The sequence below is a fragment of the Epinephelus fuscoguttatus genome, linkage group LG17 (genome assembly GCF_011397635.1).
Source record: "Epinephelus fuscoguttatus linkage group LG17, E.fuscoguttatus.final_Chr_v1".
NCBI lineage: Eukaryota > Metazoa > Chordata > Actinopteri > Perciformes > Serranidae > Epinephelus > Epinephelus fuscoguttatus.
The window spans coordinates 41,181,589-41,455,549 of NC_064768.1; the positions used below are offsets into that span (position 1 = coordinate 41,181,589).

Genomic DNA, 273,961 nt, shown 5'->3' on the forward strand with positions numbered 1-273,961 from the left:
CACATTCACAAATGTAAATTTACAAACAAAATATATATATTTTATATATTATTATTATTATTATTATATAACCTATTATATATTTTATATAAAAATATATATTTTTTGTATTTATGTATTTATTTTGTTTATGTGAACGATTTCTTCCTCACAAAACAAAAACAGCTGTCAAAACGATATAGTGAAACCTCTGTAGCATCCGCTTTATTTTAATTTATCTTACATTTGTTTTACTTTCATTGTCTCAGTGCTCCGTGTGTGTGTGTGTGTGTGTGTGTTCGGACATGTGTCAAAATAAAATTCATTAATTAAAAATAAAGTTTTGATAAATGTCACTTTTGCAAGTTCATTTTAAACTAATCGAAATGTTGGATGTGCTAATTATTTACACTTATTTTCAAACTCCAATTTAAATATTTTTTTCATCTTTGCACCCCCTGTGTGCACTTTTACTATTTTTGAATTAATTATTTTTGAATTAATTTGACCTTTTATATCTTTTCTCTCTTTACTCTTTTATTGTAAATCTGTATCCTTTAGTGTCTTCTACATTTTATTGCTCTGTAAAACACTTTGAATCTGCTGCTGTTTGAGATGCGCTTAACTAATAAAGCTGCTTTGTCTCAGTGTCTGATTATTAATGTAGAAAAGCAAAGTAATCAATAAGTTATTATCGATATTATTAGTGTTAGCAGCAGCAGCCTGTCAGCGGTTTATAAAGTGTCAGAATCCGTCCTGTGCTGAGCTGGGCTGTAGTTTATTTTAATTTATTCATCAGACTCTCCAATAAACTGAGTTTCTGTTTCCCATGACACACCTCCTGCAAATGACGGAGTGTGTGTGTGTGTGTGTGTGTGTGTGTGTGTGTGTGTGTGTGTGTGTCGCAGGCTCTCCTCCTTTAAGAAGGACTCTCGGTCAGAGGATAAGTCGAGGCAGCAGAAGGTGTGGCGGCAGCAGAGTCCTGAGGAGGAGGAGGAGGAGGCCCCACGGAGCCACTCGTGTCGCGGGTGGAAACTTTGCTCAGCTTCTCCTGATGTCAGTCCTCATCTGACACCGTGTGTGTGTGTCTGTGTGTGTGTGTGTGTGTGTGTGTGTGTGTGTGGGAGCTCAGAGGTGAGAGTCGGTGCGGCTGGAGGAGCCCTGAACAAGTCTGGAGACAGGAGGAGGAGCAGGTTGGATTTCCCCGTCTTTGTGAACCTGAACTCGGCGCTGCAGGATCCGGAACCCTCAGATCCCTCAGATCCCTCAGGGACCCTCAGATCCCTCAGGGCCCTCAGGTGATGTTTGTGTCGCTGGAGAGATCTGCAGGAACCCACCGAGCTGTCACGGAGAGAGTTTGAACCCTGCAGCAGCGACAGGTAACTGAGACACGCTGCTGTTTCCACAGAGCTGAGCTGAGGTCCGTCACAGCTGCTGTGTGTGTGTGCATTTAAACTGTCATCACACATTATGACACGGATCAGGATCAGGATCAGGACCAGGATCAGGACCAGGACCAGGACCACTTCCTCATTTGATAACTTTGGCTCTGAGCTCCAGGGATGAACAGCTTCTGCTCTCATGTTCAGTCTAGAGTTTGTACGGAGGCTCAGTGCAGCCAAGATAAATTTAAATCACAATACTGAGTTTAAGTCAAAATCATTAGAAACTGAGTTCAAGTGTTTGAATACACAGAGAACATGTGAAGCAGATACTGTCACAATATTTTCAATTAATTATTTTTTTTAATATTTCATTTACGTTAATTTACGTTTCTGTAAATCTGAAACTGAAGATTTGTTGCGTTTATTTCAGTCCTGTCCTCATGTGGCAACTTTTGGACGATTATCAAAAGACGGCTGCATCAAGTTTGAATTTTAATGTTACCCATGTGCCTTCAAACAGTCACGCTCTGTGGATTAAGAAATGATCGTCGCAGCATTTTAAACACTGTGATATTATTAGGAAGAAGATTCAAAGCGATCGGGAAAGTGGAGCGATTTCCTTCTTCAAACGTTTCTTTATTTCAGGAGGTGTTTTTGCTCCGAGGCAGGAAAAACTGAGCGACTATGAAAAAAGCTGGATGAGATTAAGGCCACGTTTAGAAGGATGATTATGACATCATTCATTTGTTGTTTTCAGTTGTTTGTTTTGTTGTTGATTAGTTTGTTTTTAGCCCCTTTTCCACCGCAGGAACTTTTCTCATTTACCCGGGATTTTGAAAAACTTCCACGCGTTTCCACCGAAATTACCCGAGTAAAAAAACTTTCCCTCAGCCCCAAATTTACCCTGGAAACAGTACCTAGTAGGGGGGTGGGACTTTTCAGATTACCTGGAGGGGCGGGGCTGTGTGCTGAAGAACACTGATTGGTGGAGCACACACTTGCAGCATTCTGCTGCACTTCCTGGTACGAGCAGCCGCTGCAAACTTTATTTCATTTCTACAAGTTTCACTTTGTTTGTGTTTTGATTAAAGATGGGTGCTGAATTAGCCCCGCAGCTACATTATCACAGACCGTAGTATTGATCAGCACTAACGATATCGGTTCTTCTGTGCTGAACTCCTCCACATACACAAACACACACATCCACACACACACCGACACGACATGGTAACTGGTGAACAGCTGAGCGGCCGCGATGGAAACGAAGTGAAGATAACTCGTAAATGACTGGAGTTGACGGCAGCTACGCTCGTTACTGTGAGTGACATTAACCCTTAGAGAGTAAGAAGCCAATACTTTATCAATACATGTGTTCAGCTGCATGAACATGTAAACATGTAGACAGTGATATTCAATAGGCTCCGCCCACAGTCTCTCATCCATCGTCACTAACGTTATGTCTGACACAAGGACAACATGTTAGTTCAGCTGATGGTGAATTGTTCCTCATGAGCTCCGCGGACAGCTGTCTGTTTGGAGACTGACGTAGTTTGACACTTATCTTAAATTTAATTTTAAAGAAACAGCCCCAACTCTGTACACCAGCACGTAATACAGGACACTCACCGAATCATCTATGTCATCACGCTAATTTGAATAAATGTTCAGGAACTTTGAGGTGTGGTGGAAACACAAACCACACAGATTACCAAGAATTCTTTTAGCCAGGCGAATAAATTCCTGGTAATAAAAGTTCCTGGAAATGTTGGCGGAAAAGGGGCGAATGTTTCTTTTCCTTCATTTGACTACCACACAGCAGGTCTGTGTCAGTGATGATGTGTTGAAGTGTCGTCGTGTCATTTGTGTTTATTTTGTGTAAATTAATTTTAAAAGAAATGCCAATGACATATGGAGCCGCACCGCCATCTCTCTCCCTCTGAGGCTCAAGAGAGAAAAATAAAAGAAAGCAAAAACCAAAAAACACAGAAAAAGGAAACAGATGGTGACGTCACATTTCAAACAGCAAGTCATACAGTCTGTCCAGACTCTGTGGTGACAGCCAGGTTAAAGCTTTTAAGTCACAACAAAATTACAAGTTTACAAATTTGAATTTCTTAGTGAAATATCTTAAATACCACATTAACCCTTTCCCCGCCAGACTAAATATTATTTTAAGTTTCCAGCCACCGCCAGCATTTCTGATCCAATTCACTCATATTTCCAGACCCACAGAATAATTTGTTCTGTGAATATGTGAACAGTGAATACATCAAACTAAAGGAGACACCTTCTGTTTTTTATTCCGTTTCTTTTTTAATCAACATTTGAATTTTGCATTTTCATAAAAAAGAAAACAAAAAATTTTTGTTTGGCAAATTAATGTTGTCAAATTTTTGACATAGCGATAAATTCATTACTCAGATACATGTTTACAAAGCAGACAGACGTTTGCTGCTTGTCTTTTTATTCATTTAACTCTTGTGTGTAAATGAAGAGTTTACAAGGTGTTGGTTCCTCATGACCTGTCGGTCAGTGAGCAGAGACACTTTTGCATTTGTTGCGTTTCCCAGCCCTCGTGCTCTGCTGTATTTACCAGGCTGTGCTTCGCTGCAGCCCTGATCTCCTCTTCATCCTCTCGCCTTCTCTCTGGTCTTTGTCTTTTTCAGGTTTTCACAGCACTTCCTTTTCCAACCCTACTTCATCACTCAGACCGCTACCATGCGCAGATTCAGCTCTGAGGGATCCCTCCTGGATCTCGACTTCCTCCCATGGAAAAGGGTGGCACTGAACAGCCCACATTATGGGAGGAGCCAGGACCCCGGCACCTACACACCTCACTTGATGGACGATGAGCTGGGCGAGCGCTCACCCGTCCTGACTCCCACCATCCTGGAGCCGGGAGCCAGTCCCGGCCAGGCGGGGAAGAAGGAGCTGACCAAGGAGCAGAGCATCAGCGTGGAGAACCTGAGCGAGCTGCAGAAACAGGACAAGAACTACCTGGGAGTGTGTGTGATCAACGAAGGCTGCAGGGCCTACAGTGACAGCCAGCTGGCCCCGGGCCCCCAGGGCAGCACGGAGAGCATGGAGAGAGACGATCTGCCCTCCCCGTCTACTCCCTCCTCCTCCAACCCTTTCTCCTCCAAGTACCAGCACAGACACCACCACCATAGAGCCAAACTGTCCGCCGCTAAACTGCACCTCAAGAGTCTCTTTGGACAGGTGGGTCAGGTCAGTCTCAGTCTGCACTGTAGAGCAGCGTCCTGGCAGGTTCTGAAAAAGACATATTTATTACTCTGTGTTTATTTTTTTGACATTTTCTCAACAATTTTTGGAAATTTTATGAGTATGTTTTTCAGACATTTATTCAATTTTTTTAAGACATTTTATTTGTTTTTTTGTTCAGGTATATTGTAATTGCCCCTGTTATGAAATACTGACTAATCAAATGAACCAGTTAAGCTTCGGTAAACAGTTGAAGTTTAGCATTTTAACATATTAACATAATTAAACATAATGTGCTTCGAGCACTTCGCTGAGATCACACAGCTACTGAGCTCCACGTCAGTGACTCCATCTGCTGATGACGACCACGTGAAAAGGTTGAAATCTTTGCAGAAAGTCATTAAACGTACCGTGTGCTCAGATTGTTGAGAGAGTTAAGTAGAGTCGGAAAATAAGAATTAAAAATGATCGTGACTCTGCGCACAAGATGACAAACACACTGTCGCTTAGTTTACAGACTTGTTTCTATGTGTCAGTATTTTACACTAAAAGCTGCTTGATGGTTTCTCAGATCTCCAGTGAACTTTGTGGTTTCTCTTTCAGAGTCCTCATTCCTCGCACTCCAACCTGGCCAACACAGAGCACAAAGAGAGGTGAGAGTCCTGTTTGTTTCAGGTGCTAAATGTTTCTGATTGACAGACAGATATTATCTCAGGTAAAATAAGACAGCAGCAGGGTGCCGAGCTGTTTGACCTCCAGGTGTTACTCAGATAAGGAGTTTGACGCCTGCTGGTTCACCTATCAACAAGCCAGACACTGAGGCGTGGTAGCTGAGGAAAGAGATTGATTGGCTACGATCTGGTACCTGAGCCAAAGATTCTCGAGGCAGTGCTGAGAACCAGTCGGACATTAAACAACTTCCCCACAATATCTGAATTTTGGAAGCTGGAAAGGATGAAACGCCCTCATAAAAAGATCTACCCCCGTCTGATCCATGAGCTCTGCATTGAACGAGTCTAGATGAGTCAGACGATGGTGGTTATCCCTGGCAGTAATTTGGGCAGTAATTCTAGTGTTCTCTTATAAGATTGTTGTGGAGCCACATAGCGTCCTGATGACATGTGATGATAGCCATGTCTTCTGGCACAAACTCCTGTGGCTCACGTCTGCTGTCTCTCTCTGTCCTGTTGTGCTCCTGGTCCACAGTGTCACAGAGAGGAGGTCTCGCCTGCTCTTCATGCGTCAGTGGAGTCAGGTGGGCCACGGTAAGAGGAGCAGGATCAGTCGGGAGGAGCTGGAGAACTGGGCCAAGTCCCTGAACGCTCTGCTGGACAGCCAAAGTAAGTCTGCTGCTTCGCTGTGGGGTTGGAGGTTGATTTAGCCAAAAGAACACATTAATGGCTCATGAAGGCATTAGTTTGAGGAAGTAAGGGAATTTCCTTTTTTATGTGCAAGTTGATTAATGTGATTATTTTCCATTTAAATCACTGAACAAACCAGATCAATGGGCGGCAGTACAGACGTCTGGAACCAAGCTAATTGTGATGTAGATAACGTTTGAGGCTGCTGTCACACCTGCTCTGTTTGGTTCAGTTCAGTCAAACTCAGGTGTGTTTGCCCCCTCAGTGCGGTTCATTTGTGCAGGTGTGAACACAGCAAAACAACTGGACTGAGACCTTCTTGAAGAGGTGGTCTCAGTCCGGTTCCAAAGGAACTCTGGTGCGGTTGGTTTGTGGTGAGAAGGTGTTCCGACCTGGATGTGAAGCAACTGCAGTCACATGACACATTGTTTGGGTTAAACATGAGCATGTTACAGTCCTGGAGGATTATTAATGTGCACCTCCTCCTGTACTGCCTTAATATGCACATTCAGCACATCCAATGCATCAAAACATTGTTCTGACGCATGCATTTGATCTGGTCCTCTTGTAAATGCTGCCGTGAGAACACCAACCAACTCTAGGCAATTACACAACTTTGGAACAACATGAGTCCCTGATTCAGACCAGAGGAGACAGCAGTCCTGTCAGAAGTGTGTCTGAGGTTGGCTGATCCGTCCAAAGGAAGGAGTCTCAAATTAACATTAAATTGCTTTGGACTGAGTGGTATCTAACGGCGAGGACTGCAGATTGCAACCAGCTGAAACTTCTCGCCTTTAGGATTCCTTCAGTGTTTGTCATTCAGGAGGTTTTCACCGGGAGCCAAACTATCCACAGAGGTCTCTTCCTCCAAAACAAACGCTCATCGGACTGTTTGTCCGTTTTATCTGTTTCAGTTACCTTTTAAGAAGCAAACAAAGAACATAAGCCAGAACAGAAATCTTGTTTGTCCTCGCTGTCACAGACGTAAAGGTACCAATGTGCCAATAAAACAGGAGAAGAAGAAGAAGACCCGCAGCTCATGTAAACACTCCAGACTTTAAAACATACACAGGCTTTATGGGTGTTTTATGAGGTTGACATGTATTCAACATGCTTACATACATAAGGCCTGAGGGCTGATACATGTAGCTTCAGCTGATGTTAGCTGATAGCTCGTCTGCACGTTTCATGGCGGCTCTGACCTGAACTCTACACCCTGACATTTCACTGACTGACCACTTCTGCCTTGGAGAAATGTTTGTGCAACCAAAAGTCAAATCTGTCTCAAGTTCCCCTGCGTCGGTCTGAACTCACATGTTGCCGCAGTGATGTTGACATCCGAGCTGACGTCACTGGTTACTGTGTGCCGTGCAGTAAAACCAAGAGAGCAGCACTTCCCCTGACCCCACCGCTGCGTCTATGAATAGCACAGAGAGTTAACACTGCCACAAGATGCTCATAAATCACTGCCCCAGCAGCACGTCGCACCAGCCTGACATTAACTAGGGTTAAAGTTGCAGCACTGCAGGTTAGGACACGTCTGCACAGGTGGATTCCTTAATCACTTCTTTGCTTCCTGGTAGTAATGTTTTTGTTGGTGTGTTCCAGTAACCTCCATGATGACACCCACATCAGTCACCCTCGTCAGCCAAACCTGGACAGGCTCTGATCAACCCTCTGATAACACACAGCACTACAGAATGTTTCCATAACTGATAATCATGTGCCCGTTCACTACAAGTGATGCTCCTAAATTTATCACCTGTCAAGTCATTAATGTGCTTTTTATAACCACCAGACAGCCTCTGCTTTCTGTTTATTTCTTTTCTTATGAACTTTGTTTGACATTAGTGTTAAAGCACTTGTGAATGACAGTGTGATGTAGTTAAAGTCAGGGGGAGAGTAGAGATACGGACACAAATATAGTCCAGATTCAGTGGGTTATTATTCAGGGACAGCTGGAAAGGTCATTCTCTTCACACAGGCGAAGAATGGCCCCCACGTCTTTTTCAGTTTCCCCGGAGAGCCTCTCGGTGTATGCCGGATTTCTCAGGCTGTAAATCACTGAGAGTCTCTTTTATCCGCAAAGTGTGGGAGCGCTGTGGTGGTGATTTTGAGATTTCCATGTCACTAGTGTTCGACGTTAGGTCAGGGCGATATAACGGCTATGTACGATATATAGATACATCTTCAAGCAAGATATAAATTTAGACACTGTTTATATAGATACAGTGTGTGTCTGTGGGCTTTGATTTCGTAGAAAATACCGACATATATATCGTGTATCACCAGTCAGTCTGTAAATACAGAGATATGAATTTTTGTCCATGTCGCCCAGCCCTATTAGACGTCTAACCAGTAATGTTACGAAAGCTACAAGATCTGCTCCGAGCTTAAGCAAAGGCAACTGAGAGATGCTGAACAGGGCTGTAACGGCATTCAGCTCAAACAATGTCCCACTTACCTCTGATGAAACGTTAAAAACACAGTCCAGTAGTTATGCAGCGATATGACCAAAACATATGTGCATGTGTTGCAGGTGTGTGATGACATTTTTCACTAGAGGGGTTAATATTTTCATACATTTGAAATGAAATGAAATTTGAAAGTTTATTAATTTACATTGAGTCACCTCATGTCATGTCAGATGAGGTATGTGTTAGACCACAGGTTGGACCACATGTTAGACCACAGGTTGGACCACGTGTTAGACCACAGGTTGGAGCATGTGTTAGACCACAGGTTGGACCACATGTTAGACCACAGGTTGGACCACATGTTAGACCACAGGTTGGACCACATGTTAGACCACAGGTTGGAGCACATGTTAGACCACAGGTTGGACCACATGTTAGACCACAGGTTGGACCACGTGTTAGACCACAGGTTGGACCACGTGTTAGACCTAAACTTAAGTCAGGCTGTCTCTGCTTCTGCTGCTTTGATTTTGATCATTATTTGTTTTATCAGTCTCGTGTAAATTCCCCAGCTGTCAGAAAGTTCTCTGTAAAGTCATCTGTCACATTCGTCCTCGCCTTGTAATGTAGCTAAAAGTACAGAAGAATCTGACGTCACCACAGTAACACAGTAACAGAACTCCAACTCCATCACTGACGTCCAGATAAACAAGTAGACGGACGTCCAAAGAGCCGACGTGTGTCACAGACTAAGTGCTCAGTGAAATGGAAACAGCTTCTCTAACCAGAGGCACATAAAACCTTTTACAGTGATCCTCAGTCCTGACTGGAGGCCTGAACGCAGAGACAGAACAGAGGAGCCATTAACAGATCCAGCAACTAATGCTGCAACGCGAGCCGGCGCCCATTAAGTGACTTAATGTGTTGCTGGAAATGTTTCGTCTCTTCAGACCATCAGCTGTGATTTACTACGAGCTAAAACCCAGTCCACAGCGATGCATCTAATTACAGAGGAAGGAGGAGTAGGAATTTATTACCTCACATTCTTTGGAAGTATGAATCCAGTCTGAATGAGTCTTTGGGCTGCGATCAAAGTCTTCAAGTCTCTACAGGATGATTCTCAGACTGTGGAGAAATGAATGTAAGCAAACAGGTCATTTGAGGTGAAGCCTACCTGCTGACACAAAGTGTTGTTTTAGTCATGATATCTTAGAAAGGAACATAAATCTGGGTTAATGTGACATACAGATCCTCAGTGCTGCTGTTATTTATCGTTATCGTGCAGTTAAAGGTGAGCGGCTGATGTAGTAGTTTTAAAATGGTGTTTGAACTGCGCCTGGCTCGACAGGCTGCTGCGCGCTGTAGCTCCACACTCACTCAGTGTGTTCACGTTAAAGAAAATAGATTTATTGTGTCAGTCTGACTAAAACTGGACTTTTAAAATCCATGTAAACATGTTAGTCCGACTGAACTCATAGTAAACTGAACTTCACAAAGTCACATAATGTGATTAGTGACGCTGTAAATAAATTTAACTGACTTTACTTCTTCCTAACTCGAGACATGCTGACGCACGTGTGCTGTATGTAACACACTGACTATGAAGAAGTACCTTATATAACTCCACTTCAAAACATCCAAACTGTCCTGTAACCTTCCTGACATGCAGACGTCCTCTCACGACCCAACAGTCCGATCATTTAGACATGATCTCATTTAACGTGTAGGAGCTACTTAATGCTCGAATATGTTTTGTGCACTCGGTGCTGTGACTGTATTTCACTCGCAGCTCGTCTGAGGCCAGACTGCAGCTCTCTGTGTGACTCGGCCTCCTTATCAGTGCCATGCTAATTCACCGTCCTGTGCGGCTGACGTGTGAGCTGTGGCATGTTGTAGGTGTGGTGTCGGTGGTTTGAAGCCGTCACTGTACAAAGTACTCTGTCATGGTTGAAACGGCGCACTGAAAACAAGCCGTTGATCAAAGCAGGAAGTCAGCTGGAGCAGAGACGAAGGGCGTGTGCAGAGACTTGACAATGAACCTGGAAACACTTGTGGTTTGTGATGTACATATAAGGCCTGAGGGATGTTGTGTCAGTGTGTGGGTGTCCTCTTGACATGTGCGTAATGTGACGCTGCACTGTGAGGTAAGCCCCACTTATCTTCTCCCTCCTCCTCCTCCTCCTCCTCCTCCTCCTCCTTCCAGCTGGTGTCTCAGTGTTTGGAGCATTCCTGCGCTCAGAGTTCAGCGAGGAGAATCTGCAGTTCTATCTGGCCTGTGAACAGTACAAACAGTCGTCCAACAACTTCAGCCTGCACCGGAGGGCCAAGGACATCAGCGCCACCTACATCCAGCCCGGCGCCCCCCGCGAGGTACACGCCCGCTTTGATATTCAGTATAGTGACATGCACCAACTTCTCCTCATGAAACAGGAAGTGTAACTCAGGTCCTGTCACACGTCTCTACCTCTCTTTCTTCCTTGTGTTTGCTGTATGACTCTGAGTGTGTGTCTCCCTCTGAACAATGTGCTCTGTGTGTTTTGGGTGCTCCTTGTGTTTTCAGAAGCTTGTGTGGGCGGTTCATGACGTCACAGCGTTGAGTCAACAGCTGCATTCATGAAGAGCTGTTTTTTTTGTTCCACAAATAGAAAGAGTTTAACCAGAATAAATAATCTCTGATGTGAACGCCTCACTTATAATATTTGTACAAATACACTGTAAACCTTAATTCACTCACTCAACTTCAAGTTTTGAGTCCACTGACACAAAATAAACGTGTCACATGACCCGTCTGACAGAATCAACAGCAAAAACAGTGACGTTAAACTGGCGTGAATTCCTTCATCATATGAGCATAAAAACACTGAGTTCACCTTTTATTAAACTATAAAGTTCTGTCGCAGCGAGCTTTGGTCAAAGATACTGGATTACTACAAGATGGCCCACCTACAATATCCTCCCATTGTATGACATGGTATACATTTCCAGTCTCCTAAGTAGGCGTTGTCCCCCGTAGCCCAATCAAAGACGAGTATCCCCAACCTCGCTTCTGTCAACATGTGTGTACCCTTACTGGCCGTAGGCTAAATAAATAAACTGTCTGTCAAAAAAATATTTTTTCCAGTGGATGTCTTAGTTACAACATGATTGAGCTAACTGGAGTAGTTTCATGTCGTATCCGACAGCCGGAGGCTTTTAACAGATGACGTCCTGATGTTAGCTTAGCTGCTGCTGTTAGCTGTCCCTGTCAGCTGCAGCCACTGATGCTTTCTAGACATCGTGATTTCCCAAAACTGAATAAATACCACACATAGCAACACAAAACTGCTTTGCTAGCTCAATCATGTTGTAACTAAGATATCCGCTGGAAAAGATATTTTTTAAATCCAGTATCTTTGGTGAAACTGCACTGATTTCAGCACCAGAGAGGAGATATCTGTTGCCAGATCTTGCGAGAGTGTGTTGTTGAGACAGAGACAGGTCTTGAACAAAGTAAATTTTCTCCTGATTTGTCCGTCTGAAATTTGCCATTTTGGTGTCGGGATGTTCTGAAGATATGTGGCTTGTGATAAATGGGTCCAATATCTGCTTCCGTGACTATGAGGCGAAAGAATCGGCCATAATCTGTAATCACGTTCATTTCTCCCACTGAAGTCAGTGGACTCAGGACCTGCTGTTCGTCTCCTAAAGGGGCGTGGTGGTCGCGAACCCCACGTGACACTGATACAGGAAACTGACTCGCAGTGGACCGTCTTGGTTTGGTTTCAAGAGATGAACTCTGAACCAGGAAGTGATCTTTGTTTCACTTCAGCACAACTTTACGTCCGACACTGGGTTCGTCCCGAAACCTGATCTCCTTTCTATGTTTCCTTCAGCTGCGTCTCTTCCACGCGTCTTAGCTCCGCCCTCGTTCGACATGGAGAAGAGATGAGAGGAGAGGAAAAAGGAAATCCTTCAGAGGAATGAGACGTCTTTGTCTCTGAAGTGTCACGTTTTTGTTCTCGCATGTAGTTCTGCGTTCCCTCGAATTCAATGTGGCGTCCCCTCGCTGTGTAATTTTCTTCATATTATGTTCTAAATTTCGTTTTGTGTTCCCTGGTGTCAAGTTTTGTTTCCTCAAATTCAATTTTGCGTTCCCTCACACTGTGTTTAGCGTCGACTTTAATTCAGTTGCATTACCTCGCATTGTATTTTGCATCCCTCACCCTGTGTTGTGTCCCTTGCATGAAGCTTTTCACTCCCTCATGTTAAGTTTTGTGTTACATCACATTAAGGTTTGCGTGGGAGCAGTCAGAGTGTGTGACAGACAGGTCAGAGCCGACAGTTCAGCACACACTAACTTCCTGTCTCGTCCTGTTGAAGGTGAACCTGGACAGTAAGACCAGAGACCTGACCATCCAGCTGCTGCAGGCTCCGTCTCGCACCTCGCTGTCTCACGCACAGAAGCGTATCTACTCTCTGCTGGACACAGACTGTTATCCTCGCTTCCTGCAGTCCGACATCTACCTCTCCTTACTCCGAGAGGCCGACTAGGAGCCGCCCTGTTGACGACACACCTGGACTCAGGAGGAGGAACAGCGGCTCAGTGGTTTCCAGAGCTTCCTAAACATTAACGACAATAAACATGTCGCCAGAAGACAGAGTGTAGAGATGAAACTAGGAGCAGAAGCTGACGCCTGTTGGACACTGTAGAACATAATTTAATATATGTTCTCCTCAAGAGATGTTAATTTTAATATTTCATGTTTCTGTTTCCCCTGCTGACAGTCTCTAAGCTAAGCTAAGCTAAGCTAACCACGTCCTGACACCTGCTCCTTCACTGAACACACACATATTCGATTGATATGATCCTTTCATCAAAAAAAAGAAATTCCTGTAAAGTTAAACTGTTCTTTACTTGGCTTCTCGTTGGCTCTGAGAATGTGGAAAATCAGACGAGGCAGTTTTGTGTCCCTTCCTGCACATGACCCGTGCAACTCTGCAGCGCTGGTTATAATGAGTAAACATCCTCCCTGCGAGCGGCGAGCATCCCCACGGTCCAGTGAACCTGTGTGAGTTTCCTCTGCTGACAGAAAGGGAAAAACAAGTTCAGCAAGAATGAGCTCTGTGCTGCTAAAGGTCAAAGTACGACGTGACGTACTTTTATAGTAAAGGTGGGAAACCTGAGCGAATGGACTCGGCAGGTGAAACGACTACGTGGCAACAGGAAGTTGGGATCAGTCATCGTCTAAACACACAAAGACAAACTGTGTATGACACAATGGCCTCAGAAACACTCCGTAATCTAAGTAGGTTGTTTGCAATGAGAATGTTGAGCAGCGTTTCCTGGACTGTTGAGTCTGAGAGGATGAGACACCTTCATCATGAGGAAGACCATTGTTAAAGAAACGGAGATGTGATTGAGAGTTTGGAAGAGAAAGAAATAAAATCCTGATTTTGTATCTGTGTGTGCGTGTGTGTGTTGCTGAGATACTGAGTGACACAGGGTCAGAGCAAACATTAATGCACGCTGCAGTCTGTGGTTGGTTCAAGACTTTAAAGGGATAGTTTGCATTTTTTGCAGTGGGACTGAATGAGATAACTCACCTACAGTCAGTGCGTTACTCACAGGTGATGGCGGTCGACACGCTCTCTGTTTGGAGAAGCAGACAGGACGACGGCCACAGAGGCTCAGCAGTACTTTGCTTCAGAGGTGTCAAACTCACATTAGTTCAGGGGCCACATTCAGTCCAGTTTGATCTCAGATGGTCCGGCCCAATAAAACCACCTCACAGTAACCTGTAAGAACCATCAGCTCCAATGTTTCCATTTTTTTTGGTCCATTCTGTTCATCCAGGGCGTAAAATTAACTTCTTACCTCATCTGCCATTGGCTAGTGACCTCCAAAAATTTACCGGCCAAACATATTTTTCACCAGCCAAATAAAAAAATCGTGCCTTGTTTGACTAAAAATAATTACCTTACCTTCCAACTTCAGGAAAATCCAACCCTGTCCTCTGGGTGTCTTTGGCGTGCTTGCGGCAGAGGGTGCAGCTCATCTTGTTGGTGTGCAGGTCGTAGGTCAGCCATGACCGCGGCTGGCCAGCCTCGTCTAGTTTCCATTTTTCAATAAAATGCCGTGCGACATTTGTACTCCGTTTAACTGTTTAACTGTTCTTCTTGTCCAACATGTTCATCTTTGTGTTTCCTCTTCTGGTGGTGGCTTCACGGCAGAAATGTGTCAGAAGTTACCATAGAATGCCCAGGGTTCCAGTAGCTGACGTCATGTGTTCCCGGCACACACACAGTAAGACGCGAGGGTCAAAATAGTCTGACACAGCTGGCAAAAATGGTCGAAGCTAATAAAAAACCCACATGTAATTCAAAATTTTCCATCGGCCAGTGGTGGGTGTGTGTGTTTTTGTTTTACACGCCAAACTCATTTTTTACCCGCCATTGGCGCTTGGCGGGTGTTAATTTTACGCCCTTTCACAAAACAGATGAACAGTCTGAGACGTCTCAAGAAAAATAAGATCACTTTCAACAAGGTCTCAGTTTTTCCACGTTCAGTCAGTGGACGTCTCTCTGTCATGACTCTGTCATTTATCCAAACATCTCCTGATCCAGATTCTTTTGATCTGAAGCGGCTGGTTGACGATATTTAGCAGAATGTTAAATATCCAGACACCTCTTAGTTTGGTCATCTAGTCGGCCGGATTGGACCTTTAGGTGGACCAGTTCTGGCCCACGGGCCGTGTGTTTGAGTCCTGCCCGGGGTCAGCGACCCAACATATAACCTACAAAAAGGTGTGACAGGTAAAGAATATTCATTTATTCACTCATTTTGTGTAACTGCTCCCGTTTGGGGTCCCGGGGGTTGAACCCTCTCCCAGCTGACATTGGGTGAGAGGCGGGTTCACCCTGACCACTGTGCTGCCTAGGTTAAAATATGTATGTGTGTGTGTGTGTGTATATCCATGGGTAAAAAGGACTTTTATTGACTGGTGATGTGAACAGGTCAGTTCTGGTGCTGAGCTTTACAGGTATAGGTGGGTGTAGGTTTTCAGAGCTGGACTGGTGCAGGACTCTGCCCGATATTCAGAATATTTTCACAGCTTTACCTCAGACAGCCCTTACCTTTGGCACTACATTTTCTAAACCATACCTGACATACCGTCCCTCTGGTAGGAGGCCCCGGGGCAGACCCAGAACACACTGGAGGGACTATATATCTCGTCTGGTCTGGGAACACCTCGGGGTCCTCCAGGAGGAGGGAAAGGGACGTCTGGGGTGCTTTGCTCAGCCTGCTGCCCCTGCGACCCGCCCCAGATGAAAATGGATGGTTTCTGTCATTTAAGGCAGTTTTTTTTTTTTTTTAATCACACTGCTGTTTGTTGAAGTCTTTGTTTGGTTTTAATCAGTTATTTAACACTATAAACCCAACTCATCCTCACTGTGACCTCGTCACATGTCCACGTTTGGTCATGGACTTTCCACGTCCACATATGGCGTCCAAGGTACCCTGGGTGTGTTGGTTGTTGACGTTCTGGGACGCCGTGTCAACTTCAGCCTGTTACATGCATTGTCTGTTTTCAAAATACACTTCTGTTTTCACAGGAAATGTACAGTTTGCATAGTTAGTGTAATTTTACCTGATGGTTGGTGCAGCAGAGCTCTTCAGAGTGTGTCTCCTGCTTATCTGGTGATGGTTTTAAATAAACTTTGTCCTAAGAGAAATGTTCATGAGCACGCACCATCTTTGAAATCTGTAGAAAAGTTTTAGTCAGCTTGCTCAACAGCACTTCAGTGCATGAAATATATTTTTGTTCTCAGCTGCTGCCGAACACATAAACATACATATCCTGTTACATGCTGTTCCTTTGCATCTGTTCACTGAACGTCTTCTTTTGTTCTGGGCAAGGAGCAGCAAACAGCTGATCAGACGGCACAGTGATGAGGTGTCTTTGTTCAGTGACATCTGAGGTGAGAGCAGCGAGATGCCGCCGCCGGCTGATCAGCAGCTGGATCTCTGCCAGAGGAGGAGCGGCGTTTGGATCAGAGAGCTGACTGAATACACACAGAGGAGTTTACTGAAGTCGTTGTCAGGAGCCGTCAGCTGCTGCTGTGGTTTAACACTGACACAGATGTTCCCTGAAACATCTCCGTGTGCTCTAACAGGCAGAGGAACTGGAGCCAAATGTTCTGCTGCCTTGTTTGTTAATGTTGTTTTCAGTGTGAGGATGGTTTCACTGACGTGATCCTCTCGTCTCTCTGTGAAAACCTCCACAACGTTCTGATTTCAAGGACACATGGGGACCTGCAGGATCAAAACATGCTCACGTCTGCTGTGAAAGGTAACGCGTCTCTTCTCTCTGTGGTCTGCACTCAGCTGTGAGCCGACCGGTCATCACATTGTGTATCTCCAGTAACTGTGCTGTAACCCAGCGCTCCATCAGCTGGTGACTCCATCTCAGTCAGGTCCTGTGAGGTGAACTGAGCCTCCATCCTTTGTATCATCCTGTGTGTTTGCATTAGTGTTGTTGATCATCGGATATCGGCTTCTGTATTGATTTTTACTACATTACCAATCCCTTTACTGCCACACTGTACAGCAGTGGGTCCCATCTGGTGGAAAAACAAAGTTCAGTGGATTTCTGGCACAAGCTTTTATTTTGAAGTGCTGTTTCCTGCTGCTGAGTGAGAGACTAACAGAGACAGCAAACTGGTTTGACAGTATGACGCTGAGTATATTAAACTGTGGACCTTAAACTAATGACTGAGGACAAATCTGGAGCCTGTGGTCGGACCAGGTGGGAACCACTGCTCTACAGTCTGCCAGAAAAAGATTTAGCATGTCCCAGTGCTCCAAGAAGGGTGTCTGGGCTCAGCCTTAGAGATAGGGGGAGGAGTCAGACATCTGGAGGGAGCTCGGAGTAGAGCCGCTGCTCCTTCATGTTGAGGTGGTTCAACATCTGATCAGGATCCTCCTGGTCCAGCTGGTAGGAGGCCCCGGGGCAGACCCAGAACACACTGGAGGGATTATAGATCTCATCTGGTCTGGGAACACCTCGGGGTCCTCCAGGAGGAGCTGGGAGGTGTTGCTGAGGAGAGGGACGTCTGGGTGCTTCGCTCAGCCTGCTGCACCCGAGACCTGACCCCGGATAAGCAGATGAAAATGAATGTATGAGAACACCAGGATGTTCTTCTACATCAGGTCTGGTTTTGCAGTGTGTAAGTCAGCGTGCTTTTCTGTCTGTTCTGACCCAGTTTTCTGCACAGCGGACGATACGTCACATCGACTGAGCTGCAAACAGACGACAGAAGCTGCAATGACGGACGACAGCACATCCAAGTAACTGAAGACCAGTGGAAGAGTAATAACAGGAACATTAACTGTTTAAGTGAACAAAACAATCATAAATATTACAAAAGGACAGATTTATAAAAGTGACAATGACAGAGAAGTGAAGATGTTTCACATGCTCGGCTCTACGATCTGTGCAGTTATAACTTTAAAGTTCAACGACCCACATCACAAAGTAAGAGCAGCAGAGCTCTGAGGGCCGACCTCCGTCTCTGGAGAACTCAGTAAGTGGCGTTTGTTTATCTCCAAGCAGGAGGGTCAAAGTTCAGGGTGTGATGTCATGAGACAGCAGTGTGTCCTGACTGTGTGCAGACTGCATGAAACAGTTCGTATGTTTTAAGAGCAGCTGCTAAAGTCAAAAGACAAAGTGTGTGATTCAGATTCACAGTGCGAGCTGATACTGCGACAACAAAACTGCGTTAAGATCTCAGACTGCTCCGCTCTGCAGACTCTGACTCAGCTCGAGGAAATGACTCCAGAAGGACTGTGGGTAGAATACACAGATGTTGACATTTGATAAGCAGCAGTTCTTCGTGCTCGTTAAAGGGCCAGTCCGCCCAGCGCACGAGGAAAAGACACGGACCTGTGGGAGAAACTCAGACCTCCACCCTGACACACAGGAAGTGACTGGAAGTAATTAACAGCTTTTATTGGCACTACTGATTTTGGGAGTAAAGTAGAAAGCAGCTTCATGACTGTGTGTCGATAAAATCATGTGGAAAACACGTCACAAACAGCACGTCAGTGAAACATGTCTGTATTTGGCCTCTGGCACCAGTTTGGTCGACTCGTTCAGATGATGTCATCGACAGTTAAAGGCAGAATAAGCAGGATGTGTCAGCTGCAGTTTGTAAACACAACATTTAGATTTGGCCCCTCCTCCTCATGCGTATGATCTGGCGCCTGGTCGCCACGTCTTTGTTTGCCTTTAAAGTCAGTAGCGACGTGATAACAACAGTAATGTTATAACATGTTTGGTTTCGGAGTAACTGTGATTTTATAACTGTGACACGTTGCTGCTCAGCACTGGTCGTAGTGATGACTGGGAGGGATTGTTTTTGAGTCTATACATCATTTGTAGGAAAATCCTGCTAATCCTGCCTCCACATGACTCATCCTGGACCAGCTCACATCACAGCAGCCCTTTAAAGCAGAGACTGGGAGTGTCTTTTTCCAGAACACAGTTTGGACCCTGAAGTGAAGTCTGAAAGTTCAGAAAGCTTCAGCAGATATTTGTGTCCTGAAACAGACAGAATTCTTTCTCTGTAGCAGCGTATGTAGTGTATAAACTTAGTGTCTAATAAGGTCCCGGTCAGCATCACCACGGCCGGGTGCTCCTGTGTTCCTGCTTGTGCTTCACCCACTGGGCGGTGTAACAGTTCTCTCCCACAGTCCACGACCAGCCTCCTCTGCTTCTGTCGTTCTGCTTCTCCAACACCTGTCTGTGGTCGGCCGACACGTCTCGTGCTGGACGCTGTGGACTGTCCAACGCTCTGACCTCGTCTACAGCACCACAGGCTTCAGCGTCTGACTCCAGCTGTGTCTCTCTGCTGCCTAAGGAGCTCTGGCTGTGGATGCTGGTCTTCTTAGATGCAAATAGAGGTGGAAGTGAGAGCGGCTGTGACCTGGTGAAGGGACACGACAGGACGGGTCAGCGGAGGGAAGAGTGAGCATGAAGGCAGAGGGAAAACATGTTGGATAAAAACTAACGTAATGAAATGACAGTGTAATAATCTGTGTGCAGACGTGTGCGACTGAAACACTGCAGAAGCAACTCAACAGCCAACAACTCCTCGTACTGAAACACAGCTCGCCTTAAGGACTGAAATATAGGAATCATTTCTATCAGTTGTTTCTGATCTGCTAAGGTTTGATTAAGGCAACTAAAACTGTTGGTTTAAGTCCGGCTGAATCACATTCAGTGAGCCACTTTATATAACTCATTTATTAAGGCTTAAAGTTACGCATAATTAAGGGCGGGGCCACTTTGAGTGACAGCTGGTTGCTGTCAGGAAACGTAACCACAGCATAACACCAGATTCACAGAGTATAGGTGGAGCTATTAGAGTGTTTTTAGTTCATGAAAATTAACTGGTACATTTTGGCTTCCAAAACACTCTTGGTTGCACTGACAGACCCTCTGAGGGGTCACATGATCATCTTCTTCCTGTAAGTACATTTTGTTTTGATGGTTTTCAGCCTGTTTTCACCAGCGAAAATTAACTTTCTTCCCAATTAATTTACAGACTCTAAATGAACAAATGCTAACCAAGCTAGCAGCTAGCGTCAGTGTTAGCCCCGCCCTCACGTCTCCACATGGTCACTTCTGGCTCCAAGAATCCAAGATGGCGACGGCCAAACTGCCAAACTAGATGTTCCAGAATGGAGTCCACAAATGGTAACACTTCACTTGTAGGTATCTACATAAGAGTGACATGACACTATCATGTACATGTCATAAAGGTTTATGGCTGCTGTCATTAAGTGTCATTTGGTTTGTGTAATGACAAGTTGACATTGTTTGGGTTGTCTTGATTAGAACAACTTGATGGTTAATGTCAACTTGTCATTACACAAACCAAATGACACTTAATGACAGCAGCCATAAACCTTTATGACATGTACATCAGTCTTTATGACAAGTGTTCATGTCAGTGTCACGTCACCCTTATGTAGATACCTTCAAGTAAAGTGTTACCCCACAAACTAATGAGTGACGTCATGGTAGCTAGGTCCATTTTTTTTTACGTAGCGTCATAATACTACTTCCTGGCTTAATTTTTTGTGGTAGCTTGTCCTAAAAACAGAAGTCATGGACATAAGGGAAAGCGCACAGCTGATTCAGAAACGATCATACTCTACAACCAACATTAGCCCCTTTTCCACCGCAGGAACTTTTATCAATTACCCAGGATTTTGAAAAACCTCGGTCCGTTTCCACCGAAATTACCTGAGTTAAAAACTTTCCCTGAAAAAAGTACCTCGTAGGGGGGTGGGACCCTACAATACCAGAGTGACGACACTTCCATTGACTCCTGTGGCATGCTGAAGTTAAGCCTCACGCGCCCTCTAGTGGTGCATGCGGGCATTACCTTTCCGACCAGAAAACCCATTCACTTACAGTATGTCTGACGCACACTTGCTTTAAGTTCATGAAAACAGATTTGTTTTTACTTTTAGGTGTCTTGGTCATATTAAGTCATGCTTATAATTTGTTTATTTCAAAATGTAGAGCGTAACGTTATGGAAGACAACTGTTGCAGATGCTCCTACTATGGTAGATTATGCTTTTAGGTTTGCTTGACTTTGGAAACGCACAAGAATTCCTGGTCGGCAGCAAAGCGGCAATACTGAAGTTCAGTCAGTTCTTGGTCGGATATGCAACATGATCAAAGACCGTAGTACTGATCAGCGCTAACGGTATCGGTTCTTTTGTGCCGGGGCTGAACTACTCCACGTACACACACACACACACACACACGCCTATACGAGTAACCAGTGAACAGCTGAGCGGCCACGGTGGAACCAAAGTGAAGATAACTCGAAAATTGACTGGGCAGCTGCGCTCGTTACTGTAAGTGACATTAACCCTTAGTGAGTAAGAAGCCAATACTTTATCAATACATGTGTTCAGCAGCATGAACATGTAAACATGTAGACAGCGATATTCAATATGCAATATTCAGTATCTTCAAGAACTTTGAGGTGCGGTGGAAACACAAACCACACAGATTACCAGGAATTCTTTTACCCAGGTAAATAAATTCCTGGTAATAAAAGTTCCTGGAAATGTTGGTGGAAAAGGGGCGAATGACCCACAAACACTTCTGTGTGTGTGTTAGGGTTGGCTCTACAGTTACACTCTCAGACACCTTCACACTCCCTCATGTGTTTGAGCCGCAGGCGTCTGCACAGAGTCACTAAACCACCTCGTTCTCCTCTCTCATGCTTGTTAACCTCCCTGACAGTGAACAGTGCCGTGTCAGTGTCCAGTGCCGTCGTGTAAATACCTGCTTTGTGGTGTGTGAATACTGGCCAACCTGTGTGTGTCTGTGTGTCCCAGTGCGCATGACTGGTCTTCCACTGGTCTCAGACCTGAGGACGCACAAGGTACTAACACATGAGGACGGGCAGAGCTCCCTGGATGTGCTGCACAAACTAAATGTTTCCACTGGTTAGCAGGACGTCACATGTGATCAGGACAGCTCCTTAAACAGACACTTCAGCCTGACATCAGTGTGTCCTGTAATTTACACTTATGAAGCAAGAAACCTGAAACCACAGCTTAATGACTGAGTCGACACTTAAACATCACCCCTGTTTTCTGTGATGAAAACACTGCACAGTGCTGAGGACACACTTTGTTGTCGAACATATTTAATCTTTAATATTTTGTGATGCCACAAAAATACTGTGGCAACATTTCTCTAACTCAACACCCACACACTTATATTTTCAGAGCATTCATTAAAATGCCTGACAGGAAGTGGACCAGCTGTTACAGAGAACAGGAGTGTGACGTGAGTCGTAGGGAGCAAAGCAAAGCATTGTGGGACTTAAGGACACGAAGCTACAGTAGAGACTGAGTGCTATTAGATGACACGGCTGAATTTATGTCTGATCTGACTTGAGAACACGGTGAAATGTTGAACGTTTATCATCACAAACTGCTCTCTAACTGTGCGTTCACACCAAAAGCTGCCAGAGCTGCAAAGGCGTCAAGTCTAATTCATTTTCAATGGATAGTGGCGACCAGAGGCGCTTTGAGCTGCAAAAGTGATGAGCGGCGGCGTTCGGCAAACTGAGCTGCAAATGAAAATTAAAGACTGGTTAACTTTATGCAAATTAGCTATGACGCGTTTGAGCTGCAAATGACCAGCAACCTATTGAAAAGTAGATGTTCATTGCTTGTGTTGAACCCAGAGAACATCCTCGGAAACTTTGAGTTCCTACCACACATTTGTTCCTACTTCAAAACAAGCAGCAAGCTGTCAAACTGATATGTTCAGCCTGAAGTAGCGCTGGAGCGTCTCCCCATCCAGCCGCAGCTCCCGCACCAGCTCATGATATTCCCCGTGCCGTTCACGGCCCCGGAGGATATCGTGAACCCAGACCTGACAGGAGCTACATCCACGCAGGTACCACACAGCAGCACAAATTACAAGAGTGTCTTCTTCCATGTTGAATCGATACACACGTGTGGACAAGCACACGTACTTACACAATTTCTTTGTGTTCTGGAAAGCTTGTTATCAGCGGGAATGCAATTCATTTGCTCTCCTTACCGCCAGTTTAACTAATCGCACTGTAGGCACTTGAATCCAAACCACTGACAGTGTTTCCCCTGGGTTCACAGCTTTGGGGGGAATAACAAATATAAAACTTTTGCTCATATTCAGTTCAGGTTCAGCCCACTTGACATGCTGCTGTGTTGTGCTACGACCTATTCAAGTACTGGAATTTGTTATTTACGTGACAACGCCTGAACGCATCACAGGCTGTGTGTGTTTCATGTTTAATGTCAGACCTGTTTAGACTTTTATTCTGTTTTCATTGTCCAAACGTGAAAGTTTCTGTTCTCAGGCAAATGCACAAAGTCACATTTCTGTGCTCCAGCCAGTAACCTGCTTTGGCTCCTTTAAACTGAGAAGTATAATTGAACATTCAGAATTTGACGCCATGAGCGACTTGAGCTGCTTTCGCTGCCACAGATATTTTACCAGCGGTGCTGCTGGAGCGAATTCAGCTATTTTGCAGCTCTGGCAGCTTTTGGTGTGAACATACAGGAAACAATGACACAAACCCGAACTGTGAATCTGCAAACTGGAGCTGAACGTTTCTGGGAATGACCATTACCAGTTACTGTTGGCGGTCATTTCCAGGAGCCTGGCCGGCTTTTGGACCTACTCCACAGAAGGTCAATCTCTGACGCAGCTCAACGTGGTACGGCACGTCTTAACTGATAATGGAAACACAAATTGGCGCTGTACAGCTTGACTCAATACGGCCAAGAGTTCCAGAAGAAAAGGCCCACAGTGTGTACGTGTGCTACTGTGGTCATTTAATTCATCTCACAGACTGATGCAGCGCAGCACTAACGAACTAATAGCTTAATGAACAGACAGATGAAACAGAGGAGCAGCTCTGTGTCTCTCTGAGTGTTGATGAAGAAACTTTATCTAACGCAACTTGACCCTGTGTCGATATAAACAGTGTTATCTAATTTATATCTTGCTTGACACTAGGGCTGCAACTATCGATTATTTTCACTGTCACCTAATCTGTTGATTATTTTTTCGATGAGTAAACTAATCATTTTATTGAACAATGTGTTAAAATGTTGAAAAATGTCGGTCTGTCTCTCCCAAACCCCAAAATGACGTCATCTAATGTCTTGTTTTGTGCTCACGCCGAAAGATGTTAGTTCACCGTCATGGGAGAGTGTGTAAAGCTGCTGATATTTGAACATAAGAAGCTGCAATAAGAGTATTTTGGGCACTTTTATATGAAAAATGGCTCAAACCGATTAGTCGATTACTAAAATAGTCATCGATTATTTTAGTAGTCGATTAGTCATCGATTAGTCGACTAGTCGTTGCAGCCCTACTTGACAATATATCAAAATATCGTACAGTCATTACATCACCCAGCTCTACTGTGACTGATCGATTCTTGATTGTGTCCCTGTTAAGAAGCGTGTCCTTAAGTATGGATACCCAGAATGCACCATGACGTCACTGCCTATTTTCCACAGACGACCTCTCATCATTATTTGAGTGACGACACCTGATGAGGATCACCAGATGCAGCTGAAAGCTCCGACAAACCCTCTAAGTGGCCCTTGAGTCATGATGATTTTGGCATCTGAATACATCCCAGCAGGAAATAATTATGACACAGTTATTACACAACATAAAGTCTTATTAAGAAACCAAGGATTCCTGCACACTGTTAAACATCTGCACGCACTTTATCATGAATATTTTGGTCCTCAGACATTCATCAGTGCATCCTAAAAATACTGGGAGTGTCTGAAGAGGATCTGAGGACACAAACCTTGTTAACAAAGTGTGTACAGAGTCTTTATATCTAAATCTATATCTATCAAAACCAGAAAAAATTACAATAAATCTGTGACTGGTTTTAATCTTTATTTTGATGACGTCTTAGCCTTCGGGCCTTCTTGGGCTCGTTGATCTTGAGGCTGAAACATCATCCAAACAAAAATAAACCCATTTGCATTGTGACCATGTAACATTAAAACATGTTTCACACAGTCATCCCTCCCAGTGTGACCTGTGTGGACAGAATAACCTCCATGTGTTTAACTGCCATAAACATCGTCACCAAAGCTCACCTGGCAGCGGTCGGTCCAGCAGTCCAGCAGCTCTGCCGTCCATGTGCCGACTGTACATGCTGCATCTGGCAACTAGACCCTGCTGGCTGCCAGAGAAATGGGAACAGCCAGCAGGGAGGATGAGGAGGAAACCCAAACACACAGAGCAGGGTAAAAAAGGAGAAAGGAGATGGAGGGACAGGACAGGAGGAAAAAAAGAGGGGACAAAAGAAAATAAATCAATAATGACAATAACAAAACAAAACCATAACTGAGGGTAAACATGAACATATGGTGTCAATAAAACCAAACTCAGAATAAAAGCCACAGGATGGAGATGACTGATGGGAAACAGAAGGTGCAGCTTTATCTCACATCAACCACTTTGTCTGCTTCATAATTCATGTGTGACAAAATAAATCTCTCGTTCTCTCAGGGTTTTGTGGCAGGTACTTTAATGGGTTCTACAAAAAGGCAGGCAGATAAGACAGAGCCGTCATGTTCCCTCTGCTGGGTCAATAAGAGTTGTGTTTTAAAAAGGCCTAAAGGAGCAGACTCCTCCTCCACCGCTGCGTCTACATGTGCACCAGTGTCCTCGCCGTTATCAGCTGGGTTTAATGTATCTCAACAACGTTACAGAACATCACATGATGATCACATGATGATCTGAAACATGGTTTAAACGCCATGTCCCCTGGATACTGGTGCACATGTAGACGCACTCCACGTCACAGAAACAGACTATCTATGAAGCTAAGACACCACAGCCAATCCTCTGAGGGGAGAGGCCACAGTGCCAGACAGAGGCGGTCAATGGAGGCCCAGATGAGATCTATTAAGGGAACTGTTGAAGCACCAGCAGACAATGATGACAGTGAAAAGAGGAGACGGAGTTCATCAAATGGGGCGGAATGGGAGAACAAAAAAATGAAGAGGAAGAGAGAGAGAGAGAGAGAGAGAGAGAGAGAGAGAGAGAGAGAGGTTGTGTTTAGAGAGCTGCGTCTTTGTGCCGGACACAATAACTGACTAATGAGAGGAATGTAGCGTCTGTCTGCCAAACTGAGCCACACTGAAGGCCTCGGCGCTCTCTGCTGTGTCACTGCAACAACTCATTTACTGCTGCTGTTAAAAATACTACATTCAGGAACTGAGGCTGCTCTCAGCCCTAGAGTGGTCTCCTCTGGTCTGAATCAGGGACTCATGTTGTTCCAAAGTTGTATAATTGCCTAGAGTTGGTTGGTGTTCTCACGGCAGCATTTACAAGAGGACCAGATCAAATGCCTTGTGTGAGAAAGCTGCTCTTGATTGGTCAGAATTTCCATGTGGGAAAAATCCAGGAAGTAAAGCAAACGTTGAAGAAGAGTACACTTGCAAGATAAATGTGACACTTTCTAATGTCACAATGGAGGGACAACTACGCAGGTTGATTTTAGCGCTGCTCATCGTGGACTATATTGCTGTCATTGTTCATTTTAGTCAAAGCATACAGTTTGAAAACGAGGCAAACGCGGCTCCAACTAGAAAACAATGTTTTGATGCATTGGATGCTGCTTGTGATGTCACAGAGTATAAAGTCTGGAGCTGCTCTACAGACAATGAACGCTGACAGATGTTCTAGACGCCACTGAGAGCAGCCAGGAGAACGTTCTGAGTATTTTCTGTTTCACACCCGAGAACGCTACAGTAAAATAAAGATCATTTGGTCAGACGAAATCAGACTCCCATCCATCGTCTGTGGAGCAGCTCCAGACTTTATACCTGATGACATCACAAGTTTGAGACTAAAGGCTAAAACACACCTGCGCCGCACGTTGCCGCACTTCACATCCTAACAACAGCTCCTGTAGCAGCTCGACTCCTCTCCTCACCACTCATGTGTGAAGAGAACTCTGTAGCTGTTGCTGTGTCTCATGTGTGATGAAGAACAGATGAGGAGAGACTCGTTGTCGAGGTCGAGAAACATCCCAAGGTAAACGACCCACAGTCCCGTCGTTATAAAGACAACGGCTAAAAAGATGCTTCCTGGTGAGTCACAGCTCTGGAGATCGGCTCTTCAGGTGAGAAGTCAACTTTAATTAGTGATGTGAAGCTAACGCAGAGGTGGAGGAGGTTCAGATCTTTCAGTGACAGCAGTGATAACTTTGTGTGGTCGTGTGTTAACGAGCTGCAGTGTGACACATCCAGTGTGTGCTTGCAGTGGCACCTGACACACATCATATGACGCACCACAGCGGAGTCGGTGTGTTTTCAGCTTTGTCTGGTTTCTGACTTTGAGAGAGAGATTTGTTGAAATTCAAGGCCATGAAATAAACATACTGGAATTTTAAAATGTGGGTGGTGTTCCCCTTTAAATCTTCCCCTGACAAACACGCCCATATTACAGTTTAAAAAACTAATACTGAAACTAACAAAAGCTGAAAATCTACACACAAAACTAAACTAACTAAATATAAAACAAACCAGCAAACAAACCTATAATAGCTCTGTGAAGGACTACAGCTGTGATTACAGAGCACTGTGTGTGAACAGAGTGACAGGTTGAAGCTGAACCTGTGACGCTGGAATCCAGAGAATAAGCAGGAGTTGTAATGATGTCGTTAGGTGACAGTGAGGACGATGCAGACACAAATTACACTGGTGTCAGGTCACAGATGTTACACCAGGGTGGAAGTGTTGTCACAGTTAGTCAAGGCAGAATCAGCAACAGCTGTGACGACACACCTGTCTGCAACAACAGTGTTCCTGCCCACAGGGCAGACATCTCTGTTTCTGAGCCAACACACTGCACAGATCACATTTCTTCTTGACTGACAGACAGATCGGAGCACTATGTGTCAAACATATATTCCCATACTGCAGGTAAATGACAGGTTTATATATCTGTATATATATCTTTATTATGTGTAGATGTGGCGAGGAGGACTGGAGGTGCTCGTGGTGTCCTACCTGGTGCGTCTTGCCCTGCAGCGCTCGATGTGAGGGGACTGTGGACTCTGGTCCCTGCTGGCCCCGAGGGCAGAGGCCTGGGCGGCTCGTGGGGGCGCTCTGCTGGGGGAGGATCCCACGCTGAGGGAGTGGGAGTACTGGGAGGATACCGACCGCTGGGGGGAGTGAGGAGGAGCAAAGGGCCAGGGACGAGCCCGCTGCTCCTGACGCACCACTGGACAGGAGAAGAATTCTGCTTAGTGTTTTTATATATTTGGAAAGAAAGTTGTAAATGTTACTGTTTGACCCTCGTTATGACCCAAGACTCAGTTTCAGTCAAGTCGAATCATCTTAAATCTTAAAAACCAGTAAATGCTCGACTCATTTTTAATTTAGTTTGAACAGTTAAGAGTTTGAGTTTGTGAGACGAGAATGTTAGTGTAATAAAAATGTAATGTTTCCATTTATATCTAAGAGTTTTATTTGCATGTACAGCACTGTTTGTAAGTTCTACGAATGACGAGCGAGTAATTTGTGCGTAACCCATGTAATTTGAAAGGCTGCGATCATGTGACCACAGCACTGATGGGAGTAAAGAATAAAGCAGGAAGCAGCAAACTCAGTTCCCCAGGTGACAGGTGTTAGTAACTTGGAGTCATTTTAAGGTACGCTGTTACCCAGTTTCTCTTCCTACACCAACCACAGTAACCTTAATAGCCTGAACATAACCCCCCAGAACTTAAAGGGATAGTGCAGCCAAAAATGAAAATTCAGCCATTATCTACTCCACTATCTACCCCGACATCAAAAGTTGTTTGGAAAAACGTCACAGAGCACAGAGAGGCAGTCAGAGCTACAGGCTACAATGAGGCTAAAAACAGAGTTCAAATGAGGTTTTTCCAAACGACTTTTGATGCCGGGGCTTCAGGACACTTGGATCACTACGGACGAGCAGTATGGAGATATTTTGTGGTTTCAGCTAATTCATAGGATATCATATGAGCTGTTGTATGAGGATACATCAGAGTCCTGCAGCGGGGTAACAGGTCAGTTCTGGTGCTGAGCTTTATGGGTATGAGTATGTGTGGGTTTCAAAAATGGACCCGTGCAGGACTCTGAGTCAGAGTCTTATAAATCCATCTATCACTTCCACCTAACTATGATTCATCCTGAACAGACATGCCTGATAAAGTGTTTACATCATACTGCAGTCAGACAGTCTGTGTGTGTGTGTGTGTGTGTGTGTGTGTGTGTGTGTGTGTGTGTAAACATGAAATGACAGTTTACCTTCTCTCTCCATTAAAGAATAGGGTTTGATCTCTCCGTCGGGCTTTTTGAGGGGAACCTTTCTCAGCTGGGCCGCTGTGGAGGAGAACACAGTCAAAGCTGGGCCAAAACAAGACCATGATGGGATCAAACCCCCCCCAGCACACTGTCCTCACAAGCTCCAGTTTAACAAGGTTTCCTGTCAGTCCTATAAAGTTATCTAACAGTGGAGGTTGGAGTTCTGTTTGTGAAGCTCAGAGGGATCCGCCCAACAACACAGCTGACCATTGGTCCTGAGATCTTCAACAACACAGAAGATTCGTCCCAAAACTTGAAACAGAGACTCAGCGTCATCATGACAGACGACCCTGGACGATATCTCCCAAAGACTGGACTAACTGCAGTGTTTTATTCAGCCAGTCAGTCCTGTTCAGTGAGCAGTTAAAGAGCCAATCAAACTCTTGATTTAACATAAATGATCAGAATATTTCTTCAGTAACCAGGTCATGATTGAGGTCGCTGTTGAGCTTTCAAATGTATGTTTTCATGCTTTGAGCACAAAAGGCTGTAAAATGACAATCATTTTTGCTTTTATAACATATGTGTATACATATATGAACCCAGGAACATGTTTCACTTTATCCAGAAAGAATTTGTGATGAGTGACAGAAGCTTGTGGAACAGCTGAGGTGTCGTCAGCTCTCTTCACTAGCTGTTACTTCTTTATCAAAATATGCTAAAACACTACAGCAGACACCTTTCTGTACCGTCTGTCATATTTCCTGCTTCAGACAGCAGCTTATATTCTCAAACTATATCACTGTGGGTGAGTCTGGTGTCCCTGCAGGGCAGCTGCTGCACCACTGGTCTTGTTCTGTCGGCTACAAGCTGCAGACAAACCTCTCCGTACTTTATGCTGACACAACGACACCTCCTCCTGTTGTGTGCCATAAAACATACAAGCTGCTCCAGAGGCTTCCTACCTCCTTAACAACGGTCTTATAGTCTACAGTGATAACTTAGTGTGGTTTAATGAAGGCAGTGTCACACAAAGCACAGCTGACTGGCTTTAATAAACTGACAGACATTTAGAGACAGTTTCTACCTGGTGTTAACTCGTCCTGGTGATCTGACCGCAGGCTGACAGCGCCACATACTGGTGTAAAGGACCGCCAAGACACATCACTCACACCATCTGCTACTTCCTGGTCTGGGAAGCATTTGAGCGTAAAGATGAATACGTCCCTGACAAGGCTGACGTCATTAATGCAGGACGAGGTGGTTGTTTCGCTGACGGTGTGTTTGCGCTCTATATGTCGCCCATCTTACGATGAGTTGGATGAATTGTTGCATGACTGACCTTTGCTTTGCCGTCTGGACGGAGACTACTAAAATATCGATTTATTGATACGTATTAATTCTGACTATTCAAATCGGTTTAAATTTGCATCTTCCGCACTGAACATAAGCAGGTACCAGCTGCTTTTCATCGCTCTCATCGTTGAAGGTACTGTGCTGTTCTCTGCTGCTAACCAAGAAAAGTAAAGTGACCGTTTGTGCTTTAACAAACATTTTAAATAGTCTGAACTCAATGTTGATTTCTCACAGTGGTGTCAAATATTGATATTCTTTAAGGTATTGTACAGAAGTTGGAAATTCGTCTGACACCGGCACACTGTGAGGACGGAAACAGAGGGCTCGGCGGGGACGGAGCACCTGCTGCAGCAAGCCAACACGCCGTCTGTGGTCATTTTGACTTCACTACAAGCTGCTACGTGCTTTAAAACCAGCCGCCGGCCATTTGACCAGCTGAGTGTCAGGTGACACCATCAGACCGGCCAGTTCACACCGCTGACACTTTCCTCTGTGACGTTCTAAAACTCTTTCGTCTCGTCACAAATCTTTGGTCTGAGCAGGGCTTCAGTCACAGGTGTGAACGGCGCTGCGTCTCCTCTGTCCACTTGTGTTCAGATCACAGACACACGTTAACACCAGGCGTAAACTGACTCTTGGAGACATCGGGGGGGTCAGGACACAGGCAGGTGTTCTCCTGTCAGTCAGGTGGTCTGTGGGGGTTTGAGGTGGTCTACAGGTTGTGGCTCTCTGGGTTCAATATATGACATGATAAGTGATCTACGACATATATTGTACCTGTGCAGGTAGATAGATACAAGTGATGGGAGAGAAGAACTGAAACTGGCTGAGAAATGATGAGGAGGAAAAATGAGAGCACGAGCATCATACATGAAACATGAGCCTAATTATGGGACAGAGGGAGGAGGACAAGATGCTGGGGACAAATGAGAAAAGAAAAGAGAGTCCTTACAAAAAGCCGAACATCCCCTGATCCGTCAGAGGAGAGGAGGGCGAGCCTGGGAGAGTTTGGTGAAACAAAAGATTTTGGAACTGGAATAAAAGCAGATCAGCAGCACTCCTGGGTCGAATGCCCTTATTTCAGATTTACAGGCTCTAACGAGGAGGATCTTTAATTCTACACAGACGTGTGCAACAGAAAAAGATGAATCTGTTGGGATGCCAAAACTGAGAATTCACTGTAAAGCTGCAGCATGCAAAATAATTAGGTAACTGAACTTTATAAGATGTATTCACTAATGAACGTGGTCGTTGTGACATTGTGCAGCTTTTAGGGCCCGTTTAGGGCTGAGATAAAAACCAAGCTGTGAAGGTTTCATGTCTGAAGCCTCCCACGTGCCCACACAGCAGCGCTCACATTACCACAGAGCAGAACAACAATTACACAACGTGTTTCACAACGACAACAACCAAAGCAACAAGTGGTGAAATGGTTACCTGATCTGTTGAGGAAGAAGCCCTCAAACACCACAAAGTTATTGACCTGCACAGAAAGAAAGACGAGGTCATTAAAACTGTCAGTAACATGTCAGCACACACACGCACACAGTGTTACACCATCAGGTGTGTCTGTCTGTATCTCCGTGTGCTCGGTGTGTGTCTGTGGTGAATTAGGATGTAAGTGTATGTTAGACTGAGCTAGTTAACTGGGCGTGGCCGTGAGCTTCCTGTGGCTATCAACATGATCAAGGCAAACATCCCTTAAACAGGAAAGACACTGGCCCCTCTCAGACAGGACTCTGGGGACGAGCCAATCATAATGTGAAGCATCATCGTTAAGGACGAGATCACAGATGTTCAGTCTCGTCCTTTGGGAACAACCAAAAATAATCTGAGGTCAAAGGTCAGCTGCAGCTTCTGGGTCTCTCATCTGCATCTCACAGCGTTCACTCACAACAGAGATCACTAAAGCTCCGTGACGCTTTTATTTTCTCCAAGTGAGGATTAGATTATATCCAGTTCATATAATCAGCTCCAAATTAATATAAGTCGTCACTAAAAGTGTCTGTCATCAAAGAGAGACCATAGAAACTAATGGAATGGTCAAAGTTGTAATATTGAAATCTGTCCAAAAAATGTTGATAAAATATCCCCAAAAATATGATTAAAATGTTCAAAAATGGTGTTAAAATGTGCAAAAAAAAAGTTTGCTCAATGTCCAAAAAATATGATTAAAATGTGGAGAAAAAATGTTAATAAAATGTCTGATAAATATAAATAAAATGTCTAAAAAATTATTAGTAAAATGCCCAAAAACAGTTAGTAAAATGTCAAAAAAAGAAAACGTAAAATAGTAATAAAAAATTGATAAAATATCCCAAAAAATATGATTAAAAGGTTGGCAAAAAACATTAATAAAATGTCTGATAAATATAAATAAAATGTCCCAAAAAATGTTGATAAAATGTGCAAAAAAAAAAAGGTTCTTCAATGTCCAAAAAATATGATTAAAATATTGAGAAAAAAAGTTGATGAAATGTCTGATAAATATAAATAAAATGTCCAAATTATTTTTTAATAAAACATAAAAAGAAATGTTGATTAAAATATCCCCAAAAATATGATTAAAATGTTCAAAAATGGTGTTAAAATGTGCAAAAAAAAAGTTTGCTCAATGTCCAAAAAATATGATTAAAATGTCGAGGAAAAAATGTTAATAAAATGTCTGATAAATATAAATAAAATGTCTAAAAAATTATTAGTAAAATGCCCCAAAACAGTTGGTAAAATGTAAAAAAAAAAGAAAACGTAAAATAGTAATAAAAAAATTGATAAAATATCCCAAAAAATATGATTAAAAGGTTGGCAAAAAACGTTTGAAAAATACTAATAAAATTTCTGAAAACTGTCGATAAAATGTCAAAAAAAAAAAAATTAAATAAAATGTCAATAAAAATGTTGATAAAATATCCCAGAATATCCACAACTTTTCACAGTGGAAAGAGAAAAATGTGGCTAACTAAACTGAACCGTACTGTTCGGTGGAAACAGGGCTTCACAGACAGACAAAGTTTGCAGAGCACCTTGAGGCTCCCTAGAGGAGGATCCCTTTTTATTTAAATGACCCCACGACACTTTCAACACCACCACAAAACACAAAACCTGCATTGCTAACATCTCTGCTGGCACATGGCGCTGCCTGGTACATTTTTTGGCACAGTATTGTCACTGAGCTTTGATGGAGAGGAATGTGCATCAGGTCAGACACGTGTTTGTTGTAGAGCACAAGACACTGACAAAACAGGGCCCCTCACAGTGTCGTCCCTCAACACAACCAGTGGTTAAAATGTCAAACTACAGCTGTTTCTACAGAGTCCATCAACTCTGAATCTCGTCCTCAGCATAGCTTAAAATAATAAGGTCACATTTTCTGAAGTCAGGCGAGCGTATGAACACGGACATGGGTTGTGCTCGCTGTTATAACTCCTCCTGTTCATAGTGGCTGTTAGAGATCCATTTCTAACACCCATTAAATGGAAATGTCTGGTGACGATTTAAAATCCTCAGTCTGTGCAGGAATATGACGCAAAGTTTATCTGAAGCTGAGATGAAGGCTCACTACATCTAAAGTCCCGTCTGTGCTCTACCTCAGTGTGTCCGTACTGAGCTGCAGGGGAGTGACAGTAACTTGTAACTTTGGAAAATATTTATATAGTTCGTCATCTGTGGAGGAATGACGACAGTGAGCTCATATCAGCACCCACTATAAACACTGCTGTGTCTGATGTTAAGACACACACACACACACACACACACACACACACACACACACACACACAGTAAAGCACACACTGTACCTGAGGAACACTCGGTGTCAGGCAGTAATGCTTCGCCAGGAAGGACAGGAATTTGGGCGAGGGCCTGTCGTACGCCATCTGAACCGGCTCCAGATTCTTGTGCTACGGAGGAGAAAGAGAAAACATGAGGTGATAAAAACACACATAGTGATGAACTGTGATCATCGTCTGCTCTACAGCTGGCAGATTACTGCCTTCCTTTTCTCTCTGTTTAAGTGCGAGAAGTTTTTCGGGCGTCCAGTGTCTGACAGTGTTGGTCAGAGTCCTGCAGCAGGTTGGGTACCTGACAGGTAACCTGCAAAAAGCTGTGGCTATAAAAAATATATATATATGTATAAATGTATAAATTCACAGGTATAAATGAACTACACACAGGTGGGCAGAACAAAAATATATTTTATATTTTTCACATATATTCTCCTCCGCTGGATTTTGAACTCAAGAACGGAGAACCAGCTTCATGTGAGGGACAGGAGCCTGTGAGGGTTAATCAGCTGTGACTTAGACACAACGACAGGTGACAGGTCGGTTCTGGTGCTGAGTTTTACAGGTATAGGTGGGTGCAGGGTCTCAAATATGGACCCGTTCAAGACTCTGAGCTCAGTGTATGTACACAATTTACAAACTCTAGCAAACTGATATTTGTGTTGGCATCTTAAATCCAGAGTTGGTGAGGTAATAACTGACAGAGAGCAGAATGTTTCACCTGCAGCATGAAGTCAAACAGCTCCAGCCCGTAGCCGTGTCGCTGCAGGTTCTCTGCTATGTAGAAATCCAGGACACACAGTGGCTCAGCCTCTATGTGCACACCCTGCTGGTCCTGAGGAGGAAACACAACCTGATCCAGCTGATAACATCACTTGACACACACACTCAGGCAGCTCTGTGGGCTGGGAGGTCACAGATGAGGAGAATTGAATAAATCAGGAGACTCACGAGCAGAAATAACTTCTTGTATCCGACCTTGAGAAACCCCACGATCACACCGCGTCCTCTGAATAACTTTTCCATCACAGAGCTGAGCTGCTGGCGTTAAACACAGTGTGTCGTATGTCTCAGCACCACAGCACATCAGTACATGCACTGTGGCCACACTGTGACCACACTGTGGCCACACTGTGGCTCAGAGCTGAACACGTCCAGCTGATGAATAGCAGCTCAGTCAGTCCAGAGACAGTGAACGTGTGTGTGTGTCTGATGAGTGAAAGCTGACGTACCCGTTGCTCTCTCCGTCCTTCAGCAGGTAGAGCTGGTGCTTCTGGGACTGCAGCTTGGACGCACTGGTTATAGACGCTGTGAGCTGCTGAGCCTGAGGACAGAAACATGGAACTGTTCAACATGTAGAAACACTAGTTTCACAGAGCGACTGAGTGTCTCTGGATTTATTAAACGCTAGTGCTGATATGACATTTGACTTTTGGTACCAGAACAATACTGTTAGGACAGCATGGCAACATCTTTGTGTGGCAGTATCGTATCATCACAGTGCCAGGTATTGATCTTTTTATTATATAAATGATTAATATTACAAATACAAATTAAACTCTAGGTCGCCTACTTTGAAATATGATCAGTTACTTTTTCAGTCTACGTACATGTTGCTGCAAAAAAATGTGAGATGAACAGACAGACATCTCGTTACTTATGCTAATACTAAGTTAGCGATTAGCTAGTACAATGTTAAAAGAGAGCAGGTGAAGGTTAGAGTAACGATGATGGGACAGGTCACATCTCATTGCTTTTAAAAAGAATCAGAATTGTGAACTATAAACTATATTTGGTCTCATATCTATTCACTACAGAGCAGCACGCTTCAGATAATCATTGTGTGGTGGGCGTGGTCTGTAGGGGCGTGTCGTGTATGTTACAAACACAATGCAGGGTTTAGGGGTTAGTTTTTTTCTGGTGGTGCACAAGTGGAAGTGACACTTCACTGTGGGTGGTAACATGTTACTGAAAGGGATAGTGCACCCAAAAATGTAAATGCAGCCATTATCTACTCACCCATATGCCGAGGGAGGCTCAGGTGAAGTTTTAGAGTCCTCACATCACTTGCAGAGATCCAAGGGGAGAGGAGGTAGCAACACAACTCCACCTAATGGAGGCTGACGGCGCCCCAGATTCAAACGTCCAAAAACACATCACTGAAACCACAAAATATCTCCATACTGCTCGTCCGTAGTGATCCAAGTGTCCTGAAGCCCCGACATAAAAAGTTGTTTGGAAAAACCTCATTTGAACTCTGTTTTTAGCCTCATTGTAGCCTGTAGCTCTGACTGCCTCTCTGGGCACCTAGGTGGAGTTGTGTTGCTACCTCCTCTCCCCTTGGATCTCTGCAAGTGATGTGAGGACTCTAAAACTTCACCTGAGCCTCCCTCGGCATATGGGTGAGTAGATAATGGCTGAATTTACATGTTGGCTGCACTATCCCTTTAAAGCATTATATTACTTCATAACTGCTAAAAGTAATAGATTACTTACCCCCTAACACTACTCTTGTTTTTCCTTTTCCTTGATTTGAAGACGTTCTTTGGGATTTGACTTTTTCTGATATTTGACACTCAATAATTATTCAGTCTATCAAACAGTGTAGAGGTGCACTCAGCCGGGACGCTGTTGGTCGTGGTCACAGGTGCAGGACACACCTACACAGACTCACCTTTGCTGATGCTCTCCCAAGTTCGTCTATAACTGTGGCTACGTGGGCTTGGAGGTCTGGCCTAGAGAGAGGAGCACACAGAGAGGAGCAGGGTTAAAGAAGCAGCGGCTGAACTGACTGACAGCAGGGAGAAGGTCTTCCTCTGGATGCTCCTCCTCTTCCTCACACTGTCCCTACATGCAGCATCACAGCTGGTCCATGGGCATGGATGTGTCAGCCTGTGTCTGTGTGTTCACAGCTGATCACTGACCAGTTTCTGTGCACTCAAGCGGTGGAAGTTAACTTGTGTCCAGCGCCAGTGTGGGTGGAGGACTCAGCATGCAGCAGCCACTCACCACACCATTAACGTCACAGCAGCTGGGTAGTGAAGCACATCTGGCAGAAGTTTCATTAACACAACATTTAGACGAGATTTAACACGTGCTGAAACTAAACTGACAGATTTCTGGCCGGTGTTGTGACATTCTTTGTGTAGAGCAGTGTGCCTGTGTGTGTTGGTGTCCAGGGACAATAACACACAACAAAGACACAAAGAGATTCACATCTTACCTTCCTGCTGATTTACGACCTGCAACGAGGGTATGGTCCAAGATGGAGACCCTCTCGGGGAACAGCTGGTTGATATCAAAGGGGAACTCCATGTTGCCTGTGAGGACAGATTCGCTGCTCGGCTGTAACGATGGTAGCAGGAGGAGGAGACACATCCGCAGGCAGCAGCTCAGGCAGGTGCTAAGCTAACGCTAGCTACCGGGGCTGTTGGTTAGCTCACAATGCTAACTCGTTAGCGCAGTGGTAACGGTTAGCTAGCTGCTAGCAGCCCGGAGACAACAGCATGTCAACAGCAGAGTGACACTAAATGTTTCTGTGTGTGAGCTGCACAAACACGCACCTGCTGCTAGCATGGTCACTGTGAGTCCATTGTGTGTGTGTGAGTCACTCCCTTCTTCTTCTTCTACTGTTGTTTTAATGTTAGCAAACAGCTCCTCGGCGCATTACCGCCACCTACCTGACGCGACATGAACAGTAAGTTGACATGACCCGCCCCCTTCTCCCTCTGATTGGTTAGTACTCAAGGGCTCAGGGTGAGAAGAGATTGTGATTGATTAGTCAGTGTGAGAATAGCCAATCAGAGGCAGAGTAAGGCAGAGTAGGGCGGGTCATCATGTCTCAGTCATCCCAGGGAAAAAACGGAAGAAATTACAGCTTGAATTTTTCTTTTCTTTTCTTTTCTTTTCTTTTCTTTTTCATTTTCATTATTATTTTATTTTATTCTTCATTTTCATTTTCATTTTTATTTTCTTTATTATTTTTATTTTTTTATTTTCTTTTATTTTTCATTTTCCTTTTCATTTAATTTATTTTTTATTTCATTTTATTTTCATTTTTATTTTCATTATTATTTTTATTTTATTTTTTAATTTTCTTTTTTCTTTTTTATTCTATTTTATCTAATTTTATTCTGTTGTCATTTTTATTTTCATTTTCATTTTATTTTATTTTATTTTTGTTTTTACTTTACTTTTATCTTTATTTTTGCTTTTATTTCTATTTTATTTTTTATTTTTAAACTTTGTATTGACTTTTTCAACGCATTGCATTTTAAGGTCAATACATTAAGTTCGTGTATAAAGTGGAAAAACATTGGCAAAAATTATAAATGAAAATACTGTGACAAGTAAGCACAAACTTCAGTAATAAATGTAATCGTACAGACCAGACAAATACAAAATAAAATAAGATAAAATCGAATAGAATAAAAATTTTAAATAAACAAATAAAACAGAGTATGAACACACACAAGGTTTTACCTAACTGGTTATAAAGTTGGAAGATTTGTAGAATTGATAGTTTTTGTTAGTTTTTTATTACATGCTTTTAAGTTTGATAACATTTTGAGACATGTATCTCCATCTGAATTTTTGAAAGCTGGATACGAGGGCAATTTTTACTTACTATCTATCATACATTTTAAAAATATAGATATGAATGTGTGTGTATGTGACCGTGAGAATGATGCGATGAGCGAGTGTGTGTTGGTGCAGGTGTATGCTGCTAAATGGATTGCTCTAACAAAGTTTTGTTGTACAACATACAGTGGCAATAAAGAATCTATCCATCTATCTTTTCTTTAAGTATTTTGTTCTATGAATATAAACATTTAGCCACAACAATGAACAAATTAATAGTGTAGGCCTGTTGCTAATTCTTGGAGAAATTTGGATGTTTGAAGATCATTAACAAACCGAGTTCTTTGAGTGAAATGTTCTTGTCAAAATCATCCGAGTGAAAATCAGTCCAGAAGATAGTCACATGTACACACTGAAAGAATAAGTGCTCTAATGCCTCTATCATGTTGTTACAGCGGGTGCATTTGTCAGTTCTTTACTGGATGATATCTATGTATAATTTTAAAAAGCAACTCTATGATTTTGTTGGGCAGCACAAGAGTGAATACAGTGCTCCATGTCTCACCATCAAGAGTCTGGTCTGTCCATTTATATTCAGCAGGTGGTGCTGCTCTCAATATAAGTGAATATCTAATTAAATCAAAGCATTGTTGAATTTTTAGTCAAAAAATGAGACTCCATCCACAGTGATGTTGTAACTGGCTTTGGTAATATTGTCAAATATATTTGAGCTGCAGTGTGATAAAGATATGAAGCCAGTCGTCTTCTTCTTTGGAGTTTAATCACAGCTTGTGTCCTCAGTGTTGCATCACTGCCATCTCCTGGAGTCACTTCACTCCTACACTTTGCAGCATGTCAGAGTTTCTTCATCAGTCCTGTGCTCCCATGATAGTCAGCGCAGAGTTTGAGGACCCGTCCACTCTCTTGTAGTCCTGATGTCTGCAAGTCCAAAATCAGTGTTGTTTAATCAGTCAGACCAGTCCAGACTATCACAGGACTGACACACAGAGACAGACGACCATTCACAGTCACATTCACACCTACGGACAATTTAGAGTCACCAATTAACCTGCATGTCTTTGGACTGTGGGAGGAAGCTGGAGCACCTGGAGGAAACCCACACTGACACGGGGAGAACATGTCAGAGCACCTGGAGGACACCCACACTGACACAGGGAGAACATGTCAGAGCACCTGGAGGAAACCCACGCTGACACAGGGAGAACATGTCGGAGCACCTGGAGGAAACCCACGCTGACACAGGGAGAACATGTCTGAGCACCTGGAGGAAACCCACGCTGACACAGGGAGAACATGTCGGAGCACCTGGAGGAAACCCACGCTGACACGGGGAGAACATGTCTGAGCACCTGGAGGAAACCCACGCTGACACGGGGAGAACATGTCGGAGCACCTGGAGGAAACCCACGCTGACACGGGGAGAACATGTCAGAGAACCTGGAGGAAACCCACGCTGACACAGGGAGAACATGTCAGAGCACCTGGAGGAAACCCACGCTGACACGGGGAGAACATGTCGGAGCACCTGGAGGAAACCCACGCTGACACAGGGAGAACATGTCGGAGCACCTGGAGGAAACCCACGCTGACACAGGGAGAACATGTCGGAGCACCTGGAGGAAACCCACGCTGACACGGGGAGAACATGTCGGAGCACCTGGAGGAAACCCACGCTGACACAGGGAGAACATGTCAGAGCACCTGGAGGAAACCCACGCTGACACGGGGAGAACATGTCGGAGCACCTGGAGGAAACCCACGCTGACACAGGGAGAACATGTCGGAGCACCTGGAGGAAACCCACCTAACTCCAAATCTTTAATATCCTCTACCCTCTGCAGAGCCAAGCTCGGTTGAGTTCAGGGACCAGAACAAATTTCTTTAATATGAAACTAATATCATGTGTTTATTGTCATAAAGCAGCACGCACCACCACCTGAACATAAACTAAACATTCGGTTCAACATAGTTTTATTACAGAGCTCCTGTTTTGCTTTTTGTTACAGCAAAAAGGTGTTTTTGTTCTGGTCCCTCAGTGGAAGTAAACCACCTCACCGTCCGTCTCATGTGAGCACCATAGAGCTGTTGGCACCCAGTTTCACCACATGGTGGAGCTGTGAGCAAACACATCTGAAGCCTGACGGAGGATTGAACCATTTTTGATGACTGGTTTATTCTTCAGCTGTTTTCTTCAAAATGATAAAACAGTATATCAGAATGTACAAATATGTTCACCAGTAGAGATGTGGCGCTGTCAGCAGTAACTGATGAATAAAAGGCACGAGGGCTCTGTTAGTGGTTCTGTTAGTGAATCAAAATCTACGGCTTTTACAGACACATCTCAACCCTATGAGCACGTATGGGAGGTTTTGGTGCCACATGTTAGACAGCGCTGTCCACCACCGTCACCAAAAACACCAAATCGGAGAATACAGTTTGGAAAGACAACGCTCATCCCTCCAGCAGAGTTCCACACAATCAGAGAATCAATGACAAAGGAGCCTTGAAGTTGCTCCGGAGGCTCAGAGTGGAACAACACTTTACTAACACATCCTTTTTCCATTCCAGTCTCCCATCTGTGGTTTTAATGGTAGAAGATGAAGCACTGGGCGGCTCAGGAGCAGTTACAGTACCGTAACAGGACCTGTGGTCAGAGTCCTGCACTAGTCTTAGTATAAGTATACTTTAACATTAGTGTGCAGGGGATCTTTAAAGGAAACATCTTGCAATAGTAGAGATTTATTCTAAAAAAAAAACTTTTCCTGTAAAATTCAGCTTTTTTTCTTTTTATTTTCTTCCCCTTAAATAACAGCAATCCAAACACTGCATGGTGGGTATTACATTATCTCATTTTAAAGCATGGCGGGAACTTTAGAGCCAAAACTAAAACACACACAGAGATGGAACTTAGTAAATAGAAAGAGCAAGAAAAACACAGCAGTGACAAAACCTGTGAAAAATAATTTGGTGATAATGTTTCTGAGTAGCCTTAATTATTCTAAAAATGATCCGTGACTCATCTTAATAAATATATGTAGTGACAGTGTTATCAGGTTGTAAATGACGGCCTTTAAGCTTCACAAGCAGCATGTGACAGAGTCCTGCACCGGGTCAGGTACCTGGTGATGGTACAGGTAACCCAGCGGGCAGCAGGTGAGAACAAAAATATGTTCTTTATTTTTCAGAATAAAACGCAGTAAAAAGCTGTGCAGTATATGTGTAATATTCAGAGGTGGGTAGTTACTAGTTACATTTACTCAGTTACATTTACTTGAGTAACTTTTTGGATAAATTGTACTTTTCAGAGTAGCTAGTTTTAACGCAAAATACTTTTTACTTTTACTTGAGTTATATTGTTTTAAAGCAACAATACTCTTACTTGAGTACAATATTTGGCTACTCTACCCACCTCTGAGTACATAATTACATATGTGTATATATATATATATATATATATATATATATATGTACAGGATATATAAGAATATATTTGTGTTTCTTGTGCCTTGATTTATGTTATGTTTGCAAAGATTTAATTTATTTTTGTTTTAGTTAAAGGGGTATCGTTTAAAATACATGAATTTGCAGATTATTATTTTTGACTGATTGATTACGTTCATGTTCTTATTTTACAAATAAATCAGACGTTACTCAACAGTTACTCAGTACTTGAGTAGTTTTTTCACCAAATACTCTTTTACTCTTACTCAAGTTATTATTTGGATGACTACTTTTTACTTTTACTTGAGTAATATTGTTCTAAAGTATCAGTACTTTTACTTGAGTACAATATTTGGCTACTCTACACACCTCTGGTAATATTCTAACATCTAAATCTCTATTATCAAGCTGCAGTTGCTTTTATTTTGAAAGTCAGTGGCACCAGTGTAACCTTTGACCCCGTGGTCACATTGGTCACCAACGTGGAGGACTCCAGCCATGAAACTTTGCAGCCCGAGGATGAGGTGGCAGCCTACATGGAGTTGGGATCCTTTGGAGGTTTGATGGTGGTGGAAGGAGCATGCTGCTGAGCTTTACAGGGATGGGTGGGGGCAGGTTTTAAAAAATCAACCTGTACAGGACTCTGACTTTGGGTTCGGTATCTTGTAACCACACACTAGGTGCAAGATACTGAACTTCCGATTCATGGACAACCCATACATTCTCACTCCGACCTCGTCACAGATCTATCTATCTATCTATCTATCTATCTATCTATCTATCTATCTGTAATGAGGAGGTCATGTGACCCAAACAGAGGCAGTGAACCTGATGACCTCGTACTAACGAGGAAATGAAAATACAAAGCGATCTAGAGGGTCAGAAATGATTCCAGTCACATGGGAACCAGCTCTCTCTCAGGCAGCAGAGATAATGTGATGTGAGGATTTTGTGAAAGAGGAAACACCAGAGTTATGCAACAGTGGTTAGATAATGAGGCAACGCAGGATTCCTGCTCAACTTTCTACCTGTCTGGGCAAGGACGGCAAAACTCAGGGTGGGTCATGAGGGAGGGAGGAGGGAGGGGAGGAAAAGAAAGGAGGGAGGGAGGAGGGAGGGGAGGGAAGGAAAGGAGGGATGGAAGAGGTCTGGACTATTGTAGAGGTGGATGAAACCTGGTAGAAAGAAACTCTAAGTGAAACCTGCGGTTTCCTGTCTCCGGTTCTAAAGTATACCGCTGAGCTGTTGCGTAAGCATCAAGTTTGTTCCTGTTGCAAGGCTTGTTGCAACACCAAATCATTTTCCACATCCATAACAGTTTGACCCAAATACATCACGTCACATCTTACACATGTTTGGGACTGACGCTGTTATAACATAAAAATAGATTCTGTATTCATAAAATATTGTGTTTTAATTTGGCCATTTACAAACAGAAAAATTAAAGAACATCTGCAGTTTAGGTGGAAAATCCTCTGAGAGGTGAAGTGTCATGGGGCCCAGGACTGTTCCATTATTAACACTTAAACTAAGATAACGTCCAATAACTCTGCAGCTGCTCCTCTGTGAACATCACTTCATATCTGCACCCGATCAGGGAGTTTCACAGAGAATAATAGAGTTCTTATCAATCACAGTTTGGTTTTTGTGGCCAGACATGAAAGACTAGATATCACCATGCACTCCTTAAAGCTGCAATCAATATTTATTATTGTGACAATGGGTCAGATGACTGAGTGCAATGTGACAGATGATGACAACCTTCCTCCTCTCCACAGGCCTCCATCTGGGATTTTTACCCTCTGTTAGTTTCTGTTTCATAATCTGTTGATTTGAAAAGTCAAAATAATTTAAAGCATGTTCAGTAAACTGTTGCTCTGACCCAAGCTGGTGAGCGTGATGGAGCAACGCAACCACCGAAAGAGGAGTGAATATGAATTGTTTCCTGGTGGGTCAGGAGCCGTCACAGATGTTTTTCTCTTGACTCTTCTTTCTTTTTCTATCAGTTGTCATTTATTTGTCTCGTGGGATTGGACAAGGTACAACTCCAGTGAAATGTGATCCCATCAGCTCCTTAAAGGTGTAAGAAGATGCTCTTATTTTCATCTTCTTACACTCAGTCTGTTTCCAGTCACAGCTAAGTGGAGCTCCGCCTACTGTCCTTGTCCCAGTATACAAGCACGGGAGGGGAATCCATTTATTGAGCCAAGTATGTGCGACTCCTCTACGATAGGTGGAGATATGCCCCCTTTCAGCTTGTTAGTATTGGACCTTTTTCCTGTTGACCTATTACGTCACAGACCAAACAATGGACAAACAAGTTAGCTACGGTTAGCTAGCAGCTAACTGCTACCATGGTGGACAACTTTACAGCTCTGTACATTTGGTCCGTCCAAAAAGTCACGGCTCTGGATGTAGATTTCTCCATGTTGTTACCGGCTTCTTCTTCTCTTACACATTTAATGCTATTGGACTTCCGGGTCAAAGCCCGGGGCGGAAACTGTGGAGCATGCTCAGTCCATTTTTGAAAATCTGCAACCGCCCACACCCGTAAAGCTCAGCACCAGAACCAACCTGTTACCCGTCATTATGCCTAAGTGAAAGCCACACCTGTTGATAAAAGTCCTGTGGCCCGACCAGGGCTGGGAGTTCATTAGCTAACGTTAACTTCTGGAGCTTAGCTTCATTAACTTATCTGTAATGGCAGAGATAACAAAGGTTGGCAAACGTTATGCTGAATGATTCAGTGTAAATACTGTAGCACCAAACTAACGGAGAGACACTCTTGGTAAAGATGGTAAAAAGGCCGTTATCCTTTTCTCATATTCTGAGCCAAAAACCTTAACTTCAGTGGCACTTTAACTTGTTGTCTTTGATGGTGACGGCAACCAGATGCGGTTCACAAGCGTACACTGTGACCTGTAAATTTTGGCTTGTAATTTAAGCTTTTCATCGACCTTCTCAACAATAAAATGATGAATATATCCCTCCAATGCGTAGTTTAGGCCCTTTTGGTTACTTCTCAATGACATCTGATCGTTATGTCTCCAAAAATCATCAATTGCCTCCTGTGAAATGCCGTGTACTGTGACACCTGCCATAGCGCCGGGCACTGAATGTTGATAGTTTGTCCAAGTGAGTGGAGGGGGCGTGGCTTAGCCATAGGTCAGTTGCTCCCGAGGGTTGTGCCATCAGTGTGTGAGTATGGTTAAACTTGCACCTTGTACAGTACGACAGCCTCCACCACCAATGTGTGAATGTGTGTGTGAATGGGTGTGTGAATGTGTGTGTGAATGGGTGAAAGTGACTCTGTAGTGTCAAAGTGCTTTGAGTGGTCGGAAGACTAGAAAGGCGCCATACGAGTGCAGTTCATTTCCCGCTGTGACGGCAGTTGGTGTTTCCTGTTCTGACATGACAGAGTCTGTGTGCACAAAGTCAGGCCTGACAGGAAATGGTTTTTAATTTCTTATGGAAAGAATTATGGCTACAAATCATCGTAAAGGAGCTCAACATAACATGAAATGGGAGACAAATCTCTCTAGTGGAACTATATAGACTTATACTATGCTCTACCTACTGATGTGACCCCACTAACCTTTATACGTCATCTGTTTTATTCACATTGTTCTGTGTAAGTGCATTTGTGAGATTATATCATCTTGTCACGTTGTCATCTGTGCCATGTGTGTTATTATTTGCTTGTAATTAAAAAAGAAAAGAAAAGGTTTCCTCAGTTCGGAGAAGATCTGCTCAGAGCTGTGATCTCACACTTATCTCACTTCTAAGAATTACACTTCAGGCTGTGTGTGAACAGTGAGACACAGTTTTAAACATCTTACTCCCACTTACAGCCAAGTGTGGGAGGAACAGTTCAGAGCAGCTCTAAGTGATCACTTGAATAATCACATGTGTACTCAGAACAGGAATAACCCGTCAGAGATCAGGATTTACCCTCAGTCTGCCCAATTCCTTTAATTTCACTCTGATTTTCTCCAGAAACAAAAAAAAAAATCCCATTTTATTTTGCATCTAACATATTATGCATCTTCGTTTTTTCACTGCACAACATGTGTCAGAGGGTGTCAGTCAGTGAGGAGCATTTTAAGTCATGGGAAATGTGAAAAAACATTTGTGATTTGTGAGTAGATGTGGATGATTTCTTTTTAACGTTTGTCTTTATTTCGAAGGATCCCCATTAGCTGATGCCAACGTCTCCAGCTAATCTTCCCGCCGTGTGTGATCTACATCAGATTAATCACCAAACACGCCGTATACAGAATCACCTCTGTGCTGCTGTTGTCTTCAGATACACATCTTTAGTTATGTCACATTAAACGGTTGTAGGACTTGACTGAAGCATCCATACTGATTACACATTCATTAACATTCTCATTACACCATTAGTCTCATGATCAGGCCGTGAATTAGCCTCGCAGGTCGTCACCAGGGAGCAGGAACAAGTTGTGACCAGCAGCAGACCATCAATCAGCTGCTTCACTAATGATTTATAAAATGAAACTAAACGAGGATTTACTGTTGGATGGATGTACGTAAAGGAGGTGGCTACTTCAGTGAATAGTAACAAATAACGTTGTTTGCATGGCACTTATTTAAACTAGTTTACAACAATAAGATTACAATATTGTTTTTAAAAAAAATGTTAAGAGCTGAGAAAAACAGTGTTCGGAGGTGAAAACAGAACAAAAAGAAATAAAACACAAAAGTTACAAGTCAGCCATTAAACGGGAAACTTTCCTGTAAAAAATAGTTTTAAGCAGTGATTTAAAAACAGGTAGTGTGTTGGCCAGCCTGATCTCCTCAGGCAGAGAGTTTCAGAGCCTCGGGGCGTTCATGGCAAAAGCCTGGTCACCTTTAGTTACCTGCTTTGACCTCGGGGCAAGTAGAGAGGGTCGGCTCAATCTCAGGTCATGACTTGGAGCATCAGCTATATAACTGGAGGCCAAACCATGTTGAGGTTTAAAAGTCACGAAAAGAATCTTAGTGTGCTCTCACACCTGCCCCGTTTGGTTCGGTTCAGTCAAACTCAGGTGAAGCAACTGCAGTCACATGACACATTGTTTGGGTTAAACATGAGCATGTTACAGTCCTGGAGGATTATTAATGTGCACCTCCTCCTGTACTGCCTTAATATGCACATTCAGCACATCCAATGCATCAAAACATTGTTTTCTAGTTGGAGCCGCGTTTGCCTCGTTTTCAAACTGTATGCTTTGACTAAAATGAACAATGACAGCAATATAGTCCACGATGAGCAGCGCTAAAATCAACCTGCGTAGTTGTCCCTCCATTGTGACATTAGAAAGTGTCACATTTATCTTGCAAGTGTACTCTTCTTCAACGTTTGCTTTACTTCCTGGATTTTTCCCACATGGAAATTCTGACCAATCAAGAGCAGCTTTCTCACACAAGGCATTTGATCTGGTCCTCTTGTAAATGCTGCCGTGAGAACACCAACCAACTCTAGGCAATGATACAACTTTGGAACAACATGAGTCCCTGATTCAGACCAGAGGAGACCACTCTAGAGCTGACAGCAGCCTGAAATTCAACATGAATAAGCCTTTCTGGGTCAGGAAAAGACACAGCTGATTAAATGCTAATAGGATTTCTTTGGTGGAAGTCGCAGGATTTAATTAAGTTATTGACATGTGGTTCAAAGTTCAACTGAGAATCAAAAGTGATGCCTGAATGTCTCGCTGAGGATTTTATATTAGTTGCCAGGAGACCAACAGTTGTAATTTGCTGAAAAAATGATGGCATAATAAGTAACAGTCCTTTTTAAAGTGTTCCAGTGAAATGACGATAAAAACGACTGTATTAGTAACCTGACTGTAAAAACTCAAATCAAAGACTGAGTTAAATTCAGATGATAACACATGGTCTCGTCTTCCACTAGTGTTTGCGTCATAATACAGAGTAGAATCGTCTGCGTAGAGGCGGACCACACTGCCTTCACCAGGCTGACTGACAGCAGACATTTACTGCACAAGCTGAAGATATTAACAGTGTTTGTATTTACTGATTAACTGATGTTATACCCCAGGAAACCAATAAGTTACAAATATAACACACACTTTACTAATGCAACAGAAATAGACTGAGAGGGTAAAAAAATACATCATGGTTGCCTCACAGTTTTAGACTTCTGAGGAAAAGCCTAACATGTCACTGTCACAATCACACGTTCAGCCAACTCTACAGGCCGTGATGCTCAAGTGTGAGAATAGCGATACAGCAGCACCGGCCACAGATGCTGTGTTTACACATATGTTTTTTTTCTTGTTTGACGAAATTTACACAGAAATTCGGTGAAGGGATTCTCACTGTTTAGAGGTTAGAAACTGAATCAAACCAAGAAGGGGAGATGTGGGGTTTCCCCCTGCTGCCCTCAAACAACCTCCATTATATCTTTACGGAATCATCAGCCTGAAAGCATCCTCCACATTATCTCTGTCTGATGTGGTTTACTTGTTGTGTAAGTGAAGCTCTGCTCCTTTCCCCTAAAATGGAGTGAAAGCTGAGGGCAGGTAAAGACATCATGCCCACCAGGGATACTCTCTGTATCAGATGTAAATGAGGGGGAATCTGAGGGGGAAAAGCTGAAGGGGAAGCTCGCTAAAAACACGTGTGACCCCACCACCACCCACCACCCACCACCCACTGGCCAACCTCCGGAAAGGGTTAGGTTAATGAAGGAAACTTAACCAACATGTAAAACACACAGTATCACACACACACACACACACACACACAGGAAAATCTAATGCTAAGACAGCTCCAGAGTTTGATTTCGTTCATATGTGACGTTAAAGACGAACTGAAGGAAGGAAACAGGACACCATTCTGATGTCTAACAATGTGTTTGACAATCTTTTGAAATCAATTATCCAACAAACATGACCACCTGATGTAGGCTGTGTGGAGGTGATGCATGAGGCAGGATCGGAAATTCTCTCTTAAGCAGTGTTAATTTTGACAAGAATTTTTTATTTCATTTTAGTCTTAGTCACTCACCAAAGACTGGATTTAGTTAAAGTCACATTTTAGTCTTTTAGTTTTGTCAGGGCTGTTTCAAGACACTCTGGGGGCCCCAGGCCCTTGGAGGCCGCCCCCATCGCGAAGTTTGGTCATCAGAGACTTGTCGCGTACCAAAACTGGGACCCACGGTACGATACCAGTGAAAGTATCACAGTTCTGAGTAGTATCACGATACCACAGCGAAAATGAGGCAGATGTGCCTTTTGTCATTTATAAAAAGATAAATCACTTTTCTATAATACATCAATGATATTTCAATGGAATAAATTACTTATTGACTTATTCATACTTCAAAAACAGCATCAATAAGTGATTAACATAGGGGGGATCAAAATAAAATAAATAAATGAAATAAAAATCAACCAGCCACCCTCCTCCCCTGACAAGTAAAGAACAGTCCCTTCATAAGTAAAGAACAGTCCCTAAAGTGCGGTGAGGTTTGCGGGCCGTTACCTGCCACAAAGAGAGAAATGTGAACGGCTCGTTTCTCCTCTGACACGTCACATACCTGTGTGCCGCCACGACTCGGCTGTTCAGGTACTACTGGGCAGTCATGACACCAAGAAGAGGAAATTACTGGACCTGGAGCCGGGCTTCTCGGTCGCCAGTAAGCCGTTATCTTGCGGTGGTCATAGTGCTCTGCTGCATTCCTCTCTGTGACCCCCGTTCAACCCACAACCGGCAGGATTCGCCTTTCGTTTCTGCTGCTGGTTGAAATCTGTACTCACACAGCGTGCTCCTGAATGATTTCTTTTGCTTGCACAAAACTATTTTTAGTCGCAAATGCGAGTAAAATGCTCACACCGTAGAGCTCTGTGGAAAACAAATCACTGTAGCATATATAAACAAATCTAACCTACAAGTAAAAAGAAATAAATAGTAACTTTCACTGCTTAAAGATACTCAATAGCTCAGCTAATACCTGACATGTCACTGGAGAACAAACCACTGCAGCAGCATATTGAGTGCCAGGTGACCAGTGTGCGCCGTTATTGGACGGCGCATGGACACTCACCCTCTTGTGATTGGACTCTGAACTTATCCCACAGTAGTGGTACGTGAGGTACTGTAGTACTACAGTACTCCAACAATGTTAGCGCGGGTGGCAACCAATCATGCGGGACATGGTCTCAATTTGCGTGACGCATGAAAAGAGACAGAAATGCTGTGCAGTCCCGCACAGTGCGGGACGTCTGGTCACCCTACTTAAAGCGACTCGCAAGCAGCCGCTAGTAGGGGGCCCCATTAGGGGGGATTTCAACATGTTGTCGTTGTTGCAGTGTCTATAGGGGTTCCATCATATTGTCATTGATATGGACCAATGTCAGCCGTCTCTGGGGGCCCCCTTCCAGCTCGGGGCCCTTGGCAATTGTCTAGTTTGCCTGTCCGGGTGCGACGGCCCTGAGTTTTGTTTTGTTTTAGTTAAAATGTAGTCGGAGGAAATCAGTTTTAGTTTTAGTCTCATTTTAGTCTTTTGACATAATTTGACAGTTTTGTTATACTGTAATAGATTTTGCAAAAGGATGTTTGTCATGGTAGTAAAAACTCCATTGTAAGCATACCTTTAATTGTGTGTTTAGTCATTTAAACTAAGAATGTACCATGATTCTCTTGTATAATAAAAATGAATGTCTAAGGCTTGTTAGAAAAAGTGCAATACATAATCATGTCCTACACAGGTTCTTGTTTATTTTCTGTATATTTGTACTTACAACCTGCAAGAATAAAGCTCCAATCCTCTTAAGACATCAGAAGAAGATCTTAACAGCTTAACTGTTATGATCATTTTAATTTACTATTTTCATACAAGGGTTTTTAAATTCGTCGTGTTTTTTCTACTACACTTGAATCCACAAGGCTCTCCATCCTCGTTGGGAACGATACACTCAGTCTTTCGTTCAGCTGGAAGGTAAGTAAGTAAGTAAATTTATTTATACAGCACTTCTCACAGAGAGGACTCACAAAGTGCTTCACAAGATAAAATACAAGAAATACAACAACAGAAACAATGCAAAATACACCAAAACAAATAAAAAGTAAAGTGCAGTGAAATACAGAGATGATACTATGGACAATTAATGGAACACAAGCCTAAACAGATGTGTTTTTAACTGCTTTTTAAAAATGTCCACGGAAGAGGCCACTCTCAGCTCATGAGGTAGTGCATTCCACCATTTCGGTGCAACAGCCTTAAAGGCTCTATCACCTTTCGTCTTTAATCTTGTGTGAGGGACAGTAAGTAGGTGGCCTTCAGCGGACCGCAGTGACCTGACAGGACAGTGAAAGGACACCAGATCTGTCAAGTATGCAGGTGCTTGACCATGGAGGGCTCTGTAAGTGATGGTTAGAATCTTGTGCTGGATCCTGAAATTAACAGGGAGCCAGTGCAGGGATGCCAGGACTGGAGTGATGTGAGTGAACTTATGAGATCTGGACAGAAGCCTGGCGGCAGCGTTCTGGACCAGCTGGAGGCGGTCTAATGAAGTTTTATTGAGACAGGTGAAAAGAGAATTACAGTAATCCAGATATGAGGAAATAAAAGCATGGATGATCATTTCTAGCTCAGAATGAGTTAACATGGATCTGAGTTTGGAAATGTTTTTGAGGTGGAAAAAGCAGGAGCGAGTGACAGTCTTGATGTGGTAATAGAAGTGTGTCCACAAATCTTCTCTTCTTTTTCTTCCCACTTGACAAGTCGCAGGTGAAGATAATCTGCTCATAATTACTTTCGTTAGGCTCAACGCTCTGACCAGGCATTGTTGTTCCCGGCTTCCCGCTGTGGAGCCAAGGCGTCTGTGTGGCAAAACTGGACGTGCACCGCCACCGCGCGGAGGGCGGGGGGAGGTCATCCAATCAGAAAGATAGACTGAGAGTTTGAATTTGCGTTAAGATAATTAATTGGTAAAAAAGGAAAACAATCAAGGCATTAAGGATGGTTGTCATCCAGTCAGCTTTTTCGTCACGTTTTTTCTCGTCAGTTCATAATGAACAGAGATTTCGTTTTAGTTTTTGCAGTCAGTACTTATTAAATTTACGTTCTCGTCACAAATTAATCACGGAATAAAGGGTCGTCAACAAAAAGTTTTCGTTGAAGTTTTAGTTGACAAAATTAACACTGTTCTTAAGCTCTTTTTGACATTTTCCACACAGCTACTGTCACTTTTTGCGCGTACAACCGAGTGCAACACAAATGCCTATGAGGCATCATGTCTAAGTCAAAGCTGCCCCATGATCAAACCCCCCCAGGCTCCAGTCCCTCACATGAAGCTGGTTCTCCGTTCTTGAATTGGACGTCTCTTTGACTGGATGGTGAAAACATTCAATCACTGCCAGGTTAGGAAACATGTTAGCATGCTCCTTCCACCACCATCAAACCTCCAAAGGATCCCAACTCCATGTAGGCTGCCACCTCATCCTCGGGCTGCAAAGTGTCATGGCCGGAGTCCTCCACGTCGGTGACCAATGTGACCACGGGGTCAAAGGTTACACTGGTGTCACTGACTTTCAAAATAAAAGGAGCTGCAGCTTGATAACAGTGATTTAGATGTTGGAATATTACACATATACTGCACAGCTTTTTACTGCGTTTCAGTCTGAAAAATATAGAACAGATTTTAGTTCTCACCTGCTGCCCGCCGGCGTGTGGTGGCGGGTGAAGGTGGAAGAGGGTTGTCTTCTGTTGGGTTGGTCTGGGAAGATTTAGTGGAGATCAGACAGAGGGACACTCATAGTGGGGGTTCAGTCTCAGACTGATTACAGGCCCCCAGACAGCACCTAGAATGAGACGTGGGAGTGGTATGCACCAGAGTGAATAAGACGAGATGAGGGAGGATGAAGGAATGTTGGGAGGTATGAGGAAGGGAGGATTATGGATGAAGGGAAAGGAAAGGGAGAGTGGGTGTAGACATCTGAGCCAAACAGAGCAGGATGGGTTGACCAGGTATAAGAGTAGGCTTGGCAGGTGTGGTTGAGACGTGGCCCTGAACCTAAGTTAACAAATTGACCTCATGCATTTCTTCGCAGGTAAAAACAGTGTGCAGCACTGTGACAGTGCAGCACTGAGCGGAGGAGACAGATTACAGTCCCCAGCTCAGTTGAGTGTGCGGTGGAGCCGGAGACAGCTCTGGTGGCTGCGCTGACGGCAGACAGGTGTTGCTGATCGCAGCAGAGTCTCCTGCGTGTTTCCCGACCACAGGAAGCTGCAGCAGTTAACAACCTGTTTACAGCGAGGCTTCGAGTCCTCTAAATTATTCAAGAGTGGCAGAGCTGCAGTCAGTGTGCACTTCACTCTGTGTGATTTTTTGCTTTAACTGACGGCCAGATTCATGTTTATTTGTCATGTATAAATGTTCACACAGGGCCTGATGTTCTGCAGTCAGTCAGTAGCTGAATGAAGTTATATCACTCTTATCAGTGGATGCATCAGTTTGACTCATTTCCACAGAACAGATGTGGCTGGCCGACATGAGAGAGCACTTAATATGTCGACTGTATCCAGTGTTGTGTTGGTTACACAGTGGAGTGATGTGTACAGTGAAATTCACAGACGATAAGAAGCTTTAATCACAGTGTTGGTCTAGCACTGAGACAGCACTAGTTAAAATTACAAATGACCTTCTGATTGCTTCAGACAAAGGACTCGTCTCTGTACTTGTTTTATTAGATCTTAGTGCAGCGTTTGACACAATTGACCATCAAATTCTACTGCAGAGACTGGATCACTTAATTGGCCTAAAAGGTTCTGCACTGAGCTGGTTTAAATCTTATTTATCTGATCGTTTTCAATTTGTTGACGTTCATAATGAATCATCCTTACGTACTAAAGTTTGTTTTGGAGTTCCGCAAGGTTCTGTGCTCGGACCAATCCTATTTACTCTATATATGCTTCCTTTAGGTAACATCATTAGAAATCACTCTATAAATTTCCATTGTTATGCGGATGATACTCAGTTGTATTTATCGATGAAGCCAGAAGAAACTAATCAATTAACTAAACTCCATAATTGCCTTAAAGACATAAAAACCTGGATGAGCACCAATTTCCTGATGTTAAATTCAGACAAAACTGAAGTTATTGTTCTTGGCCCCAAACAACTCAGAGACTCTTTATCTGATGACATAGTTTCTCTAGATGGCATTGCTCTGGCCCCTGCCACTACCGTAAGAAACCTCGGAGTGATATTTGATCAAGATTTGTCTTTTAATTCTCATTTAAAACAAACCTCACGGACTGCATTTTTTCATCTGCGTAATATTGCGAAAATTAGGCCTATCCTGACCCGAAAAGATGCAGAAAAATTGGTCCACGCTTTTGTTACCTCTAGGCTGGATTATTGTAACTCTCTATTATCAGGTAGCTCTAGTAAGTCCTTAAAAACTCTCCAGCTAATTCAGAATGCAGCAGCACGTGTACTAACAGGAACTAAGAAACGAGATCATATTTCTTCTGTTTTAGCTTCTCTGCACTGGCTCCCTGTAAAATCCAGAATTGAATTTAAAATCCTACTGTTAACTTATAAAGCTCTAAATGGTCAAGCTCCATCATATCTTAGAGAGCTCATAGTGCCATATTATCCCACCAGAACACTGCGCTCTGAGAACGCAGGGTTACTCGTGGTCCCTAAAGTCTCCAAAAGTAGATCAGGAGCCAGAGCCTTCAGCTATCAGGCTCCTCTCCTGTGGAATCATCTTCCTGTTACGGTCCGGGAGGCAGACACCGTCTCCACATTTAAGACTAGACTTAAGACTTTCCTCTTTGATAAAGCTTATAGTTAGGGCTGGCTCAGGCTTGTCCTGTACCAGCCCCTAGTTAGGCTGACTTAGGCCTAGTCTGCCGGAGGACCCCCCTATAATACACCGGGCCCCTTCTCTCCTTCTCTCTCTCTCTCTCTCTCTCTCTCTCTCTCTCTCTCTCTCTCTGTCTCATTGTGTCATATGGATTACTGTTAATTTATTATGCTGATCTGTTCTGTACGACATCTATTGCACGCCTGTCCGTCCTGGAAGAGGGATCCCTCCTCAGTTGCTCTTCCTGAGGTTTCTACCGTTTTTTCCCCGTTAAAGGGTTTTTTGGGGAGTTTTTCCTGATCAGCTGTGAGGGTCATAAGGACAGAGGGATGTCGTATGCTGTAAAGCCCTGTGAGGCAAATTGTGATTTGTGATATTGGGCTTTATAAATAAAATTGAATTGAATTGAATTGAATTGAATTAAAAATGGCACTTAGATAATTTTCCATGTCGTTCAGCGGGGCTGCTTTTCCTTTCAGTCCAAGTCGGGGGCACCACAGAGCTGAGGGGGGGAAGTGGAGACAGAGGACAGTTCAAACAGGAAGAATAAACAGAATGAGTTTTAACTTCTGCTAAATGTCTTACAGAGAAATGTATGGAAATAAACGGAGGGGGAAATTATAACTTTGACCACAAACACTTTGATGCTTCTCTCAAGAGTCACTTGACATCTCATTTAGTGAGAATGACTAAAGGTGGTTTTCCAGTGAGGGTGACTGTAGGAGGAGGACAAGTGTGTCTGACAGCAAGAAAGGAAGGATGAGTTTCTTCACCTTTTCAAATCAGGGCCACAGCCCACCTTCACAAACATCCACTGAGTATCTGCGTCTCACTTTGCATAAGGATTTAAAAAAGAACTGTCAAGAGAAAAAACTCCCTTCATGTACATCACCCTGCTCTTGACAGTTTTTTTTTTCTGTTTCTAAATCTGACACAAGAAGCAAATTCCCTTCATCTAAAAAAAACTTGATTCTCTCCCCGGAGCCGCAGAGGAATACACAGTGGTTTTTGTGCATTAGCCCATCACACAACTTCCTCATTACATGATGGGAGCGTAATATAGACATCCAGTCGATCATCACCCCCTTAAAAATCTGCTGGTAAGAAAAACACAAAGTGGTTGTGCACGATATTACGACTTGATTACCTCAGCAGTAAGGGCTGTCTGGCTCATTTACTCTGACTTATTTCCTCTTAAATCAGCAAATAAAGATGCAGCGTAACGCAGAGAGAGATCCTTAAAAGTATCAACAGCAGGGGTAGTGGCGTGAGAGCTGCGTCCACATACTCAGCGTAAAGTCACACACGTTCTCTGTTGGTGTGGCCAGGGTCGTCCCTCGTCACCGGTCCTGTTTATGATTTTCATGGACAGGATCTCAAGGAGCAGCCGGGGGAGGAAGGGGTCCAGTTTGGGGACCTCAGAGTTGAATCTCTGCTCTTTGCAGATGATGTGGTTCTGTTGGCTTCATCACACCGTGACCTCCAGCATGACCTGGGGGCGGTCGGGATGAGAGTCAGCACCTCCAAATCTGAGGCCATGGTTTTTCCTAGCAAACGGTGGATTGTTCCGTCCAGGTTTGTTGGAGAGTTACTGCCTCAAGAGAAGGAGTTCAAGTATCTCGGGTCTTGTTCCTGAGTGATGGTAGAATGGAGCGCGAGATGGATCATTGGTTTGGTGTGCGGGCACTGCGCCGGACCGTCGTGGTTCAGAGGGAGCTGAACCAGAAGGCAAAGCTTTTAATTTCCCGGCCCATCTCCGTCCCAACCCTCACCTATGGTCATGAGCTCTGGGTAGTGACTGAAAGAATGAGGTCACAGATACAAACGTCTGAAATGAGTTTCCTCTGTAGGGTGTCTGGGCTCAGCCTTAGAGATAGGGGGAGGAGTCAGACATCTGGAGGGAGCTCGGAGTAGAGCCGCTGCTCCTTCATGTTGAGGTGGTTCAACATCTGATCAGGATCCTCCTGGGCGCCTCCTGTTAGAGGTGTTCTGGGCACGTCCCACTGGTAGGAGGCCCCGGGGCAGACCCAGAACACACTGGAGGGATTATAGATCTCATCTGGTCTGGGAACACCTCGGGGTCCTCCAGGAGGAGCTGGAAAGCGCCCAAGGGGCCCAAAGTGTGCCAAGAAAATCTCCCCCACACCATTACACCATTACACCAGCAGCAGCAGCAGCAGCAGCAGCAGCCTGAAGCGCTGATACAAGGCAGGATGGATCCATGCTTCCATCTGAATGTGGTTTTTCCAATCTTCTATTGTCCAGTTTTGGTGAGAAAACCCGTGTGAATTGTAGCCTCAGTTTCCTGTTGTTAGCTGACAGGAGTGGCACCTGGTGTGGTCTTCTGCTGCTGTAGCCCATCTGCTTCAAGGTTGGACAAGGTGTTGTTGCTTCAGAGATGCTCTTCTGCACACCTTGGTTGGAACCAGTGCTTATTTGACTTCCTGTTGCCTTTCTATCATCTTGAACCAGTCTGGCCATTCTCCTCTGACCTCTGGCATCAACAAGGCATTTTGGCTCACTGGATATTTTCTCTTTTTGGGACAGTGTGTGTGAGTATCTTCATTATTTCATCACCACTGTTGTAAACAGTGTAAGTTTTAATCTCCAGATAAAGCGGGTTTAGCTGATATATCTGTGTTGTTTAAATCCTCTGTAATCTTCAAGTTCAGATATATTTCAAACAACACAGGCTCATCTTATCTCATAAACCATCAGTGATCTCATTCAGCACTCCACCTAAAATATATTTAGCTCATGAAAGACGACTCGCCTTCTGTAGACACGAAATGTGGCTGTAAAGAGTTAGTAGTTACTGTAAAGAATGAAAAGTCTGATCCTCCACGATGGAGTCACAAACAACCACAAGGCCTCCTTAATCTGACAGCTGCTGCTGGTTTGTGCAACCTGGAATTTATTGTTGTTACACATGAAAATGAAACAGTAAAATGTGCGTGATTAAATCAGCGCCTGTCCTTCCAAATGATCTGTACCAAGGTTTGGTTTTCAGGTTTGTTGCAGGGGAGGACAAAAACATCAGAGTGGAGTCCTGTGAAATAAAGATGGCGGCGGATGGGCCTGGAGCTAGGGCACGACAATTTGACCTTAAAGGTGATGCAGGTCTGGAATTTCTGCCACGAGATTATCATTTGTTATCTGTATGAAACCAAGAAGAGATACAGACGTGATCGCACATCTTTGAGGATGTATTTACAGAGTGAAGTCAAATCTGTTTTCATTTCATGTGTCTGACAGCAGAGTTCATCTGAAGAAGCTTAAATGTTTATATATTACTTATGTGTAACTCTTACATGACGATGACAGATCAGTGTCTGATATGAGGTGTCATGTTTGCAGGTTTCTGTCATGGCAGCAAACGTAGGAGGATGTTCCTCTTTCCAGGCTGTGGGTCACCAGAGACGAAGACGCAGCGATTTTACACATCCACATGTTTTCAGCCTGCTTTTCTTTTTTGATTCAGTCTTTCCTCGACCTTTCACCTCGTCTCCTGAGCTGAGATCCACGGCAACAAATCCAAGCTGGTTCTGATGTTCACTGATCTGAGTCGATCTCTGACTAGCTCCCCCCCCCCCCCCAAAACACACACTCCCGTCTCTTAATAGACATGATACATCCGCATTCATTCTTACTCACTGTGACTCGCTGCTGATAGTTCTCTGTCATGTTGTCATGGAGACCGCATTAACTTGAATGACTATGCAAATTTTTTTTAGCTCCAGGTATCAGACAGTTTTTTTATTTCACTTCATGTATTTGACTCACGATCGTCTCATCTTCCACTGACTTCAGGGATTCTGCTGTTATTTACTCTGAATCTACAAACAGCCTGTCTGTACTTTCTGTTGTCATGCAACAGATTCTTCTCCAGTTTCAACTCATGTTTAATTTCGACATATATATCACATGATGTCAAACTGCTGAGCTCACTTTGCCACTGTTGTACAAACAGATCTTTTAGCCTCTGTTCAACAGTTTGGTTTTAACCAGCTGATGTTGTGTGAGCCAGAGGTGAGACGAGCCACATCCATCCGGTATCTGTAACCTGCAGGACCCACGGTGACACATATACACCCTTATTGTGCAGGCTGAGCAAATATTTGTATGACTGCGTTTAGTTTCTTTACCCTCTATCAGCTGCCCCCCGCCACCAATATTTCTCTTTTTAACTGCGGTACAGAGTGAAGAGCCTCCTAACTCCCCATAGAGCAGATTGTTGGAGGTCATTTTAACTTTTAATTTGTATTTTAGGAATTTCAGATCTAGTTTTTTCAATACATCTATTCTTTCAACCCCCACACTTCACATGCGTGCAACATAACAGCTTGTCAAAAAGATCAAGTGTGAAATCTGCAGGTATTGGATTTTCTGTTTTTATTTTTTTATTTATTTATTTAACCAGGAAGTCCCACTGAGACTGAAAATCACTTTCACAAGAGAGACCTGGCCGAGGTAGCAGCAGATCAGAACACATTCAAAATGCAACCAATACAACATACAATACAAAAATCCACAATAAAATAACAACTATTCAAACACAACAGCCTCTCAACAAACACATGTCTCTGTCACCATGTTCTTCATGATGCCCTTAAATTCATCAGTGGTTATAAGTGTTTTTGATTTTAGATATTTTCAGAGATTGTTCCATGTCCATGGTGCAGAGTAGGTGATGTTCCCGAGATCTGTTAAAACCCGGGGTTCAAGCCACCTGGAGGAGCGTAGCTGGAAACTACTAGAGCTGACACACAGCAGGGAGCAGAGGTCAGCTGGAAGTTTGACCAATACTGTGTTACTAGTCCATACCCACTGAGTGCACAGCTGCCCACGTACAGTTTCAAATGGTGTGTGTTTGGGATACAGGTCATAGGAAATTACGGATTAAATAGTCAACTGAACCCATTAAGAAGAGCAATGTATTCAGACAGAGTGTTTGTGAATTTGATAGTACGATTGCTTTATTGAAAGTACAGCAGTACCATTGCCAATAGTGGGATAGTTAGTGGGATAAAACTGTACATTAGTAGTTGAGGTAGCACGTTGAAAGGCAGATAGTTAAAGTGTTTATATGTTGTATTGACTTCAAAGTGGGGCGCACTGGTAGTTCACATGGGAAACATCTACCAAGTTTAGTAAAAATCCATATGGCGGTTAGGCCTAGATAAGAAATGAGCTCTCTAGCGCCCCCATTTTGTTTGATGGGCTCAATAATGGAGGGGTCCCCTCAGATTATGTGTGGTCATATGCCTACAAAGTTGCGTGGTGATGGGTGAAACCCTTGAGATGTTCTACACCTTTATGTGATGAGCCACGCCCTCCGCAATATTCATTGCCTTATAGAAGCTCAGTTTTAGGAAGTTTTCCAACTTTTGCCAAGAGGGAACTTTAGATATTGGTCCCTAGATTATGTTCACCCAGTTTCATGCAGATCGCTCAAACTTCCTAGGAAGAGATCCATTTGAAGTGTTTTTCAAAAAATTCAATATGGTGGAAAATCTATATAAGCGGAAGTTATGGGTTCTTGAGGTAAATGTGTTCCTCATGAGGAGAGGCATCTCTGTGCAAAGTTTCATGTCTCTACGACATACGGGGCATGAGATATGCCCATTCAAAGTTTGACATTTCAATGGGTTGCTATAGCGCCCCCCTTTGGCCAATTGATGTAATATTGCTTCATTGGCATCCTCCCATGACCCTCTACCACTGTGCCAAATTTCACATGGATTGACCAAGTCAGTGAGGAGAAAAACATGGAACACACACACACACACACACACACACACACAGAGTTTTCGTCATTATATAGTGAGATAAAATAAAAATATACCAGCGCTGTGAACCAAGGCTACGTGAAACGGAGGCGTTGCATATATATACAATGTCTCACCATAATCAGTCACAGACAGAAAAGTTGCTTCCACAAGTTTTTTCTCAGCACTGAAAGTAAAACAAGATTTATTTCTGAAATAAAAGCCAGTCGTCACTTTAAGCTTCATAACTAGAGCAGCAATATGTAGATTAACTGAAACTTGTCATCGATCCAAGATATACCCAGGTGACTGGCAAACACTTGCTTTAACTGACGGCCAGATTCATGTTTATTTGTCATGCATAAATGTTCACGCAGGGCCTGATGTTCTGCAGTCAGTCAGTAGCTGAATGAAGTTATATCACTCTTATCAGTGGATGCATCAGTTTGACTCATTTCCACAGAACAGATGTGGCTGGCCGACATGAGAGAGCACTTAATATGTCGACTGTATCCAGTGTTGTGTTGGTTACACAGTGGAGTGATGTGTACAGTGAAATTCACAGACGATAAGAAGCTTTAATCACAGTGTTGGTCTAAAAATGGCACTTAGATAATTTTCCATGTCGTTCAGCGGGGCTGCTTTTCCTTTCAGTCCAAGTCGGGGGCACCACAGAGCTGAGGGGGGGAAGTGGAGACAGAGGACAGTTCAAACAGGAAGAATAAACAGAATGAGTTTTAACTTCTGCTAAATGTCTTACAGAGAAATGTATGGAAATAAACGGAGGGGGAAATTATAACTTTGACCACAAACACTTTGATGCTTCTCTCAAGAGTCACTTGACATCTCATTCACCCACTCACTCTTTTTCCTCCCTCCAGCTCCGCACCACTTCAGAGATATCAGATCTCATCCTCTCGTCCAAGCCACCCACCTGTCTGCTGGACCCCCTCCCCACAGTTCTGGCTAAAGCCTGCCTCCCTTCCCTCATCCCTCTCATCTCTGCCATCATCCACTCCTCTCTCTCCACTGAAACTGTTCCTGCATCCTTCAAAACCGCTGCAATGACCCCAATACTGAAAAAACCTGGTGCTGATCCGACGACTTCAATAACTTACATCCTATTTCTAACTTAACCTTCATCTCCAAAATTCTTGAAAAAACAATAGCTACTCAACCCCACTCCCACTTAATCACAACAACCTCTATGAACAGTTCCAGTCTGGTATCTGCCCCCTCTATAGCACAGAAACGGCACTCATAAAAATCACCAACGACCTCCTCATGGCAGCTGATTCTGGACTGCTCACTATTCTCATCCTCCTGAACTGATTGTGCGGCCTTTGACACCATCTGTCACACCACCCTCCTCAATAGATTACCCTCCATCCGTATCACCCACACTCCACTAGACTGGTTTAAATCCTTCCTCTCAGGCCGCACTCAGTTCATGCAGCTAAAATCATTCACATCCTAGCCATATCACTTCAGGTGTGCCCCAGGGCTCCATCCTGGGGCCCCTTCTCTTCATCATTTACCTCCTTCCCTTTGGCAATATCTTCTGCAAATACAATATCAACTTCCACTGTTACGTGGATGACACTCAGCTCAACCCACTTCCAACCTCCCACCCTCCTCCCTCACTGGCTGCTTGGCAGAATTAAAATCCTGATTCTCTTCAAATTTCTTCAAATTTTCAGTGATAAAGCGGAAGTTCTCATCATCGGTACAAAATCAACACTATCCAAAACCAACAGTTTTTCTCTTATTATTGATAACTGCTCTGTTTCTCTCTCCCCACAGGTTAAGAGTCTGGGCATCATCCATGACAGTACCTTATGTTTCCAATCACACATCAGTAACATTACCCAGTCTGCATACTTCCACTTATAACATCAACCGCCTCCTCATATTATGTATTTCTTATGGTTTGTTCTGTATTTTTTTTTTTAAATTTATTTATTGTATGGTGTCCTTGAGTGTTAGAGAGGCACCTTCAAATAAAATTATTTTTATTATTATCAATGACTACAGGTGGTTTTCCAGTGAGGGTGACTTTTATTTCAGAAATAAATCTTGTTTTACTTTCAGTGCTGAGAAAAACTTGTGGAGGCAACTTTTCTGTCTGTGACTGATCATGGTGACATGTTGTACAGCCTTGGTTCAATATACCATGCATCTCTATTGAATTACAAATGCAGTGCATGAGGAGCTTACATATGCAGCTCCTCGACGGCGGTCCTAAATTAACCATTATGATTCATGATGACCCCGAGATATTTAAAGCAGTGAACAATCTCTAAATTTTCTCCATTTCACACAAATGTCAACGTGATGTCAGTTTTGACTTTAGTTTTATCACTCTCTCTTTCTTGCAGAAATCACACACATGATCTTTTGCTTTCTATAAACCTTCTTTAGTTGTAGCCGTAGTGACTGTATCATCTGCATACATCAGCACCATAAGCTGAATATAACTATCTATCTAATGGACTGGTAACCAGTCTGTAGTAGGAAGTCCTCTCGGTCACTGATAAACAGAGTAAACGGCGATGGTGATAGATTTTTACCCTGTTGAAGTCAGATTCAGTACCATTAACAAATAAACATGATTTGATATTTTAGTCAAATATTACATTAATACATATATTTATCCTGAAATCAAGTTTTACCAGATTTCCTTTTGATATTGTGATGTTTCTATTTTCCACAAGGACCCTGAACAATACATGTATTCGTATTGAACCATTTGGTACATGGCCTTTGCTTCGGTACACATTACGATCCGAAAGATATGTTAAACTATCTAATTAGCCTACATTAAAAAAAACATAATGTAAAGCTTAAACAGTGTTTAATATAAATAATTAAAATTGTTTCTCCGATAATTTTACACTGTGAACAACAAATCCTTGTTAAAATCTGAAGCTAGTTGTGATGATGGTGATGGTGACAGAGGCTGCATTGACTTACGTCATGATGCGTTCAAGCTCTATTCAGTAAAAATGAGTACTGGGCAAAAATACATTTTTAGGTTCTCATGACGTGTTCAGGGAATCTTGTACAATGTAGATCCAGAATGTCCCAGAACGTCAACAACCAACACACCCAGGGTACCTTGGACGCCTTATGTGGACGGAAAGTCCATGACCAAACATGGACATGTGACGAGGTCACAGTGAGGATGTGTTGCTATAACTGGGCAAACTCCATCTGCTGATGAAGATAATGTGGTAAGATCAGAAGCTTCAGTACAGCTGCTAAATGGGCCTCAAAGAGATTTTTATACTGGGTGGGTAGACACTGTATTACAAACAGCAGATGTCGGCACTCCTCGAGTTTAAAGAGAAACAAGATGGAGTCTGACATGGAAGCAAAGTAATCTACTGCTGTGGAGAAGTCAGCAGCAAAACATATTTTAGACACCTTTAAAATCAATATCAGTGAACACAGGAGCTGCTGGTGTACAGCTGCCTCCATCAGTTAGTCAGTTTGTGTTATGGTGTCACTTTGGTGTTTTAAAGAGTCAGTCTGGATTCATCAACGTCACACACATACACAAACCAACTAACAGTGGCACTAGGCAGTGGTACACCAGCAGCTCCTGTGCACAGTGAGCCGAATTCATGTTTTTCTCAATGGAGTCTGGTGGTGTTGATGACAGCATGGATGGGGAACTGAAAGTGCTGACGGCTTCCTCGTTGAAACGTGCTGTCTGACAGAGGTGAAGTGGTGAAAACACTCTTGATACAGCGAACACCTTTCAATTTGGGGTTGGACTTTTTTTGGTAACTACATGTGTTGTTGATGACGCTCGCCCACAGCAGTACATTGTGTCGTTTCCACGTCGTCAGACTCCAGCCTGCTTCTCCGAACTGGGGGCGTGCTGACAGAAGTCCACTATATGTAAAAAAAAAAAATCCAAACTATCCCTTTCAGCTGAGAATGTTGTGGTGAGATGGTTTTGTCATACACGCCACCGCCACCACTAATAAGACAAGCGGTTACAGAAAATGGATGAATGAATGTTTTATTGACTTTTTAAAGTCTTGAGCCTACAAAAAAAAATAAAAAATGGACTTCAATTCAACCATTCCTCCCCGACTATAAGGAAACACTGTTATATGTTGACAAACTGAAATCAGAATCTGTGATTCCCAAAGAGAGGAGGGAGCAAAACAACAACAAAAAATCCTTCTTCTTCTTCTTCTTCTTCGAAGGTTAGCAAATCAAAACAATCCAAAAAGGGCCTCCGTATCTCAGGAAAGGTTTGAGAGACCTTTTGAGTCCATATTTAATTTTTCATTACTTTTTATTTTAACTGTAAATTTTGTCCCCGAAGGAAAACTTTGTCTGTTCTATCTAGTTTCCCGTCTGTTCATCTCACTCAATATTTTTTTGCGGCGAAATTTATCTAGTGGACTGAAAAAGAAATTAATTATAAAATTCTTGTAGGCCGAAATGAGTTTCCTCTGTAGGGTGTCTGGGCTCAGCCTTAGAGATAGGGGGAGGTTTCAGACATCTGGAGGGAGCTCGGAGTAGAGCTGCTGCTCCTTCATGTTGAGGTGGTTCAACATCTGATCAGGATCCTCCTGGTCGCCTCCTGTTAGAGGTGTTCTGGGCACGTCCCACTGGTAGGAGGCCCCGGAGCAGATCCAGAACACACTGGAGGGATTATATATCTCATCTGGTCTGGGAACACCTTGGAGGAGGAGCTGGGAAGTGTTGCTGGGGAGAGGGACGTCTGGGGTGCTTTGCTCAGCCTGACCCCTGATGACTGGATGAAAATGGATGGATGGATTCTAGTAGTAGTATTGCCACATAAAAATATCATGATACTCTGCTGTATCAACCCCCACCACCTCCCAACTACATCACTTTTTCTTTCTTTTTCTTTTTTGACATTGTTCTGTATTTCTATTTCGACACATTAATAACCAGCTAAAGCAGAACTACGAGGCTCTGCGTTCCATCTGTCTGTTTTTAAACATAAAGGGAAGTGACACAGTGCGCTGCAGATGTTATCGATGACGCATCAGCTGCAGGTCATTTTAATTCAGGCCGTAGTACATAGTGTAACATCCTCTGCTAACACTGTGACAAGTTTATAGCAACACTGGCAAACACGGCAGATGCTTTGATGAATAAGTGAATGATGTGTCTGCGGCTTGTTACCCCACACTCTAACACAGTTTCCATATGTTTGACCCACATAGAGACGGACATGACACCACAACATACGCAAACACACACCTGACGCGGTCTGACCGGCTGAAATGTGCGTTTATACTGTGAAAAGGTCGTCTGGCTGAGTTTGGTGGTGTTTGTGTAGGGTCTGTGAGTGGTATGTGGCTGCACGGCAGCACGTTTAAGAGCACATGTGTGTATCCTCATCTGTGTGAGAGTATCTGTAGACTTCTGTGTGTGTGTGTGTGTGTGTGTGTGTGTGTGTGTGTGTGTGTGTGTAGTTGTAAAAGGGGTTTCTGCAGGTGTGAATAAGCTAATGGGATAACACAGTCATATAGATGCCCTGGTGGTAGGAGTGTGTGGTGTGTAAGATCCTCCCCTGCCCTGGCTCTCTCTTCCTCATCAAATCTCCACTCACTCACGGTGAGTGACATCACTGGAGTTTCCCCAGAGGTAACTGTTTTTAAACAGAGCCAAACTCAGAGTGTCAGTCACAAAACCAGAGCGACAGTAGAAGAAGAAAGGAAGCTCTCCAGAAAGGCGCCTGAGCTTGACTTGAAGTTGACAGAAGGAACTCATTCGAAACGATGGAAGGTGAATGCAAAGTAATGCTGGATGCTGCTGTCGACGCAGACGCCAGGAAACAAACAACGCCAGTCAGACCCGGCTCGAAGCTAACCACAGCCCTGCTGGTGTTCACACTCTGCCTCGCCTCTGCTGCTGCTGCCGTCCTCGTCTACAACAGGCAAACCAAGGTGGGAATACAAGTCTGAAATTAGTCTCTGAATTACTGACGGGCCGGATGCTTCTCACAGCAAGTGGTCCATCTCACCTGCACCTTTCTTTAATAACACTTGCTCTATCCTTGTCTTCCTGAAACAGGGCCCAGGACAAGATGAAGACAATTTTGGTGAGAACTGTTCCCTTAATTCTCTTAAATAATTCAGTGCCAGCACTTTGAGTTGATAGTGACAGCTGTGTAGCATCTAATAACTGATAGTGAGCTGTCCAGAGAGTTTCCTCTTTTTTAAATCGGTGTTGAGATGCTTCTAAATTGTGATAAGTTGTGGTTTATCTCATTTTATTAACCTCTGTCTTCTCTTCTCTCCAGATCTCCGTCACACCTTGAGACAAATTTCAAATGTCAGAGCGGCCATTCATCTAGAAGGTAAACAAAAAGCAATGATTTCAGTATCAAACAATACCTGTGGCTTTTTTCTGCATATAACAAGGACAATAAAATATTTTGGACTGGCACTCTGTGTAGACTCTAAACTCTTGGTTGTGTCAGTCCAGTTGTTGTGAGACCATGGGTCTTTGAGGCGTTAGGGTTAGAGTTACGGGTACCTGAAAGAAATTCTGGGGGGTTCTCGATCAAGCTCTTTGCCTCCTTCAGGAAGGTCTTGAGGGATTAATCAGCACCTTGAAGAATTCAGATTTTTTTTTTTATTTGAAGAAGTTCAAGGGCTTGTTGGACACTCCAGTGCTTCTTGAGCATGTTCGTTTGGTTCTTGAAGAAATTCTAGGGATTGTTTTCAAGGTTTTAGGTCCTGTTAAAGCAACTCTGGTCCTTTAGATGGGTGCCATGGGTGTAGGCTTTAAAGCAAAATGGGACATGGTTTAATTTCTCTGTGATTAATCAGAAATTACTTGGGATGCATGATAAACATCGTCATCCCCTCGTATTTAGCCAGGAAAGAGCCGTTGAGATAAAATATTCTCTTCCATGGAGTCCTGGAATGAGGCATTATTATATGGACTCCTCTCTGTTCTTGTTGGAAAATGTTTAAACCTTTGCTCTGACAGTCAGTTCTAGTTTCACCCTAACCATCTCTTTATACTCTTCATCAGGAGAATACAACCCTGAGAGGACGACCTCAGTGGAATGGAGGAGTCAGGTGGACCAGTCCCACTCTCAAGGAGGGCTGCGGCTCGAAGACAATGAAATTGTGATTCCTCAACACGGCCTCTACTTCGTCTACAGCCAAGCTTCTTTCCGGGTCAACTGCAGTGACGCTGATGACATCATCTCACAGCCCTTGGTCCACCTGAGCCACACTGTGAAGCGCTGGTCCAAATCATACGGGAACGACGACGGCCAGAAGTCCTACCAGACCATCCTGCACTCCATCCGCACCGTCTGCCAGAAGACAGCTGACAGCAATCCCGACGAGGACGGGCACTGGTTCTCCGCCGTGTACATGGGAGCTGTGTTCAACCTGAGGAAGGGGGACAGACTCAAGACGGAGATGCCAATGAGGATGCTGCAGAGCCTGGAGGACGAGCCGGGGAAGACCTTCTTTGGTGTGTTTGCCTTGTGAGGAGGTGACTGAGGGCGACAGGTGAAGATATGAATGTACACAGCAACTCCGCTGTGAGGCCTACAGCCTGCTGCCTCACCTGATCTCACCTGCGCTGTTGAATGTCTGATGATATACACTGCACTAAACTGTCAATGCAACTGTTACTGTGGACTTTACACCCAAACCTTTAGAAAGTCATTTAAAGTTTGGATGTAAACCCAGATACATCAGGTGCAGCACTGACTAGCAGCGCTCACTGTGATGTAATGACCCACCATAGATATGTCTATGGCTCCATAATGTTATGTACTATGTACTCACCTTAACGTCAGTACCTTTTGTTGTACTGCAGTGCTGAAGCCAGCGCATTTGTATGAATGTGCTGTAGCTGCTGTGTGTTGATTGTGTCACTACAGGCTGACATAGGTGGATTTTAAAAGTTATATTTACTCAACATAACATTATCATATTTATTTTATTTATTTATCTATTTATTTACTTATTTATTTATGTGTGTATTCGTGTGTGTTCATTTACAACAGTATTTGTGTTGGATTTTATGCATAATTTATGAGCTAATTTATTCAAAGGGGTAATCAGTGTGATCTGATGTTTGTCAGTGTAATTATCACTGACATTTGCAAATAATTCCATGGTGCCTGTGGTGCTGTAAAAATGTTTGAATAAAAAATCATTTTGAAGAGAAAAGGATGTCTGTGTTCGTTGTGATGCCACGCCAAGCGAAAAGTTGTGTCTGCAGACGTTTTGAAAGATTCATCTGTGTTAGTTTGCGCTCCAGTATGATAGAAGTGAGGCAGACTGGTGAGCTGAGCTTCAATAGAAACTGAAACTATCTGAATGATTAAATACCACAGTGTGTTGTGAGGTGATTATGATGTGACCACATGATGCAACACACTCATATTCACCAGTCTAACTTGTGACTGTGATGCTGTATATCAGAGGGATGATGAATGACAGCGGTGAACTCTCTGGTAGAAGCTTTGGCTAAAAAAACCTTTAGACTATAACTCTTGACACGCTGACAGAAAGTCATTTAAAGGTTAGATAAAGCTTTAATGGAGACCTGAAAATCTAAATATTGAGTATTATACACTGGGTAAGTTTCTCTTTTGCAGCTGCAGTCAACATTTACAACACATCCCAAAAATGTCCACATTTCACAGCCCATAAAAAAATATCATAAATATCCATTAAACCCTCTGAAACCTCTCCTTTAGCGTTATCCACCTCTCTCTGCTTCTGTCCATCTCAATATGTTCTCATGCTCACATTTTTGCCAACATACGTCTGGTGAAATACACTTCTGCTGAATTCAGCAAATTTATGAATCTTGGCTGACTAAAGCTGCCGTCCACGCAGCGGAGCAGGCTGCAGACCTTATAGTGTCACCTTTAATCTCCACGGAGGGTTCGTGTTTAAAGCCACTGGTGTATGAAGAAATTCAAACTCATCGGGCTTGTTACTCGTGACTCGTTACACCTTTGACAAGTATTGTTTCTTTATATTTCTCCCTGATAGAGCTGTGCGTGTGACGAGGTCGCAGTGAGGATGTGTTGGTAACGGAGGACATTAAACCATATTTGCAAATATACAGTGTTAACAGTCGTAGGACTTCCTCCTTCCTCTATTTGTCCTGTCGTGTAGGGAGGATGATTACACTCAGCAGAAACAGCTGTGTCTCTTTGACCATTTATGGATAAAAGCTTCACTCATAAGCAAAGTTATTCATGATGAGTAAACCAGGAGCGCATGATCTACACTCAAAGAGACTGGTTGCCATCGCACAATAATTGATCACTGACCATAAAGTCAAAAAAACCTACAGAAACCTGAGAACTGTTTCTGTCTTCAGAGCGAGCCAGGGTTTTGATGCAGGCGATGATTCGTTAGACATCTTCATCAGCATAAGACATGAGAGCAGCCTGACTGCGATGTCCGGTCAGGGGCCAACAAAGATTGACTTTCACCCGAGAGCGGCGTTCACTTCCTGTAAGATTCCAAAGCCAAACCTTGTTCTTTTGTCCTAAACTCAACCACATGTGTTTGTTGTTGAAGGAAAATAACGTCCATCCGTGGTGTTGTACCAACGTAGTGCTTTTATTTTGAAAGAGACTGTATGCAGATGTTAAATTTCCTGTGTAAACAGAAGTGTATTTTGAAAACAGACAATGCATGTAACAGGCTGAAGTTGACACGGCGTCCCAGAACGTCAACAACCAACACACCCAGGGTACCTTGGACGTCATATGTGGACGTGGAAAGTCCATGACCAAACGTCAGTGTGTGATGTATCGCTGAGATGTCATGCCCTCAAGACTGAGACAGACAAGGTAATCAGTTCATCTTTAATAGTGGACATTTGTGTCAAATTTAAGCATTCTTGAGACACTGTGTTGACAAGAATGGGACGGACAAATGGACGAAATGACCAACAGACAACCTGAAAACATGATTTTTTTTTTTTTTTTTTTTAATTCTGGTATTTTATTAGTAATTGACCTATGGCTAAGCCCCGCCCTCAAACACGATGAGCCAATCACAGTGCGTATAGCCATCCCCATACACTGGGACATTCTCTGCCTGGACGTCCATTGAAATGCATTACAGAAAGTCAGTTTGTTGGGTTTTATGAGCTTTTTCTGAGATTTGAAGTTTAAAAATGGTCAAACGGTGTGCATGGGGTACATGCAACTCTGACACAAGGTATCCTGAGAGGCTGGGCGACCAGGTGTATTTTTACACTTTAAACCACATCTCAACGAGAAAAGTGTCTCCTTTGGATAAAGTTGTGTGGTAACGTTAGACCACAACATCAACTCAACGTGAATAAGATTAACAATGATGTCTACATCTGTTCTAAGGTAAGTCAACATTGTGTTTGAGGCAACATATTGTCACTTTGCTGGAAAGAAATATAAAGTTATCTTTAACATCTCTAGCTAACGTTAGCTAAAGTTAGCCTAACGTTAGCTCCTAGCTGCGTTGTTCATCATGTCACCTTGTTTGCTGGGAGTTCATTAGCCTATTTTGTTCTAGTTTTGTACTTTGGTGATGGTACATCATTGTTAGCTGTTGTCCAAAGGGCTCTAGTTAAGCTAACGTTAACTTCTGGAGCTTAGCTTCATTAACTTATCTGTAATGGCAGAGATAACAAAGGTTGGCAAACGTTATGCTGAATGATTCAGTGTAAATACTGTAGCACCAAACTAACGGAGAGACACTCTTGGTAAAGATGGTAAAAAGGCCGTTATCCTTTTCTCATATTCTGAGCCAAAAACCTTAACTTCAGTGGCACTTTAACTTGTTGTCTTTGATGGTGACGGCAACCAGATGCGGTTCACAAGCGTACACTGTGACCTGTAAATTTTGGCTTGTAATTTAAGCTTTTCATCGACCTTCTCAACAATAAAATGATGAATATATCCCTCCAATGTGTAGTTTAGGCCCTTTTGGTTACTTCTCAATGACATCTGATCGTTATGTCCCCAAAAATCATCAGTTGCCTCCTGTGAAATGCCGTGTACTGTGACACCTGCCATAGCGCCGGGCACTGAATGTTGATAGTTTGTCCGAGTGAGTGGAGGGGGCGGGGCTTAGCCATAGGTCAGTTGGTTACACGACTTGTTACTGAGGAGAGTTATATGATCATGTCAGCTGCCCATCACTGTTTAAGGCAAAGGTTTTGTGGGCTCTGAGCTTCCTCGTGTCCTGAGGTTGTGTGGTCAAAAACTTTCTTGAACTCAGTGAAAATATCATCATGGTCAGGCGGTGTGGACTTCTTCTCCCACTCAGGGGTGGCTGATTTCTCGCCTTTCATGAGAGCAGGAAAGTAATGTCACCCACACGGGAGAGTCCTCGGGGTGACAGAGGGCCGCACTTTGAATACGAAGGATGACCGATGGATGAAAAGGCAACAGGAACATGATCCCCGGAGGATCCACTCACAACACTTACTCATCACACGTCAGCTTTACCATTACAGTATTAACCAAATCATCTCATCACCAGTGACAGTGGACAATTATAGCTTCGGTGTTGCATAAGACACCATGACTCGGCTCTGCTGCTCTGTGCTCCTCTTCATTTACACTAGTGAGAAAGTTTCCAGTGGAGTAACAGTTCCTCAACAGCTACAGATCGCGGAGGGGAGGAGGGAAACTCCCTGCTAATCTGGTAATCCCCCTGCTTCCTCCTGCCGCTGCTCACAGAGCAGCACCACATGCCGGCCGTGGAAAGTATGTTTCTGACAGAGGGCTTTCAGTTTGTATCTCCAAATCAATTCTTTTGTTTTAACTTTTCAGACATAAATTATTTCTAATCACTTCCTCTTTCCAATGTACTTCATATTTAAAATGTTTATATCAAACACTTTGAAAAGGCACAAAAAGTTTGTTGTTTATCTCCTCTGCCACACCTGTGTGCATTTCTGTGTGAGAGAAGAGGACACTGTGTTAATGTGTGCATAAGGAGAAAATAAATAATAATTAAAATGAAGAACATTAAAACTAAAGATACACAAGTCAAGAGGGAAAGGGTCGACAACAGCAAAACACAATAATGCTCCACATGGATCAGAGGCTGTATTCATACCTGGAATAAAATCAGTAAATCTACTTGAGGCAAACTTTGGTTTAGATATGTTCAGCTCAGACACTTTTATAATACAGAAAAGGAATTTCAGGAGAAGGTAATAATGTGATTAAAGTATAAACTAACCCCGTCCTAAATAGTCTCCACACTGTATAAGAGTTTACAAAACTTTCATGGAAGGAATCATTTGAATGTGAAAAGGGAAGAAGAGCTGAATATTAACCTCTCGGGAAATGAGCGGCATTTTAAGTAGTGTTTTTATAATCAGTCTGATAATCTCCTGCTGCATCTTGTTTCAGCTCAGAGCTTTAACATCCTCTGCAGGCAGCCAGTAAGAATTACAACACCTCTGTAAGACTTCCCTCATCATCTCATTTCCATAAAATCTGGTATAAATATTCATGGTCCCCAGAAAAGTCAGTGCAACCAAAACCTGAGGAAAACCCAGTGTGGCTGAAACTGACTGGTTCTTTCCTTTATTCAAATAAAGACTTTACTCTGATGATGTCACGCCTCGCTGGCTCTGATTTCTCTTCCTCTAGTGTGTTGTTACTGTCATAGTACTGAGGGTCTACATATAGCTCTGTAAGGATGTGCTAAATGCTAACAGCATGCTAGCGTGCTCATAACAGTGGTAATATGCTGATGTTAAAAGACGTTGTGCTGCTGAGGCTGATGGGAATGTTGAGTGAACGGGTAGTAAATGTTGATCTGATGTTGTTGCCTGATGAAAGGTCATCAAGGTTGTTACATCACATGACCTGCAGGTGGCGTTCGTTGCAGCACTACGTCAACCAGGAGAGACTTGTTTTATATAGCAAAAAGAATATTTATTAACACATGCACATAGGAAATGATTAGACTGTGGTGGTCAGAGGTCACTGTGACCACACAAAACATGACTTTTTATATCTGAAAGATCGAAGGTGAAGCAGAAGCATACAAGTCTAGTTTCTACTAAATTGCAAGGTGGCACAACCAAACACTAACAATAGATGCTTATGTAAAATAACTTATCTTAAATATACCATCTAAAATGACATTAACAATAATATGTTAAGATGTGTCAACTAATCAAGTAGACACTGAGATGTTTCACTTTACCTGCTGGTGGCATTAGATGCAAAGCAGTATCACATAAGTCTCTAGCAGCCGTCCTCTCAGGGTGTGTATGTCTGTTTACCTCGTGCAAATCTATCCAGCAGATGCAAAGGTATTTCAGTCTGGACCTACGTGGGGGGTGACCACGTCACACAGAGACGACAGTTTGGGAAAAACAACTAGTTTTATTTTCATTTTTGCATTTCAAATAATCTGATATCAGATATTACAGCATATAGAAATATATTTTAATACTGTACCACATGAAATCCAGCTCGTATATGCAAAGTCAAATGTCATCCTTATTTACATCATCGTTATTTACAGTCAGTGTGCATATTGTCATGTGTATCGACATCACTTACATCTTCACTGCTTTACAGACTCTACAGTTAAAACACATCGTCACAGACACACATACAGAAGATATTTACACATGGTCGCTTTGCAGGAATGTAGCAGGAGTACCGTGCAGTGTTGTCATGGTTTATACACCTGCGCCTCAAGTGCTCACGACAACCCATACTAATGACACAAGCTGTGCTACCACACCGAGAGAACATGAGACTAAAGTGGAAGTCAAGACAAACTCTGTACCTCAGGTAGAGATCAAGCCTTACATTAGTCATGAGGGTTGAAGACAGTGAAAATGTACTTCTGGACCCTCAATAAAAATAAAGAGGCGTCACAAAGAGAGACAGGTTCTGCATTACATGGAAACTGAGCATGAAAATTCATTCTTCACCAAGGAACCTGAAGTTTGGCCAAAATCATACGTCAAGGTCTCCATGAAAACTGAAGCAAACTCCATTTGGATAATAATGACACGGCTGGGCACACACTGTACACACTGCAGTGACTGAGAACTGGTTGAAAATCGGGGCTGTATCCCTTTAACACCAGGGCCACGCTGCCTGCGTGAGCAAGTGTGCATCGAAGAACCTCTTGCTTTTTATTTTTTCACCCAGGGCAACAGGTTAGAACAGCCACAGGGCACATATCAACAGGTACACAATCGCGGCATTGCTGCCACTCATCTACAGATCCAGAGTTTTGCCTATTGTTTTTTTCTGTGACGCGTGCTGTTTGGAGCAAAAACAGACAGTGAAAATGATGTGTTGAGGGCAACACTGACATCACACCAGCAACATTTCACTACAGTATCAATGTCTACATCTGTACATTATCTCACAGATACATATAATTAATTTTAACTACTTCCTGTTTCTGTTTCAAATCTGAAGCCCTTTGGCGTTTCTGTGGACACAACCTCTTCAGCTCCTTTATTGTAAAACACTGATGGCAATTATCAAACGGAGACTCAGTACAGAATGATATAGTTGGCAGGCAGCAGTAACACTGTCTATATAAACACTGTCAGCTAGGTAGCCGTCACGCACAGAAAGAGGTAGGCAGTGTGGCCCGGGCGTAAGATTTAAGTCCTTGTTTCTTCGTTGACACCTGTGGTTATCTTGCTAACAAGAAGTGTGATTCATTACTGTAGCGAACATTTGTTCAGCCAACCTGGTCTCACTCTGAAGTCATCGAAATCTGGCGCTTGGTCACTGACTTCTGATGAAAAAAGCCATAGTTTAACGTTGGTGTGATACACAGCTGGTCGCAGTTATAGTTTTAACGGTGGCGTCAGGGGGGAAATACAATGGGACAAGGATGAAAGTTAAGGCAGCCAAAGTCAGAGTAGGGCAGGCAGGAGGGGTGGTGGATGGGTGCAACAAACACTGACTTCACGTCCCGTAAGATTGTAAAGCCAAACTCTGTTATTTTTCCTAAACCTACCGTTGACACGGCGTCCCAGAACGTCAACAACCAACACACCCAGGGTACCCTGGACGTCATATGTGGACATGGAAAGTCCATGACCAAACGTGGACATGTGATGAGGTCGCAGTGAGCCAAACAAACCCATGTTGTTTTATGAAAGACGTTGTTTTAATAAAGACTTTGGTCACTCGATAAAAGCCACCCCATGTTTCCCGATAGTAACCTAAAGCTGACAGTCCCAAACTAACGTCTTGCTTTTGTTTTAAATGGGAAAGGTTACAATTGGCATTCATTCCCAGGACAGGTGACTCTGCAGTAGTCCATTGCAATGATGCAGGATCACAAAATACTGTCCGTCTCCATCCACGTAGTGTTTGGGAGCACTTCAAAAGTAGGCAGAAACCAAGTTTGACAGAGAGGCTCAATGAGTAACAGACGAAAAGGAACCTTTACTGTTCACTAACCTGTTTTTCAGGGGATATGTGACGCTGACCAATTAGAGAACAGAAAGCATGCTCGTCTGCTGCATGGTAACTACACAATCCGCTGGCTGTGGGAAAGGAGTTTACTGCCTATTTTTAGCATGTTTCAAAAAACTCACATGTAAAGAGGGAATGAGAAACCAAAAGCCCCATGTTGCTATCCCTGTTATTCTCTCGACAGACAAGCACATGTTGCAATTTTGCTTTCAGCATGAAAAACCCTTTCATTGAAACAGTTTCTTCCTGTTTGTCTACAAAATCCCCACAAAAAGCTATATTTGGAAGTGAGACCAAAAAAAGCAGAAGAGTGAACACAATGGGAAGTGAAATGCTGCGGCGGATAATACGGGGGAAATCTGATACCAGTCTGTCAGTTTTATTTTCAAAACCAGAAACTCTGTGTTTGTTTATAGCTGTGGAAGAAATGTGTGAGCTATTGTTGCAAACTGAACTTGAGGCAGTGTGATGGCCTCCGTCATTAACCAAACCTGGGGGAGTTTCATCTGACACTTTTAGCAAGAGAGCAAGTCAGACGAGATAAACAGAAATCAGTGTCATGTGCAGTGTTAGTCCAAACTCTGGTGCTGCTTGTATTTGAATTTCTGTTGGATTTACTGCTTAGTTTTCCTTTTTTTCTAAACATGCTTCTGTCAGGCCAGATGTGATTAACCATCCTGTTCTCATTGTGCAGTCATCAAATACCACAGCTTGGTCACTGATGTCTACGTCAGACACTCAGTGTTCCTACACATTTGGAATTTCAAAATTCCATACTTTTCCATACCCTAATTTCCAGACTTCTCTGCATTTTTGTTTTGTTTTTTTTTTCAGAGAATATGCGACATCTGAGTAAATATATCAGTGTATCATATTTCACATCATATTTAATTATTCTTAATAGGCGACTGTAGCCAAGTACCATAATGGTATGCAAATAAAAACTCAATGTCTGGGCTGAGGCAAAAAGGTTGGGACTCTGGGTGCAAGCGATGCAGTAACGAGACGTCGGTGTTTTTCCTTTCATGTGGCTCTGAATCGTTTCTCCCTCATGTTGGCGATGTCAAACAATTTCACACAAAGCTTGCATCTAACTCTGTGTGTGAATTGGCAATCCTTGGCCAACCAGTATTTATATACAGTATTGTCAAGCCATCCATCCAAAAACTTGCATCTACCCATTGTGAACCACGTGAAACTCGTCTTCTTGTCGAAGGTGCAGTTTTGGAGTGAAACGTGATACCTGGGGGGCTGGAGGAGGGTCACGGGGCAGCGGACTGGACATACCACTTGTCAATCAGGTAAAAGGGGCGGTATGTTTTCTGAGACGTTTGCTCTCACACAAACTGAGCTTGGCCCGGCATAAAACACGATCCGGATTGATTAAATTATTTTTGGAAATACCTAATTTTCTATCTTAGAAAACAGTATTTTAGAACAGTGGTAACAGTCTGGAAACATAAATATTTTTCCATTCTTTATTTTTCATTTCCCATACTTTTTAATACCTGGAAATTGATCAGATTTAGTTCCATACTTTTCCATACTTTCCATACTTGCGTAGGAACCCTGGACACTGTCGAAACACAGGCGTCCTCTTGTGGTGGTATGTTGCGTTGTTGGGCCGTGTCAGTTAATAACGCCACCGCACGGTGTCAGTTTGAAATGTCGCTGGACGACAATGAGGTTCTGGAAGGTCCCTAAAGGGCAGGTGGGAGCGGTGGTGGTTGGGTCCAACAACGCCAGATTTTCACCCAGGAGGCCAGTGTTCGCTCCCTGTATCAATGTACAGCCAAACCATGATGTTTCATTCTAAACCTAACTACAGTCTTCCACAGAAGTTAATTTGAAAAAGTCTGTGCACATCCCACAGGCAGAAACTGTACATTTCCTGTGAAAACAGAAGTGTATTTTGAAAACAGACAATGCATGTAACAGGCTGAAGTTGACACGGTGTCCCAGAACGTCAACAACCAACACACCCAGGGTACCTTGCATCTTGTATGTGGACATGAAAGTCTACTGACCAAGCGGCAACATGTGACGAGGTCACAGTGAGAATGTGTTGGATTAATGCAACACATTCTCACTCCGACCTTGTCACGTATCGGCGTTCGGTCATGGACAGATGCACGGACTGAGTACATCAGTGGCTGGAAAATACATGATCACTGATCATGTCGAAGTCGAAAAACAGAAACCTATGAACTGTTTTTGTCCTTTCACAGTGATCCAGGCTTTTGATGCACATGGTGATTTGTCAAAACTGAGGTCAGACATCTTCATCATCCCGACAGCAGCGCGAGACACAAGAGGAGCCTGACTGCGACATCCAGTCAAGGGCTTTCAAAATAAAATATTCTCGGCAGTCAACTCATCCTCACTGTGACCTCGTCACATGTCCACGTTTGGTCATGGACTTTCCACGTCCACATATGGCGTCCAAGGTACCCTGGGTGTGTTGGTTGTTGACGTTCTGGGACGCCGTGTCAACTTCAGCCTGTTACATGCATTGTCTGTTTTCAAAATACACTTCTGTTTTCACAGGAAATGTACAGTTTGATACAGTCTCTTTCAAAATAAAAGCACTATGTTGGTAGAACAACACAAATTGACTTTTTTTCCGTCAACAACACACACGTGGTTGGGTTTAGGACAAAAGAACAGGGTTTGGCTTTACAATATTATGGAAAGTGTACACTGACCTCCCGAGTGAAAGACGGAGGTTGTTGGTTCAATCCAGCACCCGTCCCACCCGCTCTACTCTGACCTCCTCCGCCTAAACTTTCCGTGTTGTCCAGCATCTTTTCCCCTTGATGCCGCCCACTCAGCTCCACCAGACGTGTCTGTTTTCCTGGCTGTTCTCTTTGTTACAGGATGCGAGTTAAGACAGAGGGTCGTCGTTGACATCATGAACCACACCTGGGCCAGAGTGAGACCAGGTTGATTAAAGACAACACTGATTACTATTTACGCTGATGATACTTGAATCTACATTTTGTTTTCACAGACTGACTGTGGTCTCCTTGAGTCATGTTGTCAGTGTGTTGAACAGATTCAGGACCAGCCGTGACAGAATGATCTCTTGCCAAAAAAAGACAAAACTGAGGTGACTGTTTGGCACCAAAAATAAAAGTCAGAAAGGTTTCGATGGTTCACAAAGTTTTAAAACTGTGGGTTGAGTCAGCGCTGCTTTGTTTGTCAGAAGAAATAAAATAACTGAATCTGAGATGCACCGTGTGCCCTCTGGTCGATCCATATCTGTATAGAAACAGAGAAAATAATTCAAACATACAATTAATTAAACACAAACTGAATATATATATGGTCTTAGTATAAAATTCAGATTCAGCAACTTCAGATTCCACAGCTGCTGCCACAGATATCAGCTCAAACCAGTCTGTACTGCAACGTTTTCTTTGTTCCCTCAGCCAGAAACAAATCTCTCAAACATGCAGCAACATGCATCTAGCTACACTTATCCACGAGACATGAAAATGATTCAGCCCCTGGAGAACAACTTCAAAAAGCTTAAATATTACCAGGAAAATCTCCCTGAATTAGCTTCAGGTTTGACATTTAAGCCTCGTCAGCTGACAGCTGGTCCCTCGTATTTAATTTATCTGTCTCGTCCACAGAAAAACAGACGCAGCTGCAGCCTCACGTTAAACACACGGAGGCGTCTGAGTCGATGCTTTAACCTCATGTTCGGCTCCTGAGCGTGGCAGGCACAACACTCGACACAGTAAATACCTGACAGATGACAGCAGTGTCCTCAGCTTACTTTTCTTTTCAGCCCTGAAACAACAGGACCGGGTTAATCCACAGTGAGGGGTTTAGCATGAACACACAGCACTATGTACAATGACTCAGCAGTCTCTTTGAACAGAGACTAATAACAATGTAAAAACCACCATCAAACATTGAACAAGAGGAGCTAAAGTGACAAAACTTATCATGTTTCGGATACAACCAGTTACTTAGTTACAAAACTGACATCATCATGAAGTCTGTCCTTCTGTCCGGCCTCTTAATACAGTACATAGCACTATCTAAACACATTAGGAGGCAACACTGTAAGGTACAGATATGATAAATGCTCTGTCATGAGCCCCATTGACCGTTAGCTACTGTTGCTCCGTCTGCCAGCCTTTCCATCCCAGCACTGCAGCTTCCACATTTACCATCCAAACAATACGACTTCATTTCACACATCAGTGACCTGAAGCAGTCGTCAGCTGACTCAATTTCAAATAAGACGCATGTTTAATGAAGGCATCATAAATATGCTCTTGAGGGCTACACATATGATGTCAGGCTGTTCTCACAAATCTTTCCTACAAAAAGCGATGCACCTTAGTTCGTACATATCCTATGTGTTTTACGATGGACTTTTCCCTGGAGTTGCCTGTTTGGATCCACATGAACTTTGAGTCATTTTAAGGTACGTCCTCACCATGTTTCTTTTTCTAATCCTAACCACAGTAATTAGGTAGGTAGCTGAATGTTAAGGATGTAACGTCATTCGTGGGGCGCAAATTCCCAGGATATCATACAAACTGTTCGATGAGACTATGATGATGATACCGTGCTAACAGACTGTGGCTAAAGCGTGTTGCGTTCATGCCAAATGCGATGCAAATTTTGGTGTCCTGTTAGTTGTGGGAGTTTGAATGCTAGAATATTTTGTGTTGACTTGCCTCATACGTGCAAATGACTCGTGTCATACGTGTGTAAAATCACTGAGTCAGTGACTGAACTTTGTCTGCTATGTCCTCGGCATCATGCGTCCCCAGAGGATCTCAATGCTGACTGGCCATCACAGAGCAAATTGGTCGCTGACGCTGAGATTTTTTCAACTCTCACAAACAGGCGTATGATGTTAAATTGCGGTACTCGCGTCATTCGCGTTGCGTCCATTGTCCTGCCTAAGTGGGAATTTGCGTCTAATCACGTCTTTACATTGACTTTACACGTAATTGTAACACTCACGTTAAAACTGTGTTGTGTATATGTGTGTGTATTTCAGGCCTGTGTGTGACAACAGGGTGAAAAATTAAATTTCCTCTCAGGGATTAATTAATTATATCGTCTTTTTCTTCAAAATTAGCAGCTGCTAAAAATGAGAGGCTGCTTTTGTCCTCTGAGATCTAGAGGTCAGGTCTTTTTGTTCCAGACATGAACATGTTGACCATGACTGTAAACTGTGCACTGTTACGATGGAAAGGCTGATGACTTAGCAGCTGTAGCCGAGGGGGGGGGGGCAGGGCTCTGCCAACAGTCAATTCTGAGTGCGGTCGTCACTCAAACTTTAGATGGCACATGATAAACTGGCAGATTAGATGATTAACAAGATGCATGTACATCTGTTTCCTCTGAGAGAAAAGAAAAATGACACAACGATCAGCTTGGAAACTGGGAATCCTCCAGCCTCTGCTGATTGGTGGAATGAGTTTGAAGTCAGCCCCTCTGACAGACTTTAGTACTGAACGTCATTACCGTCCTCGCCCCTCCGCCTCCTCACTTGTACAGCAGCTGCAGCCGGCTGGTGTGGCAGTTATTTCGGCTGATCTTGCTGTCTTGCTGCTGGTAGAGGCTGGACGAGTTGCCGAAGGACGTGGGGACGGGGTGGAGGTCGGAGATGGGGGCGGGGTACCCCGGAGGAGGGGCCAGGGACCTGGGGTCGCTCTGGGTAATGGCACGAGACGGGGAGCTGTGGTTCTGATTGGTGACGGTGGACGCTCTCCTCCTCGATCGCAGGGCCTGGCGCTCAGACAGCTGGTTTCTCAGCTCAGACACACGCTCTTCTTTCTGAGGGGACAAACGGTAACAACGACTCAACAATCTTCTCCAGGGACAAATCCTCTAATCCTCTAAGACTGTTTTCATGGTGGGCTTATGTTTTAATTTATCTGGGAGTTGTCTGGAAACACTGGAGAATGGGGATCGGCACATACCGGGCTTGTTTTAGACTGATTCCCCAAACATGGCTCAAAGGGTCAGTTTAAACACATTACTAAAAACACTTGCTCGCATTCATCTGGTGGACTTGGTCCCTGCCAACAGTTTGGCATTTAACCAGGTTTTAAAATATCTGTCAGGGAGATTTCTGCCTCCACACACACGTCTGTTGGCGACCTTGGATGTGACAGTTTGACCAAAGAAGAAGTACCCCGTACAGCCCTACTTCAAAAGATCCAATCTATTACATACTGAAGCGATTTACCTGCTGAATATGAAGGAAAGTAAGAATTATAAAACCCTGTGACAAAGAGAAAAGGCTTGTCTGACCTCCTGGATGATCTTCTGTAGCTCCTTGTTCTCTCGCTCCAGCTGTCTGGACTTCTCCTCGTCGTTGTTGTTGGTGGACGAGCCGGTCTTCATGGTCTCCTGAGCATCTGACTGCCACTCGCCCCGTGTGATCAGACGCCGCATCTGCAAAGCAGATACATCTTGTCATGAAGGATCAGCTGTCACTGAAGGAGTTCACCAGGCCTCCTTTTGGACTGAACATAATTTACGTTGACATATTTTGGCCTGTGACCTGATTATATGTAATTAATATGGTTATTTCTTCCTGGGCCCAGGTGTCTGTTGAGGAATATTCGGGGTCTAGGATTATACGTCCTGATATTAACCATGCTTGTGCCGTCACATTGACCCTTCACTCATTGTTTTAGTCTGATCTTCATGTTCAGGGACGGTGGTACTATTTGTATTTGATTTTGAAATAATCTTTTTATACTATATAATTTTTCAGATTTTCTTATTGTCTAATTGTATATTTAGAGAGCATGAATCTATCTTTAAATGTTGAGCATACTTTGCGACTCTTCGGGTCAACCCAGCCAATGACTAGCTCTACATGTTGAAGTTAAAATTGACTCCACAGATTGTTTTTCATATAATAATGTGGCTCTTTCTGTGCTCATCACACTTTTAGTCGTGGGCAGTAGGGTTGCAACGGTTAGAGATTTTCATGGTACAATAAAACTGAAGGCTTATTGTTGGTTTAAGAAACATTTTATTACTATAATTGCTTGAACTTGAAACCATGTTGTTAATGGACGTTAAAAGTCTCCCCTTTGAAAATAACTAAAATAAAGCTGAGATTCTCCGTCCAGTTGCACTGGCAAATGTATACGGTATGATTACCGTCAACTTTTACATCATAGTACCTTAAAACTGGTATATCGCTGCATCTCCAGTAGAGACTAACTCTCCCAGAGGTGTTGACTCGAGTCACAAGTTTGAAGACTTTAAAGTTGACTCAACAAAATCAGAAAAGACTTGCAACTCGACTTGGACTTTGACACCAATGATTTCTGACCTTACTTGGACTCGAGCCTTTTGACTTGAAAATACTTTGTATTTACTGCTGTACTGCTTCGTGTTTTAAATATGGTCCTCTTTCTGCTGGTAGTGCTTTCATGCTGTGCCCACCCTCTACCTCAAAGATTCATCGGACTCATCAGCCTTTAAGTCTCAAACTCATCAGCCACCACGACCACCAGTGTCTGGACTTCAAGACACCCAAGGAGGATCCTTTGGAGGTTTGATGGTGGTGGAAGGAGCATGCTAACATGTTTCCGAACCTGGAAGTGATTGAATGTTTTCACCATCCAGTCAAAGAGACGTCCACACGTGTTTTTAGCGAGCTTCACCTTCAGCTTTTCCCCCTCAGATACAGGAAATCATTTACATCTGATACAGAGAGTATCCCTGGTGGGCATGATGTCTTTACCTGCCCTCAGCTTTCACTCCATTTTAGGGGAAAGGAGCAGAGCTTCACTCACACAACAAGTAAACTACATCAGACAGAGATAATGTGGAGGATGCTTTCAGGCTGATGATTCCGTGAAGATATAACGGAGGTTGTTTGAGGGCAGCAGGGGGAAAACCCACATCTCCTTCTTGGTTTGATTCAGTTTCTTACCTCCAAACACTGAGAATCCTTTCATCAAAGAATGCTGGTCAAAAAACACCCTTTGTCAGGTTAGTCACATTCCTTCTGTGTAAATCTGAAGCAAGACGAAATTTTTATAACATTCTTAGAATTTCCCCTTAAAGATAAGACCTGGTAAAGATAAAAGTTATTCACAGAGCATCTCAGACCTTAAAAGAGCTCCTACGGTGTAAAACTGTTAGGAGGGGGGAGGAGGACTTTCAAGAGGTTTAAGTGTTTCTGAATCAGAGGAGAAAATGGTGGAAACAAAATGAGGTCAGAGAAATATTCAGTGAGTGAATGAAATGCTACAGTTTAGATTGCGCAGGGAGGATATCTGTGGTCGATGTCATTAGGGATACACACATTTCCCACCTAACGATACAACGCCAGAAATAAAATGATCACAACACTGAGATATTTGGAAAACTAGAAAAATGCAGCAGTGATTGCTTGTGTCTGTCTCAACCTTCCATCAGCAGCAGTCACATAAAAAAATGACAAGAATTTCAGTCACATTCTCTGAACCGCATGCTGTTGGTCGTGGGGGTTCCACAGGGGTCTGTACTCGGCCCACTGCTATTTTCTCTCTACTTGGCACCCTTGGGTCAGATTTTACGTTCATTTGGGATCTTGTCATTGTTGTGCAGATGATTTACAGTTGTTTACGCCTATTATCCTTCAAAATGGGTCAGATTTGACTAAACTTGAGACGTAGCTGCAGTTAGGGGATGGTGATCTAGAAATTTCCTGTTACTTAACTCGGCTAAGACAGAAATGATGATCATCAGTCCTGCTAAACTAAAGCATGTGTATGAGCATTTTACTTTGTCTCTGGATGATGTTGTGATTCACTGCAGTGACAGAGTTAAGATCTTGGTGTGCTTCTTGATCAGTCCCTCTCGTTTGATTTTCATATAAAGGAGGTGACCAGAGTGGCCTTTTTTCACCTAAGTAACATCACTAAGATTCGACCTATCCTTTAATTTAAGGGTGCTGAGATCCTTATTCATGCTTTTGTCACATCACGGCTAGATTATTGTAATGCCCTTCTGTCAGGTTTGACAAACAAGAGTTTTCCAGGTCTTCAGATGTTACAGAACGCAGCAGCTCGTGTTCTATGAGCACATTACTCCACTGGCTTCCGGCAAAGGTTAGAGCAGACTTTAAAGTGCTGTTGCCTGCATATAAAGTTGTGAATGGCATTGCACCACAGTACTTGTCAGACCTGGTTAAAGCATACACGCCTGTGACCTGCACTCCCAGGGAACTCATCTTCAGAGTGTCCCCAAGGTCCGCAGAAAGATGGTTGGCCAGTGTTCTTCTTCATCATCACACCCAGCAGTATGAGGACAGTAGTGTCCACATACTTTTGGCCACATAGTGTACGACCCTGAACTCTCTCCTCTCTGTAAAATCTTTAATAATCACCTGGTCTCTGGAGGAGTAAATTAACACACACACACACACACACACACACACACACACACACCGACCGCCCATGGCGACAGCAGCACAGCTGCCTGGTGAAGACTCGAGCACATACTGATGCTGACACAGCAAGGCAGCGCCAATCTACAGGTCATTATGTGATATATTACACCGGCTCAGATGACTTAGATCCCTGATGAGAGGCAATCCATTATGTCTGACACTTAAACTGCCGCTGTAATCTGCAGGGAGGAGCCGACGAGAGGAGGACGGCGCTCTGCGTTTACCTTAGGGACGAACAGAACCACCAGGGTGATGTAGACGGAGAAGACGATGGCCAAGGAGGCGAAGGCGAAGGAGGCGTCCTGCTGGGAGGACAGGATCATGGTGACTGGAGCTGTTATCATACACAGCACCTGAGGGAGGCAGCGGGAGAGGGAACATTTAGTTTGTTAGTTATTACAGAGGAAGACACTGCGTACCTGTCAGGTCACCAAGGAACAGGAAGTACTGTAGACACCACAGACCAGGACAAGACTTTATTCTTAAGATAAATGATGTTATTGTGAGTGATGAAGATGACGGCCAAACGAAAATAAGACTCAAATTCTAATGAACTATAATTATGCTTTAAAGTCTCTTTGTTGAGTTGTAATTAGAAGTTAAAGCTTTGGACAGAATCCTGTCTGAAAACCAAACACACAAACGACCTCCTCATTCGTATAAAGCTGAATACTGCTGCCCTCTAGTGGTTCATCTGGAATACTGGAATACTTTTATCCACACTGCAAAAGCCGAATATGTTTTCTGACTTTACCGCGGTGTTGCTCCTCCAACCTAACAGCTACCGACAAAAACAGAGAAATGACACGTACATCGATCTGCATTAAAGATGCAGTGTGTCAGATTTAGTGGCAGCTGGTGGTGAGAACTGCAGATGGCAGCCAGTTGAAACTCATTTCATTCATTCATTTTCTGTAACACTTATCCTGTCAGGGGTCACAGGGAGGGTGGCGGGGTTCACCCTGGACAGGTAACCAGACTATCACAGGACTGACACATAGCGACAGACAACCATTCACACTCACATTCAACAACAGCGACAATGCTAACCACTGCACCATCGTGCCGCCCGTCTGCTCCAAGACAAACAGACCAGCTGATTTAAACCTGTAAACACACTGAATAAAGCAGCAAAAATTAGTGTTTTTCTGACACTGCTCATCGTGGAGAAAGCGAAAATGTGAATGTCTCTATCTAGAGTCAGTGTTTGGTTTGTCCATTCTGGGCCACTGTAGGAACATGGCAGTGCAACATGATGATCTCGGTGGATGAACGACTCATTCTGAGGTAACGAAAACACACCAATTCTTATTTTCAGCAGATTACACACTAAAGAAAACAGACTTATTATTATATATCCCATTAATGCCAATATATCCCCCTGAATCCTTCACACTGGAGCTTTAAGAACAGCTTCATAAATGCGGTGTGTGTGTGGTCGACTTGGCCGTGCAGGTTTCACTCCTGTCGTCCTCAGAAAGTTGAATCCAAATCAGAAAGAGACTGAGACTGAACAGAGGTGGCAGGAAGAGACAGAGACAGAGACTGAGCATGAAATCAAATGAAACATAAGCGAGGTGGAGGTGAGGCTGGACATCAATACATACTGATCAACAGTCAGTCACCTCTGTGTGAAAAATCCCATCCACACCGGAGAATGGAAGCAGCAGGCTGAGACCAGCAGCAGCCATGTTTTCTCTGCTGTGTCATTGCACACACACACACACACACACACACACACACACACACACACACACACACACACAGAGCGACGCACAAACACACACGGCGACGCACAAACACACACGGCGACGCACAAACACAGTCCTGTCCTCTGTGCTCACACAACTCGTCTCGTTGATTTCGCCAACCTCACTGGAACAAATAGCATTTCTGAACACCGTTATTCATCTGGAGATGGACTGTTTCTACAGTCTGCAGCCTGTCTGTCTGTGTGTCCACCTGTCTGTCTGTGTGTCCACCTGTCTGTCTGTGTGTCCATCCATCCAGCCAGACTCTAATATCTCAGTAACTACAGCTCTTCTGAAAGTCACAAATGACGTGTTTACTGCTTCTGAACATGGAAAACTCACTGGTGTGATCTGTCTTGATTTCTCTAAAGCCTTTGACATCGTTGATCATTATTAACGTCGTATGACGACGTGGACAGTACCTGACCAGACGTCGATCTGTGACGAGGTCGGAGTGAGAATGTGTTGAACCAAACGACAATATGTGACAGCTCCAGTGTGTGATTTCAGACAGCATGCTGGCATCACGGTCAAAACAGGCATGACAGTGTCGGTCTCTCCTGTGATGTAAAGCATACACGTTATAAACCATAACAGTCATTTAAGGTCCCTGTTATATGGCGGGTATATGGAGGGTAAGGTGCTCCTGAATCGTATGGTTTTCTCATTTTACAGACGTTTACAGCTGCTGTGCCTCTTCTTCTTTGAGTTAGCTGCTAACTGCTATCAGCTGCTTTTTAAATCTCCCGTGGTGGGTTGCGACGTGATATTCCTGCTTTGAACAGGCAGTGTAAAAGATGCTAGTGTCTCTGTTACTCTGGATAATCAAGCAGTTGGGGGTTCAGGAGGTGAACTGGCCCCAGGTACCAGTCCAGTCTCCATGCTTAGTCTGGACGGGGACTTGAGCGGCGACCTTTCGGTTCCAAACTCAGGTCCCTGCGGACTGATCTACTGCCGCCCCGATACTTTCCTGGATCTACTTCCTCCCACAGAATAAGTCCATATGAATCATGGACCACTTCCTGTTCCAGAAGGAGCCGGCAGCCACTTTTGATTTTTGAAACATGTCGACGATCCCAAAAATAGATCCTGGAGTTAACCAACATTTGCAGATCGCAGCACCAGGATCAAACTAATTTGTTTCAGAGAGAGAGTGCGTCTGACAGGCCAGTCGTTTAGGAAGAGCAGACCAAAGCAGGAGGACGAGAGAAAACACAGAGATAAACACTTTCTCTCTCTGAACCAATTTGCATTTCACCCACTCAGTATAGGCTTAAATTGGGTTCAGTGCATAATGGATAATCCTCAGAGATGAATTAAAATACGACAGCGGGAATGAAAATCACAGAATCAGCCGTACTGGAGATGCTTCTGATTAAAAAGCCACTTTGTGTGTGTGTGTGTGTGTGTGTGTGTGTGTGTGTGTGTGTGTGTGCGCATGTGAGACCGGCTGGAAAGAGAATGGCGTTTCAAACCAGCAGCAGACGCCTCACTTGTCTCCTAAATTGTCATGCAGAGCGGAATACTTTGCGATTTGTCGAGTGAAATGTGGTTGCATTGAAAGAACTTCTTGTTCTTGGATACACATTAAAAAAGCTCAACAATCGACTGCTTCATCTGGCGCCGTGACAGAGCGGACAGGCCCGGCCAATTATAGACACACAGAGCGGTGCGTCTTTGAAGAACACTTGAGGGGAGAGTGTCAGATATATTCACACTGAGCAGCTGAAAATCCTTCAGGAACCTGGTCACAGCCAAAGACACAGACTGAACACAAAGGAAAAGAGCTGCTGCACTGACAGTATGATGTGCTGGATACAGTTTATCTCAGATTTATCATCATCATGATAACAGGACATACTTTAATTATTAATCTCTGAGGGGGACATTCAATGTCTTCACCCTGTTGTCACACACACACACACACACACACACACACACACAGAATACACACACATGCACAAATGCCCTGGTCAGGCGCCCTGAGCAGTTGGGGGTTTGGTGCTTTGCTCCAGGGCACCTCAGAAGTGTCCAGGAGGTGAACTGGCACCTCTCCAGTTACCAGTCCACGTTCCATGTGTGGTCCGGACAAGGACTTGAACCGTCAACCCTCCGGTTCCCAACCCAAGCTCCTATGGGCTGAGGTTACCTGATAGTGTTTGCTTTCACCACCAACCCTCAAAGTAAGTACCAAACAATCATAAAAGCCACTGTGGAGTCGCCACCTTGTGGTCAAACATGTCAATGCAGGCTCATTTAGACCTGTTAGTGATGTTAATGGGTGAATTCAGACTTCCTGTCACCTTCATTATGAGGCTCAAATATCTTTCGCAGCTCCAGGCAGATTATTTGAGAGCTTTTTGGCAAAAACAGCTCTTGTGATAGTAAAGGTTGCCGACCCCTGGCCGAGCTGTTCAGTTATTGGTTTGTCATTTTTTATGCTTCTTTTTGGGTAAATAAAAACTCAGGTTTTTTTCAACAACTCCTGCGGCCTTGTTGCCTCAAGGCTTGGACGCTAGCAAGTACTTTTTGGTGAATAAAAAAAAATCTACCAACTTGTAAAACCCCATGTCCACCGAGCAGTTCAGTTCAGTTTGATACGTAGTGTTCCTGTCTCCACAGTGAAAGTTGTGGATGGTCCCAACAGCAGCGTTCCTTAGCGTCCCCATGTTTGGTCCCCCCTCTGTTGGGGTACCTAGCACACAGATCTGGTACTAAAAGGTGGAGCTGTGAACACTGCAGTCTGATTGGTCAGTAGAGGACGCTCACTCTGGTTTTATGTAACCTCTGTTCATACATCAGTAAACTACAACTATAAAATGAAAGAGAAAAAAATAACTTCATTCACTGGGCCGACTGCCGGCAACTTTTAAGGTGGAACGTTAACTTGTAATGTTACTCAATGCATGAGTTGATGACGTGAATCCATCAGCACACCTTAAATTTCACTGTGACAACTTTGACCATCACTTTAGTTTTTATATGACACACACTTTTAGTAATGACTTTAAAAATATAGATTCATTTGGAGCGGATTATGTGAAGGTCATATATTCTAATCCTCACTTCCTGTGGGCTACAGCAACACTAAACCCCTGAGCTTGCCTGAGAAGGACTAAATGCACAAAGCTGCTATTTTAAATATCCCATGGAGAGAGACTCTCACTGCAGCCTGTTCTATTTTGTTGTGAAAATGTGGGCGTGCAGCCTCGTTCTGTGGACGATAAACCAGGTGCAGACTTCCATCTGTGTCACCGCTGATGAGGAAATACAGCGAGTGCTGGACGGAGCAGTGAGTGACAACAACCCCGCCCACATTTAAGAGGACTGTCTGAACACACCGAGGGTCTAGGTACCATGTCTGAAGGCTCACTGCTGGCTCCAAAGGCGCTGGACTGAAAGGGTTTGGTGGAGACGGGCTCATGTGTGTTGTGCCATCATGACAGCAGCATAAATCAGACACACTCAGGAAGAAGCGAGGACGGAGCATTTTGTTTGTGGGGGAGCTTCAACTTCTCTGTACTAATCGCTGTGGGAAATTTGGCTCATTTTGATTTTCACTGTGTTTGAAAGTTTGGTTTTCTCCCTCCGAGCTTCACTTTGACAGCTCACAGACTCACCTGTACCTGACCCAGGGGGAGTCTGGCTGCTCAGATTATCGTTTTGTCTGTTAAATGTTAGAAAAAATATTATAATTCCAGTCACAGTTTCCAACAGCCTGAGGTGGGAAACTCAAATTGTTTTGTCGAACTAATAGTTGAACACATAAAGATATTTAGCATTCTGTGACTGCATTAGAAAAGCAGAAACTTTACCAATAAAAGGCTGGAACAGGGTCGTATTTGGTGCTGGATATTATTTACCTGAAAAGTTACTCAAACAATTAATTATCTGTCATCTGACGTAAATAATCAAATAATCATTGCACTTATATTCACACACAAAAAGAAGCCAGTGCGTGCGTGTGTGTGTGTGTGTGTGTGTGTGTGTGTGTGTGTGTACAGAACAGACTGTGAAACATGTATCTGTGAGGGATTCTGACATGTGACTTTATTCCTGATGATGAGGACACATCACGGCGCTGTCAGTTCAGGTCTCTGTGTTTTCTGGGCACGCTGCAGAGCCTCGTGCACGTGACACTGTCGTCATTTGGTGCACACATTCCCGGGCTGCTGCAGAGCCCACCGGCTGGCTTCGCCCTCATTTAAGCCCCACAAATTGGGCTGGAGGTGAGCCTCGCCACCAAGGACGGCAGAGCTTTCCAGCAGAGCGTGAAACGAAAGAGGAGAGGTCGAAGGAAAAGTAAACTCGCCAGCTGAGCGAGGCTGTGCTGGTGAAGGATTGGAAGTGAAAGACCAAGTCTGCAGACTAACACAGCGCCTGCAGAGCGGCACGCCACTGACAAACACATTAGTCTGGCTGCCAACAGCTTCAGCCACAAACACAAACACTAATCAGCCTCTTCATATGGTGAACATATATATATATGTATACATATAGTATATGTATGTTTATATCTCCAGACAGAGAGGCAAGCTGCCCAGGCTCAGAGCTCAGGAACATTTCCTCTCCAGATTTATTTCTGAGATCATCCCACAGTGGTACATCACTGGAAACACTACACAGACCACTACTACTACTACACAGGTCTAGGTACCATGTCTGAGGGGTTACTGTTGGTTCCAAAGGTACTGGACTGAAAGGGTTTGGTGCAAACAGGGCATTTTATTCCATTTCTGCCAACAGGTTCCCCTAAAGACGACACACTGGACGTTTAAGTCGAAAAGGGTTCAGGAATATGATCAAAATGACTTGTGGGCGCCTCCTCTTAGAGGTTTTCTGGGCATGTCCAGCTGGTAGGTGGCCCGAGGGTGGACCAGAACACGCTGGAAGGAGTATATCTGGCCTGGGAACGGTCCTCCAGGAGGAGCTGGAAATTGTCACTGGGGAGAGGGACATCTGGAATACTTTGTTTAGCCTGCTGCTCCTGTGATCCAGCCCCGGATAAGTGGATGGGAATGGATGTATGGACAGACAGATGGATGGATGGATGTATGGACAGACGGATGGATGGATGGATGGTCCTTTCAGTCACAGGCTTTGGCATACACACACACACAGAACTCAGTGAACTCACAGCGACGTTATAGATGGCCATGCCCACAGCTCGATGGTCATTGATCTTCTCCGTGGAGATGGACTTGGTCTCGTAGGCCAGGAAGATGCCGAGCAGCAGCATTAAACCTTTATAACCATACACCACACCTACAGAGACAGACGAGACGGCAGCTGTTAGGAACGATGGGACCGTCTGTGATGCAGCTCAGTGCACACAGTGCTCACAGAGTTGGTTACGAAGTTTTTAAGAAGCCATATCAGTGACTTAGCATTTTTTCAAATCACACTCTATGTTACACTGATTTTCTGACTTCCAGGGGGACAGTTGTGTCAGGTCTTGAAGTCACCATGACTTGAGACTTGTTTGAGATGTAGCCTATAGGGAATAATTAATCACATCTCATAATCTGGTAATGAACCTGCGTCGCCAGGAGGCTGAACCACTGTGCTATCAGCTATGGAAAGAGAGACAGTTTGATGTGATAGGCTGGACTGCTGACCTTAGAAACAGCAGTCAGTTTAGACGCAGTTTGGGATTCGGTGATATGAGAAGCATGAAGAAGAGCTGCTATATTGTTTTATAGAAACAGGACTGACAGAAATAGTGATGAAGGAGTCAGTTGATATTCTACTGACCCAGCCAGGTGTTCATCTTCTCTGAGCTGCAGTGCTCCAGTAAAGGCTGGATCAAAACATCCAGGTCTCCTTTGGGGGCTTCTGTGGTGAATTTCTGCGGACATACACACAACATGAGGACACAGGTGAAGAACAGCAACACACCACAGCTTCAAGAGTAGAAATCAAAATGTATTTACTTAGGTGAGTCTATTTTTATGGAAACCTGTGACGTCTGATATTAAGATGAAATTATTTTATCAAAGTGAAATTTCAGTTTTCATTGGATGCACATTACTGGATGTTTTGCCGATATGCTGATGACACACCGATGTTATTAGCACGTTGGCCGATTCTGATTCTGTTCATTTTAAAGCTGGTATCGTCCGACAAAGATGACGTGCCGATATTATTGCGCCTCCCTAATTACAATCTAAGAATAAAACATTTTTAAAACCAGTTTTCATTATAATTTACATGCCTCAAAATGCATAACCACCGCCACATGAAAATATATCAAAATATTTCATTAATTAATCAGTTAGTCAGTTGATAGAGCATTAAATTATTTTTCATTTTGTAACTGATTTTGTAATTTATTATGCAAACTATTTACTGGATTCCAGATTCTCAGATTTGGAGATTTCATTTTTATTTTGATGGACTCGATTATTAGTTAAAGCTAAGGTTGTAACGGTACAGCGATTACAAGGTATGCAGTGACAGTAAAATTCACGGTTATCACACCATGTACATTCGCTTATCTATGATACTGTAAAATAAACACAACTGGACGGAGAATCTAAACTTAATTTTAGTTATTTTCAAAACAGGGAAGACTTCTCACACACACTTCCAGTAACAAAACGGTTTCAAGTTTCAGTTATAGTAATAAAGTCTGTTCAACCAAAAATAATCCGTCCAATTTAACTCCTTCAAGGCTCTCTCTGACAGACAACGATATAAATTTTGAAATACCGTGGTGCCTTTTCTGAGACGGTTATCATACTGTGAAAATCTCGTACTGTAGCTCTATAAATAAAAATGAAAGCTTTATTCACAGAATCAACTAAACATTTCCTTTTACTCTTGAGCATAACACTGCCAGTACGAAAATAAAATCTGATTTGACATTGACTTTTCTTTTTCCAACTGACAGAAAATTTACAATCAAATTTGAAACTGAATTTTGTAATTAACTTGAACCATTGAACCATTACGAAACTGAGAGAATTCTGCCATTCAAGAAATGTTCTAGAAAATGTAATTGTTGACGTGGCACATTGTCTCCCAACTTGAAAATGATTATAAAGTCCATTTCTCACTCTTTTCTATCATTATTGCAGTGTCATGTTTAGGGGTACGGTGAAAATTATTTTTACAGTAGGAGCTATTCTTTTCACTTTGACAGTGATTAAAATATGTAAATAACAAACATCATGCACATAAAATAGAACTTGAAACTGCACTCAATAATTACAGATTTTATTTTAATATTCTACTGGCTTTATTTGTTTCTGCCCAGTCAACCTAGTTATGATTATATTGACATAACAAAGTTCCACTTATAAGTGTATTAATTTTAAAATAATTTTTATTTTTTTGAGCCAGTTATAAATACACAGCACTATTGTGGGACTTAAAAAATTAATCACAAAAATAATCAACAAATTAATTGATAGTCAAAATTACAGTCAATGCTTTATTCATAAAAACTATATTATTATTATTAACATTATTATAATTTATTTATAAAAGTATTTTTGTTATACTCTTAAGCATAAGACTGCTGTAATGATAATTAAATCTAGTTTAAAACTGTTTTCTTTTTTTTTCAAATTAAATTTGACAGAATATTTACACTTTAAATTAGTTAAACTGAACCATCAAGTAAATATAAAACTGACATTTAATCTGTGATGCAGAAACTTCATTAGATTTGATTTGTCTTTAAATTTTCACCTGAGACCTGAAAGAATCTGACAGTTTAGAGATTTTAATATGAAATGTGCTAAATTTATGACATCATTCCAACTGAAATGTTGAGGTCACACATTGTTTTCCAGTTTGAAAATAATGACGTCCATTTCTCATTCAGCAGTGTTATGTTTAGGAGCACACTGAAAATCAATTTTCAATTATTATTTATTATTTTTATTGCCATTTATGCAGTAATTCAGAAAATAAAAATTGATTTTGAAATGTTCTGTCACACTCCATGCACACAGAACAGACACTGACATTTTATTTTGATTAAATGATTTTATTTTTATATTGACAGTCACAAGCTTCCATAATTATTTATCTAATTATTTATTTATCTACTTGTTTCATCATTATTATTATTTATTTTATTATTTAGACACACCAAATACTTTACAGTTGCAGATAAAGTTCTGCTCATGAATGAATTAAATTTTTGGAGGAATTTAAAATGTTTTGTCTCTTCTTACAGAGACACTGGGGGATCATACCTCCACTGTGATATGTAGAGGATCCACGATCTGCCAGATCATGAGGGACAGGACGTCGATGCCGAGCAGGACGCCGACGGTGGCGTAGAGTTTCCACGGCTCCAGGTGCTGCGGGGAAACAAAGGGGGAGGGTGATGGTCACTGCGGCAGCATGGCGAGGGATCAGGAGGAGGCACAAATCCTCTCTTTCTGATTTTGTGAGGGAGGGATTTATGAAGCCATAAATAGACCAGCCTAAGCTGGACGAGAAAACAATGATCCATCACTAACTGAAGCCAATTCAATCTGCCCTCAAAGCACCGGGCCGTGACAGGAGGAGAGACAGAGGCACCACACTGATGAGAACACACTGCTTCCTCTCTCAGTCAATAAATAAAGGTGTTCCTTTATGTATTCAGACGACACAGAGATGTGTGGGAACAGGTCCAGCACCATAAAGTGCTTATTGATTCTGCTGCATTATTCCACAAGATGAGAGTTTCTGGTTTTTCAGCTGCGGTGAATATTCTTCACTCTGCAGCTGGTCCTTGTTAGAAAGCAACAGCCAGGGGCCTCGTGGTCGGAGAGCCGTGGAGCCTACTGCTCTGTATGTTCAGGAAATTACTGTCATATTGGACACATGAAGTATTTACATCCAGTGCTAATGTTTGCAGAGATGCAGTTTCTCCTTCATGTGACAGTGAGAACAGGGTAGATCTTGATGATAAAAACTGTGACAAACTCTATGTTTCAGTTTTGTTGATGCAGTTATCTTCAGATGCCTGATGAACAACAGGCTGGTAAACTCCAGTAAATAGTCTGCACCAGGATGTTTGGGTTGGTGTGAGTTGTGAGCTGTAATTCAGCAGTAAATAATCAGCCGTGTGTGTCTGACTGTGGATGGTGGAGCTGCTGAATGGATTTGTGGAGTTTGTTAGTTGCAGCGGTGGCTGTTAGCAGTTAGCAGCTAGCTCTGCTCGCAGCCAGCGGCCGCCGGACTGAAATGACCTTGTGACAGTTTTTCTTTTAGTTGTAGTGACTCCTACATGGAGTTCAAGACACCCAAGGAGGATCCTTTGGAGGTTTGATGGTGGTGGAAGGAGCATGCTAACATGTTTCCTAACTTGGCAGCGATTGAATGTTTTCACCATCCAGTCAAAGAGAGGCTGGGGGGGTTTGATCATGGTGCAGCTTTGACTTAGACATGATGACGGTAACAGGTCGGTTCTGGTGCTGAGCTTTACGGGTATGGGTGTGATTTTAACAGGGGATCTGTGCAGGTCTCTGCTCTGCAGCACAGATACAAACGCTGCCTTTGCCTGAAGGGTTAAAGTGAACTTGACGCAGCCCTGGATAAAATAATCCCGCCTGATAGGCTTCCTCCAACTAAGGACCTTCATAAATATTCAGTGATGGGCTGAATCTCTGTGCTCTCGCCTCACAGCAGGAGCGTCCGCTCTGAGACGTCCTGTCTGACATGTCCTCTTACATACAGGAGACGAGGGGGGGGGGGGACTCGGAGAGGCCTTTTACCACTGGGACCGACTGGAGGAGTTCAGCGGGCAGGCAGCAAGACAAATAGATGCTACACAATGCTCAAGGGCGAGCAGTGGGCCGACTGCAGCAGCAGGGCAGAGAGTAAATGCAAAAAGATAACACATGATTGGGGAATACATCATCTCCAGCGGCGGAGCTCGCCCTTGAAGGGGGTGATGATGAAGTGAAATCTAACCGTGCTCGGCTCAGCAGCGATGCACCCGCTGGACTTAATTGTTCACTGCTGGAACATAAACAGTTTTGAATCTTACCTTCCTCCTGTCCTTCTTCTCATCCTTCTTGGTGAAGACGGTGTGGACCCACCAGATCTTTGTGAACATGCTGCCGTAGGCGAGGCTGAAACCCAGGCCGAGCAGCCACAGGCGGAACTGACGGAGAAGAAAAGAAAAGAAAGGCTTCATAATTAAACTGATTAATATATCAAACAGATTAATCACATCAGCTCCTCAGTCACTCTCCGTCGTTAAGCCTGTTTGAGTTTAATAGCCTCTCAGAAATGACCTTGAAGTGAAAATAACCTTCTCTCCAACTGTCCTCTGTAATAAAGGAGTCACACTGTCTGTCTTTACTGTGGTGGACGAGACTCAGACATCAGACAGAAGAGGAGAGCTCAGAGACTTAAAACTCCAGAACACTGCCAGGCTTTAGCCCAGAGATTTTCTGAGAAGGGATTTGTTTTGATCTCCTCTGGATAGGAACCACACTCTCATGTGTCAGAGGAGCCAACAATCCACACTGATATCATCATCATCATCATCATCATCATTAAAAATAATAATAATTATCTCACTATATAATGATGAAAACTCTGTGTGTGTGTGTGTGTGTGTGTGTGTGTTCCACGTTTTTCTCCTCACTGACTTGGTCAATCCATGTGAAATTTGGCACAGTGGTAGAGGGTCATGGGAGGATGCCAATGAAGCAATATTACATCAATTGGCCAAAGGGGGGCGCTATAGCAACCCATTGAAATGTCAGACTTTGAATGGGCATATCTCATGCCCCATATGTGGTAGAGACATGAAACTTTGCACAGAGATGCCTCTCCTCATGAGGAACACATTTGCCTCAAGAACCCATAACTTCCGCTTATATAGATTTTCCACCATTTTGAATGTTTTGAAAAACACTTCAAATGGGTCTCTTCCTAGGAAGTTTGAGCGATCTGCATGAAACTGGGTGAACATAATCTAGGGACCAATATCTAAAGTTCCCTCTTGGCAAAAGTTGGAAAACTTCCTAAAACTGAGCTTCTATAAGGCAATGAATATTGGGGCGTGGCTCATCACATAAAGGTGTAGAACATCTCAAGGGTTTCACCCATCACCACGCAACTTTGTAGGCATATGACCACACATAATCTGAGGGGACCCCTCCATTATTGAGCCCATCAAACAAAATGGGGGCGCTAGAGAGCTCATTTCTTATCTAGGCCTAACCGCCATATGGATTTTTACTAAACTTGGTAGATATGTAGAACAGGACGCCTCAAGGTGACTGGAGAAATTTAACTCTAATTGGCAACTGGGTGGCGCTATAACAACAGAAAAATGCTTCAAAATGGCTAAAATGCGACCGATCGCTGTGGCTCCCCCTGTGGACCAATGTTGGTGTTGTTTCTAATGTTTGGTATGACTAAGTCATGGTATGGTATGCTGTACATAATCACGGAAACTGTCAGTGTGTCATTCTGTCAGTCAGTCATTCTGTCTGTCCCATGTTTTTCTACTCACTGACGTGGTCAATCTATGTGAAACTGCACATAGGCATTGAGGACTGGCATAGGTAGAAGGTGACACAGCTACCAATGGCTATGGACTAGTGATAATAAATTAATAAAGGGCAGTTTAAGCACTGCTCTTCACATAAAAAGTCATCATAACGTCATAGAGTTGTAAAACCATAAATCATCAACAACATTTTAAAAGAGTTGCAGCAGCGTGAAGCGTAAAAAGAAAGAGTTTCAGATCTGTATGAGGAGAGTCAGAGTGAGTTAAAGTGAACAAACAACCAGGTTTACTTCGATAAAGATGACCTGCTTGGCACCACAGCAGGCCTCTGATTGAGACAGGCCTTTATTTGTTAAAACATGGAGCCACACCAGACTGGTAAAAGGCACTGGGTGTTAAATTGGTGCCAGGCTTTAACTTAAGTTTTACAGTCATTGAGGACGCTCTCGGTCTATACACGCCTGACATATGTGGAGGCACGGGGTTACACATCGTTTAATCATCACATTTAACGTACACTTTATATCATTGACATTTTCAGGACCGCCATCTGCTGTACGTAATACACTGACCTCAGACCCACTTAACAAAATCTGAACTCTCCTACTATGACAGCTTTATTGGTAGGTTAATGAATGTCTTGTAGATGTGGGTGTGGTTTAGGCAGGTGTTAGGAGGCGGGGTCAGCACTTATGTCACACCTGGGGGTTGGTGGCATTGACTCATTAGGTGCTGGGGAGGTTTTTGTGCTGAACAGGAATGCCATGAGGAAGATGATGGAGGCAGAACATTCTGAGGACAAAAACAGACCGAGGAAGCATCTGACACTCCACCATGAGTCATCCATGTTGACAGACCTTCACTCTGAACAACCATGAAGAGGGCGGACTGGGCCGAGGGAGGTGTCCAGTGGAGAGCAAGAGCCTGGTGGAGAGTCAGCCACACACAGATAGGAAGGACCACACTCACCCAGGGAAGTCCAGGTACATGTGCCACGTCTAATGCATCATGTAGCGAGGCACTAAGTTACGAGCTTGTCAGCCTCAGCTGATGCAGCCTGGTTTAGCCCCGCAGCGTAACAATCCCTTTAAGGTTTGTGGTCCCCTCGAATATTAATGTCTATACAATAAACACAAGTAACAAGCCAATAATGAATATCTGAGACTCTGAGCACACTGACGCTCTGCAGAGAATGATTTCAAACCCTCTCATCACACTTGACGTCTCGTAGTTTCACTTACACGAGAAACTTTTTAGCTCTGGTAAAAAAACGAGCTGTGTGGAAACCAGAATCAGCAGGTGTTGTTTGTTGTCGTGGTCACTGGGGGGCGTCCAGCAGGGATCCAGTCTCATCGGCTTTAGAGGAACAGTTTTAGAAAATACACCTATTAGCTTCCTCAGAAGAATCTCTGATCACTCTGGTTCATCTGCTCCAAAATCTGCTCGGACTGGGGCGAAGACTCAGAGGAGGTGGGCCGGCGAGGTAAAGCTGGAGCTGCAGGTCTGCAGACCGCACTGATTACAGAGTCTCTGAGGCTGCAGACACAGACCTGGATGAACTCTGACACTGTGACATCTTGTGCTTCAACTAAAACCTTCTGCACCAACAACAACAATAAATCCTGCTTCACAAAAAAACTCAGTGACCTACAGAGGTGCGGACAGACTGCTGTCCAACCAGGCCAGAGACACGCTGACAGGAGAGATCAGAGGAGCAAACAGGAGCTACGCTGAAAGCTTAAGAACAGGAGTGTGTCAGTGTGGAGGAGCCTGCGGGACACATCACTAATTAAATGAAACGATCCCCTCAGACCCGTCGACTGGCCGACGACCTGAGTGTTTTTCACTGCTGGTTTGATCGGCCCACCTTTACACTCCTCACCTGCTCCGACATCAAACAACCACCTCCTCCTCTCGCTCCTCCCCGCTGACCCCCGGCCTGCTCTCAGTGAGGAGGATGTGTGTCGGCTCTTTCACAGACACATGAGGAAGGCACCAGGCTCAGATGGCGTGTCACCCTCCTGTCTGGAAGTCTGTGCTGATCAGCCAGCCCCTGTCTTCACACAGATCAACAGATCACTGGAGCTGTTTGACGTCCACTCCTGCTTCACCCGTCAGTCCCTCAGAAACCCTCCATCACAGGATTAAAAGACCACAGGCCGATCGCTCTGACGTCTGTGGTCATTAAATCCTTTGAATTAAGTTGGAGACTGGTGTTGGTCCAGCTGAAGGACATCACAGGACCCCTGCGGGGCCCCCTGCAGTTTCTGTACCTTGCAAACAAATCAGTGGATGATGCACCAGAGTCAGGTACCCGATGGTTACCCACAAAAAGCTGTGGAACTGGTAAAAATATGTTCATACACACACATTCACAGGCACAAATGTGATCCATGTGTCAGTGGATCACAAACTTCCTGACAGACAGGAAGCAGCAGGTGAGGCTGGGAGGATCACCTCCACCACAGTCTGCACCAGAACCCCCCGACGGCTGAGTACTCTGCCCACGGCTACTCTCCCTCCACACCACCGTCTGCACCTCCGCAGATCAGACTGATGAACTCCCTCCTCTAGTATCTGGACACCTTTGAGCACAATTTGAAAAACATTTAAATAAAAAAACAACTATCAATAAACATAAAATGACTGATGTGATGATTTGGACAGACGGACAGTATCAACTGTTTACTGTCGGGGATGATAATCCTTGTGTGCAGAGCTGCTTCCAACAGTAAAAGCTCTGCAGTATGTTTGAAATCAAACCACTGTGTTTGGAGCGACTTTCAAAGCGTACCTGGCAGACGACGGGGAACTGCCTCCTGTGGACATGTAGGCCGTCGATGCCCAGAGGGAAGACAGCAGCCAGCGCCATCATGCAGCCCACTGCAGTCATGTTGTTCAGGTAAGGCTGAGAGTTCTGGATGTACCTGGAGCAGAAGCAGAGACGCATTTATGTTTCTGTAAACATGCACGTCGTCATAAACAAATACACAAACAATAGACTCATACCAGAGTGAGAGGAATAATAACAGAGGGAGGATTCAGGATCTATAGATGGTACCAACTGTTCCTGAGTGTAAGCTGCGTCATCATCTTAAACTACAGCTGACATTTTGAGTGCTTTCATTGCTTTAACCAACACTTGGCTGTTTCCAGTGACACAGATCTTATTCTTCAACCGTTCCCAGGCCGAACACTTCAACTATCATTTCAACTCTGTGGACCAGTTTTCCATGGACCCTCAAATCTCCGTCCTCAAACACTCTTTTCCTGAGCCTGCCGAGGCTCCACTGGCACAGCTGGGGTGAAGGTTGACCTCAACTTCTTTTAGGTACTGTTAGTACTCACATACCAACTGACACTGACACTGCACATAACTGAACCACGCCCAGCACTTCCTCTTTAACCAGACATTTCAACTGCTGACATCAACTATGCTTCAAAAACACTTCCAGCAGTCACACATCGACGACTCTTATACAGGGTCCAAAATTAACATCCACCAAATGCCAAATGAGGTAGATTTTCCCTTTGCTGAGTCAATCTCTGAGGGCTCACTGCCACACTGGAGGGTAAATGTTTGTACCAAAATATTCACGTCACAAAACTGTGCTTAGTCTCTGCCATGTTTTGGTATTTTTCAGGGACGCACTCTCCTGCTGTCTACAGAGGTGTTTCCATGCTTGTCAAAATGGTGCCACAAGCTGATCGTCTCCAGCGCCTCTGGTTCAGTTGTACAGAACATCAGCTGATCCACTAAAATATCACTTGCCGCAGGTCCGATCCTCTCCTCTATTAGGCTAATGTCTAGCTGAGGGTAATAAGTTGCCCCATTACATGAAAGTATACAATAATTACACAGAGGCTTTGCAGTCTAAATTTTGGTCCTGAAATAGAGTCACTGACTGAAACCTCACGTGCTTAAACTGTTGAGTCCAGGTCAGACCAAAGATTTGTGATGAGACGAAACAGGTTTAGAACGTTGCAGAGAAAAGTGTCAGCGGTGTGAACTGGCCGGTCTGAGCTCGACTCAAGCCGGCTGATGGTGTCACCATGACCGTGGTCACTTCCTGTCAGCGTTACAGATCAGAAGCACAGAGAGTCGTTGACTAGAGATGATACGCCGTCTCATGGCGGTCACTTCCTGTCAGCGTTACAGATCAGAAGCACAGAGAGTCGTTGACTAGAGATGATACGCCGTCTCACGGCGGTCACTTCCTGTCAACCTTACAGATCAGAAGCACAGAGAGTCGTTGACTAGAGATGATGCGCCGTCTCATGGTGGTCACTTCCTGTCAGCGTTATAGATCAGAAGCACAGAGAGTCGTTGACTAGAGATGATGCGCCGTCTCATGGTGGTCACTTCCTGTCAACGTTATAGATCAGAAGCACAGAGAGTCGTTGACTAGAGATGATACGCCGTCTCACGGCGGTCACTTCCTGTCAATGTTATAGATCAGAAGCACAGAGAGTTGTTGACTAGAGATGATACGCCGTCTCATGGTGGTCACTTCCTGTCAACGTTACAGATCAGAAGCACAGAGAGTCGTTGACTAGAGATGATACGCCGTCTCACGGCGGTCACTTCCTGTCAACGTTACAGATCAGAAGCACAGAGAGTCGTTGACTAGAGATGATACGCCGTCTCACGGCGGTCACTTCCTGTTAACGTTACAGATCAGAAACACAGAGAGTCGTTGACTAGAGATGATACGCCGTCTCATGGTGGTCACTTCCTGTCGGCGTTACAGATCAGAAGCACAGAGAGTCGTTGACTAGAGATGATACGCCGTCTCACGGCGGTCACTTCCTGTCAACGTTACAGATCAGAAACACAGAGAGTCGTTGACTAGAGATGATACGCCGTCTCATGGCGGTCACTTCCTGTCAACGTTACAGATCAGAAACACAGAGAGTCGTTGACTAGAGATGATACGCCGTCTCATGGTGGTCACTTCCTGTCGGCGTTACAGATCAGAAGCACAGAGAGTCGTTGACTAGAGATGATACGCCGTCTCATGGTGGTCACTTCCTGTCAACGTTACAGATCAGAAGCACAGAGAGTCGTTGACTAGAGATGATACGCCGTCTCATGGCGGTCACTTCCTGTCAGCCAGCAGCTTTTTACAACATTGCAGAACGGAGCGTTGACAGTAGTTGTTTGTGTCAACTCGTCTCATCATGGGTCCTTGGTCTGAGCTGGGTTTTACACTTCAGCTGCTTTTACCAGCTACATGTCAACTGACACTTCATTTGATTATATTCTTCAGCTCCTCACTTTCATCTCCACATTTTGGAGGATTTACCTCGTCTTTATATGCAAGAGAAGAAATTTAGACCTCATCAACACACACACACACACACACACACACCAAAATAGAAAAACAAAAAGCTCTGGGTCAGACTGAAAAAACAGATTGCACAGGCGTGCTATGATACACTCACATACGCACACAGACACATACACACACTATCAGACACAGACGGATATTTGTGTCTGTCAAAGGCTCTGTCTCCGAGGGCCGGGGTGCGCACACACACACACACACACACACACACACACACACACACACACACACCAATCTCCTCGCTGTCATCCTCCTGCTGTCACCCAGTCCAGATATTAGCTGTTTGTCAGGAATATAAAGTCTGGATTCAACTGTCTGCTGCCTCACACACGCCGCCCTAACAGTCACTGTCAACAGTCAGACTGAGCTCTGTAAATATTACACAGATTACATCGCCTCAGAAATGCATCATATCAAAGGTGTGCTGTTGTCCCGGCTCAGTGTGGGTCCTAAAGAAAGAAGGTGGGTTACAAAAAGGAAAAACTAAGGCTCACAGACTGAAGCCTCCAGTTTAAACTGGTTTGGCTCTGGACTGCTTCGTGTCTTTTACCTGACTCCACCTGTGTTATGTCCATTTTAACTGTCACGTAAGCAACGAAAAATTAGATTTTTTTTTAAAGATATTACCTACTAATTTGACCAACTTGATTCAATCCTTTGATCATTTTTTTTTTTTTTTTAATTTTTGTTACGTGACACTTTTGTGAATGGTCCCTGTGGTCCCTCTCACACACCAGATATTACCAAATACTGTGTGAGTATTGTGTCCGTCTGTAAATGTCCTGTCATGTCTGAATGAAGCTGAGAGCAGCAGTAACACCTGTCTACACCTGTCTGGGCGTCATTCTAACAAGTAGGTAAAGACAGCGACGCAGAACGATCTATGTCTGAGACGGACTTCAGTCCAGTATTCAAACTTTAAATGGACTTACATGATCTTAAATGATGTCTATGATTGGGGAGCTTTGATTTCCAGCTATAATTCAACATGTGTCCAATGCTGGAAGGTTGAGGTCAAGCAGACGTTGGGTTTTTATGGATAATCAATTCTGAATCTCAACCACATTGCAACATCTATCTAATGTAGCCAATGTTGAGTATTGATACCAGCCCCATTTTCATTTCCAACAAAAATTCAACACCTGTTCAATGCTGGGATTTGACAAAGATCTGATTTTGAATTCCAACCAGAATGTAACATCAACCCAACCTTGAGCTGGGATGTTGAGCCAACGCTGGGTTTTGGCTTGAACCCGGTTTTCATTACCAACAAAAAGTCAACAAATGTCCAGTGTTGGAAGATTGAAGTCAACCCAAGGCTGGGGTCTGACATCAAATTGAGATTAATGGGCCGTCGGTGGCTTAGTGGTAGAGCAGGGGCCCCATGTACAAGGCTGTTGCTGCAGCGGCCCGGGTTTGAATCCAGCCCGTGGCCCTTTGCTGCATGTCACTCCCTCTCTCTCTCCCCCCTTCTCAACATCTGTCCAACATTGGAAGGAAAACGTCAGCCCTAATTTAATAGATATCCCGTTTTGAATTTCAACCACTATGCAACGTCTATCCAATGTTGGAATTGATCGCGCCAACATTGTGTTTTAATGTCAACCTGATTTTCATTTTCTATCAAAACTCAACATGTGTCCAACGCTGGAAGGATGACGTCAGTCCAGCTTTGGGTTATGATGGATATCAGATTCTGAATTTCAGCCACGATGCAACATCTCTCCAATGTTGGAACTTGATGTTGTGTCAACCTTGAGTTTTGATGCCAAGTTGATACTCACTTCCAACCTAAATTCACCATCTGTCAACGCTGGAAGGCTGACATCAACCCAAAGTTTTGTTCTGACGGACATCCAATTTTGAATTCCAGCCACAATGCAACATCTGTCCAACACTGAGTTTGATGTCGAGCCAACGTTGGGTTGGATTTTCATTCCCAACCAAAATTCAACATCTGTCGGACATTGACAGATTGAAGTCAAGCCAACGTTGGGGGTTGACATCAAATTGATATAAATATACAATCAAAATTCAACATCTGTCCAGTGCTGGAGAGATGACATCAACCCAGGGTGTTAACAGATAACCAGTTTGAATTCCAACCAGAATTCAACAACTATTCAACATTGGAATTGATGTCTGTTGAGCCAACCTTGAGTTTTGATGTCAACCTCATTTTCATTTCCTCTCAAAATTCACGACCTGTCCTCTGCTGGAAGTTGATGTTGAGCCAACATTTTGATGCCAAACTGATTTTTATTTACAACCAAAACTGGACATCTGTCCATCATCAGAGTCCAGCGTCTTTCTGACATCACACTGAGGGTTTACCTGACATTGCTGTTGTAGATGTTGAAGGTGAGGCAGACGATCCCCAGCAGGATTCCCAACCCAGCAAAGACGGACACAGACACAAAGATCTTCTGGGACAGGTAGCGAAACTCCTCGATGACCACCGTCTGGTCTGCAGGCGGTCCTGATCCTAGAAAACACAGAGGAGCAGATGAGAAGGATGAAGGGACTCTAAGGAAAAGAGACGAGTGACAGAGGTGAAGAAAAGCGTGTGAATAAGAAGAGCAGAAAAGTGAAATGCATCGCCAGTGTTTGCTCAGACGACTGGTGTAACTACCAGCACAGTGTCCAGCCACGCCTCAGCCTCCCGTGTCCCGTCAAGGTTTGTAGTAAATCACACCCAGTCACTAAGTGTGTGGCGCCACCGCCAAGGTTCATTTAATGTTCAGATCACAGCTGGCACTAACGGGTCGGGCGCACAGCCACAGTTCAGGACTGAGAAAAACACTTTCACTCCTCGGTTCATTTCATTCATTGACCTCCACCTTGCATTATTCATGAGCCATTTCCTGATTTTACAAGAAACATTTGTATAATGAAGTGCAAGGTCTGTTGAACGAGGCGCAGGGCTCGGTGAAATGAGGCTGTACAAACCTGAGAGACGCACGGGCATAGTTATGCGTAATATAAAATCATCAGCTGTGGAATAAATCTATAGATTGTTTCACCTGAAATGAAGACGGCCGGCACAGCTCCCGAAATCAAGGCGGTCATTCAGTTTGTGATAACAGCATCAAATCTGGTCCATATATGGCTTTATATGTGTAGCAGCATTTAGATATCAGGGCTCTGCAGATGACACTCTGATTCTGACTCTAATGACCATGGCGGCAAAATCCAGTACCAAGTCCCAAACCGATTTATGATTTACATTTAAATCATATTATATTTCATTTATGGTCGCTATCCCAAAAATGTAATTGTCACACACACTGTCACCCAGGCTGAGAGAATCTTACGAGACGCAAGCGCCGCTCTCTCAGGTGAAAGTCGGTGTGTCAAGCTCATATGTATTAAGTATGAATCCTGGGTAATAGTCCTCTAACCACGAGCACACATTCTCACACTGGGAAAAGCATAAACGTAACCGGCCAATCAGGACGTGCCTACCTGAATACATGCAGACCTCACATATAGGGAGGTGGATTCCTGTGTCTGACATCCTACACCCTCTTCAGAAAGCGGCACAGGAGCGACAGGGCCCTCAGGTAGAGGACTCAGCCTTTGCTAATAGAACTAGGGTTATATCATAAACTCTGTTCTATCTGACACAGCCCGATGAATGAACATCCTGTCGCAACAAAACATGATCCCGGCCATACTGAACCTAAGCAGCCAAAGGTTAGCACCTGTAGAGAGAATTTATTCAAATATTATTAGCTTAAACTCACTGACATCATAAGTAACTGCATGAAAGGCACTTCTAATGTAAGTGAAGACTGAAGGTTACGATACTGTAACCCTAGTTCTATTAGCACAGGCGGAGTTCCTTGGGTAATGTTCCTACAGTCATTAGCACACATTCTCACACTGAGAATTACACAGATGTAGCCGGCTGCCCACATACATGCAGGCTGTATGTAGTATATAGGTTGTAAAGAAGCCGATCGCTGGCGTCAGACATCCTACACCATATTTAGCAAACAGCGTAGAAGTGACAGGGCCACAGTCCAAGGATAGCAGAGGAATGACCTGCCTATCTCTAACCTGAACTCCAGCCAGTCACACTCCTCGTGCCTAAACTGTACTAATCCAACCAATGAAGGTGATCTTGGGAGAGTACGGCAGGTCATTCCTTCACTATCCTGGGATTTGCAAACAGGGCCCCGAGGTAGAGGGCTAATAGAACTAGGGTTACAATATCGTAACCTTTACACTCTCTCACACAGGCTCCGCCCTCTACTGGACTCTTTGTGTACAGTGGGTGGAGCCTGATGAGCGAATGTCCTGCCATGACACAAAGCTTAGTCACTGTACGTGCACGTAGAAATGTAACGCCTGAGTGGTTTTGCAGAAATATACAACACCAAGGTTTTCTCCTGGCGACTGGGCCGTACAGAGACGGACTACAGGCGAGATCAATGTTGCATCATCACTGACACAGCTCACCCACACAGATCTTTCACTGGTTGCAGGATCAGGTAAACACTGGCGAGAATCAGACTTCACTCTGTCTCTGAGGATTCATGGTTTCATTTACAGTTACACCTTTTGATACTGGACAGTAACCGGATCCACCCAAGACCATCCAATCATTCATCACCATGTGGTAAAGGATACACCGGATACTGTGCGTGTTGCAGTGAGTAAAACATGCCATGTGAGAGTAACCACACACTGGAGGTGTCGGTCAGGACCGACTTCATTTCTAATGAAAAACACAACCTGGTGTGACACTGAGTGTAATAACAACAAGCCGCCCCTCAGCGCTCAGCCATCAATTAATCAATTAGTCTGCGTGTCAGCTTTACAAATACAACCTGCCCAAAGCAATTACAGCACATAACAGGCAGCATATGCAGGAGTAAATTACAGAGTGTAAATGAATGCTGAATATAAACAGAGCAGGGAATCCTACACGGCTGTGATTAAAGGAACCACATCAGGATCAGGATCAGGATCAGGATCAGGATCAGACTGGTGCTGCTGATATCTGACCAGCAGTGTCTGATCACCGGGGCTGGACTGGGACAAAGAGTCGGCCCTGGCATTTTAACCAGTCTGGTCAACCACAGTCAATCACACACACACAGCTCCAGATGTGTCAGTGACCACATGCATTAAGGTAAACAGAACTATGAGATCAAACTCAGACCTGGCAGACGCTCGGTGCACCTGTGCTCCGATCAGGGCCAGAAAACTTCCGCAGTCCCCAGTGTGTCGTTACTCATTCTAAACATCACATTTGCTTTAATTATTTTAAAAGCCGCAGAGAGGGCTATTGATTTACTGATAAACTGAAGAGGCCTGTTTACATCCACAACAAATGAGCCTCTGCACCAACATCAGCTCTGCTGGTCTGAGGAGAACCTGTGGTTTTATAGAGAGCACGAGGCAGCAGACACACTCAAGTCTTTTTACCTGATACTGTAAATAATAATCCTAAACATTAACACACGTTACAGTGACGTTGATCTGACAGACAACGTTTCGGACATAGAGTGATTTCCAAGTATAAAATCAACTTCACAGTTACATTTTTTTTCTCATGTCCTTCCGTCAGTCTGAGCTGTGTAAATGAAAACAATAATAATGAAATAATATTCTCTTTGAGCTACAGAGGAACACGCCGTCACGCTCAGTTCATTCAGTGTTCTGTCGTCTCCTCTGTGCTCGTCTTGTCCGTGTCACTGTCATCGTCATGGAGAAACTCATTTGCTTCTTCGTCCAAATCGAATTTAAAATGTTGATCAAAACAGGAAGTGTCGCAGTCCGAGTCCATCGACATGGCACGGCTCCACGGCTGCACAACCGTAAACTTTTCTGTCTGCGCCGGCATTCTCGTGCAGTTTACAAGCTGCTACATTTCTGTAAATATTTTTCTTGCAGTTTCCAGCAGATCTTCTTCTTCGATTCTTTTTTTACGCGGCAGACTGTTCTATTGACAAGATGTGTCACAGCGCCCCCTGTCTGATAACAGTGAAGACAGGGATCGATGGAAACCAGTGGCGGCTGCTGGTCTTTCAAACAGGGGAAGCTCACTTTAAGTTTACATCATAACATGTGTCATGTTGTAGCGAGGCAGTAACTTATAAAAGGAACATTTAATTGAAGCTGTTTTTCAACCACACTCATGCCGTAGAGCCACAACAACACACACCTCAGAGATTTTCAGATGGGTTTAACAGTGAAAATGAGCTGTATGGCTTAGGGAAATCAGGAACTCTGGACGGCACTCTGTCAGAAGACTCAACTCGCCGATGCCGGTGTGTATTTCCAAAGCGCTGTCAATCACAAAGGGGTTCAGCCTTTTAGACACTTCCTCCAATCATCACGCAGACACTGAGCGTCCTCTCCCGCCTACTGCTCCATCAGGTCCCAGGGAAGCTGAGCCTCCCTGGAAGTGACGATCTTGTCACATTTATCCAATGAGCGTCTCGCTTTGCTGCATGAACAAAACCTGCTCAGCGCTGTCTCATAGGAATGCTTAGAGGCTCCGCGTCCACCGTGCTGACACGAGAGTGTATGACAGGAAACACACAAATCTACACTATAAAAAATAAATGAAGACTTTTAGTCATTCAGTCCTCACTCATTTATGAAGCAACCTCTAAAATAACCTTTTTTTCCAGTGTGGCCGACAGCCTGCTGAAACAGAAAATCTACCCACATTTGGCGCTTGGCGGGTGTTAATTCTGCGACCCTGTGAGCAGCGCTGCAACACCAGCAGGCTGAGGCGCACAGAACACAGTAGTACTGTGAAAACATCCTCTGTGTGGCTCTGGAGACGTTTTCCAAAGTCTGAAAAAATAACCCTGATAATGTTTCAAAGGCTAAATCCTAACAGAAGGTCTGCGTTACAAACTGGGGACGTGGAGTTTAAAGACGTGGGCGTCAAAGACACTAACGACTTCTGCTTTCAATGAATCTCACAAATACTCTGCGGCTCTCTGAAACTACAGCAGGAGCATAATGAGGCTTTGTTTCCATTAAATTTACATTCTATGGGCAGTGCACCGCAGAACATGTGTGAGTGTGTGTGTGTGTGCATGTCAGTGTTGCCTCCTTAGCTGCGCTTTCAGAGCATCTGAAGCTCGAGCAGCGACTGAGCGGCCCGAGGCTATGCGGTGTAAGATCCGTGAGCCTCGGCATGTTTGAATGAGATGTTAATAGCAGCCATGTTGCCATGGAGTCTTAAGGTCAGAATAGTAACAGGAGCTTCTTCTGCCTCACAAATGTGTTGCTATGAAGGCTACCGGTGTGTGTGTGTGTGTGTGTGTGTGTGTGTGTGTGTGTGTGTGTGTGTGTGTGTGTGTGTCTGTGTGTGTGTGTGTGTGTGTGTCACACATCAGAGGCTGATGCAGAGGATTACTTTGAGAACCTCACTTCAGAAGCTCAGTGTCTGTTACTCAGACAGCAGCTATTTTTGATTCATGTCATAATAATAATAAAACACAGTGAAGAAAAAGATCTTTTTTAACATAAGGTGTGATGATGATCTTTTATTATCATCAAGCTGAGCACGTCTGGAGACGCTGACTGTTGTGTAGTATAAATGCCTATATTTGTATTGAGAGTCATGCAGAGTGCACTCAGCTTCCGGCGGTCTTAAACCATCAGTGTTTATATCAAATAACAGAGTTTAACTTGCATTTAATCCACCGCAGGGCTCTGACCTTGGAGACAGGACAACAATAATTAAAGAAATCATTTTGAAATCTGGAGGTTGCTCTTTGACTCGTAAACAGTGACTACAGGTTTGTTAAACTGCAAACTACACACACAGCTGATAACTACTAACTGTAAAAAATAAATGAAGACATGCAACCATAAATGAATGCATTAAATACATTCACTCATTTTCCATAACAGCTTCTCACTGCTGTTGCATACAGGTCAGTTTGATACGTAGTGTTTCTGTTCCCACAGTGAAAGTTGTGGATGGTCCCAACAGAAGCGTTCCTTAGCGTCCCCATGTTTGGTCCCCCCTCTGTTGGGGTACCTAGCACACAGATCTGGTACTAGAAGGTGGAGCTAGAAACCCTGCAGTCTGATTGGTCAGTAGAGGACGCTCACTCTGGTTTTATGTAACCTCTGTTCATACATCAGTAAACTACAACTATAAAATGAAAGAGAAAAAATAACTTCATTCACTGGGCCGACTGCCGGCAACTTTTAAGGTGGAACGTTAACTTGTAATGTTACTCAATGCATGAGTTGATGACGTGAATCCATCAGCACACCTTAAATTTCACTGTGACAACTTTGACCATCACTTTAGTTTTTATATGACACACACTTTTAGTAATGACTTTAAAAATATAGATTCATTTGGAGCGGATTATGTGAAGGTCATATATTCTAATCCTCACTTCCTGTGGGCTACAGCAACACTAAACCCCTGAGCTTGCCTGAGAAGGACTAAATGCACAAAGCTGCTATTTTGAAATATCCCATGGAGAGAGACTCTCACTGCAGCCTGTTGTATTTTGTTGTGAAATGTCGGCGTGCAGCCTCGTTCTGTGGACGATAAACCAGGTGCAGACTTCCATCTGTGTCACCGCTGATGAGGAAATACAGCGAGTGCTGGACGGAGCAGTGAGTGACAACAACCCCGCCCACATTTAAGAGGACTGTCTGAACACACCGAGGGTCTAGGTACCATGTCTGAAGGCTTACTGCTGGTTCCAAAGGTGCTGGACTGAAAGGGTTTGGTGGAGACGGGGCTTCAGTTTCGCAGCACAACACGACGAGATGATCGACATTATTCACTTCACCCACCAGCGGTTAAAATGTTTTGGCTGATCGGTGTAGATTTTTACATGATGATGATTTGCTTCTGCATTTTCCATGAAATGTTTCTCAGCCTGTTTCAGCAGTAGCAGCACTGTGTCAATAAAGCAAAGAGTCTGCAGGAATCATAACTCATAAAGATGATGCACAGTGTATGTGAGAGGGTGTTAGTGTTTGCTGGAGACAGATACAGAGTCTACCTGTGCATGTGTGTGGGTTACAGTGTGTGTGTGTGTGTGTGTGTGTGAGAGTATGTAAGCGAGAGTCCTTTGGGAAAATGTGTTCTCAAGCATTAATACCTCCCCCTGCCCTTGATGGTGGAATCGGGACAGTATGTTACCATGGCGACTGGCCCCATAATGGTTACCAAGGCAATATGAGAGAGGCAGCGATGCAGCAGCGGTTGTCAAGGAGACCGAAAGAATGAGGGAAGAGAGGAGAGGAGATTGTGGACAAACACTGGGAAATAAAAGTGGGAGAGATGAGACGCGTTCGAGACACAGAGAGAGACGAGGAGATAAAGGAGGGATTAAGGGAAGGAGGCAGAGACAAGGTAAGAAGGGAGGAAGAGAACAAACCCAGAGCTGTGGCACGTCAGCACGTAGCAACCACTCGACAACACGTCCTGGCCACCTTGAGGAGGCCTGATTCTGTCATGTCACCGTCCTGCCTATTTTTGGCGCCCATTGCCAGGACGGACGCTGCTGACCGCTCGTACTGGCGGCGAGGAAGGAAGACATCTTGACAAGTGCTTTGGGGTGACTGGCTGTCACACGCATGAAACTGGCTCCTTGTACTGTGTTACTCAGCCTGTCCACTGCCTCAGAGCATCTGCTGACCTCTAAACACAGTCCAGATGGTCTAGACAGTCTCACTGAGGACGGCATGTCCACAGGGTCAAACACCAAAAACACAGGCGGTGGACACTTCCTCCGGCCCTCCCTCGGGTCTTGTCATATCAGAGTAAGAGGCCACTTGGATGACCTTGCTGTCTGTTGGCTTGGTTACAAAAACTAGTTTCTGGCGCACAGCCAGCGATGAATCTGTGCTCCCAGGTTTTCAGTGACAGGAGACGAGCGTGACGTCCAGGGGAAGTTACAGCGTGGCTGCTGTCTTCACAGCTGAGATGTCAACACACACTCGAGGAACAGCAGCTTCATTTTCAGAGGACTGGTGCGGAAATGTCTTGCTGTGAAAACGCAACACCTTTACCTGTCATAAAGGGACAGTCCGCCCCATAATCAAAGATAGACTTGGTGTGAGTGTCGCAGATATCGACCGTAGAGATGTCTCTTCTTCTTGTGATGCTCAAAGCCCCAAAAACACATTTAATAACCTCTAGTGCAGTGTCTCTTTCCAAAAATCATCACTCAAGATAATCCTCAGACCTCTCTGGGAGCAGTTTCATGTATTTTTTCCTACAGAACTACACGTGTCCACTGTATCACCGTGCAGACGACTCATGGCCCAGAGGCTCGTGCTCGTGACAGCGCAGAGATGTAAATATTAAGGGTGTCCACCTGAGCTGTGCTGAGCTGAGCTGGGCTGAGCTGAGCTGTGCTGAGCTGAGCTGTGCTGAGCTGAGCTGTAGCTCGGTCAGTGGTGCAGCAGTAGATGCATGCTTCCTCCTGCATGGAAAACAGAAAGGCTCGGCGGGGACGGACGTACCGTTGTACAATCAGAATCCCAACAACATAGTGCCTGCGGCCAAGATTATCACCAGCACAGAGGCATAATAACTGTGCCTATAAATAACACGAGCAAATAACGGCCTTGTTCTCTCTTCTACCATTTAAGCATTTACACAACATATAAACAGTGTTTGTCGTAAAGGGACAAATGATGCTTCCACCCTCTCTGCCCGCCAGCACTTCACCTTCTTTACTTGTACAACAGTCGCCCCGCCTCCTCCATCTTGAAACAATCGATGTCATTTTGACAGGAAATCCAATCAGCTGTGTCTGAGACGGCACTCGTGACAGTTGAGCAAACAGGGAAACACAATAAACAACTGAAGGTCGAGCTGCATCCGCCGCCCTCCTCCCTGCTGCTGACCACTGCGTCACTCGCTTTTGTTTTCCCCTCTGCCAGACTTTCAAAGCTCTCCACAGTTTTCGGAGCATTAACCAATTTTAGATCTGCATCTCGTCAGTGCTCAAGGAGGCAGAAGTGACACGGACACGCACGGAGCTCCCCTGTGTACTGATTAGGAAAGACAATTTCATTCCTCAAAGTCAAGGTCACGAGGCCCAATCCCATTACGCCGACGCCCAGATTGCTTTCTCCTGTTTTGTTTAGACTGTCAACTAGCATCTTCTATTTATTGCATTGCTGTCGTTGCTTTGAAGTGGTTCTCATGTTTAATTAGTAAATGGAATGAAATTGTCGCTCGGCAGCGCGTCGGCCCATCAGCAGCCCTTATCTGAGGCTCCATCCGCTGCTGAATCACTCTGGTGTCTGGTGAGCTGTGAAGAAGTTAGCAGGAGTGCTGCTAAATAAAACCTGACTGATTGATCGATGAACGTTTGCAGCCAACCTTGTATGCAAAGAGTGGGGGGGAGGGAGGGGAGGGAGGGGAGAGTGCAATAAAGGAGGAAGGAAAGAGGAATTAGATGGAGAGAGGGGAAGGCCGCAGGGTCAGAGAAAACAGGAGATTAGACGGTAGAAGGAGTGCAACAGACAGTGATGAAGAGGAAAATAAAGGAGCAGAGGAAGATGAATGTCTCTCACCGATCCACTTGTCATTCCCATACCAGGACAGATTGCCTTTAGTGCTGTCGTAGTATCCAATCTTCTTATAGCTGCCTCCTGTGTGAGAGACAGAGAGAGGGTCACAGTGAGCTTAACGTCCCTAACTCTAATGAATGTTGCACCAGTTATGGCCGCGTACCAAACCTTAGCACCAGCTGTAGGTGAAGTTTTCATTTGCCAGTTTGAGGCTGTATTTTATTTGCACAGACTTCTTGCACAGCTAAACCTGCGTCCCTGTTGGATCATAAAGCCCACTCAAAACACTGATGATGGCGACAGAACAGCAGCGTCCAGATGTCCTCGCTAAGCGTGCAGCCTCTGTTTACTTTTAACATAAATGTCATTGTTTGACATTTTTTCTTCAGGGAAATCACAACAGCCCGATGCCCTGCGTCCTTGTTCTGCCACTCTGAGACCCAATACACTTTATGAGATATTTCATTAATGAAATACAGGCCGGAGGGAGCCCCGCAAGCCTCCTCTAATAAAATAAAACCACCCATGTGAGAAACTGGCCTGTCATCAGCTGTAGCACATTGCTGTGGTTTGCTGTAATAACACTTTAATATCCAGAGGGAGGCACAGCCCAGGGGCATCGAACCACCAACCACTGGACACCACTCCTAACTGTCAAGTCATCGTTAGGCAGAATTCCTACAGACAATTAAGAGCACTCTACTAAGAAGCCCTTATGCTCTACGGCCAGGGCAGATTTTAAACTTCTGCGTCAAATTGGCGCCGTACCCTACGTCGTAGCCTGACGTGCACGTCCCCAGAAATGTAACTCCACAGTGTCACAGTGACGCAGACCTCCTGTCTGTCTCTGTGAGCTGAAACCATTTCCCTCAGTGGAAACAAAGCTTTGATTTACTTTAATTTCACAGATAAGAAACAATAAATTGTGAAGACAATAAAGCCTCCACTAAAATAGCATTTTAAGTCTTGTGTGTGATTTATCCTGGCTTCATATGAGCAGAGGAAATCTCTGCTAGCTGCTAGGCTAATTTATACAATGTAAAATGCCATAGGCTTGTGCTAATGACGTTAGCATGTTGTATTTGTGGGGAAATGTGTCCAGATAAAGACAAGTGTTTGTCTGTGAATGCTGCGAGTTATAGTGAAGCTGATTTGTGTTTGAAATTGACCTATGGCTAAGCCCCGCCCTCAAACGCGATGAGCCAATCACAGTGTGTATAGCCATTCCCATACACTGGGACATTCTCTGCCTGGACGTCCATTGAAATGCATTACAGAAAGTCAGTTTGTTGGGTTTTATGAGCTTTTTCTGAGATTTGAAGTTTAAAAATGGTCAAACGGTGTGCATGGGGTACATGCAACTCTGACACAAGGTATCCTGAGAGGCTGGGCGACCAGGTGTATTTTTACACTTTAAACCACATCTCAAGCGAGAAAAGTGTCTCCTTTGGATAAAGTTGTGTGGTAACGTTAGACCACAACATCAACTCAACGTGAATAAGATTAACAATGATGTCTACATCTGTTCTAAGGTAAGTCAACATTGTGTTTGAGGCAACATATTGTCACTTTGCTGGAAAGAAATATAAAGTTATCTTTAACATCTCTAGCTAACGTTAGCTAAAGTTAGCCTAACGTTAGCTCCTAGCTGCGTTGTTCATCATGTCACCTTGTTTGCTGGGAGTTCATTAGCCTATTTTGTTCTAGTTTTGTACTTTGGTGATGGTACATCATTGTTAGCTGTTGTCCAAAGGGCTCTAGTTAAGCTAACGTTAACTTCTGGAGCTTAGCTTCATTAACTTATCTGTAATGGCAGAGATAACAAAGGTTGGCAAACGTTATGCTGAATGATTCAGTGTAAATACTGTAGCACCAAACTAACGGAGAGACACTCTTGGTAAAGATGGTAAAAAGGCCGTTATCCTTTTCTCATATTCTGAGCCAAAAACCTTAACTTCAGTGGCACTTTAACTTGTTGTCTTTGATGGTGACGGCAACCAGATGCGGTTCACAAGCGTACACTGTGACCTGTAAATTTTGGCTTGTAATTTAAGCTTTTCATCGACCTTCTCAACAATAAAATGATGAATATATCCCTCCAATGCGTAGTTTAGGCCCTTTTGGTTACTTCTCAATGACATCTGATCGTTATGTCCCCAAAAATCATCAGTTGCCTCCTGTGAAATGCCGTGTACTGTGACACCTGCCATAGCGCCGGGCACTGAATGTTGATAGTTTGTCTGAGTGAGTGGAGGGGGCGTGGCTTAGCCATAGGTCAGTTGTCTCTATGAAGCCATGTTCAATGTGTGTTTAAAGTATGTTTTAAATCAGCTAAACTTTACAGCACTTCACAGAAACCCCACCACCACCTAGTGTTTTGGAGGTGTAACTGCAGAGTGACACAGACACACCACCACACAAATATGAATGCTCACAACGGCGTAGGCCATGTGCATAGCCTTTGCACGTGGCCTATGCCAATACGGCGCAGAACGGCGCACTGCACGAAATGCAGTGCACCAAAATTCGCACATATCCAATGTATTTTGAAAGGCTGCAATCAGATCTCAGATGATCTCAGATCCAAGACTGTCCCTGGAATCATGTGTTTGGATCCATGTGGTAACTTTGAGTCATGTTAAGGTACAACTCACCATGTTTCTTTTCCTAAAACTTACCTCTGTAACTTTATGTTAGTTATGGGGCTATCATGAATCATTTTATTAGAACATGTTGGTAAGTAATTCATCTGAAGACGGTTTGGGTGGATGAGTAAAACAAACTGCTGGTGTGAACACTGAAACCAGAATGTTAATGCAGTTCTATGAATTGTGGACGACAGCCAGTTGCATCGTGGACAGCAGGCGTCAACGGGCTGAAACATGTCTGGTCTATATTCAGGGATAAAGACAGATGGACACAGCGGCAACAATCTGACAGAGCTGTCAGAGACAAACATTAGTGAGTGTTTGCTTCACTCTTTTTAAAGCTCAGACTGATTTAGGAAGAGTTGTCAATATTAAGTCAGTCATTGGCTTTATATTGACTTTGTTGTGGCCATAAAGAGCTCATCATAGAGTTTACAAAAAGATGCATTCTGCTTCATAAATTCAAAGCATGGATACAAAACAAAATTGCTGTAAGATAAATGAAGGTCTTTGAAGCCTGCTTGCCAAATTGGATAAAGATTTGGCTGCCAAAAATGAAATGGGACAGAATTAATGCACATCTCATCTGAGCAGTATCATATTGTGCAGAGTTTGAACCAACAGGGTGCTCAACACTGAGGAGACACTGAGGAGTGGTGGGGTTCCTGTCCCTGCAGCTGAACACAGGTAGCTGGTGACAGCAAAGACGTCTACCTGCGCCCTCCCCATAATAACACAGGAGGCTAGCAGAAAGGTCGACAAATACTCAAGTGCAGGAGAAGTTAGCCATGAAGAGAAATCCATCCAACAGATCAATCTTGTTGAGACTAATGAGAAGAACTTCTTCACAAACACAAGCACTGCTGTGCTCAGGTCTGATAATTACTGCTGGTATCTTCTGCAGGCCAGGTGTGGCTCATTAGCCATCAGAGAGATTAAACCTCCAAAGCTCTAAATAACTGTTATCGTTAGCAGGTGCCCTGCAGAACAGTTACGTTAAATATTTTTGATCTCACCACTGAATCATGTCGCCCCATGTAATGTTCCAGTGCTGCTGATGCTGCAGAGCTCAGAGAAAATTAAAATTCAACTCTGCAGCATTTTGCAGCTTTTAGCCATTTATTTAATTGTTTCTCCAGCCTGAACATGAACCATAATGCTGGGTTAAAACACAAAGCGTGTCTCAGATCACATACTTCACTTAATATTTTGAGTGCACAAGTGCATTCACATTGCACAGTACAGGAAAATGTAGTGTACGACTGGTGCACTTGAGACAGTCCAGAAGTTGAGTGTGGAATGATGGACACTTCTCAATGGTCGCCATCTTTGGGACTTAGCGGAAGCTGCGTCCTAAACTTCACAACTTTTGACATGGCGGCTGGAGACAACAAGAAGCCTGTTAGTTCTACATATTTTTTGCACTAAGTACCAAAACTGCTGTCGACTAGAAGCCATCAGTGAAGTTTGTTGGGTCTGCGATGATGTGGTGCCACAAACAATAATGCAAGTGCCAATATTAGCCTTCTAGCTAACTTGCTGCTAGCTATGGCGGCATATTTGAATCAGCATTGACGTTGTGGGGTAAGTTTGGTTTATGTGTGGGTGGAGATCGTGGTGTTGCACGCACTGCACCGGACCCTCATGGTGAAGAGGGAGCTGAGCCAGAAGGCAAAACTTTCAATTTCCTGGTCCATCTCCGTCCCAACCCTCACCTATGGTCATGAGCTCTGGGTAGTGACTGAAAGAATGAGGTCACAGATACAAGCGTCTGAAATGAGTTTCCTCTGTAGGGTGTCTGGGCTCAGCCTTAGAGATAGGGGGAGGAGTCAGACATCTGGAGGGAGCTCGGAGTAGAGCCGCTGTTCCTTCATGTTGAGGTAGTTCAACATCTGATCAGGATCCTCCTGGTCCAGCTGGTAGGAGGCCCCGGGGCAGACCCAGAAAACACTGGAGGGATTATACATCCCATCTGGTCTGGGAACACCTCGGGGTCCTCCAGGAGGAGCTGGGAAGTGTCACTGCGGAGAGGGACGTCTGGAATACTTTGCTAAGCCTGCTGCCCCTGTGACCCGGTTTCGGAAAAGTGGTTGTGTATGGATGAACTTCTGGAACACTGTTACTTCCTGGACAACATGCGTCGTCTCTCTGGGTGAGCTCAGGTCTCAGTGTAACTGAAAAGTCCAACCTTTAAAGTAAACCAAAACAATGCCACCTCAACACCAACCCTACCACATTACAGTGCCTCAGTTTTCATAACAGGCTGTTCGTATGTGATGTTCCCTGTTTGACCAGACAGTAGTGGTGGACTGGAAGTCTCAAAGCAACAGAGTTCACCCAGTACCAGTCAGTGATGTGTGTTTATATGTTTGTCTTTTATTCGTGTCATCGGCATGTTACCAGCACAAGGTCGTCCACTGTGACAGGGCCAGACTGAGATTATAATTCAGGGCCAGGCTAATGTCCACACTCTCACAACAGATACTGAGAGCGTTTGTAAAAGGCAGTGGAGTGAGGAGAAGGCTGGCACTGTAAATAGCTTTGCTGTATCACACAGTTGTCTAGGGAACAGGATAAGAGTTGTCTTTCTTTGACCTAATTCCTGCTGCCTGTAACAGCCCACACTACAAACACTACGACACAGTAGCTCTGGCTGACCAGTCACAGTTCTTCTGGTGTCCATGCTAGCTCCCAAAATGTCTGTCCAGTACCCACTGGCTCAGGCAGGATCCTCTGTGTAGCTGCACATTCCCCCTGCACACATATACAGTACCTACTGCAGCACATCTACGTCTACTTCCCTGTCCTTTTAAAAGCCTTACAGCTATTTACTGCTACAACTGTAGACCTCCAGACTGCAGCAGAGCCAATTACCGTTTATGTTGAGAAGCCAAGCGGAGCCTTGAATGAGCACTTTATTTCCATGTCTATCTTTCTCCCTCGTTTAGAACTGCCCATGGCCAGCATGCTTCCAATTACCATCAAACAAATTACAGCTCATCACTGACCCTTCCCTTGTGGGATGGCGGAGGCCAGCATTAACAAAGACAATCAGCAAAACAAGCTTAATTTTTAACCGTTCCCGAGAACACAGAGAGCCTCCGATAGTCACAGATCTCAGAGCTGTCAGAGAAACACAAAGCACAGACAGACTGAACAGGAGAACACAGGCTCGGTGATCAAAAGGCAGCCAGCCAACCACAGCCTCACACCACCACCACGGATAAGACACTACCATCGCCATGTGATCACTCCGCCACCTCGATCCCATCACATGAAAAATACACTGATGCAACATGAAAACATGTCGGCCTGCGGGTTCACTTAAAGTAAGACTCTGGCTTTAGATGACTGCAGAGCAACTAAGACACAGTTAGCCTTTGTTTCATGAGATAAACAAGAACTGGAATCACCGCCCTGCGTTTCCACCCGCCAGTAAAGTTTCTCTCTACATCCATGTCTGTGAAAACATTGATGCTTCACAGCCGTTGTCCCCCCGACAGCACAGATGATCTATGCAATCAGCACAGCATCAAGGTGGACACCCAGGGTGGAGTTTGGATATCAAGGTTAAGAGAGGATGATCTCAACATTAACCCGGCTGAAACATGACAGAGGGAGACGTAATCTGAAGGGGAGTGTGGGTGGTGTGTTTATGGGTTTGAGTGCATGTGTTGGAGGTGTCTTCAAGGTAAATCAGGGTGTGACGATTTGCATCACCGTAGTTTAAATGATGGTGAAGCCAAATGTTATTTAATGGTACATTTGTAGAAAAAAACAACTTTCCTGAAGTTTGTTTTTATCAGAGATACATGTGATCTCTCCACCGTGAGTCCCTTTACATAATGTTTCTTTAAACAAAACTGATGCCAGAAAACAGCAATGAGAACACGCTGACTTTATTAAAATGGCAGTTTTATAACTGCTAATTTTCTAAAACTCTCCAAGCTCCATCTTTCTATTAGCCGCTTATCCTCAGAGGGTCACAGAGGGGCTGAAGCCAATACTAAACATTCAAACTCGTCAAGGAAATGAACACTGCTCATAGCAAGAGGGTTCCTGGTTCAAACCCGTCAGCTGGCTGGGGTCCTCCTGTGCAGAGTTTGCATGTTCTCCCCGTGTCAGCGTGGGTTTCCTCCAGGTGCTCTGACATGTTCTCCCCGTGTCAGCGTGGGTTTCCTCCAGGTGCTCCAGCTTCCTCCCACAGTCCAAAGACATGCAGGTTAATTGGTGACTCTAAATTGTCCGTAGGTGTGAATGTGAGTGTGAATGGTTGTCTGTCTCTATGTGTCAGCCCTGTGATAGTCTGGTGACCTGTCCAGGGTGAACCCTGCCTCGGGGGAAGCTCCAGCCCCCTTGTAACCCTAACAGCATCAGCGGTTATGGTTAATGAATGTTTACAGTTTGATTGAAAGAACAAGATCACTGCACACTGTATTACATAAGCTGATTATTAAAATGACTTCCACTTTAAGCAGGGATATGTGTTGTGTCATACCTTGAAGCTGTTCAATAAGAGTCCAGGCCATTCGAGAGCCTTGAGCATCAAATACAACATGACCCTGAAAGAAAGAGGCAGAATTTTAATGTTTTAACGTCCCCCTTCATCCTTCACACACATATCACTCTCCAGCTCTCTCTACCCTCTCTCAGTCTCTGCACTTCTTTCCTCCTCTGGGTTTTGTTCTTACCGAAACTCCTTCAAATGAGCTGGTGTTCAGGGCTCGGTAGATCTCAGCTGTGATGTCTCGGTTGTTGTAGTTGAAATCTTCCAGTCGGTGACCCTTGGCCTTCAGGGGGCCCACGGTCTTGTTGAGGGCCAGGGCTAGAGCCCATACAGCATCGTACGCCAGGGGGGCCTCCTGGAAGCCGCCCGTCTCCTCTGGGTTCTTACCCCCGAGTTTAGACATCAGCTGGGCCAGAAACTCCTGAGAGGTCTGGTGAGGAGAGAACAAGAGGAGAAATAGTGCTTGACTACAGATGGATGATGTTCACGCCGTTAACTCAGAACATCTGGATTAGGTGGTCTGAATGTGTTCACTGCACATCACGACATTTACGTCCAACGAGCAGAAACTGTACACATCCTGTAAAAACACAAGTCTATTTTACAAAGACAGAATGCGTGTAACAATTGAAACTGACATGGCGTCCCAGAACGCCAACAACAGATGCAGGAAGACACCTAGCGTGTCATACGTAGACGTAAAAGTCCACTGACCAAGCAGCGATATTTGGGTTGGGATGAGAACTTGTTGAACACCTTTAGGCACAACACTGATTGCATTAGAGTGAAATTATGGATCAGAAAAAAACCCTTACTGGATTAGGGAAAGACCGTGATTTGGCAACCTGGTCTCACTCCAAAGTCATCGAAAACCGGTAAATAAAAGATCGTGGTTGTGGTTAAAAGAAACCAATGTTGGCTGTTGTTCAGACACAGGAAAAACACAGCGGTCTCCTGTGTCAAAGTTGCTCAGTTTGTTGACCCATCCGTCCACCCCGACCTCCTGCCTACGAACGTCTGTGGCTCTATAATTATGTCAAGGTACCTTTAGCTTTGCTGCTGACAGACAAGAGCCATAATCACACAGGTGCCAGAGGCTGCTGGCAGGTAAACATGGCCAAAACATGTCGGCTCTTTTGTTGATTTAACCACAACAATAAGGGTTTTTTATGTTTCCTTCCTCCTAGATATATCCTCTTGTATCTTTGAAGTGCCTTCTGGTTTATCTTGTTCTTCCTCATTTTCCAAGAGCACCCAACACACTTTGTTGATCTACATTTGATTCTACAGAGCATCCAGTGAGCTCTCTGTCCAGATTTATTTATTTCATTTACCTCACTGATGTGCACTTGTTTCATTTCAGCTCATTTTGAGCGTCGCCACTGAAGAAGCCGGTAACAACATGGAGAAATCTACATCCAGAGCCGTGACTTTTTGGACGGACCAAATGTACAGAGCTGTAAAGTTGTCCACCATGGTAGCAGTTAGCTGCTAGCTAACCGTTTGTCCATTGTTTGGTCTGTGACGTAATAGGTCAACAGGAAAAAGGTCCAATACTAACAAGCTGAAAGGGGGCATATCTCCACCTATCGTAGAGGAGTCGCACATACTTGGCTCAATAAATGGATTCCCCTCCCGTGCTTGTATACTGGGACAAGGACAGTAGGCCAGTTAGATGTCCTCGTCCAGCTGGGACTGTAGCTACACTTCACTGTGTGACGTCTTGGGCTTTCCTTCTTTTATAGTTTCTTAATTATTTACTCGGTAGCATGTATGTTCCCAAGATGGAGGATAAAATGACTGTTACTGTGGTAACACTGCAGAGTTATGAAATTTTGTCTGGTAGTATTACTCACTGTCATGGTGTCAAATCTCTGAGCAGTGCTCTGGTGTCTGATCAAACTTCAGACTGATGAAACCACAGAACGTAGTATACATACAGTAAGGCCTCTGGGATGGCAGTCACATGGTCGGCCCATGTGCCTCAGTCTACTGATTTAATCCATCAGAAACTCTTTTACCTGCTGAAACCGAAGGCATTACATCATCATGTGAATCAGCGCTTCTCAGCTTGTCAGCTCTTCTAACACCTGAGCCTGAAGTGAGGACAATTATCACCTTCGTTTCAGACTGTCTCTTGTGACACAGCCTCTGAAACCCCCCTCTGTTTTAATTATAAAGAGCTTTTATTAGAAAAAACCCCCCATCTGTTGTTTATCATAAAAAATCCTATGGAAACAGGTTTTTACCATTTATATAAAAAACACAGGTGTGACCTTCAGTATGGGCCTCTACTGTTTAATCCTACTGGATTTGAGTCGACGTTAAGCACACAGCTTTTGATATGGAACACCACTGAATTCAAAACCCCACCCAAACAACACACCACCTATCCAGTTACTAGATGTGACCCAGTTGACGGGACAGAGTGCCCTGATTAAACTTTGTTTATACGTGCACAAGACATGTGAGCTGCAACACAGAGGTGTTATGCTCACCACACTGTTCATGGCAATATCCTCCAAAACATCAGGGGGCGACATTTTCTGTGGATAAGCAATAAGGAACACGAGGAAAGGTCCGCACACTGTAACTCCCATAAGTGCAATTTATTGGCACATCCACAAATGACCCTTTGAGCTAAAGCTCTTCTTTGGATTAGTCCAGTCAGGGTGTACACCCTACTTCCTGTGTTGTATTGACATCTTTTATTGGTGAAGCATCTGCCCTAAATATTTTGGATGTTTGCAACAACTATACTTCAGTCAAAGAAAACTTTATTTCCATTTGCAGTATCATCTGCCTTTTCTTGGGCCTACACCAAGCCTAAGGCCAAGAGAGCAAACCTCTCTGCCCTTCCATGCACCTTCATGGAAAGCTTAAGGCAGGGAGAGCAGCTAACTCATCCTCACTGCGACCTCGTCACATGTCCACGCTTGGTCATGGACTTTCCACGTCCACATATGACGTCCAAGGTACCCTGGGTGTGTTGGTTGTTGACGTTCTGGGACGCCGTGTCAACTTCAGCCTGTTACATGCATTGTCTGTTTTCAAAATACACTTCTGTTTTCACAGGAAATGTACAACACCGCAAATTAATGTTTTTTCTTGAACAACAAAAACACGTAGTTGGGTTTTGGAAAAAAGAATAGGGTTTGGCTTTAGAATCTCGTCGCTGTTCGTTGGACCCATCCACCGCCACTCCTGCCCGCCCCACTCTGTCTTTCGCTGTCTTAACTTTAGTCCTTGTCTGCTGCGTTTCCCCCTGACACCGACGGGCGCCGTTAAACTATAATGGCAACCGGCCGGGTATCATTCTGAGGTTAAAGGACGCCTTTCTTCATTGGTATCTGACGCTGCACATCACTGTCCAAGCCCTGGATTTTGATGACTTTGGAGTGAGACCGGGCTCAAGCAGCAGCAAAGACCCCCCGGGAACAGAACAGACACAGCATGAAAAGGAGGAGCTGGGGTGGAGGCGGGTTGCAAAGCAGCTTGCAGAGGAAGCAGCAAAAGTAGGCAGGCCAGAGCAGTTTAAACAGGGCACCCTGAATGAGATTTGACTATTGGTTGCATAGACAGGAATCATGTGATCTATCAGCTGACTCCCTTCCATGAATCAGCTGATCCATCAGTTGATTGGGCTGCTGGAGATCAGCTGATGTAGCTGGAATGTGAGCTGAGCTCACAATCGTGTCCTGACTGAACTGACGCTGTGCTCACTTTCTTTGTGCTGCACTGTGAGGCTCAGTGGAAGATAATAAATGTCCCAGTCACGTTGGATCTGACGGTGACAGGAGCATCTGGAGAGCGTCCAGGACACGCTGCTGTACTACACCTGCTGCGCCCAGCTGTGCAGCCAGCAGCAGCACCAACACACATATAAGACAACATGAGCAGGACGGAGGGGGGGGAGGACTAGTGATGTACCCAGCAGTGAGCCAATGATCATAAAATGTCATTGCCATCATAAAGTTGCCATCAGTGATCAGTCATCTTAGTACATCATCTGTGCCGATAGACGTGCCGATGGACTGAATTGGACCGTGTTGTATCGAAGTGTTTCGGCTCTATTTTGGATAAAATAAAGGACAAAGCAGGAATGATTTAATACCTTTTCACCAGATACAGTATGTCTGTCACCAGATGTGTCACATCACACCGCTCTGATAAAGGGCCATAACTGTGAGGGGACGTGTCTTTAGTCAAGACTGACAGCTCCTACGTGAGAGAGGTAACCTCCACTGGTTACCTGTCATTTATAGAATTGATTTTAAGCTTTTATTACAGATTTTCATGGTCTGCACAGATCTGCAGCTGCTTATATCTCTGATCTGCAGATTCCCCACAAGCCTGAGCGCTGCTTGGAATCATCTGGGCCCGACTGAAATCCTTTTCCCACTGCAGGAACTTCAAACCGTGTAACCTGGGGCTTCCCATAACTTGAACTTGATACGAGGTTCTTCTCTGCCTTCTACTGTATTTTGCAAACTGTGGTTTTGAATATGCAGCATTAAAGAGACCACAGTGAGATCTGTTCTGCTTGGTAGGCAAGTGAAGTAAGTAGCTGCAGAGCAGGAAACAGACCTGTCTTTGCCTACGATCTCGTGAAACAGTCTTGCAGGGGCTCAGGAGACAACGCCCGGTGATGCAGCCTCTTCACTGCGATCAGACATGCCACTGATGCTCGAGGTCTTCCTGAAGGATCCTTTCAGTCCTAAGAAGTGCTCCCCTCTGAAGGCGTTGTCATTCCAGACAGCTTTGCTGCTTGCCTTGACTTTAGCTAAAAGAGTGTGTGATCTAACCGCCCTCTAGGTGCAGCTTGCTGCTTTGTGGTGGCCACAACTGGGCTTCTTTCAGACCAAATCTCTGCTTTGATCCCAAGACCTTAAGGAGTTCAATCAGGTCGAGAGTTATATTGTAAGATAATTTTTGTCATTACAAACTTTGAAGAGTGAAAAATGTGCGGACTGTTAGGACTTTAGGACATTAGAAAAAAATAAAGATGCTTCATGTCGTTAAAAACTGAAGTGGTGTCCAGGTCTGTTTTCTTATTGATTGATTTGTTGAGAATATCTACAGAAGCAAAAATAAAAGAAGACAAAAGTAAATCAACCATTACACTGAGTGCAAGTCGCAGCTGGGGCCGACACAAACCAGTCAGTGGCCCAAAAAGGCACAGAGAACCACTCTGTGGTTTGTCAGTTTGCTCCACTGTGCTGCCATTCGTTGTGTTGTATCTTTATGTCGACCACTGAGACTCTTCCTTGTACACCTGTTATTGCTATCGGCATTTTATGCCTTTGTCAGAGAGCTGATAACAGAGAGACGACAGGAAACGATGAGTCTGGGAAATGTCGGAGCTCAAACATCTGAGTCACAAACAACATCACCTTTTGGTTTTTAACTGCAGACTAAAGCTCTCTCTGAAGTGCCTCCTCGCTACAAGGGAGGTATGCTGGTCACACCATGCTGGTGAGGTGAGCTCAACATGCTGTATCAGTCTGGACTCGGTGCCGTCCCAAACACTTTGAATTAGCGGTAGTACTCACCTTGATAAACTCCTTCAGCCAGTCAGCATAACAAAACACCAGAGAACGTCTTGTTCATCGCAGTGGAGCGAGCTGATAAATCAAATTTGACAAATCCAGTCAGAAGAACAGCGAAGACTATTCTACTCCTACAATAACTTCACTTATCGCTATGTTTACTCTACTTAGTTAGAACTTGCTGCTTTGGGAGGCACCATTACTGTTCTGCAAGCTGCGGCCTGCATTTTACATCATCAACAACAACGTCCCTGATTGGCTGCTTACATTGTCAACTATGGCGCAGACCCCTGATTGGCCACGATTGGATTTTAACTTATGGCAAGTGTTCAGGGCAGCAGCGAGTCCAGACTGATACAGACCCTGAGACAGAACAGTGAGCTCACGTCATCAGGATGGTCTGAACAGGCTACAAGGGCAGGCTGCCCTCACAAAACTTTCATATGTTTTCCAACGAAAAGCAATGCACCAAAATTCATACATATCCTAAGTATTTTGAAAGGCTGTGATCACGTGACCGATGCACTGACAGCAGTAAACAAGGAAGCATTCCCGAGTGCTTGTAAGGAGGCAGTTTGGGGCAGTTGATGGGTCACAAAACGACAGACTTTCAGGTCAGTTTAAGGAACGTCTTCACCGTGTTTCTTTTCCTAACCACAGTAACTTTACATTAATTGCGTAACTTTACGTTGAGAAAGTCATTTGTGGGGTGTGAATTCGTAGGATATCATACAAACTGTTTTATGACATTACGTTGAGGAATGAGGACCTGGACATGTTGGTTGTCCACCAAATGCTCTCCACTGATTGTCTTTGTTAAAGTCCTGGATGTCTCTCTGCACAGTGAATAAATGTTAGTGAGTGTTGTCGTCGTCTTTGTTGTGACGTAATGTCACATCTGCTTGACCAAATATTTCAGACAGAACTCTGGCAACCTCTGACAGAAACTGGAACTTGCATTTAGTTTCACCTAATGAGCAATGTCCACGTTCAGTCCCAGGTTGTGGTCCTGCTCAGGCATGCAGAGACAATGTGATGATGGCTACACGTCATGTTACGGTTTGTTAGGTTCCTGCAGTGGACCGCGGGGCTGCGAGGGAGACCAGGTATTTGTTGTCTGGCTGGCTCAGCTGTGGATCTCCTGCCTCAGGATCTCAGGCAGAGTCAGTGTCCTCTTTACATAACAATCCTTCCTCTTATCTCATGGCTCTCTCCCAAATGATGAGAATTTGTCTTTTAGCTCATTATATCTACGAGAAATTTCACTTTGTTTTTTGAATCCTCTGTTACTGTTTTACTGTAAAACTCAGTCTGTTTCAGATGTTGCTCACTGAGCTACGTAACATCACAATCATGACAGAGACTTGTGTGTCTAATGGGATTTACATTTCTTTTGTCATACGTGGAGGACTCCAGCCATGACACTTTGCAGCCCGAGGATGAGGTGGCAGCCTACATGGAGTTGGGATCCTTTGGAGGTTTGATGGTGGTGGAAGGAGCATGCTAACATGTTTCCTAACCTGGCAGTGATTGAATGTTTTCACCATCCAGTCAAAGAGACGTCCAATTCAAGAACGGAGAACCAGCTTCATGTGAGGGACTGGAGCCTGGGGGGGTTTGATCATGGGGCAGCTTTGACTGAGACATAACGACAGGTAACAAACTGGCTCTGGTATTTTATGGACACCCAAACATGGACGTGTCCAGGACTCTGATTCAGTGTCTTATTCGAGGACACGTGGTTAAGAGGAGCTCTGGCTTCAAACCACCACCTCTACAATTAATGGCCACCCCACTCTGCCAACTGAGCCCTAAATGCTGTCAATATTAAGACTATATAAAATGCATCATTGACTTCAGTGATGAGATGTGTGGTCAGCTCATCACACTGTCAGAATCAGAGCCAGAGAGAGTGTGATTGGTGATCAGTGTGCTCTGTTCAGACACATTCAGATCTGAAGATGAAAGCGAGACGCAGCAACCTGCTTTTTTTCCTCCTCCCTGGATGATGTCTGCGCCTCACACAGCCAGTATCACTTCACCGCACTTTGATCAATAAGAGGCCATTCCTGCATCTCAAGTGCTCCCCTGCTCACTCAGACAGAACTTCCAGACAACAGGGCTGGCAGATAACACGCTCGCAGCGTTAATAAAAGTCTACCCTCTGTGTTTTAATGGAGTTTTAGTGTCAGCAGCAGCATACAGAGCAGGATCCTGGAAGCACTACCCAGCAAGCACCTGTGCAGCAAAACACTCCTCCAACATAAATGACAGCCACATTCAGGTCAGGTCAAATAAAGGTTTCACACACACAAATAAAGGAAACATCTTCCAATGTAAGAATATCAAATATTCACCTCTGCTGCTTTGCTACCAGCCTCATATATCTGCTTTATTAAAGGAGAAATGCCTCCAGCTCTTTGAAGGATGGATGAAGTGCGTCTGACTAAAGTTTAGTTCTGTTGAAACAACCCGGTCTCACTCTGAAGTCGTTAAACACCGGCTCTCAGCATGTTGTATTTGTGGGGAAAATGTGTCCAGATAAAGACAAGTGTTTGTCTGTGAATGCTGCGAGTTATAGTGAAGCTGATTTGTGTTTGAAACTGTCTCTATTAAGCCATGTTTAATGTGTGTTTAATGTGTTTAATGTGTGTTTAATGGGTTAGACAGATGAGGTCACACTGATGTTGACCTTTGACCACCAACAATTCATCAGTATTGTTGAGTCCAAGTGGGCATTTGTGCCAAATTTGAAGAATGTCTGTACGAACAGACAACACGAAAAACCAGCCACGTGTGTCGCTGGCACAGAGACATAGAAACAAAGTATATCAGTATCTTTACTCTCACATACAAACTTCAATAGCATTATACATTTTCTGAAGTTCAGTTTGGGCTTTTGGTTTTGGCGCCACCCAATCTGCCCCGCTATAAAAACAAGCTGAGGCGCCACTGTGTAAAACGACAGCTGACTGCTGCTTTGGCATCACTGAAACACTTGATAGCAGGTGTGTGGCTGCAGAGGAAACTGAGGATGATCCTGAGGAAACACACTGATGCTGCTTTAAAGACATTTTTATGCTGCTGTAGCAAAAATATAAAAACTGCATTAGTGCATTTATGATGAACTCCCATGAGCCTGTGCAGCTGCAGATGTTTCTGTTGAGCACTACTGATGAGCTACATGACAAGATCATGCCCGTCTTACCAGGTTGGAGGCGCCGCGCACCGTCTCTGGGTTGAGCATGACGATCTCAGTGGTCACATGACCCTCCACGGCCTCCGTCATCTGCTCCACGGTGCAGTTAATAGACGGGTCCTTGATCTTAAACCAGTTATCTGCGTACCAGCCGATGAGGAACCACACGTACTTCTTCCCGTACAGCTTCTCCTTGTACACCTGCAGGAGGACGATGAAGCGGTGAGAGGACGGAGGAGGATGTGACACGCACAGACAGGAAGCACATTTACAAAAGAAGTCAACAGGAAACACGCCACAGCTTCAACTCTGGATAATAAATCACATTCTGGAAACGCTGAGCTGCTCTTCAGTTTGTGTCACAGTGATGTCATGTTTGATGAACCGTCTGATGGACAATCGAACATCCGTCACATCCTCTGAGACGATGAGTCACAGCGTCTGTGTGTCCACGATGGGACGGTCATAACTTTTATAAACTTTGATCTGACTGACAGAAAGAAAATATTTAAAAAGTGATGCAGTCTGATTTTGTTTTGATCGAGCACAGTCGCACATTTGGTGCCCAGGCCGTCACTGTGACATGAGATGACACAAAACTTTGAAACTGGAACTCAACATGAACTTTTTTAAGCGTCTTAAATTCAGGCACTTTGTTATGTGTTTCTGATATTTTAAATTCATGTGAGCCGAGTGTGTCACAGATGAACGTGTGTGTGTGAACAGGAGAGCACGTTACCTCACAGAAGACTTTCCTGGCCTCCGTCTCATAAAACAGGCCGACGATGATTCTGGCGTCTTGGCGCTTGGAGGGAGAAAAAGAAGAAAGATGATGTCACACACAGGGTGAAGATGAAAAGTTAAAGTCCCCACAGTGTGGACAGAAACCAGGAGCTGACCGTCGTCTCCTGCACCACCCAGCAGCTCCTGCACCACCCAGCAGCTCCTGCACCACCCAGCAGCTCCTGCACCACACTTCCTCTGCAGCAGGTTACAGTCATGCTGTTACCATAGTTTCTGGCCAATTAATCTTGCACACCAAAACTAGGCTGGCATGCTGAGCAAGGTCACTGTAAAGTGTGTGTGTGTGTGTGTGTGTGTGTGTGTGTGTGCCAGGAAGAGAGTGATTCAGGCTGATACAGGTGGAGGAAGGAGACAATGAAGGAAAGGAAGGATAGAGGAAAGACAGAGGCTCAGTGGCTCCTTCCATTGAAACCTTTGTGCAGACTCCAAATCAGACTCATTAAAAAAAAAAAGAAATAAAATAAAAAGAATCCAACACACTCAGGTTTCAGCTCGGATCCGTGTGTCGCTGCTCGCGGCTGAAAAACAGAACCATGCTATAACTTGTTCCTCTGTGGTGATGCAGTCAGCCCAAAGGTCACCTAATGATCAAAAATAATTAAAAAACAAATCTGCCTGGAGCTGCAGAACATATCTGAGCCTCATAATAACACTGTGTATTCAGTCTGAGTTAGCCTACTGACATTAGAAATTGGTCTAAATGAGCATTCAACATACATTTTACCACAAGATGGCTCCTCTGCAGGGGGCTAGTTATTATTTGTTTGTTCTGGTGAAAGCAAACACATCCGTCCACTCACTGTTAAATTCTATATTTCCCTCTGAGACTTTTACTTTTTACTTTACCTTAACCTTGCTAGAGAGGCTGAAGACGAGCCATCGCTGTTCAGGTTTGGAAAAGGCACCAGACTGAAGACGTGTGACACATTTTAGTCAATTAAATGTTTAAACTTTGTTTTTAAATTCAGTGCAGAAGCTGCACGTTTACAGTCAGAGAACGTAGGAATTTCTTTAGGCCGACAACAATGATAAATAAAGAAAATGTCATTATTCTTTTTCTTAAGATTATTTTTGGCTTTTTGCCTTTATTGGATAGGACAGTCTAATTCCCCTTCGACAGTAATGAGCTGGTTTGGTTTGGTTTGGTTCAGGCCGTCAGCCCAGCACAGCAGGGATTTGCATTTCCATGACAACAGTGCTACCTGCTTGAAGGTGTGTCTTAAGGTACGGACACACCAAACCAACATCAAAGACCTAGTGGCGACAAAAGCCAACTGTTGCGTCGTCTACGTCACCTCACGTCACCCTGTGTCAGTTGCATTTGAACACACTACACGGACTACATCCGACGGCCAAGTAGCATGTACGTTCTGCTTGGAAGGACATGTGTTACCAAGGAAACACCCCTGACTCTGAGAAGCACCCAGAGTCAAAGGCTTCAGAGAGAGTGGGTGAGCACACATGGTGCTGAGGATGCTTCATCAAAGAGTAAGATACAGCACATACTGAGACCAGTATGTGCTGTGAATGGATCGCTTTGGAGATGAACATATTCTGGTGATCATTAATGGTGCTGTATCTGAGAGCTCTTCAATACTGGCTTCAGTTTGGGCCACTGGGCAGCTGGAACCACAGAGATGCAGCTGAATCACTTCTCATTCTGGGCAGGACTCTACTTCTGTAATCTCTGGGCTACTGTTGCCAAGTATCCAGTAGCTCTCTGTGGTGACCGGGCCAGACAAGGCCGACTGATTGGCATTCTGCTGCCTGCTATGTGTAAGAAGAATAAAGGGATCTGGTACCTTGAGGTTTTTAACAGCCACAGCAGGGTCGGTGAGGAAGCTCTGACGAACACTGATTTCAATCCCTGCCTCCTTCACCCTCTCCTCCAGATCATCCAGAGTCTGTCAAACACAGAGAGACATGCACACAATAATGAGCGTGCGGAAGATGACAGGACGAGAGAGATGGCAACCAAAATAGGCGTGGGAGAGATAATGGAACGGTAGGTTGCAAAAAGAAATTTGAAGAACAGTAAACAGCAATTGAAGTCGGAGCAAAGTAGCGAGGAGGAAGACGAGTTGGTGGTTTAGAAAGATGATGGCGGGAGCGTGGGTGATGATACCAGCAGATAAAACAGCAGGTGACAAGAGCGAGGCAGAGAGAAACCAATCAGGGGAGGGGAGACGAGAGAGGAGATGGGGGAGATAAAGGAGGGGAGAGAGATAGGAAATGAGAAAAATGAATGAATACTTCTGGAACACAATCTGAAACAACAATGCGTTCCAATCATGTTTGTAACTTAACACAAGATAGTCTGCTGAAACTTTAAAATACAGAGTGCCTCTCTGAACAGAGCCTCGTACACACCGCTTCAACATGCACAGAAATCCTTGACATGCTTGACATGACAGGCTGTGATTGGACAATCACTGTTAAAGCTCGGAAGAAATTTTGTAAATTGGGATACTGCAACACAATCTGTAAAGTACCCTCCAACGAGTGGTATCTTATAATTCTCTACGACTCACTGATGTAAAGACTTCTGTCGTCTGCTGAATGGTGGCGATCTTGGTCCATTTCCACTTCTGGAAGAGCTGCACTCGAGTGGGGTTGTGCAGCGTGGCAGACGGATGAGTGCGAAAGAAGGTGGGAAAACGCTGGCGGTTGGACAGAGCCGGAGAGCTGGAGCCGTACGACAGCTGAGACACAGGGTGATAGAAACAACCACATTAGAGCTCGTGCTACCCGCACGACATCAACTGCTGCGAAATGATGATTAAAAAAAGAACATAAATTAAAAAGGAACAGCTAATGTTGGACACAACAATATGTCAGTCTTCAAAAAATACAATTAGCGCCACACAGTTGTACACCTCTGTGCACCAGTCAAGTTGCATTTACAGTTTACATTCATGTCAGTGAAGACAAGGATGCATTAAACACATCTTTAACCTGGCAGCACAATCAGTTAACTTGTTGGAGGTCATGGTAATCAGAAGTGCTGTATCGTAGGCAACTGGACCTGCTTGAGTTTCTTAAAGACGTTTCGCCTCTCACCCAAGAGGCTTCTTCAGTTCTAACTGACTTGTGTGGAGTTGCAGGCCTTAAACTCTGTGTGGGTGTGAACCCTTACAGATTCGTTAAGGTCACATGTGAGTCGTTGACCCACCTGCCCATCATGTGTGTCGTTGGGGTCAGATGGGACCAGGTGTGAATGGGTGTTAAGTCGTCTAGGGAGGGATCCCAAGACTGCATTATTGGTGGGGGATAAGTGGTGTCGGAGGCCACCTCCTCTGTTTAACGATGGGTGTCACCAATTCAGTATCTGACCAAATGTCTCCCCTTGTGTTCCTGAGATATGTTGTAAAACATGATGAAGTCACAGTGAAGCTGGCCTGGCTGTGAGTAATCAGGAACAGGTGAACTGAGTTGCCTTGATGGGGTGGACGTGTGTCTCCATAATAATGTGAATGAAATTTGGTGTGCCACAAGGCTCAATTCTTGGTCCAGTCCCATTCTCTGATGACACAGCTGTATATCTCTTTTAATCACAGGAAATCTTTGAAGTTAGACATAAAAGGAATTTCTATCACTCATACATAACGACATATTGCATTCATCGGGTTAGCTGCTGTAACAGTTACTCAGGTTGGATTGATTTCTCGGTCTTTGTGTTAATTTCATATCTTTTCTGTGTACAGTGTGTCTTGAATTAGCCTGATGACACTGACTATGTGCTGGTTTTCATGCTTTGTTAGACAGCCTGGATCCAGATCACAGTAAATCAAATTTACTGTGTTATTCATGATGTCCCTGCAGATTGCCTGCAGTCTTAGGTGCTGCTGTATGAGGTGGACAATGACAGAGATATGTGGGTCACAGTTTTACTGTTGGAACCGGAGGAAAAGCTCTTTCTAACAAAAATAGCAGTGCATATTAAAAATGCAGGAACATGTCTGAAACTTCTTTCAGTGTGAAAGCACTTTACTTTCAGTCCCTGAAGAGCAGAATGGCATTAATGCTGTACTTTGCTCTGAGCTCAGAGATGTTGCTGTGTCAGGATCCTGACCTCTTGACAGACACACTCATCTGTGTCGTATGCTCTGCAGATTACAAAGCCCCTCGAGGCAAATCTGTGATACTGGGATATGTACAGTAAATAAACCTGACTTGACTTGACTGACCTGACTGTTGGATGCTACATTGTAGAAGTCTAGAAGCCATTTGTATCAAACTTCTTATTTTCATATATTTTAAATATATATTTTATATTTTATATATAGCAGAGTCGGGCCGTGTTGATTTTGGACAAAAACACTGATTAAACACAGGGAGTCCTGCGTTACCCCCAGTAAGATTGAACGTATGGTCACGTATGAGTGACTGAATGAATCAGGATCACAACTGTAACCAAGAGATCCATGTTTGCATCTCTAATCTAACTGTGACTTCCCTCAGCTGGCTGTCTGCAGCTGAACAGTTCTGGCTCTCTGGTGTTCAGTGTCCTCCTGTAGTGTGATTTCTGTTCTTTGTTTTCACCTAAGTGCTCTCTGTGGTGTTTACACACAGCAGTACCCACAGATCCCTCATCGACTAAACACTGTGGGCAGCTCTTTTCTCCCCTCTGAACCACAATGTAAGTGTATCACTTTCCTTACACCAGAGGACTCTGTCCTAGAAGGACCCACCCTGCAGCGCCAACACTTTGACTCACTGTTGTGTTGTGTTGCAGTAAATGCTTAGTGAAGTAATCAAACTTACACACAGAAAAGTTCTTACGTACCACTATGAGGTTCCACATCCGAGCAGCCTCAGCCACCAGGGTGGACACGGAGCTGCAGCCAGGCATCAGCACGATCTTAATGGGCTCCGTGTACAGGAGGTCGTACAGCAGCTTGGTGGCCTCACCTGGATCACACTGTGGACACACAGAGGGACAGCCAGTAAGTAGGTAGGTCAGTAGGTAGGTCGGCAGGACGGTAGATAGGCAGGAAGGTAGGTCGGTAGGTAGGTCAGTAGATAGGCAGGTCAGTAGGTAGGCAGGCAGGAAGGTAGGTCGGTCATTAGATAGGCAGGTCGGTAGGTAGGCAGGAAGATAGTTAGGCAGAAAGGTAGGTCGGTAGGTGGGTAGGAAGGTAGGTCGGCAGGAAGGTCGGTAGACAGGAAGGTAGATCGGTAGGTAGGTCAGTAGATAGGCAGGTCAGTAGGTAGGCAGGCAGGAAGGTCGGTCGGTCATTAGATAGGCAGGTCGGTAGGTAGGCAGAAAGGTAGGTCGGTAGGTGGGTAGGAAGGTAGGTCGGCAGGAAGGTCGGTAGACAGGAAGGTAGGTCGGTAGGTAGGCAGGAAGATAGGTAGGCAGAAAGGTAGGCAGGTAGGTAGGCAGAAAGGTAGGCAGGTAGGTAGGTCGGTAGGTAGGCAGGAAGATAGGTCGGTAGGTGGGTAGGAAGGTAGGTCGGTAGGTCAGCAGGAAGGTAGGTAGACAGGAAGGTAGGTCGGTAGGTAGGCAGGAAGATAGGTAGGCAGAAAGGTAGGCAGGTAGGTAGGCAGGAAGGTAGGCAGGTAGGTAGGTCGGTAGGTAGGCAGGAAGATAGGTCGGTAGGTGGGTAGGAAGGTAGGTCGGTAGGTCGGCATGAAGGTAGGTAGACAGGAAGGTAGGTCGGTAGGTAGGTCAGTAGATAGGCAGAACGGTAGGTAGGCAGGTAGGTCAGTAGATAGGCAGGTCGGTTGGTAGGTAGGTAGGCAGGAAGGTAGGTCGGCAGGAAGGTAGGTAGGCAGGTCGGTAGATAGGCAGGAAGATAGGTAGGCAGGAGGGTAGGTAGGCAGGTCGGTAGGTCGGTCGGTCAGCAGGTAGGCAGATAGGTAAGTAGATAGATAGATAGATAGACAGATAGACAGATAGATAGACGAAGCAGAGGAGGTTAAATAAAATGCAAACTAAGTGGTAAGTGCAAAACAGATGTGCGTAATTTGAGACAACACTACCCTGTTGAAACCTTGAATGGCGTGCACAGAAACAGAAACACTGGGGGTCACTGAAGTCGGTACATACGTGTGTTCAATGCTCTGCAGACTCTCTGTTAGGAGCTTAAAATCTATTGGACTGGCTGCTGTGGTTTGGTGCTACACTGGGAGTCTAATGTTCTATCTGTTAGATACAGTCTGTCGTGCATATACACTATATGGACAAAAGTATTTGGCCACACCTGTTAATGGCTGAATTCAGGTGTTTCACTCAGACCTGTTGCCACAGGTGAATAAAATCAAGCACCGAGTCATGCAGTCTCAAACATTTGAGATACACAATGGGTCGTTCTGAAAAGCTCAGTGACTTCAGGCGTGGTACTGTGATAGGACGCCACCTTTGAAACAAGACAGTTTGTGATACTTCATCCCTGCTGGATATTCCACGCAGAGTGGAAGCACGACATTGTGTGGCGCGAGGTGTCCATGGCCAAGTGTTGGGTTTGGGAGATGCCGGGCGAACGTTAGCTGCCGGACTGCTTTGTGCCAACTGTGAAGTTTGGCGGAGGAGGGATGATGGTACAGGGCTGTACAGGATTTGGTCTCGGCCCATCATCTCCAGTGAAGAAACATTTTGGACGATGCTCTGCTTCCAACTTTGTGGCAACACTTTGGCCCTTTTCTTTTCCAACATGACTGTGCCCCAGTGCACAAAGCCAGGACATGAAGACATGGAGCCCTGACCTCAGCCCCATCGAGCACCTTTGGGATGAACTGGAACGGAGATTATTGCGAGCCAGACCTTCAGCTGACCTCATCAGTGCTCTACAGAATGAATGGGCACAAATTCCCACAGAAACACTCTGAAATCTTATGGAAAACCTTCCAAGAAGAGCTGAAGCTGTTACAAAAGGGACCAACTCCATATTCAAGTCAATGTATCTGAGTACAGTGTCATCACAGTCCCTGTTGGTGTGATGCGTCTGAGTACTGAGTCCGTGTCGTGTATGTTTTGTATTCACTGTTGTGTTTGAGACATAAAACAGATGAATGTGTAGAGACTGACTGCAGGACGGGAGAACACGTAACACATAATCAGTATGTATTGTAAAACACACTGTTCCCTGTGCTCCTGTGTTCAGTGCACACGCTACATGTAAAGACACACAGAGCTGCAGCACAGCCCGCTGCCTGGGGGCGAGGTGAGGCACGTTCCAAGGTCACCTCTACCAGTCTGGAGACGTCTCTGTGTAATGCTGGGAGAAAACATTTACCCACCAGTCAAGCCCCATTATGGTGATCCACACTACAGCGTTCCTCGCCTTCCATCTACAGCCTATAGTCAATGGAAGATCAATAAGCTATTTAAATGATAATGGTGACGCCGTGGTGACCATTAATCATTCACCGGTCATGTTTGGACGACGGATGGTGATTTGATTTTGTTTTGTTGTCACCATGTCATTAACATTTGTCACTGAGTCCACACAGACGTGTTTCAGAGCAAAGAATGAAACAGGAAATTCTTCAGTTTTCTCTGGTTTTGAAAAAGGAAACAAAGATTTGACACGTGTGTCTGATCAAAGTGAAGACCAACACACTGCTTTACCTCACTCACTGTTACATCATGATGCAGATACAGGATGAGTCAAATACGATGCGCCAAACATGGATTTAAACGGTTCTGTGAAACGACACGCTGATTTAATTCTACATTACACACATATCTGAGATAAACGTTTTGTGTTCTGTTGCTCACGGCTACAAGAACATCATTGTTTTCTTTCCCTGATTCTATTTCCTGTTTCAGGGTTTTCTTTCACTGATACCCTCGATGTTTCTCAACAAACAGAGTCTCACAGATAATGTGACGATACTACGTTGTTTCTGTGGTCCATATATCTGCACATTTACACTTCATATGTTCAGTGTTTCTGAAGTGACGCAGTAGATGAGTTGACCAACAAACAAAACTGCTGTCTGCGTGTGTCATTTCTATTTCCAGCTGCTTTATAGGCACTAAATGTGGGTGTGCTTCAGTGACCTGTGACCCCCAACATGGGTTCTTTCAAGGACTATTTTCCTGGACCTTTTTAGCCCCCACATACAGGTATATTTTAAGGGGTGCAGAGCTGTGTTTTCTGCAGTTTTAGCCCCTAAACACGGGCGTTTTTTAGAGATCCATCACTGTGATTGCTGCGGATTTTTACCCCCCAGATGTGGGTGTTTTTAGGGACCCGCCACTGTATCTCCTACAGTGTTATGGCCCCGAAATGTAGGTGTTTTTTTAGACTCCCATCGCTGTGCCCCTGAGTGGGTTTTTAATGACCTGCCACTGTTTTTTCTGGGGCTTATTAGCCCCATAATACAGGTGTTTTTTAGGGACTCATCACTGTTATTCCTGCAGCTTTGTAGCCCCCAGATGTGGGTGTTTTTTAAGGAAACCATAGCTGCCTTTCCTGCGGCTTTTTATCCCTAAACATGGTGGATTTTTAGGGACCCATCCATGATATTGCTGTCACTTTCAGCCCTCAGATGTGGGTGTTGTTTTAGAACCCATAGCTGTTTTTCCTGCAGTTTTTTTAAAGATATTTTTGGGGGCTTTTGAGCCTTTAATGGACAGGACAGACAAGCATGAAAGGGGGGAGAGAGAGGGAGTGATATGCAGCAAAGGGCCACAGGCTGGAGTCGAACCCGGGCCGCTGCGGCAACAGCCCTGTACGTGGGGCGCCTGCTCTACCACTAAGCCACCAGCGCCCCTTTCCTGAAGTTTTTAACCCCTGAGACATCAGTGTTTTTAGGGATCTGCCACTGTTTTTTTTTGCAGCTGTATAGCCCCTAAATGCAGGTGTTTTTCAGGGACCCATTGCTTTGATTCCTGCAGCTTTTCGTTTTTCCCATAGCTTTTTAAAAAATAATTTACAAATCTAACTTCTTGCAGTTTAAGTAACATTTCTTGCTCGTTGCCTTTTTCTCATGTTTTCAAAAGACATCAAATCCTTTTGCTGAGGATTGAAAGGTTTAAATACTTGTGAAGGGCGTCTGAACGCAGCAGAATAAAGTGATGTCGCTCCAGGTTTCAAAGGGTCAGTGATTATAAAAGATTTTCTCTCATATGACGAGCGCGGGTCACCTGATGGGGAGCAGATGCAGCAGGGCACCAACACTTTTGAAATGGCACAGCGCTGCCTTTTGAATGAACCTCAGAGATTCAATCATAATTACAGCAACAGCAAAGTTAAAAGTAATTTCACAGGGTAGCAAAAGGAAGTGGCTTTAACAGCCTCGGATTAAAAAACCCTTCAATTCAAAGTAATGAAGCCGTTAAAAAAACGGCCCACCGAATGTTTTCATATTCAGTCATCTGGACTGAGTGTAAAATCAATTATAAAGAGATATTTTTAATCAAGTAATGAGGCACTCCGTCTAAATTTCATTTGTGGGGTAAATTAAAGTTTTGAAAAATGGGAAGAAAACGCTGCTTCATTAAACGGCTCCGTGTGTTTGGAACAGCTGCGTCAGGGGGTCGTGATGAAGGTCAGAAACCATTTGAGTTACAATCATAAACATCTGAAACGGGCTCTGTGTAATTTCGTGCTCTGGTGTTTGCTGACATCAATATCTGACAGGGTTTAAACTTGGACCCAAGCTGTTTCCTAGCAACTGACGGTCCACATCCTGTCTGTGATGGTAAAATCCATCGCCGTGGAGTTAAGAGAGGCTGCCGAGGTGTGAGCTGGATTTCCTCTCCTCACCTAATGACACTGAGTCAACAGGCTCAGTAACAAGGTGCACGGAGGAAGCTGCCCACTTCAGTCCTGAATCAAACAGATTGGTTTGTAAAGCGGGCCCAGCGTAATCCACAGCCGCATTCCTCGCAGCTGACTCACTGATTAACCCTGGCACTCAGGGGAAATCACCAACACATTCAAATGTGACACTGTAGCTGCAGTATCTGCCCCCCCTCTAAATCCCCTTCCATCCTCATCCCACTGTGAACCTTTGGGACCTGCCGTCGACTTCCAGCACCGCGGGCCAAGAAACACATTCAATCATCCTAAATCATCGCCGCAGCTCCGGAGGAAGCCTGAGAAATGTTCTGCTCTGTTCTCTAACTGATGACGCAGTTGCTTTTTTTCTTGGTTTGTTTTTGGCCTCTCGGGCGCCGCAGCTTGTGGTGCTGGACGGTGATCAGCTGGAGATCCATCAGAGCATGTTCAGTGTGATGTGCAGCTGGCCTGGCAGAGCGGCGGAGTGGTGTAGAGGTCTGTGATCGATGGCCGCTCCGGCCCGCACTTCTTACGTTTGGCTAACTGCGCTCAATATGGCTTTCTCACACAGACGCGCTTAAATCATCCAGCCATCTGCTCCTGTTTGTGCAGCGATACGAGGTGCATGATCTCGCCTCTTTCTTGGAGCCAAATCTGTGTTTGTTTGAACTGCGGTTGTCTTGGTAACTGTTGTCATGCCCCCCACCTCCCACTCCACCCCACCCCAACCCAACACACACACACACACACACACACACACACACACACACACACACACACACACACACACACACACACACACACCCACACACACACACACACACACACACACACACACACACACACACACACACACACACACACACACACACACACACACACACACACACACACACACACACACACACACACACACACACACACACACACACACACACACACACTCCACCATTCACTACAGCCTTTTGAGGTAAGGATCCAATGCAGGGCAGTTCGAACCAATCAGAGTGATGCTTTTAAAAAACACAAGCTTGTCACAGTGTGTTTAACTGTTTATATATGTGTGTGTGTATTTGTTCATGATACATAGTGAGGACCAACATATTTCAATAACAGAGCGAGGACATTTTTGAAAAGTGAGAACATTTTGGCCTGTTTGAGGGCTGAGAGGGTTGTTGTTAGGCATTATGTTGTGATGATGCCTAAATCCATGACCCTCCCACCACCGTAAATGAGTTATTAGATTTTAAAAACTAAACTAAAATTATGTATACATTGTCACATGCTCAAATTCAATGAACTTGTAGATTTCAAAATATCACTGTTGATGTTCAAGGCATATAATAATCTGCTGCCACACTGTATCTAGAAGTTGTTTCACAGAAACAAAGAACAGAAGGAATGTCAAACAAAGATGTGTTTCAGTTTATGGGGTTAATCTGTGGAATGCCTTGGAAATGGAATTGTTTGCTCATCGAATATAAATATAATGCATGAGTGTATTTGTAAGTGTTTGAATTTGAATTGATAATAGGTCCATGTAAAAGTATATTTAATGTTTTCTTTTTTTGGCTCAACTGCTCTGTATACAATTATCTAGGAGCTGACAGAAACTGATTATAAAAGGGTAGGCGTAATAAGCTAAGCTTCAGCCCACGCCTTTTCGGTCTCGTTTTGTTTGTTTGTTTGTATTTTGGTGTAATGCTATATTAGCACTGACTTCAGGTTTATTTGTTGTTTTCTTTTCTTCTCTGTTGTATTTGAGTCCATATTTTGAAAATGACCGAAATAAACTAAACAACATAAACAACAACAAAAAAAAATTGCCCTTTGATGTTTGAAAGTTAAAAGCTAAAGACGAAATCCTGGGAGTTAAAAAAAAAAAAAAGCCTTGGTTTTTCATTCTCATGTGTGAATGGTTGGTTTGTGCAGATGGTTTAGTTTTGTCCAAATTTGAAGGAGATGTAGTATAAAGTGATTTTGATGAAGTATCACTAATTTGAGATTAGACTTGGTTATTTAATTATTACATAATTTCCAAAAACGTATCTGGAAAATTTCCCAAATTTGGAAAATCACCAAAAATTGAAAGCCATGTTAGCTTTAAAGACAAAAGATAATTATCCTCAAGAAGAATTGCCTAAAGTTGTAAAATCACCCAAATTTGAAAAAAAAAATCAAAACATTTATCTCCAAAAATTATTGTCCAATTTTGGAAAATCACCGACATCAGTTGTCTTTGAAAATAGTGAAAATTTACTTCTAAAAATGATTCCCAAAATTTGGGAAATAGCCAAAATTTATTTTCAAATATTATCGCCAAATTTTAAAAAAAATCTCATAGTTTCTTTAAAAATCTCCAAAATTTATTGCCAAAATTAGGAAAATCACCACAATTTAAAAATAATGCCGTTAAAATGTGTCTGCCCCTTCCCTCAGCCAAAACAAAAACACATAAGTCCCTCCCCCGCCACTCCCTTTAGCACCGCCCCTTTCCTCCTCATGAATAACTACAGAACAATGTGTGTGTGTGTGTGTGTGTGTGTGATCTGGCAGTGAAAGACTCTAAAATAGAAAATCTCAAATCCATTGGATGATAGAAACGTTTCTGCTCACGGCGCCACCTCTCACAGATGTTTACAGATATTTACAGATGTTTACAGAGAGAAACCCAGGGCAGAGTTCAACACCATTAATAACCCGTCAACATCTGTTAGACAAATTACAGGTGAGGAGTAAGAAACATTTTTACTGACCGGTCAAACAGAACGATGCTGGAGAAAACAACACCATGTGATCCTGACATTATTTCTGATCATGTGACCAACACAAACGCTCACTCATGTCAAACACTGTGAGAAAACATGTCATTTGACATTACAGTAAATCAGTATCACAAACAGCGCTGCGACGGCAGCCAGTTAGAGCTCATACACTGTATAGATGTCCATCACGTCCCTGTTGGCGACATTCAGCTCGTGACAGCTGCTCCCGTTTGCTGATGCAGTTTGTTTGTCATACAGTATGTTGTCATGATTCATGTCTCATGTTCCTTTGAAAGCTCACATCATCAAAGAACCGACTGCGGAGCTCGTATCTCTGGTAAGTTCAGTGACTCATACAGGTCTAGTGTTGTGCTCAGTCCAGGAGGACTTATGTGACCTGATCTACATGAAATTTACTTGGTGCGGTCTGCACCTGGCCTCATTCAAAAGTCCTCAAATACTTTGTCACTAGGTTAGTTTGTAACACGGCTGGATGAAACCTTCACAGTGTTATGATGTGCAGCTGGTCGGCCAGATGGAACCTGTTGCTGCAGTATGACACACTGACGTGCACCGTCAGTTCATAACGCAGCCAAATGGCACAGATTGTAGTAGTATGTTATGCCTGACCATGTTTTTTCTCTTGCCTAAACCCTATCATGTGTTTTTGTTGCCTAAACCTGATCATGTGTATTTGTTGCCTAAACCTGACCACGTGTTTTTGTTGCCTAAACCTAACCACGTGTTTTTGTTGCCTAAACCTAACCATGTGTTTTTGTTGCCTAAACCTGATCATGTGTATTTGTTGCCTAAACCTGACCATGTGTTTTTGTTGCCTAAACCTGACCACGTGTTTTTGTTGCCTAAACCTAACCATGTGTTTTTGTTGCCTAAACCTGATCATGTGTATTTGTTGCCTAAACCTAACCACGTGTTTTTGTTGCCTAAACCTGACCACGTGTTTTTGTTGCCTAAACCTGACCACGTGTTTTTGTTGCCTAAACCTAACCACGTGTTTTTGTTGCCTAAACCTAACCATGTGTTTTTGTTGCCTAAACCTGACCATGTGTTTTTGTTGCCTAAACCTGATCATGTGTTTTTGTTGCCTAAGCCTGATCATGTGTATTTGTTGCCTAAACCTGACCAGTGTTTTTGTTGCCTAAACCTAACCATGTGTTTTTGTTGCCTAAACCTGACCACGTGTTTTTGTTGCCTAAACCTAACCATGTGTTTTTGTTGCCTAAACCTGATCATGTGTATTTGTTGCCTAAACCTGACCATGGGTTTTTGTTGCCTAAACCTGATCATGTGTGTTTGTTGCCTAAACCTGATCATGTGTTTTTGTTGCCTAAACCTGACATGTGGTTTTGTTGCCTAAACCTGATCATGTGTATTTGTTGCCTAAACCTGACCATGGGTTTTTGTTGCCTAAACCTGATCATGTGTGTTTGTTGCCTAAACCTGATCATGTGTTTTTGTTGCCTAAACCTGACATGTGGTTTTGTTGCCTAAACCTGATCATGTGTATTTGTTGCCTAAACCTGACCATGGGTTTTTGTTGCCTAAACCTGATCATGTGTGTTTGTTGCCTAAACCTGATCATGTGTTTTTGTTGCCTAAACCTGACATGTGGTTTTGTTGCCTAAACCTGATCATGTGTATTTGTTGCCTAAACCTGACCATGGGTTTTTGTTGCCTAAACCTGATCATGTGTGTTTGTTGCCTAAACCTGATCATGTGTTTTTGTTGCCTAAACCTGACATGTGGGTTTGGTGCCTAAACCTGATCATGTGTTTTTGTTGCCTAAACCTGATCATGTGTATTTGTTGCCTAAACCTGATCATGTGTTTTTGTTGCCTAAACCTGATCATGTGTTTTTGTTGCCTAAACCTGACATGTGGTTTTGGTGCCTAAATTCGACGTGATTTTTTTTTTTTTGCATAAACCTGATCATGTGTATTTGTTGCCTAAACCTGATCATGTGTGTTTGTTGCCTAAACCTGATCATGTGTTTTTGTTGCCTAAACCTGACATGTGGTTTTGGTGCCTAAATTCGACGTGATTTTTTTTTTTTTGCATAAACCTGATCATGTGTATTTGTTGCCTAAATCTGATCATGTGTTTTTGTTGCCTAAACCTGACATGTGGTTTTGGTGCCTAAATTCGACATGATTTTTTTTTTTTTTTGCATAAACCTGATCATGTGTATTTGTTGCCTAAACCTGATCATGTGTATTTGTTGCCTAAACCTGATCATGTGTATTTGTTGCCTAAACCTGATCATGTGTGTTTGTTGCCTAAACCTGATCATGTGTGTTTGTTGCCTAAACCTGATCATGTGTTTTTGTTGCCTAAACCTGACATGTGGTTTTGGTGCCTAAATTCGACGTGATTTTTTTTTTTTGCATAAACCTGATCATGTGTATTTGTTGCCTAAACCTGACCATGTGTTTTTGTTGCCTAAACCTGATCATGTGTGTTTGTTGCCTAAACCTGATCATGTGTATTTGTTGCCTAAACCTGGCCATGTGTTTTTGTTGCCTAAACCTGATCATGTGTGTTTGTTGCCTAAACCTAACCATGTGTTTTTGTTGCCTCAACCTGATCACGTTTTTGTTGTTGCCTAAACCTGATCATGTGTGTTTGTTGCCTAAACCTAACCATGTGTTTTTGTTGCCTAAACCTGATCACGTTTTTTTTGTTGCCTAAACCTGATCACGTTTTTTTTGTTGCCTAAACCTGACATGTGGGTTTGGTGCCTAAACCCGACCATGTGTTTTTGTTGCCTAAACCTGATCATGTGTGTTTGTTGCCTAAACCCGACCATGTGTTTTTGTTGCCTAAACCTGATCATGTGTGTTTGTTGCCTAAACCTGGCCATGTGTTTTTGTTGCCTAAACCTGATCATGTGTATTTGTTGCCTAAACCTGGCCATGTGTTTTTGTTGCCTAAACCTGATCATGTGTGTTTGTTGCCTAAACCTAACCATGTGTTTTTGTTGCCTCAACCTGATCACGTTTTTGTTGTTGCCTAAACCTGATCATGTGTGTTTGTTGCCTAAACCTAACCATGTGTTTTTGTTGCCTAAACCTGATCACGTTTTTTTTGTTGCCTAAACCTGACATGTGGGTTTGGTGCCTAAACTCGACATGTTTTTTTTTTTTTTTTTTTTTTGCGTAAACCTGATCATGTGTGTTTGTTGCCTAAACCTAACCATGTGTTTTTGTTGCCTAAACCTGACCATGTGTTTTTGTTGCCTAAACCTGATCATGTGTGTTTGTTGCTTAACCTGACCATGTGTTTTTGTTGCCTAAACCTGATCATGTGTGTTTGTTGCCTAAACCTGACCATGTGTTTTTGTTGCCTAAACCTGATCATGTGTTTTTGTTGCCTAAACCTAACCATGTGTTTTTGTTGCCTCAACCTGATCACGTTTTTGTTGTTGCCTAAACCTGATCATGTGTTTTTGTTGCCTAAACCTGATCATGTGTGTTTGTTGCCTAAACCTAACCATGTGTTTTTGTTGCCTCAACCTGATCACGTCTTTGTTGTTGCCTAAACCTGACCATGTGTTTTTGTTGCCTAAACCTGATCATGTGTGTTTGTTGCCTAAACCTAACCATGTGTTTTTGTTGCCTCAACCTGATCACGTCTTTGTTGTTGCCTAAACCTGACCATGTGTTTTTGTTGCCTAAACCTGATCATGTGTGTTTGTTGCCTAAACCTAACCATGTGTTTTTGTTGCCTCAACCTGATCACGTCTTTGTTGTTGCCTAAACCTGATCATGTGTATTTGTTGCCTAAACCTGACCATGTGTTTTTGTTGCCTAAACCTGATCATGTGTGTTTGTTGCCTAAACCTAACCATGTGTTTTTGTTGCCTCAACCTGATCACGTTTTTGTTGTTGCCTAAACCTGACCATGTGTTTTTGTTGCCTAAACCTGATCATGTGTGTTTGTTGCCTAAACCTAACCATGTGTTTTTGTTGCCTCAACCTGATCACGTCTTTGTTGTTGCCTAAACCTAACCATGTGTTTTTGTTGCCTCAACCTGATCACGTCTTTGTTGTTGCCTAAACCTGACCATGTGTTTTTGTTGCCTAAACCTGATCATGTGTGTTTGTTGCCTAAACCTAACCATGTGTTTTTGTTGCCTCAACCTGATCATGTTTTTGTTGTTGCCTAAACCTGACCATGTGTTTTTGTTGCCTAAACCTGATCATGTGTGTTTGTTGCCTAAACCTGATCATGTGTTTTTGTTGCCTAAACCTGATCATCTTTGTTGTTGCCTAAACCTCGACATGGTTTTTTTTTTTTTTTTTTTTGTTGCCTAAACCTGATCATGTGTTTGTTGCCTAAACCTGATCATGTGTTTTTGTTGCCTAAACCTGATCATGTGTGTTTGTTGCCTAAACCTGATCATGTGTTTTTGTTGCCTAAACCTGATCATGTGTGTTTGTTGCCTAAACCTGATCATGTGTTTTTGTTGCCTAAACCTGATCATGTGTGTTTGTTGCCTAAACCTGATCATGTGTGTTTGTTGCCTAAACCTGATCATGTGTTTTTGTTGCCTAAACCTGATCATGTGTATTTGTTGCCTAAACCTGATCATGTGTTTTTGTTGCCTAAACCTGATCATGTGTGTTTGTTGCCTAAACCTGATCATGTGTTTTTGTTGCCTAAACCTGATCATGTGTTTTTGTTGCCTAAACCTGATCATGTGTTTTTGTTGCCTAAACCTGATCATGTGTGTTTGTTGCCTAAACCTGATCATGTGTTTTTGTTGCCTAAACCTGATCATGTGTGTTTGTTGCCTAAACCTGATCATGTGTGTTTGTTGCCTAAACCTGATCATGTGTTTTTGTTGCCTAAACCTGATCATGTGTTTTTGTTGCCTAAACCTGATCACGTTTTTTTTTTTTTTTTTTTGCCTAAACCTGATCCTGATATTTGAGACATCAAACATGCCTTGATACCTTTTGTTTTGCTTTTTCAAAGTACAACTTGCAATGCTGAGCCCACCACTACAGGTGAAGGGGTTTATATCCGGTTCATCTCAGGTTGCGTCACTCTGGAACTTAAATGCACCTGCAGTGTATCTCCATTCAAAGCAATGAATATGAGGACACAAAAAACACGGCATGCATGCATGTGGCCTCTTATGGGGACTCCTTCCTTCATTGGTCACCTGACTGCAGCCTTCCTAAGTACGTGGGTTATACACACATACTGGTGCATTAACTTTCTGCAGGGTTGCATATGAACAGTGTAGAAGAAGAACAGCCTGAATACTTTAAAGACTTTATACAATCAGAACTCTTCACTCTGTTCCTCTGGGCTCTCTTATCGTCCACTACTTGTTTATCTGTTTCTTTTTTTTTTTTTTTTTTTACCTTCCTGTGTTTTATGTATTTATTTGTGAGTTATTAATACTGTGAGGTGTGATCTGGCATCAGAGGCAGCGCGATTTGTTCTGTGTTTGGAGGTCAGAGCTGGACGTGGACACAGCTGAAGCAGAGGAAAAGGTAAACTCTGTGTGCAGTGTCTGATCGTGCTCTTTGTGTTCATGGGAATAAACAAATACATAACAATAATAAAGAGGTGGCTCAGTGTCACCTGACCTGCTGAAACATTTCCTGCAGAAGCTGCAGACTCTAATAATCTGAAGCTACTTTAACATTTGTTCACTTGTTGCTTCTTCACATCTTTATCTCCTTACTCATCTGTTTTAAAGTATTTATTATTGTGTCCTTGAACGCATCATCTCTGGTCTATTTTCCTGCTCAGCTCACATTTGAATTTAAAGATGTCGGGTTGCTTTCGTAACGTTTGGAGTTCAGGTTGAGTGAAAACAGAAATAGATGAACAGGAAAGTTTCCAGAGTGAGCAGGCAGGAAGCCATTAGCACAGTGTGTGTGTGTGTGTGTGTGTGTGTGTGTGTGTGCAGGCTGTATGTAACACACACACACACACGGATGCAGTTGTTATGCCACCATACAGGAGGCAGAACATTTCTCAGGGGCTGCGACCCATTTTATGACCTGAATGCTGTGTTTTAAAACATACAACACACAGCGGACTGCTGACTGTCCTCATGATGGGCCGACATGTGGGAAGACACATCTCAGAGTGGAGACACGAATGAAACAGCCACAGTGAAGCAGTCAGTCATTTTTACACAAACAGCAACATCATGTCGCTCCAGTGTGTGATTTTACACAGCATGTCGGCACCGCGGAATCACAACAGATCTGACATGTGACACAACAGGGTCGGCCTCTGGACTGACACATAATACACACGTTACATCCTGTAACTGCTAATCCTGTTGAGGGTTACAGGGACAGACAGACAGACAACCATTCACTGACGGACAATTTAGAGTCACCAATTAACCTGCATGTCTTTGGACTGTGGGAGGAAGCTGGAGCACCTGGAGGAAACCCACGCTGACACAGGGAGAACATGCAAACTCCACACAGAAGGGCTCCCCGACCCTGAAGGCTCTGGTGTGAGAGTTTGAACCTGGAGCCAACTCTCTGTGAGGCGACAATGCTAACCCCTCTGTCAATAACAACACAGTCCTGACGGCTCATCGTGGTGTGTGATAACAGAGGACGTGACTCCTTACAATGTGGGACCTTTATGAGTCTATCAGCAGCAGGTCTGGGTCTGGCCCCGGGGACCGAGAGGGTCAGCAGGTTAACAAGGGGACGTATTCTGGTCATTTTGCTAACAAGGGGGGAGGTGCCCCTCCTCGCCCTCCCTCACATCACTCACTGAGCATAGTTATCAGTCAGCAGTCTGTTAATAAACCCATGTGGGTCTCACACTTTGTAATCAGCCTTCAGGTCTGTAGTTATAAATGACTGTAAAGTCATATGAAGGGTTTTAATTATGAGTCTACAGCAGCGTGTTATTAACTTTGCTTCAGACTGTCTGCAGCCTTTGACCTGACATGAACGGTCAAGTGGGCGGCTGTCAGAGGGTTGTTCACTAATCAGAAGATCAGGGGTTCGATCCCCGGCTCCTCCAGTAGCTTCTGTCACCAGTGTGTGAATGTGTGAATGTGACAAGGAGTGTCAAAGCACTTTGAGTGGAGTCGATTAACAAGTTCAGGTTGTGGCAGGAGCTCAGGGAGCAGAGGGTTGTTGATCTGATCCATGTATTTCAAACACTAAAATAATTATAGCTGCTGCACAGCGATGGGTCGGGGCCGGCCATTTTTAGGCAATTCTGAGCAACCTCTGGAACCTAAGACGGTCATCTACCGCTCTGAGCTCATTGGCAAGTAGCAGCTCAACAGTGGCTTCACAAACTGAGTAAGCCATTCACTGTTGTGTAGGAAAGCAGCCATCCGTGCATGGAAAGGCAGATTTCAAACCACTGTAAAAAATTCAGTTATTAAGACAAAAACCTGAAAATACACATATTGCATCTAGACAGCATGGAGATGTTGGTAATTTGTTTGTAACAATGATTGATTTGCTTCATAAGTGAAAAACTGATGTTTAAAATTTGCCATTTTTACATTGACTCCAATTGTTCACATTAGAGCAAAATTCAAAATGCTGTCAAAAATTTAGTTTTTGAGATAAAATTCTGAAATTTGCCACACATCATCTACCATGACTCTAGAATTTTGTCATTTTTTCATGAACATTGAAGATTTATTTAGCAAGAATTTGCATGTATATGTTTACAGTACCATTTACAGTCAAACATTTTGATGCACTGTAGGCTCAATTTTTGATAAATCAAAAATCTGAGAAACATAGTTTGTGTAGGACAGTCTGAAGATGCTCTGTAGCAAGTTTGGTGTCAACTGAGCACAAATTGTGGGAGGAGATAGGTTTAAGAAGTTTTACAGTTTTTGAAAAAAACAGAGTGATGAACTTCATCATTTTTAATAGGTTTAATGTACAAAAGTTTCTTCAGTATTGGGGCTACAGTTTGATGAAAGTTGTGAAGTTGTAGCACGTATGGTTGATTTGTGATGAATTTTCAAAGTTTTGAACTTTAGACGCTTGCTGTAGCGCCACCATCAGGACTATTGGCTTGAGTTTACAGCTGAGGATATCTGGCATGAGACTGGACCTTTGTGCAAAGTTTGGTGAGTTTTCACCCATGGGAAGAATGATTTCCTCAGAAGAAGAAGAAGAAGAAGAAGAAGAAGAAGAATAGCTAGGATTACTAACCCTAATAATGAAATAAAATAGAACATATTTAAAGAGCTGCTGTGCTGTAAGTAAACAGTCTGAACTCAGATGAAAGTTTAGTTTGAATCACCAACTCTGTGAGAGGACACCAGTTTAAACCTCCAGACTAACATGTTGCACATGAAGAAACAAGTTATGTTTCTGCTTCTTAACAGTCACATGGATAAGTCAGAGTTTACAATGAACCTGGGGACAAATCCTAGTTGGCTCACATTAGTTATTTGTTGAGAGCATAAATAGAGACATGTTGAGCTTTTCAGATGATGATCAGTAAGTGTGTGCTCGTAAATCAGCCCTTAAACCTGTCACACACTGCTGGAGACATGACACACACATTATTTTATACAACCTGTCACCTTGAGTCTGATTTATGATCCATGAATCAGCCTCACTGGATCAGTTTAAAGACATAGAAAACATTGTGACTAAATGTCGACTTTAACTACTTGACATTTTCGTCTCAAGTCTCAGACTCAACCTAAAACAGCTGTCAGACTGCACGGCACGCTGCTCCACCTCTTGGCCTTAAACTAATGAGTTGAAATCATTTGTATTAAATGAGTCAAATTAACTCAAAAATTGTTGATTTAACATTAAACATTGTGTCAAACTAACAGCATGAGTTTATGTGTTGCTTCACAGTGACGGCCCAGAGTGTGTCAGTTACTCACCATACTGTCATAGTGGATCAGCTCCAGCTCGTAGTCCGGCAGGATGTCGGTCCTCTTATTCACCAGGTCCAGAGCCATCTGAGCGGCGGGCATGCAGGCTTGTCCTCCGGGCCAGCCTCCACTCATGGGGAACAGGGCTCCGATGTAGAGCTTCTTCTTGCCTAGAGCCGGGCAGGAGCAGGAGAGGAGCACAGTGAGGGTCAGGGTCAGAGACCTGCCGAGGAGGCTGTGGCAGAGCCGAGCCATAGCTGCTGCACGCTGAAGGGCTCGCTCACTTTATTCCTCCTGAACCGATCAGCTTTGAGTCTGCACCGTTTAACTGTGCGTGGTCAGGGGGAATGAATTCCCATGTGCTGCACACGGTGGCGTTCCTCAGAGACGGGGGCACATGGAGAACACTGAGGGGCTCAGTTTATAATGAGCTGATGCAGAGACAGCATCTAACAGCTGACAGACCCTGCTGTGAAGTCTCCAAGTCAGTGAGCCCTGTGACACTGAGCTACTCTGCCAGAGCAAGAACCATCCTGCAATGCAACCAATGAGGAGCAGAGGAGAAGTGAGGAGGTGAACACACAGCTCCTCCACGTCACAGACTGAGCTGAAAATCAAGCCGCGGTGAGGTGATGAAATCCGGCCGCGCTGTCCGAGGTGCTGAAACTAAACTCCGCTCGTTCTGTCACCGCGCGCCTTCACCTCCTGATGAAGGAGCCGCACGAGGAGTTTTATTGTGTCCGGATCCTCTCGTCATGTATCTGCCCTTCCTCATCAGTCCGCCTACACGCTCACGGCTCGTTAGCACGCGCACAACACGCTGCTGCACGGGAACACCACAGAAACACGACAGATGTCCGTCTGCAGTAATCCAATGGCGTCGATGTGAGGAAGATGAGGATGAGGATGAGGATGATGCCACAGCGGTGCTGGAATGCGGTCGCTCGGTCGGCAGAGAGCGGAGCAAATGACGGAGCCGTGTGAGCTCGCAGGTCTGTGCGGTAGATTGTGGCGGACTGCAGCAGCATGAGAGAGTGTGAGAGGAGGAGGAGGAGGAGGAGGAGGAGGGATGCTCAGTCTCTCCGTTTCACAAACCACTTTGAATTTGCAATCCCTTAACACAGCCCCGCTCATTTATCTTTCCTCCTCCCGCCATCCATCCATCCCTCCCCCCTCCTCCTCCTCTTCCTCCTCCTCCCGCTCCTCCGACAGCAACCCCCCTCTCCTGCCCTTCATCCTCCTCCTCCTCCTCCTCCTCCTCACCGCCAGGTTACATGGACAAATACTAACGAGGCGTCAGAGTAACTTCACCTCGTGGACTCAGGTGCTCACACACACTTTAATCACATTCTTCTGCAGCGACTGTATTTCTGCCAGCGTGGAAAAGCCTCATTAAGACTATTATGGGATGCTTTAATTGTCCACTGAATCTCATCTGGTCATTGCAGCTCAGTCACACAAGGACCAGGGCCGGATCCCAGCCAACATCTGTATGTGGGGCCCATGTGGGACTGTCCACAGGTTCCATATTGGCCCCGTGACATTTACCAACATGGGTGGGTTCACTGAAGTGGGCCCCGCGAGGGTCATGCTGTAGAGCTGCCCCCTAACAGACGACCAAATGGTAGTCGGCCTGAAGGTTATTAGTTGGCAAGATTTCATTGGTCGCTTAGGCACAAAAAAAAGACAACAACAACAACAACAACAACAACAAGAGTCCCGTCTGACTTCAAAGTCGTCGAAATCCGGTGCTTGGGCGGTGACATATGGCGTCAGAAACCAACAAAAAAAGGCGTCCTTTGACGTCGGCATGATACGCCGCTGGTTGCTGTTATAGTTTAATGGCAACCAGTGGCGTCAGGGGGAAATGCAGTGGGACAAGGATGAAAGTTAAGGCGACGAAAGTTCAAGTGGGGCGGGAGAGAGGGGTGGATGGGTCCAACAAATAGCCCCCCATGGAGTCCAGACTCTCTTGGTGGCTGATGACTCTGAGGCTGATGAATCTGTGCAGACTGGATGTGATGGGCAGGTGGAGGGCGCACATGACCACAGTAACAAAAAAGCATATTTAAAATCAGGAGCAGTAAGATGAAGGGCTAACAGAGAAGGTGTGCTATTGGCTGCTGACTCAATTGACAGTGCCAGACAGTGACACCTAGAGACAGAGAGTGGGCATGCATGCAAGGAGTGAATGGCAGGGTGAGCATGAACAGTATTGTCTTCCTGACTGAACCTTCACTAGAGCTTCATTTTGGAGCCTAACTAAGTGATCACATCCAGATCTAGATGATGAAAGTCAATATTGCAAATCTCAGTGAAATATGGTCTAAATGTGAATGTAAATAGTCGGTGAAAGACCTTTCACCTTTGAAGCAGTTCTAAACGTCTTTTCATCAGTGACCAGGTCATGTTTTAAATGTCTTCTCAACAGAAAAGTGCTCGCTGGGATGAAACAAATTTGTTTTTGTGACATGCTGATGCAACCACATTTTACCAGGTTGAAAATCAGTCAAATATCAACCAGTTTGCAACCATGAAAGCAATGTTGAAAACTCACAGGTGAAATGGATAACCTTATAATCAACTGCGTTTCATTTAGGTGAGTGTGTTCCAAGGTTCTGGTGTCGTGCATGCTGTCTGGCATGGCTCACTGGGAAACACGAAAACTATGATGAAAATTTCTCATCAATGACCTTTTTTTCATGATGAAAACCAGACGATGACGAGCTAAAAATAGATCTTGATAATGAACCCAAAGACACAATCCATGTTTCATGTTCATTGACGAGACGTGACAAAAAATGTTGTGGACTATCGGACATTGTTCTTGTAATGATCTTCAGATGCCACATGAACAACAGGCTGGTAAACTCCAGTAAATAGTCTGCACCAGGATGTTTGGGTTGGTGTGAGTTGTGAGCTGTAACTCAGCAGTAAATAATCAGCCATGTGTGTCTGACTGTGGATGGTGGAGCTGCTGAATGGATTTGTGGAGTTTGTTAGTTGCAGTTAGCAGCTAGCTCCGCTCGCAGCCTTCACAGCTTCACCCCGCAGGACTCCACTCAGTCCGGACTGGAGAAGGTTTGTGGGTTGATGGTGTTTGACAGGCAGGTAGGAGGCTCAGTTATCTGTGAGTGTAGCTGTGCTGTAAGTAAACAGTCTGAACTCAGATGAAAGTTTAGTTTGAATCACCAACTCTGTGAGAGGACACCAGTTTAAACCTCCAGACTAACATGTTGCACATGAAGAAACAAGTTATGTTTCTGCTGTGAGTCGGGAACAGGTCTGTCCTGGTGCTGAGCTTTAACGGGTATGAGCGGGTGCAGGACTCTGGTCTGGTGACTCCTTGTCATCCCAAACAGGTGGGACATTCTCAAAGCGAACGTTTTCAGGGATTCGGCTCGTTCACTGTTGTTTACTTCATGAACCAACACAATCTTTTAATTCAGCTAAGAGATCTTATTGAGCCTCAGTGAATCATGCTCTGCTTCTCCCCCACACACTCCTACATTTACACATTTCTTCATTACTGACTCTTCCTCAGAGCGGTGATGCCTTCCATTTTGTCCGTGTGTGTGTGAGAGAGAGTGTGTGTGTGTGTGTGTGTGTGCTGAGTGTATCTTTAATAATGTAACAGCACAGTGACGGGCTGACACCGATCCCTCTCTCTTCATTCTCATTTATTTTGCTTCTTTCTTCTCGGCCGTTCCTTCCTGTTATCTGGTGGTGCGGCAGCATGATGTCGATCTCTCTCTGCTCCATCCTATTTCTGTTTCCAGGCGCAGCTCTTCACCTGACCGGCTCTCATTTTCTCGGGTGGGCTGATATGTATCTCCCTGTGCCTCCTCCTATCTATTTCGCCATCTCTCTGGGATTATCCATGCTGCTAGAGAAGAGAGGCATGTATCTGTGCCTCCCACATCCCTCAGCTCCGGCTCATTTCTATCAACAAACTGTGCTGTCGTTTGCTGTGACTCGGGAGCAGACAGCTCAGCACACACAACTTGTTTAACCAGTTTCCATGGACATGGAACTGGGAAGACGACACAGTGCTGTAATTCCTCCCGATTTGTCTGGAGTCCCCCCCTCCCACAGCAAATTTGAGTAACACTGAGCAGAGCTAATAAGTGATTCTGGCTTCATAAATAATATTCTAATTTTATAAAATGGAGCACTTCATGATGAAGAGGGTAAAAGCAGAGCTGCTGGTGTTCAGTGAATACAATTAAGGAGCTTAGGAGAGTTCAGTCGTCTAATCCTGTTCCCCTCTCTTCTTCAAGTGAAGGTCATTATGTGCAAGGCTTGATTTCTTCATATGCAGGGCCAAATTAACCTGCTGGGGCTGCTGGGTAAAAGCCCCTTCCCTCTTTGTCACTGGTTTACTGGATGTCACTTCCTTGTAATAGTAGAGGGGTGATACATTCCAGTACAGGACTGGCAGCCACATCACAAAATGGTCGCCATGGTACACACTGCATCTCCCAGAATGCCCCACCACTCACAAGTGTAGGTGCTTAAGCCACCTAATTGAAGCAGGACTGAGGAGCAGAACAAAGGCAGCAGAGGGACGGAGAGAACACAGCTGGAGGAGGACCGACTCTGAAGAGACCAGAGACGTTCAGGACTGTGTCTCAGGCTGCTGTCAGCCCTAGAGTGGTCTCCTCTGGTCTGAATCAGGGACTCATGTTGTTCCAAAGTTGTATAATTGCCTAGAGTTGGTTGGTGTTCTCACGGCAGCATTTACAAGAGGACCAGATCAAATGCCTTGTGTGAGAAAGCTGCTCTTGATTGGTCAGAATTTCCATGTGGGAAAAATCCAGGAAGTAAAGCAAACGTTGAAGAAGAGTACACTTGCAAGATAAATGTGACACTTTCTAATGTCACAATGGAGGGACAACTACGCAGGTTGATTTTAGCGCTGCTCATCGTGGACTATATTGCTGTCATTGTTCATTTTAGTCAAAGCATACAGTTTGAAAACGAGGCAAACGTGGCTCCAACTAGAAAACAATGTTTTGATGCATTGGATGTGCTGAATGTGCATATTAAGGCAGTACAGGAGGAGGTGCACATTAATAATCCTCCAGGACTGTAACATGCTCATGTTTTGGCTTTCTGTTATTGTTTTCAATGAGAATGAAGCTTTTTGCTCGCTGTTTTAGCGCTGCTACGTTTGAAAACAACTCAGCTCAGAGCAAAAAGTGCCTCATGTCATCTCCACATTTTTTTTCCCCATTGTCCAATGGGATGATGTGAGAGGCGGGGCTTCTGTGGTGGTCACGACAACAAGTGTACAGTTGGTAACCAATGGAGGAGAAACTGGTGGTAGTGGTTGCTGGATACCCAGAGCTATACGACTTTACAAAGCACAGTTAGCACCATCTGAATAGAAAACAGCAGATAAGTGCAGTACTGTAAACGTCCATGATGGAGGAGAAGCTCCTGGACCAACTGGTGGTACTCCCCATGATCCAGCCTCTTTTTTAGGGTCTCATGTACCCACACATATCTCTGTTAGAGCTACAGCACGTACCCTTAGGAACTACATACTGGTAGAAAACACAGGACATGAACCCTGGTCTCCACAGTGTCTAAGTCCTGAGTTCTGTTCATGGTCCATCCCCCCCAACTACCACCGCTCTACATTTTCTGTGCAGTCTCCCCAAAATACATTAGGAAAACCAAATTAGTGGCATAAATGTAATCTTGCAGTGACCCCCTTTAGGGCCCTTTCCATTTTTTAACCAGATTTGTTATTTATCATTTATCAGTTTATATTAATTGAGTCAGGCCAACTTCAATCAAAGAAAACTTTATTTCCATTTGCAGGATTATATTTGGTGGTATGGCTCTGTACTGGGGCCTCTCTGCTTTTCTTTGGGCCTACGCAGAAACCCTAAGGCTGAGAGCACACCTCCCTGCCCTTCCTCACGCACATGAGGAAAGTTTGAGGCAGATAGAGCACACCTCTCTGCCCTTCCTCACGCATATGAGGAAAGCTTGACGCAGATAGAGCACACCTCTCTGCCCTTCCATGCGCCTACATGGAAAGCCTAAGGCAGCGAGAGCAGCAGCAAAGACCCCAGGAACAGAACAGAGCAGCATCAATGACAAACAGAAATGACATTGATAAGTCAGACACAACATAAAAAGGAGGAGCTGGGGTGGAGGCAGGCCAGAGCAGTTTCAATAGGGCGTCATGAATGAGATGTGCTGATTGGTTGTTTAGAAAGGAATCATGTGATCTATCAGCTGACTACCCTCCATCAATCAGCTGATCCATTAGCTGATTGGGCTGCTTGAGATCAGCTGATGTAGCTGGGACGTGAGCTCAGCCTGACATCGTGTCCTGACTGAACTAACGCGATATTCTATTTAACATGTTCAGCATCAGGACGTATTTGACAGTCGAGTCTTTTTTACCTCCTGATTAGTGTAAAACTAAATGACAGTGATCACTTGCATGAATCTCTGCTCCGGAAATGAACTCTAATTTTGTGAACTATGGTTTAAAAAAAGCTGTCAGGCCCAGTTTAGTTAAAAGGAACGGCAGATCAAACAGAGAGCTGCTGTGATGCTTCATCTTTTGTTTTGCCTCCTCTGCTGTCTTCTCCTCGTGGTCTCTTTTTCATTCCTATATTTTCCAAGGCACAACATTCCCTCTGAATATGTTAACTGTATGAACCAAATACTGAGCAAACTCCTTACAGGTGAAAACATTCTTCACAATGAACCTTATTCTGATTCATTTCTTCCGCAGCTTCTCAGATGAGCCGATCTGATCGAGGTTAATGTGGAGACATTGCAATGCAAACACAGCTGCCTCTCTTTGTTTGTGTTTCATGCACAGAGGGACAATCTCTCCCCACTGTCTGTCAAAACTGAGTCCCGTCAGGGTTGGCTGCATGAAACCACATTGGCATGCAGCTTTCAGCAGCGCTCCAGAGATGAGTGTCAGCCATGTTGATAACAGAGGGGAAAAAAGAATGGAAGAGAAACTGCTGGGTGAAGAGAGCTGACAGCTCGAGCCTGGTTCTACTGCAGACGGGTCAGCACCCGAGTCCTCAGGGGTCAGTAACTGGGTTTTTACTGTTCGTCAGTGGCTTGAGTTTTCACTCGCCAGCTGCTGGGTTCTCATTGGTCAGTTGCGGAGTCTTCACTGGTCTGTTGGTTTTCACCCATCAGTCGTTGAGTTTTCACTGCTCGCCATCTGGAAGTTTGGGAAGACTCCCGAGCCGCTGATCCATTCCAGGCCGGAGCAGCTGGTGACCGTGGAGTTTTTATTTTTCCATTGCTGATGTCAGTAGTTAGTCAGTAGAGTGCAGGCAACCAATCAGCCGCTCAGGCTGACTGCGTCACTCTGGACAATTCTTGTGATTCCAGTAGATGCAGCATTTAAGAGCTCTTCAGAAGCATCCCAGAGGTGTCCCAGAAATACCAACCCATCCTCACCGTGACCTCGTCACATGTCCACGTTTGGTCATGGACTTTACACGTCCACATATGGCGTCCAAGGTACCCTGGGTGTGTTGGTTGTTGACGTTCTGGGACGCCGTGTCAACTTCAGCCTGTTACGTGCATTGTCTGTTTTCAAAATACACTTCTGTTTTCAAAGGAACTTGACCTTTGACCACCAAACTCCAAAGCATTCATCCTTAAGTCCAAGTGAACGCACAAACGTCCACTTGGACTCAACAATGAACTGATTAGATTTTGGTGGTCAAGGGTCAAAGGTCAAGGTCACTGTGACCTTGCAGCCTTCTCATTCTTGTGAACACGATATGTTAAGAACAGCTAAAGGGAATGTCTTCAAATTTGCCACAAACGTTCACTTGTACTCAGCGATGAGGTCAAAATCACTGTGACCTTTTGTCTCATTCTTGTGGAGGTGATATGTTAAGAACACCTGGAGTGAATTTCTTAAAATTAGTCAAGGATGATCTGATTAGAATTTCATAGGTCACTGTGACCTTGCGTACATCTCATTCTTGTGAAAGCAGAATCTCCCAAGGTAGATTTCTGAAGAACACCTCAAGGGTATGGCTTTAAATTTGACACAAACGTCCACCTGCACTGAAGATTTAACTGATTAAAATGGTGTGGTCAAAGGTCAAAGGTCAGTGTGACCTCACAACATAAGTTTTTGTCCATAACTGAATAATTCATCCACTAATTCTGACCAAACTTGACACAAATGTCTCACAGGATAAAATAATGAAGGTCAAAAGGTCAAAGGTCAGCTTGACTGTGACATCATCATGTTTTAACGTCATATCTCAGGAACAGAAGGGGAGACATTTGGTCAGATACTGAATTGGTGAATCTTGAAACTGTGCTGATTGTATAGATCTTCTGTGTGTGAAGCATCCATGTTTTCACTGACATGGATGGAGACTGTCAGAGACACTGGACTGGTGGGCGGAGTCATACAACCACAGGGTGGACTGGTGGGCGGAGTCATACAACCACAGGATGGGCTGGTGGGCGGGGTCATACAACCACAGGGTGGACTGGTGGGCGGAGTCATACAACCACAGGGTGGACTGGTGGGCGGAGTCATACAACCATAGGGTGGACTGGTGGGCGGAGTCATACAACCACAGGGTGGACTGGTGGGCGGAGTCATACAACCATAGGGTGGACTGGTGGGCGGAGTCATACAACCACAGGGTGGACTGGTGGGCGGAGTCATACAACCACAGGGTGGACTGGTGGGCGGAGTCATACAACCACAGGGTGGACTGGTGGGCGGAGTCATACAACCACAGGGTGGACTGGTGGGCGGAGTCATACAACCATAGGGTGGACTGGTGGGCGGAGTCATACAACCACAGGGTGGACTGGTGGGCGGAGTCATACAACCACAGGGTGGAGTTTGTTTCTCCACTCACAGACTCTCATAGAAGAGTTTTAGGTTCAGTTTATTGTATGTTTGCTCATTATTCTCAGTAACCTTGCTGTCGAGGGACGACACCATGTTACACACACGCTCAGTGGAAAGATGCTCTTGCACCCTGTCAGACTCGTACTCATGTTCTGAAATGATGAAATGCAGCACAGGCATTCACCCTCCTTCCACCGGAGCCCAGAGGTGCCGAGTCTATTGCCGAGCTCTCTTCTTCTAAGTGGGACTCGGTGTCTGAAGACAACTCCAACAAAACAGCCATTAAACCAAACTGCTCTTGTTACCAGGGGAGGTGAATTAAGGTGAAACCTTAATTACCGGATTGTGTTAGCTTCACATTTCCTGGAGACAGGAAGTGCTTTTTATCCTCCCAACGGACCCTCACTCCTCACGTATGCCGGCTGTGGCTGACATCTGTTAATGACAATAATGAAAGTGGCTGGGTTTGTTAGGGCTCGGGGTTTTAAACAGAGGCAGTTAGAGAGCGGTGTGGATGAACGGAAGAGAAGGGATCTTTAAGTACTTGCTTGTGCAACGGTCCTGATAGGACTCCAGGAGCTGCAGGCTGCATCTGATATTCATGGGCTTTCTGTCCCTGGCTCAGCAGTGAGCCTTTAGGGTTGTTCTAAAATAAAGCACAGGCTCAAAGTGACGATGAGATGAGAGGGAAACATCACAGAGCTTCAGTCCCAGTCACATAACACATCTTACTTTATTACCATTATCACTTAATGTACTGCACTGAGAAACAGAGAGGTTCACCTAAAGCTCTTAATTCTCATTATATAGTGACGCTGTAGTGACAGAAACATGCTGCAGTAAAGACTTGGTATGAATTATTATGAATGGACCTGAGGAGAAGGCTCGTGGCATAGAAGAGACCAGTTGTGTCCTGTTTCGAGGTCAGTGCGTCTCTCCTTTGGCTGCCAAAAGCACCCCGCAAGCCTCATTAACATTTCACACCATCTGCATCATATCAGGACAAAAAACAGGCAAATCTGGTCTTGAGACCTCGTTTCCACTGGCACTCTGCTGCTGAATGGCACTGCGGGCATCTACGAAGGCGGGACTTCAGTGGAGGATGTGAGGCCTCGATCGATTCTTGGGGGTTGCTGTGATTGGTCGTGCCGGTTGCCAGGTCACACGGGGGCAGCATGTTTGGCTGCGCAGGTTGCTAGATCACTGCAGGGCACCACAATTGGCTCAACAGGCTGCCAAGATCGCTGCAGGCGGAGAGATGTGCTGCTAGAGAGCGAGAGCTAAAAATTACCACTCAGACAAAGAGAAACACAACAGCTCAGATTTCTCTCCAGCAACGAAACATGTCCGCATCAGAAGACACTAAAGTCTGAACAGCTTGATATTTAAACTGTTTAGCGATGCACAATCTACTTCCTGTTTGTCTGGATAGCAAAAAAACACTCCACATAAACTGTTATTAAACTGACACTGCAACAATAGAATCAGCTGTTAGCCTAGCTTAGCATACAGAGTAGGGGTGGGCGGACTGACACCAAAATATCAAGACTCTTGATGCTACATTTTCATTTTAGAGATCGATCCTAGAGTGAACAGGATCGATACCAAATCAGAGATTAGTTTCTGTCTGTGCAAGCAACATCCAGTGCATTTATACTTTACTTCTCTGCTGCTTTTGTGTCGTCTGCACTCAAACAACTTACTCAAGACCCAGCAGCTTCTTCTTACAGGGGGAATTATACTGTAAGCTGAAACCATTTCCCTCAGTGGAAACAAAGCTTTGATTTACTTTAATTTCACAGATAAGAAACAATAAATTGTGAAGACAATAAAGCCTCCACAAAAATAGCATTTTAAGTCTTGTGTGTGATTTATCCTGGCTTCATATGAGCAGAGGAAATCTCTGCTAGCTGCTAGGCTAATTTATACAATGTAAAATGCCATAGGCTTGTGCTAATAACGTTAGCATGTTGTATTTGTGGGGAAAATGTGTCCAGATAAAGACAAGTGTTTGTCTGTGAATGCTGCGAGTTATAGTGAAGCTGATTTGTGTATTTGTGTTTGAAACTGTCTCTATGAAGCCATGTTTAATGTGTGTTTAATGTGTGTTTACTGTGTGTTTAATGTGCGTTTAGTGTTTTGGAGGTGTAACTGCAGAGTGACACAGACACACCACCACACAAATATAAATGCTCCTAACGGCACAGAGTCTGCATAGAGCTGGTGCACAAGTATAAATCCCACGATGATGTCAGCAGGAGGAGGACAGTAACCTCCCAGCCCTCCTGTTTCCTGCTGGGAGCTGACGCCCGACCCTCACTTGTGCTGTGCTCAGGTATGAAGTCGCCTAGTGACATTAATATTTTAGCCAAATCAGATCTTCATCTTTGCTTAATGTCACCTTTTCAAAGTGTGATTGGTCACCTCTGCAGACTGATTATTCACCTCATAAATCATAACACACTGCTCTCCCCTACATGGAAAAGCAGCACTGATATCGTCCATTCTGACCCTGTGCTACTTGGTAAAGTGTCAAAACCAAATTCTGCGGTATCACTCCTAATAAAGAGCGTGACGCAGCCCAACTTGCTGTGCAAAGGTTCAAACTGCACCTGACAGATAAACTTGTTGCACAGAGAGCTGCAGCGACACGACTCACTGAGCACAGTTTTTAGCCTTTCAACCTCACTGTGACGATTAGACTTCATGAAGATGAACACAGTCACGGCGCTCAGATGTTGATCACACATGTGGACGACTCGGTTACTGTAAGTCGTCGTCATGGATCAGAATATGATCATGGCCCTGTACTGGATTTTGTTAAACACATTAATGCGTCTAAGACCAGCGAGACGTTTACTGATTTTCAGAGGAGGCCCCGCCTTCCTGCTTCTGGTGTGATCGAGGGGGAGGTGGTGGCAGCAGTGCAGGTATTTGGGCACTGACAGCATCTGTAAGAAGGGAAACCAACGCCTATTCTTTTTGAGGAAGCTGAGGAGGTTCAATGTTGATGGGACGATCATGCTTTTATTGAGTCTGTCTGTTGGTTTGGTATCTGAGCCTTAGAAGCAAGAACAAGCTGGACAAGGTGGTGAAGCTGATCACTGGTGTTACTCTGTATGAGGAGAGGGTCACCTCTGAAGCTCGGTCTGTTGTCTCAGACTCTCAACATCCCCTCCATGTTGAGTTTCAGATGCTTCCATCAGGCTGTGCCTCCCTTAATGCAGCACTGAGCGTTACAGATCGTCCTTTGTCCCGTCTGCTATCTCTGATCTCTGATAATGTCCATGATTTCCGTCTGACAGTGTGTGACTCTGGATCCTGTGTGTTATGTCGTGTGCTGTCTGTTTTGTTTTGCTTATGACTTCTGTGTGTATCCCAAATTTCCCTGCAGGGACATTAACGTTCACCTTCCCTTCCCGTACGTTGATCTCAAAAAACATTAGAGCTTCACAGAAGTCGCAGTTTGGTTTGTACACGGGTTCAAGAGTTCTGGTTTGGTGTGAGTTTGGTACAGCAGCGGGAAAAAAGGCATAACGTTTTTGAAATGTATTCTGAGCAGACAGAAGTTCAGGTGTCAAAGACAGACAAAACCCATTTGCTGCACACTGAGGTCACATTTTGTCCTCTGGCGACTCTGGTAAACTATTTTCATTATAAAATAAGGAGCACACAAACTCCTCTGTCTGACAGAGTACGAACACGCAACAGGTCACAACAGGCTGTGAAACTGACAACATAAACCTGGGTGCTTTGTCCTCTTCACAGTGACGTCTATACATCTGGCTGACGTACTTAAACGTGCCTGAGCCTGTGTTTCTATTCACATATGAAATAACAGTGAAGCAACACGACACGCTGTCCTCATCTTATCCTCCTGAGACCCTGTGTCCTCATATACTGAGTTTACTGCACCTTATACTTCACTCTGTGTATCTCAGACCTGTTGTCCTCGTTCATGGACACTTGTTGTGCCATCTAGTGGCAGTAAGACCACACTACACTCAGCCATGGAAAAACAAGATGGCAGCCATCTCTGCAGAGTCAGTCTGCAGCTGACCCCGACACAAAAGTGGACAAGGTCCAGAACCTGATCACGTGTTATGGTTGAAAACTTGTTTATTTATGATTAATAATGAGTTTGGGTCTTATACAGGGCCGTACACAGGGTTTTAGAAATGGCAAAGTCCATGAGTTGAGTTTGCTTGGAAGGTTTGAACTGGAAATACAGAGACAACTGGCACCAACGGCTGATGCTGCTCTACTGTGACTGTTTCTGCTGGATAATGAAACATCCTGGGGCAGACTATTCACTGGAGTTTACCAGCCTGTCGCTCATGCAGCATTTTAAGGTAATTACAAGCACGACCGTCTTCAGGTTTCAGTGTCTGATATCCCACCACCAACATTTTCATCACATCTCATCTCGTGAATGAAAATGAAACGTAGATTTCATCTTACTTTTCGTTATCAAGATCTATTTTTAGCTCGTCATCATCTTGCTTTCATCATGGACAAAAGGTCATTGACAAAAAAATGTAGTCATAGCAGTCGGGTTGAGAGTCAGCACCTCTAAATCTGAGGCCATGGTTCTCTGTGGGGAAACGCTGGATTGCCCCCTCTGGGTTGGGAGTGAGTTACTGCCTGAAGTGAAGGAGTTTATGTATCTCAGGTTCTTGTGGACGAGTGAGGGAATAATGGAGCATGAGATGGACAGGCGGTTTGGTGCGAGCGCTACAGACGTCATTAAAATCTAATTATGAGCAAATATGGCAGCAGAAGGTTGATTTGGTTGAAACTTCTCAGGCTGCTGTCAGCCCTAGAGTGGTCTCCTCTGGTCTGAATCAGGGACTCATGTTGTTCCAAAGTTGTATAATTGCCTAGAGTTGGTTGGTGTTCTCACGGCAGCATTTACAAGAGGACCAGATCAAATGCCTTGTGTGAGAAAGCTGCTCTTGATTGGTCAGAATTTCCATGTGGGAAAAATCCAGGAAGTAAAGCAAACGTTGAAGAAGAGTACACTTGCAAGATAAATGTGACACTTTCTAATGTCACAATGGAGGGACAACTACGCAGGTTGATTTTAGCGCTGCTCATCGTGGACTATATTGCTGTCATTGTTCATTTTAGTCAAAGCATACAGTTTGAAAACGAGGCGCCAAACCAACCTGAGTTTGACTGAACGGAACCAAACAGCAGGTGTGAAAGCAGCCTCAGTTCATTTCTCTCTCCGTCCTCTGTATTCACTGCATGTCTCTGTGACTCCTCACTCGTCTCTGCTGCCAAAGTGTATTCAAAATAATTAAGTAAAATTATAAAGACCTTCCACAAACCGTGTGCAGCTGTGTGCATCGGGCCGTGATGCTTCGGCAAGAATACGTGAACCATTAGAACTATTGAAACTTTAAATTCAACCTGCTCTTCAGCGTGTCTCCTCCCCCACTCTGTGTTTCCCTCTGCGCTCTTTATATAATGGGACAGGTTTGTTTCTGAAATATTAAAAGCGTGAAGAACAGACAACAATAAGCATAAAGCCTTGTTCCACATGAAGCCCGTCCCCACCTCCCTCGTCATGTCTTAGCTGAACGCAGCCTTCTCATTTCATCAGTGCAGTAATCCTTTTATCACTCCACCATGGAGCGCAGTCTCCAGACATGTTTGCTCAATTTGACACCAAATTGCATTTGTTCATATATTTCAGAACACAAATTACATCAGCAGCCGTCTCCAGCTCTCCCAGTGGTGAGCACAACACATTTACCAGCGTACACGGCCGCGTGAGGCAAAATAAAAGCCTGACAATCACTGTGGCGCTTCATGATGTCATCAGTCAGCTAATTCCCCCGCCACAGATTATAACTGTGTTCCTGCTGTAGATTTTACAATAACACACACTCACTGTAGAAACAGTCGGTGACGGAAACATGGCTGTGCCCCCCCCCCCCCACCCCCCAATCAGCTCGGTTGAACCGGAGTGTGAAATATGACCGGCCGCTGCTTTCGACCACACCTGCTGTTCAGACCGTCTGTCCCTCCAAATCCTGATCAGCATCCTGATCCTCCACACCCTCTAATGCCTCCCGTTCCCTCTTTGTCTCCTGTCATCACCTCCCTCTCATCTTCCTCACACACACATCAGCTCACACAGTCCAGTTTAAAATATTTCAACATCCCCCTCAGGATTTGGTTCAAGTCATATTTGATCATTTTTAAAATCTGCAGCAGGCAAACTCACCAGACTTCAAATTAAGTTATTAGGTGATCACATTTTTTAAGTGTATTATCTTAAAGATATTTTTGGGGGTGTCATGCAGTAAAGGGCCGTGGGTTGGAATGGAGCCTGCAGCTGCTGCGACAAGGACACAGTCTTTGCATATGGTGCACCTGCTCTACCAGGTGAGCAGCTGGGCGCCTCTTTACAGTGTGTTTGGATGTTAATTAAACCCAGCTGGTGATGGACGTCAGTATGACGTCACAGAGACATTGGACTCGTTGACAGATGTTAAAATTTGGTCTGATGACATTAGAATTTTTACGTCGTGTGGAAGTTTTACAGATATCGGGTTTTGTTTTTTTGCGCCTTACGAAGACGTTGTTATTCTGTCAACATGAGTCGTTTTGGAGATGCGAGATTTTAATAACTTGAACACGACTTAAACAAAATATCAAAGTCATCAATCAGTCAGTCGATTTATTTGTTACATAAAATCATAACATATGACTATATCGATGTTCGTGTCAAATTTGAGGAGATTCTGTCGAGGTCCTCTTGAAATATTTTGTTCAAGAGAATAAGATGGAAACAAGGTCACAGTGACTTTGACCTTTGACAAAAAAAATCGAAAAGTACTTCAGCAAACAAATGTGAAGAAAAAGCCTCGAGGCATTCTTGAGATACTGTGCTCACGAGAATGAGATGCACACAAGGTCACAGCAACTTGACCTTTGACCATCAATCACTTCATTATTGAAAGTGAAAGTTTGTGGCAGATTTAAAGAAATTTCCTCCAGGTGTTCTTAAGATATCACGTTCACAAGAATAAGACAAAAGAGGTCACAGTGATTTTGACCTTTGACCACTTTGGGGACTGACTATATTTTGGATCCAGCCTCAGGTGACCAGTCTGGTTCTGTTCCTGAGATATGACGCTGAGTACCTTTAATGATTAAAATGTGAACATTCGTGCCAAATTTGAAGAATTTCCTTTGAGGCGTTCTTGACATATCGCGTTCATAAGGACGGGATGTACGGACAGACAGGCAACCCGAAAACATAACGCCTCCAGCCGTGGCTATCGCCGCCGCGGAGGCATAAAAAAAAAAAAAAGACGAATCTCAGATTTTTGTGTGAAACGTTCGCACACACAGTCTGAGCACACATTTGTGCGTACACACTGTTCACTGTGTGAATGAGGTCTCATGTCAGCACAAACCTACAGAAAGACACTGTGTGGTTGACTTTGTGTTGGGTAGTCACTTCCTGTCGGAGCTGATCTGAACTCGTTTTAAAACCTTCTGTTTAATTTTGGCCTTTTTCACTTTAAGTGCCCATGAAAATCCTGCATTAAGCCCATGTCACCCTCGTCTTTGGCCTTTGCCCCGAACACTCCACAGAGACGAGCCTTTAACTTGTTGTTTTCAGCCTCCACTGCTCCGGCGCTGCAGCTAGTTGAATGTAATGATAGTCAGGAGCTCATCCAAGCGATTCATTGTGTGCTGTGGGGGCAGCGGTGGCTGACCACATCTGACTGCTCTGTATGACGGCCACCCTCTCTGTGGGCCCCTGCAGTCGGGCTCCAGTTAATTAGGAACAGTCCAGATACAGCGTGTGATTCATCTTCTCCTTCCTCCTGATATCCCACCGTCTCCTCGGCAACATCTCAGCTTCTCACTTACCAAACTTTACCTTTCACCTCCATCTCGCTGAGTTCCCCTTATTTCTTTCACACTTATTCTCTGCTCATTCTGCTCTATTTCACCGCTCTGCTCTCCCAATCCATCCGCTGTCTCGTTTGCCCAGTCACCCATTTTCATCTCCATCCCCTCCCTTCCAGCTCGTCTCTCTGCTCCATCCTTCTCTCTGCTCATTCCCGTTGAATGTAATAACATTAATGTGATCTGCAGTGCTTCCATAAAACACACTCTAATCTCCCCGGCTGTCTGTGGGCACGCAGCTGAACCTGTTCAGCTATTTCTGGCGTCTCTATTTCTCATGGTTATAGTGTTTGCACTGAAAAGCTGATTCCTCTGCCGCAGCGTCGCTTTTAAATGCCTCTATGTAGAACAACCAAAATGGAGGAAGTGGGTGATGTGCTCAGCTGACAGACTTATTTAGAAAGAAGAATGCATCACATTTCAGATCCTGGCTTTGTTTCTGGAACGTTACCCTGAGGGAGCGGTCCCACAAAGCTGCCGTACGCCCGCCTGGCTTCACACCTCTGGATCATCGTCAATATCTGTGATTCAAACAAGTCTGGTGTTGTTCTCACAGACGGCTGCTTCTGCTGGATGGAGAAAGAACCAGCCAATCAGAGCTTTGTAGGCCGACACGTTCTCACTCCCAACTCAAATACTAACGCTTGGTCAGTGGCCCTACGTGTCAAACTCTGACGCTCGAGGTCCCCGTCTATCAGCAGCTCGTTACAGAATCAGTGCCTCTTCACAATAAATCTAACAAACAGAGGTTTACTTTGTTTTTAAGGCAACAGAAGCACTTGGTCAGGTTTAGAGTAAAGGTCATGGTTTGGGTTCAAATAGGTCTGTTCAGTGTAACGTGACATCACGTGATGTAAAATGTTGTGCAATTAAAATAACTCAACGTAGAGTTTTGGTTTCACATTGGGACACAATCAGTGGTCTCCTGGATGGGAGTATTTGTTTGGCCCACCAATCCCACGTGGATGTCCTCACTCTTTATACAACATCAGTGGCTCTGTGGGTCTAAGAATGACGCAGCCCAGCGCAACAGATACTGAAGGGTGCTTTGGTACGCCAAGCGTTGATATATGAGGTGTGTGTTTGCCACGTTGTCAGAAACTGCAAGTTGACTCACCTCACATCCTCAAGGGGACGTCAGGAGGGGGTTCAGTTTGAGTTACTCTTGGTAGTTCCTCCCACATCTAAGTCTATAAGTAGGAGTCAGGACCTCGCTTCCTCCTCTTTGTCTTCAAACATTTCCATTCTGAGTGTTTGATGGTGTTTGCCAAGTGTCTTTGAGAATCTATCAATAATCATGCCAAAACTCATGACAAGCATCTAACCAGCATTTATCATCATTTCTGCACAACAATAAATGACGGATGGATGCAACAGTTGTCTCTTGGTGGTTTGTGGCTCCAGTTAGAACCTCATATCCTCAACACACATTAACTTTATAAGGTGATAATATTTCACTCCACTTCTACACCGATGACACTCAGCTGTATCTCAGGATTGACCCAACCTCTTCAACTGCTCTGCCATCTTCATCTTCACCTCTGTCCACACTCACCAACTGCCTGGAGGAGATAAAGGCATGGATGAGTCGTAACGTCCTTCAACTCAACTGTTCAAAATCCGAAGCCACACTTATTGGCACCCCTCATCAGGTCCAGTCATCTTCTCTAACCACCATCACCTCCCTAACCCAGGACATCCCCCTTTCATCTACAGTTACCGACCTTGGCGTGAGACTGGACCCTCACCTAACATTTGAGAATCACATTAAATATCTGTGTAAATCCTGCTTTTTTCACCTTAAGAACATCGCTAAACTCCGTCCCTCTCTCACTCTCTCTGATGCAGAGAAGCTAGTCCATGCCTGTGTCTCCTCCAGGCTCAATTACTGCAACGCCTTTCTAATTGGAATTCCTGGCAAAAGTCTACAAAAATTACAACTTATTCATAACAGTGCCGCTAGGATCCTCCTGAAAGTCAGAAAACACAAACACATCACACCCGTACTCTGCACCCTTCACTGGCTCCCCATCTCCACCAGAATCAGCTACAAACTTGCTCTCATCACCCATCAGTGTATTCATGGAAATGCCCCGGATTATCTCAATGAATTACTCACCCAGCAAGCTTCAACCCGGAATCTGCGCTCCCAAAACCAATACCTTCCCCACCTCCCCAGAACCAAGCTCCACACTATGGGAGACCACGCCTTTTGTTCTGTTGCCCCTCGTCTCTGGAGCTCTCTACCCGGCCACCTCAGAGCCCCACAGACAGTGGATGCCTTTAAGAGAGGCTTAAAGACTTTCCTTTTGACTCGGCCTTTTTATAAATGAAAAGTGCTTTACAAATTAAATTTATTATTATTATTTAAAAATTATTATGTTCTACCTATCTTTCTGCTGGCTGCAAGTGGCCAAAGATATCGGCAAATGTTTGAAGTGCTAATAAATGCTATCCTCCTTAAAAAACCCTCTAAAGACCCAGACTCACCAAAGAACTCGTGGCAAAGAAGGTTGACTGACACAAAGCCCACAACGCCTGTCTGCCAGAAAGCTGCACTTGTACTCAGGGCAAAGACTACAGTACGTACGCTCTGCACCTGTGTGAGAGGAAATGACTCCACAGCAGGAAGTGGTGGCAGTCTGTGGTCATCATTCAAAAAGGAAAAGTGAAACACCAACAGGATGGATTCAGAATGCCAGCTAGCCAATCAGTAGGGATGGAATCACCAGAGACCCCACAATACCGTATTACCATGATAGTTAAGTCACAACACAATATTATTTTGATTTTAAAAGTGAGCAGTTCATTTTTACCCGTGCTTGTACCTGTGAATTTAACCTGGCTCAGGACTCTGGCTTGGGTCACATGAGGGTGACACACATACATAACTGCACCTTGTCATGATACCTTATGATGACGCCCTACCATGAGTTTTGTCCTAATTCTAACCTTACTGGTGGGGGCGCGTATTCATAAAAACTCATACAAAATTTTACCTTTTGTAAGATCTCATATGATCTGTTGTTGTGGCAAATAAACACAGCTTGCACGTGTAGTGCTGCAGTCAAACTGACCCCTCGAAAAGTAAATATTTGCTTTGTGTTGAATCTGAAAGCACCTGAAAACAGTACTGGTGCGTCTTCATTTGGACCTGCTGCCACATATCTCTCCCTGCTGATCCTGTTTAACACCGGTTCACGTAACTTCCTCCCCAAACCAAAGTAAACCCTCAGTCTGTTCGTCCCTGGTGGAAGCCAGGCAGGTCCTGGACATTGGAATGCAGCTCGGATCACAGCTCTCCTGCCCTCAGGCGAAGCACTTAACCTGTGCCGACCCTCTCAAGCCTCAGCTAGATGAGGAGAGAGGCATCTGACAGGCCAATAAATCACTGCATTAATAACAGCATCAGAGTGTGGGACAACAGGCCGAGACACAGCTATATTAGACATGCATTTGACAAGCTGCTGAGGTCATCCTGGACATTGGTACTCTGTCCTCCTCGTGCTCATGAGACAGGGACTGTGAGAAATGAGGCTGTCAGAGAGGATGTGAGAAATTTACTCTGTGTAGTAAATGTGTGAAATGACTTCATGAGGTTTCATCATTAAAACTCTGAATAATTAAGGGGCCACATGACATTTTATTTCCTGCTTGGAAAGTGTCTTCCGCAGTGTGCGCGATGGTCATTTTTGGATTCTGTTTAACAGTTACAGCTGCTGAACAATTTCAAAAGAACGGAAATCTGATCAAAAAAGCCAGAAAGTTTTAAAATTGGTACCAACCTGTAGATTAGCCTGAAGGAAAATACTATCCTCATGTTATACTGCTGAAGATATGCCTGCAGTGATGGAGCTGATGAAACAAATAACAATAGATAATAAAGAACATACAGTAGGAGTCTTCGGATATCTAGGACTGACCACAGACTATTAATGAGCAAACTGGAAAGATGTGGGATTAGTGGTGTAGCTCACAAATGGCTCAGTGACTAATTTTAAAATAGACATCAATGTGTGTAAATAAACAATAATAAGTCTGACTTGTTGAGGGTTGTATGTGGAGTCCCACAGGGGTCAGTGCTGGGTCCACATTTGTTTATATCATAAATGATATCTGTAATGTGTCCAAGTTGTTTACTGTAAATCTTCAGTTAAAGTCTAGTCCCAGTTAAACACCCAGTCCCTTTCACCAGCCTGGTGTGGCTCCACATTGTGACAAATAAAGACCTGTCTCAATTAGAGGCCTGCTCTGGTTGCCAAGCAGTTCTTTTTTTTTTTTTTTAATAGAAGTTTTTCGGATGTATAAAAGCAGGTTGTTGGCTACCTCAGATTATGTGTCCATTCCTCCTCATATTCCTTCAGTCTGTAAGGGCCCTCAGATCAAAAGAATCAAAAGACTTTTTTTAATAACGAACACTGGACAACACTCTCTTACAGGGACAGAGGGATGTTAGATGAATACTTTGCTTTAGATCTGCACTTTAGATCTTATTAATTGCCAAACACCCATTATATTGCTTTTAAAAACTTTAATATACTTGAAGTGTGCAGCAGAGACCTGCACCGCGTCGGTACCAATGGCCTGATGCTAAGCATTGATTTTTAAAAATAAATAAATTATAAATATTACAAATCCAAGGTAGACTTTTGTTAGGAAACTACAATAATAAAATAAATTGCTTTTTCAGTCCACTAGAGACAAAATGCTGCAATAAAAATGACTGAAGTAAGATGAACAAACTGAAAACTTGATCTTATTAGATGAAACAGATGTTACCACTGTTGACAAAACAAGTATTGCAATTTATGGCCCCGTATGTTAACATGATACTCATACTTGCATCATGACTTATGATCATGATATCATTGTATCGTGGGGCCTCTGGTGCAGAGTCCTGTAGAAGGTTGGGTACCATAGCTAGGTAGCTATGTGCTGTAGAAGATGCCATCCCAATTCTAAATCCTGCCTACACCACCTATATGTGGAGTTAAAAGGGTTCGTTTAACTCCTCATATACTAACGCTTGGTCAGTGCCACTCGCTGTCGATTACTAACGCACCATGGCACCCTTCAGCATCTGTATGATCCGCACCGGGCAACAAACACCAACTTTTACCTGAGAGAGCGGTGTTCACGTCCTGCAAGATTCTAAACCTTGTTCTTTTTTCCTAAAACTAACCACGTGTGTTTGTTGAAGGAAAAAAATGTCAATATGCAGTGCTGTACCGACGTAGTGCTTTTATTTTGAAAGAGACTGTATCAAACTGTACATTTCCTGTGAAAACAGAAGTGTATTTTGAAAACAGACAATGCATGTAACAGGCTGAAGTTGACACGGCGTCCCAGAACGTCAACAACCAACACACCCAGGGTACCTTGGACGTCATATGTGGACGTGGAAAGTCCATGACCAAATGTGGACATGTGACGAGGTCACAGTGAGGATGGGTTGGTAAAAATATGTATACGTATAAATTGAGAGGTAAAAATGAACTCCATGTGGGCGAGCAGCAGGTGAGTCCCGTTCTCAGCCGTGCAGGACCAGGCCTGGTTGAAGCTGAAAAGCAAACCTGAAAATCTATGTCAAGGTCACAGCATTGTCATATCTGTTTTCCAGCAACACGCGCCAGATGGATGGTGAGGTCATCTTCATGAGATGCGACTGCTAATTGGGTGCAGTAACAGATGTGTTGGAGGACACAGTCCTGAGAGGAGCGTCTCTACAATCAAGAGATGGAGGTTACTTTCATTGTGCTGGGTGACAGTGTGCTGAAAAGCTCGGGCTGAAATTAATAAAGTGGGTACTGGTGTACTGTTGAATCCCGCCCTGACCTCTGACCTCTCCTGTCATCAGCACTCTGTCAGAGCCACATAAATAATTCATACAGCATCTTAAATCAGGAGGCCGTGACACGTTAACTGTGCTGCTAGGCCGAGCCTGCTGATCGTTCCCCCTCTGCTGTTATCCTGTTCTCTCACACACTCATTTATTTAATAGTCTTCATCGGCGAGGATGACACAGCATATGGTGTTTTGATCTTTACGGGGTATTTTCCCGCAGCGCTGATAACGACCCACCTCTTCATTCAGCCAGTACGCATCATCATCCCCCACTGCTGACACGCATGTTCATATTGTTGTTGACAGCCACGGTTATAAGAGCTCATGAATACTGAAACATACATGAAGCATATGTGTCAACAGCTAAGTGACGTGACACGTGCTGTGACAGCTCAGAAACACAACAGAGGTCCAAAAACAGGCGAGGGTCGTAACCAGGTAACCAGTCAAACTTAACCGGACAGGACGCAGGCGAACAGTCATCAATCATGCGTCAGGCGGCAGGAAACAAAGGCTGGAAAGATACGGTGGATACAAACTAGACAATCCGGCAGGGAATCAGTGGAGACGGGCCGGTGTATGTACCATGGGTTGATTAAGGAAATGGACAACAGGTGAGGAAGCGGGCAGAGGTGAGGTGATGGCAACGATGGCAAAGAGGTTAGTGCAGGGCAGCAGGGAGTGGCTGGACCTGCGCTGACAGGGAGAGCTGGTAAAGGCAGCGGTAACAGAGGCAGCAACAGGATGAATGCTGGGAGCTTTGACACATGCATTATGTATACTCACACTACTAACAAATGAAAAAGGGAATTGGAATGCAGCACATCAACATTTACTCCTCGATTGCTGTGCGACCACACAGAGCCGATCCAAGGACGACAGAGAGCGTTTAAGAGCTTTGAGACAGTCAGAGGAGCCTGTGATGGGATTCATTACGTATCTAACAACAAAGACAAAGAGAACAATCAGGGGTCTAAATTAAAGCTGACAACGGACGGTTTGAGACTAAAAGTGATCAGTAACATAATGTTTCTTCATTTACTTACATTTACAGCTGCATTTGGCCATTTGGGGTTCAAACTGTTCTCACAAATGTTTTGTCTGTTTGTCTACGAGAACAAATGCACCGAAATCTGGACACAGCCTTTTGAGAGGCTGCGATCATGTGACCAGTGTAGTGATGGCAGTAAACAAGGAGGCAGTCCAGAGTGCTTGGAGGGAGGCACACACTCAGCTGACCTTTCCCTCGCTGGGCCGGACGCAGGGATGAGGTGGAGGCGTACTGGGACAGAGATACTGGGAGTGCGGTCTTAATTAAAAGATGCTGCTACCCGCTGGCTGCAGTCACAGCTCTGGGCCTCCACATTAAATCATTGATGAATCCTCCGATTTAACGACCTGAGAGACACAACGCAGCATCGCCACCGTTCCAACACCCACAGGACGCTGTCACCGCTCTGAGACGCTGCCTTTTTACCAAATCAGAATGTGACTGACGCACCAACATCAGACTGATTAACAACTAATTAAAACACTAACACTAAAACGGAAGCAGTGCTTCAGAGAGTTCTGACAGACTGTAACTGAACCCCACATCAGGAGCAGCGAAAGCAACAGCTGACGGCATCGGACTGATCAACACAGTGACCTCTGTGACCTATTGGAAAGCCAGCCGAATGTGTTCACTGAGGCGCTTTGTCATTATCTGCAGAATAGAGACCTCAGTCCTGTCACTGTGTACCAAGCATGTCGATGGGACCTTCAGCAGCTGAAAGACCTGAGGATAATTACTGCAAGCTTGTTGACTGCAGTATACACGTGTGTCCAGTGAGCTGAAAACCAGGAACATATTCTGGTTGTTCTTGATCAAACACAGGACAGATGTAGCTACATTTCAGTGCATCAAGATTTACTTACTCACCCTCCATACCTGCCATCTCCTCAGCTCAGTCACCACACCTAGAAACCAGCCTGCTGCCTGTCCACACATCTCCCACTCCTGTGGCCCACCACGCCCATCTCATCAGGCTAACGCCGCTCACCTGTGGATCATCACCTACTGTCAATATAAAGACGCCTGCTTCACAGACACTCCTCGCCAGATTGTGCATCCTCGGTATCGACCCTGCCCGTCCCTGTTTCTCCTGTTTCGTCTGCTCCCCTGTAAACCACTCTGCCCTCTGTCCGGGAGCAGCCCATTGGTTCGACATCCCATTGTTCCGACCATATTAAACTCATTGTTCCGAAATCCGTTCTGAAATCACCATGATGCCCTGTGGTTAAGGTCTGGTTAGGTTTAGGCACAAAAACCACTTGGTTAGGGTCAGGAAAAGATCATGGTGTGGGTTAAAATGAAAAAGAAAGTGGCAAACACATAAGCTGTGAGCCTGCTCCGCCTCAAGCCGGTCGCGGCGCACCATACGCCCGCCGCGAGCCGTTCAGCACCGCGGACAGTCAGACTAATGGGATGTCGAACCAATGACATGGACCCCCTCTGTCCTCGACCAAGAGCTCTGCTTCTGTCTTCCTGGTTCCTGTTCGCCTGTTTCCTGTGGTCTTCTGAGCCGTGGGTTGCTGCGTTTTGAGGCGGTACACCTCGTCTTTGAGTGATGCGCCGCAGAACCCACGTTTCATGGCTACTGTCAAGCTCTCCTCTGTCCACGGCCGGCTGTGCATCAGAGACACTGTGTTCTAAATGAATACTCCTGGTTTTGTTCTGACAGTGCTGCTCAAATTATGCTAATGACATAAAACTTTAAATTAAATTTAATTTTCTTTTTCATTTTGGCCTTGAGTACTTAGGACAGCCATTTTGTTGCCTATGATGCCCCTCCCTCTCCTTGTTGTCTACGAATAAGATGCTGGTGTTTCATCAGGAAAAGACAGAGGGACAGTGTGTCCCCACAGCCTGGGAGCAGAGAGGAGACAGAGGGACAGTGTGTCCCCACAGCCTGGGAGCAGAGAGGAGACAGAGGGACAGTGTGTCCCCACAGCCTGGGAGCAGAGAGGAGACAGAGGGACAGTGTGTCCCCACAGCCTGGGAGCAGAGAGGAGACAGAGGGACAGTGTGTCCCCACAGCCTGGGAGCAGAGAGGAGACAGAGGGACTCAGCTGGACTGTAATGGAAGTGCAGAGAGCTTCATTCTAAACATTCACCACAGAAATAAGAGACATAAATCTCCTGTTCTCTCCTTCGCTCCTCTGTCCCCAGTCCCCAGTCTCACTCGTCTTTACGTCACCCTGCTACAACCACCTCCTCCTTTCCTCCACCCTCCTCATCCTCTTCATCTCTTTGTCTCACCGTTCCCCCTGGAATCATTATCTACCTGCGTACCTGCAGATCTCTGACAGATTGTGGCGGAGTCATTTATCACTGCAAACAACACTGAGGGAAAATGGAGGCAGAGAGACGTCCACGCGGAGCCCGTCACATCCTGAGACATCAGTGGCGGCGGCGCTCTGCCATGACGACAGATCTGACACTTTAACGTGTTTGAGAGACATCACACCCTGACTGTTGCTTCTGTCACACATCTTCTCATGTTATGATCCAGTCCTGAGGGTGGTGCCACACTGCCACCTGCTGGCACCAGGGCAGCAGTTTCAGCTGCACATTTTATTAAACAATATTCTCCAGTATGAACTTTAGCTGCAGAATAAAAAGATTTAGAGGAATATTTTAATTCCAAATTTTACTGTGTGAAAATGTAATAAATTATGGAAGGCACCAAAACAGGAGTGACACAGGGTGCAATATAATACAAGGTAACTAAAGGTAGCTGTGCCATAAATACGTCCATCATCAGCTTCCCACTGACGGAGGAGCAAAACAAACAGCATTAACATTTTCTGATCAGTTTGAGATCAATAAATGAACTCCCAGATGTTTGAGAGGTGATGCTGATCAACCTGCTGATTTTCAGTGACAATTGGTCACATTGGTCACCGACGTGGAGGACTCCAGCTGTGACACTGTGCAGCCCGAGGATGAGGTGGCAGCCTACATGGAGTTGGGATCCTTTGGAGGTTTGATGGTGGTGGAAGGAGCATGCTAACATGTTTCCTAACCTGGCAGTGATTGAATGTTTTCACCATCCAGTCAAAGAGACGTCCAATTCAAGAACGGAGAACCAGCTTCATGTGAGGGACTGGAGCCTGGGGGGGTTGATCATGGGGCAGCTTTGACTGAGACACAATGACAGGTAACAGGTCGGTTCGGGTGCTGAGCTTTACAGGTATGGGCGGGTGCAGGTTTTCAAAATGGACCCGACTCTGACACACAGTACCATCAACACTTTCTTAAAGGTCACTTTAAGGCACTGATCATAAACCAGAACAAAAAACCCAAAAATCTAAACAGTAAATATAAATAATGATCTACAGCGATGGATTTATTGTCATCTGGGTTATTAAATTTTGTTGTGTCTCCACAGTCAAACGGTCTGTGTTTCCTCTGGTGAGATAAAGGAAGTCCTAATTTTAGGACACGCCTGCCAAACATGACATCATCCACCGCAGCTGTTTACTGCTCGCTTCATCACAGAGACTCAGTGGCACCTTAATGACCTCTGAACACAGACCTGAGAGGTTCACAGCCCACTCTGCTTCCAGGACAGACAGAGCGCCGTCATGTTCTGAGCAGCACAATATCGCCCCCATGAGGTGAGGTGGAGTACTGTCACTGGAGAATCACACCAACAACAGTGCTGAGGGTTTTTTCTCCAGTCTGTCTTTAGCCACTGATGGACCGATGTGTCTTCCATTTCCTTCATTTCATGTCCCTGACTCTTACCTTCTGTTACAGTCGGAAGATTAAAAACATTTTAGGGAGAATAAGGAAACAGTTTCAACATAAAGAGGTACTCTGTGATTTACTGTGGCCTTTTTATAAAACTCCAGGTCCCACAAAACTTATGTCTTGTCTCCTCTAACGTATGTGTGCAGAAACGAGGCATTCATTCATTCATTCATTCATTCCTGTGGGACTCTCTGTGGAGTTTTGTCTTGATTCACAGATGAATTCTTGAGTGATGGCCAAAAACATGTTTCATGAGATCACACTGACCTTTGACCTTCAAACACAAAATTCTGATCAGTATATTCTTCAGTCCAAGTGGACGTTTGTGCCAAACTAAAAGACATTTCCTTTAGGTGTTCTTGAGATATCACGCTCAGGAGAAAAAGACAGATGAGGTCAAACAGACTTGACCTCTGACCTACGACCACCAAAATGTAATCAGCTCATCCTCGAGTCCAACTGACTGTTTGGCCCTTACGTCACTCTTGAGACATCACGTTCACAGGGATGATACGTGCGTGTGTACATATGTACGTACAGATGGACGGACAACCTGAAAACTGAACTAATTTATTTTCACTGTGAATCAGAACATGTTTGGGGGGCCACTCAGCAGCCTGTCAGGGGCCCCATGTGGCCCACAGGCCATGAGTTGAGCATGACTGCTGTGGTCCGTATGAGTGTGAAGTGCAGACCGGCTGTTTTAGCTCAAAACAAATCATGAACATTGAACTGACTCGATCAGCGTCAGCACTCTGTGACCTGTCTGCTGCCATCACACGGTCTGATGAAAAAGTTTGTCTTGGTTTTATCTGGATATAAGACGGTCTGGAAACATCCACGTGCTCAGGTGTCCACAGAGGGGGGCGCTGTCACTGACACACACTGACATTAAAGAAGAAGAGTGAGAGGAGAAGATGTTCTTACCTTTGTAGTGCCGATCGTCTGCGGGAGCAGAGAAGAGACAGAACACAGTTTGGTTTCACAGCTCGTCTTCAAAGTGTCAACACAGTGTACGAACGTAAGAGTCACACTGACTCTGTGTTGGACATGGAAACACACGTGTGGACGCACAGAGAGGCTCCTGATCAACATGATGTTGGTCTGTGACATCAGACAGTGACATGCTGAACCAGCTGGACTGACGACAGGACAGAGGCGTCAATACAGACAGAGTGGGCCGAGTGAATGATTCAGATGCCCCCCCCCCCCTCCTTCACTACACCTGTGTTCAACCAAGACCTCCCATTGAATTAAAGATGGGGCCATTAACTACAGGCTGTGTGAACCCTTCTTTCCTTTCCTTTCCTTTCCTTTCCTTTCCTTTCCTTTCCTTTCCTTTCCATTCTTTTCCTTTCCTTTCCTTTCCAATCCTTTTCATTCTTTTCCTTTCCTTTTCATTCTTTTCCTTTCCTTTTCATTCTTTTCCTTTCCTTTCCCTCCCTTTCCTTTCCTTTTCATTCTTTTCCTTTCCTTTTCTTTCCTTCCCTTTCCTTTCCTTTTCATTCTTTTCCTTTCCTTTCCCTCCCTTTCCTTTCCTTTTCATTCTTTTCCTTTCCTTTCCTTCCCTTTTCATTCTTTTCTTTTCCTTTCCTTTTCTTTCCTTTCCTTCCCTTTCCTTTTCATTCTTTTCCTTTCCTTCCCTTTTCATTCTTTTCTTTTCCTTTCCTTTTCTTTCCTTTCCTTCCCTTTCCTTTTCATTCTTTTCCTTTCCTTTCCTTTTCATTCTTTTCCTTTCCTTTCCTTTCCTTTCCTTTCCTTCCCTTTCCTTTCCTTTCCTTCCCTTTCCTTTTCATTCTTTTCCTTTCCTTTCCTTTTCATTCTTTTCCTTCCCTTTCCTTTTCATTCTTTTCCTTTCCTTTCCTTTTCATTCTTTTCCTTTCCTTTCCTTTCCTTTCCTTTCCTTTCCTTTCCTTCCCTTTCCTTTCCTTTCCTTCCCTTTCCTTTTCTTTCTTTTCCTTTCCTTCCTTTTCCTTTTCATTCTTTTCCTTTTCTTTCCCTTTCTTTCCTTTTCATTCTTTTCCTTTCCTTTTCTTTCTTTTCCTTCCTTGTCTGTAACAAATGTTTATTCTACATGAACTAAAAAAACATGATCAAACTATATTTATAGATCCATTAAATGATCTCACAGTCTCGGGTGACATGTTGAAATTTCCTGATGTCACGTCTCTATGTGATCATGTGACACTAAATATCGTACGTGTTGTTTGGCAGCTAACGAAGTGTTGAGCCGTGTGACGGTGACTCACAGTGACACACAGGTTTGGGCGTGTCCCACTTCCCCATCTTGTTGCACTGTGTAGAGTTTCGGCCCATGAGGATGAAGCCGGGCAGACAGCTGTAATGCAGCAACGTCCCCTCCACCGGGGGCCCCAGGGGCCACGAGGACACCCGGCCGTTCTCCAGTGACGTCCACACCCGGGGACACATCAACACTGGAAGACACAGACAGAGGACGCTTTACTCTGACATGGTGACAGTGGCTGCCAGAGCTCAGCTGACCTCCATCAGTACAATACTTTGCTTTTGTATTTGGGTGGTGACAGAGTGAGGATGAAGGAGTGAGGGGACTGCAGTGAAGCGTGACAGCGACCAGAAATATTACAGCAGCCTCACAGTCGACTCATACAAGCAGCTGGTCGTGTGCCCGACAGGTGAGCTGCAAAAAACTGTGAGTGCATATATATATATAAACTTCTGTTGTAAAAATTAACTCCACACAGGTGAGAACAAAAATATATTTTTTATTTCTCAGACTAAACCAAAGTAAAAAGCTGTGCAGTATATGTGTAATATTCCAACATCTAAATCTCTATTATCAAGCTGCAGCTCCTTTTATTTTGAAAGTCAGTGACACCAGTGTAACCTTTGACCCCGTGGTCACATTGGTCACTGACGTGGAGGACTCCAGCCATGACACTGTGCAGCCCGAGGATGAGGTGGCAGCCTACATGGAGTTGGGATCCTTTGGAGGTTTGATGGTGGTGGAAAAAATGGTGCTGAAATGGCAACTAATATATTAAAAAAAATAAATAAATAAATAAAAAATAATGTGCAAAAAATATAAATATCTAATATCTATCTACGAAATATCTGAAAAACATTATTAAAATATTTTTTAAAAAATGTTAAACATCCCAAAAAATATAAATGAAATGTCAGAGAAAATGATGATAAAATGTCTAACAAAATTATAAAATATAAAAAGAATTGTGATTAAAATATCTGAAAACATTTTAATAAAAAGTCATAAAAAATGTCCAAAAAATATTATTAAAATAACCGAAAAAATGTTGATTAAATATGTGGCTTTGACATAATTACAAGTAACTGGTCAGATATGGTGCTGAGCTTTATGGGTGTGGGCGGGTGCTGGTTTTCAGAAACGGATCCATGCAGGACTGTGAGATATTAACCCTCGGACCATCAAGGAGGAAGCAGCACATGCCTGCTGGTGTCAGAATGGCCTCAACATCACTGTTAACCAATCAAGATGTCTCCACATCAGACCATTGACCTGCTTTACAGTCACCGCCAAATTAAGTCACATTATTTATTTTTAATATCTTCATTTTCAGCCAAGACACTTCCTGACTTTATGAGACTGAGATGTTAAGATGAACGTTATTCTCATGATGGATGCATTACACGAACACAACTACTACATGCTCGTTCTACCTGCTGTCAGGCTGAGATGGTCATCTGTGACTCTGCTGATATGTTGACCTTAATGTATGACCCTCGTGATGAAGAGCTGGACGTTTTAAACAGGCTGCAGAGTCAATGTAAAGGAACACAGTGACACCTTGAGGCCATTCAGGGAGGTTTGGGAGTGTTTTTGACTTGACTGTTTCTACGTGTCTGTATTGAGTGCAGGCTGCATTTCCTCAGGACCTGTGTTCAACTGGACAAACATCTTACCTGCTTCACACAGGCAGAGTATCGAGGTTCCTGTCAAATGAAAGAGCATGTTAGTACATGTAGTTCAGATCTGCACCGATCATCCGGCTGAGTAAGAAAGTAGGTTGTCAGGGCCGACATTGTGTGCACTGCAGCGCCCCCTGCTGAAAAAGACTTGACATGCACAGCAAACTAGAATGACCGCCTCATGGCTGTATGAACCAGTCGAGTTACAGCTTACAGTTTACATCCACGTCTGTCCGCACCCACGTGACAGAAGACACTGTTTCAAATATGGATGTTGCTGCAAGAGGTTACGAACTCTAAAACATGGATGCTTCACACACAGAAGATCTGTACGATCAGCTCAGTATCTGACCAAATGTCTCCCCTTCTGTTCCTGAGATATGACCTTAAAACACGATGATGTCACAGTCAAGCTGACCTTCGACCTTTTGGATATAACATATAATTCATTCATAACTGTATCTAGAACGCGGCGTAAGATTTTGACGTTATTAGCTTATGATTTCTTCAGTTACGATGAAACACATTTTGTTTGAGGTCTCAGTGACCTCGCAAAGAATCACCATCATCTAATCAGTTCATCGTTCTGAAGTGGGTGGCATATGATTTAGAGTTTATACCATCGGGTTTAGATATGCGACTTAGGCAGTGGGCACATAACGGTGTAACAGCGTACTGCACTATAGCAGGTGAGAATGGCTTAGAGTCTTTTACCTACATCTCAAATAAATACAGACTGGGAAGAGAAGATATGTTCAGATATTTCCAGGTCAGAGACTACTTCAATAAAGAAATCAAACAATTAGACAATATTGAATCCAATTTGATTAATATATTTACTGATGCATATAAGGCTAAAGACAGCAAACACTTAATATCACAAATTTATAAAAGACTACAAAACTCCAAAAGCCATTCCATTTTCCAGGTTAAGCAGAAATGGGAGAGGGAGTCTGGCCTGGAGATATCTGAGGATGACTGGAGGGATATTTGGGAAGGTCAGGCCAGGACCACCAATTCCAGAGCCTGGCGAGAATTCTGCTGGAAGAACATAATAAGATTTTTTATCACTCCAAAACTGAAATTTAAACAGCAGGGTTTCCGGGGTCAGGATATATGCTGGGGGCAGTGTGGAAAGTCAATGGCAGACCACTATCATGTATTCTGGGCCTGCTCCCTTATTCAACCATATTGGCAAGAGATTGCTGAAGAAATACAGACAATTTTCGGACTAGAACTAGAGTTTTCCTTTATTGCAATGTATCTGAGTAAAATCCCAGATGGACTTATGGCCCAGGATAACTATCTTTATAAAGTACTCTTGGCTGCGAGCAGGAAGGCCATTACACGGAAATGGCTGCAAACAAAGCTGCCGTCAAGGGATGACTGGACCACAATTGTTGATGATATACATCGTATGGAAAAACTAACCTTCTCCTTAAGATTACAGGCTGAGCAGTATACAAGTACTGGGAAAGGTGGACTTCATATTCTGTGGAATGTAACTCACTGACTGTGAGAATATAAAATCCTTCCTGTACTGATGTATACCCTAAGTCAACCTGTTTGTTCTTTTTTTTTTAATTTTTATTTTTATTTCTTTATTGTTGTTGGAAAAACCTGAAATCACCAATAAAAACAAAGTCACAAAAAAAATAATCAGTTCATCGTTGAGTCCGAGTGGACGTTTGTGTCAAATTTGAGGACAATCTGTCGAAGCCCTCTTGAACTATTGGGTTCATGAGAATTAGACAGTCAAAAGGTCACCATGACTTTGACCTTTGACCACAAACATCTTATCAGGTCAGCATCAGAGTCCAAGTAGACATTCATACCAAATGTGAAAATACTCCCTCGAGGCATTCTTGAGATATTGTGTGCGTACGCAAGATCACAGCAACTTAACCTTTGAAAACTAAATTCTGATCAGTTCATCTTTGAGTCCAAGTGGATGTTTGGTTAACTATGAGTGGGTTACGTGTATGTTCTTGTCTGCTATATGCAACGCGGCCTGGTAGTTGCAAGATTGGCATATTTGTTTTGTTCTCCTAAGTTTGCCGATGATTTGTGCCTGTTTATGGACTGGCCCTGAGACAGAGCCTTTGACACACACAAATATCCCTCTGTGCTTGATAAAGTGCTTTTCTTTTTTCACTCTGACCCTGAGCTTCTTTAAAGCGCTTTTGTTTTTCTGTTTTGGTGTGTGTGTGTGTGTGTGTGTGTGTGTGTGTGTGTGTGTGCCTCATGTCCTCGCCCTGTCACTACGGTGGCCCTGAGGGTCAAAACACATACCGGAAAACACGACAACATTAAGAAAACACAAAAACATTTCTACAAATACTTCAGAAAACACTACTCCATTTCTCAAAACAGTGTAACTGCAGAAATTACAACATTTCTAAAAAGTTGTTTTCTGAAATTTTGCAGTGTTTTTTAAAATGTTGTAGTGTTTTCTAAAATGTTTTTTAAAATGCTGTAGTGTTTTCTAAAATGCTGTGTTTTCTAAAATGCTGTAATGTTTTCTAAAATGTTTTTTAAAATGCTGTTGTGTTGAGAGTTGCTGTCCACGTGAATCCAGTCACACTCCTGTCTTTTTGAAGAAAGACCTGAACTTGACATCGGCCTGCGAGGACAGAGGGAGCTCATGTGATCTCTCCTCTGGAGAACTTTGTCCTCTGAGAGCAGACGCTTAACAGCTCAGCGGTGGGGTGTGTGTATCTGGATCAGTGTTTCAGGTAGGAGATGAATGAATGTGTGACGGATGACAGAGTGAAGAGTCAGCTGAGGTGAAACTTACAGCATCTGCTGCGCTGGCTCAGGTCGGTCCAGGTGCCGTTGGGCAAACACTTCCTGACCTTTGGTCCCACGATCACCCTGCTGCCCCTGCAGATGTACTCGATCTCGTAGTCTACGGGGAGCACCTGCACACTGCGGATCTACACACACACACACACACACACACACACACACACACACAAAGAATCAGAGTCAGTCCATCAATAGATGGATATAAGTACTTTTTCTTAAGTGTATAATCATTGTGTTTTTGTTACTTTAGATTGAGCCGTTTAGATCTATAAAGGGAGCAGGTCTTGGATATCGCCATGTTGCACTGCCATGTTTCTACAGTAGCCCAGAACAGACAAACCAAACACCGACTCTAGATAGGACCATTACTCATAAACTCTGCCGCATGACTGTAACTCCTGCTAAATTCTTCATCTGGCTGCACTCTGTAGTCCTCACCACATGATGCCACTGAATCAGAAAGTGTTTGTCCACAGTGCTGTCTGGGTGAGAGCTGTACACACACACACACACACACACACACATATATATATGGGACATAACATTAACCTGCACTCTGAACACCAGCCTCATGATTGTGTATTGGTGTCTGTGCAGCTCTGATGACAGTGAGGCAGCAGCCGTTCCTACCTGCTCTTGTGTCAGACCTCTGTACCGTATCCCTCCATCTCTGGGAGGACGAATGATGGCACAACCTGGAAGAGACACACCGTGAGACAAAGCAGGAAAAGACCCAGCTGTCCCTCCAGCTCCTGTCTGCCTCAATCTGCTGGCTGTTCGTCAGCTGTGAGACGGACAGCTCTGCTTCAGCACTGATGCTGCGTCCTCACACACACACACACACACACACAAAAGAGTTTTTAAACCACATTTAAGAATCGTATCTCCGCTGACTCACTCTCAGTTGTGAGCTGCATGATTGGTTGTTTTCTGATTTTCCTGAAATCTACGTCTTCATTGAGGTATAAAGCAGACCAGTCTGTAAAATAAAGACAGTCCCTAAAAACAAATTAAAAGTGTCCGGTCCAGGTATAAAGACAAAAAGCGTCAAGTGTCCAAGTGCAAATAAACTCTTGGTAGCAGAGTCTGGTTGAACAGCAGAAACATCCTGCAGGTTTCAGAGAGAACATCAGACACTCTTTGATTCACACGAGGCCTTTCTGACTGTTTCCTGACCCGACCACTAGATGGAGCCCTCTGCACTGTTTTCATCACGCGCTGAAGCACCAGCAGCCTGGTTCTCAGCAGAAGCCTCACTCGTTACTCACATCAGTAATTTTTCTCCGGTGAGACAGCATCCATACGAGCTTTGTGCTCGTCGCTGCCGGCGGAGCTTATTTGTCAACTGAGCAGTGGGTTCACATGAAGAAATGGTGCTGTGAGTGCGATGGTGACACAGTTAATGGGGCCAGCTGGGGTCTGACTGGCGGGGACGAGACAGATTTGCATGTTGAGACTGAGACTGATGTTCTTAAAGGTTTAAGCTAGAGGAAAAAAATAAGAGATTTAGAAGGTGACAAAGGGACAGAAATTAAATTCTGCCATCCCAATTATTTCTGCCTCAAAGAACTGTATTTTTACACGCTTTGTGTTTTTCAAAGCGGTTTTATATCCGAGGATATTCAGTGATTAGTGACGGCCACAGGCAGAAACTCTCCCTGCGCTCCTGGCTGTTTAAATTTGCTGCTAATGCAGGACTTAACAAAAAAAACCCAGAGAAGCTGTTCGCTCGCTTCTTATGATAAACTCAGAGCAAAATCTTCAGTTTGTTTCTGTCTGGCAGCTAATTATTCATGGCTCTAATGACTTTGGTGACTTGCTGACCTCAGTTCAACTCTCTGTTCTAGTTATTACATTCATATGCAACATATTAAAGGGAACGTTCAGGTTTATAGAAGTGAGGCTGTATGAGGTGCTGATCTATAGACAGTGTGTCACCTGCAGTGCAGCGTACAGTCAGCAGAGTTTGACATGGAAGCTCAACAATCTGCTGCTGAGTACGGGTCAGCAACACAATGTGTTGCAGCCACCTCAAGAAATCAGTGTCAGTTTAAGTGTACGCTGTATGTTAACGTCAGAAAATGAATCTGTGACATCACTCTCTTCAAAGCCTCGGCTGCTGCCTCTGTAGACCAAATATCTAATCAGCCCGATGAAGAAAGGTGATTGAAGTGACTTTGAACGTGGCATGGTTGTTGGTGCCAGACGGGCTGGTCTGAGTATTTCCTGGGATTTTCAGCACAACCATCTCTAGGGTTTACAGAGGATGGTCCCAAAAAGAGAAAATATCCAGTGAGCCAAAATGCCTTGTTGATGCCAGAGGTCAGAGGAGAATGGCCAGACTGGTTCAAGATGATAGAAAGGCAACAGGAAGTCAAATAAGCACTGGTTCCAACCAAGGTGTGCAGAAGAGCATCTCTGAAGCAACAACACCTTGTCCAACCTTGAAGCAGATGGGCTACAGCAGCAGAAGACCACACCAGGTGCCACTCCTGTCAGCTAACAACAGGAAACTGAGGCTACAATTCACACGGGTTTTCTCACCAAAACTGGACAATAGAAGATTGGAAAAACCACATTCAGATGGAAGCATGGATCCATCCTGCCTTGTATCAACGCTTCAGGCTGCTGCTGCTGCTGCTGGTGGTGTAATGGTGTGGGGGAGATTTTCTTAGTACCAACTGAGCATGGTTTAAACACCACAGCCTACCTGAGTATTGTTGCTGAGCGTGTCCATCCCTTTATGACCACAGTGTACCCATCTTCTGATGGCTACTTCCAGCAGGATAACGCACCATGTCACAAAGCTCACATCATCTCAAACATGACAATGAGTTCACTGTACTCCAATGGCCTCCACAGTCACCAGATCTCAGTCCAATAGAGCACCTTTGGGATGTGCTGGAACGGGAGATTCTCATCATGGATCAACTGTGTGATGTCATCATGTCAATATGGACCAAAACCCCCAAGAATTAAAAAGGGGGTCCAACCTGGTACCAGCAGGGTGTACCTAATAAAGTGGCCACTGAGTGTATCTGATCCAAGTCCAATTTAACCAGTTGTATATTCAGTACTTCACAAACTCTCCTTTCTGACCAGGAACTGAATGGAAAGTGAAACTTATTCCATGCTCTCCTTCAAGCTGGACTCACGGGACAACACAGGAGCTGCAGTGTTTTGTGCTTTTTATATTTTCATCATGAGTCATATTCGTCGGACTGAAATGTAAACCACAGCCTGTAATCTTACAGCAGAGAGGACCAGAAATAATGTCCACATATTAAAAGTAAGCCAAGCCTCAAAGCAGGTGTAGGTATCATTAAATATGTGTTTTGCTGTAGTTGAATGATGAAGGAACTACTTTGAATATGTCACATAAAAACACTTAAAGCCAGACTGTTTATGTGAAGTGTGAAAAAAGTAATAAAAGGTTTATCTGACCAAAATGTTGCATCTATAATCACAGCAGCCAATTAACAGTGTGCATTATCTCTTTATCTGATTGTCATCACGCAGGTGTCTCGTTATTCTGAGCTGTACTGACGAGACAGAGAATACAATCATCACTGCAGGATGAATTAAAGTTTGTACACTTTAACTGCAGCTGCATCATCTTTATTAATTTCAACAATCTAAACAATCTCTCTGACCTGTGATTCCAGTGATCTGATTGGTCAGAGGTCGGGGTGTTGACAGGTTGTAATCTGATACCCTGAAGTTAGCCTCCTCTGCAGCAGGTTAGCTGTTAAATTAAAGTTAATCTCTCAAGACAGATTCTGCATCTACATAGTAGAATCTGTCGGCAGCCCTGTGTGAAAGACGACTAGAGAGGGGGGAGGGCGGGGCTTTGAGTTTGAACGATGCTGCGCTTTAGCCAATCACAATGAAGGGGGGCGTGGCCGAGACGTGCAGGTGTCCCCAGGAAATGTGTACCTACAGAAACGCCGTCTCGTGGACGTGAAAAAAATATTTTTTCCAGCGGATGTCTTAGTTACAACATGACTGAGCTAACTGGAGTAGTTTCATGTCGTATCTGACAACGGGAGGCTTTTAACAGATGACGTCCTGATGTTAGCTTTGCTAACTGTCCCTGTCAGCTGCAGCCACTGATGCTTTCTAGACATCGTGATTTCCCAAAACTGAATAAATACCACACATAGCAACACAAAACTGCTTTGCTAGCTCAATCATGTTGTAACTAAGATATCCGCTGGAAAAGATATTTTATTCACGGACCGTTTAATGAGTTACTACCTTATTTTATACAGTCTGTGGTTATTATAGACACCGCTAACAGCTAACATTAACAGCTAACGGTTAGCCCAGCTAATCTACGATGTTATTATTGTTATTTACAAAACGTGCAGACAGAAATAGTAACGTTTGTTCAATCATTGTGTTTATAGACTTAACAAACATCAGATTAGTCTACACGGTGATATAGTGACGTGAAAAATGTGACATATAGCTAAACTCTGCTGGTTTTCTACCCGAAGTATCTGTAAAAAAACACGGCGATTCCCTGGGGGCACCGCCGGAAGTGAAGGGCGTGATCGATTGCCGAGGCCCCTGCACTTCCGTTAGTCGAAAAACTCCGGGCTGTGCCTCCAGCGGTAAAGGAAGAAAAAAAATTTTTTCTTTTCTTTTTTTTTTTAACCGATGGATTTCCAGATTGAGTTAAAGTTACCATGGTGATTTATCCTGGGAACAAGAAAAGCAGCTTCGTACTACTGAAAACCCAAACTGGAAAATATCTAGCCGCACATTTACAGTAAATTACTGTATAATTTTTTACAGTAAATTGTTGTTAAACGACTGATTATGGCTCCATAAAGTTACTGTGTTTACCTGTAACCTCACAGTCAAAGAACGGTACATTACTGTGATGTAACAGTACGTTCCTGTAAAGTTTATGTATATTACATTATTGTGATTTAACAGTATACTTCTGTAAAATTACCATATTTAACCGCGTGAATTTCACAATACAATTCTAAAAACAGTTAAATATCACAGTAGAAGCCTGTGAGGTGATAATAATGTAATTAATTGTGATATATTATACTTCAATATTGTAATTTTCCAGAAATAATATCCAGTAAACTGCTGGCCGTACATTTACAGTAAATTACTATGAACTGACAGCTGTATACTGTGATCTCACAGTAGTTATACCTGCATATTACTGTGATTCAGCAGCATGCTCCTGTAAAATCATTATATTTAACTGTAACCTCAGTTTATGTACATTACATTACTGTGATATAACAATACATTCCTGTAAATTACTGTGTTTAACTGTAACTTCAGTTTATGTAGATTTGATAACTGTGATTTTGCTGCATCCTTCTGTAAAATTACTTTATTTATATGTATGAATTTCACAATAAAATAATAATAATATCACAGTTGCAGCCTTTAAGATGTAAATAATGTAATTTATTGTGAAATATTACAGGCACATATTGTAACTCTCTGAAAATAATCTGCAATCCAGAGTTAACCCTTTATTTACTTCGCTAACCCCCAATCTGGCTTCTCAGTACAGCCTCTGGTCTACTGCTGCCAGAGTCAGTTAGTTTGTTCATGTTGTGTGACTCAGGTGAATCCAAACTAAAGCTTTTTTTTTTTTTTTTAACATCAAAGTCGCACAATAACAAGAACTAACTGATCAAGGCAGCGACTGACCAGCAGCTCCCGTGAGTCTGGCTTTGAAGAAAGCACAAATTAAGTTTCACGTTCAGTTCCTCTTTAGAAAGGTTCGTCCGTTTGGGAAGTTCTGACCAAATGACTGGATAAAATCACAATTTGCCCTGTGAGGCAAATTGTGACTTGTGATATTGGGCTTTATAAATAAAACTGATTGATTGATTGATTGACTCTGATTGATAAATGAGCCTGCACGAGTTGTGTAAGAGTTTGTAAATGGGTGCGTGGTTGTTAGTATAGTTTCGCAACCCATCCTCACTGTGACCTCGTCACATGTCCACGTTTGGTCATGGACTTTCCACGTCCACATATGGCGTCCAAGGTACCCTGGGTGTGTTGGTTGTTGACGTTCTGGGACGCCGTGTCAACTTCAGCCTGTTACATGCATTGTCTGTTTTCAAAATACACTTCTGTTTTCACAGGAAATGTACAGTTTGATACAGTCTTTCTTTTCAAAATAAAAGCACTACGTCAGTACATTTTTTTTTCCTTCAACAACAAACACGTGGTGGGGTTTAGGAGAAAAGAACAGGTTTTGGCTTTGGAATCTTTTGGGAGGCGAACACCAGCCTCCTGGGTGAAAGTCTGTGTTTGTTGAACCCATCCACCCCTCCAGCCCGCTCTACTCTGACATGGCTGCCTATCTTTTGTCCTTGTCGTGCATTTCCTCCGACGCTGCCGGCACCCTTAAACAATGACAGCGAGCAGCTGTTAATGATGCCAACATGAGAGGACAGCTTTATTTGACAGTACTCAGCTCAGCCTTACTCATCCAGAACTTTCTCAGTTTTTGGTTTCTTGGTTCCCCGGTGGATGCACAAAATAAAGTAACACAGGGTAAGGAAGTGATATAAAGTACAAATATTCTCTCCTTTGAGAATCGCCACCTTGGGAGCTGTGTTGTCCGGGGCTAACAGCCCCTGGTAGGGTCTCCCAAGGCAAAGTGGTCCCAGGGGAGGGGCCAGACTAGGAGCGATTCAAGAGGACCTTGATGAAATGGATTTTTGGACCTTGAGCACCTCGCCTGGTGTGGGGACACTGCCAGCAAGTGTCTGGTGGTGGGGCCTTGGGCCTTAGGGGCCCAGTCAGGCTCAACCGGATAAAACAATATGGAGCTGTCACCCTGTGAGCCCACCGCCTGCAGGGACAGGAATCAGGGTCCGATGCATTGTGTGCCGGGCGACGGGCAGAGCTGACGTATCGTATCGTACGGCAGACGGGCTCTGGGGACGTGGAGTGAAATGTTTTTTAAAAATAATTATTTATAAAGTAACGTTGCAGATAAATGTTCTGTTGATCAACTACCTGATGGAGTTACTAACCATATCAGCTCTAATACGACTCCCTGAAAACGTCCATGTTGACAGACTACACTCACACACCGATACAGGCGGCGTGGAGCTGCCCTGCTGCAGCAGCTGGAAGGGATCAGCCTCCGAGCACTGACCAGCCTTTCAATAAAAACAGGCTGGTGTGGGAGAGACGGGCAGAAAAGGAGAATACGCCAGAAGAGCAGTAACAGACTCTTTGATGAAGATGTCAGCCTCGCTTTGATGTAGATGGGAAGTGACCTCGATACACGCCACCCACCACCTTACTTCACACCATGGTCACCAGTAATCCATTAAAGCACATGAAATCAATCAGTCCTGGGAAGAAGCCGGCTCGACGGAGCCTCCTCTGTGTGCTGCCGTTCCTTATTTCCTGCCAGTTCACTGCAAAGCTCCGTTTCACTGTTTCTGTACATCTGATTATCCTCCGTCTCTCCGTCTCTTCCTGCCTCGCCCTCCCCGAGGATAATACATCTGGAGCCTGCCTTTCTCCGCAGGTTCCCGCACTGTGTAAAACCCTAATTACTAAACAGGCACCGTGTTTCTCACTGGAGGCCAGGAAAGACCACTAGACGTGACTCCCATAGCAAACACCCCCACCCGCCCCTGCACCCCCACCCCCACCCCCGCCACCACCGCTCAGCAGAAAGAGGAAATGACAGCTCACTAATCTGACGGCAGGTTTATGTCTGTATTACAGAGATCTGACATCTGCCTCTGAGCATTAGTGTCAGAGCATGGGCTGGGATATAAAAGCACCATAATAAGCACTACGAGTTTACAGCAAATATTCATTAGTGCTTTCAGCGACTATCGGTTCCAGATTGGTTTTTAAATGTGGGGCGAGGCCCGCCTGCCTGCCAAGCTGGGCTGTTAGAGCTGGGAAATGGTGCTTGTCCAATACGAGCTGTGGCAGCAATTTCATGCTCAGAGGCTGACTGATAGGACAGAGCGAAAAGGGACAGAGACATGACTGTGGAGCTCAGCACACACAGAGGCAGGGCCAGGATCCAGAGCCTGTTTACACCTGGTATCAGCGTGTGCTCTGGGTGACGTGATCACAAGTGGACAGCTCCGACATCCTGTCTGTAACTGTACATATATATATACACATATACATATACATATACACACACACATATATATATATACATATACAGTACAGGCCAAAAGTTTGGACACACCTTCTCATTCAATGCGTTTTCTTTATTTTCTTGACTATTTACATTGTAGATTCTCACTGAAGGCATCAAAACTATGAATGAACACATGTGGAGTTATGTACTTAACAAAAAAAGGTGAAATAACTGAAAACATGTTTTATATTCTAGTTTCTTCAAAATAGCCACCCTTTGCTCTGATTACTGCTTTGCACACTCTTGGCATTCTCTCCATGAGCTTCAAGAGGTAGTCACCTGAAATGGTTTCCACTTCACAGGTGTGCCTTATCAGGGTTAATTAGTGGAATTTCTTGCTTTATCAATGGGGTTGGGACCATCAGTTGTGTTGTGCAGAAGTCAGGTTAATACACAGCCGACAGCCCTATTGGACAACTGTTAAAATTCATATTATGGCAAGAACCAATCAGCTAACTAAAGAAAAACCAGTGGCCATCATTACTTTAAGAAATGAAGGTCAGTCAGTCCGGAAAATTGCAAAAACTTTAAATGTGTCCCCAAGTGGAGTCGCAAAAACCATCAAGCGCTACAACGAAACTGGCACACATGAGGACCGAGCCAGGAAAGGAAGACCAAGAGTCACCTCTGCTTCTGAGGATAAGTTCATCCGAGTCACCAGCCTCAGAAATCGCAAGTTAACAGCAGCTCAGATCAGAGACCAGATGAATGCCACACAGAGTTCTAGCAGCAGACCCATCTCTAGAACAACTGTTAAGAGGAGACTGCGAATCAGGCCTTCATGGTCAAATAGCTGCTAGGAAACCACTGCTAAGGAGAGGCAACAAGCAGAAGAGATTTGTTTGGGCCAAGAAACACAAGGAATGGACATTAGACCAGTGGAAATCTGTGCTTTGGTCTGATGAGTCCAAATTTGAGATCTTTGGTTCCAACCGTGTCTTTGTGAGACGCAGAAAAGGTGAACGGATGGATACCACATGCCTGGTTCCCACTGTGAAGCATGGAGGAGGAGGTGTGATGGTGTGGGGTGTTTTGCTGGTGACACTGTTGGGGATTTATTCAAAATTGAAGGCACACTGAACCAGCATGGCTACCACAGCATCCTGCAGCGACATGCCATCCCATCCGGTTTGCGTTTAGTTGGACAATCATTTATTTTTCAACAGGACAATGACCCCAAACACACCTCCAGGCTGTGTAAGGGCTATTTGACCAAGAAGGAGAGTGATGGAGTGCTGCGGCAGATGACCTGGCCTCCACAGTCACCGGATCTGAACCCAATCGAGATGGTTTGGGGTGAGCTGGACCGCAGAGTGAAGGCAAAGGGGCCAACAAGTGCTAAACACCTCTGGGAACTCCTTCAAGACTGTTGGAAAACCATTTCAGGTGACTACCTCTTGAAGCTCATGGAGAGAATGCCAAGAGTGTGCAAAGCAGTAATCAGAGCAAAGGGTGGCTATTTTGAAGAAACTAGAATATAAAACATGTTTTCAGTTATTTCACCTTCTTTTGTTAAGTACATAACTCCACATGTGTTCATTCATAGTTTTGATGCCTTCAGTGAGAATCTACAATGTAAATAGTCATGAAAATAAAGAAAACGCATTGAATGAGAAGGTGTGTCCAAACTTTTGGCCTGTACTGTATATATATATATATATATATATATATATATATATATATATATATATATATATATACACACATACACACATATATATAATATGTTTCCAGATGTTTTTGGATATTTTTCTCCTCCACATGACGTCATTTTACAAAATCTTCCTGTCTAGACTAGAACGCCCACGTGTGCAGTGTTCACACAGACAGCGTTGCTGCTGCAGCATCATCATCCTCACTGCGACCTCGTCACATGTCCACGTTTGGTCATGGACTTTCCACGTCCACATATGACGTCCAAGGTACCCTGGGTGTGTTGGTTGTTGACGTTCTGGGACGCCGTGTCAACTTCAGCCTGTTACATGCATTGTCTGTTTTCAAAATACACTTCTGTTTTCACAGGAAATGTACAGTTTGATACAGTCTCTTTCAAAATAAAAGCACTATGTCAGTACAACACCACGGATTGACTTTTTTTTCCTTCAGCAACAAAACACACATGGTTGGGTTTAGGAATAAAGAACAGGGTTTGGCTTTGGAATCTTTCAGGACGTGAACACGGTGTTCTTAGGTGAAAGTCCATGTTTATTTGACCCATCCACCCCTCCTGCCTCATCAGACTTTCACTGCTTCAACTTTCGTCCTTGTCCCGCCATGTTTCCCCCTGACTCCGCTGGGTGCTGCGTATCATGCCGACGTTAAAGGACGCATTGTTTTGTTGGTTTCACTGCCCAAGCACCGGATTTCAATGACATTTTCTGAGAGAGTCAGACCTTCATCATTTGTTCGTACGCATGATCTGAAGCAGCTTTAAATTTGTTCTCAGAATACGACAAAATTCAGAATCCTGAATTTGTGCGTAAAACTTTTGTACGTGTGGTTTAAGCACATATTATTTTGCATTACTGGATCCCTCCTCAGTTGCTCTTCCTGAGGTTTCTACCATTTTTTCCCTGTTAAAGGGTTTTTTGGGGAGTTTTTCCTGATCAGCTGTGAGGGTCATAAGGACAGAGGATGTCGTATGCTGTAAAGCCCTGTGAGGCAAATTGTGATTTGTGATATTGGGCTTTATAAATAAAATAAAACTGAATTGAATATTTGTGTGTACGCAGAGGGGTTGCAGCAATACACCAGTTTCAAAGCGTACAGACATATAAAAGGTGACGGTTATCATACCATGTTCATTATCTACAACATCAATTCTTCACTTTCGTTATTTTCAAAGTGGAAACTTTTTACATGAAATTAAGATTTAATTATAGTAATAAAACATTTGTTAAACCAACAATAATCCTTCTGTTTTCATTCCTTTAAGGATCATTATGACTGATAATAAAACCATTATATTTTCTGAGATGGTTATCGTACCGGAAAAATGTCATGCCATTGAAACCCTAGTCCGCAGCGCTTGTGAATGAAGCCCACTGTGTCAGAGACAAACACTCGTGTGTGTGAGACATGCAGTCAGTTATTACCGGCAGATGTGTTGTAGGCAGATGCTCTGAACGAGGGCAGCACAGCAGAGAAGAAGAAAAGAAAGGACAGCGCCATCCCTCTACCTGAAACACAAACACAGAGGAGAACACATTTAAAGGAGGAGGCTGGAAGGGAGCATGAAAAACAAAAAGGAAGAGTCCACACTGCTGTCCATGTTTCATGATGATGTGATATGTTCCTGACCAGAGAATCAACAGCACTGGTCACTTCACAGCCTCTGACCTGCAGCTCGCAACCGAAACTTTAAAGAACCATGTGAGCAGTGTCGGGCAGCAGCAACGTTACGAGTAGCCATGTTACGAATGCTGCGTTGGTTTTGTACTCGGAGGTCGGAAGTCAGAAGTGGGAAAGACGTCACCTCCGAGCTGACAACAGTTTTTGCATTCTAGGGTCCGTCCCAAGTCTCTTATTTTTATAGTGCTACTGCTAGCTCCTCGCTTGAACCGGAAGTCGTTCGAGGTCTGTCATCTTCTAGGCTGTCCCAAGTCTCTTATTTGTGCAGCGAGGAGCTAGCAGCAAGGAATGGACGTTGTTTCACGTGACCCTTCAGTGGAAAGGATGTCTCATGTCTCTTAAACCGACAATGCTAAACAGCTAGCAAAGTCAGCTAGGTAAGATAACTAGCAGTAATTTAAGAGACTTGGGGCGGACCCCTAGTTGACAACGGTGGACAAGTCGGAAAAAAAACATGGACGCCCGCAAGAAAGCCTTTGTTGCCCTTGCACTTTCGGAGTATAGACAGCTTCAAAACCATCATGCACTCCAACTGATGAACGCCGCAGATGAGGCTGACCTGATGTGAAACAAATAAGATAAAATTGCTATAAACAGTACTTTAGCAGAGTGTTCACTCACTGTGTATGTGACCGGCAGCCATCTTGAATTCGTAAGTCGGGGCTGATGCGGTTGCTCCGAGTTTCTGAGTTGGAAATCTGATCTCAGGGTGCGTTCGAGTTTAAACTTCTGACTGGGAACTGGGAATTTCCGACCTCCGAGTACAAAACGAATGCACCATAACCTAACTCCATTTCTCAGTCGCATGGTGGTGACGTCACTACTGTCTGAGTCAAACAGCTTTCAGTAGTGAAGTTGATTCATTGACTGAGTCGTGCAGTAATGTCCTCAAAAGTTCCACACTATGTTTTCCAGGAAAAGCTCTGAAGTGCAGCCGACTGTTTTTTGGCAGAGGTCTGGATCAAAGTCAGGATAATAAAACTGAGGAAAAGTGATGTGACCGACGCCAGTACCACACCGAGGCATGTAGACGAGAGAAACACTTCCTGTATGACATCACATTCAAATCTGGTTGCTGCTTTGATTTTCTTTGCAAGACTGGCCCTACTCTGCCTCTGATTGGCTACACTGCAATACACTAACACCAATCAGAGGCAGAGTAAGAGAACGAAGCTTTTTGCTCGCTGTTTTTGCCATGCGCCTCGTGTTTCTGCACTCGCGGCACCTGGCATTTTTGCCAGACCACTCTGAACTCCTCGAGTTGAAAGAACTTCATCTCAGAGGGAAAAGCACCCCACATCTCTTTCTCTCCATTGTCCAATTGGATGATGTGAGAGGCGGGGCTTCTGTGGTGGTCACGACAACAAGTTTACAGTTGGTAAACAATGGAGGAGAAACTGGTGGTAGTGGTTGCTGGATACCCAGAGCTATACGACTTTACAAAGCACAGTTAGCACCATCTGAATAGAAAACAGCAGATAAGTGCAGTACTGTAAACGTCCATGATGGAGGAGAAGCTCCTGGACCAACTGGTGGTACTCCCCATGATCCAGCCTCTTTTTTAGGGTCTCATGTACCCACACAGATCTCTGTTTATCTGCTGACAGCCTCTCACCCTCAATCAGAGCTACAGACAGCACCCTCTGCCTCAACATGGCAGCAGCTACACACTGATTACTGCAGGATACACAAACTGCAGATTGATCACACAGGAAGGTTAGAATAAGAAGTTGATGGGGTGGTTGCCTGACAACAATAAAAAGGCACAGCAAGCGTTTTTTAACTAGTGGTATTCAATTAATTAAAAAAAAAAGGCAGTGTGGTGCACCTTGTGTTTTACTACCTGCAAAATGCTTTCTGTGTGACTGGGGCCTAAAGCCTTTCATTCACCATCACACAATGATTTGTTACATGAAACTGCTTCATTCAGTGTTTTTAAATCAGCTGGTCTGTTTGTTTTGGAGAGGAAGAGACCTCTGTGGATAATTCAGCTCCTGGTAACAACCTGCTGAACAATGAACACTGAAGGAATTCTGACCAGGAGAAGTTTCAGCTGGGTGTAATCTGTGGACCACCATTAGAAACCACTGAGGCTGCTCTCACACCTGCTCTGTTTGGTTCAGTTCAGTCAAACTCAGGTGTGTTTGCCCCCTCAGTGCGGTTCGTTTGTGCAGGTGTGAACACAGCAAAACAACCAGACTGAGACCTTCTTGAAGAGGTGGTCTCAGTCCGGTTCCAAAGGAACTCTGGTGCGGTTGGTTTGTGGTGAGAAGGTGTTCCAACCTGGATGTGAAGCAACTGCAGTCACATGACACATTGTTTGGGTTAAACATGAGCATGTTACAGTCCTGGAGGATTATTAATGTGCACCTCCTCCTGTACTGCCTTAATATGCACATTCAGCACATCCAATGCATCAAAACATTGTTTTCTAGTTGGAGCCGCGTTTGCCTCGTTTTCAAACTGTATGCTTTGACTAAAATGAACAATGACAGCAATATAGTCCACGATGAGCAGCGCTAAAATCAACCTGCGTAGTTGTCCCTCCATTGTGACATTAGAAAGTGTCACATTTATCTTGCAAGTGTACTCTTCTTCAACGTTTGCTTTACTTCCTGGATTTTTCCCACATGGAAATTCTGACCAATCAAGAGCAGCTTTCTCACACAAGGCATTTGATCTGGTCCTCTTGTAAATGCTGCCGTGAGAACACCAACCAACTCTAGGCAATTATACAACTTTGGAACAACACAAGTCCCTGATTCAGACCAGAGGAGACCACTCTAGAGCTGACAGCAGCCTGAATGCCCCTAAATCTGACACATCTAATCTTGGTGCTGACAGTCAGTATGAAAGTGGATGTTTCCTTTAAAAGAGGAAAAGGAGAAGGGGAAATGGAAAATAAGATATATCTGACTGGAGTCTGTGAGAGCCTTCGGTAGATCTTAAACTAATGACAGCCCCAAATGACACGAGGCTTTAAATGGCCCCCCCACTGCATCAATGTGTCAGTATCTCTGGAAGCCATTGACCTACAAAGGGTTGCATTAGCCAGCTCACAGAGCTGCACACACACGGACTCATTCTGGACATTTGAGGAGGCGTAATTGCGACAAAATTGAAGGGAATGGTCATTTATTTTAACCCAATTGTGGTGGCTTGATAAAAAGTCAGGCCCATGAGAGAGAATAAAGTCCAGTTTTCTATTCTCTCCAACTGGTACAGAGCAGTGACTGACTAATGTGATACCAGGCTCCAGAAACTGCATGAACACACTCACTGATTTACTGACGGTACAAACTCTGCAGACTCTCCCTCATCCATACATCCACCTGTTTACTCTGGTGCACTGAATGGCCTTTCTTTACCCATCTCTCAATCAGCTGTGAAACAATGAGGAATGATTTCCACTTCATTGTCATTTGAAACAATAGCAGCGTGAGTATATTCTGGTGATGCCTGAGTGCAGCAGCACAATAACAAAACATGAAGCTTGAACTACACGACTAAATGACTGTGACCAGAGTGTGCGGCTGCCTTTATAGCTGCCTGCCCAGAGGGGAAATGTGAAATGGCTGTTACAGAGCAATGGCTGCTGTTGCAGGACTGTTACTGTGCTCTGCTGCATTGCAAAGGTAAAACAGAATCATGTCGTTATGTAAAAACAATAATGATAATAATAATAATAATAATAATAATTCAGAACGCTGAGGACGAGTCAGATAATGACTCGTTGGATAACCTGCAAACAGCTGTGTGACAGATTAAAATATATATATTTATAAATGCACGGGTAAAAATGAACTACACGCGAGCAGCAGGTGAGAACACACAGTAAATATGTTCTTTATTTTTCAGACTAAATTGCAGTAAAATCTGTGCAGTATATGTGTAACATCTTAACATCTAATTCACTGTTATCAAGCTGCAGCTCCTTTTATTTTGAAAGTCAGTGACACCAGTGTAACCTTTGACCCCATGGTCACATTGGTCACCGACGTGGAGGACTCCAGCTGTGACACTTTGCAGCCCGAGGATGAGGTGGCAGCCTACATGGAGTTGGGATCCTTTGGAGGTTTGATGGTGGTGGAAGGAGCATGCTAACATGTTTCCTAACCTGGCAGTGATTGAATGTTTTCACCATCCAGTCAAAGAGACGTCCAATTCAAGAACGGAGAACCAGCTTCATGTGAGGGACTGGAGCCTGGGGGGGGTTTGATCATGGGGGCAGCTTTGACTGAGACATGATGACGGGTAACAGGTTGGTTCTGGTGTTGAGCTTTAAGGGTCTGGGTGGATGTGGACCCGTGCAGGACCCTTTCAGCCCTCATCCTCCTCACCCAGTCTGTTCTCATTCCGAACTCATCAAATTCTGCTCCTTTGTCAGTGATCTGGGCATTAGCAAACTTTAATTTGAAGTACAGTGGAATTCTAGCACAGAGCTTTTATTTTGGAATGCTGTTTCCTGCTGTAGGGTGAGTGAATTACAGACAGTTGCTCAACACAGACAGTAAAGTGGTTTGACGACACGGCCAAATTAAAGTATGACGCTGAGTATATTAAACTGTGGACCTTAAACTAATGACCGAGGACAAATCTGGAACCTGTGGTCGGACCAGGTGGGAACCACTGCTCTACAGTCTGCCAGAAAAAGATTTAGCATGTCCCAGTGCTCCAAGAAGGGTGTCTGGGCTCAGCCTTAGAGATAGGGGGAGGAGTCAGACATCTGGAGGGAGCTCGGAGTAGAGCCGCTGCTCCTTCATGTTGAGGTGGTTCAACATCTGATCAGGATCCTCCTGGTCCAGCTGGTAGGAGGCCCCGGGGCAGACCCAGAACACACTGGAGGGATTATAGATCTCATCTGGTCTGGGAACACCTCGGGGTCCTCCAGGAGGAGCTGGAGAGTGTTGCTGAGGAGAGGGACGTCTGGGGTGCTTCGCTCAGCCTGCTGCACCCGAGACCTGACCCCGGATAAGCAGATGAAAATGGATGGATAAAATAAAACCTGCCTTAGCTTTTCAAATTAAAAAGTTTCAGCCTCTAATAAAGACAGACGGGAGCACAGATGTGTTCACAACTATTTAATTTGGTCGAGGGGCCTTTAGGTTGATCTGCTTGTTCACAAATGAGACTTCTATCACCAAACCACCGAGCAGGAGACAACGTACCTGAGTCACCTTCACACTTAATGTCCAAAACTCTTCCTTCAAGAAGCAACACACACACACACACACACACACACACACACACACACACACACACAGAGTCACAGTCACTGACAGAGGAGGAGACTGGCTTCTGCTGTACTTCACCTGACTGTAAAAGGAAGCTAGATGCTGGCTAATTGTGTTGCCTAGCAACCATTCACACACTCTCTGTGTGTGGACGCCTCTCCACATTTAACCGGTGATGATGGTTTGTCTCCTCTGGTTACCATCACAGCATCGTCTCCTGCACTGACAGGCCGAAAAAACACCAGACCCCACTTCCTCTCTGCACGTTTGACAACACACGAGCTGAATATCACACACACACACACACACACACGCACACACACACACAGTCTTTTTGTTTTGCTTTAAAGAATTAGGTTTTCCACCAGACTCAGGAAAATAAAGAATTTGCCTGTTTCTGTTCCTTCAGTTTGTGTCGTGTGTGTGGCAGAGCTCAGTGAAGCTGCTGCATGCTGCTTTTTATCAAACAGTTTAAAGCAGACCAGACGACATGAAGGTGACATCAGAGCTGTATCAGGCAGTAACCTGGTGATGGTTTAAGTAGAATGTGGTTTGAATTAGAGGTGGGAATCTCACGGCACCTAATGATTCGATTATGACTCAGAGGCCAACGATTCAATCATAATTTGATTATCAGTGCATCAAAATTTTTAATTTCTATCCATGATTTATTTTTTCTCGCTGTGTGATTAATTGCATGCAGTGCGGCTCTTGTCCGGGTCCCTTTTCCTTTTTGTCTCATCGGAAAAGATGCTTCCACTCCTGAGCTTTTAAACCAGTCAGACTGTATCTATCTGTGTTTGCACATGCTAATCCTTCATGGGATATTAATGCCAGCGTAGTGACCTGCAATACTTCACTGGAAATAGCATGAAATTACTACGTAGTATTGAAGAGTAAACAGTCCGCAGCCTTTTAATTTTAGTTCACTGCTTTAACTCATTAATTTGAAAGCACCTTACAGTTTCCTGCCTGTACGAGAGTCACAACATAAGGGGGACACAGAGCGCTCCAGCAGTGGAGAACAGCTGCGCATCAGCTCCAGGAAAAGCCAAGACGCTGAGCGGACCAGGCGCAGGGACTCTGAGGTAAAACTGACTCAGCAGAGTTTTTGTTTTTGTTTACATTGCTTAAAAGCCGACATCAAAGAACTAGCGGTGACGAAAGCCAACTGTAGCGTCGCCTCATGTCGCCTCACGTCGCCCTGTGTCAGTTGCATTTGAACACACTACACGGACTACATCCGACGGCCAAGTAGCACGTACGTTCTGCGCCTGCGTGAGAGAGAGCGGAGTGAGAGAGTGGCACATCCTGTCAGCCGAGGGGTTTCCTATCTGTGCAGCCGAGCACCGCAGCACCTCCACGGACTATTACATCCAGACGGTCCCGGTGTTTCCTCCGCAGGCTCCACTTCACTCAGCTGCCCGATAAACCCGCTGCTTCTTCCCACTTTAACCTGAATAACAAACCAGGGCTCGGTGCTCCGGTTGGATCCAAACGGAGAGCCGGGGCTAGCTCAGAGACTAGCGGAGGCTAACTGGCTGTGCTTCCCTCCGGTCATGCTGCGGCTAACGCTCCGCTAGCCGCTCCCAGCTAGCTCCGGTTTGTTATTCAGGTTAAAGTGTGAAGAAGCAGCGGGTCTGTGGGGCAGCTGAGTGAAGTGGAGCCTGAGGAGGAAGCACCGGTTAGCCCCGGTTTCACTACAGGCAGATTCACTCGCTACAGGGGCGAGGAAATAAAACCTGAACAGCCAATCAGAGTGATCTCTCTCACCGACAAGCTCCACTGCCGATTCAACATGCTCAATTGGCTGAAAAGCTGCCGACGCCAAAGTGCCGATGGCGCGGGACACACTGCAAAAACTAGGCTGACAGACGCTCAACGACAGCCTGACTTTGGTCGACGGCCGACCGACGGCTTGGTGTGTCAGGGCCTTAAGGTCACACAGAAACAGAGATCTGTGTGGGTACATGAGACCCTAAAAAAGAGGCTGGATCATGGGGAGTACCACCAGTTGGTCCAGAAGCTTCTCCTCCATCATGGACGTTTACAGGCAGATTTTAGGATGACTCAGGGACAGTTTGACAACCTGCTGTCTATCATCAACCCTGGCATCACAAAATGTTGTTTACAAACTGTAAACTTGTTGTCGTGACCACAACAGAAGGCCCGCAGCGTGCAGTTCATTTTTACCTGTCAATTGATATATAGACATATTTTTACCTGTTAAGCAGTTTTTTGCAGGTTACCTGTCGGGTACCTGACCCGCTGCAGGACTCCGCTCACGATTTGTAACGTCGGTCAGTGTGACACTTTGATCGGGGCTGAAATGTATCAACAACTGTTGGATTGCATGAGATGTGTTTCAGGCATTCAGTCACCACAGGACTGTTTTTGGACACATGCTGGTATACATCTCAGATGAGATGAGGTTTCATTAACGTCCACAGTGAGAGTGGATTTTGTTGGTACTGCCCACTCCTGCACCACCTTCAGTACACGGCTGCTGTCGCTGCTCCTCCCTGATCCAGTGGAACATTTCCAAAACTTCCCACAGTTTTCTACTCGAGTAGAAAAGGCTGTTGTTTTTCATGAACACATGAAAGAACTGATAAAAGAGTTCTCACTGCACCAAAGTCACACTAAGCATATTTCCAACTTTATCTCTGTGTGTGAGTCACAGGGATGGAGTGTCTATACTGTCCACGACGGCTGCCAGTGTTCTGTGTGTTGTTGCAGCCAAGTTGACTTCAGCTGATGTACTCTGACGTCAGCGTCTGGTGGCAGAACCACAGGAGAGTTTGGCTCAGACCAGTTTCACTTTCTCCAAAAGTATCACTGCAGCTCAGCCAACTAACAAAGTCAATAATGGCATTTTAAACTCAGCTGACATCCCGGGACACATGGACATTATGGATGGTTTAACGGGATACTCTGCCATCGTACCAGCGCCCAGATCTCCTCGCTCATTTGCCAACGAAAATCCACTGATGATGCAAAACTAGGACTGTTGCTTAAACTGTTCTTCCACATTTTGGTATGCCTGCCACCACGGACACAAAGAGCACAGAAGCAGATCACGACTGTGTCGCATCTTTGTCAGCTCAAAGGTCATAATGAAGATGATGACATAAACACTATTTAAGTCATAACCGTGTGTCTGTTTTTATGAGCAGAGCTTCATTTCCAAAACAAGTCAAACAGAACACAAATTGTTTTGATCCATTTTCACCTGAACACAGAAGAGAGATATATTTAAGATATTTAATGTTCAAACTAAACAGATTTTTGTAAATACACTCATTGAGTTTGACGCCTGCAACACATTTCAGAAAAGTTGGGACAAAGTTTGGGTCCTTGTACATTTTTATACTTCCTGTGAATATAATCCAATTAATCACATTTCTGTATCGACTGTGTGAAGACCTTATTTTCTTAAAAGCAGAGGGAGTGACATGTTTGTTCTTATAATAAGTCAAAGCAAACAGTGACTGAAGAAACGACTGCACAGTGTTAAACCATCAGATTAAATCAGTGAACAAATAATGTTTTTCTTCATTTATTGATTCAGTCTTGAGGCTGCTTGAATTAAATATTGGTCAAATTGTGTGCAGAACTGAAACAGTGTAAATCAGGTGTGTTACATTCTTTTCAATTCATATCTTGGTATTTAGAGGCCGACTGGTGACACATGAGACATATCTGTGCATTCTCTATGAAATGGGCTCCATGTTTTCAGCTGCACGTCACAGCCACATTTCAGATGTCTCAAGCAGTTTTATAAAAACAGACTGTGACCAAAATAAATGCAAAGGCTGGGACCTTTTCTTCTGCACAACAGTTACACCTCCGAAACACAAGGCGGCGGTGGGGTTTCAGTGAAGTGCTGTAAAGTTGAGTTGATTCAAAAACACATTAAAGGGATAGTGCACCCAAAAATGTAAATGCAGCCATTATCTACTCCCCCATATACCGAGGGAGGCTCAGGTGAAGTTTTAGAGTCCTCACATCACTTGCAGAGATCCAAGGGGAGAGGAGGTAGCAACACAACTCCACCTAATGGAGGCTGACGGCGCCCCAGATTCAAACGTCCAAAAACACATCATTGAAACCACAAAATATCTCCATACTGCTCGTCCGTAGTGATCCAAGTGTCCTGAAGCCCCGACATAAAAAGTTGTTTGGAAAAACCTCATTTGAACTCTGTTTTTAGCCTCATTGTAGCCTGTAGCTCTGACTGCCTCTCTGGGCACCGCGCTCACGTGTGTGCACTCAGGGTGATCGGTGATGCACGGTCTCTGAAGAGCAGCAGTCTCGTCAGTACTGATGTCCAGATTCTCAAGTGCAGGCATCGCCAATTCCCAGTCTGAGCAGCAAAGACTTTCCTCATCTGTTGGCATTGCTTTGCATTTGAAACAACTACACCACCAGGTTTCCAGTGCTCGACTCCGGTATTCTGCAGCTGGCTGAGGGTTAGGCTCATGAGCTGCGGCGGAGTTCCATCCATATACTCGGGCTCAAACAAATACGGCTCAACAAAGAAATGCTGTTCCTCCTCAGTTTCAAAGTCTTCAGACATGTTGGGCTGTCCTTTGCTAGAAGACCATAGTGCAAATTATCTTTTAGCTCTGTGGTTACTGCTGTCTCTCCCTGCGGTGCACGTGTCACGTGATGTAAACACGGGTGAGCAAAGCTCATGCTTTCGCTGGTTGCGCACAAGCGCGCACACGTGAGCGCGGTGCACAGAGAGGCAGTCAGAGCTACAGGCTACAATGAGGCTAAAAACAGAGTTCAAATGAGGTTTTTCCAAACAACTTTTTATGTCGGGGCTTCAGGACACTTGGATCACTACGGACGAGCAGTATGGAGATATTTTGTGGTTTCAATGATGTGTTTTTGGACGTTTGAATCTGGGGCGCTGTCAGCCTCCATTAGGTGGAGTTGTGTTGCTACCTCCTCTCCCCTTGGATCTCTGCAAGTGATGTGAGGACTCTAAAACTTCACCTGAGCCTCCCTCGGCATATGGAGGAGTAGATAATGGCTGCATTTACATTTTTGGGTGCACTATCCCTTTAAACACACATTAAACACAACTTGTTAGCTAGCGCTAGCTAATGTCTGTGGAGAACTGTTTTGCCTCCAGCTAAGCCCCGCCCACCAAAGAGCATCATACTGTTTACTAACAGCAGAAGGGTTTATACCAGACACTGTGAAAACAAGGTCAGGAGAATCATTAAAGATCTCAGCCACCTGGATAACTCCCTTTTCTCCCTGCTGAGGTTGGTACGAAGGTGCCGGGTTCACCAGACCCTGCCTAATCCTGGTCCTGACCCCCATCAGTTCCTCATATCTTTATTCTTATTTCACCGTCTGTACGTTTTTTAGTTCGCTCCTCCTCCTGCGCACTTTGTGCTACAGAAACTATTCACATATCAAAACATCCAGCTCTTTGAGGACATTTCTCTTACACCTGTGTTTCTGTATTTCTATGGAGAAAATCTTCCAATCCTCTTAAACACACTGCACTCTGAAATGCTCCTGCTTCCCCATCCTTTCAGCTACAGACTTCATTCAAACCCTGACCACAGAGCAACTTTTTGTGGCCATGTCAAACCCTGATTTACGGTGTCTTGGAGACCCCAAAACTATTATCTGTCTCTGAATACATGGACATAACAAACAAAACCTAATTGACTTGTGAATGGAGCTCTGTGTTGACTCCCCTCTCAACAAGCAGCCACATGGAGGGCTGCCGTGCATACAGAGTCCAGGACGGCAGCTTTAAATATTCAGAGCCAGGCAACACCTCGCCCTCCTTATCTACACTGCTTTTATCTGGATCCCTGTTGAAACGGCTTCCATCCCTTCTCACTGAAGATTAATCTCTGGATTCTGAGGAAAAATCCAAAATGCCAATTCTCATTCTGCCAAAATCACCAGGGATGTCTGAGTTCGGAGGGAAGCAGCAGCTCCAGGACGTGACTAGACATGAGGCAACGGAGGGGAAACAGTCTCAACGTGAATCCAATAAGACTCTGCACATTAGCCAGACGATAATGTGTTCACACAGATTCAGCTCTCACTGTCCACCCACACCAGACTTGTACACTGCATTCTCAAACACACACACTTTTTAATGACAGGCCAAAATCCCACTCACACAAATTCGCATTGCAGCTTATAAATGTGACTAAATAGGTTATCTTGACCTTTGACTTTCCTACGAGTCACTCCCCGTCTTTTGAATGGCTTCCAAATCCCCTGACGGTGCTGTTTGAGGGGCGCGGCGTTCCTGATCTGCTGAACTCTCAGATAGAGCACTTTGTAATATGACAGGAAAGGTAATGTAATTTTCCCTCCTTCCAATCTGATACTGAAAAGATGAAAGACATCTTCTGCAACAACGTTATGCAAATAAGAGCAAGTGAAAGAGAGGAGAGCTGCCTGAGAGACAGACGAGCAGTAGAGATAGGAAATGATGGAGACAGAGTAATAACACTGAGCAGTAGGGAAAATAAATGAGTGCTTGTCCCAGTGCACGGCAGAAAAGAAGCGCAGCGCAGGTTGTGGTTTGGTGGAGGTTAGTCAATTATGACTGGTAGCAGGAGATCTCACACCGAGGCTGCTGCTGTCAACTCTCGTACACATCACAGGGTGGCAGAAAGACAGCGAGAGAGACGACTCCAAATAAGGACGGGATGACGGGGAACGCAAAGATGAAGAGCAGAAAGACAAAGATGCTGTTAAACATGGACTGCAGGACAGAACAGGATGCAGGCAGTGGGATGGAAACCTATTCTGATGCCAATTAATCATCCTTACTGATAAACACCATGAATACACTGATCAGAGCTGCCGGCACCTGCCTCTCTCTGCAGCGGGCCGACACACAGGACGTTTTGTCACAGCTGTCAGTGACAGAGGCGACGGACAGGAAGGAGACGTAATCCAGCCCCACGAAAGACAGGGAAACTCCACAGTGTTCAAACTTTCTTTGAAGAACGAGACGGTGCTGAGCTCCAGGACCGACTTGATCATAAATAATGCAGGTGCTGTTGAAGGAACATCGTTTTATTCCAAAACATGTCTGCCTGCATTAAAACACAGATTGGTTTCCACTCTGAGCTCTTTGTCAGGAGTCAAGCAAACACTCAACAGGCTTGGTATGAGGAGTCACCCAATCTTGATTAAAAGTGTGCACAGGTGGGTGACAGCAGTGGATCACACTAGCCGTGTTTCCATCAGCCTGTTTAGATGCGCATCTAGAAGTATCGCATCGGAAAATTATGATGGAAACGCCAAAATTCGAATTAAAACCTCCAGATCTGCACAAACTAAAATACGCTTGCTTTAGCCGGGTTTTGGTTGATTAGAAAAAATGTTGATTCGCAAAACGGGGGATGGAAACAGTTATGTTCGAATTAAGTCTGACGTAGCGCACCTCTCTCCATGGTGATATCCACACTCCGGGTCGGGAAGGTGGTAATGCATTTACAAGCTGGTTGCCAACCGCCAGAAAACGTACAAGAAGAAGAATGCAAGACTTGTTTTGTTTCCGGTTTTGTGGAAAACTCGCGCAAGTTCATAGTTTTCACCAAAGTCCGTACATTTAATGGAAACACACAGGATTCGTATTTCTTTTAATGCACATTTCCCAATGATTCAAATCACTTTTGGATGGAAACGTAGCTAATGAGAGGCCATTTTGAAAGTGACACGCCTCAACAAGTGCTAAAACAAAAAAATTATAAAATGCCTGTACTAAAATGAAAAATTGCTGTTTGTGTAAAAAGAAAGAAAAATTACAAGAACAAACATCAAGTAAAAAATTAAAAAATACTAAATTGCTAACTGTACGTAAACAATTTGAAGTAATATTTTTTTTTTTATAAAATCCTCCTGTCCACCCTTCTCCAACCTGATGAAGACCTTTTAGGTGGAAACCTGTTGAACAGGAGGACGTTGGTGTTGTTGAGGTTTCAAAACATCAAAAAGAGTGGGCTGCAGTGAGAACCGGGCCATCAAATAACAGCATCCGCAGTGAGAGGACACGGAATTGTGTGCGCTTTTATGCACGCGGGTCAAGGCGATCATGGATATTTGATGTGGGAAAGATGTAGCCAGATGTATTACCTGTTTTAAAGCGACACTGAGATACGTGGCTCGTCCGTACGTCCGTAGCACGAGTCATGTGCGCCACTTCACTGACCTGTGCGTTAAAGCGCAAACAATTCTATGTCCTCTCACCACGGATGCTGTGATTTGATGGCCCGGTGCTCACTGTAGCCCACAGGCGAACGACCCCCTTAACAACCGCACCGTTTTAATAGAACGGAAAATGTAGGCTACTGACCTGTTGCCAAACCCGGTCTCACACCATTTCTTGTCATATTCACAGTTAGTCAACAATTAGTATCACCCCCCTCCCCCTAAGAAAAAACATTTTTCGTGTACTAATTTTTCATAACCGTTTATGATCTCAAACATGTGAACACGGAAACACGGACTCACCCCTACCACATATCCAACGACAGGCTTCATCACCTCTCTGTGTCTGCAGCTGTCTACGATTAAAATCCAGTTTGGGTTGTTTAGAGCTACAGCCGACCTCTGCGGCCGAGGAGGGCTCACCTTTGGTGGGGTGTATTTCCTGGAGCTTCACGTTGTTGTGTTGTCAGTCGTAGCAGCTGAGGTGTTTCAGAGTGGAGGTTTGAGGACGTGTTTTTCGCAGTGGAAAGAGTTTTAGTCCGACTACCTGCAGCAGCAGAGTTCCTGTCATCTTTCCTCCTGACAGAATCACAGTAACGGGAACATTTGCAACCAGCGCTCTGCTTCATGACGTGTGTGCGCAGTACGACGATTACTAAAATGAGTCCGCTGATGTGATGCTGTATTTAAAGTCAGCAGTGATGTGATAACAAAAGTAATGCTGTAAAAAGTTGTTTGGTTTTGGAGTAACTGTGATAAATTACTGAGATTCCAGTAGTAATTAGTTACACTACTGGTTATTGGAAGAAGTAATATTATTACTGTAACATGTTGCTGCCCGACACTGAGTGTGATGCATGTTGAAAAAATTCTTTCAAAGACTCACTGAAACGGCACACGTACGCCTCCATGTTGAGTCCACCCAGGTGTCATCACTTCCTGTGTGCAGTCGTGTGCTGTCACTTTAAACTAACATGGAACATCAGCAGACACGCTGTGTTGAGGGAGCTGCTCCTGTAGAGGCAGCACTCCCGGCCGCTGACTGCTGGCCTGAGGCAGGACTACACACTTTAAAGCCATCACAGTCTCCACAGGTCCCTGAGCCAGAGCAGACTGGGTCTCAGCAGAGCCAGCGCTGTCCCTGCACACAGAACAAGGCCGAGCGATAAGCACCCTCTGGGCCAACACACCGCTCTGTGTGTGTGTCGCCGGCCACAACCTTGATCCTCTCCGGGAGAATGCAGCAGCGGGAAGAAATGGCTCGTGGTGTGCTCTCTGAAGAGAGAAGCTCTGCTTAAGAGGGCTTGATAGGTTTAGATGGTGTTTACACTCGTGACTCTCTGGGGGGGTGTGTTGGGATGTGGAGCAGTGGGTGTAGAAAATGCTGCGGGGCTCTGCAGGGACAGAGTGGAAGGTGTGGGCCAGAGGGGAGATAAGAGACTCATTCCATCATTGTGAATCATATTAGTCCAGCGTCTGTGGTCGCCACACACCGTGACTGCAACAAGGCAAAAACAACCCATTTACAGTTCACTCCAAACACTGAGAAGCACCACGTTGGACAATTACTATGTAAACAAACCAGTGACGGCCGAGCACGAGCGCAGGACTGTCACTTCATTACAATTAAATGTTAGATAATACATTAGTGATGGATACGGCAGAGTCAGGTCTGTGCAGCCGTCAGAGGTACAGTATAAAAGACGAATAGAGCAAGTTAGAGAAGTGCTGTTAATTTACCACAGCTGCAGACAGAAGAGAGGCCGGATTCATTTCTAATATCATGTTTCATTAAGAACATCTTCATATTAATTGTTTGTACATGTGAATCTTTGAGGCCATGCGGTCTCTGTACGACCAAAATGAGAGCTGTGTCCCTCGTCACCGATCCTGTTTGTGATTTGCATGGACAGGATCTCAAGGTGCAGCTGGGGCAGGAAGGGGTCCGGTTTGGTGACCTCAGTCAGCACCTCCAAATCTGGGGTCATAGCTCTCTGCCAAGAAACTGGTGGATTGTTCCCTCTGGGTTGGGAGAGAGTTACTGCCTCAAGTGAGAAAGCTCAAGTCTTGTTCACAGTGAGGGCAGAATGGAGCGTGAGATGGATCAGCAGTTTGGTGCCGCTGCTGCGGTGATGCAGGCGCCGCACCAGACCATCATGGTTCACAGGGAGCTGAGCCAGAAGGCAAAGCTTTGATCTCCTGGTCCATCTGCGTCCCAACCCTCACCTATGGTCATGAGCTCTGGGTAGTGACTGAAAGAATGAGGTCACAGATACAAGCGTCTGAAATGAGTTTCCTCTGTAGGGTGTCTGGGCTCAGCCTTAGAGATAGGGGGAGGAGTCAGACATCTGGAGGGAGCTCGGAGTAGAGCCGCTGCTCCTTCATGTTGAGGTGGTTCAACATCTGATCAGGATCCTCCTGGGCGCCTCCTGCTTGAGGTGTTCCAGGCACGTCCTGAGGAGCAGGATGTCTGAGGTGCTTTGCTCAACCTGCTGCCCCCGCGACCCCGTCCCAGATAAGAGGATGAAAACAGATGGATGATGGAAAGATGACAAGAACACTGCTGCTGCAGGCAGTCGGACTGAAACTTTTTCCTCTGTGAAAACCTTCGGTCTGGAACACCTCAGTTAGCACAACCAACAGGAAATACACCCCACCAAAGGTGAGTCCTCCTCAGCTGCGGAGGTCGGCTGCAGCTCTGCACTGGCTAAACAACCAAAACTGGATTTTACTGGTGGAGAGCTGCAGACACAGAGAGGTGATGGAGCTTGTGGTTGGATATGTGGTGGATGAAATGTTGCTCCACGAGTGACTCTCCGTCTTTTGGGCAGAGCGTTGGGAAGACACCGCTCACAGGTAACAGAAGACCTCCAGGTAAACAGAAGCTATCAAACCTTAGCTACACTTAGCAGTGATCATCCGGACATCCACACAGAGACACATCTGAGTTTTGGGGAGATATGCAATTACAAATTTTATGGGGTGCAACAGAAAAGTAATGTGAGGAGTTACTGTTGGCAGGTGACAAGTGATGTAATGTCATTACTAATGAAAAGAGTAACAAGTTGTATTTTTCATTTTTAGAATAAGGAGCCCAACACTGATCACAGACAAACAAACAGTCATCTTTTACATCACAGCATATCACACAGCTGCACCCTCACTCTTCTGACCGTGTGAAGAAGCAACATAAAATATTTCATGGCAGAAAAAAGCAGCCGTTTATTTCAGCGGCACAAAGTTAATGTGACATTTAAAACAAATGGGAAATGATGATATTCAGCAGTATCACAGGCTGCAGCGTGCCACTGGAATAATTACAGACTTTTTCAGCAGCTGATTATAATCAATGATCTAAGTGATGCATTTTGAAGCCAATTAATGAGCAGTTAATTCAATTTACATTTAAATAAAGCAATTACAAAAACTACGACGCTCCTATCACTCTGACGCTTTGATGACTTTTCCAGGGAGTGAGTTAATAAGAAATGAAACCCTCTCCTCTCCAACCTGTGATGGCGATGAAGCAGAGCTGAGCTGGTGTACTGGGAGAGGAAGCAGGACGACCATGTGTTTGGCCTGTTGGAGCGCTCCAGTCCTGGCTGCGTGTCAACACCAGCATCCTGTACATGAAGGGCCGTTTACAGGAAGTCTGGTGTCTCTGATCTGAGCTAAGCATGCTCTCCACCTTCTGTGGAGTCTGATCAGGAGCCGCACATCTCCACAATATATTTACTCACACAAATGCATTTGCAAACACTCTCTTTCACGAGAGAGCCTCTAAATGTGTAAAGGGACCCTCGCACACATCCACACACACATATGCATTTGGCAGCTGAGTAGAAAGGGTGTCATTGGGCTAATTGGAAAGCAGCCTGGTTCCACAGCCCTTGGCACTTATTTACTGAACTACAGCAGCGATGCAGAATTTTTTTTTCTCTGTAATTATGTCACTAAACTTTACTGCATCTCCTTTCAGCCATCTGTCAACTTCAGCAGCACACCGAGCTCGACGGAGGCGCTGATAAGGTGTTTGACTTTAATGTGAGTATTTACTGACCTACAACTTGATCACAAGCTGAAATGAAACATCATACGCAGCCTGTCTGCAGACAGTGACACGTCATATACAACTACATGTGCATTAAACGCATATCTGATGGATCTCCTGCATGACGGAACTAAAGTGAGAGGCTTTTAAACATCTGATCTAAGTGTGTGCAAGTGTCGAGGTTGATGACGGTTGCTTAGCAGCGATCAAAACAGTGGAAGCAACTGGAAAATAATTTGTGAAATCTATTTAGCCGTTGTATTGATCACTGAAAGCAAAGTTTGAGCCGCAGCCTGTGATACATTCACTGTAAATCTTTTGATGCCTGTCACAGTGAGTGCAATTAAACATTTGCAAGTAAAGAGGAAAATAAAAGTAATTCAACACCCATATTTTTCTACTGGTTTGCTGCAGTCTGTCTTCACCTCTGGTGTGTTTTATAAAGCCACAGTGAGCCTGTTTGTCTACGAGCAAACTATTATCAACAAGCTGAAATGAAAGTGTACTGTAACGGTTCAGCTAAATTAAAGGAGCTATATGTAAGAAATCTAAAGCAAATAGTCGTAAAATCCTCCTAATATGTCACAGAGACTAAGGAATAATGTTCATATAACATACTGATCTCACCGACAACAATAGTACAGCCAGAATATTCACATTTAAAAAACATTTTTACGGTCTGCAAATCATGTTTATGTTTTGAATTTGTGTTTTGGCCTGTTGCGCCACCCACCGCCGTCTACCAGTCACGCAGTCAGTAGAGTCTCAGCATCAGTTACAGTTACGACTGAGCTACAGCAGCACGGCAAGCAGCATTAGCAGTGTCCCGGTACATAGCATTAGCAGCCGGCTCCTCCTCAGCTGTATCCCGGCAGCAGCGTTAGCAGCAGAGAAGCCGGACTTGCTCGAACGGTCCTCTGGAAAACCGAAGATCAAGGACGCGGCAACACAGCCCTGCCACAGCAGCCGCCCATGAGCAAACAAATCACGACTCGCAGCAGTATTTTGAATTTGAGTGCAGTAACCGTTTTGGCCACATTCTTACATACAGCACCTTTAAATTTTAAAAGTTGACATTTGTTTTTAAGGAGATGTTACTGGAGTTGTACAGTGACTTTGTTTCTGCCCTTTATATGTTGTCACATGTGGTCGGAGCTAAAACTTGAGGCAAAGTTGGTGCAGTATAAAAGGTCATAACATTTTTAAAAGCACTGGAGACATATTTCCATGTAGAGCAACATCACAACATTAGTAGGGGTGTAAATCACCAGCTTCATCACGATACGATATTATATCGATTTGTTTGGATGACGATACGATGTTTGCTGATATCACAAAGTCTGTCATGATACAATTTTGATTCGATTCCATTCAGGAGCCTGTGATCTATGTGACGCGATATCATATGCCCATCTAACACAATCATTTACATCAACTCACAAAAACAACTAGAATATGATTAGACCATTTTATTTCTGAGCTCTGTTTGTTGTTTGAGTGGAGGCGCGCTTGCCCAGAAATGGTGACACAGACGTGCTATGTGAATTTCAAAATAAATGTGTATCTTTAAGATGACGATATGGATCGATGTTTTCATTTTGCATCAGTATAATTGGATCGTTAATCAATGAATCGATGTATTGATGTGGATCGATGTTTCGTTACACCCCTAAGCGTTAGCAGGACATATTTTTACTTTACTAACTGAAGCAGAGTCCTGCACCTGGTCAGGTACCTGCTGGTACCGCCCTCCATCAGGTAGTTAGTTTGTGTCATTGTGTGACTTTCAGAACCAACCAAACTGTGCCGGTTCTGCTGTCTGCCTGTCCGAGTTGGGAGCATCAGAATGATAACAAACAGTTCTCAATGAAGGCTCAGTCACAAAGGATGCTGTGGGGGATCGCAGGTTCCTTTTATTTTGAAAGTCAGTGACACCAGTGTAACCTTTGACCCCGTGGTCACATTGGTCACCGACGTGGAGGACTCCAGCCATGACACTGTGCAGCCCGAGGATGAGGTGGCAGCCTACATGGAGTTGGGATCCTTTGGAGGTTTGATGGTGGTGGAAGGAGCATGCTAACATGTTTCCTAACCTGGCAGTGATTGAATGTTTTCACCATCCAGTCAAAGAGACGTCCAATTCAAGAACGGAGAACCAGCTTCATGTGAGGGACTGGAGCCTGGGGGGGTTTGATCATGGGGGAGGGTCACAGGTAACTAGTTGGTTCTGGTACGGAGCTTTATGGTACGGGCAGGTGCAGATTTTTGTCCCAGTGTTACTTCTCATGCTGATCAGCTGATCTCTGAGTTTTTCTCCAAATGTTCTGAATCCCTGCTGAAGTAAAAACTAGTGCGTCTGCTTTTGTCCAAGTTCAGGGTCAGAACCTTGGTGACATATGCATTTCTGAAGGCCAGACAATAAACTCACCACTAGAGCCCACTGTAAATCAGCACTTCTCTGCTGCTGTGGGACCGTACGTCAGGAAGAATGACCATTACCACTGCCAGGAGGGCCGTAGCTGTTGTGGCAGGGCAGCAAATCTTAACAAAGCTGACCACTGCCGTGAGCAGAAACACACGATGTGATAAAAACTGATCCCGGCGCTTTATGCTCCAAAGCTGATGGAGGAGGGGAGCTTAATGCCGGCGTGGGAGAAGGACAGAGGTCAGAGCCAAGGCCAAAGTTTATCTGCTGAAATGCCTGCAGGCATCTGAGGCTTAGAGCCAAAGAGAAATGAGAAAACACCACAGACCTCTCTCCGTCTGTGGGAGATGGCTCTGAGATAAAGGTCTGGTTTTAGTCTAATCTGCCACACCAGGAATAGTCCCATCACGCACACTTCAACCTGTCAACAGAATCCAATCAGTGTTACTCTGTTCTTCATCACCACCGGTAGATTTCATTTCTTCCTCAGACCTTCACTTGGAGGCTCTGAGAAGACTGGAAATGATGTCTCCAAAATTCTTAGCACAGCACAGGCAGATCCATTCACATAAAAATGAAGCATTTGCATTCTGAATTAAAAAGAGCTGCTCAGATAGGTGGCTTTCTATGAACAGTAAAAATAGATCCAGCATGAATAGAATTTTGTTTTTCCACTCTGCGATGAGCCGTGACACCATTTCAATATAGGAGTGAGGGAGGAGGACAGAAACAGGGAGAGATGGGGACACTGTGTGTGTGTGTGTGTGTGTGTGTGATTAAGTAAAAGAGAGAATCAATAGAGGACAGATGAGAGAAGAGAAGCACAATAAAGGAAAGTACCGACCAGTGTAACAACAACCATCAGGACCATCATCATCCTCCCTGTGACCTCGTCACATGTCCACGTTTGGTCATGGACTTTCCACGTCCACATATGGCGTCCAAGGTACCCTGGGTGTGTTGGTTGTTGACGTTCTGGGACGCCGTGTCAACTTCAGCCTGTTACATGCATTGTCTGTTTTCAAAATACACTTCTGTTTTCACAGGAAATGTACAGTTTGATGCAGTCTCTTTCAAAATAAAAGCACAACACCATGAATTGATGTTTGTCTTCCTTCAACAACACGCGAGTAGTTGGGTTTAGGAAAAAAAGAACAGGGTTTGGCTTTAGAATCTTACAGGAAGTGAACACCGCTCTCTCAGGTGAAAGTCGATGTTTGTTGGACCCATCCACCCCTCCCACCCGCCCCAATCGGACTTTTTTGTCCCGCCGTAACTTTTGTCCTTGTCCCTCTACGTTTCCCCCTAACGCCACATGGCACTGTTAAACTATAACGGCAACCAGCCATGTATCATGCTGACATTACAGGGCGCCTTTTTTCATTGGTTTATGACGTCACTGCCCAAGTGCCGGATCTGACGACTTCGGAGTGAGACCAGGCTTGGTTGGTTGAGTTTCCAGATGTAAACATCAGAGAGAACATCAAGGAAAAGGAGGAGAAGATGGGCACCAATTAACATCCCAACCACCCAGACAAGCAAGACCATATTTTAGAGGCCGGGGGGAAATGATGTCAGACCACACAAGATTATGTAGCAAAAGCAGAGGATATAAAACCAAACTTCCTGTCAGAGGATATCCCCTCGATTGGGCGGAACAATCACATAACTCAGCCCCGGAGAAATCTTGCCTTGACTTGTTCAGCAAGAGCCAGAAAAAAGAGAAACAATTTTCAGCTCCATGATTAACCACCTGCTCTCCTCAGGGTCGCCGTGTCAGGTCAGTGTGTGTGTGAAACAGTGGCACATATTAAAATCAGACCCTGAGCGATCCCAAATTTATAATGACTCAGCGTTGTTTGTACACAAACAGGGTGAAATTTAGGAGATCATTTAGTTCATGCTAATTTTTCCCACGAGAAAACTCACAACAGTCAGTTTCAACAACAGCTGGGAGGAACTGATGTAGGAAGCTAGCTCAGCGCCACAACACTGTTTAGCACCGCCTCACAGGAAACACGTTCCATCACATAAATTAGTCTTCCTTGTTCTGCAAAGACTTTATTAAGATCTATTGTGTCCTCAGGTTTACGTACTGTTTAAACGATAAGGTATCCTGGTGAGACCGCCCTGATGACGTGAGCTCAGCATCGTGTTTAACTCTCTGGATCAGTCTGGACTCGCCCACCATGCCGCCCTCCATCACGTAGTTAGTTTGTGTCACTGTGTGACTTTTGGAACCGACCTCACCGTGCCAGTTCTAACCTGCCTGTCCAAACTGGGAGCGTAAGAACAATAACAAACAGTTTTCAATGAAGGTTCAGTCACAAAGGGTGCTCAGTGACGTCCTCCCCACCGCTCACCCTGCGCCTGCACCAAGTCAGGAACCCGACTGGTAACCCGAAAAAAGATGAGCAGCATGTAATTTGTACCGAAAACCGGTATTTATTTTTGTTATGATATGAATTTTTCATATACCGCAATACCGGTGAATAGCCCAAACAACGTCCAGAACGTGCGCGGCGGGAAAGTGTTTCAGCGGGGACCCATTTCACCGCTGCACACCACAGGCACACTTGAGCGGGTGAGAGTGAGAGCATAGAAAAGTTTCGAGGCGAGAATGGCTGCCGGAGAGAGTCCTGAAAGCAAAGCTACTGTACACGATGACCCAGAAGAACTCGTAAAAAGAGCAGTGTTTCCCCTGAATGCAGCTAGCAGCGGCGCACCGCCGTTTACAATTCTCCTCTGCCCTCTGTATCGCGCACGGCAGAGTTTCGCCCCGATGCACACACACACACACACACACACACACACACACACACACACACACACACACACAGGTGAGCACACTAGAGCACGGCTTGGACTGCATTTTCCTGGCCAAAGACGACCTGTCCCGAGTACGAGACAGTTACGGCCGGGCTCCACCGGGCACGTCAGCGGCGCGACACGTCTGCAGCGCGAGTCCCGTAGCAGCTCGCCTCCCTGTTAATCAGCGGCTCCACCAGCAACGGGAGCGGTGCGACAACCCCCGTCTGTCGCGCGACAACTCTCAATTCGACGCGGCTCTTCTATTTTTGTCGCGCTACGCTCCCCTACGCGACCCTCCAGCAGATAAAAACTACATGAAATAGTGTGCTAAACGAGCACAGTGTGTTTTTAAATGAATAAACCATCATCAGAGGTGATATGTGATGATTTTTTTTCATGTATTTACCCATGTTTATCCGTGACATTGTGTAAATGTCCGTGGCGGACATTTGAAAGAGTAGATGACAAACACTACAGTAAACCTGTAGATAACTCAAATATATGTCATAACTTAGGTGGAAAATGCTTTAACATTTCATGCAGCCTCTCGGCTCAGTAAACGGTAAACAACCCCGCTGGCTTCTCTACGTGTCGCTTCCGTACGCAGTCAGTGGAGCCCAAATGAATGGAGTGGAGCATGTGTTGTGTTCAGGCGTTGTCAGGTAAATAACAAATTCCGGCACTTGAATGGGCCATAGCACAACACAGCAGCATGTCAAGTTGGCCGAACCTGAGCAAAATACCGTGAAATACCATGAAACCGATATGATTTTTTCTTAAAACCATGATATGAAAATTTTGTCATACCGCCCAGGCCTAGCAGCATGTACTTTATAGAGTCCTGCACCGGGTTGGATACTCGGTCAGCAGCCAGTTTAATGTCTGCCCAGTTAGCTCGAGCTAACACAGCAGCAGCAGCTAATACCCAACACTGAGCTGTTAATGGTCCCAACAAACCACCACTCAACTCGGTCATTAAACTCGTCAATAACCGTCACCCAGCTCAGAAGTATCACAGTCCAATCAGATTCAGCTGTCTGAACGGCGTTCAGCCGGACGTTCATTGTGACGGTGGCAACATTTTGTGCCAACACTAGAGATCAAACAAAAGCCAGAGTCTGTTTTCTGCACCAGGTCAGGTAATCCATGAAAAGCTGTGCAACGGGTAAAAATATGTATATTTATAAATTCACAGGTAAAAATGAACCACATGCAGGCGGGCAGCAGCTGAGAACTAAAATATATCTTTTATTTTTCCAGAATAAAACTAAGTAAAAATGAAAATGAAAATTCCTTTCGCAGTTGCTTTTATTTTGAAAGTCTGACACCAGCTGGTCACTGGTCACAGCCGATCAAGCTGAAAATCAGTCAAGTCCGATCACCAGACTGTTATTGGTCAATCTCGTGTGACTGAACGTCACTTGTCCCTCTAAGATGTTGGAGTGTCGCCCACATGGGAGCACATAGCTAGTTAGCACGCCAGAGTCCCATTTGTTACCAGAATTAACCAGAAAAATCGCTCTGCCAGCTCAGAGCAGCCACGGACCACGACCCACAGAGTCGAGAAAGAGCCATCGATCTGCCGATCCTTCAGTGCATCTCTTCGTGTGACACAGTTCATGTCCGTCAGTTAACAACATCATGAAACATACTGATATGTGGAAATGTTCTTATAGCCTCATTAATGGAGGCAGTTCGTCATATTTTCTGTGAGCAGAATAAACTCTTTAACAATGAATAAAATCAGCTGTACTCAGTTATCTAGAATTCAGTCAGTTAAAGTCTAGAAATGTTCACCTGACTGTATTGTCTGTGCGTCCTGATCTCCCCGACTTCTTCTCACTCAGCTCAGTGCAGATACTGATCACCGCTGCGTCGGACACATCAGTCAGTCTGCCTCCAAATCCAAATTGAATCTCCCGCAGCCAGATATAATATCTGTTCTCCTCGTGCTCAGTTTCACCATTACAGAGACACTCAAGGACCATTTGCTGTTATCACTGGCCTCTTTTATTAAAACGCTGCACCAGAGCTCTTCTCTTATTGTTGACTGACAGTTATATTGTGATGGTAACAGGTGGAAAAGTTGGTTTGTGGTACGCTCCTGAATACTGCACAGCAGCATGTTTCCTCTGCAGCCCTGCAGTTATCTGAACGGCTGTCTGATCAAGGTGCTGCTCTGAGCTTGATTATACTGACAGCTTTTATTAGGGCCCGGGCAGCAGGGGCAGCGCAGAGGCCTCGCCGGGATACAAGGAAATATTATTAGTTCACAAAATGGTCGCATTTTGACGGGATAAAGGTTTTAGCATGCTCCTTCCACCACCATCAAACCTCCTGCCACCTCATCCTCGGGCTGCAAAGTGTCATGGCTGGAGTCCTCCACGTTGGTGACCAATGTGACCACGGGGTCAAAGGTCACACTGGCGTCACTGACTTTCAAAATAAAAGCAACTGCAGCTTGATAACAGTGATTTAGATGTTAGAATATTACACATATACTGCACAGCTTTTTACACACAGCCACGTGTACAGGCATCCTGTCCGAGGCCCGTTCATCACGGCTTGCAGAGTTTATCATGTTTGTTCTGTCTTCACAAATCATAAACCAGCAGGAATGACTGACTTTCATGTTGGCTTCATTATTCCGCCCCAGACGTTGCCCTTTAGGCAGCTGCAGCACTCATCAAAGAGGAAGCGAATGCAGATATAGCAACGCAAAACGTCAAGCGGACAAAGCTTGATCCGACTCTAGCCTCCTGAGACCCTGCGTCCTTGTATGAGGACATCACATTTTGGTTTTCCTGCACCTTCACTCTGCTTAACTCAGACCTGTTGTCCTCGTTTGTGGACACTTTTTTGTGCCATCTAGTGGCAGTAAGAGCACAATACACAAATCCATGTAAAAACAAGATGGCAGCCATCTCTGCCAAGTCAGTCTGCAGCTGATCCTGATACAAAAGTGGACAAAACCTGATCACATTCTATGGTTGAAACTTGTTAATAAAGTTTGTAGTTTAGCAACAGTAACAAAATACGACACTGTTAATCAGAAAGTACTTGTCTGAAGACACTGGGATTTTATTATCGTCGACGATGATTCGTTTTTTAAACTCGTCAGGTCGTACTGATCCCAAATAGCTCGGAGAAATTAAAAATGCATTCCAGACAAAAGCTCTGCTCTCAGGAGGACAGAGTGAGTTGGACTGTTTCCTGTTGGACAGGAAGGTGTCAGCAGCTAAAGTATGGACCTTTTCGTTATTCTAAATGTAGCCTCCCTACAACACTACTGTCTCTCAGTGTGCGTGCATGCAGTGTAGGGAAGAGGAGCCAAGTTTGAATGTTGTAGGGGTGACCTCCGGCTCACAGCGTGCAAACTTTGCTGCAGTCATCTATCTCCCTCCTTCTCTATCTGCCCCTCTCCCTGTCACTCTCCAGCTGCGCTGTCATAAAGGCAATATAAGCCCTAAAAAATGTCTTTACAAAAAAAGTCTTTACTGTTGTCATGACCTGCGAAAAATACATCACCACAGATATCTTCTGACACTCCAGACAAAGCCACAGAAACACTACATCCAGGCTGTGACGTTACTGCACTTCACTCTGTACCACAGTGAACAGCTTCACTGACAGAAAGAGCCCATACAATAGACAGCCGGGCCGAGGCCTCCTGTACGAGGCTCAAATCCGTCCACAGACTCCATCTATCACCCGGCACAGAGATAATCTGCTCTTTAGTGAAGGCACTTTGCTGAGATGGTGGATGACTTTTATAATGATGTCTGACTTCTACTGGGAGACCTTTCTGGAGTCCTTCCCACCATCACACGCTGACAGTGTCAGGTTTGATCCCAGCAAGAGACACGTGTCCTTGGGCGAGACATAGACACCTCCTGCCCATTCTTTCAGACGTCTCTGTCTGTGACTGCAGCCCAATGTCTCCACAGGAAGTGGACATGAGACGCAAATACGTGCAAACTAAAAATGTCCAACCAGTTCTATACACAGTATGGACGTTTTTATTGGACTTTATTATTTGTAACCGACACAAGATGATCGACAAATGTGTAGCATGACTCACAAACACGTCTTTCTATATATGTGTGTGTGTGTTGTGTGAAGTCACATCCACAAAGACACAGCGTGATTTGCAGATACACATAACCTACTCTGTAAACTTTAATTTCACATAAACATGTGACAGGTTTTACAAATGTAAAGAGTTTAACCACAGCAGATACACGTGGAATATTTCCTCATCAGCGGTGACACAGATGGAAGTCTGCACCTGGTTTATCGTCCACAGAACGAGGCTGCACGCCCACATTTTCTCCACAGTAAAAGTTGTGGATGGTCCCAACAGAAGCGTTCCTTAGCGTCCCCATGTTTGGTCCCCCCTCTGTTGGGGTACCTAGCACACAGATCTGGTACTAAAAGGTGGAGCTGTGAACACTGCAGTCTGATTGGTCAGTAGAGGACGCTCACTCTGGTTTTATGTAACCTCTGTTCATACATCAGTAAACTACAACTATAAAATGAAAGAGAAAAAAATCACTTCATTCACTGGGCCGACTGCCGGCAACTTTTAAGGTGGAACGTTAACTTGTAATGTTACTCAATGCATGAGTTGATGACGTGAATCCATCAGCACACCTTAAATTTCACTGTGACAACTTTGACCATCACTTTAGTTTTTATATGACACACACTTTTAGTAATGACTTTAAAAATATAGATTCATTTGGAGCGGATTATGTGAAGGTCATATATTCTAATCCTCACTTCCTGTGGGCTACAGCAACACTAAACCCCCGAGCTTGCCTGGGAAGGACTAAATGCACAAAGCTGCTATTTTGAAATATCCCATGGAGAGAGACTCTCACTGCAGCCTGTTCTATTTTGTTGTGAAAATGTGGGCGTGCAGCCTCGTTCTGTGGACGATAAACCAGGTGCAGACTTCCATCTGTGTCACCGCTGATGAGGAAATACAGCGAGTGCTGGACGGAGCAGTGAGTGACAACAACCCCGCCCACATTTAAGAGGACTGTCTGAACACACCGAGGGTCTAGGTACCATGTCTGAAGGCTTACTGCTGGTTCCAAAGGGACTGGACTGAAAGGGTTTGGTGGAGACGGGGCTTTAGAGTCTGAGAAGTAAAACACTCAGGACGCCACAGGTTATTCCACACTACTCAAGCTGCTCCTCTTTTTGGAACCTTCGCAGAGTCACTAATAATTTCACTTTCAGTCATGTTTGCTGTTGCCGTGGGTAACAGTAGGATGTCAATATGTCAACAAGTCAAAATATGGCGAGTATCAGGATATGAATTTGTCATAGGGTCAGGATCAGGATCCTCCTGGTCCAGCTGGTAGGAGGCCCCGGGGCAGACCCAGAACACACTGGAGGGATTATAGATCTCATCTGGTCTGGGAACACCTCGGGGTCCTCCAGGAGGAGCTGGAGGAAGGAGCTGAGGAGAGGGACGTCTGGAGGACTTTGCTCAGCCTGCTGCCCCTGAGACCTGACCCCGGATGAGCAGATGAAATAGATGCATAGATATCATGCTCTACATTATAGCGGTATTATTGGGAAGGAGATGATACGGCACGTCTGTAAAGACGGGTGATGGACTGGTTCTGGTACTGAGCTTTACGTGTAGAAACTGGACCTGTGCAGGACTCTGCTCTGGTCTCTGTCAGAACTGACTGAATGTAAACAACAACAGTCCTCTGTGTCAGAAACTTGTCAACAAACACAGAGCTGTAAACATCAGACTGGAGCTCATCATCAGGTCACTGACTGACAGTCTGCAGACTGTGGTGATGATGATGATGATGATGATGAACACCAGTCTTCATCTCCATCAGTGAATCATGAGGTCACTCTGAGTCCCACTTGAGCTGCCAGGTAGTGATGTACCGCCCTGACCACATGATACCTGCTGCACGAGCTGCAGACCTCCAGCCTGAGAAACGGACCACACTGCATCATCATCATCATCATCATCATCACCGTGAAGAGAGCAACACCGTCTACACCTACTGTACCGCTCAGCATCACACACACATCCACACACCGTGCGTCGGAGTTCCTGCGCGCGGGTGACGAGTGCGCACGTGCAAGCGCAGAATTATGCCCACGAGCGTTCATGCTCCAGGGGCTCCCTCTGCATCCGGTGTGTGATGAGAACATGAATTAACGGCGTTATGTGAGTGTGAGAACATGGCAGCCGGAGAGCAGCTGAGAGCAGCCCGCTGTCATGTCACTGTGGAAACTACAGCACCCAAAGTTCAACACGTCCCTCAGTAATCACACACACACACACTGTATCACACACACACTGTATCACACACACACTGTATCACACACATACTCACACGGACTGAGCGGCAGCTGTGTTAGCAGGTTCCCAGCGACGGGCTCTGCTGGCCGGGCAGAGGAGGACGGAGCGGCGGTGTCTGCAGCGGAGGGAGGACAAGTGTTTCCTGGAGACAGTTAGTCCAGAGATCAGCTGAGCTGAGCTCATCACGCGCGTCTCATTAAATCCTGTCAGCTCAGTGCTGCGCGTGGAGCGGCTTCCAAAAGATGCGCGGCACACACACACTTTAAACACACACACGCACACACACTCACAGACACGGCAACGGCGTTTCACGGTGTGAGCGCCCTCCCTCTTCCACCAGTGACGTCATTGAGAGATGCAGCCTGAGATGCTGCATTCACGTCCTATGGGAAAAAAACTGCAGGTAGGACTTCACATTCATATCATAATAATAATACTATTAATAATAAGCTTTACTCATTTGTTCAACTGTGTTTATTTACAGTTACAAAGTGATGTTTAGTCAAACTGAACACATGTAACACAAATAACACGTCATTAAACGTCATCTAGTAAAATACAAAGTAACGAAGGCCAACAGTGAAGATGAGACATAACATCAATCAGAGAGCAATAAGACAGACAGATATGATTTACAGACTTTAGGAGAGACTTAAACGAAGCCTCAGACTCAGACAGCCTTATATCCTCAGGCAGGTTGACCCAGAGCCTCGGGGCCCTTTGGCCTTCAGTCTGGACTCTGGGACAAGCAGAGGACCTGTGCCCGAGGATCTCAAACTACAAAGAGGTTCATAGGGACTAACAGGTCTGAAATGTGATCTGGAGCCTTAAAGGCCCTGACACACCAAGCCAACGGTCAGCCGTCGACCAAAGTCAGGCCGTCGGTGAGCGTCTGTCGGCCTAGTTTTTGCGGTGTGTCCCGCACCGTCAGCATATCGGCGTCGGCATCTCTTCAGCCGACTGAGCATGTTGAATCGGCGGTGGAGCTTGTCGGTGAGAGAGATCACTCTGATTGGCTGTTCAGGTTTTATTTCCTCGCCCCTGTAGCGAGTGAATCTGCCTGTAGTGAAACCGGGGCTAACCGGTGCTTCCTCCTCAGGCTCCACTTCACTCAGCTGCCCCACAGACCCGCTGCTTCTTCACACTTTAACCTGAATAACAAACCGGAGCTAGCTGGGAGCGGCTAGCGGAGCGTTAGCCGCAGCATGACCGGAGGGAAGCACAGCCAGTTAGCCTCCGCTAGTCTCTGAGCTAGCCCCGGCTCTCCGTTTGGATCCAACCGGAGCACCGAGCCCTGGTTTGTTATTCAGGTTAAAGTGGGAAGAAGCAGCGGGTTTATCGGGCAGCTGAGTGAAGTGGAGCTAGTTCTTTGATGTCGCGTTGGTGTGTCCGCACCTTTACAGTAATAAAAGTTTAAAGTCAACACTAGAACAAACAGGGAGCCGATGTGAAGAGGCTGAAATCGATGTGATGTGGTCAGACGTCTTGATTTTGGTGGTTGAGTTCTGAACAATCTGAAGTCGTTGCAAAGTTTATTTATTAAGACAGGGATAAAGGCTGCTGCGATAATCAAGGTGCGAGGACATAAGAGCAGGTACAACAGATTCTGTATCTCTAAAAGTTTAAGTAGATCTTATTTTATCGATATTTCTGAGGTGGTAAAAACACAATTGGATGAGCTCAGTGACATGTTGCTCAGAACATAAGTTACTATCGAACATGACAGGGACAGGTGACCAGTAGATGGCAGTGTTTGTTTCACAATATGCAGCGACCAAATTACAAGGTCTAATGATTCATTAAAACCGAGCTGAGGACTCAGTTGAAGATTGAAGGTAGACGGACACGTGGATGTTTCATGTTCATGTATCTGTGTCCTGCACAGTGATGCAGGCGTCATAGTGGACTGAGTTCGAAGGCAAAGCTCTCAATGTGCCGGTCAGTCTACTTTTCAGCCGTCACCTGTGATCATGAGTTCTGGGTAGTGACCAAAAGAGTGAGATCAGAATTCAAGAAGCCAAAATGAGTCTCTGTCTCAGGGTGCTCAGGCTCAGCCCCCGAGGTGAGGTGAGGTGAGGTGAGGTGAGGTGAGGTGAGACGCTGCAAAGCAGAACTGCTGCTCCTCCGCATTGAAGTGGCTCAGGGATGTGATTAGATGCACGTCTCTGTGCAGGTATTCTTGGCACATCCAGCTAGAGTTGGACCTTGGAGCAGACCCAGAACATACTGGAGGGATTTCATTTAACCATCTGATGTGGAAGCAGCTCTGAGCTGTTCTATCATTTATTTATTCCCTCTCACGCCACTGGACAAACTTAACTTTGGCACCATCATTGCTACGCTTTGATACAGTGCAGCAGGTTGAACTGAACCTCTGCACACTGGTATGTGAACCTGCTCGATGCCGTCCCAGTAGTATCTGCCCCATCAGGACGCTCTGTCCTTATTGAACTGACGAGAGCAGACGAAGACGTATATGTGTCAGCGGGGAGATGAGAGGTCGGGCTGAGAGGTGAACGTAATTGTACATCAGTGTTAATGTTGTTGACGAAAACTATGATGAACATTTTTAGTCAACGACCTTTTCTCCATTATGATGAAGAGACGATGATGAGCTAAAAATAGATCTTGATGATAAAAAGATGAAATCTGTGTTTTATGTTTGTTGACGAGACGAGATGCGCCGAAAATGTTCATGGTGGACTATCAAACATTGAACATTGACAGAGATGAAAGTTTATTTATTTATTTTAACTTTGTTTTTATTTCAATTCCAGCAACTTATACGATATTTTTTTAGAATTTCCATGCTGGTTTTTTTTCTATTTTTTGAGCTCAGTCTCACTCCGAAGTCATTGACATCTGGCGTTTGGGCAGTGACTTCCAGCATCAGAAACAAATGAAAAAAGGCGTCTTTTAACGTCGGCATGATACACGATATAGCCTGGCAGCGTCAAGGGGACAAGGACGAAAGTTAAGGTGGCTGAAGTCCAACTGCGGCAGGTGAGGGGGTGGTGGAGGGGTCCAACAACCACCGACTGTCACCCGAGAGAGAGGTGTTGGCGTCCTGTTTGATTGTAAAGCTAAACCCTGTTCTTTTTTCTTGTTGAAGGAAAAAAGTGTCAGTTCACGGTGTTGTACCGACGTAGTGCTTTTATTTTGAAAGAGACTGTATGCAAACTGTACATTTCCTGTGAAAACAACCAACACACCCAGGGTACCTAGGCCGTCATATGTGGACGTGGAAAGTCCATGACCAAATGTGGACATGTGACGAGGTCACAGTGAGGATGTGTCTGTGCCTGTGTGTTTTAAGGTGCGGACACACCAAACCGACATCAACGAACTAGCGGCGACGAAAACCAACTGATGCGTTGTCTACGTCGCCTCACGTCGCCCTGTGTCAGTTGCATTTGAACACACTACACGGACTACATCCGACGGCCAAGTAGCACGTACGTTCTGCGCCTGCGTGAGAGAGAGCGGAGTGAGAGAGTGGTACATCCTGTCAGCCGAGGGGTTTCCTGTCTGTGCAGCCGAGCACCGCAGCACCTCCACGGACTATTACATCCAGACGGTCCCGGTGTTTCCTCCGCAGGCTCCACTTCACTCAGCTGCCCGATAAACCCGCTGCTTCTTCCCACTTTAACCTGAATAACAAACCAGGGCTCGGTGCTCCGGTTGGATCCAAACGGAGAGCCGGGGCTAGCTCAGAGACTAGCGGAGGCTAACTGGCTGTGCTTCCCTCCGGTCATGCTGCGGCTAACGCTCCGCTAGCCGCTCCCAGCTAGCTCCGGTTTGTTATTCAGGTTAAAGTGGGAAGAAGCAGCGGGTCTGTGGGGCAGCTGAGTGAAGTGGAGCCTGAGGAGGAAGCACCGGTTAGCCCCGGTTTCACTACAGGCAGATTCACTCGCTACAGGGGCGAGGAAATAAAACCTGAACAGCCAATCAGAGTGATCTCTCTCACCGACAAGCTCCGCCGCCGATTCAACATGCTCAATCGGCTGAAAAGCTGCCGACGCCAAAGTGCTGATGATGCGGGACACACTGCAAAAACTAGGCCGACAGACGCTCACCGACGGCCCGACTTTGGTCGACGGCCGACCGTCAGCTTGGTGTGTCAGGGCCTTTACAGGCAAATGACAATAAATTAAAATAAACCAAACACTCTCCAGGCTAAAGTATTAATTTTGAAATAATACAAAAGATATAAATTAGGAAAAAGGTATAGGTTGGGGACCTCTGGTGTCAGACCCAGTGTTGCTATCCTTGAATCTGTTGTGAGGTTTTGGTAAAATATTTTCTCAAGTGCCTCAAAAATCTCTTCCCAGTGGCTCCAAGGAAAATTTCCTTTTGGGATTAATGAAGAGCAAACATAACTGTTTTTCGCCTCTTGAAAAAAAAAATGTATCGCAGGTCTGTTTAATTACAAATTCAACTGGGCTGGATTTTAAGACCAGAAAATGTCGATGGCTGAGACATTTTCAGCAGCGAGCTACTGAACATTTGTTTGTAGCTTCTGGTGATGAAAATGACTGTTGTAAAAGTAGTAAAGTTTTTCGTGTCACATTTAAAATAAAAATAAGTTTAGTCAGATATCTGAGCGAGGAGCATCACATGCTGATACTGTCAACATACAGAAGCAAAACAAGTGGCATTAACAGTAACTAATAACACACTCCATCTCTCTCCCAACATCTCCCCATCTGTTGCTGCATGTTTGTTGCTTCTGACGGCTGACTACATGAGACCCGCATCACTCTTTGGCCTTTCTGGAGGTGCAACTCTGCCTTCAGGCTGCGGCATGTCGGGGAGACCTCGGCCTGCAGATTAGAAGCACAGAGAGCAGTGTTTGCACTCTGCAGCTTTAATACCCTCCACACACACACACACACACACACACACACAATCAGTGCCCTCGACTACAGGTCGGGTAAGATGAAGGTGCAGATGCAGTCGATCCTGTTACACTTTGTGGCATATATATGGGCACCATATCTTTCATGATGTGCAAGGTGACAACATCTGTGATGTTTTTCCACCATGACCCGGCCTCGTCATACGGCATACTATGGGAAACGATTCCACTGATGTTGCCCGCAGCTCGTACGCTCCTCCACTCAGCTGCAGGTTTCTGTTTGAGATGCTGAAGTAACTCAGTCGTGCTGCTGCTCGTAGTCGCCACAGACTGAAGACAAACTTTACAGCAGACAGCAGTTTGTTCAATGGGAAACGCTTCGAAATTGAACCAGTTCCAGACTGAAGAGACGGGGCCTAGCACACGCCGCCATGTTGAGACCACTGCATGGGTGTCAGAAGAGGGGAGGCTGTCGGCTGCTATGAACTATGGGAGCCCAGGTGCAGCAGTGGAGCCATAATAACTGTAATTAGACGAGTTAACGTAAAAATCTATTTTAATTTTCAGACATCGTCCCACACTGTGAATTCAAATTAAGTGATAGACCTGATTTTTCGTCCAGCCCTGACTGAAGGAGTGAATGTAGTCTGTGCATCGTATCAAGACTCACAGGGCCAAGGTCTTTATACATGAAGACAACACTCACTTAACTGCACACAACTGCACTAACACAACTCCACAGCTCCTTGTCTTCTCTGGACAATGTGTTGGAGGGAAACACTTGTCAGACACAGCAAACTGCTCCACCTGCTGGCTGAAAGCAGAAACACTGCCAACTGATGACTGAGTGTCACCGGGGCTTTTCCTCTGACTGTTCGTCCGTTTACAGTGTTTTCACACTTGGTCCATTTCAGCCCTCTAAATGGACTCAAAGCAGTGACTCAGCATTTTTTGGTGCATATGTGAACGTTTCAAGAGAGCTCAGACCCCTCTGAAGCAAACTGAACTGTCCGCTTCAGGTCCGCAGTGCGGTTCACTGAACCTGTGCATTGTGAAGAAGAGGTGCGACAGGTTCGCTTTGCTCTTTGCCCTCTGGATCACATGATGTTGACCTGGGAGAAAACAGATGAAACTGCGTCAGCCTCTTTCAAATGAACCGACAACATGAACACAAAAAGAACTGAGTCCCTGTTCTGTTGGTCCACTTTTTGGTGCCCTTTAAGAGGACTGAGTTCAGTTTGTTTAAAAGGGAAAGCACCCTGAGTCAGTGAATCCTGACGTCACCTCGGTTGTTTGTAGACTTCCTCGGTGTAGGACAGTGGAGCGTTTTGCCTGGATACAGATCAGCAGAGAAAAATGTGAGCACTCTTTGAAAAGCATTCAACCAAAATCAAAGTGTCAGAGATCGTCGTGGGAGATGTTGCACAAGTTAAACATGGTGACGTCCTTCTTTTAGTGACGGCGTCCTGAATCAGGCAAACGATCTGAGGACGACAGCTCTCTGACTGGTGTCACGACCTGGCTCAACAACCAGGACGAAAAGATGGAGACGCAGTCTGAAGGCAAAATAATGAATCATTCATCGACATAGACAGAATCATTTTAAACCCAGGAAACCCAAAAACAAAGGAAAGTAACGATGGGGTGTGATGATCAGTAGGATCAGTGGTGCAGGTGTGTCTCTGCACGAGTGCTGCCTGAAGTGTGAAGTGTCAAAGCAACAAACGATGCACTGAGGGAAGAGCGTGTCTCACCGCGCCCAGGTGCTCCCAACAAGGACAATCAGTCCGCCCACCAGGTAGCCTACCTGCTGCAGTGAAGAGGTCAGGTCAGGGGATCGTCACACTGGAGACTCAGATCATGGCAAGAAGAGCGTTGATAAAGACCCCGTGATGTCAGGTACTCACGTCATGGATGACATGACGACATGATGACAAAGGAAAGAAACGAGGATGGAGCAACAGAGGAGACGCAGTCGCACGGTGCTGGTGGTGTCTGAACGTCTCCCTCTGGCCGTCACCATCTCTCTGGCCTGTTCAGTAACAACCCGGGGTCTCATTTGTAAACACTGCGTACGCACAAAACGAGGCCCAAGAGAGGCGTACGCTACTTCCTACGCAAAAGTTTTTATGTATAAAAACAGACTTGATGGGAGACACTCTGACCTCTGCTTACAAATGTTTTGGAGACGGGAAATTGGCGACGCAGACGGTGAAGTGAAGCCTGGTTGTAGAAATTGTCGAATATTTTTTGGCGCGTGCACTAAAGGGATAGTGCAGCCAAAAATGTAAATTCAGCCATTATCTACTCACCCATATGCCGAGGGAGGCTCAGGTGAAGTTTTAGAGTCCTCACATCACTTGCAGAGATCCAAGGGGAGAGGAGGTAGCAACACAACTCCACCTAATGGAGGCTGACGGCGCCCCAGATTCAAACGTCCAAAAACACATCATTGAAACCACAAAATATCTCCATACTGCTCGTCCGTAGTGATCCAAGTGTCCTGAAGCCCCGACATAAGAAGTGGTTTGGAAAAACCTCATTTGAACTCTGTTTTTAGCCTCATTGTAGCCTGTAGCTCTGACTGCCTAATATCGGCATGTCATGCGTATCTGCTGATATTGGCTGTAAAATGAAGTATCACACTCTGCCAACGTTCTTTTTCTTATTTTGCACAATGAACAAATATTTCATACGTTAAAAAGTATTTCATGTCTCCAGGTGCTGGCGGCCGTCACCATCAGAGTACGTATGTATATGATGTTAATTCCACTACAGAGGAGACTTGATGATGATCACTGAAATTAGGTGGCAAAGTGGATATATTGATATCAGTTATCAGATATCGGCAAAGACTCCAATATCACGCATCACTAATTAAGACACCATGAAAACAAAGAGTCTGTATAACATGTGGAACACGTGAACAACTGAGCGAGTTTAATAACAGTCATTGTAGGATGAAATAGATGACATGCTGGACTCACAGTCAGATGAAGTGGTGATGAGGCTGTGGCCAAACTGCAGGCTGTTTTTTTAACATTCTCCAGATTCAGCTTTCACGAGTAAAGCTGGTTTCAAATGCTGATAAAACTGTGGTGATGCATTTCGCACACGTTAGGAAGGAGCCTGTGAACACTGCTGATGTTCTTACTGCTCAGGAAAAGAAGTCAGAGGTCGTCACCTGTTACAAATATCTCAGGATTTGGCTCAATGATCTTAAAAAGCTGAGACAGAAGTTTTATGTCAGAAACAAGTCCTGTTTCTCCTCTGAGTCTGGCTGCTGCTACGTGTTTACCGGTTCTGGATTATAGTTATTTATGGTGCATGAATGCATCTGCACGTTGTTTGTACATGTTAGACACTGCACATCACAGTGCTCTGAGATTCACCCTCACTCATCACTGTATGCTTTATTCCAGGGCTGGTCGGCCATCTTTGGCCTTTCGTAGGCTCAGTCTCTGGTATTTGTTCACCTATATTTGTACTTGGATTGAACAGAGATCTGACTGTAGCTACAGTCTGAGATCTCAGGATTTAGTTTTGTTGTCTGTTCCTGCTGCTCGGACTGAGCTGGGAAAGAAACCCAGGAATAATGAGACCTGGAATAACCTTCAGAAAGATTTGAAACTAGGTGAACTGGTCTCTGCCTGATTTTAAAGCTCTCATGAGCACAAGGACGAATGAGTCAGTTGGTTCCTGTCATAGTGTGTAGGTGTTCTACATCTGATCTATAATGTTTTAGTTGTGTGGTCGTAACTTTCCGTGTCTCCCTTGTTTAACAGGTCGCTGATGTCAACAGGCCTGACCTGTTTAAATATGGCTTCTAACAAAACCACACCAGCACACACACAATCCTGCTGAGCCAGCAGAGGGAGCTGTTGCACCACTTTGCCATCATTTAATGTTCTGCTCTGTTACACTTGTTCCCCAGTTTATCTCTATGTATTTTCATTTAAGTGGTGCTGCTTATGTAAAACCCTCGAGGACTGTCTTACCTCACCTGTGTCAGGAGGAACATGTCAGACAAGCTCACTGTGAGCACAGGGCTGTGTGGCCCCTGAGCGATTCTCTCTCTTTACTAATGAATTTATGATCAATAAGGAACATTTCTTAAAAATGCTGATGGGACACTCCTTCAAAGACAGCAATCATCACATCTTGGCCAGAGAAGACAGTTTGACAGAGGCCGTCTACGTCAAGAGAAGCTGCAACAGAAGCTGCTCCGAGACAGAAGCTTAGGATTTACAGGATCAGAAGTTTAATTTTCTTTTAGTTAACAATCAGTCGATTAAAACTTCTGAGCTGCTTAAAATCCATCGTAAAAAATAAATTACACAGATTACTTTCACAGTTACAGAACATTTAGTAAATGTAGACTAAAGAGAGAAAAAAGGTGTCGACAATAGATAAAATACTCACATCCGAAAATAAAGTCAGACACATCAGAACAAGGAAACAGGAACTGAGATATTTAGAACAAGAAGAAGAAGAAGATATACCCAACCCAAGTCCCCCCACCCCCCACCCACCGCCCCCGCCACACACACACACACAGTTTTTTTTAACAACATTTCAACATATCTTAAAGCAAGATACAGATTTAGACACCACCGTTTACATCGATATAGGATCAAGTCGCGTCACGTAACACACACCAGTGTTCATCCCTCCGGTCTGGATGTTGCAGAGCTGCGCTGCATCAGTCTGTGAGATGGATGAAGTTACCGCAGTGGCACACGTACAAACCGTGGGCCTTTTCCTCTGGAACTTTTAGCCACACCCAGTCAAGCCATGCTGCACAGATTTGTGTTTCAGTATCAGTTTAGATGCACAGTGCCACGCCGAGCTGTGCACCTACTCCTTTGCCGGAGAGGGTCCAAACGCTGGGCCGCCCACACTCAAGCAGGTCGCGGTGGCGTCTCGCCGGCCGCAGCCAACACCTGATCGGCTGGTTTCTGTCTCTCAAACAAGCCGTGTGTGTTGAGCCTCTCCTCCCCTCTGTCTGCAGGAGACCAGAGAGACAGGCATCTTTAAAAGTCTCTGTGTTCAGCTCTCAGTACGTCTGTAGCTTCTGACTGAATCTCTGAGGTTTGGAGTTTAGTTTCTCGCCTGCGTCCTGTTTGTACTTTACAGTTCTGATTTATTTTACTGTTTCGTGTTCACTATCAGCCGTGTTAGACGTTGTGAGAAGTTACTGCTTGAAAACTCAACATTTCCTTATTTTGCTGCTTCACAATAAAAGTTTTTACATAACAAACTAACGGGGGACTTTTATTTTTAAGACTCTCCAGAAAATTAAATGTGTTTATCACCAAATTAGCGAAACTTTATTAGCTTTCAATTAAAGGGATAGTGCACCCAAAAATGTAAATTCAGCCATTCTCTACTCACCCATATGCCGAGGGAGGCTCAGGTGAAGTTTTAGAGTCCTCACATCACTTGCAGAGATCCAAGGGGAGAGGAGGTAGCAACACAACTCCACCTAATGGAGGCTGACGGCGCCCCAGATTCAAACGTCCAAAAACACATCATTGAAACCACAAAATATCTCCATACTGCTCGTCCGTAGTGATCCAAGTGTCCTGAAGCCCCGACAGAAAAAGTTGTTTGGAAAAACCTCATTTGAACTCTGTTTTTAGCCTCACTGTAGCCTGTAGTTCTGACTGCCTCTCTGTGCGAGACCAGCGAAAGCACGTGAACACATGAACGCAGTGCCCATGTCTCACGGTCTCGCGTTTGAATCTGGGGCGCCGTCAGCCTCCATTAGGTGGAGTTGTGTTGCTACCTCCTCTCCCCTTGGATCTCTGCAAGTGATGTGAGGACTCTAAAACTTCACCTGAGCCTCCCTCGCCATATGGGTGAGTAGATAATGGCTGCATTTACATTTTTGGGTGCACTATCCCTTTAAGACAAGTGTAATAACACAGCAGGGAGGAAAGTGAAAGCAGAAACAGCCACAGTGAGATGATGATGATGATGATGATGATGAAGAGCTGCAGCCAACAGGCTCTTACTGCACCTCTGCAAACAGCTCACCTCCAACAGGTAAACTTCTTTTACCTGCCCTGCTGTGGAAAAACACATGCAGCAGAAACAACAGGGACTTTAGCTGTGGATCAGTTTACAGCTGAACATGTCGCCCACTTAGTGGAAAATACAGAGATATATATCGTTTATCACCGTTCAGCCGGAAAATACCAATATTTGAATTTTTGTCCATATTGCCCAGCCCTACCACAAACTCTAACAGGATAAGCGGTTTCAGAAAATGAATGAATGAATATCTAACAGCACAGTGCAGCACAGTGAAAAATGAATAAATACCACATCAAAGAGAATCTAAATGTCAGTGTACCTTCATCTTGGCTGAAAATAGTTATTTTGGAGTCTTTCTGACAGTTTTCAGTCGATCAGTGTTGAGCCAAGTGTCTCCCTCTGTACTTCAATACTGCCGTGAAAAACCGGCCCACCAATCGTCTCCGAAACTTTGCTTATTTCTGCCCCACCAACACACTCGTGTTTGTTCATGGAATAGAGCCGGGTGAAACTTTTATTACAAACGCTACAAGTAAACGGTTTCTCCTCTGCGTGGACGACCGCGTGTCGCCTCAAATGGAAATCTTGTGCGAACTTTTTTCCACAAACTGAGCAGCTAAACGGTCTCTCCCCCGTGTGGACGACCAAGTGTTTTCTTAAATTGGCCCTTTGTGTGAATGTTTTGCCGCAATCCAAGCACTGAAACGGTCTCTCCCCCGTGTGGACGACTGAGTGTCGCCTTAAATCTTCCTTTACTGAGAATGTTTTATTGCAAACTGGACAACTAAATGGTTTTTCCCCCGTGTGAACAGCCAAGTGTCGTCTCAAATGGCTCGTTTGAGTGAATGTTTTCTCACAGTATGGACAACTAAATGGTCTCTCCCCCGTGTGGAGCCGCGAGTGTCGATCCAAACTTTGCTTTTGTGAAAATGTTTTACTACAAACTGAACAATGAAATGGTTTCTCCCCCGTGTGGACAACCAAGTGTCGCTTCAAGTCTTTCCTTAGTGTGAATGTTTTGCTACAAAAAGAACAACTATATGGTTTCTCCCCCGTGTGGACAACCAAGTGTTGAGTCAAATGGTCCTTCCAAGTGAATGATTGACCACAATCTGAGCCACTGAAGGATTTCTCCCCCATGTGGACTCCAGGGTCGTCCTGCAGAGCTCCTTCATGGTCGAAGCTTCCCGCACATTCAGATAAGCTAACTGAAGCTATTTCATTATTACATTCTATATCGCTGACAGGTACTTCATCAAAACCTGACTGAGGTTCTCTGGTCTCCCTCCAGTCGTTGCTGTCGTCAGTCTCAGCTTCAGAATGGTCTCTGCTCCTCCAGTCCTCTCCATCAGCTTGTGTTTGATGAAGCTGTGAGGACTGAGGTTTCTCTTCATCATCTTCACTCTTCACAGGGACAGGAGTGAATGTGAACTTGGTGATATCAGCCTCCTCCAGCTCTTGAAGCTGCTCTCCCTCCTGACTGCTCCACAGTTCCTCCTCTTCCTCTTTAATGTGTGGGGGCTCTGGGTCCTCCTGGTCCACACTGGAGCTCCACTCCTGCTGCTCAGGGGGAACCTCTTCTTTAACCATCATCAGCTGCTGGACTGTAAGGAGACAGTGAAGGACAGAAACACACAGTATGAAGCCCTGAATCATGACTGGACAAGACGTCTCTGTGTTAGTCATTATTCATAACATGCCTCTGATCTGCAGTCTAATAACAGCCAGGAACCAAAACTAAAATACAACAGTGGATCAATTCCCTTCTGGTGCGACCAGATGTGACAGCAGCCACTCTGCGTCATGAGTACTTTTACTTTTGATGCTTTAGGCACATTCTATCGTGCTTTAACTCCTTCATTATTTTCTTACACGGCTAAATGTTTTGTGTTGAGGTGATATTTCAGGCTTTCAGTTCTCCGATGGTATAAAAGTTACTGACTGCAGAAAGCACAGAGAATGCTGCTCCTATCAACAGCTCCATCTGGGTGTTTTTTAAATGTGACTGTTCTGTTCGCAGGGCTGAGCAGCGTCGTCTCATCTGCCTCCATCATGTGGCCTTCATGATGACGCACCAGGTCAGAGGGCACCACGGGACGCCATTAATCAGTGTTAGTTTTTTAATTAATCAAAATTAAGGCATTATTACGACAGCTCGTTATTATGTGAGTGTTGAATCCAGACTAACTCTTTAACACACCAACGTCACATTATAACAAACAAAATCACACAAAGGTCATTAGTTGGCAGGATTTCATTGGTCGCTTAGTCGCAGAAAAAAAACAAAAAACGAACAAACGTGAACTCTGTTTTTAGCAACACAACTCCACCTAATGGAGGCTGACGGCGCCCCAGATTCAAACGCGAGACCGTGAGACATGGGCACTGCGTTCATGTGTTCACGTGCTTTCGCTGGTCTCGCACAGAGAGGCAGTCAGAGCTACAGGCTACAATGAGGCTAAAAACAGAGTCCAAATGAGGTTTTTCCAAACAACTTTTTATGTCGGGGCTTCAGGACACTTGGATCACTACGGACGAGCAGTATGGAGATATTTTGTGGTTTCAATGATGTGTTTTTGGACGTTTGAATCTGGGGCGCCGTCAGCCTCCATTAGGTGGAGTTGTGTTGCTACCTCCTCTCCCCTTGGATCTCTGCAAGTGATGTGAGGACTCTAAAACTTCACCTGAGCCTCCCTCGGCATATGGGTGAGTAGATAATGGCTGCATTTTCATTTTTGGGTGCACTATCCCTTTAAAAATATATAACAAAAAATTAACCGATGTTTTCTGATCATTGTTTTTCTGACCCACAATCCTTTGCGCAGCGGAAGTTACGTCGCACTGACTGAGCTGCGTGTACAACCAATGCCCACATATAACATGGAAGACAACACGACACAGACAACACGACAAAACACGACACAGACAACACGACAAACACAACACAGACAACACGACAAAACACGACACAGACAACACGACAAACACAACACAGACAACACGACACAGACAACACGACAAACACAACACAGACAACACGACAAAACACGACACAGACAACACGACAAACACAACACAGACAACACGACACAGACAACATGACAAACACAACACAGACAACACGACACAGACAACACAGACAACACAACATAGAGAAAGAAAAAAAAGAGCAACGTTATGACGGATGTGTTGGCCCCGCCCTCTACGTTGGGGGTGTGTGTGGGCAGGTTGCTGGTTGGTCTGCTCTATGTTCCAGGTTCAGCAGAGGTGGGACTGTCATCAGGAGATGAGCTACACCTGGGCCCGGTGGAGCGCATTTATCCTCATGCTGGCTGAGACTCTTGTCTCACTCCATCCACGCTGTCAGAGGGGGACGCCACAGCGCGGCTGCGCTCTCTGGTTTCCCTTTTTGTTTCGCACACTCACACACATGCATCCACACCGGCCTACACTACTGATCACTGATACTGATTGTTCGCCTTATTTTACTATGTTTCAATAAACATGTCACTTTTGTATTGGAACCTCGTCTCCCCTCCCGTTATTGGTTGCAGTCCCCGAGCCAGACTGTAACAGCGGACGACAGCGCATTCAAGTGTAAGTACCATTTTGCATTTTTACTGCTCATATTTATGATTAAAACATTAATATACCATTGTTGCACGAAGCTAAGATGATGACATGTACGACTGTTAGACAGACCAATTCACCTCACATGAAGTTGTTGATGATGCACTCGGATATTAAGTATGTTCGCTAGTTTGTTAAGTAAGTTACTAGTCGGTCATTAACTGCCTTTTCTTACTGGAAAATAATTAATTTGTAACGTTAGGGTCGGATGAACACACTGAGCTGCTGATTAGTTGGAGGACAGACAACGTGGACCTCTTCACCGGCAAGAGAAATGCGGCCGTTAAAGGATATGAGTGAGTAACATTATTATGTGCTGAAATGTGATAAAAGGAGCACTGTAGGCATGTAAGCCAATTATTCACGTCACACACTACGGCCTTGTAACAGTTCAGTTAATCAGTATCAGTCAGCCTTACTCATACAGTACTGCTTTATACCTCGTACTTTTTTACAAGGCTATTTGTTTTTATATCACATACCTCATGTACTGACACGTAACTGCTTATTTATATACTTTATACTATGTTTTGTTTTCTTTTTAAATGTCACATCGTACACTTCTCACTGTCTTTTCAGTCTCCCAGCAAAATAATGACACACAAGTATAATCGGAGTGACAATATACATCTTTAATCTTGCTGGGTTCCCTGTCCTCTTAGGATGTTTGTCGTAGAAAATGACCTGCAGGGGAAAGTCCAGCCTGCCTGCATCAAGAAGAAGTGGGAAAACCTGAAGCAGAAGTATAAGGTCAGTCACAGGGCTCTGTGTTTGCCTTTGATTATTATTTACAATGTTTTAGTAACATGAATTCTCTTGTTTTTGCAGGATCTGAAGTGTCCTAGGACAGGCGTCAGTACAGAGGGAGCAGAGACAACAGCAGCCACCTGGAAGTGGTATGGGCTGATGGATGCAGCTTTGGGGAGCAAGCCATCCATCAGCCCATACCACTGCTCATTAGTTCAGCAGGCCAGGCCACTGTTGTTGTCTCTCCTCCCTCTGTCTCTAATCCAGCAGTGCTGGAGGATGAGTGCCAGAGGCCATGGCCAAGAAAGAGAGGGAGGGAGGAGGGCGATGTCTTTAATTATTTACAGGAGATGGAGGAAAAGGAGGCTATGCGAGAGCGTGAGCAGCAGGAGAAGGAGGACCAAAGGTATGAAGAGGCTAGGAGGAGAGAGGAGAGGAGAGAGGAGAGGCAGGAGGAATGTTTTTTGGCCATAGTGGAGGCATTAGCTAAGAAATGATGAATATTTATAATAATGTCTTCATGTATGATCTATTTATTTATTTAACAGTCACATATTTGTTTCCTTAAAGAAATTAATCAGCTACTTTATGTTTATCAGTTTGCTTTAAGAATTTTTTAATCAACACAGTTGATTTATTTTGTTTCCTTCATAAAACGTTTTTTACATAGCTGATGTTTTTATGTTTCCTTTTAGAAACAGTTTGATTTATGGTTTTGCCAGAATAAATATATTTTTCACTCAACTCATCTATCTATTCTTATGTGTTTCATTATAATGCAGTCAATATACTGTGTACTGAGTGTTGAATACCTGATGACAGGGCGCTGTAACAGTGTAACTGTTGACATGACTTCAAGGTTAGATGTGAAACTGGGACAAAGTGAAGCATGGATTACATGAAACAATACACAAGTCATGACTGATTGTTAGTCGGTCTTTAATATGACGCATGTTAAAATCATGCATAGTGGAAACTGGGAAAATAAATATCCTTCCATAAATGAAATGAATACCATCTTGCCACTTAATAAATTAATAACACCATACTATTTAAAAAAACAAAAAACAGTAACACAGGCTTGGCTGTGGTAAGGTTTTGTATGCTATGCATGCACGACTCTGGCGAGCTCGACGAGAGGAGATTTGCTGCATCTCCGAAGTATAACAAAATATTCAAATGTGGCGCTACAGACGGCGGCGGAAGTGAGCAAGAGGGTCGGAGTTCAGGGAGCGATGTGATGGCAGATGTAGTGTGTCCCAATAGTCTGCATACTGCATACTACACTACATACTTTTTAAGGGCAGCTGCAGTACATACTAAAAGTATATAGTGTGTATGTGGTTTGGAACGCAGGGCCGCTCTGTGTTTATAACCACAGAAGAAGACACTAACCTGCTCTGTGTTTATAACCACAGAAGAAGAAGACACTAACCTGCTGTGTGTTTATAACCACAGAAGAAGACACTAACCTGCTGTGTGTTTATAACCACAGAAGAAGAAGACACTAACCTGCTGTGTGTTTATAACCACAGAAGAAGAAGACACTAACCTGCTGTGTGTTTATAACCACAGAAGAAGACACTAACCTGCTCTGTGTTTATAACCACAGAAGAAGAAGACACTAACCTGCTGTGTGTTTATAACCACAGAAGAAGACACTAACCTGCTGTGTGTTTATAACCACAGAAGAAGAAGACACTAACCTGCTCTGTGTAACCTGAGCTGAGGGTTGTAAACAGCGTCCAGTAGTTTCCGTTGTCGCTCGTTCTCCTCTTTTGAGCGACAAAGTTGCTCCTCGTACTCTGCTATCGTTCTTTCAAACAGCCCAAATATCTCTTCAGCAGCCGCAGTTAGTCGCTGCTTCACCAACGCTCTCAGCATTTGGACTTTACACATCTTCACACTTTAAAAACACAACAAAGACACTCTGCTAACAGACGTTTCTGCTCGACGCCATCTTGTTCAAACACTGTCAAGTTAGCCACAGGAAAGAGTAGAGCTTCCGGGGCAGCTCAGCTGCTCTCCTTCAAAATAAAAGTCCAGACGTTTTACGTTCTTTCTGTAAAAAACTCCCGCAGGAAAAATAATGATTCAAATAGCCTAGTTCATTCTTCAACTTGGAAACAAAAGCTTCAAAACATTTCTCAGTACTTCTGTATCTATCAGAGGAGGGAGTGGCTGTGGTGTGAGGCTCCCTCCATCATAAATGAGCTGTTAGATTTTTATAACTAACCCTTTGATGTTTGAAAGTTAAAAGTTGAAGATGAAATCCTGGAGTTAAAAAAAGCCTTTTTGGATAAATTGTAACTGACATGTAGAAAAAAGGAATTTTAATAAAATATCACTATTTTAAGCTCAATAATAATAATCATTATTATTTATTTATTTATGTTACAGTTCCTGGCTGAGATAAGTGGTATAGTTTTCTTTAAGTAAGTAATTGATAATAATAACAACAATAATTTAGAAATTTACAGTTTCTGAGTGTGATAAATGGTGTAAGTTTAGAAATTGTAGTAACTCAGAAAACCATTGTTTTCTTTAAAAAAAAAATCAAAAAATATTTTTGTTTGTATTTCTAAAATTAATTATATAATAATAATAATAATAATAATAATAATACCAATGATGACCACACTACTACTACTAATAATTATTATCATTATCATTATTATTATTATTATTACTGTTTTAATTTTTTAGTTTACAGTTTCTGGTTGTGATGAATGGTGTAATTTTGGGGATTTTTAAACAAAAAACATGTCTTCCATATATGAGATAACACTTTACCAAATTAAGGTGGTGTGCAGGGCGCAGCGACGGTGGCTAGCAAACCAGAGCAGCGTGAACAACTTATTAGCTTAAAGTGGTATATGAGGGATATACCAGCTCATCCAGTACTGGTCTTTATTTCCTGTACAGGATGAAGACAGAGTACATTTTTCAAACATTTCATTAAAGATATCCTGGGAAAAAAATGACTTGCTTCTGTTGTGAAATTTGTGCTTTAATCAGACTCATGTTCCTGAAATATAATGCACAGTACATTAATGAAGTCAAAAGACACCAGACTGATAAACACGTGATAAAGTCTTTATTGATTTAAAATGTTGAAACCATCAACACAAGCAGTAAAGTGTTAATGTTGAAACATTGACTGATGGATAGAATAAGAGAGGTTGGCAGAGTGAGAACAGTAGCAGAGTAAAACCAGTAGCAGAGTCCCAGTGAGTTAGGTCAGGACTGGGAACACTGGTCTCTCCTCAGTGTCTCTGAGAGCGGAGTCTGGGAGCCCTGGGTGGCCTCACAGGTCACAGAGCCCACCTTCCCCCACTGGTCTGCAGGGAGCCTCAGGGTGCTGCTCCAGCTGTAGTGGCCGTCCTTCTCCAGCACCCCGGGGCTCCTGCTCTCCTCCCAGCTGCTGCTGCTGCTGCTGCTGCTGCCGTCCACCTTCCAGGCCAGACTCCAGTCTGAGGGGAAGCCCTTGTTGGCCAGGCACATGAGCGTGGCCTTCCCCTGCTGCAGCTCCTCTCTGGAGGGGGGCAGCACCGTCAGGGTGGGACGGACATCACCTAGGAGACACCAATCAGCTTAGAGGACAGGGACCACACAGCTGTCAATCAAACACCAGACACTTGGACACCTTTACTGTGTGAGAGTGGATTTTCTCCGTGAAGGAGTTTCTGTCAGATGCTTTTTCTGCTCCACCAGTCACTCACTCACTCACACATTGTTTCACTTCCCTTTCAGAAACCTCTCATGCATATCAGCACAGAAAGAGTCCTCATATGACCTGAGAGATATCAAACTACACTGGAAATAAAACAAGCACAGCTTCAGTATCAACACTGAATATATTTTCACTCATATATTCTTTAGTTCAAAGTCCTGGTACATTTATACAAACATATTTACAGTCCAAACTCTCAACAGGACAAAAGTCAATCAGATCCACTGTTAAAGGACATTATCAGCCAAAAATAACTCACCACCAAATTGAAATTGTTCATCAGACAGATTGAAAAATACAAATAGCATCAGAGAAGAGTCAACATTATTTCAAACTGAGGTTAAAAGACAATTTGAGCCATTTTACAAGATCAGAGATTTGGCAGCATTTCTGCTTCATTCTCAGGGTTTGAAATCATTTCAACTCAACTTCAAAACAGTTTTAAAGGCTGAATTTAAAACATGTATAAAGTGCGAGTGTTGTTCTTTAATCTTTCCTACAGTTTAAGTTGTTCACATTTCACAAATTCAACTGAATGTTCAAAGAGAAGTTCAGTAAAAGTGCTTTGAGTTCAACTTCAAGGTTAAAGAGGAGAAATGAACAATGAGAGTGATTTAGATCAGTCCAATGGAAACTTATATCTACTACAAATATTCAGACACTGAAATTAAAACCTTAACTGATTTAATATTTGTGCAGAAACTTACTTCCAACATCCAGTCTGGTTCCTCCACCGAACGTGCGCCACAGTGATACAAACTGATTGAGTCGTCGTACAAAAACCTCTGACTGTACAGAGACACGGCTCTCTGACTTTGTCTGACAAAACTTCAACTACAAGTCCTCAAATTCCAACTTTAATCTAAAAATTGAAACACATGACTCTCTGCTCCACTGAGTTATTATGGTAGTTATATTTATCATTTCATTTGAAAAACAAAGTGCACTTTGTTTCATACACAACAGCTGGCCAAAAATTACAAGTTAAAATGTAAAACTACCAATTTCATTTTCTTGACAAGTAACAGAGGCAAAAAAGAAAATGTTTCCTGTAACTCAATAAAAATTTGTTAAAGATTGAACTTACTTCCAACATCCAGTCTGGTTCCTCCACCAAAAGTCAACCACAGTGATACAAACTGATTGAGTCGTCGTACAAAAACCTCTGACTGCACAGAGACACGGCTCTCTGACTTTGAACACAACACACTCAACAACAACACTTCCTCTTTTGAAAAGAATTTACTATTTAACATTATAGTTATCAAACAGTGCCACAATGTTTCAGAATTAATCACATTTTTACATCTTTATTGTTAAATTTGTCTGAAAGTAAAATTGATCCCTCTCACATTAAATGAAACCAGACAGAAGACGTTGTGAAAGAAAATCTTTCTGCAGTCATCAAAGCAAATCCATCTAAATGATGAGTGACACATTCCTGATCAATCCTCTGATAAATGTATTGATCCATTGATAAACAGCATCATCAGAGTAATCCAAGTCCCTGTTGGAGTCAGTCAGAGCATTTCCATAGAGAGCCACTTTGCATCAGCAGCACCATGCTCCAGTGCTCTGGGAGAGTTTATAGTCCTGAGAGTTGAACACTGGATGACTGACAGCTGTCCTTCATGACAACAGAAGCCACAGAAATCCTCCTCTTCATCAAAAACATGACTTTGACCTCCGTCCTCATCTGGACTCTCCTCTGCTGCTGCTTCACAGGTAAAGTCCAGAGAATCAAACTCCTCTCCTCTATCAACATCCGTCCCTCTGAAATGAAGACCACAAAACCATGACGCTGCTTGATGTTTTTGTCTCTGTATCCTCAGAGTCCAGAGGTCAGGTCACAGTGACTCAGCCTGGAGCAGTGAGCTCTGCTCTGGGAGGCTCCGTCACCATCAGCTGTAGGACCAGTCAGAGCGTTTATGGTGGGAGCTACTTGGCCTGGTACCAACAGAGAAATGGAGAAACTCCTAAACTGCTCATTTACGATACTAGCAGTCGAGCATCAGGGATTCCAGATCGTTTTTCAGGCAGTGGATCAAACTCTGACTTCACTCTGACCATCAGTGGAGTTCAGGCTGAAGATGCAGCAGTTTACTACTGTCAGAGTTTTCATGAGATCAACAGTCAGTATGTGTTCACACAGTGAAAAAGTGTCGTACAAAAACCTCCCTCGGTCAGACTGAACAGAAACTGAAGTGACTGCTGCAGCTGGAAGCTACTGCAGAGACTGATACACTTCACTGAGGACACACACACACACACACACACACACACACACACACACCAAATTCACAATGTGATATAAAACAAATGTCTCCACATTGAATTAAATTCTCAAGACACAGAAGCTCCACATGTCTCTGAACAAGCTGTCTCTGTCTGAAGGCAGAACATTGGATCCAAAAACATGTGGTGGATGTTTTCACGTGTCCAGAATGTTGGACCCAATCGTTATCAGACCGGTGTTAATCCTGCCCAAACCTGACAGGCATAAATTACACTGAAAAAATAAAAGGTCAGATGTGAAGAGGACCTGAGCTCAGCCTCACCCGACCTGAATAGATGGTTCAAACACCCTGACTGCATCTGACACAGGTGTTTTAAAGTACATGTGTTGTTTTAAATGGCTGAACAGACACCAAATGATTTTTCTCCTCAGAGGACAATTTTTGATGAAAGAAATAAATTATTAATAACAACACAAACTTGTGCCTGCCGACACATAAATAAGAAAGTTTCTCGTCAAATCCTCCTGGATGTGTAATGTTGTCATTGTAGATCTGATGCCTTTTTCTGTTACTGATGTCCTCCAAATGAATGAAGTCAGAGAAAGTGAAAATGTTTTTGATTCTTGAAGAGCTGTAGCATATATTCACTGATAAACTGTAGCTTAAACTTTACATTCACTGCAACATTCACAGTATTGCTGTTACTAACTTTACTCGACAGCAGCATTGTAGTCTACGTCATATGCAGGTCTGAGCCATAAACCCACTGAGACAGAAAACATATGATAATTACAATTACCTGTGAATACACCTGAACTGATTGTGTTGGATTTTTAGTGGAGCATGTGAAGTTGTCTTGGCCGATGTATGTTGTGTTTTATTTAGTGACCTGATGCTGTTTTCATGTTGCCTTCTTGGCCAAATATTTCTTATGAAATGAATTTTTTATTCTGAGAGGACATTTATATAGATAAGAAACTGAAGATTTGTTTAATTTAAAGGCTTAATTACAATACAACCACCTGAGTTTGTGTTAATCTCCATGAGGATGATGTAAACAGTCAGCTGGCCCAGCAGTGAGGAGGAAACAGCCTGATATGTTGAGGACAGCTCCAGTTGACTGACTCTGTGTGTTTGCATATGTGTCCTGCCTCTCTGCTCCCAGCCGTTAAGAGGCCAGTGTTGATCAGTGGCTGTCCAGGCCTTTCACAGCCACTGACACGCAGCACAATGATGATGTCACTGATTCTACTGCTGGCCACCCTGGGGCTCCTTGTTCAGGGTGAGACTCTCTTCTGTCTGAAAACTTTGCTTCAGGATGCAACCAGGTTCACCACAATGATGTTCTGCTCTGATGGAGAAACACTGAAACAAGCAGCATTTACCTTCTTCCATCTATTCTCCATGTTAAAGAAATGAGACACTTCTGTTTGGATGTTGATCATCTTTCTGCAAGCTGGATCTGTCTCAATAACCCTTCTCCTCTTTGTCATGTTTTCAGATTCATCAGGAGAAATCATCCTGACTCAGTCTCCTGGATCTCAGTCTGTTGCTCCAGGACAAACTGTCTCCATCAGGTGTAAAACCAGTACAGATGTTTATGGCTATCTCCACTGGTACCTTCAGAAACCTGGAGAAGCTCCTAAACTCCTGATTTATGGAGCTACAACTCGTCAGTCTGGAGTTTCAGATCGTTTTAGTGGAAGTGGATCTGGGACTGACTACACTCTGACCATCAGAGGAGTTCAGGCTGAAGATTCAGGAGTTTACTACTGTCAGCAGAGTAACAGCACACCGTTCACACAGTGATACAACGTCGTACAAAAACCTCCCTCAGCTGGAGAGGAACTGATCTGACTCAACAGCTGCACTGAAACTAAAACAACACAAGTTTTACTCAGAACAAAAAATGTAGTTAAGAATAATTCACATTTATTATCTAAATATACTGTATATAAAATACTATATATATTTTATTTAATCAGACTTTTAACATTCTGCTGCACATCAAAGCTAAACTCTGTTGAATAATGATTTAATGATTCATAATAAAATAATAATTTAATTCATAGAGTATGATAACACATGAATGTATGAATGTAAATATTATATATTTTAAATCTTACCATTTTTCATTGGATCTTTAAGGAACTCATTTTTTAAATAAATAACAGTTGACATCAATATTTTTTTCATGTTGTACAATTACTTATGTGTACAACATATTTGAGCCATTTTGTGTGTTTTGCATTCCAACAAAAATATGTATTTTATAGATTACACCAAAAAGCTATTTATGGAGTATGTAAATCAGTCACATTTTAATTCTGTTCTTTTGTCATCTCTTTATTTCTCTTTGTGGTTCTTTCTTCTAGTGGACACTTCAGTAATGAGAGCTGATTGGATGATTTATCATTGAAATGTTCCTACCATGGGTTTTGTTCCAAAGGTTTATTATTACAGACAAATCTGTAATGACTATAGCAGAATAAGTTTTACAGTCATGAAGGCATTCATATCCATTGTGACAACAGATGATGGACTTATACTACTACCATCACTGTTTGTACTAATCAAACAATAATGAGGAGTTTTGTCTGAGTTTATGAACTCTTAAAATGTTCAGTAAAAATAGACCTATATCATATATTCTGAAACTTTCTTTCTGAATTCATCACAGAGAACTTACAGGATCTTTATCAGCTTATTTTTCCTCTGGATTTAATAAAGTTACTGTTACTATGAAGAGAAAATCATTCAGACACTTTGATCATAATAAAGATGAAAACAAGTCATTTGATGAACACGTCTTTATTATGTGGAAACAGTGAAATAATATTGAAACATTGCAACAAGCTGGTAAATATTGCTATTGAAAGATGTGAAATGAAAGACAGAGATAGTTCCAGAGTGCAGAGTGAGAGCAGTAGCAGAGTGAAACCAGTAGCAGAGTCCCAGTGAGTCAGGTCAGGACTGGGAACACTGGTCTCTCCTCAGTGTCTCTGAGAGCGGAGTCTGGGAGCCCTGGGTGGCCTCACAGGTCACAGAGCCCACCTTCCCCCACTGGTCTGCAGGGAGCCTCAGGGTGCTGCTCCAGCTGTAGTGGCCGTCCTTCTCCAGCACCCCGGGGCTCCTGCTCTCCTCCCAGCTGCTGCTGCTGCTGCTGCTGCCGTCCACCTTCCAGGCCAGACTCCAGTCTGAGGGGAAGCCCTTGTTGGCCAGGCACATGAGCGTGGCCTTCCCCTGCTGCAGCTCCTCTCTGGAGGGGGGCAGCACCGTCAGGGTGGGGACGACTCGACCCACTGGAGGAGGAGACACAGAGACAATATAAATAAAGTTCATACAAAGAGAAAATAAACTCCACCCTGTTGGCTGCAGCAGAGGAGGCTAGTGGTTCTATTGGTCGTCCTCAGATTGGATGAAACTGGTCGTTAACGTTTCACTTCCCTCTTTGAGCTCAGTCACCATGGCAACAGACAGGCATCACTGCTGAACCATAGCAACAGACAGGTTTCAGGACTAGAGATAAAAAGTTGAACGTGGCATTTTGTTCCTCTGATGTGTTCACATTTAATCTGCCTCTGTCTAATCTGAAAAAATGGTTTACATTATTGTAAGGACTTAAAAAATAACTGGTCTAAAACAGAAAAGACCTTGATGGTGTGTGCTGGCTTTGTTGGTTCAAAGTGAACATCGTAACAATTGAATTACATATTAAACTCAACAAATCAATCCTACTCATACAGCATGTTGTTTAAACAACAGCCATCTTTGAAGATATTCTTTGATGACATGCATTGTGTGAAGATTGTCAGTGTTTGAGAAAGATCAATAAAACCTATGAGAATGTTTGCCCCAGTAGTTGGGCTGAAAGTTTCACATTATTTCCATCTGACAGAATCATTTGTGGAAACTTCATATTTATAAAGTGTTTGTATTGAAATTCTAGAGAAACAAAATATTGAACTGAAGAAGAATTGAGTCTGTTTGAGGACATTATGTGACACATTTAAGAATCATCACATTTATATCAAACTCCACTTATCAGCTAAAATATTGCAGCACAGTCTACAGATATGAAATAAAACAGAATAAATATAAAATTTGGGTTATTAAAGGAGTCAAATGTACTTACAGTTAACATCCAGTCTGGTTCCTCCACCAAAAGTCCACCACAGTGATACAAACTGATTGAGTCGTCGTACAAAAACCTCTGACTGTACAGAGACACGGCTCTCTGACTTTGACACAAACACACTCACCAAACACATTCCCAGTTTACCCAGTTTATTAAGTGACTGCTTGTAATGTTTGAAACTTATTCACAAATATGACTATGTATTTAAGATTTAGTTTTCTGAAATGTTTAACATCTACAAGCAATAATAATTTCTCTTCAGGTAAAACAAATTAAAAATTCTACAGAAAAACTCTCCAATCAATTCTGACAAATATAAATGATTATTATGAACTCATGTTTATTGTAGATTATGATAATTGATAAACAGGAATTTTGTTAAATAGTAAAATTGTCGCACTGTGAAGTTGATATTCAGGTATAAATTTGCTCATCAAACTCAAAGCAAATCCACATGTAAATGATGAGTGACACATTCCTGATCAATCCTCTGATAAATGTATTGATCCATTGATAAACAGCATCATCAGAGTAATCCAAGTCCCTGTTGGAGTCAGTCAGAGCATTTCCATAGAGAGCCACTTTGCATCAGCAGCACCATGCTCCAGTGCTCTGGGAGAGTTTATAGTCCTGAGAGTTGAACACTGGATGACTGACAGCTGTCCTTCATGACAACAGAAGCCACAGAAATCCTCCTCTTCATCAAAAACATGACTTTGACCTCCGTCCTCATCTGGACTCTCCTCTGCTGCTGCTTCACAGGTAAAGTCCAGAGAATCAAACTCCTCTCCTCTATCAACATCTGTCCCTCTGAAATGAAGACCACAAAACCATGACGCTGCTTGATGTTTTTGTCTCTGTATCCTCAGAGTCCAGAGGTCAGGTCACAGTGACTCAGCCTGGAGCAGTGAGCTCTGCTCTGGGAGGCTCCGTCTCCATCAGCTGTAGGGTCAGTCAGCAGGTTTATGGTGGGAGCGTTTTGCACTGGTACCAACAGAGAGATGGAGAACCTCCTAAACTGCTCATTTATACAACTAGCAATCGAGCATCAGGGATTCCAGGTCGTTTTTCAGGCAGTGGATCAAACTCTGCCTTCACTCTGACCATCAGTGGAGTTCAGGCTGAAGATGCAGCAGTTTACTACTGTCAGAGTGTACATGAGATCAACAGTCAGCGTGTGTTCACACAGTGAAAAAGCGTCGTACAAAAACCTCCCTCAGTCAGACTGAACAGAAACTGAAGTGACTGCTGCATCTGGAAGCTACTGCAGAGACTGATACACTTCACTGAGGACACAAACACACACACACACACACACACACACACACACACACACACACACACACACACACACACACACGCATAAGCAAACAACAATATTTTTTGATAGTTTTAAACTGACAGAAGTTTTGATGAACTAAGAAAATCCTGTGTTATTAATCACTGTAAAACTATTTTTCACGTTAGGAAAATGTGATGCCTGCAGACTGTTAGCTGTTATCAGTGGGTATAAGACAAACTGCTAATGTTAAACAAAGCTGTTCACATTAATATGACAGTCTGTGAGTAAATAGTTTTCCTCACCAGAAGAGTTACGTATGAATGAAACAATAGTCTTCTTTAGTTTTACACAAAGAGAAGTTTTGATTAATTAAAAAAAATTCTGTGTTATAATAGTTCTAAAACCATATTTCCTATATCCTATAAACCTTATTTCATATATTCCAGGTTCGGACAGATGTGACGCCTGCAGACTGTTAGCTCTTATCTGTGGGTAAAAGACAAATTGCTAACTCTAAACAAAAGCTGTCATTATTTGAATGAAAATTTTTCCATCCTCTTAATATGTGAGAATACAATCTGATAGTGTGAGTCAAAAACAGAAGGAGCCTTACAATTCTGCTTAATTTGAAATGACCTGAAAGAAGTTCAGATGACTCTTAAATATCACGCAGTATTTGTTAAGAAGCAGCTGTAAAGAAGAGTACAGTATCATCTGCATATGATGAATATCATATTCATTATCAGCAGAAACCACCTGAGATCTCTCAGAAATGTTTTTAAATCTTTATGAATCTTAAAGATTAATTAGTTAATGTAAGTACACATACATTCTGTAGCAGCAGGTATTTACTATGACCTTTTGTAACCCCAGACTAGGTTGAGATCAGTACAACACTGACTTTAATAATTAACCAGTGATTCCATGAATTTGTCACATAGGGAGTTTTGTTAAAAGGTGATACTTCCTGAAATCAGTGTGAACTTTACTGAACATTTAAAAAGTCCAGGGGAGGAGGTTCTTTGTAAGTCCACAAAAACTCAGATTGATCTGGTGTTCAGTAATAGACCCGACCGAATCTCAAAGTCTTTTAAGTTAAGTTTAAGTTTAAGTTTATTTCCTTTATTAATCCCCCTGAGGGGAAATTCAATGTTTTCACTCTTGCTTGTCAATTACACAGGTCCGAAGACACACACATGCACAAACAAACAAGGAGCACAAAGTGGAGAGATGTCAGAGTGAGGGGCTGCCCTGGTGAGGCGGCCGGTTGGGGGGTTCGTGCCTTGCTCAAGGGCACCTCGGCAGTGCCCAGGGGGTGAACCTGGGCCAGCCATCAGTCCATGCTTCATATTTGGTCTCCGCAGGGACTCGAATAGGCGACCCTCCGGTTCCCAACCCAAGTCTCTATGGACTGAACTACTGCCGCCCCATTTTAATACGATAACTGGGTTATCTGACCACAATTTAATTGTGGTGGCCAGAAAATTAACTAAGAAGAGGTTTAATACCACAAGAAAGGACAGGAGATCTATAGAATTCCAAAAAAGTGAAGAGGGGCCCTTCAAGAACACCATAGAACATTTTAATTGGAGCGGCCTGCTATTAGGTAAAAATGCAAACGAGGATAGTCAAATACTATGGAACAAATTACAGAGCATAATCACTGACTTCACTCGAAAGTTTAAATGCAGAAATAAAAAGAACAGTCTTCCGTGGATGAATGCAGATATCCTAAAAATGATGAAAGAACAGGATACTGCTTTGAAAATTGCATTAAGGACAACACTTTCCCACCACCAACTTTAATAGCTTCAGGAATAAAGTAATACAGGAACTGAGAAAGGCTAAGGCAAATTTCTTCAAGTCAGTAATTGCTGAGGCTAGGGGTAACTCTAAAATAATATGGAATCAATTAAAAAATCTTACTGGGCAACACCACAATACAGACAAATCGATTGAACTTAACCTGGATGGTAATCTGACAAAGGACCCAGTCGAAATAGCAGGTGCTCTTAATCAATATTTTGTTGATTCTGTAGCAACCATTACACAAAGCTTTCCTGCTAGGCATAGTACTACTGTCTGTTTAACAAACATGACAGAACGAGCCTTCAGCATTAGACATGCCAATGAATCAAAGGTCATAAGCATAATCAGATCTCTCAAACCATCAAAAGCGAAAGATGTGTTCGGAATGGACACAAATATGCTGAAAATGTCTCATTTATCATTAGCTAAGCCCATCACTGAAATCATTAATCTGTCAATATCTCAGGAGAATTTCCAAATGTCTGAAATCTGCAATTGTTACACCAATTTTCAAAGCTGGGGATCCCCATTTGTCCATTTGGATACTGGCCCAGTAATGTATCTTCCTGTAATGTCTAAAGTGGCTGAAAAATGGGAGAATAATAGTTCTTGTCCTCTTCATCCGATGCAATTTGGTTTCAGACCTTACCATTCAACTGAGACAGCTAATTGTTTTTTCAATGAAAATATCAAATCATTTTTAGATAAAGGTGGCACTGTTGGTGCTGTATTTCTGGATCTCAAGAAAGCCTTTGACACCGTTAACCACAGAGTTCTCCTCTCCAAGTTATCTGTCATCAATTTCTCAGCTAACTCCCTGAAATGGGTGGAATCCTATCTTTTAAACCGCTCCCACAGGGATCCATACTGGATCCTCTTTTGTTTTGTATATATGTAAATGACCTGCCATCTATGTGTTCTGATGCTCATGTACAGATGTATGCCAATGATACAGTGGTATATGTACATGGCTACATTATTTAAGCAGAAGTTACAAAGATAATCACAAAGATAATGGTGGAAATTACAACATGGCTTAGTCAGTGCTGTCTCCAATTAAATGTTTCAAAACAGTAGGCATGTACTCTACAAATAATAATGACACTTGTGTAGATCCGGATATTTGTATCTCTGGAGAGCGACTGCAGATGGTAAAAGAATTCAAGTACCTTGGCATCTTTTTAGATTCCAACCTTAATTTCAGGGCACAGGTTAAAAAAGTATGTCAACGGGTCAAAGCAAGTCTTGTAAATTTCAGGTTCATATGCAGTTCTATGTCAACTGAAGCAGCCAAGCTGTACATGCACTCAATAATCCTTTCTCACATGAATTACTGTCTAACAAGCTGGTCGCAAGCTAATTACACTACACTCAAGCCACTGCAGTTATTGTATAAACAGACGATAAAAATCTTAGATAAAAAGCCAAAACAACACCACCACTGTACAATCCTAAAGAAATATGGCCTTCTGAATTGGGAAATCATGATTAAGTATGTAAATATATGTCTTCTGTTCAAAATTATACATGGCTTAGCGCCGCCTCTCTGATCTTTTGTTAAGATTAGAACAAATACAAATCAAATCACAAGGGGGGTTTCAAGAGGGGACTGTGTTGTTCCACTAAAGAAAAGCTCCTTTAGTCAGTTTCTGTTTATTAAAGCCTCCCAAGAGTGGAACAACATCCCAACACATATTAGGGATGTCGGGACATATGTGATATTTAAATCTCATTTAAAGTGGCTAATTAGCTAATTAGTAACCAAATTTGTCAGCGCTGAAAATTCTGTCAGCTGCTGCCACCTTGTTAATATCAGATGGTTATTTGGTCCCTATGTCCTGTTCTATGTATGTTGTCCAATGTGAAATATCTTTTATGTTGTATTGTACCTTGTTCGTGCATAAGTGTTGTTTTGTATGCACTCTGGGCTAGTCACTCTGGTTCTAACTGATATCTAACCAGCATGCTGCGTGGAGGGTTGGCTTGCTTATAGGCCCGTTTCCACTGAAGAAGTTCCTGGTACTATTTGGGGGGCAGGAACTACTACAGGAACGTCCTCTTGTTCGGCCCTCTCAACCGCTGTGTCTCCACTGAGAGAGTGGAGTACGAGGAAGGTTCCTGTAAAGTTATGGGCTCTGGATGTGACGTAATCGTTGCGCGACCATTTACCAGGACGACGTAGGGACGCTGTGAGAGCCACTTAGGCACAAAGTAATATTTGATGAAATGTTTCTGTTGTCCAGTATATGCAATATGTTCTGCCTATATTTAAGTTCATGCAACAGTTTAACAACAGTATATGGACAGGTTATGTATGTTTTAAGATTTATAAGTTAAAGGTTTGCAATTTTTGTGTTCTGATGCTAAATGCAGTGAAGTATACTGTTTTGTTGCCTTACGACAGTTAATTGGGCTTTAGGGCAATTTGCCACACGTGCGCAGTAAGGACAACCATGTGTGCAGCTAGGATGTAGAGGAATCTGCATAAGCGTGGATTGAAATAAGTTATGATGTGGTATAACGTGCATAACGTGTGTAGTAGTGTGTGCAGTAAGCAGGTGACAACGTGTACAATTTGTGACTGCTTTATACTGGTATTGGACCAGGTTCTTTTTGTGCGTCTTCAAATAAAGCGACATCAAAGTTTTCCCTGCCTCCTGTGGACTACTTGTGAGTAATATTGGGCTCCTTAAGAAGAGTGGATTAATTCACTGAACACGGCTCAGAACTAAAACAACTTACTGCAGATTAAGTGGCCGACAGTAGCAACTTGGACCTTAGTAAAAAAAAGGCCACTACAGAAACCGTTAGCTGTTAGCCCTTAGTGGTGTCTGTAATAACTCACTAAATGGCCTGTGAAAAAAATGTTTTTTCCAGCGGATGTCTTAGTTACAACATGATTGAGCTAACTGAATTAGTGTCATGTTGTATCCGACAACGGGAGGCTTTTAACAGATGACGTCCTGATGTTAGCTTTGTTGCTGCTGTTAGCTGTCCCTGTCAGCTGATGCTTTCTAGACATCGTGATTTCCCAAAACTGAATAACATATCATCAACACAAAACTGCTTTGCTAGCTCAATCATGATGTAACTAAGATATCCGCTGGAACAAATATTTTTTTCACGGGCCATTTAGTGAGTTTTTTTATATGGCGGCAGAAGCTATATGTACGAGCTAACCCTCGTCTGCTGAGTTTTAAAAATATTTTGTTGCTTTGCTATTTTGTTGCTTTCTGTTGATGTCACATCCCTCCTCGAGTATATCCAATCAGCACCAAGTAACCCCCAAGCCCCAACCAGGAGTCTTTTGGGGCCGTTCTGAGTACCTACTCTGAGGCAGGGACTTGTTTAGCCCCCGTAAAAGTTCCGGAACTCTGTCCTTCGGGGGTGGTTCCTGCGGTGGAGACACGCACCAACGGCCCCGGCCCAGTAAAATTACCCCAAAGTTCCTGCGGTGGAAACGGGCCTTATGTCTTAACTACGTATTGTCTAGCATACATGTTTTTAACTGTTTTCTTGCTTGCATGTTTATTTGCTTGCCGTGAAGTTCGTTTTGTCCCTTGTGCTCTGTATTAATTGTCAGGCTGTCTTACGTTGTCTTGTTGTCAATTGTATGTTAATTTTAGCAATGTCATTATTACTTGTTGTTCACACACTAATCAATTTTAGTTTATTGATCGTGCTTTAAGATAAGACTGATGTTTGTTCCTCAGCATAGTTGTACTTTGTTTTATTTCAGGGAGCCTTTGTAACACCTGGCCAGGGACAACAGATGAAAATTAGCCTAAATCTGGCATATTTACAGAAATGTCTATTAATATGCTCTGTCCCTTCAAATAAACAAATAAATAAAAAAAATAAAAATAAACCTCAGGTACAGTATTTGTACTAAAATATGGATGAGAGGTCCATCCATCAATTCAGAATCATCAACGGATAAAATGACCATCAAGGACACACAACGATTTTAGCATCAGTAGATTTAGTGGCCGCTAGATAGATTTTTGTTTTAACTTCTACAACGTATTTATTGAAAATCTTCCAAATGGAATGGAAAGAAAACAGTAATATTTGGTCAATCCAATAGTGACAAACAAGTAGGTATGTAGTCAGTAAAATAAGATCAATACAAAACTAAGACTGGACTAAGGTAGGACAAATACCACAAACAAAATCAGATCAAGCAATGGAAACTTTACCATTTACAAAAATGCAGAAAAAGGGAGTTATTTTAAATCATTATGAAGTAAAAACAATGTCTTTGTGACTTTCAAGTCAATGTGGATTTCATGGATCAGCTGTTACCATTAAAACACCAACAACAAGATAAGAGACATGTATTTTTTGGATAATAATTTACATTAATGACTGTCTAATGACAATGTGTCATGATGAAATGTTGAAAACATCAGCATGCTGAGAGCAAACAGTGTCACACTGATAGATAGTTCTCCATGCTGGATAATACGAGTCCCTCTGCTATCTTCCATATCCAGCAGAGGTTCCTACCTGCTGAGAGCTGAGTCTTGCAGCTGCCTGCAATCAGCATCAACAGCCAACCCTGCTTCATCAGCTCAGTATCAGCCTGTGGGAGAATATCAGACTGTGGTGCAGTATGTCTTATCAGAGAGCAGTAGACTTCCTGACTTAAAAACACTGCTCTGGGAGAGTTTATAGTCCTGAGAGTTGAACACTGGATGACTGACAGCTGTCCTTCATGACAACAGAAGCCACAGAAATCCTCCTCTTCATCAAAACATGACTTTGACCTCCGTCCTCATCTGGACTCTCCTCTGCTGCTGCTTCACAGGTAAAGTCCAGAGAATCAAACTCCTCTCCTCTATCAACATCCGTCCCTCTGAAATGAAGACCACAAAACCATGACGCTGCTTTATGTTTTTGTCTCTGTATCCTCAGAGTCCAGAGGTCAGGTCACAGTGACTCAGCCTGGAGCAGTGAGCTCTGCTCTTGGAGGCTCCGTCACCATCAGCTGTAGGACCAGTCAGAGGGTTTTATATGGGAGCTACTTGCACTGGTACCAACAGAAAGATGGAGAAACTCCTAAACTGCTCATTTACGATACTAGCAGTCGAGCATCAGGGATTCCAGGTCGTTTTTCAGGCAGTGGATCAAACTCTGACTTCACTCTGACCATCAGTGGAGTTCAGGCTGAAGATGCAGCAGTTTACTACTGTCAGAGTTTTCATGAGATCAACAGTCAGTATGTGTTCACACAGTGAAAAAGCGTCGTACAAAAACCTCCCTCAGTCAGACTGAACAGAAACTGAAGTGACTGCTGCAGCTGGAAGCTACTGCAGAGACTGATACACTTCACTGAGGACACACACACACACACACACACACACACACACACAAAACCGACATGGTCAAATTTTGTCATTTTCAGATGATTTAAAAACTCTCGAAAGAGTTTTTTTTAGTGTTTAAATTTTAAGTCATTTTTCCACTAATATATCTCCAGGTGAGTACATACAGGTTGGTTCATCCTCCAAATAAATAACCGAACTATAACAACACATTGTCACTTCATCAACCCTGTTGCCTGCAGACTCTCAGCACTCATCTATTGACATCCCCCAACTCAGAGACAGAAACACGAGGAGTCCACATTTATAAAACAATCCATGAGACAACATTTATGTACTGAGTCAACAGAGGCATGAATTAGTTGTGACTGTAATCAATAACAGGGAGGAAGGTCAGTGAGGACATTTTCAGTTTGGGTGAAAATCAACAAAGGAAATATTTGTGGTAACTGTCTTGCAGTATGAGCTTGAGCATAACATATCCTGTGTTTTATTAAAATTCAAAACCAACTTTATTAAAAGCAACTAAAATATAATTTAAAACCTTTCAGAACTTCAGTTAATGGAGCTTCAGAGTACAAAACTGTATCGTGTGCATTAAGGCGAACCCTCAGCAGAAACTCTCTGAGATCTGTCAGATAGATTAGATCGGCTTTTCAGTGAAATAAAGTCTTACAGTAATAGATAAAATAGAATAAAATGTCTTCATTGTACATGTGCAACAAAACTGAATGCAACATCCTCAGTGCAAATTTAAGTGAAAGAAGAGCTTATAGAAACAATAACAAACTATCTAGTAAAACAGTAATAAATATTCCACTTAAAGAAAAGCAAAGACACTGTAAAACACACACAGGGCATTCAGCCTGTTGCTCAGATCCCTTTGTTACCGCTCTGGCCGTATTTTGATGTGTTTCAGTTTCTCTGTGTCCTTCACATGTTTGAGTTGTGTGTGAGGATCTTTGTCTCCTAACTACAGATGTGGGGTGCTGATTGGCTGGAGGTGTGGACTCAGTTTCAGGTAGTGTTGACTGCTGATTGGCTCCTTGACTATTGCTGTTGAAAATCCTCGACTTCCCAACAGGCTGGTTGACAGTCATATGACAGCAGCAGTGTTCCTGTCCTCGGCCTCCAAACCTTTAGTATTATGTTTGTGTTAAACCTGAAGAATTGGTTTTTCTGCAGTGACTGACTGTGCCTCCTGTTGGCCATCTTAGTGAGATATTTGTATTTCTATTTGTTGAAATATTGTGAGCATTTAATAGCTTATTTGTCTCAATAGCTCACCTTTATTATTTTTTACTAAACTTTGCAGCTGTAGGGGTGGGCTGCCATTTTATTTTGCATAGTTTTCTAGATATTTGTTTTGTTTATTGTTTTGGCCTTGGTCCACCTGAGTTATTTTTGCATCACATCACTGAAAAAACACTGAAAAAACCTCTGTTTTGTTATTGTTAAGCTGCAGGTGATGAGTGATATGAGCCAAGGAGGATGAGGAGCTGCCAAGCGTTACAGAGTAAGTTCTGTTAGACATAGAACTTGAACCAGATAAAAGCAGGACCTGATACAACTACAAACCTCTCAGGCAGTTATAGAGAACTTCATGATGTATTGTATTGAAGGCCACACTGATATCTAGAAGAACTGAAATAGAACAGAGCCCTGATGGGAATTTATCTGACGGTCTATTGTCATGTAAAGAAGTAGTTAAACTAACTTTTTTTCTGCAACCTTTTATAAAAAGGCAGTTTTGAAATAGGCCTGTTGTTGGCTGGATAGACGGGGCCACGGTTAGATTTCTTAAAGAGAGGCTGTACAACAGCATATTCAAAACTCGACAGAAGGTTTCCAGTGACTAATCAGCATTTATAATAGAAACAATGGAGGCACCCAGAGCATGGAAAACCTCTTTAAAAGATGTGTTGGGATCTAAAACACAAAATGTGGTCTTCATGCCTCTCGCTGTTTGTTTAAAAGTTGAAAAACAGATGATGAGATGAAGTTAAAAAATGCCAGACTACCATATAAATATGTAAATATGTGAGGCAACGCTGTCAGCCAGAGAGGAGTAGAGAGGAGGAGGTGGCTGACTCCAGTTGACTGACTCTGTGTGTTTGCATATGTGTCCTGCCTCTCTGCTCCCAGCCGTTAAGAGGCCAGTGTTGATCAGTGGCTGTCCAGGCCTTTCACAGCCACTGACACGCCGGCAGCACAATGATGATGTCACTGATTCTACTGCTGGCCACCCTGGGGCTCCTTGTTCAGGGTGAGACTCTCTTCTGTCTGAAAACTTTGCTTCAGGATGCAACCAGGTTCACCACAATGATGTTCTGCTCTGATGGAGAAACACTGAAAAAAGCAGCATTTACCTTCTTCCATCTATTCTCCATGTTAAAGAAATGAGACTCTTCTGTTTGGATGTTGATCATCTTTCTGCAAGCTGGATCTGTCTCAATAACCCTTCTCCTCTTTGTCATGTTTTCAGATTCATCAGGAGAAATCATCCTGACTCAGTCTCCTGGATCTCAGTCTGTTGCTCCAGGACAAACTGTCTCCATCACGTGTTCAGCCAGTTCAAACGTTTTTAGTTGGCTCCACTGGTACCTTCAGAAACCTGGAGAAGCTCCTAAACTCCTGATTTATAAAGCTACAAACCGTCAGTCTGGAGTTTCAGATCGTTTTAGTGGAAGTGGATCTGGGACTGACTTCACTCTGACCATCAGAGGAGTTCAGGCTGAAGATTCAGGAGTTTACTACTGTCAGCAGAGTAACAGCGAACAGCTCACACAGTGATACAACGTCGTACAAAAACCTCCCTCAGCTGGAGAGGAACTGATCTGACTCAACAGCTGCACTGAAACTAAAACAACATGTTTTTCTCAGAAAAAAAGTAGTTAACAATAATTGACTTACAACATTTATTATCTTAATATACTGTATATAAACAGTCCAGAGGTCAGGTCACAGTGACTCAGCCTGGAGCAGTGAGCTCTGCTCTGGGAGGCTCCGTCACCATCAGCTGTAGGACCAGTCAGCAGGTTCATGCTGGGAGGTTCTTGCACTGGTACCAACAGAGAGATGGAGAAACTCCTAAAGTGCTCATTTACCGTACTAGCAGTCGAGCATCAGGGATTCCAGGTCGTTTTTCAGGCAGTGGATCAAACTCTGACTTCACTCTAACCATCAGTGGAGTTCAGGCTGAAGATGCAGCAGTTTACTACTGTCAAGGTGCTAACACTGTCAACAGTCAGAGTGTGTTCACACAGTGAAAAAGCGTCGTACAAAAACCTCCCTCAGTCAGACTGAACAGAAACTGAAGTGACTGCTGCAGCTGGAAGCTACTGCAGAGACTGATACACTTCACTGAGGACACACACACAAAACCGACAAGGTCAAAGTTTGTGATTTTTCAGATGATTACAAAAAACACTCAGAAGTGTTTTTTACTGTTTGATTTTTAAGTCATTTTTCCAATAATATATCTCCAGCTGAGTATATACAGTTTGGTTCATCCTCCAAATAAATAACCCAACTATAACAACACACTGGGTGAGGTTACATGATGGCTTCTCATTCAGAATGAAATAAATCTGAATGAAATCATTCAGAATTAAAGTTTTTCCAGGAAGTTTACATGGGAAATATTCATTCTGAATGTGGGTTTACATGGGAGATCACTTTAATCGGAAGGTTTCTGATTGGATAGGTGGCGGGGCGGATGTTATGTGTACCGGAAGAAAACACTGTAGTCCTTGCTCCGGATAACAAGGTGCTTGACGACACCGTTCTTAGTACCTTTTTCAGGCTTGTTTTGCTGATATTCTTGATCAATCAATCAATCAATCAATCAATCAATCAATTTCATTTATAAAGCCCAATATCACAAGCTACTGCAGAGACTTCACTGAGGACACACACACACACACACACACACACACACTGAACATATGTGGCATCATTTCATTTACACCATCAAAACAAAGCAAAAAAATAATCTAATGTGCTGATGATGTCCTTAATTTAGCAAATAAACTCTGCAGCCCTTCCTTCAGTTGTTGATCAGGGGCCTCATTTATAAAACTGTGTGGAGGAAAGGTGACTAAAGGCGCTGTACAAACAAAGCACAGCAAGTGCTTACGCGCAAAAATATCCTGATTTATTGAACAGAGCACACACACACGTCCCACGTCTGTTCCCCTTTATAAATCACAATCTACTCAAGATTTGGCACAGGTGAGCGAGCCTCTTGCCCCACATGTAGGTGTCTATAAATGGCCAGTGAAACACTCTGATTCAATATTCATAAACACAAACCACAAGAGGAAGAGCACGGCAAATGCAGCAAGAAAGGGTAAAAAACTAAACTTCACACAATGTGAAGGTGAAGTTCTTTGTTGGGGAGGTTGATAACAGAAAGAAAATGTTGTTTGGTGGACTCAATATGGGCATTACTGAGGCTAAAAATGCAGCGGAGTGGCAGCTGGTGGCTGGTGCTGTAAGTGCTGCTGCCTCAGACTGTGTCAGAAGTCAAGACGAAGAAGTGGTGTGATAGTAAGGTGGAGGCTGAAAAGCACATCGCCTTACACAGGCAGAGTGAATGCGCCACAGCAGAGAAAAGGGGACACCTGAGCTCACCCCCCTGGATGAGAAACTGGCAGGGATCATCAGTGAATCTCTCCTGAGTGGAGTGGGCACAGAGGCAGAGGGGGACACAGATATGGCTGATGCACCGAATGATTCAGGTTCATAATTTATATCCTCTTGTTTGAAATGAGTAAACCACGTGCACTGAAGTTGTGTTTGAACACTTATGTACAAACACAATGTTGACGTTATCCAAAACAACTGACTTTATTCAAAAATGAAAAATTTTTTTTTTTCTTGCAGTCCCTGGTGTTCAGTGAGCTCGATGGTGATGGAGCTCAGTAGAGTGCGCCCAGCATCTGCCCTGCACCTCGTGCGTCTCATCCATACAGCAGCAGCTGACGTGTCCTCACCGAGTCAGTCCTGCAGAACCAGAGAGAAACAATCCAGTTAATTAACGAGGTTGCCAGAGAGTTACGGGAGATAAAGACAGTATTGTCTGAATAAATTGTACACTGACACAGAAGGTCAATAAATAGTGTTTTGTTTGAATCTGTAGCCCATTTTGTCTTTTCAGTCTTTATGAATTTCATCTAAATGACGTCCTGCAGTAGCAAACTTTTTACTCAGTAGATCAGCTTTCCCCATATTTGTAAGATTCTCTACTTGCACTGGATTTTTCAGATTTCCTTTTCCCCACTCATCTTTATCATTTACTACATATCACCCAGTTTGTCTCTATGCACTCAAGGATGAATGAATGAATTCAGTCCAAACACTGGTAGCACACACAGGACAAAAAAGAAGTGTAGCTCCTATTTGCGGTGATTTATTGAGACAGAAGACCGAGGGACATTTCAAATCGACTGTTTGTCAGTTTCAGTGTCGGTCTTAAAATAAACACAATAAGTGGGGGACACAGTTGCCATGGCACTGTTTGACAATCAGATTTTCTTGACTTAACGCGACACTTACCTTTCTGGAAATTTTACACTTTTCTTTGTTTAGGTTAAAATGCTATTAATAAGCTGATGGCACACTAAAATGTGAATGAATTCCACCAGAGATATAAACTCATAATTGTACCGATCTCATATGGTTCTAAGAAAACGCCGACTGCAATGACTGGCTGAGCGTCCTGTCTGTCTTCCCCACATGGAAGCCTCCGACTGACATAACCGCTCGCGTAACATCTCAACAAATGTGGACCACGTCTTCCACCTCCAGCTGCTCCAACAGGGAAATCAGTTGGCAAAAGACAGAATGTTGCAAAAAACAAAGCTAACACTGAGAGAGAACTGACGCTGCAAGAGCCAAAACTTGGGTCAACATCAGCTCTGCTTTCAAGCGATGGCGAAAACTGATGCAGCTTCATCCTGAGCTAAACAGGGACCAGACAGTCGCAGAGTTTCTGCTGGACAGGTATTTTTAGTTTGCCTCTAATGTAACATAGGCTATAATGTTATATATGACAACACAGCATCCAGTTGCTAACGGTTAGCCTACTGTAGCCTAACGTTGGCTGACCCTCTGTATTATCTTCCTTGTTTGTTGCCAGTCACCAGTACTATCTAACGTTAGCGTATACGTTATATTATAAAACTCATCAGTCATCACTGACCCCGGATAAGTTTCAAAACTCTGGGATTGCGTTTGACTGTGCAGGACAGGTAAAGTTATCTTTAGTTTGCTTCTTACATAACACATAACGTTAAATGACAACACAGCATCCAGTTGCTAATGGCTAAATATAGCGTAGCCTCTGAAACATTAACGTTACCTTCTCTATATACTATACTATACTATACTCTTCTCTTGGCGTGTTACACTCGCCCTCCTCTTCGGTATATCTGACATTACCATGCCAACGCCTATGTCTATCATAGACGTAATGGAGGAGGGGGGAGTAGGCCTTTGGAGGAAGGCGGAGTTGCAGGAGGAGGGGGATGGGACTCTGGAGGGAGGTGGAGTTGTGGATGTTCAAATTCTGTGCTGTGTGAAATGCAAGAAAGGTAAGAGTTGCTTTAACTGATTTCTTAACATATCTCTTGTTTTCATAAACAATGCATCATTTCCAGTAGCTGGTGGGTTGCAGCAGCATTTGTCCGAGTCCGGCCCCCCCCTGTGGCCCCCCCGCCGAGGAGTCGGAGGGGGAACGCGGAACTAAATCGTCTCAACAGGTTGCCGGTCGGACCACTTAAAGAGGCGCACCCAGTGAATCATGCAGAATACACCACACAAGAAGGAAAAGGGCCTGAGTTTTCTAGTGTTTAGTGTTTCCCATACATTGACTAATTTGCCCTGCCACAGTCTCCAAAAACTGGCCAGATATAAAATGCCTCTGGTAAATGAACGTCACTCTGTAGCGCACCGGCTGGAGCTCCTACAGGGAATTCTTCGGCTCCCCCCTCCCTCCCCCTCACCCTCCCCGGCCTCACCACAGACGTCGCTCTCCTAGCACTAATGTGAGCCTGAGTTGATAGAGCAGACCGCATTTCTAAGCGGAATATTGAGGAATACTGACATCCACTTCGTGAGCATTCTTGAAAACACCCAGAACACATCAGTAGAGAATTGTGTGGCTGTATTTAAGACAACTCTGAGCCTGCACGGCAACACACAGCACCATTGAGGTAAGCTCTGAAAACTTTTTCCTTTTCATTTGACTCATGCCTGTCACATCATGTTTATGTAGTGATGTGAAATACGATCCGGAGTTTTCATGGGTCTTTTATTTTGAAAATCGACTGGATACTCTCGTCTTTTCTGCGCCTGACTTCCTGTTTGACTCATTTGGTCTGTGCAAATTGACGCGCCATCAGAAATAGACCCGGCGCGTAATTTTAGCGGAGCGGAGCGCCGAGCCGCTTCTAGGCCACGGCTGGTGGAGCAGCTTCTTGAATGGCTGCTATTAGCTCCAGCACCCGCGCCTCGGCCGGATCGCGCACGCCACGGATCCAGTGGGTTGCTATAAATGAGCCTGTCCCAGAGACATTCAACTACCTGAGGGCTTTTGAAATGCTCTGATTCAGGGTGCTGTACTTGCAAATCGAGAGGAGGAGGAAAGCAGTAATTTGTGCCTGTTTGTGTGTAATTTATTTGAATCTCACCCTTCGTTTTCCTTTCGTTTTGCGTATTTTGTATTGTTTTGCGTATCTGGAACTGTACTTGTGAGTGTGAGAATTTTAAAAGAATATTTTGTCTGCGCATGATTTTAAATATTAAAATAGCCCTCCAGAGGCAGATCAGTACGTCAGTCATTTTTCTTTTGATTACTGAAATGTTTAACCACTAATACTTGGCCGTATTTTGAGTGTGACCCTTCACCATAACATACCACTAGTGTTTTTATCAGTAAAAATGGAACATTTTTCACACATAAAAAGCACAAAGATGTTGAAATCTAGACATATTCTGCCATCATAACTTTGCTCTCAGAATTCACCAGATTGATGCCTTTAAATCAAATAAAAAATTTTCTCCCGGGGGAGCATGCCCCCGGACCCCCTTACACATATATATATATCTTATTGTTCAGACTTAGATATTTGACCGTACTTGTATGTGCCCCTGTATCAAAAGGACTGGCCCTAGCTTGGCCCCCCCATTGAAACTGGCCTAGAACCGCCACTGGCTCTGTTATACATCATTTTAGTGTAAATTTATCATTTTTTTTCGCTGTGAAAACATTGGACTACCGACAAGTGCTTGGCCTTCTCGGAAAGCTACAGTTCCGCTGTTTCAGGTGATATGCGTGGCTTCTCCCTATGAAGCAAGGTCGCTGAGAAAATCCACAGAGAAGAACGGGACTGCACATGGCAGTCAGAACCAGCTGTCTCTGGAGTCTCCCATCTACCACATCCTCTACAGTGCCAAATAAGCCATTGTGCATCTTTACACACTGTGATCACTGCTTTTATACCCACCCATCAACTGATTGATCGCATGTGAAAAGGAATTCCCTGAATTGTAACTGAAGGGCAATTTCGGCCAATGATGATGATTATACACATTATTTATTTACACTTGTTTTTTCACAGTGACATTTTCTCGTCAAGTTTGATTTTCATAAAAATCACAAAGTTTGCGTAGAAACTTCTGTGCGCACGGCACTTATATAAATGAGGTCCCTGGCCTCCAAATTATCATGCATATTTAATCTGACGCCATTTACAATATTACTAATGTTTGCTGTAGGGTTGTGGTGAGTGAAAACCATTAAACAAATTTTCTGTGAAATAAAATGAGTTGCGTAAAAACATATGTTTGATTACAATCAGCTAAACTGTAAATTTTGTTGGATGTTTTCTGTTTTATTTATTGAAATAATGCTGTTTACATGTTGTCTTTTTGGCCAAATATCTCTTGGGAAACAGATTTTTATCCCAATAAGACATTTATATAGATAATTAACTGTAAGGAAGTTTTGTTTACTTTCAAGGCTTAATTACAATACAACCACCTGACTTTGTGTTAATCTCCATGAGGATGATGTAAACAGTCAGCTGGCCCAGCAGTGAGGAGGAAACAGCCTGATATGTTGAGGACAGCTCCAGTTGACCAAAGGGTACCATGTCTCCATCCTTCACAGTCTGTCCCAATTCATTTAAACCACGGCACTGACACATATTGTTTGTCACTGGTCTGCCTCTAGCAGATCATAATAAGGATTTTACATTTTCGGGGTGATTTTTGAGTGAAACCATTGCTCTGATAGACAGGCTTATCGTCTTCAGATAAAATTCTTCTCTTTGATCCATATCCAACTGCCAACATCACTCTTGCATGTAAAGGCTCATAACAAAGGAAATCTAACCTTATAAACCAAATAATATAAATAAATATGTGGTATTGCTAATCCACCACTTCTTCTTGGTCTCATCAATCTTTTCTGACTGATTCTGGGTTTCTTGTCACTCCACAAGAAACCTGTAAGTATCTTATTAATTTCTTTAAACCAGTGAGAGGGGAATTTAAGTGGTATAGCTGAAATCAGAAATGATAATCTTGGTAAAATATTTATTTTAATCACCTCTGCTCTACCCCATCATGAAATGGTGAAGATGATAACTGATATTAGCTGATGAAAGTTCACCTAGTGAGGCAAGATTATCTCTGCCTGACAGACAAGGACTGAATCACAGAGGGCAACATGTCTCTGCAGTCCATGTATATATACTGTAATCTACTCTACAAATGGCAGCACTTGAATCCTAAAGGGATATGATTCAAAGTTTCTTATTATCCATAGTGATTCTCAGATATTTTACATCATTGAGAATGTTTGGTCCAGTGTTGTGATGATCTAAAAAGATAAAATTAATGTAGGTGTTTAAAAACTAGTTTTTCAATTTTAATTTCTGGTAAACTTTAAGCACAATAATTTTTGTAATTTTTAGTTAAGTGTCTTGGCTCATTTATGTTGTCTGTATTCATTGAATTAATGCTGTTGTCATGTTGCCTTATTGGCAAGATCTGCAAAAAAATGTTTTTTAACAAGGCAAAAAGAAGTTTTTCATCATTTAAAAGCAATAAATTTACTGTTATTGTACAACGACAGCTGTCCCAGCAGTGAGGAGGAAACAGCCTGATATGTTGAGGACAGCTCCAGTTGACTGACTCTGTGTGTTTGCATATGTGTCCTGCCTCTCTGCTCCCAGCCGTTAAGAGGCCAGTGTTGATCAGTGGCTGTCCAGGCCTTTCACAGCCACTGACACGCCGGCAGCACAATGATGATGTCACTGATTCTACTGCTGGCCACCCTGGGGCTCCTTGTTCAGGGTGAGACTCTGTCTGGGTTTCTTTGTGGTTCTTCAGCAGAAACAGTATATAAATATTTCCCAGTTTAAATTTGTAGATCAAACTCATTTTATTTCTCTCTATGCAGACAATATACTGCTATTTATTTCAGATTTAACAAACACTTTTCTGACTTTTGTAGTTTAATTCAAATAATAATGCATGTTCTTTAGAGACACCTGAAGTACTTACAATATTACAGTCCTTACTATAAAGACACTTCAGTAATGAGAGCTGATTGGATGATTTATCATTGAAATGTTCCTACCATGGGTTTTGTTCCAAAGGTTTATTATTACAGACAAATCTGTAATGACTATAGCAGAATAAGTTTTACAGTCATGAAGGCATTCATATCCATTGTGACAACAGATGATGGACTTATACTACTACCATCACTGTTTGTACTAATCAAACAATAATGAGGAGTTTTGTCTGAGTTTATGAACTCTTAAAATGTTCAGTAAAAATAGACCTATATCATATATTCTGAAACTTTCTTTCTGAATTCATCACAGAGAACTTACAGGATCTTTATCAGCTTATTTTTCCTCTGGATTTAATAAAGTTACTGTTACTATGAAGAGAAAATCATTCAGACACTTTGATCATAATAAAGATGAAAACAAGTGATTTGATGAACACGTCTTTATTATGTGGAAACAGTGAAATAATATTGAAACATTGCAACAAGCTGGTAAATATTGCTATTGAAAGATGTGAAATGAAAGACAGAGATAGTTCCAGAGTGCAGAGTGAGAGCAGTAGCAGAGTCAAACCAGTAGCAGAGTCCCAGTGAGTCAGGTCAGGACTGGGAATACTGGTCTCTCCTCAGTG

General features: G+C 44.0%; 7 protein-coding genes, 1 long non-coding RNA gene and 4 gene segments (V, D, J or C); 6 read left to right on the forward strand and 6 right to left on the reverse strand.

Annotated features, from left to right (window-relative positions):
• Window positions 1-889: 889 nt before the first annotated feature.
• On the forward strand, window positions 890-13,802 carry si:ch211-152p11.4 (regulator of G-protein signaling 8). Of its 2 annotated transcripts, none has more exons than XM_049602109.1 (6): window positions 890-1,358; window positions 4,031-4,592; window positions 5,190-5,239; window positions 5,793-5,926; window positions 10,568-10,734; window positions 12,724-13,802. In XM_049602109.1, exons 2-6 carry the CDS (start codon window positions 4,083-4,085, stop codon window positions 12,892-12,894), a joined length of 1,032 nt encoding a protein of 343 aa, XP_049458066.1. In that variant the 5' UTR covers window positions 890-1,358; window positions 4,031-4,082; the 3' UTR covers window positions 12,895-13,802. The 2 variants fall into 2 exon arrangements, with proteins under 2 accessions (XP_049458066.1, XP_049458067.1); XM_049602110.1 differs by having other exon boundaries at window positions 891-1,358; window positions 4,031-4,583.
• A 2,498-nt stretch (window positions 13,803-16,300) lies between these two features.
• On the reverse strand, window positions 16,301-38,007 carry atat1 (alpha tubulin acetyltransferase 1). Of its 4 annotated transcripts, XM_049602069.1 has the most exons (12): window positions 37,611-38,007; window positions 37,062-37,122; window positions 35,620-35,711; window positions 35,339-35,396; window positions 35,109-35,222; window positions 34,403-34,504; window positions 32,043-32,088; window positions 29,253-29,327; window positions 27,987-28,200; window positions 25,062-25,147; window positions 21,715-21,799; window positions 16,301-19,329 (listed from the first exon to the last, which is right to left on the reverse strand). In XM_049602069.1, exons 1-12 carry the CDS (start codon window positions 37,763-37,765, stop codon window positions 19,023-19,025), a joined length of 1,395 nt encoding a protein of 464 aa, XP_049458026.1. In that variant the 5' UTR covers window positions 37,766-38,007; the 3' UTR covers window positions 16,301-19,022. The 4 variants fall into 4 exon arrangements, with proteins under 4 accessions (XP_049458026.1, XP_049458027.1, XP_049458028.1 ...); XM_049602070.1 differs by lacking the exon at window positions 21,715-21,799 and having other exon boundaries at window positions 19,120-19,329; XM_049602071.1 differs by lacking the exon at window positions 16,301-19,329 and having other exon boundaries at window positions 20,289-24,908.
• Window positions 38,008-40,088: 2,081 nt separating this feature from the next.
• On the reverse strand, window positions 40,089-40,787 carry LOC125904619 (uncharacterized). The gene is made up of 2 exons (XM_049602179.1): window positions 40,735-40,787; window positions 40,089-40,690 (listed from the first exon to the last, which is right to left on the reverse strand). Exons 1-2 carry the CDS (start codon window positions 40,766-40,768, stop codon window positions 40,110-40,112), a joined length of 615 nt encoding a protein of 204 aa, XP_049458136.1. The 5' UTR covers window positions 40,769-40,787; the 3' UTR covers window positions 40,089-40,109.
• Window positions 40,788-66,640: 25,853 nt separating this feature from the next.
• LOC125904615 (tumor necrosis factor-like) lies at window positions 66,641-69,193 on the forward strand. Its single transcript, XM_049602173.1, has 4 exons — window positions 66,641-66,986; window positions 67,114-67,141; window positions 67,343-67,399; window positions 68,083-69,193. The coding sequence occupies exons 1-4, from the start codon at window positions 66,819-66,821 to the stop codon at window positions 68,550-68,552; spliced, it is 723 nt and encodes a 240-aa protein (XP_049458130.1). The 5' UTR covers window positions 66,641-66,818; the 3' UTR covers window positions 68,553-69,193.
• A 5,208-nt stretch (window positions 69,194-74,401) lies between these two features.
• Window positions 74,402-229,248, reverse strand: gabbr1b (gamma-aminobutyric acid (GABA) B receptor, 1b). The gene is made up of 24 exons (XM_049602196.1): window positions 228,976-229,248; window positions 199,614-199,697; window positions 188,970-189,034; window positions 188,329-188,467; window positions 183,854-184,039; window positions 182,532-182,549; window positions 154,153-154,313; window positions 137,550-137,684; window positions 135,295-135,465; window positions 134,566-134,667; window positions 132,699-132,764; window positions 131,969-132,160; window positions 123,396-123,641; window positions 123,203-123,266; window positions 116,060-116,137; window positions 106,856-107,006; window positions 101,968-102,100; window positions 97,695-97,811; window positions 95,908-96,015; window positions 93,455-93,548; window positions 92,838-92,965; window positions 86,174-86,302; window positions 82,802-82,945; window positions 74,402-82,321 (listed from the first exon to the last, which is right to left on the reverse strand). Exons 2-24 carry the CDS (start codon window positions 199,687-199,689, stop codon window positions 82,031-82,033), a joined length of 2,994 nt encoding a protein of 997 aa, XP_049458153.1. The 5' UTR covers window positions 199,690-199,697; window positions 228,976-229,248; the 3' UTR covers window positions 74,402-82,030.
• On the reverse strand, window positions 145,460-149,941 carry LOC125904637 (uncharacterized). Of its 39 annotated transcripts, none has more exons than XR_007451492.1 (5): window positions 149,840-149,941; window positions 148,660-149,204; window positions 148,136-148,471; window positions 146,024-146,937; window positions 145,460-145,942 (listed from the first exon to the last, which is right to left on the reverse strand). It is a non-coding gene; the product is annotated as an uncharacterized LOC125904637 (long non-coding RNA). The 39 variants fall into 39 exon arrangements; XR_007451498.1 differs by lacking the exon at window positions 149,840-149,941 and adding an exon at window positions 149,287-149,444 and having other exon boundaries at window positions 148,660-149,122; XR_007451494.1 differs by lacking the exon at window positions 149,840-149,941 and adding an exon at window positions 149,287-149,444 and having other exon boundaries at window positions 148,660-149,177.
• Window positions 229,249-238,350: 9,102 nt separating the features above from the next.
• Window positions 238,351-246,217, reverse strand: LOC125904883 (zinc finger protein OZF-like). Of its 2 annotated transcripts, XM_049602592.1 has the most exons (3): window positions 245,922-246,217; window positions 240,158-241,442; window positions 238,351-238,804 (listed from the first exon to the last, which is right to left on the reverse strand). In XM_049602592.1, exons 1-2 carry the CDS (start codon window positions 246,112-246,114, stop codon window positions 240,205-240,207), a joined length of 1,431 nt encoding a protein of 476 aa, XP_049458549.1. In that variant the 5' UTR covers window positions 246,115-246,217; the 3' UTR covers window positions 238,351-238,804; window positions 240,158-240,204. The 2 variants fall into 2 exon arrangements, with proteins under 2 accessions (XP_049458549.1, XP_049458548.1); XM_049602591.1 differs by having other exon boundaries at window positions 238,351-241,442.
• A 1,051-nt stretch (window positions 246,218-247,268) lies between these two features.
• On the reverse strand, window positions 247,269-254,471 carry LOC125904911 (Ig kappa-b4 chain C region-like). The segment is given in 3 exon segments: window positions 247,269-247,790; window positions 249,036-249,111; window positions 254,397-254,471. Coding segments are annotated over 3 exon segments (471 nt in total).
• On the forward strand, window positions 249,387-250,129 carry LOC125904914 (immunoglobulin kappa variable 3-20-like). The segment is given in 2 exon segments: window positions 249,387-249,673; window positions 249,781-250,129. Coding segments are annotated over 2 exon segments (417 nt in total).
• LOC125904925 (immunoglobulin kappa variable 3-20-like) lies at window positions 251,413-252,322 on the forward strand. The segment is given in 2 exon segments: window positions 251,413-251,467; window positions 251,687-252,322. Coding segments are annotated over 2 exon segments (360 nt in total).
• A 10,344-nt stretch (window positions 254,472-264,815) lies between the features above and the next one.
• LOC125904924 (Ig kappa chain V region 3381-like) lies at window positions 264,816-265,552 on the forward strand. The segment is given in 2 exon segments: window positions 264,816-265,007; window positions 265,227-265,552. Coding segments are annotated over 2 exon segments (360 nt in total).
• Window positions 265,553-272,890: 7,338 nt separating this feature from the next.
• LOC125904394 (uncharacterized) overlaps window positions 272,891-273,961 on the forward strand; it is an 85,700-nt gene continuing 84,629 nt past the window's right edge. Inside the window, exon 1 of the mRNA XM_049601746.1 lies at window positions 272,891-273,106. Within this exon, the coding sequence (XP_049457703.1) occupies window positions 273,055-273,106 (52 nt within the window). The 5' untranslated portion in view covers window positions 272,891-273,054. The remainder of the gene's footprint in view (window positions 273,107-273,961) is intronic.

Bases quoted from the DNA above. Each gene is read 5' to 3' on its own strand.
- si:ch211-152p11.4 (XM_049602109.1), top strand. From the start codon at position 4,083: ATGCGCAGATTCAGCTCTGAGGGATCCCTCCTGGATCTCGACTTCCTC. The intron at 4,593-5,189 runs GTCAGTCTCAGT...TTTCTCTTTCAG, and splicing joins TCTTTGGACAGGTGGGTCAG to AGTCCTCATTCCTCGCACTC. The intron at 5,927-10,567 runs GTAAGTCTGCTG...TCCTCCTTCCAG, and splicing joins CGCTCTGCTGGACAGCCAAA to CTGGTGTCTCAGTGTTTGGA.
- atat1 (XM_049602069.1), bottom strand. From the start codon at position 37,765: ATGTGTCTCCTCCTCCTGCTACCATCGTTACAGCCGAGCAGCGAATCT. The intron at 35,223-35,338 runs GTGAGTCTCCTG...TTTCCTCCTCAG, and splicing joins ACAAGAAGTTATTTCTGCTC to GACCAGCAGGGTGTGCACAT. The intron at 21,800-25,061 runs GTGAGCTTTGGT...GTGCGTCCTCAG, and splicing joins GCTGGACCGACCGCTGCCAG to GTCTGAGACCAGTGGAAGAC.
- LOC125904619 (XM_049602179.1), bottom strand. From the start codon at position 40,768: ATGTTCTCCCTGTGTCAGCGTGGGTTTCCTCCAG. The intron at 40,691-40,734 runs GTGCTCCGACAT...GGTTTCCTCCAG, and splicing joins TCAGCGTGGGTTTCCTCCAG to GTGCTCTGACATGTTCTCCC.
- LOC125904615 (XM_049602173.1), top strand. From the start codon at position 66,819: ATGGAAGGTGAATGCAAAGTAATGCTGGATGCTGCTGTCGACGCAGAC. The intron at 67,142-67,342 runs GTGAGAACTGTT...TCTTCTCTCCAG, and splicing joins ACAAGATGAAGACAATTTTG to ATCTCCGTCACACCTTGAGA. The intron at 67,400-68,082 runs GTAAACAAAAAG...ACTCTTCATCAG, and splicing joins AGCGGCCATTCATCTAGAAG to GAGAATACAACCCTGAGAGG.
- gabbr1b (XM_049602196.1), bottom strand. From the start codon at position 199,689: ATGGCGCTGTCCTTTCTTTTCTTCTTCTCTGCTGTGCTGCCCTCGTTC. The intron at 184,040-188,328 runs GTAAGTTTCACC...TGTGTCTTCCAG, and splicing joins GAGCCAGCGCAGCAGATGCT to TGTTGATGTGTCCCCGGGTG. The intron at 137,685-154,152 runs GTGAGTAACTGA...GTGTGTCCACAG, and splicing joins TGATCCACTATGACAGTATG to TGTGATCCAGGTGAGGCCAC.
- LOC125904883 (XM_049602592.1), bottom strand. From the start codon at position 246,114: ATGTGTAAAGTCCAAATGCTGAGAGCGTTGGTGAAGCAGCGACTAACT. The intron at 241,443-245,921 runs GTTAGTGTCTTC...GTCTCCTTACAG, and splicing joins GCTCAGGTTACACAGAGCAG to TCCAGCAGCTGATGATGGTT.